At 44.8% G+C, this 238,824-nt stretch overlaps 23 protein-coding genes and 5 long non-coding RNA genes across 62 annotated transcripts in view; 14 read left to right on the top strand and 14 right to left on the bottom strand.

The window, feature by feature from the left end:
• Nucleotides 1–15,015: 15,015 nt before the first annotated feature.
• LOC114844551 (uncharacterized) lies at nucleotides 15,016–16,249 on the top strand. Its single transcript, XR_003783737.2, has 2 exons — nucleotides 15,016–15,136; nucleotides 15,274–16,249. It is a non-coding gene; the product is annotated as an uncharacterized LOC114844551 (long non-coding RNA).
• Nucleotides 16,250–22,696: 6,447 nt separating this feature from the next.
• Nucleotides 22,697–26,193, top strand: pold3 (polymerase (DNA-directed), delta 3, accessory subunit). Its single transcript, XM_029131975.3, has 12 exons — nucleotides 22,697–22,852; nucleotides 23,287–23,342; nucleotides 23,478–23,577; nucleotides 23,669–23,708; nucleotides 23,837–23,969; nucleotides 24,173–24,401; nucleotides 24,481–24,553; nucleotides 24,846–24,987; nucleotides 25,060–25,163; nucleotides 25,370–25,440; nucleotides 25,557–25,638; nucleotides 25,779–26,193. The coding sequence occupies exons 1-12, from the start codon at nucleotides 22,796–22,798 to the stop codon at nucleotides 25,982–25,984; spliced, it is 1,293 nt and encodes a 430-aa protein (XP_028987808.1). The 5' UTR covers nucleotides 22,697–22,795; the 3' UTR covers nucleotides 25,985–26,193.
• Nucleotides 26,194–26,346: 153 nt separating this feature from the next.
• On the bottom strand, nucleotides 26,347–30,359 carry LOC114844761 (sodium- and chloride-dependent GABA transporter 3-like). Its single transcript, XM_029132349.3, has 14 exons — nucleotides 30,203–30,359; nucleotides 29,987–30,121; nucleotides 29,781–29,918; nucleotides 29,573–29,660; nucleotides 29,040–29,172; nucleotides 28,837–28,971; nucleotides 28,639–28,742; nucleotides 27,981–28,105; nucleotides 27,782–27,894; nucleotides 27,568–27,705; nucleotides 27,386–27,488; nucleotides 27,212–27,312; nucleotides 26,946–27,116; nucleotides 26,347–26,861 (listed from the first exon to the last, which is right to left on the bottom strand). Exons 1-14 carry the CDS (start codon nucleotides 30,357–30,359, stop codon nucleotides 26,706–26,708), a joined length of 1,797 nt encoding a protein of 598 aa, XP_028988182.1. The 3' UTR covers nucleotides 26,347–26,705.
• A 246-nt stretch (nucleotides 30,360–30,605) lies between these two features.
• LOC114844760 (sodium- and chloride-dependent GABA transporter 3-like) lies at nucleotides 30,606–34,664 on the bottom strand. Its single transcript, XM_055503559.1, has 14 exons — nucleotides 34,450–34,664; nucleotides 34,247–34,381; nucleotides 34,032–34,169; nucleotides 33,744–33,825; nucleotides 33,526–33,658; nucleotides 33,323–33,457; nucleotides 33,095–33,198; nucleotides 32,835–32,959; nucleotides 32,636–32,748; nucleotides 32,425–32,562; nucleotides 32,218–32,320; nucleotides 31,856–31,956; nucleotides 31,584–31,754; nucleotides 30,606–31,493 (listed from the first exon to the last, which is right to left on the bottom strand). Exons 1-14 carry the CDS (start codon nucleotides 34,604–34,606, stop codon nucleotides 31,386–31,388), a joined length of 1,743 nt encoding a protein of 580 aa, XP_055359534.1. The 5' UTR covers nucleotides 34,607–34,664; the 3' UTR covers nucleotides 30,606–31,385.
• A 530-nt stretch (nucleotides 34,665–35,194) lies between these two features.
• On the bottom strand, nucleotides 35,195–38,049 carry LOC114844553 (uncharacterized). Of its 2 annotated transcripts, XR_008692979.1 has the most exons (4): nucleotides 37,913–38,049; nucleotides 35,981–36,072; nucleotides 35,777–35,874; nucleotides 35,195–35,685 (listed from the first exon to the last, which is right to left on the bottom strand). It is a non-coding gene; the product is annotated as an uncharacterized LOC114844553 (long non-coding RNA). The 2 variants fall into 2 exon arrangements; XR_003783739.3 differs by lacking the exon at nucleotides 35,981–36,072.
• On the top strand, nucleotides 38,033–50,704 carry LOC114844512 (kinesin-1 heavy chain). Its single transcript, XM_029131956.3, has 26 exons — nucleotides 38,033–38,377; nucleotides 41,860–41,947; nucleotides 42,060–42,133; nucleotides 42,218–42,322; nucleotides 42,440–42,488; nucleotides 42,673–42,728; nucleotides 42,822–42,909; nucleotides 43,015–43,139; nucleotides 43,340–43,444; nucleotides 44,099–44,244; nucleotides 44,379–44,527; nucleotides 44,701–44,888; nucleotides 44,974–45,042; nucleotides 45,206–45,412; nucleotides 45,603–45,746; nucleotides 45,844–46,032; nucleotides 46,135–46,252; nucleotides 46,330–46,385; nucleotides 46,547–46,656; nucleotides 46,738–46,839; nucleotides 46,961–47,021; nucleotides 47,112–47,183; nucleotides 47,290–47,394; nucleotides 47,491–47,707; nucleotides 47,868–48,003; nucleotides 48,169–50,704. Exons 1-26 carry the CDS (start codon nucleotides 38,252–38,254, stop codon nucleotides 48,170–48,172), a joined length of 2,889 nt encoding a protein of 962 aa, XP_028987789.1. The 5' UTR covers nucleotides 38,033–38,251; the 3' UTR covers nucleotides 48,173–50,704.
• Nucleotides 50,199–53,230, bottom strand: LOC129603244 (uncharacterized). Its single transcript, XR_008692982.1, has 2 exons — nucleotides 53,109–53,230; nucleotides 50,199–52,002 (listed from the first exon to the last, which is right to left on the bottom strand). It is a non-coding gene; the product is annotated as an uncharacterized LOC129603244 (long non-coding RNA).
• Nucleotides 52,264–58,229, top strand: zgc:66427 (uncharacterized protein LOC406256 homolog). The gene is made up of 5 exons (XM_029132012.3): nucleotides 52,264–53,094; nucleotides 54,063–54,158; nucleotides 54,233–54,338; nucleotides 55,056–55,144; nucleotides 55,886–58,229. Exons 1-4 carry the CDS (start codon nucleotides 52,569–52,571, stop codon nucleotides 55,111–55,113), a joined length of 786 nt encoding a protein of 261 aa, XP_028987845.1. The 5' UTR covers nucleotides 52,264–52,568; the 3' UTR covers nucleotides 55,114–55,144; nucleotides 55,886–58,229.
• A 191-nt stretch (nucleotides 58,230–58,420) lies between these two features.
• si:ch211-284o19.8 (protein lifeguard 1) lies at nucleotides 58,421–61,981 on the top strand. Its single transcript, XM_029132005.3, has 6 exons — nucleotides 58,421–58,556; nucleotides 59,548–59,866; nucleotides 60,024–60,224; nucleotides 60,685–60,813; nucleotides 60,897–61,040; nucleotides 61,122–61,981. Exons 2-6 carry the CDS (start codon nucleotides 59,576–59,578, stop codon nucleotides 61,254–61,256), a joined length of 900 nt encoding a protein of 299 aa, XP_028987838.1. The 5' UTR covers nucleotides 58,421–58,556; nucleotides 59,548–59,575; the 3' UTR covers nucleotides 61,257–61,981.
• Nucleotides 61,473–67,101, bottom strand: parp2 (poly (ADP-ribose) polymerase 2). 2 transcript variants are annotated; one of them, XM_029131959.3, is made up of 17 exons: nucleotides 66,908–67,101; nucleotides 66,301–66,510; nucleotides 65,974–66,138; nucleotides 65,740–65,810; nucleotides 65,462–65,512; nucleotides 64,967–65,063; nucleotides 64,787–64,862; nucleotides 64,595–64,697; nucleotides 64,358–64,511; nucleotides 64,064–64,202; nucleotides 63,919–63,982; nucleotides 63,705–63,839; nucleotides 63,461–63,588; nucleotides 63,212–63,311; nucleotides 63,017–63,115; nucleotides 62,474–62,598; nucleotides 61,473–62,283 (listed from the first exon to the last, which is right to left on the bottom strand). In XM_029131959.3, the coding sequence occupies exons 1-17, from the start codon at nucleotides 66,978–66,980 to the stop codon at nucleotides 62,124–62,126; spliced, it is 1,950 nt and encodes a 649-aa protein (XP_028987792.1). In that variant the 5' UTR covers nucleotides 66,981–67,101; the 3' UTR covers nucleotides 61,473–62,123. The 2 variants fall into 2 exon arrangements, with proteins under 2 accessions (XP_028987792.1, XP_055359532.1); XM_055503557.1 differs by having other exon boundaries at nucleotides 66,849–67,059.
• Nucleotides 67,102–67,354: 253 nt separating this feature from the next.
• Nucleotides 67,355–70,817, top strand: mettl17 (methyltransferase like 17). Its single transcript, XM_029131969.3, has 14 exons — nucleotides 67,355–67,530; nucleotides 67,885–68,026; nucleotides 68,121–68,270; nucleotides 68,465–68,552; nucleotides 68,717–68,798; nucleotides 68,972–69,045; nucleotides 69,137–69,231; nucleotides 69,316–69,386; nucleotides 69,525–69,632; nucleotides 69,715–69,783; nucleotides 69,881–69,931; nucleotides 70,012–70,104; nucleotides 70,252–70,448; nucleotides 70,605–70,817. Exons 1-14 carry the CDS (start codon nucleotides 67,462–67,464, stop codon nucleotides 70,696–70,698), a joined length of 1,383 nt encoding a protein of 460 aa, XP_028987802.1. The 5' UTR covers nucleotides 67,355–67,461; the 3' UTR covers nucleotides 70,699–70,817.
• On the bottom strand, nucleotides 70,814–76,659 carry LOC114844527 (acyl-coenzyme A thioesterase 2, mitochondrial-like). 2 transcript variants are annotated; one of them, XM_029131979.2, is made up of 4 exons: nucleotides 75,191–76,659; nucleotides 72,494–72,990; nucleotides 72,185–72,387; nucleotides 70,814–71,764 (listed from the first exon to the last, which is right to left on the bottom strand). In XM_029131979.2, exons 2-4 carry the CDS (start codon nucleotides 72,945–72,947, stop codon nucleotides 71,156–71,158), a joined length of 1,266 nt encoding a protein of 421 aa, XP_028987812.1. In that variant the 5' UTR covers nucleotides 72,948–72,990; nucleotides 75,191–76,659; the 3' UTR covers nucleotides 70,814–71,155. The 2 variants fall into 2 exon arrangements, with proteins under 2 accessions (XP_028987812.1, XP_028987811.1); XM_029131978.1 differs by lacking the exon at nucleotides 75,191–76,659 and adding an exon at nucleotides 73,253–73,396.
• A 152-nt stretch (nucleotides 76,660–76,811) lies between these two features.
• On the bottom strand, nucleotides 76,812–79,663 carry LOC114844522 (acyl-coenzyme A thioesterase 6-like). 3 transcript variants are annotated; one of them, XM_029131973.2, is made up of 4 exons: nucleotides 79,509–79,663; nucleotides 78,650–79,109; nucleotides 78,390–78,577; nucleotides 76,812–77,890 (listed from the first exon to the last, which is right to left on the bottom strand). In XM_029131973.2, the coding sequence occupies exons 2-4, from the start codon at nucleotides 79,104–79,106 to the stop codon at nucleotides 77,282–77,284; spliced, it is 1,254 nt and encodes a 417-aa protein (XP_028987806.1). In that variant the 5' UTR covers nucleotides 79,107–79,109; nucleotides 79,509–79,663; the 3' UTR covers nucleotides 76,812–77,281. The 3 variants fall into 3 exon arrangements, with proteins under 3 accessions (XP_028987806.1, XP_028987805.1, XP_028987804.1); XM_029131972.3 differs by having other exon boundaries at nucleotides 78,650–79,175; nucleotides 79,278–79,604; XM_029131971.2 differs by having other exon boundaries at nucleotides 79,278–79,602.
• Nucleotides 79,664–81,401: 1,738 nt separating this feature from the next.
• LOC114844529 (acyl-coenzyme A thioesterase 6-like) lies at nucleotides 81,402–88,144 on the bottom strand. The gene is made up of 4 exons (XM_029131984.2): nucleotides 88,005–88,144; nucleotides 87,131–87,590; nucleotides 86,871–87,058; nucleotides 81,402–86,646 (listed from the first exon to the last, which is right to left on the bottom strand). The coding sequence occupies exons 2-4, from the start codon at nucleotides 87,585–87,587 to the stop codon at nucleotides 86,038–86,040; spliced, it is 1,254 nt and encodes a 417-aa protein (XP_028987817.1). The 5' UTR covers nucleotides 87,588–87,590; nucleotides 88,005–88,144; the 3' UTR covers nucleotides 81,402–86,037.
• Nucleotides 88,145–91,582: 3,438 nt separating this feature from the next.
• Nucleotides 91,583–94,832, bottom strand: LOC114844519 (acyl-coenzyme A thioesterase 1-like). Of its 3 annotated transcripts, none has more exons than XM_029131964.2 (4): nucleotides 94,611–94,832; nucleotides 92,755–93,214; nucleotides 92,499–92,686; nucleotides 91,583–92,406 (listed from the first exon to the last, which is right to left on the bottom strand). In XM_029131964.2, the coding sequence occupies exons 1-4, from the start codon at nucleotides 94,815–94,817 to the stop codon at nucleotides 91,798–91,800; spliced, it is 1,464 nt and encodes a 487-aa protein (XP_028987797.1). In that variant the 5' UTR covers nucleotides 94,818–94,832; the 3' UTR covers nucleotides 91,583–91,797. The 3 variants fall into 3 exon arrangements, with proteins under 3 accessions (XP_028987797.1, XP_028987800.1, XP_028987798.1); XM_029131967.2 differs by having other exon boundaries at nucleotides 94,410–94,737; XM_029131965.2 differs by lacking the exon at nucleotides 94,611–94,832 and adding an exon at nucleotides 93,909–94,399.
• Nucleotides 94,833–95,602: 770 nt separating this feature from the next.
• Nucleotides 95,603–101,755, bottom strand: LOC114844528 (acyl-coenzyme A thioesterase 1-like). 4 transcript variants are annotated; one of them, XM_029131981.2, is made up of 5 exons: nucleotides 100,671–101,754; nucleotides 98,605–98,658; nucleotides 97,730–98,189; nucleotides 97,474–97,661; nucleotides 95,603–97,381 (listed from the first exon to the last, which is right to left on the bottom strand). In XM_029131981.2, exons 3-5 carry the CDS (start codon nucleotides 98,184–98,186, stop codon nucleotides 96,773–96,775), a joined length of 1,254 nt encoding a protein of 417 aa, XP_028987814.1. In that variant the 5' UTR covers nucleotides 98,187–98,189; nucleotides 98,605–98,658; nucleotides 100,671–101,754; the 3' UTR covers nucleotides 95,603–96,772. The 4 variants fall into 4 exon arrangements, with proteins under 4 accessions (XP_028987814.1, XP_028987816.1, XP_028987813.1 ...); XM_029131983.2 differs by lacking the exon at nucleotides 98,605–98,658 and having other exon boundaries at nucleotides 100,671–101,755; XM_029131980.2 differs by lacking the exon at nucleotides 100,671–101,754 and having other exon boundaries at nucleotides 98,605–100,659.
• A 424-nt stretch (nucleotides 101,756–102,179) lies between these two features.
• LOC114844504 (supervillin-like) lies at nucleotides 102,180–129,674 on the bottom strand. Of its 14 annotated transcripts, none has more exons than XM_055503553.1 (42): nucleotides 129,544–129,674; nucleotides 127,895–128,029; nucleotides 123,254–123,302; nucleotides 122,394–122,470; nucleotides 122,256–122,313; nucleotides 122,024–122,172; nucleotides 121,087–121,921; nucleotides 120,768–120,851; nucleotides 118,158–119,420; nucleotides 117,634–117,801; nucleotides 117,432–117,469; nucleotides 117,284–117,348; nucleotides 117,050–117,186; nucleotides 116,825–116,920; nucleotides 115,941–116,232; nucleotides 115,347–115,415; nucleotides 113,862–114,627; nucleotides 112,539–113,052; nucleotides 111,798–111,927; nucleotides 111,161–111,217; nucleotides 110,101–110,178; nucleotides 109,542–109,689; nucleotides 109,342–109,437; nucleotides 109,073–109,153; nucleotides 108,787–108,964; nucleotides 108,508–108,680; nucleotides 108,140–108,295; nucleotides 107,892–108,028; nucleotides 107,428–107,575; nucleotides 107,206–107,351; nucleotides 106,731–106,906; nucleotides 106,460–106,607; nucleotides 106,049–106,328; nucleotides 105,812–105,963; nucleotides 105,537–105,642; nucleotides 105,153–105,360; nucleotides 104,914–105,047; nucleotides 104,678–104,833; nucleotides 104,425–104,568; nucleotides 104,220–104,341; nucleotides 103,997–104,152; nucleotides 102,180–102,942 (listed from the first exon to the last, which is right to left on the bottom strand). In XM_055503553.1, the coding sequence occupies exons 5-42, from the start codon at nucleotides 122,261–122,263 to the stop codon at nucleotides 102,856–102,858; spliced, it is 7,881 nt and encodes a 2,626-aa protein (XP_055359528.1). In that variant the 5' UTR covers nucleotides 122,264–122,313; nucleotides 122,394–122,470; nucleotides 123,254–123,302; nucleotides 127,895–128,029; nucleotides 129,544–129,674; the 3' UTR covers nucleotides 102,180–102,855. The 14 variants fall into 14 exon arrangements, with proteins under 14 accessions (XP_055359528.1, XP_028987766.1, XP_028987765.1 ...); XM_029131933.2 differs by lacking the exons at nucleotides 127,895–128,029; nucleotides 129,544–129,674 and adding exons at nucleotides 103,867–103,888; nucleotides 124,499–124,737; XM_029131932.2 differs by lacking the exons at nucleotides 127,895–128,029; nucleotides 129,544–129,674 and adding an exon at nucleotides 124,499–124,736 and having other exon boundaries at nucleotides 113,862–114,319; nucleotides 114,395–114,627.
• Nucleotides 129,675–129,684: 10 nt separating this feature from the next.
• On the top strand, nucleotides 129,685–135,379 carry LOC114844550 (uncharacterized). 3 transcript variants are annotated; one of them, XR_005896936.2, is made up of 4 exons: nucleotides 129,685–130,121; nucleotides 130,419–130,585; nucleotides 131,500–131,570; nucleotides 132,911–135,379. It is a non-coding gene; the product is annotated as an uncharacterized LOC114844550 (long non-coding RNA). The 3 variants fall into 3 exon arrangements; XR_005896937.2 differs by having other exon boundaries at nucleotides 129,692–130,121; nucleotides 130,419–130,477; XR_003783736.3 differs by lacking the exon at nucleotides 130,419–130,585 and having other exon boundaries at nucleotides 129,692–130,121.
• Nucleotides 130,778–144,505, bottom strand: LOC114844506 (junctional cadherin 5-associated protein). 3 transcript variants are annotated; one of them, XM_055503554.1, is made up of 4 exons: nucleotides 144,097–144,505; nucleotides 140,448–140,700; nucleotides 134,539–138,449; nucleotides 130,778–133,942 (listed from the first exon to the last, which is right to left on the bottom strand). In XM_055503554.1, the coding sequence occupies exons 2-4, from the start codon at nucleotides 140,591–140,593 to the stop codon at nucleotides 133,908–133,910; spliced, it is 4,092 nt and encodes a 1,363-aa protein (XP_055359529.1). In that variant the 5' UTR covers nucleotides 140,594–140,700; nucleotides 144,097–144,505; the 3' UTR covers nucleotides 130,778–133,907. The 3 variants fall into 3 exon arrangements, with proteins under 3 accessions (XP_055359529.1, XP_028987775.1, XP_028987776.1); XM_029131942.3 differs by having other exon boundaries at nucleotides 140,268–140,700; nucleotides 144,097–144,504; XM_029131943.3 differs by lacking the exon at nucleotides 144,097–144,505 and adding an exon at nucleotides 143,661–144,038 and having other exon boundaries at nucleotides 140,268–140,700.
• A 3,394-nt stretch (nucleotides 144,506–147,899) lies between these two features.
• On the bottom strand, nucleotides 147,900–156,401 carry kcnj9 (potassium inwardly rectifying channel subfamily J member 9). The gene is made up of 8 exons (XM_029131963.3): nucleotides 155,872–156,401; nucleotides 154,828–155,229; nucleotides 153,558–153,771; nucleotides 152,383–152,584; nucleotides 151,690–151,882; nucleotides 151,368–151,565; nucleotides 149,882–150,012; nucleotides 147,900–149,015 (listed from the first exon to the last, which is right to left on the bottom strand). The coding sequence occupies exons 2-8, from the start codon at nucleotides 155,123–155,125 to the stop codon at nucleotides 148,749–148,751; spliced, it is 1,503 nt and encodes a 500-aa protein (XP_028987796.1). The 5' UTR covers nucleotides 155,126–155,229; nucleotides 155,872–156,401; the 3' UTR covers nucleotides 147,900–148,748.
• LOC114844552 (uncharacterized) lies at nucleotides 148,901–153,682 on the top strand. The gene is made up of 4 exons (XR_008692980.1): nucleotides 148,901–149,034; nucleotides 149,398–151,902; nucleotides 151,999–152,636; nucleotides 153,564–153,682. It is a non-coding gene; the product is annotated as an uncharacterized LOC114844552 (long non-coding RNA).
• Nucleotides 156,402–156,742: 341 nt separating the features above from the next.
• On the top strand, nucleotides 156,743–159,952 carry eif3f (eukaryotic translation initiation factor 3, subunit F). The gene is made up of 8 exons (XM_029132006.3): nucleotides 156,743–156,901; nucleotides 157,345–157,415; nucleotides 157,557–157,636; nucleotides 157,718–157,855; nucleotides 157,947–158,038; nucleotides 158,155–158,291; nucleotides 158,874–158,987; nucleotides 159,130–159,952. Exons 1-8 carry the CDS (start codon nucleotides 156,790–156,792, stop codon nucleotides 159,205–159,207), a joined length of 822 nt encoding a protein of 273 aa, XP_028987839.1. The 5' UTR covers nucleotides 156,743–156,789; the 3' UTR covers nucleotides 159,208–159,952.
• On the bottom strand, nucleotides 159,236–160,499 carry LOC114844548 (MICOS complex subunit MIC26-like). The gene has a single exon (XM_029132021.3). It carries the CDS (start codon nucleotides 160,397–160,399, stop codon nucleotides 159,875–159,877), a length of 525 nt encoding a protein of 174 aa, XP_028987854.1. The 5' UTR covers nucleotides 160,400–160,499; the 3' UTR covers nucleotides 159,236–159,874.
• A 65-nt stretch (nucleotides 160,500–160,564) lies between these two features.
• On the top strand, nucleotides 160,565–162,532 carry dnaaf6 (dynein axonemal assembly factor 6). Its single transcript, XM_029132019.3, has 6 exons — nucleotides 160,565–161,046; nucleotides 161,250–161,316; nucleotides 161,405–161,510; nucleotides 161,646–161,742; nucleotides 161,907–161,992; nucleotides 162,235–162,532. The coding sequence occupies exons 1-6, from the start codon at nucleotides 160,948–160,950 to the stop codon at nucleotides 162,362–162,364; spliced, it is 585 nt and encodes a 194-aa protein (XP_028987852.1). The 5' UTR covers nucleotides 160,565–160,947; the 3' UTR covers nucleotides 162,365–162,532.
• A 305-nt stretch (nucleotides 162,533–162,837) lies between these two features.
• On the top strand, nucleotides 162,838–173,596 carry pip4p1a (phosphatidylinositol-4,5-bisphosphate 4-phosphatase 1a). Of its 3 annotated transcripts, XM_055503568.1 has the most exons (8): nucleotides 162,841–163,094; nucleotides 164,063–164,256; nucleotides 166,138–166,244; nucleotides 167,575–167,680; nucleotides 168,547–168,599; nucleotides 169,411–169,501; nucleotides 171,079–171,267; nucleotides 171,365–173,596. In XM_055503568.1, exons 1-7 carry the CDS (start codon nucleotides 162,977–162,979, stop codon nucleotides 171,220–171,222), a joined length of 813 nt encoding a protein of 270 aa, XP_055359543.1. In that variant the 5' UTR covers nucleotides 162,841–162,976; the 3' UTR covers nucleotides 171,223–171,267; nucleotides 171,365–173,596. The 3 variants fall into 3 exon arrangements, with proteins under 3 accessions (XP_028987843.1, XP_055359543.1, XP_028987842.1); XM_029132010.3 differs by lacking the exons at nucleotides 171,079–171,267; nucleotides 171,365–173,596 and adding an exon at nucleotides 170,077–170,531 and having other exon boundaries at nucleotides 162,838–163,094; XM_029132009.3 differs by having other exon boundaries at nucleotides 162,842–163,094; nucleotides 171,079–173,596.
• Nucleotides 173,597–179,668: 6,072 nt separating this feature from the next.
• On the top strand, nucleotides 179,669–185,069 carry LOC114844545 (ETS domain-containing transcription factor ERF-like). Of its 3 annotated transcripts, XM_055503570.1 has the most exons (6): nucleotides 179,669–179,783; nucleotides 180,968–181,025; nucleotides 182,027–182,258; nucleotides 182,698–182,818; nucleotides 183,450–183,522; nucleotides 184,040–185,069. In XM_055503570.1, the coding sequence occupies exons 2-6, from the start codon at nucleotides 180,968–180,970 to the stop codon at nucleotides 184,324–184,326; spliced, it is 771 nt and encodes a 256-aa protein (XP_055359545.1). In that variant the 5' UTR covers nucleotides 179,669–179,783; the 3' UTR covers nucleotides 184,327–185,069. The 3 variants fall into 3 exon arrangements, with proteins under 3 accessions (XP_055359545.1, XP_055359544.1, XP_055359546.1); XM_055503569.1 differs by lacking the exons at nucleotides 179,669–179,783; nucleotides 180,968–181,025 and having other exon boundaries at nucleotides 181,960–182,258; XM_055503571.1 differs by lacking the exons at nucleotides 179,669–179,783; nucleotides 180,968–181,025; nucleotides 183,450–183,522 and having other exon boundaries at nucleotides 181,960–182,258.
• Nucleotides 185,070–185,258: 189 nt separating this feature from the next.
• Nucleotides 185,259–222,904, top strand: lig1 (ligase I, DNA, ATP-dependent). 3 transcript variants are annotated; one of them, XM_029131954.2, is made up of 27 exons: nucleotides 185,259–185,412; nucleotides 186,160–186,228; nucleotides 186,811–186,991; nucleotides 188,871–189,036; nucleotides 190,479–190,616; nucleotides 191,500–191,853; nucleotides 192,008–192,110; nucleotides 194,368–194,454; nucleotides 195,927–195,983; nucleotides 196,675–196,733; nucleotides 197,197–197,310; nucleotides 197,451–197,617; nucleotides 198,030–198,106; nucleotides 198,292–198,383; nucleotides 199,058–199,157; nucleotides 199,368–199,453; nucleotides 200,335–200,450; nucleotides 202,218–202,313; nucleotides 206,325–206,435; nucleotides 208,917–208,988; nucleotides 210,673–210,817; nucleotides 211,401–211,483; nucleotides 211,969–212,121; nucleotides 215,340–215,393; nucleotides 218,603–218,746; nucleotides 219,549–219,641; nucleotides 222,712–222,904. In XM_029131954.2, exons 1-27 carry the CDS (start codon nucleotides 185,396–185,398, stop codon nucleotides 222,784–222,786), a joined length of 3,009 nt encoding a protein of 1,002 aa, XP_028987787.1. In that variant the 5' UTR covers nucleotides 185,259–185,395; the 3' UTR covers nucleotides 222,787–222,904. The 3 variants fall into 3 exon arrangements, with proteins under 3 accessions (XP_028987787.1, XP_028987785.1, XP_028987784.1); XM_029131952.3 differs by lacking the exon at nucleotides 185,259–185,412 and adding an exon at nucleotides 185,565–185,879 and having other exon boundaries at nucleotides 188,874–189,036; XM_029131951.3 differs by lacking the exon at nucleotides 185,259–185,412 and adding an exon at nucleotides 185,568–185,879.
• A 6,113-nt stretch (nucleotides 222,905–229,017) lies between these two features.
• The window catches only part of mpz (myelin protein zero), a 10,881-nt gene continuing 1,074 nt past the window's right edge, over nucleotides 229,018–238,824 (top strand). The window contains exons 1-7 of one of the 2 annotated variants that reach the window (XM_055503572.1): nucleotides 229,018–229,236; nucleotides 230,088–230,254; nucleotides 231,259–231,472; nucleotides 231,578–231,707; nucleotides 232,185–232,227; nucleotides 236,243–236,600; nucleotides 237,630–238,824. The exon at nucleotides 237,630–238,824 is cut by the window's right edge and continues 1,074 nt beyond it. In XM_055503572.1, coding sequence (XP_055359547.1) covers nucleotides 229,191–229,236; nucleotides 230,088–230,254; nucleotides 231,259–231,472; nucleotides 231,578–231,707; nucleotides 232,185–232,227; nucleotides 236,243–236,284 — 642 coding nt within the window. In that variant the 5' untranslated portion in view covers nucleotides 229,018–229,190 and the 3' untranslated portion in view covers nucleotides 236,285–236,600; nucleotides 237,630–238,824. The remainder of the gene's footprint in view (nucleotides 229,237–230,087; nucleotides 230,255–231,258; nucleotides 231,473–231,577; nucleotides 231,708–232,184; nucleotides 232,228–236,242; nucleotides 236,601–237,629) is intronic. The other variant, XM_029132018.2, reaches the window with a different exon arrangement.

The raw sequence follows: 238,824 nt of genomic DNA, 5'->3' as shown, positions 1-238,824 counted from the left end.
GTCCACCCTGCAGAGACAGGAAGCGCTCCTCGGAGGAAACGGCTGCAGCCTGTGGGCATTTCACTCCGTCTGTCAGGTAGCAGTTAAACAACACACCCATCCACACCTGAGCGCATGTGTGCATCTTCACAGTCCATAAGTAGCTCTCAATGAGTTCCCTATCATCATCATTATTATTATTAGTATTTATGTGCCAGTGTTATTGTTTGTCAGGATGAATAAAGAATAGAAAGACATAAAGAAATCCACTGCTTTCACGAGTGAAGCTGATTATACTGATAGCGACCTCCTGGAAGCTTCACACAGCTGTGACTCTCCTCTGCCAGGAATCAACAGTGATTACACAGCAAACAACAGCAGCACCCACTGTAAGCGCCGATCGTCGACATGTAGTGGAGTAAAACGTCCCGCTACAACTCAACACACACTTGCTCCAATGAACCCCATTCCGAAGCACGTGGACCGTGCAGCATCTGCGTGTTCTGTCTCTACATGCGATGCCAGGCTGACTGGGTGATGCTGCGATCAGAGCTCTGAGGGCCGGACCGGCTGCTGCAGCAGCTCTTTGTTCTCCTCTCTGTAGTTCTTCACAGCAGCTCCCTGATGGTGAAGACGTCTGAAGCTTCACACCGACTTAAAGCAAAGCTATTTCTATACCTACAGTACGTGCACTAAGTGATACGGTTAATATTGGTGGGCACCGCTAAGTGGAGTAGACTCTGATTCTACCTGAGCCTCGCTAGTTGGAGCTTATAATGACCTCATTTGAGCAAAAGAGGGAAATAGGTTTCCATTAAATCTGAAAATAGCATTTCTATTCACCTCCTTCATTAAAAGTGTTGTTGAGAGGAAATTCATCAGAGCCCAAATCATCCATTATTAGAGTACATCAGCTCAACTATGCTGTGGAAATTAATCAAGCGGATCATAATTACCACCCTGAATCTCGCCTCTTGTCTTGGACCTGTCGCACAAAGGGAGAAAGCGATGAGACGACTTCTAACATCGTCCGACACGGATTTGCTTGGATTCGTGGTTTTTGCTGTGGGACGTGACGTTTGTGGCTCGTTCCAGCCCGTTCTTCCCTCCACTCTCTCTGGAACTGAGCAGCGGCGTACAGAGGTGGAGGAGCTTCATCCAAAATAGCACCATTACCCATGATGCCGTCTGGCTGACACGGCTGCAGACAGGCGGCAGGCTGGATGCTCCCGGAGACGGACGGCCGGTCGGCCCCGAGCCCAGAGGTGGTGTAATTATGCTGGAGGGACTCATTTCAATGGGATTTTACTTCCTGACAAAACCGTATCATTATTTGACACATACGGTACAGGGCAGTGTTGCAAATAAACTTGCCGACGGAGAGGCAGGCGCCCACACGCGACCGGACTGGCTGTGATGGATGCCAGCTCGTCATACGTGCAGTCGTTTGTCTGTGTGTGTGTGGGGGGGGGGCAGCGTGCAGTATGTGTGTCAGGAAGGCGCTGAGCATCCGTGTGTCAGCAGAGCTTTGCTGAGCGGAGCATCGATTCCTCCAGACGAGTTGCCGTCCCTGGATTTGGAATGAAGCTAAATGAAAACTACTGAGCGATACAAGAAACCGAGGCACAGAGCTAGAGTTGTGAGCGAATGATGGAGAGGTCGAAGCAGCCTGGTGCTATTCAGACACAATTAAAAAGATCGCTGGCCCTTTTTCAACCTTCGCAAGGTTCGTAATGACAGTAAAACCTTCACGTTTAGGAACAACACCCACCTTCTACTTTCCAGGATGATTCCATTTGCTGTATGATGAAATTATCTGCAAAGGTGCAGGAACAGCATCACCCAGTCAGGTGCTCAAGGCACGAGGCTCTTTTAAATGAAACCTTTTGAAGTTGAATGCTGATTGTGTAGATGTGGTGCTAAAGAAAACCTGAAGCGTCGCATCACAGCCGCTCGGAAAGTAGTAGCCTTCATCTGTTAAGGTGGAAAAACACAGGCCGGGGAAAGTGGCAGGATGATGTCCCATTAAATGACATTCATGTCCTTTTGTGCGTTCACAAGGTTGCGGCACATATCTGGGAAGTGCCTGCGTTATGAGAGGACGCCGTGTCCATATAAAACGGGGCAAATCAAATCCTGGAGTGGATTGGCTGTTTACTGTTCCCTTCACACACACTAACACACCGACCTCGGCACCGAGGCACTTCCTTAGCACTTTGGGTTAATAGTGTGCGTGTGGCCTGCCTGCGTCGCCACTGACTGATGAGCGGCGTGTGTTTATGTGGTTGTGCGGCGGCTGCAGCGTCGCGGAGCGTGACATTAGCGCCGCGGGTTCGACCGGGCGCCTGTAACCGGGTGAGACGTGATGACAGAGGCTGCGTTTCACAGCGGGAGCGACAGACTGCCGCTGCAGCAGCAGCCGCTGTGACTTACAGCTGTTAAACACGGGAGGAGCAGACGTGAGCACCGGGTCCACAGGCTGCTGACGTTTTTAAAGACCTATTCTTAATATCTGCGACGCGAACAATTGACTTGTTTTAGCACTGCGTCGGTTCCAGGGGTGTTTCTTCATAGCTTCACTATAGAAAAGGGCTGAAGTGTAAGTGGCCGCCTTATTATTGCATTCCTGGAGTATAAAATACAGCCGCACTGCTCCAATCTATAAAAGGAAATTGCCCACATGTACATTTGGACAATAATTCATTTCTAATAACCTGACTCTCATCATTTTCTGCTCGTCACTAACTCTTATTGCATTTAGCGCTGCCTCGGGCCATCGTCTCCATTTCGATTAAGTCTCTAGATTGCGACATCCTGCTCTGCCTGTTTCTCTCTGCCTCTCGCTGCTTCCGCCGGCCTCTTGTCCGTCTCCCTCCGTCTGTCCGTCCTCGTACCTGCCTCTCGTCAGACGTCCATCTCTCTCTCTCTCTCTGCCTCTTTTGCCTCTGTCTTCCCTCCTGTCAGTGTCATTTTGCTCCATCCTGTCACAGCGCACACTTGTTTCCCCCTCCGCCGATCTCCTGCTGACAGCAGCTGGGCTGATCTGAGCAAACTACATCGTCCATGTAAACATCCATTACTGCCCGCCGAGACGGAGAGGAGCGGGGGGGGGGGGGGGGCTCCGACGCCGGCGCAGCCACGGCTGATGCGTTTTTCAGGTGTCTTCAGCGGAAAACACACCGTGTAAAAGCTCTGACCCCGGTTTCACGGCAGGTCAGGCTTTTTCTTAGCAGCTGCCATTAGAAAAGCTCTCTGCAGAAGAAGAAAGCAAATGGTTTTAGATATAAAGTAGTTAATATCGGTTCCTAGATGCTACTAATAGTGCATTTGCACGTAGTGTTATCAGATGGGAACGTCACAATATTGGCATCATGATTAAAACTTGCTGCTGCCGTGTCTATGATCCCGTCTTCATTTAGCGCCAACACAATCAGCCGAGTGCCTCGATCCCATAAACGCCCTCCTGAAGCGTTCAAGCACTCATCAGCAGTCAGCATCCTATGGGCCGGCTGCTCGGCGGCGTCTCCACTAAATGTCACCGATCATCTGGTGATTCAGCTGCTCAGTGTTTGCACAGCAATATTTGAAACGCGCTTCTTTCTCTGAATGTTGGGCTCTAATGGGTTTCAGTAGCCGCAGACTTGCTTGTTTAGCCGATGGAGTGTTTGAATAGTCTACAGGAGCCCGACCGCCGAGCGTGGAGTCATTAGGGCAGGCGTTAATGACTCCACTGAATCAGAGCGCAGTTGTTAACGGCTCGCCGGCTGCAGGTTGGGGTTAATAGATTATTTCAGATTCAGGACCAGGAGAGTAAATAATGTAGCGATGCTGTATCTGTTTTTATACCTCCCGTCCTTCTAATCCGTCCCTCGTCGCTCCCCGTCTCGAGGTGAAACGGGCAAAACAATCCTCAAAGGTGTCAAATAGCAGCCGAAAATCCAGCGGGTCATTTATTCACAGTCGCACCCATTTATGTTCTTCCAAGACTAATTAGCTGCCTAATATTCCATTTTTGCCATGACAGAATTAATTAAAGCCCCAACCCGACGAGTGAGCGAGGAAAATCTTCCACTACATCATCTGTTTGTTTTTTTTCCTGCTGTTTTGTAATGAATAAATATCAAAATGAAACCTGACACCGTTATGTTGACATTCAACAGCTCAGAATCTTAATTGTGATTAAATGAATGCAGCGTAATTAAGAACTCGTTTAGTGTCTGGCCCCTTTGAACTCCGCCGTCTTGGGAGCAGTCATTAAAGTTAATAAGGGGCCAGTTTACCCAAATAACAGACTGGTTTTCTCCCACACCTCAACTGGTAAAAATTGTTCCTGTTCAATTTAGCTTCGTATGCGTTCAGTGTCAATTGTCTGTCCTTGTTCTGGCGTAGGAGGCGGGACTAATGTTAACTCAAAGACATAAAATGTGATGTGAAAATATATTAAAACATAGTGTGCAAAATTGACAAAACCCAGATTTAGCTCAATATTGTTGCAAAGAAAATTCACCTTGTCCTGTTTTGTGTTGTGCCGTAAAGCTGGCTTTACTGTATATTGGCTCATAACACAGAACATCACCCTAAAACACGGAATGAAGCCGTCGTACGTGGGGATTTGCTTGAAGAAGAGAGCGGTTTAACTGCAGGAGGAGGCAACAATGGGGATTTTGTTTGTCTGGCAAATATTTGGCAGCGTGGTGTTTTTTACAGTATATCTAACAAAATAGCAAAATAACTGGTCCTTTGTTACGTCTTCCAGCTTGCACAGAAACCACACTGGATTTCCATTCAGAAGCAGCATAGAGAAATCTCCTTTGGAAGCTGCCAGTCGTTTCACACTAAGATGCCGTCGGGGGAAATCTAGTTAATCTACTTATAAAACGCCACTTGTCAGCAGAAGCTCACAAATCTGTGTCTGTGCAGCGAAAAGTGCATAAAAGATAAATTATCTGTTAGCGATTGATGGAGAACTGCGTGGAGCTCAGCTGGGTTTTAAAGTGAACTGTGAACAGAACGTGGCGGTCGTCGAACACGGGTCGGTGGAAGCCTGCCAGTACAGGAGTACAGGGGTCAAACCATTCTTCCCAACATGAGGGTCGAACTGGTCCCAGCCACTTTCCCTCTCCCAGCTCTTTGTCATCGTTGCCCGTTTGACACCGTCTGAGCATCTCGTCTGGAATATTAACGAGGGAGATAAAAAACACCGAGCTCATGGTGACCTGGAGTCTTGTACCTGAAAGAATTATCTACGCCTCGACTCCCATCAATGTCCACACTGAGCCCTGCTAACACACAACCATTATCTCCTTTCGTTCCTCCTCGCAGCTTTACTCCTCCTTCTTTTGATGGAGGAATTCCTGCTTTAGTTCCTTCACATCCGTCATTCTGCTGCGGATCTGTACAGACCGGGCTCCAAGCCCAGGCCTGCCATCGATGTGTAGCTGCTAATAGCGATGCGGCTAATAAGAGCTTGACGATCAGCATGCCCGTGCGCGATGCCCACTCCCGTGTGAATGTGTTTCCAGCATTTCAAAGTTCAGTTTGTCACTGCATCCTGTTTACCGACCTGTGCTGGAAGTGGAGTGGGGGTCTTTCTACTGTAGAGCGAGAACGAAGGCGGAACAAACAAAAACGTCCTTGAAGTTAAACTTGATGGTTTCATTTCAGCTCCCTCCAAAGTCTGATATGAAAGCAGGCTAATTACCGTGGCTGTTAAAGCATTGAAGGCAGAAAAGACGTTTTAAAAATAGCTTGTGTCCCTGTATATTAAGAGACACATTCATGCAGTTTCAACTCCAGACTAGGAACTGAATTAACATCAGTGAAGGGCCTGTAAAAAAACGGCTTACGAATAAAGGCCTGTATCCTGCAATCTGCTAAGAGACGAGGGAATTCTGACCACGGCTTTAATGAAATGAATTGTGTGCTTTTCCACGTCAGCCGAGCTGCACTTGGCTCTGACAAGCCTCATTAGCCCCTGCAGAATAAAAAAAAAACAGCCGAGGGCCGCGCTGACTCGCCTCGTCAAAGCCTGACTGGCAGGCTAATGGCTCCGCTGGCTAATTGTACTTTATTAGCTTCTGGTTCTGAGAGTGAGGATCATAAGCGCGTCGTGTCCAGCGTTCATGGGCTGCTTTCTTCGGATCCTGACCTTTAGACATACAGCAAATTTAAAAGGGACACGTGACAGCATATCTTAGCTGTCTTTGTTATACAGTAGACGCTCCTTTGTTAAATGTCACCTGATTTGAGTGGAGTAGGTGGCTTTATGTGGGTCCCGGCTGCGGATCGTATTATGTTCACACAGAGTGATCGTGCGTGGTTTGTTTTCTACAGGTTCATCGTCCGGTTCAGGTTTTCAGGGGTGTGAAGTGTTACAGGTCGGCAACAGGCTTGTAAACGAGGCATAGGAGCAACGTGTGAAGTACTGCCAGCGTGATTTGAAGTCGAGGTCTGTCCGGGCCTTGTTAGTAATCTGCCGGGAACGCGGGGAGACCTCAACCCACACTGTTTATGTAAAATCACCGTCACTGCTGGCGGTATTGGCAGAACTGTTAGAGGCATCGACGCCTGGCTGCTTGTTGTTTAATCCATGGGTGTAGTGGGTTCAGACTGATCTGACTGTACCTGTACACACACACACACACACACACACACACACACACACACACACACACACACACACACACAGGCGGATGGTTAATTATTGTAAACAACCATTCGTCTGGTATAAAGACAGGATGAAATGGAAGGAATACATTTGGACGTTGTATATGATGACATAATGCTACTGCACAAATTTATTTCAGGTTTCAAACTTTGTGACAAACACTCGCCTCTAATTAGATCACGGAAAAGTCTGCAGCAAATAGGCGGTGGGAGGAACAAAAACCATAAAAAAACAATATTAATAAAAACTAAAATCACTGTGAGACAAGCAGAGAGTCATTAATTCTTCATCACAGTCCTGACCTTTATCCCGCGTCTCAAGCCCACACAGCGCTGTCGGTCTGTCTGAGGGTCTGTCTGGGGGACGGGGGGACGAAACCAGACGCTCAACACTTCCCACCAGTCGCTTGAGGTGAACGAGAGCAGAAGCGACCACAGCAAAGAGCCAAGGAGCAAAGCGAGGCTTTAAGACACACTGAGTTCCACAGAGGAACGTGTTCAAACGTCATCGTTCGTCGGCAGCAGGATTACTGCATAAAGTGCGTTGGGCCAATGATGACTGTAATCTGTGAACAACAGCCTCAGACAGGTGGTGTTTGATAGCAAATGCCGACGCAGCCTTGTGCTGTTGGATCCCCGCGAACCACATTAGCGCCGCATGCGTTTAGAACAAATGATCTCTGGGCTTCGAATAGATTTGACGCGAGCTTCCTGACGCCGTTAATGAAGAGACGGCGTAAAGGCGTGTGGGACGATGGCCGACAGGATGGAGTTTAATCACCGCTTGCGTTGGCTGATCACACGATATGCAGATCGCCGTCGTCGCCTGGAAAGATGCAGTTGCCATGGTGAAACATACAGACGCGTCAGCTGGAAAGGGCTGTGTTGGAGTCAGCTGCTGTGTGGATGGGAGCGTTCGGGCTTCGGGCCGGGGAGCCTGCAAGGGTCCGTCAGCAGGTTCTGTCCAGAGGGAGTTTACTTATGGTGTCAGTGAATGAATAATTACTCAGATGCTGCATAAGCACTATGCTATTTTAAAGCGGGGAATTCTGTGCTCCACATAACTTCAACCTAGTTTCACCTTCAATAGTTTTATTCTGAAAATAAATTTATCTTTGACATTTTCTTTTCATTTTTCACCAATATGACATTTACTTCATAAGCACAGAGAAAAAACAAGGAGCTGCTGGTGAATCTTGTTTCCTTCCACTCTATAAATACACTATAAAACGCTCACCAGCCACCGACAGCTGACGCGAATAACACTGATTATCCAGTTACAGTGGCACCTGTCAAGGTGTGGGACGCGCACGAGAGCCAGGAGGATGCACCGGATCCAAGGGGATCTGAAGGAGTAAAGATCCGAGTGACTGAGGAGACCCAAAGTTGGACAGCTGGGTCATCCCCAAAATAGCAGGCGCTCCAGATACGCAGGGTCTTGGCTGGATGATCCGATTGGTCCAGTCTAATGGAGGAAAAAATGAACCCTGGCTGTGATCAATAAATAGTAGAAGAAGAAGAAGAAGGCGCTGATCTGCTGAAAACCTTCAATGCTGCTTATTTTAGCACCTGCCGCTGTGTGTTTGAAAGCTGCTCATAACTGCCCCTGCTAGATCCACTGCAGCCCAACGCGGTCCAACTGTGTGTGGGACAAAGAGCCTCAGACACAAGAGGAGGCGAAAGACGCAGATCAGGAAAGATAAAAGACAAAGTGGAGGCGGAAAATAAACGGAGCAAAGACATGAGACGCTCAGCCGACTTTCATGTAATCTACTCCTGCACGGGCAGAATGGAAGAGAAGCGGAGAAAGGCCGGGGGGATGACGAGCTGTTTTTGTGCGAGGCATCGGCCTTGAAGGCGTTTGTGTGGAAATAAAAGCGCGGGCCGCTTTCGGGCTGAGGACTGAGACGGGACACAGGAGCCGTGTGTTCAGCCGCTGAATGCGTCTCCTCGGGGAGTCGCGTCTGCTCCCGCTCCTTTCACGTTTATCAAGGTCAAATCTCAGGCGTCTCGTACTTTGATGGCTGCCGATGAGCCCGTGGGCAAGGCACTCATTGTGTGGCTGTGAAAGGACGTGAGATCGGACCCAGACTGGACACTTGAAACGCTTTAAAGCACATGACCGCCTGCAGCTACACGAGAGAGACGACCTCTTCTCTTCAGCACAAAGGAATCCACCCAAACATCATCATCATCATCATAAACGCTGCTGTGTTGTATTTACAATAATGCTCCGCATTGAGCTGCTCCTCCTCCGTCCTCTGCAGCCTCTGCACAGCGTTCCTGCTACCCGGGCTGATTAGCGCTGATTGTGAATGGAGCCCAAATGCCCTGTGTGCGTCCAAATTGCATAATTGCACGACTCCTCGTTGGCTCGCTAATCACAGGGAAGCCCAGAGCAAACACTTCCACCTCAGTGCTTCAGCTACACAACAATCAGAAGGTGAGCACATGTATGTGGACCTACAGCTGAGCCTGTAGAGGGGCTCGCACGTGTCCAATCACAGAAATCCTGCCTTGCTTCATTCAATTACAATAAATAATTATGCCACAAATCAAGCACAGATGCTTCAGGTTGTTCAATAATGAGTCAGCCTCATTTAATAACAATTATATTCTTTTATAAGTTACATACAGTAGCTGTACTTTTGTTCTTTCTCGCCCATATTAAAACCTAAACATGATGATGTTAAAACAGCGTTGGAGTTCTCAGACGTCACTATTGTTACTCATGCGGTGATCAGTCTCTGTTTTATCCTCTGCAGTGACGGAGCAGCAGCTACAACCCGTTTTTGCTGTTGTTATGAATTTAGAAATGGGAATCCTGTCATGTTTAATTCAGCGTGGACTCTAAAATAATTTAATACCATTTCCCCTGGGAGCAGTTGAGCTTTCTGAGTGTGAACGTCCAACACACACACACACACACACACACACACACACACACACACACACACACACACACACACACACACACACACACACACACACAGATCAGCACAAAAATGAAAACGCAGCTAAATCGAAACTCATTATCAAAACAAAACATGGCAACAAATGTGAAAATGACAGCGGTGGTCGTCTGCGTGCGTTCACTCTCAGCTCCACCCGCTTTTCTGCTCCGCTGTTCCTGAGCCATGAGGTTTTCGCTCTCTATGAAAATTAGCAGTTCTTTTTATAATGTGCATTAACGGTTTCAGGCGTCTCTGGCTGTAACGACGACCCCACCGCGCTTTGAATGCCAATGGGTGTTTTTCTCTGCCAGTTACTGTAAGACAACGCTTTCACTGAATCAGACCTGCAGCAGGTCGCCGTTTGTTGCGATTGTGTGGATAACCTGCCCGTTACATTAGCATATAAGCATCAGCATCGCCTGCCAGCGTTTGACCGCGTAGCCGAAACATAACGTTCGCATCAACTGGTGAAAGAAGCAGTTCTGTTTCTAAATGCGTTTTCTTTGGAATTTTAAATGCTCTGATGTTTCCTTGGCAGCCGTAGTGATTAATGTCAAACTGGCCGAAAGTTCAAACCCAAAACATTCCTTTATTAATGCTTTATAGGTGCATTAAAATGATTCTCCTCCAAAAAGAGCAGCTACAGAAGTGTCCCAGCCTGTAAATCTATAGCAGTTTAACCACAGCTGGACGTCCTAATTCTGAAGTTATATTTAGTACATTGTTCTTCTTGTGTATATTAAGTCCTTGTGGGACCAGTAGAGATCCATCTTGTCTTTCATTTCTAATAGCTAATCAGCCTTTTGAGGTGATGGTGACTGTCTCACAATCTGTAAAGCTTTGTATAACAATGTGTTAACGATGGAAAACCCACAAATATTCGAGTGTCATTCACTCTAGAGGACTTTTCTTTATATGAAAAGAATTGTCGTAACGTGTACCAGCCCCGCTTGGGGTGCTGTACATTTCCTGTGTACTGAGGGTGGAGGTTAAGGCAGGAGGGCATCGTGACAACGCGTAGCTAAACATCTGTCTGGGGTCTATTCCTGCTGACGGCATCGATGCAGCAGCTAGAAGTGGTTCGTCAGTGAACCTGCAGCTCTGCTCTGCCCCACGAGCTGCAGGCAAAGTCAGCCAATAAAGAAACAGGACAATTACACACATAACGAGCAACGCCTCCAGGAGAAATTAAAATTTAAACCGGGCCAGGTGTAGCTCCGAATGAGAGACGGAGGCGAAAGCGCCGTCAGGTGTGTGAAATGAGACAGAGGAGTGTGAGGAAACGCAATAAATAATCCAGCGCGGGTCAGATGAGAAACTTGGTATCGTTATGAGTTTCCATTTCCATCTTCCACTTTTGTCTTCTGCCTCAGTTAAAAGCAGCGACTGTTCAACTTTTTCATGTTGACGCCTCATGACTCCCGTCTGTTTCTGACGACCTTATTTTCTCTGAACTATAATTCGCAGGTCTTGAGTTAAGAGGCCTTTTGATCCAAATGATGTTATTAATCAGCACCCAGAGGAGAGGAAACACTGATGACCTTCATAATGAGGGGGCTGGAGTCAGCGTGCCCAATTCACCGCTCCTCTACCAGGCTGGCGCTTGTTCTTTTCTCTTCACTCCCTCCTTTTTTAATTCTTATTTCATTATTTTTATCATATTATTTTCATTCTTATTATCATTGTTGATATTATGACTTGTGTTCTTCTTTTTCCATTTTCATGGGCTGTTACTCTTATAAGTGGTTCCTACGGTACGTCTCAGAACCTCTGATCCCAGCATTTTGTCGGCTAACCTGTTTGATTGCTCCCTCTGAATACTGATAGTGAATTAACATGTGGTTCGGTTCCTTTGGCGCTGCTGTTTATCTGCAACCTTTGTGCTTGTGTCAGTGCTGGATGAAAGAGATTTGCAGCCTCGGTGGGACAGCGGGGCCGAAGGAAGGAAAATCTAAATGTAGGTGGAAAACTCTGCCTGAAGGCTCGAGGCTTGAATAGAGGCATGTCTAAAGCACACACACACACACACACACACACACACACACACACACACACACACACACACACACACACACACACACACACACGTGTTCTGGTGGCGTCCTTTACCACAACACAAGTGTAATCTGCCACAACAAAAGGAGATAATGTGGTCTCCTGATCCTCCTCTGGCCAGGCTCCTGGTCGCTACACCGTTTCCATGGAAACAGAGCAGGACCAGGTGACGGAGGCTGGCCACTAAAACAGACCACAGTGACCCGCCCAAAAACAAAACGCCGGGCACGGAGCGAGATTGGGGTTTGAAACTTGTCCAGGGCGAGAGGACGTGGCGCCGGCGCCGGTGCAGCTCGTCTCAGGCAGGCGGAGGGTCAGCGTCCGACCCCACCAACCCAGCACACAGGAGGGATGCTGTGGAGAGGCCTGCTGCCACAAACACACTCACACAAGGAAAAGTCGCACGCTGCAGCTGGCGGAGCAGCAGCGTGACCTGAGACACGTTTTAACCACTGCTGAGCAACTGGAATAAAATACGCAGCATTATATTTGCTCCGACAGAGTAACAGGCCCATTCATCACCTGCCTGCCTACCGGCTCATTAGTATAATTCAATTCATGCATGTGCACGAGGACCTTTGGAACGCCATTACCAGCGGATCCCTTCACGCCGGCCCTGTTGCTCCGCCGCCTCTTCCTCTCCTTCCTTCCTTTTACTTTTACTTACTTTACGCTTTGAGGTAGCGTTTTGTGAGTGTTTATGACCACAGTGGCTCCACACATTAGCTAATTAGGACTTAATGACTTTCCCCTGCAGGAAACAGTAAAACGCCGGTGGCTGCCTTCAGGCGGGCAGCAGGTGTGGGACGTGTTCCTCTTCTCCTTCTGCTCTCCTGAGCTTTGGCTCCGGTGCAGCTCATCAAGTAGGAGCGCCTTCGGACTACAACCAAGATCCTAAAAGCCCGCTGAATATAGATTAAAGTGACCTGCCGTTCACAATATGCTCACATCACCCCGAGCGTGAGCCTCGTGCACCTCGACCGTCTCCAGGCTCAGACCCACGGAACGTAAACACCTCCTGTTGTTGTTGTGGTGGAACAACCTTGAACCCGTGCGGTTCTGGCGTCCACGCGCTGGGTTCTCCTTAACAGTCAGGCTGCTGCTTCATTATTTAGTGTCTGAGTGAAGCGCTTGCTTTATTAGCTGCCAGTCAGTCTCCCTAATGACATCATTACCTGGTTGATGAGCAACAGGAGGCAGGTGCGCCTGCAGCCGCTGCTTACGAGCCAGGGCGCCGCATGAATAAAGGCAAACAGCGTGATGTTTAGTCCCCGTCACGTCTGAAAACACTAGGAACTACGCATCCCGTAATAAAAACACAACAGCCGCGCTGTTGCCTCAGAAAAACATCTGGCATCTTAGCACATGGCTTCACTTGTAAATGTCTCCAGACCCATAACCCCGAACCAGCCCCACATTATAACACATGTCTCTGTAGCAGCATGAGCAGCTCCTATAAGACGACGCTAATGCAGCCAGGAATAAAGAGAGTCAAACAGATCCCACAGATTCACTGGAGGAGCTGAGAGGGTTTATGAGGTGCTGTTAATTATCCTCAATCACTCTGTTAATGGACCGGCGTTATCGCACACCGGCTCTGTGGCAGCTCTCACTCACACTGAACTATGGGGCTTCAGTTTATAATTATTATTATGATATCAGCAACAATTACATGAAACGCCTTTTTTTTCTGACATCTGGCTGTTTTTGTCCTGTGATGGATTTTTATTGAAATGTTTTTACATTATCGGTGCGAGAATCAAATGTGTGACTCATCCTTGTTTCCTGCTGTTTTTAATTATCCAACATTCGATTTCACTGAGTTGCAACAACTCCAAATTACTCTTAGATCCCATTTCTTAGAACTTTCTTCATTCCTCTCTGTCATTATCCACCTTTCATAGACTATCCTTACATAATTCCTTCTCAGCCAGAGACCTTCGGCTAGTAATTATAAATCTTCATTCTGAACGGCTTAAAGCCACCAAGTCATCAAACAGCTCTGTCCTCTGCACCGCAAACTGAGCCCAAACCTATTTAGACAGAGGATTTGGCTTTAAAGCCACATGTTTGGTTTAAACATTACAAAATGCATGAAGTGGTGAATTAAACACTGCTTCATTAAGATTTTCACATTGCTGTGAATAATAAGGTGAATATGCATAAACATTATTATCTTTACTCTTATTTTGAAAGCGAGACGCAGCTGTTTCCCATCTACTCGTCCCAGTTAAAGCCTTGGATTTCAAGGCCGGAGCGAGTGATGGAAAAGTTTCGGGTGCAGCCACGGATAGAGAGGGCTCAGCGAGCGCAGCGTCTCCTCCACGCTCGCTGGTTCCACTCCCACGGGGACCGTCTGAAAAGCGAGGCGCCGCAGATAAACGCGCGCGCGCCGATAGCGGTCTCCGTCCGCTGCCTCTGTCGTCCCTCCGCATCCTGACAGCGCGTGGGTCACGGCAACGAGGGAAAAGCCGCCGCTGACAGCGCCCCCCCCCCTCGGTCTGACGGCCTCCGCATCCGCAGCAGGAGACCGGATTCCCCCGAAGCGTTATCAGCAGCGAGCAGCAGCGCAATTACACCACGACCTGCAACGGAAGCTGGAAGACAGTTTACTGGAGATTTGCATAACACAGGCCGGCTGCCTGTTTGTATCTGTGCTCCCTTTCTTCCTCTTTTCCGGTCCCCGCTTTATTCTCCGCTCCACAGTTAAACCCGTTAACTTGCATTACACGGAGCAAACGGATTCCCCCGCTGTCATTCACGCTGCTCTAATTTCCAACACTGCGGCGTTTCCGCTCGGAGCGGGTTCGTTTGAGCGGCGATTAGCGACGGCAACGCGGAGGAAACACGCTGGTTTTTCCCGAACAAACGGGTCCAGCCTCTGCCGGGTCGCCTGCGCCAACAGGTTCTGCTCGAGTTTGGACCGGCAGCACAAGGTTCGGGGATCCTGGTGAAATGCGGGGCGGTGAGAGCCACGTGGCCCCAGAGACCGCTAATGACTCCGGAAATCAAAGCGTGCGACGCGTTCTGCCGGAACCTGTTGACGGCCCATTACCGGGGAGGGGGAACTTGTTGGGCCTAATCAGGCGCGACAGCGGAGCCGCCACGGTGGACACACTCCACGGCGGCCCCCCGCTGGGGGCGTGGAGTGACATTCATGAGCTCCGTCATCCAAAACAGCCGAGTGACGCGGGGCGGCAGATGCCCCCGTTGATGCCGTTCGAGGATAGGAACATCTGAGCGTGTTTTAAAATGGAAAACGCTACTCGTGCCTGCTACCTTCACAGCTGCACGGAGGCCGGAGGTGCAGAAAGCTCCAGGTTTGTGATGCAGAACCCCCGCTGGCAGACGGTGTCCACGCGTGATTTTCAAATCGATTTTTAATCTCCCGCTCCATCGCAAACGGGATCAGAGCGGCCGCTCCGTTAAAACACTGGAACGGAAACATCATATCCGTTCATCACCAGCTGATCTGCATCAAGGTAAACATCAAGAAGCGTGCTTTTATTGTGGGGAGGTGACACTGATAAAATAAGGATGTGAAGCTGCAATAATTGCCGTGAACGCTCCTTCCGTGCTCTTTCTCTGGCTTCCTCCCACTCCCTCTGCCTTTTAACAGGCTTCAACGCGGAATGTAAAACATCGCTACTCGATGATCAAGTGGTGCAACGACAACCTGTGACCGTGACCGATCCTTAACTGCACTTCAGCGCCGCGCTCGCCCTCCGGCCGGTGAATGGGAGGCTGAGATTCACAGAGGACGCGCGCGAAGCCGCACGAGCACGGCGGCAGTAAAAGCCGACGGAGATCCTGTCTCGGGTTGGAGCCGAGGGACACGCGCACGAACGGGGATCCGGCTACGGAGTCAGAGGTCGGCGGATTTCACGGCGAAGCGAGTTCAGTTGGCGAAGGCGACCGAGTGGAGCGACGCTGAGCGGCGAATTACCATTTATTAAGCGGAGGAATGAGGCCGTGCGTTTCAAAGACTCGGGGTCAATTTAGTCTTTATTAATCCCTTCGAATAATGAATATTCAAATGTGTAAATGACATTCACATTAAATGTGTGGCAAATCAGAATGCTTTGTCCACACTGAAGCTTTATTGCTCAGTCTGTCTATAAATACCTCCACCACCGTCGCTGTGCTTTCAACCTGTCCAATTAAATCTTACAGTTACAGCAGCGAGGACTGAAACTTACCCCAGACGTCTTGGATTTTATAGCGATCAGGTGTTTTGTATGAATCCACTGTTCCAAGTCATTCATACAGTACACAGTTATCTCAGTCTGCCGTCTGCAGTGTCACGTGCCCCCGTGTTGGAGTTTGGCATGTTTGTGTGAGTGTTACTGTAAATGCACAGTTCAGCAGGAGGTGTTGATGAAGTCGCATCCATTTCTCTTTTATTATTGTTCCCGTTTCCGTGCCCCACATTCCCCGGTTCTTCTTCTCACCTGCATCTAATCCTCGATCCAGGTTTGCTAATATGCACTTAACTTAATCTGCAGGCAGTGTGTAAACGAATTGAAGCCATTATCACTAAGTGCTTTGACAACATGGACGTGCAAATTCTGGACCAAATCAATTACGTCCGTCATGAGGTGAACGACGCCAACATGAGAGCTCCTCAGACAGAATAGAGGGTTCACAGCAGATCTGAACCACACGTGGCTTCGTACCATAGTCTGGTGTCTGGAGGCTTTAGGATCACGCTGTGGGTGTTTCATTTGATGAGGCTTTCAGATGAGTGATCTGTATGTTGACATGCAGCTCACTGTGGGGAGCACAATCGTGATGCAGATCCGGTCGCGAGAGCAGCAGACGAACCCTCCGTGCTCGGCGCATGTGTTTGAGTTTCAATGATTAAGTAGCTGCATTACTATGCAGGACTGGTAGCAAGACTCAAAGATGAGGCGGGGGTTCCTCCGCTGATGTCTGAGGAGACCAGCGTTAAAATAGTGCTGTCTCTTCCATTCTCGTCTTTCCGAGGATGTTTAGGATGTAAACAAATGTGGGAGTGTGATGCTGCAGACAGGCAGACAGAGGCCAACTTCATTAGAAAGGAAGTTATTAGCATTCATGACCAGATGATAAAAGTTGTGGCTCCGTGCGACTCAGTGAAGCTTGAGACTGAATCCCTGTGTTTGGGGGGATAAGATGTAATGATATGAGGAAAATTAGCTGCCAGCAACCTCACAGATAGGGCCTCTTAAGCAATAAACAAATCCCTCCGTGGATCAATCATTTCCCTCAATGTATGAAAATCTAATGATGTATGTTCCAAATTACAGTTTGTTGCATTTTGATTAGAATTCATAGCTCAGAACAGAAGCAGAGCCCAAAATTGGCCACATACAGTAAATATCACCACGAGAGCGGGAGGGAAAAAGATGTGACAACTCTTCCGTGTGAATAGTGAAGTTATTTATTATCTGAATAATTCAGAATGCAAAAAGGTAATTATGATTTAAAAAGTGCCAGGTAGCTCAAATCTATATTATAGTGGAGTGAAACTGTGTCAACTTTACCCATGTTCAACAGTTTTCAATGTCAGGAGAAGCTTAAATAAATGTGTTGCCTCATTAATATGCGAACTCATGCAGCAGAGGGAACCAGAATTTAATTATCTGTTCCATATGGGGGAACCTGTGGTGCAGCTATGAAGTGAGTTCACTTATTTTCTACAATTAGGCTAATTAGATCATTATTTAGCCACAATTTCCATGCAATGTGTTTCATATCAATTTCCACGGGAAAAGTTTAGCTATGGGAAATTCTGAGAAACCAGCATTTCTTCATTAATGCACAGATGTATGCGGCAATGTGCTACTGAGTGTAATTGGATCATTAAGTCCATATGGAGCACTTTCAGTCCAAGTAATTATCCGAAATTTTCCATCTAATTTTTTGGCAGTTTAAACCCAAAAAAAGTAAAAGTGGCACATTAGGATGTTAAAGGGATCCTTCATGAGCTGCAGACTCGTTGTGGGATGGGTGGGAAGTCGTTGCTTAAATAATGAGCTTCAGACGCCCCGCTTTGTGTTTCCAGATCAACTACACACTTTGCTCTGACATGCATGAGCAATGTGTGCACAAAAACAGGGGCCTGTGTGAAATTAGCTGTGAGATATTCATGTTCCCGTTTGGAGGCTGTGCTTTTATTATCCGCCTGGAGGACGTTTGACAGTCCGGACACAAACTCTAACATGGGTGGAAACCGTGACATTTTTGTTTATGGCACAAGCGTTGTGTGCACTAAATCAATCTGTTGTTCTTTCATTGTCATGTTTTGTTTTAAGCACCTGGCCAGGATTTGAGCTGTACATACACTAGCCTCTATTGTAGCGTAACAAAAGCCCGCAGGCTAGCTTCCAGTTTCTATTGTCCTGATGGAGTGCACAGCGGCTCAGCCTGTGTTTATCATTTCCCATGCTGCCAGCGACTGCGCTGATATTAGCTTGGCCTTATCAGGAGGAGCCACAAAAGGCTGAGGGTGAAGTGGAGCGGATGCTGCGGGAGGAGATGCTCCTCGGGGGAGGCAGTTAATGATTGTCCCCACTGATGGAGCCTGACACCAGGCCCACGGCTCCACCACACCGGCCTCTCCGTGTGGGTCTAGTGTTGCCACAAGAATCCTCTCAGAGTCCAGATGTGCAACCGGCCCATTGTAATTCAGAGTAGAATGCTGGGCCGCTGGCTGCAAGGTCAGCAGATCAGGCGGCAGCGGCTGATATCAGATGGTGGTTCCTAGACAACCACAGCTGCTGCATGTGAAGTAGGTTATTACAGGTGTCACATTTACCCCTGGCTCTTGACTCTGGGACGCAAAGCATCGTCTAAAACACCTGCAGTGCCGTGGCGTCTCTGAGCTCAGAACAATTAACACAACATGTGTTGTGTTACATTCACTTCAATTCACTTCATACAGTTAAAATGAAAAGTCAAAAAAGTCAACATCGACTAATCTGAGGATTTTGTTGGGTTAATTGACGTAATTAGTTTTTAAATAAATGACTCCCCCTTCATTTACTTCAATTCAGCCTTCAGAATAAAGTTACATCAAGTGTGATGTGGAAGCAGAAACATTTCAAGAGCTGAAAATGGAAAGTAACCTCAAAGTATCTCAACTTTCTCACGTTGCCTTTGACCTTTTGATCCTCGTCTTAGATAAAGACCATTAGCGCCTATGACTCGAGAACAGCTCTCATTACTTTGTATTTATCTCTCCTTTCCCTTCTCAGCGTGTCGTACAGTAGCTGCTTTCCTACAAAACTGTGGCCTTTGATGTACAGAGTTCCTTTATCTACAAAGAAGGAAAGTTTGGCTCCTACAGAAGATGCACTTTAAAGCTGAAGTTCGCGCAGTTCCCTCCATGCAGATATTTTGGCTGTCATGTGTCTGGATTTTGAGGTTTTCACCTGTTCGGCTACAGCGAGTCGATCCAGACTTGGAACATCGTCAAGCGGAGGTGAGAAAGTCGGTGCATCCGTGACGCAAAGATGCAACACTGCTCCACTGGAGATGCAGAACATGCACAAGCAGACCTGGTTTGAATTATTTTTTAAGACATTCTGTGAAACAATGTTTGCAAACTAAGCAAAATCTGCTTAACGCAACCAGATGAAAGAGAGACCACACTCTTGGTAAACCGATGTCCCCAAGACATTTCTTGACAGCTCCTTCTGTTCTTCACATGCTGAGAGGATGCCTACAAATGTATAATGTCATGCAGCGACATGTATAATGTATAATGACATGCAGCTGTTTGTGGAGATCACCTGGGTGGTGACGTGATACAGAGCTGTGCACCTGCAGGGCGCCGTCGTGTGCCTTGTTTGCCGTGTTTCTGCGTGAATCTGTCTGATCCCTGTCCGTCATCCACACCTCTGCAATACGGAGGCGTGACTCTTAGCCAGTCGACAGCTACGGATTTAACTTCTCCTCAGAACATCTGGCGCTTTAAATCAGAAAACCAATCGGAGCGTTGGTGGACTCCGTCCTGGAGGCTGCTGGAGAGGAAAATGCCTCTGCAATGCAGGCGGCGTGAGCGATAGCTAATACATTTCTTATGCATTCCTCTAAGGGCACATATTTCTGTGTGGATCTGATGCAGCAAGAGCTGTCAAATTGCAAAAGCACAGGCCGGAAAACAGCAGGGGAAAAGTCAAAATGCCGCCACTTGTGACAAGATGGAAACTATTTTCACAGAAGAAGAAGAAAGGAAACCATTTCCTCTGCCTGCTTGGCTTTGTGTTCAGCTTTTCCTCCACCAGGATATGAAAAAAGCCTATTACCAAGGCTTAACCCAGACTGACAGGCAGATGGCATCTGATTAGATTCTAACACTCTGCTATCTTTGCTGAAAATCCACACGCAGCAAAATAAAATTTGGTTGTCACTCTGTTTTTAGAAAATATTGGCTGATATTTGTTTGCCCTGAAAATAGGGAACGTAAATACTGAAAATTATAACTTTGGAAATTCTTTTAGAGCGGTTGTGTATATGGACTGGTGACCTGTCCAGGGTGATCAGCTCCAGCAAAAGACCCTCACAAGGAGCGAGGGCCCAGATAATGAGCAAGTGAGTTATTCTGGCAGTTACAATCATTAAAAAGCTTCTAAATGTCCAGATATCATTGAATGTGATGTTGCTGAGGACGCACAGTAAACAACAGTGCACTCTAAATGCAATGATGCTGACGATTCCCATGGTGTGACAGCGTCTGATTCTTATTAACACTTATAGATGTTAGAATGGCCTTGAGTTTTATTTAAAATATTTATTTTAGGCTGCAGACGACTGTTGGCCGTGTACCAGACGCAGTGCTGAGCTTCAGCAGGGCGCAAATGAAAAGCGGCGTCCGTTTCACTTACAGGTTGGGCTTCACAGACGAGCTTTTACTTCTGCCCCATTAGATCGCACCAGAGCAGAACCTGAGACAACCACCGGGACCGCTGGGCTGCTCAGGTCCCCGTCTGGAGGAACATCGCAGAGGCTGATAGCATTTAGCTGAATCTGAATAAAATATCAAATGTCTCCAGTGAATTCATTTAAACACGATTAAAATCAGCCTAGATCCAGCTTCATAAAACAAAACTAAGGCAGACTGATTGATTTGTGTTATAATGAGAATTCTCATTATTTTTTTTAAGTGTTTCTCTGCACAAACACAGACGGCCTCAAAACTACATTTAGACAAAACTGATGTTTAACATAAAATATGTTTTGAGGGAAATGTAACTGCAACTCAAGTCTGATGCCATGGATCAAATGTTATGTGTTACACTTATTATGCTTGGCAACGATGAATAATAATCCGCCCAGCAGGCGTTTTGCACAAGTGTGATGTGAGTAAGTGTTCAGATAAGTCTCTGCCCCTGGAGAACATCACTGCTTCATTACATGAGTGCTGGTCATTTATAACTTCTCAGGTTAAGGAACGATTTTACTTTGGCTTCATTTGAAAGATGTTGTTTGCCCCGAACAAACGGCATCATCTGCTGTGTTGTTGTGGCTTCAGGCAGACGCACCCGTGCATGTGCTGACCAGCAAAGACGCGGTCGCACTGACATAGGTCCCACTCGTGGTCAGCGTGAGATGAAAGACGGGGCCGACCACATGGGCTTTATGCATTCATCTTATACAGCTCTGATCCATCTGAGGGTTTTGATTTAGCTCTGAGTCTTTGAAATGAGACGATCATTATTCTGCTTTTTGCTCTTTATTATCCATTATGGGAATATTTTTCCCCTGTCTGCTGCAGGCCGCTGCCCCTCTGTTTGACATTTCTATTAGAACTTGTCATGTGGGCTGACCGGCTTCTCAGCAGCGCAGTGAACTGCAGACTCAGAGCTGCTTTACGCGAAATATGGCATATCAGACCATCTTATTACAACAACGAAGCGATAGCGCTTGAATTCATTATCTTCTGCCCAGCGCATCACCGTCCAACACATCGAGCGTGTAGCGCGTGTTCAGTCGGCCGCTTTGATTTGTCTCTCGCGTCGCCTGATGCAGACGGATGAGGAGGCTGCCCTCGTGTTCACCAGCCATTTGTTTGGAATATCCTGCAGCTGATCAGGAGGTCGTTGAAGGTTTAATATATCAACACTGCGGTTCCTGGATATTTCTGTCACAGCTGCTCATTGACATTCATTTTTTGTAGTGGCAGTGTTATGGCCCACTAATAACCGCTGCTCTCTGCCCTGCAGCCTCCAGACTAGCCTTCCTCTATCCATTAATAACTGCCAGCTGCTAGTCTACTGTACGTCCACTTCCACATGTCTCGCTTTCTGAATTTTAATGCACTAAAAGCAGTGATAATTAAGTATGAGCTACTTTATTATTTTTATTTCTTGAGTCTCCAGTCCTTGATATTGCGATGGCACAAAGAAGTCGTCAGAGTTATGATGGAGATCCAATTTAAACCAAGTCACGTTCTTGGGTTGACAGACAGTGCAACTCTGACGCGCACATTTGAGTAAAAAAATATCAAACTGTGAAAGAAATATTCCACTTCTTTGATGAAATATTTAATGTGCAGGTCAATATTTAAATGCATGTCTGAAGGAATGATTTATTTATTGTTGCGTTCCAGACTCTAACACGTTGCCTTGTGAATTAACAACTGAGTAGCTGAATAGTGAATATTAAAGGGAAGAATTGCAGGTGTTGGCAGCTGTTGATGTTTAGGCCTCATATCTGCAAACCACCATCACTCGGGAACACAATGTAGGGAAGGAAAAAATATCAGATACTGTGTAGTGGCTTTTGGCTTTAAAACATACTGTAAGTTACAGACTTTTACAGTTATTCCCCCAGTCCAAACACAGCAAAACTCAGTTCACGATCATAGATTTTCTGTCTTTTTGTGCATTCACAAAATATCCAGATCACAATAAACACTGTCTGCAAGCTGACTGGAACGTATTAAAGCACTGAAAAGTTTATTGTCTGTATTTCTTCAGCTTTTAGCCCACAGTTTCCGTGTAGCTGTTACCGTTGTTGACCTGTAGGGGTCACTGTGCAGCCTCTCGGTCCGCAGGAACGAGCAGCAGACACGTGACCTCAAACAGGAAGTAAATAAACTGCGTTCCCGCGCACTCGAGACCGTTCAAGGAGCTTTCCCAGTCTTTGCGAACAAAATGGACGAGCTGTATTTGGATAACATTGACGAATATGTGCATGACCACAACAAGATAGTGAGTGAACGCATGAGGCGTTTTGTTAGGCTAACGGAAAGATGCCGGGGAAACAGCAGTTGAATTGCGTTCTGAAACCTGCCTTTCTGATGTTTGCACGATGACATGCCAAATTATGCGTCCAGCAGAGTGTAGGATAAACATCTGTATGACGTGTTTGACTGTCGCGGTTGAATCGGCTTATAATTCATTTTTCTAGTAACACGTGTTTTCCCTTAAAACATAATCTCCACGGCTAAAGGCGAAGAGCTAGCGTTAGCTTCTCACTGCTTTTAAACCGCCAATAGCTGCTCTTATAAACATACATGTATTTATTTGGCTTTTATGAAAATCAAATGTACTAATCAACCACAATCTATATATCATGTTTCTCCTGTCGTCTTTTGTGTGACCAGTTAAATGTGAACCTAAAACACTTTTGTTCTGTGTAATAGGTGACATATAAGTGGCTGAGTGTGACTCTGGGTGTTCACGTAAACACAGCAAAACAGTAAGTGTAACTCTATCCTAACATAGTTTTTGTCTCTTGATGCAGTGAATCAACACCAGTTTAATTAAAGTCGGTAATAATTCAACCATTAAGTAGAGGAACAAGACACAGAAGTAAAAAAAGGCCTGTTTTTAGGATGCTCTACCATTACCTGGATCACAAGAGGAAGGAGAGTTCAGCTCCTCTTCACGCCACCTATCTTGTGTCTGGGAGATTTGAGGACAATGGGCAAACTGTGAGTCACACTATGAATTGCTGAGACATTATATAGAATTATTTGCATATGCAAGCTTTTCACTAAATTTGAGATGTTCTTGTTGTTTCAGAGTCACAGAGTGTCACTTGTCAGAGAGGACCAAGTGGAAGGTGTGTAAACTAGACATCCGCATTAATCGTTATCAGCATGTTTGTTTGTTTTCTTTCCATTTTATTTATTTATTTGATATCTGTAGTAGAGCAAAGCTGTTGCACATTAAGTGTTTTTTCTTTTGTAGATGTCAAATCCAAGATGAGCCTGATCGCAAGTGTCCATGTCTACAGTGTGCAGAAGGCTTTACTGAAAGACAGCAGTACCCTCTACAGCGTAGACTACGATGCAGTAAAAGACAACCTGAAGAACTGCAGTAGGTGTGTGTCATTATGATGTTGTTGGTTGCCTAAAAATGGACAGTAGTGTGTCTATTGACTCACTTGAGAGAAATCAGCAAGCCATTTCATTTAAAAAAAAAAACCTCAAACAAGCAATTTAGACAAACCTTGGTAATGTATTGAATGGTTATTTTTGTGTTTACACCACTTTACAGTTTGTGTGCATATGCTTTTGTTTAAAGATACAGTGCGATTCGCTGTGCCAGTGCAGTGCCCATGTCTTCTGTGGAAATGCAACGCCCTCCGTCCCCAGAACCTGAAAGTAAAAAGTCAAGCATGAATGGAGAAGCTCAAAAACCTTCTACCAAGTCTCAAAAAGGAATCATGGGAATGTTTGCAAATAAACCCACTTCCAAAACCCAGGACAGCAGTAAAGAGATTAAATTAGGACCGAAAGATGATACACCTGAGGTATGACCTTGTATTTTCTTTAAATAAAAATAACAGACAAGTTTCTATTAGTAAATTTTGTTACCTTTTTGTATTATAGGCCGATGCAACCAAAAGCAAACCAGCTGGGAAGGCCAATCCGATGTCAAACTTCTTTGGGACTCAGTTATCAAGTGAGTATCGTTGGCAGTGAGTTACAGTTGCTGATCAAACTACAAGTCACTGCCATAACACCAGCAGTCATTTAACGTCATCTCTGCATAGTTGCTCAGTACACCCTGATGCAAGACAGGGTGTACCTATCTTGCATGTACTCTCTCTACTGTTGAGGCTATCTGTGTGTTGGCTTTCTCATGACCAATTTCTGGCAGGGAACCTGGATCATTAATGTTGTCAGTCCAATACTTGTAAGCTTATTTCAGTGGCTTGTGTTACCTGCTAAAACCCTATGCTCTTTTCTTTTAGAGAAACCTGACAAAACCATCAAGGTGGAGGAGGCAGCTCAGTCACCCACAGCAGAGCAGAAACCACAGACGAGTTCACAACCTGAAGAAAAACAAGAAGCTGCAGTGGAGACACAAAAAGACACAAAGAAAGATTCCAGGAGGTGTGTGTTGTCTTGTAGGTTTTTTTTTCATCATAAATCTATTTACTTATGTTAAAATGCCTCCGTGTGAAGCAAAACCAAGCGAATACAGGATTCTGACAGCGAAGAGGAGAAAATGGAGAAGAAAAAAAGGCGACGGATTAAGAAACCTGAACCAGACAGCAGTGATGAAGATGGTGAGTAATTTACTTACATTAATACCACTCAAGTTGTATTTTGTTTGCATAATTTCAAGTGTCTCATAGGCTAATTATGAAATCTGGCAAAGTTTAAGAATGTGAAATGCATTAAAAAATATTTACTGCCTTAAAAAGTAAAGCAAAAAAAAGAGCTTCTTTAGAAACTCATCACTTCACAATAATCACTTCTGCATCTTTTACAGTCATCCCAGACTCTCCTCAGCAGGTAGAAACAAGTCTCAAAAAAACAGCTAAGACAGTTTCATATTCACAAGTAAGTGCTCAGTGTCAGTGTTGATAGACGACTGTACATCATTTGCTTTTTTTATATAATGTTTGCTGCAATGTTCCTAACAGATATGATGTAAAATATTTGGTTTTATTACACAGCAGGTTCATTCTGAAATTAAAACAAGGAAGCGAAGACGAGTCCTGAAACATCATACCTTTCAAGATGAAGAAGGGTGCATCGGTATAAAACACACTGATAAATACATGCTTCACGTTTGTTGAATGTAACATGTCATAATCTCACTGATCAAGGCAGAAGGAGAAGTTAGAGTTTTTGTGAATTTACTACTTGTGGATAATATATTTTTTTCTTCACCTCAGTGACAGAAAAAGTGTACGAGAGCGAATCATACTCTGAAACTGAGGATGATGCTCAACCCACCAAACAAGCTCCAAAGGATGTCGGAGCAGCGAAATTACCTGCAAGTCAGAAGGACGATGAGAAAAAGAGTCAGAAGAAAGCTTCAGCAAATGCAAATAAAGGCTCTAAACAAGCTTCAATTATGGGATTTTTCCAGAAGAAATAACCGAAGACGTGATTAAACACTTTCCTGTGACCCGAGGAACAACAAGCACTGCTACAGACTGTCTGTGATCTGAACTGACTCTCAGCTGTTCATTTCAGGGTGATACGTACTTACTGTATTTTATACCAGTACCTGTTTAGGATGTTAATACAACACCAACATAATAAAAGTTGTTGAAAACTGAAAATAAACAAAGTAGGTGAGCTACACTTGTGCTTTTATTGTCATAGTGTCTTTACTGCATGTTTTAAAGCACTTGCAGCACTCAAATGTATCTAACTGTTTAATCAGTGCAAAAGGGGCTCAGAGTGAAAGTGGTGCATTTAGTGGATCTGGGCCACATTTTGTAGTTGCGGAGCTGATATTTGCAACAAACAGATTAATTTTTCTTCATATTCTTTAGGCCTTTCCTCCCAAATAGTAAGTCAGATTGCATTTGGAGCGGTCTCTGGTAATGTGTCTGTTCAATGTTTAATTAGAGAAAACATTTTTAATTCTGCTCCGTCTCAGAGGCAGAAAGGTTTTAATCTTTCAATGAATAATCTTTACTTGCATGCCTGGCGTTTTGTGTACTACACTTACTGATTTCAAATGAATTTGCTCAGATGAATGTTTGCAGTTTCAACTCACAAATTTAATGTATTAAAACTCATCAACTAATAGCGGTTTGAAGGGTATTATCACCACAGTCATAACGCATTAAATGTCAATTTGATTTCTTTTAGCACTTTAAGAAGGTAGACAGCTGTTCAGTTAATACATCATCTGCCCTAGTTGTTCCCGATGCCCCTGGTTCCAGAGAAGTCCGCTCCTCTCTCAGATTTCCATTTTCTCTCTGCCAGGCTGGATTTTCAGGATGACAGAGAATGGTCAAGCGCTGGGAGAAAGAAGACAGACATCATCAGACAACATCATAACCAGCTAAGCTCTACTGAATTAAGTAGAATAATATGACTGTAACCTCTCTGAGGGTCCCTGGTGTCCTCCACATCTTCCCAGCCGCCCACAGCGGCACCATGAGCACAGAGGAGAGCATCATGGCCCATCCCAGCGCGTACGCCCAGTCTGGGTAAACGTAGGAGTCGTTGATCCTGAGATGCTTGTAGTCGACCAGGTACAGGATGAAGGAAACCTGCAGAGATGGGCATTACAACAAAATGAGGAACAGGTGCACCTTTGCAGTTGGAAATGTGACGGAACATTAATGTTAAATCTCTTCGGTCTCACCAGGGTCAGCAGAGGAACAACGTATTTCCAGCAGAGCTTGAAGAAAGCTGGTGGTCTGTGACTCGTCATGTCCTCGATGATGATGCAAACACGGTCGGCACCTGTTGGAATTTCAGATTTCATAATATATTATATGATTAACATATAGTCTGCGAGTTATATCTTTTTACTCACCAAACACCCAACATACTGCCAGGCAGTGACACACCGTCATGAAGTCCTGGCAGGCTCTGGTGCAGGCGTAATAATCAATGAGCTGGAACACATAGATCCCTCCCTACAGCACAGAGATGCAACGGTTTAATAGCCAATTACACAGGAAAAAGATCATTATTATTATCTTGTCATTTGCTTACCTCAGTGACCAGAATAACATGAAAGAGGAAGCAGCACGAACAGATGACGAGGACAAAGATCTCGTGCCTCACAGGTGCACGAAACAGCTTGGGAAACATATCGCTGACGGATGAGACGAGAGTTTCTACATTCACGAACTGAAATGAAACAGGCGGGTGGTGTGATTCCAGCGTCTACCTTTAAACATCGCAGTCATCAGTACAGTGGTCTTACATGTGTGTCAACGCTGAGCAGAATGAGCATCAGGAAGAAGCAGACGGTCCAGAACTGGGGCAAAGGCATCAGTGCTGTGGCCTGAGGGTAAGCGATGAAGGCCAGACCCGGACCTGTGCATTACACAGGAACACATGCACACTGGAAACTCGTGTTGACGTGTATTTGTGAATGCGGCGGGTTTGGAGCCACGCGGTACCTGACTCGGCTACGTTGTCCACACTCACGCCCTGTTTCTGAGCCATGAAGCCGAGCACAGAGAAGACGACGAAGCCAGCGACAAAGCTGGTCCCGCTGTTGAGCAGACACAGCCAGAAGCAGTCCCTGCAGGTGCAGAGAGGAGAAGCCCTCACTTTTAGTCTCCAATAATTAAAGAACGTCTTATCTCTCACTAGCCACTTTATTAAGTGCATCAGTACAGTCTAATTTAATCCAGTACAGTTTAACTCTGCTCTTTTACATCCCACCTGACCTTGTTCTTATTCGAGCTGAGATATGCATTGTCCCCAGCAAGCTTTTATACGTTACCTGTTAAATTAAGCAATATGTCGGCGTGTTTGTTTTAGCCTTACAGGTTTATCTTTGGCTGCGGTGCCGATACTGTAGCCAGCCATGCATCAAGCGCACACAGGATAACATCCACAGGTGCTGGTGTATAATTTACAAGCAGCAGAAAATGGTACATGTATAAATTAGCCCGGAATCTTTACATGCAGTGTGTCGCAGAGTCAAGGTTTAATGTTCCACTCATCTCACATTCATGTGTTTTCCTCCTGCCAACTCCTGTGAGCTTTGACTGTTCCGGCTGTGGACCAGTGATGGCACGACACAGAACCCGAGGTCAGGGTTCCACTTGCCTGTAACAGTTGTTCTTGTAGTCATTGTGGCTGCCGAGAACACAGACGGTCCCGATGCTCAGGCTGTAGGAGAAGAAGATTTGAGACCCAGCCTCCAACCAGACCTGCAGTGTGCAGATAAAACAGGTACGGCGTTACAGTTTATATAATGGGCTTGATCAGATAGTTCGTAACAAACACAAGTATAAAGCCGGTGACCTCCAGGTTGGCCAGGCGGTGCACCTCTGGGTACAGGTAGAAGTAGATTCCCTCCCACGCTCCAGGTAGAGTCAGGCCCCTGATGAGCAGGATCAGCAGCATCACGTAGGGGAACGTGGCCGTGAAATACGCCACCTGAAAACAACGCTCACATTTAAGCCAGTGTCTTTAGATTTTACATTTCCTACAGCGTTCCCACTCACCTTTCCAGAGGATCGGACTCCTTTCCAGATGCAGAAGTAGCAGAAGACCCAGCAGGCCAGAAGACACAGCGCCAGCTCCCAGCGGACGCTGCCCAGCTGCTCGATCCCTGACGACATTCCCAGCATCCGCCGCCTGGAACGCCAGGAAAACAAACCGAGCGGAACCGGCATCATGCAGATTTCACAGGCGCTAACTGGTGTCACAGCTCACACACATTTTTGATTCTGTCAATATTAAAAGAAACATCACTGTACTTCTCAAAGTTCAATCCTAGTTTGATGGAGATGTTTTAATCATTAGCTCATGTGTCGTTTGTCTGTGAGAGTTTATTTCGTCTTCTTATTAAACTAAAGCAACTAAAGAAAGTCGTTGACTTATTTTCATGTGTCCCAGATGCTTTACACGATTCATGTTTTGATCCCTATACATTTCCTATGAACTTTGATACAATGATATAATCACGAGTGCAGATTCATGTCCACTGCATAAAAACTGCAGTACTAGTTTATGGTTCATTATTAGTTAGACTCACTCCCAGAATTCGGTTGCAGCAGAGGTGACGTTGGTCTGATTGGTTGTCAGATTTGGTGAAGATGAGGCGTGAAGACCCAGGCAGTTGGCTGTGTTTGGGAATGAATCACAACAGTTGTTGTGAGAAGGATGCATCAATACTGCAGTGCGTCTTAAAAGCTAAAGAAATCAGTTTAACGGTGCTGCAGGTTGAACCGGGCGGTTCGGACCTGTGTTCCAGGTGTTGTCGCAGTGGGCCCAGGGCAGCTGGGAGCTGAACGAGAACGCCAGGTAGAAAAGAGCCCAGACCTCGATCAAAACGTAGCTGAAGTCGTAGAGCTTCATGATGAGAAATCCATATCCAATACCTGGAAGAGCAATGAAGTAATGGGGGTTTAGGCTCTTTTGTGACTCAGTTTCTTCCAGCGCCGCTCACCTTCTGCCAGTGGACACAGTTTCCTCCAGTAGGTGATGAATCCTTCCTGGGTGTACTGGCCACATGAGCTCTCCAGCAGGAACAGAGGGATCCCACACACCAGCGCAGACAGAGTATACGGCACCAAAAAGGCTCCTGAAGTGAACACAACCTCAACCTTAAAAAGGACCAAAGACACCAGAGACGTTCACCTCACACCAAAACGTTGCTCCTCACCTCCACCATTCTTGTAGCAGAGATAAGGGAATCTCCACACGTTGCCCAGGCCAACAACATTTCCCACAACAACCAGAACGTATTCGGTTTTACTGGCCCACTGTCCTCTGTCTCCGGCTCCTTTTCGGTTGTCTTCTCTCCTTTTGTCTCTGTTCATCTTACAATCAAATACCTCCAAAACCTTAAACTCTGGATTTAACTGCTGAGAGAGAGACATCCCTCATAGCGCGTCAATCAGCAATGAAGGTTCTTAGTAAAGTTAATAAATAATAGGTTTCTTTCATAATAGAAGATGAGGTAGAGATTTAGATTAAGAGTGGAGACGGGGGAATATTGTGAGAAACGGTTTGTGTGCAGACTCGTTAGTCTGTTCATTCCACAAAACGTTGGGGATTTTGTGGTTGTATTTTTTTATTTATCATAAACAAAATGAGATCATGACATCATTGTGCTTCACATTAAAGATCTGCGTGTCACAGTGACACACTTCGTCAGGTACAAAGCGACTGGAGAAGCAGGACGCTGCTGGAGGACTCATCCCATCCAGCTCGAGTGAGGAGCAATGGGAAACGCAGCAGAGCTCTGAGGAGCGCTGAAAAGCCGGCGAGGAAACGAGATCTTTTCATTCCAGTTCCTTTATGTGTTGTAAGTAGCATGACGCATATGACGGTAAATGTCACCATAGCAGTTAGAGACAGACGACCCCCAACGCTCGCACTCACAGAGGATTAATAGGTTCACCTCATGCTGAGACTGTGCCAAATATGAGAAGGCGTAATATAGAGGTGTCACTGTAAAACAGTAGACATGAGTCAGACGTCACAGACACTGGCCATTGTTACTGCAGGTACAATCTATTTCAACCTAATCCAGCGACTCTGACATTAATTCCACTTCTACGAGGTTATAATTATTTAGTCCTTAAGTTGAAACTGTCAGAAAGGAGACATTTCCACTATATGTAACTTAGAGTAGGTGCGCAAATTTCATTGCTGTGTATTATATTATAAAATGAATGAAGGGACAAACAAAAATGATTCTAAGTGAGTGAGTGACACCTGCGTAATTTGCAAAATATAACTCAGATGACACTTTTTCACTGTGATGGAGACGTTCACTTAGTATGAAGGGATCGCTGTAAAAAGCCTGTATGACGGCAGGAATGAAGCATCAGGACCCCACGTTAAGAAGCCACTGCAAATGTCTCCAGTTCCACACTTGTGTCTTCAGCCTTTCCATTTTCCACCGGTCTGGCTGGATCGTCAATAGGACGGCAAAGGATTGTCAGACGCTGGAAACCCAGACAAAGCCGTCACAATACAGTAACTATGGGATTAATGCTCAAACCCTTCTAGTTTTAGGATTCCTCCCTAATGCTGACCTCTCTGAGGGTCCCTGGTGTCCTCCACATCTTCCCAGCTGCCCACAGCGGCACCATGAGCACAGAGGAGAGCATCATGGCCCATCCCAGCGCGTACGCCCAGTCTGGGTAAACGTAGGAGTCGTTGATCCTGAGATGCTTGTAGTCGACCAGGTACAGGATGAAGGAAACCTGCAGAGATGGGCATTACAACAAAATGAGGAACAGGTGCACCATTGCAGTTGGAAATGTGACGGAACATTAATGTTCATGTTAAATCTCTTCGGTCTCACCAGGGTCAGCAGAGGAACGACGTATTTCCAGCAGAGCTTGAAGAAAGCTGGTGGTCTGTGACTCGTCATGTCCTCGATGATGATGAGGAAGCGGTCAGTACCTGATGGGAGTTCAGAGCCTCCGTCAACTTCATTTACATGTATTGTAAATATTCATCAAAACATAATAAAAAGTACTGTTATTAAAACAGTAGGATACGTTAGCTCCAACGTCTGCTTTATTTTCTAATATTTGAGCCAAAGTCATTCATGAACGGTTGTTTCTTATTTAAGTCATATTCGACAATTGGCACAGATGACAAGTTTCTAAGTAAACAAAAATCTATCTACATATCTTGATCATATAATTGAATTGTTCTCACCAAAAACCCAACATACTGCCAGGGACTGACACACCGTCATGAAGTCCTGGCAGGCTCTGGTGCAGGCGTAATAATCAATGAGCTGGAACACATAGATCCCTCCCTACAGCAGGAACAATGTAGGATTCATTTATAATTACTCATTTTTAATCATTGGATCTATTTTATCGGTGTGCTTATGAATATGTTTACTTAATGTTGTTTTACCTCAGTGACCAGAATCAGATGAATGAGGAAGAAGGACGAACAGATGACGAGGACAAAGATCTCGTTCCTCATCCGCGCACGAAACAGCTTCGGAAACAGGTCGCTCACAGAGGTGATGACACACTCGACTGTCACAAACTGGGAACAAAGGAAGCGGTGTGATTCCAGCGTTTACCTTTAAATGTCGCAGTCATCAGTACTGTGGTCTTACATGTGTGTCAACGCTGAGCAGAATGAGCATCAGGAAGAAGCAGACGGTCCAGAACTGGGGCAAAGGCATCAGTGCTGTGGCCTGAGGGTAAGCGATGAAGGCCAGACCCGGACCTGTGCATTACACAGGAACACATGCACACTGGAAACTCGTGTTGACGTGTATTTGTGTATGCGGCGGGTTTGGAGCCACGCGGTACCTGACTCGGCTACGTTGTCCACACTCACGCCCTGTTTCTGAGCCATGAAGCCGAGCACAGAGAAGACGACGAAGCCAGCGACAAAGCTGGTCCCGCTGTTGAGCAGACACAGCCAGAAGCAGTCCCTGCAGGTGCAGGTAAGACACACGACAGCCTTGTTTGCACTGTTTCCTTTATGAAGTGCTTACTTAAACAAACAGGACACTAACAAAGCCACCCTCAATTCAGAAAATGCTAATGTGATATTTACTTAAACCCACTTGTAACAGTTGTTGTTGTAGTCATTGTAGCTGCTCAGAACATTGAGAGTCCCTATAGTCAGGCTGTAGGAGAAGAAGATTTGAGACCCAGCCTCCAACCAGACCTGCAATGTAAAGAAATGCACTTTCATACAAAATCCAGATGTGTAATGTACATAGCAGAAAGTCCATTTTCCACCTCTAGAGTGAATTAAAACAATGACGACTAGTTCATATAAAGCCGGTGACCTCCAGGTTGGCCAGGCGGTGCACCTCTGGGTACAGGTAGAAGTAGATTCCCTCCCACGCTCCAGGTAGAGTCAGGCCCCTGATGAGCAGGATCAGCAGCATCACGTAGGGGAACGTGGCCGTGAAATACGCCACCTGAAAACAACGCTCACATTTAAGCCAGTGTCTTTAGATTTTACATTTCCTACAGCGTTCCCACTCACCTTTCCAGAGGATCGGACTCCTTTCCAGATGCAGAAGTAGCAGAAGACCCAGCAGGCCAGAAGACACAGCGCCAGCTCCCAGCGGACGCTGCCCAGCTGCTCGATCCCTGACGACATTCCCAGCATCCGCCGCCTGACAACAGGAGACATACGTCAAAGAAATGAAATCACAATAGTAATCCGACAATAGTTTACAGTTCATTATTGATTATACTCACTCCCAGAATTCAGTCGCGGCAGAGGTGGTGTTTGCCTGACTTGTCAGATTAGATGAGGAAATTTGAAGACCGAGACAATTAACTGTGATGGGTAGTCAGAAAGATGTTAAAGAGATGATGTACAGTACAATAATACTACATTAGTATAGAAGGACCAATTGAATAGATTGATTTTTCAGTATAATGGTATCAATCATATTATAGAATTATTTACAACATATTATGTTATGCAATGCAAATCTATTTACAATCCATTCAGTGCTAATTAGTGCTGGAGTCTGTTCTGACCTGTGTTCCAGGTGTTGTCGCAGTGGGCCCAGGGCAGCTGGGAGCGGAACGAGAACGCCAGGTAGAAAAGAGCCCAGACCTGGATTAAAATGTAGCTGAAGTCGTAAAGCTTCATGATGAAAAATCCATATCCAATACCTGGAAGAGCAATGGAGTAACCGTGGTTTAGGCTCTTCTGTGACTCAGTCGTAACGCTTTCTTCCAGCGCCGCTCACCTTCTGCCAGTGGACACAGTTTCCTCCAGCAGGTGATGAATCCTTCCTGGGTGTACTGGCCACATGAGCTCTCCAGCAGGAACAACGGGATCCCACACACCAGCGCCAACGCAGTATATGGCACCAAAAATGCTCCTGGAGTGAATCCACAGATGTTAATTCACAGCTAGATATAAAAAAGCACAGAAGTCTGTAATCCTCACCTCCACCATTCTTGTAGCAGAGATAAGGGAATCTCCACACGTTGCCCAGGCCGATCACATTCCCTGCAACAACTAGGATGTATTCTCTTTTACTGGCCCACCTTCCTCGCTCTCCAGCTCTTTTTTGATTTTCTCGTACCCTTATTTCTCTGCTCATAGTGAAGTGAAGTGAACTTGAACTGCAGCGTGTGGACCACTGCTTTCCTGTGATGCCTCCTCAGTTTGACTTCATCCTGCTCTCGAGACGCATCATCCTTGTCCCTGGAGGATAAACTAGTCTTTCCAGTAAACTGTGAGCATCTAGTTGTGCAGAGCACACTATGTTTGCTTGGTCAAACAAAGTAACACTCCGGTGTAAAAACAGGCCTCGGAGGTCTTCTACCAAGTTTCTTTACTGTAAAACTTCCTGACATGAATAGTGAAACAGTTCAGCCTAAACACACAATGTAAAGACTGATGTAAGCATGCAATGTTTGTCTGAAGCTGTGTCGTAGAACACATCATTGCTCTGTTTTCTTCTTGAGAACATGACAAATTTGAATCAGTAATGATCATATTGACTCTTAGCAGCAACCAGATGGTGGTGGGGGATTTTTTTACACAGCACACACAGCACTGACAACAGTTTACCTTTTGGCTATTTACAACCATTTCAATAGGAATGAAAATTATGTCAAATATTCTTATATCCTAACGGATGAATAATGATCTTGAATACAATTTACTTATTTTATATATTGTGTGACAAACATACTGTAAAGAATTACAAAGTGTAGCAAATGGGACTAAGCTGGTTTTATTCTTTAAATACAAGATCCCAATAAAGCTGATATTTGACTGATCATTTCACTGTCTGCAATAACTACATTGGTGATAAAGGGCAACTTCTATAAGTACATGTATAAATTACAATGAAGGCTCAGCATCAGGTACTATAGGTAATAAGTAGTTGATAGTCAGATCCTATTAGGACCATTGTTTCTGACTGAATCCAGGCCAGAGCCAGGCACTCACATGAAGTCATGACCTCTGGTAAAGTCATAACAATGCATGAGATGAATATGTAGATCCCTCCCTACATCACAAGACAGGGGAGCAGCCATTCTTAAAACATGTTGCGTCCTTATTTGGCTTATAAGGTCAAATATATGAGGAGGAAGAGCAGACAGATGAGGAGGAAAAACATCTCTGGAACAGGTCTCTCACAGAGATGACGAAACTCTCAACTCCCACAAACTGAAAACGAAATTAAATCATAAGATGATTACATTTTTGTGCTGGCGATGCGTCATCATTATTTGTCAGCCATTGCAACATAATATCTTACATGTGTGTCAAGGCTGAGCGGAATGAGCATCAAGAAGAAGCAGCCGGTCCAGAACTGTGCTGTGGCCTGAGGGTGAGCGATGAAGGCCAGACCCGGACCTGTGCATTAGGAGAGAAGCAACATATCGGTATTTTTGGTTAAAACAGAACTTCGTCTCACTTGTTTAAGTAGAGAACCTGACTCAGCTACATTGTCCACACTCACACCCTGATTCTGAGGCACGAATCCAAACACAGAGAGGACGACAAAGCCAGCAACAACACAGTTCCCGCTGTGGAGCACAGCCAGAAGTGTCCCTGCAGGTCACAGATACACATGCACATCCTTTTCATTTGCATGTCCGTGAAATAACCGTCAATGCTGATTTTGGTTAGTTTGTGAATGTGTCATTGTTTTTCTCTGTACAATACATTATGTAAATGCTGACGGTGTTTATTCTGTTAAAACAGTTGGTCACATTGTTTCATCAATGAGTAAGATGTGGTTATGCAAAATTTGGTAACTGTAAATTTATCTATATGTTCAATAAAATGCTAATGATAATATTATTATATTGATAATAATGATGATGGAAATACATTTTACAGGAAATTCAGATAACCACTGATTGCTCCTTTCCCAAACTTCACTAATTTGTGTTTATTTGTGTTTTTAGTTGTCTTGGGAGGCCTAATAATCTGTGCAACAGTGACACCCTGTGTATTTCCAAGGAAACACTCCCTGTAACTAACAAGCAATCAGAGGACAGTTTTGTACACATTCTAAACTATAAACTTGTTTTACTTCACATAGTGTGTTGTGTTACCAGTATTTAAAAGTGTTGTACTTTGGAATAGAACAGCAACTCTAAGATTTGTATTTCATATTGTTACATTTATTTAAAACCCATTGCAACAGCTTCACAAGAAAACATTTTTGGTTGCAGCGTGAGTCTCTTTTTTATTACATTCTTTACCAAATTTAAGATCATCTTGAATGATATGTAAAATCAGAAAGTCTATGCTTTACTTATATATGAACTTTTTTTCACAGTTCTGAAACTGATGTTTATTTGGAACAATCCTACCCATCAAGTTAAGTATGTAACTTACAACAATGCAGTCTATCTTTTATCAAATTTGCTTTTACTTAACAGAAGTGCTGAATTTATTTGACATACACATCCATTCTCCCGCTGGTCTCCCTGATTGATGAGGTTATGTGATGATTCGTCACAGAAACAATGGAAGGTACATGAACTTACTTTTCCCTCAGGCTGTTTTCTATTCTACTGGATGAGAAATGGGTATAGATACCTGCAGTATAAGCTTTTATTCTACCTTGGGCCTCACCAGACAATGTGGTCTCTGGGGACTTGTTGCCCAGTGACAGCCATACAGCAGCACCACACCCTTTCACTCCCTCACTGAACACACAAGTAGAGCAGGAGAACTGGTATTTGGATTAGCTAAGCACTGCAGTGTGAAAAAGGATATCCTCCACTGTTTCAGGGAGTGGTCAGAAAATGTACTCAGCCACTAGTGCTTTGCCATTACTTCTGCTTGAATATGGCATCTGTTGAGTGAGGTCAGACTTGATGCATTTTCATTTAGGAGGATGTCTCGCAGCTGCAAATCCCAAAATAAGTAGTCTTAAAACGCAGCTGAATCAGACTACACTTAAAGCCACTAAGTAAGTGCAGCATGTGATATACTGTATGGTTGAAGTATAAAATTTGTTTTATGGATTTTACTAAAAATATTTACAGGCACATGTTTTCTGTAATACCCTGAAGGGATTTTGAAATAAGTAAATCAAGGTTAAAACTTTTGCTAAATAACACGGGGAAATCAAATTATGAGAAAATATATGTGTTTTCCTTTTTAAATTAGTTTGAACCGATTTTACATTTTACTTAGCAAGTGTGCTTTTCTTATTTAGATTATTTTAACTCAATATATACTATAAAAAATTAAAATTTAAAAAGTAATTAGTAGTATTGATTATTATGTTTGTTGTCATTTTTATCGTAAGTCCTATCGTTAAAATTAGCTCGTTTAACATATTTACGGTACCTCCAGCTACATTTTTGAAAAGGTTCATCTTTTGCAGTGCTCTAGTTTGTTGAGCAGGTACTTGCACCTGTACTTGACCTACTGAGTTTTGTCTCAGCTGATTCGGGAGGATTTGGTTCATCAACAAAAACACGGCGGAGGGGAGCGCCGGGTGACGTCATGGCGATCCACATCCACAGCAGCAGGAGGGGTGAGGTGGCGGCCGCTGATCCACCGGTATCATGGCTTCCTAACAGGAGGGAGAGCTGATTGAGAGGAAAAACAAGGATTTTTGCCGCATGCCCGACAAATAATCGCCCTTTCCAGAACCCGAGCTTGGAAGTGAGGGGCTTGGCCTCCCTTTCAGTCCCCAACGGCCGCCCCTGGGATTCAAGCTACACTTTTATTTTATTGGTGAATTTCCCTTCGTGGACCGTGGAAGATGGCCGACCCGGCGGAGTGCACCATCAAAGTGATGTGCCGTTTTAGGCCTCTGAACAGCTCCGAGGTGACCAGAGGCGACAGATACATCCCCAAGTTCCAAGGGGAAGACACTGTTATTATTGCGGTGAGTTATCGCGTCTCGAGGAGCTTTGTCTCGCTACCTGACGCGGCCCTCCGGCAAAGTCAGCAGTACGCCATTTTTGATTGTCTTGTAGCTACGGTAGTTAGCACCTTAGCCTGTTAGCTAGCGCTAGCCGAGGGCTGACCTGGTCACCGTTGTCCCGCTGGCGCTAGCTTCACGCGCCGCCAAGACAAGGAGTTGTGCCCAAATGGCCACTTAATCTGCCAACGGGTTGCGAGCAGCCAGCAGCAGTTGGGAGTTTTACAGTTAAAAAAAGCCAACCGTAATACTATTGTTCTAAAATATCAGTACTCGCAGTTGCCCTGTCACGGCTAGCGAGCTGTCATTCAACAAAGCCACAAACAGGTCTGCAGCCACGGGTTAAACGTCGCCAGCGCTGTCCTGGCAACCACAGACTCTGCTCACTGCAGTCCTGTCTTGATGTTAATAAATCAGTGGGTGGGCACCTGTAACTATAAAGCTATTATATGTGATCAGTCTGCGTCAGCATAAAGCGTAAGCCAGCTTTGGTTTGGCTAACAGACCGTTGGCTAGCTGGCTAGGCCAGCTGGTGGTTGACAGATTAGCCAGCCTTGGCTAGCTAGCTAGATTTAATACTGTTGTTTAGTTAAAGCTAACATTAGCTGTCAGACCAGTTGGCTGTGAAATCTACTCATCTGTAGACCAGGTAACAATCATCCAGTGTATTAACGATACGCTTTCCCTGGAATCTCTTTCATTGGGGAATAGGAAGCACAATCATTGGTGAGATCTAAAATCAGCACTAAGTCTGAGTAGGCGTTTTATTGCCCTTTTGTGTATTTAATGTTCAATATCAGGACAATCCTTTTAGGGTGATACCCAAACATGTAACTACAACAAACAGAGGAAATGGCTGATGCAGTGCAACATTTCTGCAATTTTACCACAGTAAATCAACAAAGATGTGGCCTGTGGTCAGTTTGTTAATGATGTGTACATCTTGGTACGACAAGTCCATATACTGTCTTGAAACAATACAGTTTACACAACCTGTGGTCTTGCCCTTGAATGTAATGTTGTATATCAGTAAATCACCGTATCAGTAAGTCCCAGCTAAAATAGGGAAAAGGTGGAGCTCGTAATTTGCCTAATGGCTGTAATAGTTGAAAAGAACAACAACAGCATAAAAGCCAGGATGACACATCATGTTTGTACATGCAACACGTGCAAAAGCCAATAGTGGATTGCTGGAATGAAAATTATAGTTAAGCATTAGGAACCTATGGTAACAACCTCGTTCTGTGACTGTGGACTTTGGCTTCTTTGTAAAATGGTCATGTGAGAAGCTACCACTTATATTTATAAGGTAATAGAAACAAATCTTAAATTCTGTTAAAGTTGTTAGTTCATATGAATTGAGTTCCCTGTGTTCAGCACGGCCATTAATCTTTTACAGAGGCGACTATTGTAGCTTTTATGACAATGAATAGTTTTGCTGACACTGTCTTTAGGCATTTAAGTAAAACAAGTGGACTTCAGGCGTAATATGGCCCAGCCCATCCCAGTTCAGAGTGCCAGTCCTACTGCCAAAATACCAGTCTACATTGAGATAGCCACAAGTGGTGTCAGTAGAGGTTTCTACTAGTGCATCTGTTTACAGAGGTAGAACACTTACGGTGTCCATAAGCGGCGGCACAGGCCTCCTGGGTAATCCCCCTTGTGCTTTTCCTCCTGGTTACCAGCTGTTTGACCAATCAGAGCGGCCAGAAGGCTGTGAGCTGGGCCATCTCTCCTAAGTGGGGAGGGTAATTATTGTGGTCATGTATTTTGTTATTTTGTTATCCAGGCTCACCTATGTCATATTTTTGTCCGTTTAGGAGCAATCTAGTTACAACCTTTTGTTGGTGTCATTATTTTCCTGCGGTTTAGTCATATTCACCTGTGCCTCTTTTCTATCCTAAAGTCCTGCCAGTCTTTTGCTAAAGGGGAAAGGGATGACGTTTCCAGAGGTGGTGTGGATGTAACAAGCTCAGTTTGCAAAGGTAGCTTTGCCAGTGTAGTGTGAGTGTGCAGCAGGTGAATTATTCATGGATCCATGACTTCCTTATTGGTTGTGCTCATAAAAATCAGTTTTCCCTTGCTTAGCTTCTTTCTTGCAGGAATAAGCTACTTTATACTGTAATGATGGATACAAGGGATTAAATAAAGGAGCCCACATTTAAACATATAAATAGAAGCAGTCAATAAACATTGACCTGTTTTACCACACATACAAATGAAATAAGCTTTCATACTGTGTGTTGCTGTCTCTCCAGAATAGCTCACCCTAGGCGCCGTCAAAATGAAGCCACCAGGAAGCAGAAATGTGACAGACCATTTATTGAAGCTGTAATTATATATTTTACTGTGAATACATATTCAGCATGTAATCCCATTAGGCAGAAGTATGGGTAACAAGTGCAGCAGCAGCAGCAGCAGTAGCAGTAACAATGAGGACTTTGAACTCTGGCTGTGCTATTGTTTGCTGCCAGCGTCTCGCCTTATGGTGGCACAGAGCTGCTGTTCTGGCCTGGGTTATTAGCCAGGATGTGGCTAGCAGCAGTGAATTGTCATTGTCTGAAGATGCTGCTGGTGTGTGATACACTGAGGTGTGTCAGAGATGTGACCATTTTGCACAGATGAAAGCTCAAGGTCAGTGCCAAGCAGTGACATAATTGTGGCTCTGCCTTGAGTTATGAGTGTATTTATCATTGTCCTGCAGGACGTGTCCTTCTACAAAACTCAATTGCTCAGAAGGTACCTCCACCTGCTTTACAGCAAGCTAAAGCTCCTCTCACACCACACACTGACCTTGCAGTGGGTAACGTCTGTTTGAGCGCTGCCTGTGTTGATCTGATAGTCGTAGTCGGGAGTGCATGTGTGAAAGAGAGTGAAATGTCTTCCTCTTGCAGCTGTTGACACATAACCTACGTTCTGTTGTATCACATGAGAATTAGCCCTGTCTTGTTCTCAAATCTTTAATATATCACAGCTAGAAGAAGAGGAATCCAGTGGGACGTTGGACATTTAGAGACATAATAGCATTTCTGATAAATCTCTAAACTTTTTGTAATATTAGTTTTATTATTAATGTTGTCCACATATTGATACTGTTTATAAAAATTCTGATCACAATCTTTCCAATAGTTTGCCTTTAAGCAGGATCTACCCTAACCTACTTTAGTTTTATAATAACAATTATTCATATCATCATTAAATGACACACCCACTCAGTCAACAAGTAAACCAATTGTTTAAAATCTGTAAGTAGTTTTTTTTTTCTATATTCAAAGCAAACTGCTATAAGTGGGCAAAGGACCTGTCAGATGCTCACACTTCTTCTCTTCCTGTTTTTCTTTCAAAATTGTGAACAAATGTGCTTATGAAACATGCCACAGATTACAATCAGTGAAGCTACACAATACTGGTGAGCTGTCATCTTGTTCTTCTTCTGTGTTTTCTAGGCCAAACCGTACATGTTCGACAGAGTGTTTCCTTCAAATACGACACAGGAACAAGTGTACAACGCCTGCGCCCAGAAGATTGTAAAAGGTGAAATCTCAGTTTTTGCACCTTTTTTTTAAAGTTCACACATTAGATTTATGATGTAGACCCTGCTGTAAAAATCATGCTGCTTTAGTAAGTTCTGGGTTGTGTTTCCTAGATGTTCTGGAGGGATACAATGGAACAATTTTTGCCTATGGACAAACGTCATCTGGGAAGACACACACCATGGAGGTAAGAATTACTACTGGCGTTTATTCACAGATCAAGTTCATTTCTTCATATAATGATAATTTGTGTGTTTAACTCAATTTGCAGGGAAATCTCCACGACACAGATTCAATGGGCATCATCCCCAGGATAGTGCAGGACATTTTCAACTATATCTATTCCATGGATGAAAACCTGGAGTTTCATATCAAAGTAAGGGCTGACCCTTACTTAATCAGCAACTGCTGAATTGGTTAAGAAGTCTTTTAGATACAGTGTGTCTTATAGTGTAAAACTGCAACCTAACGTTCTTATTCTGTTTGGTCACAGGTTTCATATTTTGAAATTTACCTAGACAAGATCCGGGACCTTTTGGATGGTGAGTGAATTTAATGGTGAAATGAAACTACTTCTATTAGTAGTATCTTCTATCTTCGTTATTAGTCTATCAGAATTCCAGTGTCCAAAAATGTTGTTTATTTTCATGAGCAATATAAATCACTATATACAATAGATTTTAGTGCAAATTTTGATCTCCATGATGTTTCTTCTCTCATCTCCAGTGTCAAAGACCAATTTGTCAGTGCATGAAGACAAAAACAGAGTACCCTACGTCAAGGTCAGACAAGTTTTCTGTCACATGTAAATGACTTGGTAAAACCTTTTAAGGTTGGCCAATAATCTAACCCCATGCTTTGCTTTTGTTTTCAAGGGCTGCACTGAGAGATTTGTCTGCAGCCCAGAGGAAGTCATGGACACAATTGATGAAGGCAAATCGAACAGACACGTAGCGGTTACAAGTAAGACTTAAACCCTGTCCTGCTCCTATTCAACAATGTGCATCACAAACTCTTAGATTGGAGTTTACATTTAAGTCTGATTGTAATGTTTTATCTCCTGTGTAGACATGAACGAGCACAGTTCCAGGAGTCACAGTATTTTCCTGATAAACGTCAAGCAGGAGAACACACAAACCGAGCAGAAGCTCAGTGGCAAACTGTACCTGGTGGATCTGGCTGGTAGTGAAAAGGTACAGAGCGTGAAAGGACAAGTCTTAAATTAGGCATATTCATTGTGATGTGATAAAGTTTCAATCCTCATTTTACTGGATCAGTTTTCTTTGTATATCCTGCGCTAATTCAGTTAGGAGGGGTCAGATTACAAACCAGTCTTTGAATTAACCTTTGGGCTGCACAAAGACTCACTGAGGTTATTCTCTGTGGTTTTCAGGTCAGTAAGACAGGTGCTGAGGGAGCTGTGCTGGATGAAGCCAAGAACATCAACAAGTCTCTGTCATCCTTGGGAAACGTCATCTCTGCTCTGGCCGAAGGAACGGTCAGTAACTGTCTTCTCAATGATTACTGCTTACCAGCGGTTCAGCCCAGAGCTTCCTGTGCATTTGACAAACCAGCACATCTTTCAGTTGTTTTTTCTAGAAACAACTTTGCAAATGAGAAACTTTCCTCCAAGCAAAGTTTTGGTTTAGCACTTTCATGCTGATTTCACGCTTTTCACCATTATCAAAGATTGGTTTGTTTGGGTGTCCCTGCCCTCTGTGGACAACCTGGAGCATTGTGCTATATGTGGTTATCTAAAACAAATAATCTTTTGAAGATTGCTTTTTGTGACTAAGCACAGTGATTTCTTATGAATTATAGCAAAGTGGTGCAGCTCAGTTACTTGTATTAATATCATGTTGCCATTTAACCGGAATCTTCCTTTACTTACTTGAGCTATAATCAAAACCACTTCTTCCTGTTGGCTGAGTGCAGGTGAAACCACAGGCCTCTTATTCAATGCCAGCTTATAGAATACCACCCTTTTGTTGTTCCTTGACCTACATATTGTCCGATGTTGTCTTTAGTTTCTTGAAGATGTCTAGTACAAGGATCACACACTTTAAATGTGTGAAATCTGCTCTCTTATGTCAGTGCTCAGCAAACCCTGAATTGGTTTTGATTTTCTTTATGTATTGTATCTGTCTGCCAGGCTTATATCCCGTACCGAGACAGCAAGATGACCCGTATCCTCCAGGACTCTCTGGGTGGTAACTGTAGAACCACCATTGTTATCTGCTGCTCACCGTCATCCTTTAATGAGGCTGAAACCAAATCTACTCTTATGTTTGGACAAAGGTTTGTAGACAAGTAGCAGGGAAACGTGTATGTCTGTGTATCATATAATTTGGTTGACTGTATAAACATGGACATAAATTTATAACAAACATTACGCTTATTCATATACTGCATAAATCCTTTCCTGTATTTAGAGCAAAGACCATCAAGAACACTGTGACGGTGAACATCGAGCTGACAGCTGAGCAGTGGAAGCAGAAGTATGAGAGGGAAAAGGAGAAGAATAAGACCCTGAGGAACACGGTCACCTGGTTGGAGAACGAGCTCAACCGATGGAGGAATGGTGAGGCAGTGCACAGTGACTTAGTCCTGGGTGCATGCTGTTTGTTCAGCAGTGTAATGGAGATGGTGTGCTCTATTCGCTTGTCACTTTTTTTGCTAGTACAGTGGTAATTCCTCAGTTAGATACATGCTAGCTCTCTGCAAAATGTGAATATATGTGCTCTCCGCCCTCAGGTGAGAGTGTGCCGGTGGAGGAACAGTTTGACAAAGAAAAGGCCAACGCTGAGGTGCTGGCCCTCGACAACATACTCAATGACAAGCCGGCCTCTACACCTAATGTGCCCGGCGTTCGCCTCACTGATGTGGAAAAAGACAAGTGTGAGGCGGAGCTGGCCAAGCTTTACAAACAGCTGGATGATAAGGTAGGGAGACACACAGACTTTGTAATGATAGTTGCCCCATATACATTATTTCCTAAAAAGGGAGTCTTGTCTTTACACTTTGAAGGATGAGGAGATCAACCAGCAGAGCCAGCTGGCAGAGAAGCTGAAACAGCAGATGCTGGACCAGGAGGAGGTGAGTACTACATGTGAGCAGGTGGAACAAACATCTGCTCTTTGTGCTCTCAGTGATGGCTGTAACTGTAAACAATATATAACAGGTAAATTTCCATGCCGTGCTAAAGCTGCTGTCTCTCAGACATGTGTTGCTCATTTTTAAAATGCCCCAATACTTGCAGCTTCTAGCCTCTTCCCGCCGAGATCATGAGAACCTCCAGGCAGAGCTGAACCGCCTGCAGGCAGAGAATGAGGCCTCCAAAGAGGAAGTGAAGGAGGTGCTGCAGGCTCTGGAGGAGCTGGCTGTTAACTATGACCAGAAGAGCCAGGAAGTAGAGGACAAAACCAAGGAATTTGAAGCTATCAGTGAGGAGCTCAGCCAGAAATCTGTAAGCTATATACAGAAAAAAAGTCATAAACAAATTTGTTAACCAACAAGTCTACAGTCAAACAAACTTTAGAGTCAGTCTCATGAGAACATTGTTACATTTCGATGCATCATATTTAAATTTTTTCTACAAAAGTGGAACTTTTTTGAAACACATACTAAAACAAACAATGAATGCTCTTTTCCTGCAGTCCATCCTGTCATCTCTGGACTCTGAGCTGCAGAAGCTGAAGGAGATGTCCAACCACCAGAAGAAGAGGGTGACTGAGATGATGTCGTCACTGCTCAAAGACTTGGCAGAGATTGGCATTGCAGTGGGCAGCAATGACATCAAGGTACTGAGTTAGATCCCAATTCTGTTACATTAGCATCACTTGGCTGCAGGTCCAGGAGCAGCATCTCATTAAAGCTATGTTTGTCTTGTCCTTACAGCAACATGATGGTAGCGGTCTGATAGATGAAGAGTTCACAGTGGCTCGCCTGTACATTAGTAAGATGAAGTCAGAGGTAAAGACTATGGTGAAACGCTGTAAGCAGTTGGAGAGCACCCAATCAGAGAGCAACAAGAAGATGGATGAAAACGAGAAGGAGCTCGCTGCCTGTCAGCTGCGCATCTCCCAGGTATATAGAAACCCACTTCTTAATATTGGGAGCTCACAGTGTAAAACATAAACTACAGTCACAATAAAAGCCTGCCCTGTAACTATATTGTGTTGTCTTTAGCACGAGGCTAAGATCAAGTCCCTGACTGAGTACCTGCAGAACGTTGAACAGAAGAAGAGGCAGTTGGAAGAGAATGTTGACTCTCTTAATGAAGAACTTGTCAAGCTCAGTGCTCAGGGTATGTCAGTGTGTTTGTGTGTTTTAATTGTCTATTCCAGTCTCATGAATGTATTAACATATTTTTCTGTTTTATAGAAAAAGTTCATGCAATGGAGAAAGAGAATGAGATCCAGACTGCGAATGAAGTGAAGGTATGTCCCTCCACCTCATATTACCCCCATTTAGTATCACTTTTTATAAACTCATTCAGGAAAAAGTGAAAGTGCACACTGAATCCCTGCATGTTTCTTGTTCATGTCACTGTGACTTGGTCAGTCAAATAAACAGTATGTTGTGTTGTTTTCGTTTTCAGGAAGCAGTGGAGAAGCAGATCCACTCTCACCGTGAAGCCCACCAGAAACAGATCAGCAGCCTGAGAGACGAACTGGACAACAAGGAGAAACTCATCACTGAGCTGCAGGAGTGAGTTAACCTATGACATTAGATATTGCTATTGTTCCCAGCAAGTTACAAAACAGATACTGAATAGATATGTTCTTCCAGTCTGAACCAGAAGATCATGTTGGAGCAGGAGAGGCTCCGAGTGGAGCACGAGAAGCTCAAATCAACAGATCAGGAGAAGAGCCGCAAGCTTCATGAGCTGACGTATGTCACATGTCCAACAATTATGAAGCTGGTTATTATGATGTAGCATAAGCCGAGCATGTTGCATCAGTTTATTGTCATGTGGTTTGTTTAATTTTTACCTGTTTTTGTTTTTATTCAGTGTGATGCAGGACAGGAGGGAGCAGGCCAGACAAGACCTGAAGGGTCTGGAAGAGACTGTGGTAAGTTGTGCTCTGGTGTTTTAATACTGATGTCATTAATACCACACACGGCCCAAACATTTTAAAACCAATTTGTCATTTCTACCCTAGGCGAAGGAGCTACAGACTCTTCACAACCTGAGAAAACTCTTTGTCCAGGACCTGGCCACCAGAGTTAAAAAGGTAATGTTATTAATTTTTAATGACATGAGAGTCACTGTGTAATGATGCATGTTGAGCTGCCTCTTTTGTTTTCTGTGTTTTTACTATGTCCCGTTGTCTTTTGCAGAGCGCTGAGATGGACTCTGACGACACAGGGGGCAGTGCTGCACAGAAACAGAAAATTTCCTTTCTTGAGAACAATCTTGAGCAGCTCACCAAAGTTCACAAACAGGTAGGAAGTTGCTTCTTGGCATTTTAAAACCTCAGGTAATCTATTTCTGAATTTTTGTACTGTTGTTGTTGAATTGTTGATTTGACTGTCCTGCAGCTGGTGCGTGATAATGCAGACCTGCGTTGTGAGCTTCCTAAACTGGAAAAGCGTCTTCGTGCTACGGCTGAGCGGGTCAAAGCCCTGGAGTCTGCTCTGAAGGAGGCTAAGGAGAACGCTGCCCGTGACCGCAAGCGCTACCAGCAGGAGGTGGACCGCATCAAGGAGGCTGTCAGGGCCAAGAACATGGCCAGGAGGGGACACTCCGCACAGATTGGTAGGTTGTATAAAAAGATGGGCATGCATATCTTGAGTATAATATTTGTTCAGGGACTGGACGCCTGCCAGAATCCATAGTTTCTCTGTCTTCAGCATTGTAGACTTGACTTTTTAGATTAACTTTTTTTTTAATCTATCCTTTTTCTGTGCCACCACAGCCAAACCCATCCGGCCCGGGCAGCAGCCAGTAGCATCTCCCACTCACCCCAACATCAACCGCAGCGGAGGAGGCTTCTACCAGAACAGCCAGACAGTGTCCATCAGGGGAGGAGGCAGCAGCAAGCCGGACAAGAAGTGAGTGTGTGATTTACGAAAGGCTGTGGACTGCTGTAATTGACAGAACTGTCCTTCAACGATGAAGGAGAGACATAAGAAAATGTACCTTTTTGACAAGCAATAAATACCAACGATACATTCATGGAAGTAGGACTAATTCTCGCTCTGTCTCTTCATCTGCAGCTGAAGAGCAGCGGAATGAAAGGCCGACACCACAGAAGAAGTCAGTGTCACCCCCCAGTGTCATTCCATTACAGCGAACAGGCTCCTTGTTGCTGCTTTGGAGCCAGAAGGAGTTTGAGATATAAATATAAATATATAAATATTCCCGGCCTGTACAGCTCCAGTTTCCCACAACCTCACCCTACTCCCTCAATAATTTTCTCTTTTTCTCTTATTGGATATTAATAAAAAGAAAAACTCTATGAAAGGCAAGGTAATATTGTTATCCACTGAACCAAATGCAGTCTTGAGCGCAGGCTCAGCGTGCGAAACCACACGCGACGCGAATGTGTAGCTTTGGTTTCGAGTTTTTGATTTGCACAGTCTGTCGTCATCTGTCGTCGTGCGAGTAGTTCTGCACTGTGCCAAGCTGAATGTAACAGTAGCAAGAGCTGAAAAAAAAGAAAAACAAAAAAAACCCTAAAGCCACAAAAAAAAATTCCTAAAAAACCTGTAGGCCTAACCTCTGTACATTTCATCATTACTATTATTGGTTGTTAACCACACTTCTGGATGGATTTTACATGCTTCTTTAAGGATATAACTACAAAAATAACTGTGCGGTTTTGAATAGAGTAGATGGCGTCAAGCACTGCTGTTCTGTCCAGTCTTGTTGTACAGATGTAAAATTGGCACTACTGCACACACCTCCCTGGAGTCTGGCCTGAATGGGAGTCAGGAGTAGCTGAAAGGAAGGATTTAAAAAAAAAAAAAAAAAGAAGAATAAAAAGCCAAGGCGTGCGACAGTGTACTGTAGATGTATTTAACTAAATACCTGTGGAGGCCAATTGTTTTTATCATTAAGTTAAAATAAAACCTATACTTGTCGTTGGTGACTTAATGAGAAGGATGTAAAGAATGTAAAAGGAAGAAAGAGGATGATCATGGTAAAACAACTATTAGCATCGCCTATGCTAAGTAGCTAAACATACTGTTTTTGCTCCTCAGTGGTTACTATATTCTATATCTCTGCACATTGGAGCACATAGACTGCGGGCAAATAGGCTGAGAGCGCGCGTGTACTGCTTGTCCTGTCCTAGCGGGTCGCTGTCAGTCACCCCCCTTCTCTCACCTTTTCACAACCTTTTTGATTTCTTTTTTCCCAGTTTGTTGACCCCCGCCGTACTATTCTTTTCAAGGGTGCCTCGCTACCTTTTTGTTGTTTCTGATAGACTTAGGATATGTAACTGTACATGCCCCTTTGGTTGTAAATTTGCAGGAAGCATTGTGTTTTGCTGGGTTTTATGTACTGTATCTCTTTCTTTGTTCCATAGTTGCATATTTGAAGGGGAACCACATGCATGGGTGTCAGTCAGTGGGTCAGACGCGTTCTGCTGATCAGCCAGTCAGGAGAGCAGGGTCTATAATTGCACAACAATCCTTTGTCATCATGGAAGAAGGGTTTATTTAACTAAGTTTAGTCAGTTGTAGGATTTTTGTGTTTTGTTGTCTTTTTGTAGTTTTTTTAATGCCCCCCCCCCCCCCCCCCCACAGCTTGTTTATTTTTTTTACCCAGTGAAGCCCCAGTGCATTGACAAAGAGCTTGTGTTTGGAACCCCAGCATGAGAACACTAACATCTTGTGCAAGTGCAATATACTGTAAAATACACTGTATGTTATCCAACTGGCAGGTGTGGTCAGGTGTCTGAGCAGTAGTAATCCTGCCCCTCTTCTCTCCAGCTTCACTTTCACTAACATTTGGCTTTTAGCGTGTGTGTGTGTGTTTTCTTTTCCATCAAGACTTTTATTCATTGGTCTTTCTGGAAAGATGGAACATGCCAAAATTTAAAAATTAATAAAAATCTATTACTTTAATGGGCAGCAAAGTTGCCTGGCGAAACCTTATTGTTCAATACACTAGTAGAAATTAGAATAACCTATTATCTTGTTTATGTCCCAGTGATTTAAAGAAAGTCCAGTTAAGACAACATCCTATTAAAACCTGTCATCTTATGCTGGGTTTGATAGCACTTCTTTACAGAACAACACTCCATGTTTTTAACTGCAACATAAAAGGTTGCCGGCGCCCTGTAACTGAACTGATTGACAGCAAAAAAAACTGAAGTGAAAGCTGCTGGAAGGAGTTGAGTGAATCTATGACAGGACAGTGTTTGATGTGTATCCAGATGGTTTATTCCCTCTGCGTAATTATCTAGTTAATTTAAACTCTGCAGCGTGGACCTCAAAATGTTTATCATTTGACCTTTCACCAAAACTGGATATAAAAATGGTAAATAAACACAGCAAAGAAGACTTGTGGCATTTAATTTAATTGACAGAATATAAATGCATCATTTTATTACTGTGTAATAGTGGGTCAATTTCTTAAGGGTTTTGAGGATCCATCAGCAGCAAAGGTACTGGATCATTCCTGGAGAACTGGGGCACAAATAGCAGGGCTCTGATACGGACAGAAATGGGAAGTAATGAGATCACAGTTTTGGATTGACTGCATGATGTAAATGTATGTGTGATTAAATAAGTATGATAAAAAACATGTATCTGTCCTTTTTGTTCTATGTAATCTATTAGTCTGTGTGATTCATGGTTGTTTGGTTTAAATTTGAACAATCGTTTACAACTTTGAAACAATTTCAAATGAATTAAGGCTCTATTACATAATATTTACATATGCTTTTAGTTGTGGACAATAATAATTGAGATGTGTTTAGTGATGTCACTGTCAGCAGAACTGTACATTAATTCAAAGAAGGCTCCACATATAATGCCACATTAAAGTTTTCATCCAGTAATGATAGCGTCTCAGATAAAGTCCATAGACTATGACACTGCTACTGCAAGAAGAGGATAGACGTTACAGACAGTATGTAACATTGATGTTTGTGGATGGTTCTAAAGGTAATTAAAGTGCAGTGATTTTTAAAGTTTTTAGTTCATACAATAGTTTGAGTCAAAATATGATCATTTTAAAGCAACAATACCAAAATACTTCATAGGCTATAATACTGACACTGCAAATGGTGAAGGCCAGATGTTACAGAGGAGGGGCCCTAACATCTGCACACCCCACGGTCCGGGTTCAGTGTTGCCACATCTTTATCAGCTGTGAAACCGTTAACCTTAACTGTAGTAACTGTAGATTGTTCTAAATGTAACAAAACTGCATCTTGTGTTACTGACACGACTTGATGATTGTATTGTGATGTATTGTCATGACAATGACTTTTAATGATCAATATGTTTGCCTGCTTCATAGGCGTGAGGAGCTTGGGTGGGTCTTGTGTTCATCAGATTTAGAAAAGCAAAGCTGGTTGACACAGGTTTTCTTCTCCTGCAGACAAACCCATTAATCACATGCTCCAAGTCTTAGTCACCTCGTTAATCTGTGATAGAATCACCTCGGAGGTGAGCACCAGAGCATCTTTAAATCAGCTGTGATCAAGCACGTTTCTACTGTATGGAAGCAAGTTGCTCAACTGAATGTATCAAGAAAAAAGAAGGTTAAGTCCATAAACAATCAGGACACAGCTTCAACAGCAACTGCTATAAGAAAAGCTATGACTCATTTTGAAGAGCCCCTTTGACTCTATTATTCAAAGCGTGTAGGTCAAGACTGTCCCAACAATAGGTTTCTAAAACAAAGTCGTTTCCCAACAGTTGTATTTAATAGCAAATTTGTTTGTTTCATGTGTCCCTAATTAAATGAAACTCACGTCAAACTTCCATACAAGCCCCCGAGGCAAAGCAGGGAGGGAAATACCCAGGAAGGAGCCAGTGACGGTTCCCGTCATCCAGGTTCTGTGGAAGCTGAGTCATGGAGTCTGCACTTTTATTCTACTGGGTCGAAACATCTCATTAGCTTTTTCTGTTTGAGTTTAAAAGTCAAAATCCAGTGTAGTGAAGTTAACAGGATGCTCCGCTTGAAGTAAAGGAATTCTTTGGCCAGTACCGTTACTAGCGAATAGTTATAAAAGTACTCAGATAGATAAGACTAATCAGATAAATCTACTAGCTTTTATCACTGGAGCGCTATAAATTAGTGGCATTTGTTGTAAAGCTGCGCGGTGACGCGCAGTGACGTCACTGTAACTGTCTGTGTACGAGTCAAAGGAGGAAGCGAACATTTTCTATTTCCGCTGCAGCAACGACAACGGCTGCGTTAAAAAGAACGGAAAATGTGGACAGAAAGCCGAAGTTGAGGCCGGACAAAGAGCGTCGAACCGCGAGGATCGTCTCCGCCGAGGTCGCAGCCCGACACCCGGTGTTATTTCGAGGCCCCCCCCCCTCGAATTAGTGCCAGTTTGAGGGTCGTTTCGAGGTGAACTCGCCCGCTCATTCTCCGCCGCTTCGCGTTGAGGAAGCAGCGGCTCGGCTACAGTAGCTTAGCTCCATTAGCAGCGATGGGGACGAGGGCGAGCCGCCTTCAGGACGAGCCGGTGCCCTCGGCGTTCGGCAAAGACGGCGCCAAGCGGGACTCGTATCGGCGGCCCCGCTGCGCCAGGCCCACCAGCCTCATGGTCGACTTCTCGGGGAGCTTCGAGGACACGGAGGCCAACCGGAGCCGCTCCGAGGAGGGCAGCGACTCGGACCTGGGGCAGCACGGCGCGAGCGCCGACGGCAGCCCCGCCGACCTCCACGGCCTCGCCCCCGGCATCGGCCAGGCGTCCCCCGCGGGCGACGACAACAGCGACGGGAAGCCCGACGAGGACGGCGGCCTGAGCCCCTCGGCCGCCGTCGACGCGGAGCGCCAGGCGGGAGAGGAGACGGGCCGCACGCCGCACCGCACCTTCTCCGAGCGACTGCCCGGGAGTCGGCACTCGTCGGCGCGCAGCGTCGGCGCGAGGTCCGCGCGGGTCCGCGGCGCGCACCAGCGCCCGGTGTCCGAAGCGTGGATCGGCCTCTACCGCGTCAACAACCGCCACGCCAGTACGTCCACTCACTGAATGCACGCAGCGGCGTTTTCCGCTCGAACCGCCGTTTACACGCGTGTGGAGCCCGCACGGTTCCATTCACGACGCGGTCATTTTCAGCGGGTTACGTGCAAAACGACGATGTGTTGGAGCTTGACAATGTGTGCACAATTAAATTACGCAATACTCCAACATTGTAATGTTACGAAACTTGCCAGTGGCTGATATTTAAATGAAGGCAGAAGTGGGTGATTTGTGCAGAATAAGTAACATAACAAGAAGGTCATAAACCAACTAACAGCTGACTTTCTAGCAACCTTTAATTTCAACAAACGCTATCAGAGTTTCAGATTTCCAGACGTCCTTCAGTGCAACTCTTGATCCATCCCATCTGAAATAATTATGGATTGTCTGAGGAATTTACATTCCTCAACAGATGATCTCTGTTCCCGTGCTTACAGTCTGACTACAGTCATTAGAGACTCCATTGTATGAAGCGGAGCCGAGGTGCAAAAGTGGAAGTGGTGACACACAAGCTCTTTCATGTGTCACGGCCGTTGAGAACGCGTGCAAGCGCTCGCGTCAGAAACATTGAGCAACGCGCCGGGCTTCACGTTTTGAGACGGGAAGTGAAAATGCAACCGAGTCTGCGCTCGATAACGAAGTGAGAGCCGCGACATTCGGAGCCGCAACGCAACAGTGCGGTGGGCTTCCCGGGCTCGCCCGGAGAACGTGTCGGGAAATGGGTCACAACTCCACACGCCTGCTCGCCGTTGGCAGGAGCCCGTGGGTGGAGGAGAATGTGGGGCGGCGGAGCCCTGCATCCACAGATGGCAGGACCAACCCCCCCCCCTCGACCGACCCGCGTGCTGCCTCGCCGCGCTCCGGTCCGGCCTTCGGTTCACGTTCTGCAACGTAGAACTCCTCTGTTGTTGTCATGTATCATGTTACACACCAGTCACACAACATCATCTCTGCTCGTAGATATCCGCTGTCCTTTCTGCTCGAAGCCTTTTCCCGGGGGCCGGATTGAGGATCACCTGTTGAGCTGCCTCACGTCCCCTCCGCTGCCATACAACAGTAAGTGTCACGTCGCCGCCGCCGCGTCGGTGGCTGCGCTCGGCGACGCTCACGCCTGTGTTTGCTTTTTGCAGCGGACGTGCTCAGCAAAGACAGCGGCGAGTGCTCCATCTGTTTGGAAGACCTGGTGCAGGGGGAGACCATCGCCAGGCTGGCCTGCCTCTGCGTCTACCATAAGAGGTAAAGAGTTCAGGAAAGGTGTCTGCTGATGTGAAACTGCGGTAGCAGGTTTGAGGTTTTTGAAAAACGGAAGTAAAAAAGGTAGTAAAAGTCTTTACCGGTGGACGTATCAGCATAAAGGCACGTGATGCTTGCTTAAATCTTTGCAGCAACTGGCTCCATTAATGTGCAAGTCTGTCCTCGTAACGGTTTTACAAGTGAGCGACGTGAATGTTTTCACAAAGAGCCTCTGACTGCGGATCTGACTGCGTCGCCGTCACCCACCGGCCTCGTTGGTACGGAGGTCTGTAAATGAAGCCACCCTGAACAAGTGCCACGAGTGTTTATGCACGCTTCAGCCCAATTACTACAAATCATGTGCAAGTCATCATCATTTTCAGACCACATGCTAGTGGGTCGTTTGACTTCCGTTGTTTACTATAATTTACCGACATAATTCTCATATTCAGCCACAAACCTGCTATGCTTTTGTCCTCAGGCTCTGTTTAAGTTGAGACAGATTCAGATTATTTATTGTGCTTAAAAGAGTCCAAAATCCAAACATTCTCCCACACATAAGTTGAACCAGGAGCTCACAGTTGAACTGCTATAATTGGACTGTTGCGCTGTTGTTAGACTACCGTAGTAGAATGTCAGCTTAAGGTTTTTATTGGCCAAAATACTAAATAAATGCATCTTAATCCAAATGTCTTGTTCTGTTGTCATTTCTCCCTGTAGCTGCATTGATTCCTGGTCCAAGGTGAAGCCCTGCTGCCCTGAACATCCCTTTAACTGACTCATGGGTCACCGTGACCAACCCCACTCAGGTGTGTATGTGGCAACCAGGACATGCAGTTATGCTGGACGCTGGGTGCAGCAGTGCTACTGTTACATTCAACACGCGTAGTGTGTTACATAATGGACCTGTATCAAGTCAAGTGTCAGAGCACAATGCTGTGCTGTTCTATAATAAACAAGCCAGAGTAATTAATCAGCTCCGTGTGCTTACACGAGTTGAACACAGCCGCTTTAAAGCACATTTAGGTTGCAGGCTGTAAATCTGCAGGACAGTCTGTCTAAACGAGCTGTCAGTGGAACTTACTGCTCTGTTTAGATACACAACACATGCACTCTGCTACGGGCCCATAGTTCTTCACATCCAGAACTGTCTCAGGGTCCGATGTCCTGTCTGAGCCAACACATGCTTGAATTCACCTGCCTTACAGGAAATGCTAATATTGATTAGCTTGTGTCGGGTTCACTCTGTGGCGTAGATACTTCCTGTTGAAGCGTTGTCTTAATGGTAAAACTGCTGCGTTGGGTTCATTGTGTTTTATATTAAACACAGACATTAATTTTCTCATGGTTTAAAAGTGGCTTCGAGGATATTTACAAACTGAGTTTCTGAGAAGAGTCGGTATCTGTATCAGTAGATCAGAAAATACACACAAAGTTGACATCAGTTGAATCATGTTATCACATTGAAATTTTCTGAAATATTCCTGCACTTCATTACAGAAACTGATGTGCTTCTTTCTCTAATGAGTCCTCTTCTTACTTCTTTACAGGAGACAATGAATTCAAAAAAGTCAATTAAAATGTGTAACTGAACAAGTAGAAGCCCACTGTCGCTCTGATGCAAGCCTGTATTAGTGTGGGTGATCCTAAGCGGAATCTCCATTTGGATCAGCCCATTGACCTTCACAAGCCAAACCCCATAAAGATCTGACCTGTGGTTGAGGCCCTTGTTGGAACAGAATTGGACCCCCCCCCCCCCATTCTTTTTCGGACTTGGCTTGCACGTGCAGGACGTGACATTCAAAATGCATCAGCTACTTGTCATCCCAACATGATGGGACTCATCCCTGAGAGCTCTTCAACCTGAGGAGGAACGTGGGGATACGATGTCGTCCAAACTGACTCTGGATCCTCTCCTGTGTATTTTCCTCCCTCTGAATGGGGACGGCTCATTTTATCAAGTATTTTGCAAAAAGAGTATTGTTCTACGTCATACATTGGATGAATGTTATTTCTCCTCGGCTCAACCCAAATGAACCAACCTCATACTGAAAGCGTGAACTGTTAGAACTTAAACTTTGTTTATTTTGAACTAGCTGGAGGTTGAGGGCTTGTTTTTGGTGAATGGGAGCTGCCGCTACTAGGTGTTCTGTTTTCTAATGGCTGTAAACATTTCAGGGGACGTGTGGGGGGTTCTTGTTCATTTTGAATAGGTCAGTTTATCATATGTGGTTGGTTAGCGCTCAATTGAACGTGCTGCTACTTGGTGAGTGATTAGGAAGGATGCTAGTAGTTTGTAGAGCTGGTGGGTGTTGGCACAAATTTCAGCACTTTTGTCCCTTGTGGCTGATTTATTTTTCTTTTTCACACCCCCACATAAAGTCTGGGATAAGTTTGTGTGAGTGAGTGAGTGCGTGTTCAGATGAACAGGGACAGGAAATGTCCCAAGCATGACCATACATTTAAGGAGGCTTTTGTACTTAGTCATGCTGGTAAACATCCTATGGTATTGGTACGCAGCGTGGCAGCTTTCTTGGTCTTGTTGTTCCCACCTTGAAAGCGGTTAAAGTTTTTGTCCACCTCCTCCCTCCTCATCGGATATTCTCTGGGGTACCATCCGGATTTTTGGACCAAACCCTGAGCAACAGTTTTGCCATCTGGTTGCATGCTTGTCGGGGAGGGATAACAGGACGGGTGGACTTGGGGGGTGTATTTTTGGGGCATGTTTACACCACGTGGCCTCTGCCTCTCCCAAACACTGGAGGCTGTGGACAGCTGATGGTTGGTTGTTACATAACCCCCACCTCTCCCTCTTTTGAAATGACTTTTGTATGTGATCACAGTATAATTCATGCTAAATGTGTTAAATAGCTTTCCTTTGCCTTTTCGTGTGTTGATTGCGTTGCCTGGTGAAGGGTTTCTTGTGCCAGCGGGTATTTTAGTGTTTTTGGGGCTGAACTGAGGTTGAAGTCCAGCAGTAAGGCTGCTCAACAGATGCCGTCTGACACGGGTTAGTGGGAAAAGAACAAAAACATGAACTGATCGCTTTTGCTCCCTGATCAAGAGACAAATCTTGAAACAGTATTGCACGCTCTGCCCTGCGGTGGTATTATTGATTGGTGTAAAAGTGATTACGGTGCACAGGTTTTCCACTAACTAATTTGTTCACTCCAGCCTGTTTTTTTTTTTTTTTTCTTTTTTTCTTTTCAGTTTTCTGATTCCTGGTGTTCTGCAGTCTGAGGTGCTACAACGTGTCCTACCACTAGGGGGCAGCCCTGTGCATGTTTGTCAGTTTTTGTGAATTGAAAAATAGAAAAATAATGATGCCAAAAGTCGGTCAGTGCATTGGGGGCATTGTGTGCGAGTGGGGGAAACAAGGTGCATTGATCCTTAGATGTTACATTTTGTCGTGGTGATAACGTATGATATTGTATACTTTGGCTGGGAGGGGAGCCCTGGGGGTGTTTGGGATGGGTGGGTAGTGATGGTGGTTGGGTTGTCGCTTTTAAAGATAACGAGACAATCTAAAACCCCACATTACCCTCTTTTACTTTCTTACCCCTATAAGATGTGTGGTGCAATACCTCAATTTCTACCAATGCTAACTAAACGCTGTGTGTAAAGTAGCTTCTCTCCAACCAATGTATTAGATGAGAATGTTTTTCAAAGAGACACCACAGCGTTATCCACATCCCCAACATATGGACAATCTGCCTTTTACTCTAGTAAAAAAAAAACTTAATTGAATTTTATTTATTAAGTTGTAAATATGTAAGGAAATTCAAGAAAATGGCTTGGTCTTTGTCTGTTCAATATACTGTTTCTAAGCTCCAATCTTTTGTATGTCTCAAATTGTTTTTATATGTATTTTTTACAATAAATATGTGTAAGACACTTTTGTGTGTTTCTTTTTTAAAACATTTAAATTAAATGCACCATTACTGAATGATCCCACACACTTTGAAAAAGTAATTTAAACAGGTATTTTGTTTCTCTAATCTTTCTTAAAACTGGACTTAAAATGTAGCAAACGTGGCGTTTCCACATTTCTAAACTGTCAGTTCCTACAGATGGGACTTTTTCTTTTTCATCACTTGTACCTGTCAGGAAGTGACGGACAAACCCCGCAGTGTGCTACAATAAATGACACCCATCAACACGCAGACTTCTGTGCAGCATCGGGGTTTGGAACCAGCACGAGAGTTCAAGCAAGCAAAGAAGGTAGGACTGAATCCTTTATCCCTATTCCTTTCTTGGAGTTAAATCAGATTAAACACTACCTCATCGTTTATTGGGATTTTGTTTTAATTTTACTTTCTGGGGTTTTAAGACACCTGCCAATAAAAAAAAAATCTCTGAAGGAGACTTAAGACATCTCACAAGAATAAAACACACTTAAGTGCCAGTTACCAGTAACTGGCACTTGCAGCAGAATATGTGTAACTGTTAAAATCACTTTCTCCTTCAATCATTAATTTTAAAGAATGAGTCAGGGGGGACATAGCTTGGACCTCCCTGAGTTCATACTAAAGGAAACTTGATTAGATAAAACTAAATAGCTATATTAACACTGGCTGAACAGAACAAACTGAAGCAATAGCAAACAGTTGTTTGTTTGCCTTCATGTGCCAGTCTTAACTAATGAACACTAACAAAGGTCAATTTCAAGCCTAAAGGTGTAAATAATGAAAGTAGTTATGTCTAAACTACGTTAAGTATTTGAGTAATAGTTTTGTTTTACTGAAGCAGAGCTGAGGTGTTTTTAAAGCTACAGTATTGCTACTAAAGTAGATACATAATAAACCACAAATCTCAGATACCGTGTTTTAAATGGCATGAAACAATACGCACTTGTTGGGAGGGGTCTGATGTAGGCAGTTAGCGTTGTTTCATAAGGTAAAAGCAACAACTCAGGAAATCTGGTTGCTTCTTAAATGAACAAACACACTTACAAAATGGTGAAAACACATTCCATGATGTAGCAACGCCGCTTTAAGTGAAAGAGAGGAAACCTCCTTCTCAGCAGACGCCAGAGTTTTATGTTCAATAATTCAATCAATAGAGCAACAAGCATTTTTGATAATTACTATCAATATTAGCAGCTTTTTCTAATAATAATCATATGTCAAGGGTTTCTAATAATGTATTTTAAGTGATTAGAAAGTGACTCATTTAGGTTCAGGACTGTTATGAGACCTCTCTCTTTCATCAGCCGACCTTCAACTTCAGTTTTCGCCACCATGTCGGATACAGCACTCGATGTCGCAACCCACGAGGCAACACCCGATCCTGGTTGTGATTCGTTCTCACCCCCCACAACGCCGCCACCACCCTCCTACGATGAGCAGCAGCTCCCACCACACTTTGAAGCCCCACCGATGTACCCTGAGCCCCAAACTGAGGAAAAGTGTCATCCTGACACCGCTGACGAGTCATTTGCCAACATAGACACAGAAGCTCCAACAGACATGACTGAGACGGCCCCGTCTCCTTTTGAAGACAAAACCGTCAGGAGAGCCTTTGTTAGAAAGGTTGGTACTCTACTACTACTATTACTAGCTTCAAGATGAATAATGTGGTGGAGAAAGTCTATCTGCATCACATGTGTCTTCCTTATATTTACTGTATAGTGACTCTCCCTTGGTAATGATTGTTCTGACTACGTGTCTCTTACGTCTCCACGTCCAGGTCTTCAGCATCCTCACCCTCCAGCTGCTCTTCACCTTCAGTGTGGTGTGCGTGTTCACCTTCTCCAGCGTGGTCAAGGAGGCGGTGCAGGACGACATCTGGGTCTACGTCAGCTCCTTCATCATCTTCTTAGTGGTCGCCACCAGCCTCAGCTTCTGCACGTCCTTCAGTCGCCGTCACCCCTGGAACCTCGTGGCACTGGTGGGTCAGACACACAGTCCCAAGTGTTAGATGTAGGTATTTACGGCTGCACAGCAAATGCTCTCAAAGTAAAGAAGAGATAGGAAATTCTTCTTTTCTGCCCGGTAAAGAAAAGTTTCCTGTAACAAATACTAAACTAAAAGCCACTTGTGTGAAAGTAACAAGCTGCTACGCTACTTCTGTCTTTGATTGTTTCCAAATGAAAACCAGAGGTTCCTCTAAAGTTGGGTTCCCAGGGTCACAGCCTTTAATGAGTCGTTGAGGTTTTGTTGGCATGTCAAAATAAAACTACCCCTTCCTGTTTAGTGATGGTTAACACAGTACTTGCTGTAGACAGTGGCACAACCAGTGCCCAGGATTTTAGTTGCATTGAGCATTAAAACACATCTGCACTTTAATGTGCTCCTCAATAAAGAATAACTGCGCAAAAGCTGAACATGCTGTTGGTCTGTGCCCTCAGGCTCTGGTCACAATCAGCTTGTCATACATGGTGGGAACTGTTGCCTCCTTCCATGACACCGCATCTGTGATCATCGCTATGGGAGCAACGGTGGCCATTTCTATGGCAATCATCGCTTTCTCAGCACAGGTAAGACATTATATCAGTGACAATGTGAACCTGTACCTGAGAATGAATATCAGAATGACTAACGATGTGTGTGATATGTGCAGACTCGTTATGACTTCACCATATGTTACGGCATTGCACTGGTTCTGGCTGTGGACATGATCATGTTTGGATTCTTCTCCATCTTCTACTATTCTGTCGTCACGGAGATCGTCTATGGATGTCTAGGAGCACTACTCTATTCGCTAGTAAGAGAACATTTAAATATATCAAATATGTAACCATTGGCTAAATGTTGGTGGTAATTCCTTACCCCATCTGCTTTTCAGTTCCTGATGATCGACTGTCAGATGATTATGGGCAGGAAGAGCTTGAGTCTGAATCCTGAGGATTACGTCACCGCTGCTCTCAAAATCTACCTGGACATAATTCTCATCTTTCTCTACCTAATGGGGAGGAGGTGAAGCTGTGTACACAAAATACACACACACACACACCAAACTGTACTCACAGTGGAATTGTTCCTTAAAATTATTACTTATTGTGTATATAACATAACATGAACAAGCAATCTGTTTTTTATATAACTGGTTTTAGTTTTAGCTTTAAATGCATAAAATGATTCTGTACTAATTTATTTTTAATTTACTGAACTAAAAAAAATCTATTTGCTTTTCACATTAAGAATTTTCTTTGCTTTTATTTAGTTAATTCTCATCTCCAACCTGCACAACTAACTTCTAATTCAATCATGAATGACAGACAGTGATAACAATTAAGATCCATGGGGCCATTTGCTACATACAGAACAAAGCAGAAAGCCAAATTGAATCGATGTTGCCCTTTACAACATGTAGTTTACAGAACAGTTAAATAACATGGACAAATAGTAGTGCAAAATATTCTTCATATCTCTCTTCTCTCATTTGCTTTAGCAGTTTACAGTGTGACCTTTACTTCTATCAAACCCCAGATACACACACGACTTAGGGACAACATCAATCGCATATTTGTTAAAAAAAATACATATCTGTGGTCATTAACTGTTTGGATAAAGCCAGTAACTATTTCACCTATGAAATGTCAACAAAGTGATGTAATAATCTAATTTTATTAATGTATATAAAGTAATTTTGCACAATCCAATGTAATATACTGTGGTTATTGTGTGTTCTTTTGAGCAAAAATTTAATAAAAGACATTTCATATCAAAATGTTTGTCAACTGCTAACTGAGAAGGTAAAGGTTTCTGTGATCCACCCAGAGTCAGAGCCAAATGAGTCATCACCAGATGAAGAATAGTGGAGAGGAAATCCCATGAAATCTGCAGTTCACCACAGTGAGGAGTAGTTGAACTGGACCCGCAGCAGGTACCTCATGCGCGTCTGGGCGGGGTTGTAAACTATGTACTCGTTATAGAGGAGTGAGTAACTGGAATTTCTACCCACACCTGTCTTCACCCCAGGCCCCATTGGCACTGTGACATCACCCCTAGAGAAAGAGAAGAAAAGAATAAACACTTCTCTCAGGTCTATCGTTCTCTACCTTTACTTCCCCTATACCTGTACTTTCCCACCTGAATATGCTAATAAAACAAACAAATTAACCTTAAGATGGTATAATGATGTGAAACTTCAAAATTAAATCAGTGTATTGTATCTGCATGACAAATGGGACATACAGAGTCACTGAGTTTTTGGGGTCGGGTCCAGTCTGCCCCAGGCCCTTGGTGCTGTGTTTCCCAGAAGGCAGGTTGTTGGCGTCGTAGTCAGCATCCAGCAGCTCGTTACAGTCTCCCAGAGCGACCTGCAACCACACACAGACCCTGTGTAAACACACACGGCTCTGCCGCACATCTGGGACACAACTGCAAGATGGGATTTAAATCATGTTTTACTGAGCTGCCCTGGATGCTTCCCAAGCACCACACATGGTTAGGATAAGTCATGTTTTACTCGACACCTCATCCAGTGGTTTTTATGGATTACAATGTTTTTCCACTGCCAGAATGGTTTAACAAGATGATGTCACAAAACACTGCTGATGAAAAGCAGGAGTGAAAGCTGACATGTGCACCAGCTGCACAGAACTGTGTGAGAATTAGTTTTCAATTGCTTGAAATTCCCCAAGTGTAAGAATAAAACACCCTGAAGATCTGGGAACTCTGCCACAGGCCAGAGGATGATTCAGAGACATCCAACGACAAAGACACAAACCAGCTCACCTCGCACAATAACAGCAGGCCAATATTATTATTCTGATTGGTAAAGCAGTAGTTGGCACTTTTTGATGACATGTCAGCAAAGTAGATGCCTTTACCAAACTAGATAAAAAGAAAAGTAGCGATTAGGTCATTTAAGCCAATAACTACACAACATTATACAGCTGTGACTTTATATATGTCACTCATCCTTTGTACCATGTAGCCAGTGACCGGAGCTTCAGGTGGAGCCACTCTGAGTCCCTGGCTGAGGATCCCAACATAGTTAGACAGACGGGAACCATGCCACAGCAGAGTCCTGGTAGGAACACACACAAACACACACACACACACACACACACACACACACACACACTTGGGCTTTCACTGGCAAGAACAGTAGTTACAGTAACACAGGCCCCCCGTCAACCACTTTTGTACCGGCCCAAAGCATAAATCCTGTTGTACCTGTTGTGTATCTGTGAGAGGAAATTGTTTCTCTCCCCATCTCTGTCCACTGAAAAGATGTCAAGGACGGTCATGGTGTAGTCACTATGGGTGGGGGCGTGAGTGGACTGCAGATACTTCTCTATCACCTTCAACACAAATTATATAACTTGGTTATAAACGCATACTACTACATACACACTGACATATCAGCAGCTCAACCAACGTTAATGTATGTTAAACTTAAGAATAGCAACACACAGACCTTGAACTCAGTGCTGGTGGATTTTAGAGGCTCCAGTTTGCACTGGAGGGAGCGGTACTGTGTGTCCAGAGGGTGTTCATCACTGCCTGCATTAGACTGAACCATTTTCACTGCAATCTCGATGTCACTTAATGCCTAAAATGTAAAATGAAAGACATTACATGCAGATGTTGTAGGCTGAAAGACAAAGTTAGGAAATGCTGAAACACTTCACCTCCAACAAAGCAATCTTTTCCTTCAGCTCTTCCTCTGTGCGGATAATTGGGGGCGTTTTTAACCTGAAGAGTTAGATTCCCTTGGTTAACACTTGCTGTTTCACTGCTCTATGTTGTGTTCATGTTTTGCTGTGAGCTTCATACCCAAAGTCGTGTGGGATGCGGGTGTAGAATTGGTTGCAGGCCTCCAGCAGCTCACGATTGCTGCCCTTCTTCTTTAAACACGCCTCGATTCTCTTCAGTGCAATGTAGCCTGCACGTATCTGCTCCGAAGTCAGCTTGCCTTCAGGTACAAACCCATTACTTCATTCAAAAGTCTTAAATTACTGATCAGATACATGAAATTGAACGCAGACTCTGAGAACTTGTATTACTCCATCTTAGTAAAAGGAATATATGAAGAAATTGTTAGTTTGACTCTTAGTTTTCCTGACTCACCAAGAGGAGCTTTCCGAGTGTCGAACTTCATCTCGAGGACACACTCCTCCATGGCTTTGAGGTCACAGATAAGCTCTAGGAGGGACTGGATCTTCTCATCCAGCTTGGATGGCTTCTTTTTGGGTGCACTATCAACTGTGGTCAGGTTCTCCTCCTGGAATAAAAAGAAATATACACTTGAAAAGGATTTATGAACATGATGTGCATCGGTCATTGGTTCTTTATCCCTAAATGTACCTTTTCATTTGTGCTGTAGTCCATGAACACCATGTCATATTTCCCAGCTACTTTTTCAAAATTTGCCCGGTGTTCCCACTCGTTCTTGGTTTTGTCAAAGAATCTGCAGCAACATTTAAACATGTTTTAATATGTGATCGAATCCTTCTAGGTGAAACATCTTGAATTGTTATTTCAAATGCACACTCTCACTTTTTCTTGAAGACATCTTTGGCTTTCATCAGGTCTCCACCATAGGCTGTAAGGTTGTTTTGACCCACTTTGCCAACTAATGTAACAAGTGACCAAACAGCCATTGAAGTAGTTTGTTTAGTCACTTTTGGTTTTAGAAAACAAATCTTTAAAAGAATCACTGGTGCATAGTAAACTCACCTCTGCCCCATCTCATCCACACACTATACGTCTTGGAGCTGTCGTCTTCCAGCAGTTGGATCAGGTAGTATTTGTTGTTGTTAAACTGAAGATTTGTCTGAAATATGAGAAAATGTGTTTTTGGTATGAGGCTAAAATATATTCAATTTAAATCCACAATAAAAATGTTATTTAAATAGTTCAAAAAATTTTAAAAGTTCTTATAATATAATATTATAATAATATTTTTTTAATTTATATTTACACAAAAGAACAAAGTTTTATGTGGAAATGGAGGTAAAACAATTGACATTTAGAGCACGTAAGATGCAAAATTATATAAAAAAAAACTAATCATAAACTGTGATGTCATTAAGATCTACTGAACCCCTTTTAATTACTGTTTTATTCATTCCAAATTCTAACTGTAAAAAATGCAACTTTTGATTTGATTTAATTGAACCTAAAAAAACATTTTATAATATCTTCCTTCAAATCAGCTTAAAATAATTTTACCTGGTTTAACATCACGTCATAAACATCATTTCCTTCACAGTAAACATGAGCCTAAAAGAGAAATGGAACAATTAGAGAAAGTAAAATAAAACATAGAAAAAATTTGTTTAAAATAATTCCACTATTTATAGAACAGTAAAATTCATGTTTCCCGCATAGTAATCTATAAACTATGTGTACAAGAGGAACCATGACTGGAGCAAGGGTTTGTACAAAAAACAGGTGTTAACCTGAAACAACACAAAGGTTTTATATCTGATGTGGACAGAGAATAATACCTTTCCAAGTTTGGCTTTGCATTCAGAATCCAACGGAGCTTTTCCCTTCATGACCACTGTCTTCACCACCTCTGTTCAGCATCCACAGATCAAAAACAAAACATGCATGAGGTCACCTGGCATCTCATACACACAAGATAGTTTAAAAATCAGCAGAAACAGTAACACTGCACACATTCCTTTCCTCCTCCTGCTTCTCATCGATTGGTGTCAACATAGTATGATCCACACTACCTTCATTTTTTATTTCTTGTTTGGCCGTTTTGTCTGTTTTCGGCTGACTCTTGCTTTGACCTCTCCTCCTCTTAGCAGGCTGCTCCTCTGTCTCCTCATCTTCCTCTTTAACTTGAACCAGTCTTCCATTGTGAGTGGCTGACTCACTGCTGTCACTCAAGCTTTCTGGACAAGAAGTAAACAAAACATGTTAAACGTTATAAATACCTATATTTTTATATTTTTGGCACCTCTTTAAAGCCACAAATGATAACTTACAAAACTCAAAAGCAACCAAAGCAGAAGTGATATAATGGCATGGGACAAAACACAACATTTACCACACACCTTGTTTTACTATGTGAGAACGAATCTTCCTTTCGTACTTGGTGACAGAATTGATCTGGAGCATCTTCTTCAGGTCGACGGTGTAGGCCGCCCCGGAGCCCAGAGGCAACGTGATGCAGGCCGTTCCCGCAGACACCGCCGAGTTCAACAGGTCACAGGCTGAAGGCGGGTACGGCTGCCATCGCCCATCGTCCCCCTTCCACTGCCACACTGAACACACACACACACACACACACACACACACACACACACACACACACACACACACAGAACTCACATCTGTACATAACACGTGCAATGCTACTAAACCGACCCTTTAAGTCCCAATAACGTAATCATAGGCTGACGCTAATACTTTATTATGACTTTTGGCAATGATGCTTTGCCTTAAACGGAAATTTAACAACAACTGTTTTTGATTCCAGTCTACATGTGAACAATAAAAAAAGTTTAAATTTTGTACACGCAACATATTTACATGTGTGATAATTATGACTAAAGTAACACTAACACTTATTTTCCTATTTAGACGCGTCCACGCCGCTAACCTGAACTCATGCTACAGCATTCAGCTAAACGCTGCTTTCAAGCTTCCCACGGAGCAAACCTGTTTTTGAAGGGGCTTCTTCGGACTCTGGTGCGGTCTGGCTTTTATTTCTTGAACTTCTTGTTCGCCTCATTGTGATATAATGTTATGTACAAAGAATCATTTACAGTCACGGAGTTACAGCGTCAACTATCCCGCCGGGAAGCTTCCAACACCGCTTCCTCCTGCCGGTGCTACCAAAGATCTTAGGGTGAAGATGAATCACTACCTTGCTTAAAACAAAATCTGGTGTAACACCTCACGTACCGCAGTGCGACCACATCTGCAAAAGCGATAGTAATTTGTAGTAATTTTGTTATATCTTACTTATTACATGTACTATAAAATAGTCTTGTTCTCAGATTTGTGTGAAGTGTCTAAACAAGATGATTCAAACAAAAGAAGAGAGTGTGCCCTCCTGTATGCATTTCACAGCTGAACTACACTCCTATTCTGCAAGGTTCCCCCTTGTAAGATAGACGGAACTGTTTTGCTGAAGGACCGGTAAAAATCTAACGTGTTCCATGTATCAGGTCTATAATCAAAACTAAAAAAACTGTTAGGACGCTGAAGATATGTCTGCACGAAGCTACGGTGCCTGTGTCCTCTGTCGTAGGACGTCTGTTATGAATACGGTGTTCAGGGTGAGTTACATCATTAAAAACAGCACCTTGAGCATAGGGGTCACAGAATCCGCAGATGATAGAACAGTTAAGATACATTGCGCTGTTTACAACAAGCATAAATAAACAAATGTTGATTTTTTAACGTGTTACATGTATTTGTATGTGAACTAATGTTTTAATGATTTTCAATATATTTGACAATTTTCCGTATCTACAATCATCATCAGTCATTATAGTATATACACTGTTTTCTTTTAGACAAACAGTGAGGTAATTACAGAAGAACTCTGCTCTAATATTCTAAATGTTTTGAATAACGTTAACTAGTTTTAAAGAGGTGATAGCTGTGATAAAGTTATTTTTCGTCCTTAGAGAATGAGTGCGGCTGCACACCCGCGGTCTCAGGCAGATTTCCTGAAAGGGAAAAAACACAGGAATCATCCAGGCGTGACCAACCTGAAAACTCTGACACTACCTGAGGAACTCCAAACAGCTGCACAGTCCATTATTCAAAGTAAGTTTAGTTAGAATTGTGCACATATAGAAAATATTTACTTTGCCTGGAACTGTTATTTAAAAACAGAACTCTGGTCTTTCTCCACCTGTAGGAGCGGAGATGACTAGACTGCCTGAACGCACTCGCACCCTCACAAACTTCCTGTGGAGCAGAAAACGCCCAGTGGAAGATGTGCCTCTAAGGAAAAAAGCTTTGAGTCTGGAGAAACAACTTTGGGAGAAAGCTCTAGAGAAGAGAGGAGGTATGTAAAAAACCCTTTCAAATCCAGAAATAAATGATGTGTTGATGTACTGACTTCATTTAGACTCAAATGGAGCATATTGCAATTGTACAAAGCAAAGACAGAATGGAATACTTTGATAACTTCTGATAAAACAAATGCAATGAACAACAACTGAACTAGAAAATAATAATAAATTTCCTTTATAATTGCAGATATAGATGAACAAATGCTGGAAGAACGCATCAGGAAAAAAGTATTAACAGAGCTTAAAAAGACAACGTATCACTGGACCCCAATGAAGTAATACATACACACAAATACCATCCCAGCTAAATCTACCCCATATAAATATATAACTAATCTAATTACTTGCTTTTATCGACACATTTTCTTATATTTATTATTTACGGGTGAAAGCCTGAAACGTATATGAGTTTATATATAGCTCACTTGCCACCTTTCAGGTATGATGAAGAGTTGGGTGTGGTGTACATGGCAGCTCGGCTGGCTGGGGGCTACGCAGCAGTGAGGAGAGCTATAAATGAGGTATAAACAGGAGGTGGAGATCATTGTTTATGTCACATATTTATACAAGAGGTTCCCAGAAAACATTTTTACATTTATATTCATAACTGCGAAATAACAACAATAAGTGGAAAATGACAAGTGTCCTAAATACTGAAAAATATGACCGCTAGATGTGTATATCTGTCACACAGATTAAGAAGAGCAATCCCGCGTTTGCCCCTCAGTCTCTCCTGGATTTTGGGTCAGGGCTTGGAACTGTGGCGTGGTTAGTTTACGTGAAACCAGTTGAACCTTAGCAGAACATTTTTCGTAACTTTCTGAGTTATATAAGTAAATTCAACCCATATGTCCTGCAGGGCATCGCACTCATGCTGGGGCGACACTTTGAAGGAGATGGTGTGTGTAGACAGCTCTGCCCCGATGAACATTCTAGCAGAACGGCTTCTTAAAGGTGCCTGCAAAATAACTTGGCCATTTTTTTCTCTGTGCTTTTGTTAATTAGACAATTTCATCTGTTTTTCTGTTTGTTGAACAGGTGATAATGAAAGAGCTGAGGCTCACATTAAACATGTCTACTTCAGACAGTTCCTCCCTTTGTCTCCTAAGGTAAGATTGTGTTCATACAGTAAAGAACAATTTCTGGGAAATGTAGTGTACAAAAGTGAGTACACGACACCAAAGTGCATCGTGTGCAGTGCATCTCCAGGATGAGGGGACCTGACAATGCAGCAATTTTCCCACCAGGTGCAGTTCGACCTGGTCTTTGCAGCCTTCACCTTGTCTGAGCTGCCCAGTGCAAAGGAGCGTGAAGAGGCAGTGGTTACACTGTGGAGGAAGACGAACGCTTATCTGGTTGGTTAAACGTCTCTGTGACGTCATTTTGTGTATAGATTTGCTCTGATAAATATTGTTTCCACTTGCTTTTCTGATACAGGTGCTTGTGGAAAATGGGACCAAAGAAGGCCACCAGATGCTTATGGAGGCCAGGGACACATTGTTACAGGTATTCAAATACAGTTTATAAGACACCGCCTCTCTGGGGAGATTTTTGGTAAATGCAGTTAATGGAAGCTACAGTTTCAGATATTTTCTTTTTCCAGAAACAAGAGAAGGTCGTCCACGACTCTAGACCAGCTTTAGTGTTTGCTCCGGTATGTTTCAATCGCTGCTGCTTTTAAAATATAGCATTGTGCTTTCTACAAGTCACTGCTTAATGGCGTTTCCTTTGTAGTGCTCCCATGACCTGATGTGTCCTAAATTTACCCACGAGCCAGTCATACCCTGCAACTTCCAACAGGCGTACAAACCTCTGCCTCTTTCTGGGGTGAGATTGAACTTCAGAATAATACTTTTCAGTGTCTTTACACGTGGATGTGTGAGAGGTGCACTGGAGGAAACAACAAACAATAGCAACTAACCTATGCTATGGACTAACTGACAATCATTCACTTAACTCTAATTCCATTTTAAGCATAATGACCATCGAACGGAGAAGTTCAGCTACCTGATTATGACTCGCACAGAACCAGCTCAGCCAAAAACAGAAGGCGTGGACTGGGCCAGGCTGATCGCTCCAGTGCAGCGCAGAGCGAGGCATGTTCACTGCCGCATGTGTTGCTCCGATGGGCAGCTACAACATGTGGTGGTGACAGCGAGAAAGCACAGCAGGTAAACGCTACACATCACACAGAAAATGTTTGTTTATACAATGTATTACAAATAATTAGTTTTAAAAGAGTGAAAGTAGTTTCTGTCGATATCTTCTAGTGATGTTAATAGACTCACTGATCACATGCTGAAAACAGTTTCTTTTTCTTTAACCAGAGACATGTACCGCTGTGCTCGGAGCAGTGACTGGGGAGATCAACTGCCACTTGTTAACAAGGCGGAGGATGACGTCCAGAGTGATTCAGAGTGAAGATCCAAACAGAAGCAGGAACTGCGATAAAACTGTTCATTAGTTAAAACGTGTTCATTTTCTTACAGGACCTCACAAGACTGTTATAAAATAAATATTCATATTTCAGTCTTAATGTACTTTGATCAACTTTATTGTGCAGAACCTTTAAAAAAAAAAAAAATCCCTTGTGAAAAATAAATTAACTTAGCCCTAAAGAACTCTTTAGACCCCGGGGGCAGATTGTCACAATTATTTTCAACAATTATATCTAATTATAAAAAGGGAATGTTTTACAATACACCATAAACATTTCGCTCCAGTGCACTCATAACGCCTTCAACCAAACATGGTTTCTGTTGCAGACGACAGCATCAGACCACAAAATCTGGTTAAACAAAATAAATTAATCTGTGCGTCAGCCTAAGTGTAGTTGCAGATGAAAACAAGTCTTAGCAGGGAGTATTTACTACTGTCATCATAACTTGGCTCCATGCTGTTTAGCGCCACAGCTCAGGTGAGTGTGGAAGAACTCCTGGATCTTCTTCCACAGGTGGACTTCAGCGGCAGCGTGGGACCTGGGCTCACCCCCCCACAGGACTGGCATCCTCACCACAGCATGGAAACTAGAGGGACAGTAGGGCCCATAGGGTGGTTCTAGGTAATGCCCTGCTCCAGGGTAGCTCACACACTCAAAGTCCTTCTTCCCATGATGCCTCAGTCTCTCCACTAGAATGTTCATGTACGTCTTGCTGTCCCAGTTGAGGTCGTCCTCTGCAGCCACAAAGAGGAATCGGGCCTTGGCTCGTTCGATGGGGATCAGGGTGGACCTGTTCTCCTCCGCCTGGGGATTCTTCATGACATACTTGCCGATGCCAGCCCCCGACTCTGTCAACACAAACTTACTGAGGTCCACCATTAATGGTGGGAGTAACTGGGTGTTTTTATAGTGCAGAGGCAACAATACATTAGCACAGCAGCCATTGATCCAAACTACAGCCTCCACATCTGGCAAGTAAGAGGCTGCTGAAAGTGCAATATCTCCAGTTTTTGACAGTGTTAATACTCCAACCCCTTTACTGCCCACCTAGGAAAGAAGAAAGGATGAGTTACAAATGATTGAAATAGCATTTGCAGACTGTGCAGTGTTCTCATGTCATGTTTGACTATTATGTTTGAGTCATTCAGAGACCCATGGCGCCACCTACTGGATCACTGTAGCCCACATTTCAACTAAAGGTTAATTATTCAACTCATGTGTGACAGGGGGACAGAAAACACGTGCGGCACATAGAATTCCATAACTATTAGAACAGCTCGTTTTGCCTAAAGCCTTTCAAGTACAACTAGAACAGCTCCTGCAACCATTTGTTCTTTTATCCACTGAACCAAAGTGACACTTGTTACTTGTTATTGTTATTTTAAAAACAGATGTGATACTAGACATTTTGGTCAGCTAAGCTTTTAATCAAAGCTTCAACAGTTGCCTGACATTTACACATCTCACCTTATCCTGTCTCTTTAGAAACTGAATTGCTTCCTCAACATAATCCAGATGAACCTCGCTGATGTTCTTGGGCAAGTCGTCATAGCCATGCGCCACTACTGTCAGAACAACGAACCCTCGACTGGCCAGCAGAGACGCTCTCTTCTCTGACAAACCTCCTCCTAGGATGTACAGGTCCAAGACAGCAGGAAACGGGCCTTCACCTGGATCAGAGGTCATAACACACATGGCAACGGGTTCCACGTGTCACATGTTTAACCCATGATCTGCCGTAAATGGCAACATGTAAAACTTAAACCTACTAATGACCTGGTGGCGTGAACAGGACCCCGCGAATCTTCCCCTCTCTGACAGGAAGGCGACAAACTCCCTGTCCGATCAGGACCCTCTCGTTCATCGCCTCTGCCAGCGCCTGGCCCTGCTCATCGCCGTGCACAGAGAACGTCACCACATGCGGGTTGAGTGAATTGTTTAATTGGAACCTTTTGTGTGAGGCGTCGGGCTTCATTGACCACAGCAGACCCATGGGTTCGACCCCCGCGTAGCTCCCGCCGAGGGACGGGTCTCTGTCCAGGTCGAGCTCCCCTTTGCTGTCAGCCCTGTAGGTGGCCCAGGACCTGAACACCACACCTCTGTCATCAGCTGATCTGGCTCTCACGGTGACCGTCTGCTTCGCCCTCAGCCCGGACACCTTCACCTGAACCGGCTCATCGAACAAGCACCGCAGCCCTGGCAGCAGCTGCAGGGTGACTTTGGGCGACATCTCCTCACGAAATAGTTCCTCTCCTAAAATTGAAGACTTTGATCTGTGAACGTAACAACCACAAAGCCCATTAAGTGACGCCACAATCTATAGTTTGAGTAGAAAACACCAAGAACTGGCCTCTGTCCTTTGCGGACACGTTTAAATAAACTGCGTGAAAATATAAACAGTAGCGCAACAGGTCAGAGACTTCTAGACTGAGATTAGGCGAAGTTTTACATGTTCGTTTGTTGAAAAGATGACGACAGCTACCATTTTACTGAGCGTAATTAATTCCCAATGAGGTTCTTTTTCTCGCTTCTTACCTTTTAATGACGTTTGATGTGGGTCAGTGTGATCGTAAAGCGCTGACAGCCTGCAGACTGTAAAGGCCTTGGTATAGCGAGCGTGTGACGTCACTACGCTGCGACAGAAGTGTATTGGGTGAAAGTGGTATTACGCAAATATATATATATATAACTGGAAACAAGACCCATTGAAAATAAAGAGCAGGCTGTATTAATTTGATTTATTCGTGTCTTATTGATAACAGTGACATTAACTAATAAAGCAAAGCCCCTTTCGCACAGTCTGTTCTGAGCACCTATTAGAAACATACAGCGCCATCTACCGGACACAGGCTATTTAATTAATATTAAATTAAATAGTTAATTGCCTCGTGTGACAGAGGAACCGTAAACATATTTTATATCTATTATAACACAACAGCTCCATTGGACCCATAAAATTAACCCCTACGTAGCTTCTGCTGAGTGAAGGGTCTGCTCCCATTTGACCTGTTTGTGGCCACGGGGTGTTTGAAATGAAGCGATGTTGAGAAGTCAAACAGGGTCAAAGAGCAGTTTAGTTTATTGATTCCCCTTTTTGCCAGTGCACATTACACAATGAAAGGACATAGATACAGCCAAAGCACATGTACACTCACTCTTTGGAGGAAAATAACGTTCTGACTGCAGTTCCAACGTGGATGTTGAACCATTGATAATTTGTTAATATTTATCACCACAAGAGATAAAATCAAACACTTTTCTGCCAATATTGATCATGTCTGCCTGTCTTCTCCCACACACTCTGTCCTGGCCTTTGCCCTTAGGGAACATGCGTGCTCATGCCCAGCTGTTTGCCAGCTGTTTGCCAGCTGTTGTAACTAGTTGGTGAGGAGGGGAAAACCCAAATGCACGACTGAACAGTCAGATTGTAGTTAATAATTAATTCAACTTACTTAAAACGCAAAACAATATACAGAGGATAATTACTCGAAAATCACTCCAAAGCAGGACAAAGGCTCAGAACACAAACTAAAGGCCAGAAGTTAAAATCACTGCTAATCAAGAAAAGTATATTAACAGACAGATCTACACCATATAATCAAATAACAAACATAGGAGAGTACAAACCTCAACAACAACACGACCAAGCAAGGGAACTACATAACATCTGCACTGTGTGCACAGTTATTAGGTATGTTGTATTTTTGAGGATTATTTTGTTATTGTACAAATACAGTGTAATGTAGTTAACAAAGCTTCAAACTTAGCTTTCTTAAGAGAATATCTACATGTACACCATTATTAGGGAACTATTAGTGTGCAGAGCTACTTTCCCATCTTATTTATTTTCACTTGTTAAAGTGAGAAAAATTAGCAAACCTTAAAATTTACAAATTAGCATTCTGAAATTTCAAAAAGAAATGTGACCAATATAGCCAGCCTTCTTTTTCAATAACAGTCACAAGCCTTCGAGTCGGGGAGTCAGCTGCAACCACAGCCTCCCAGACACTGTTCAGAGAGGTAAGGGGTAAGAAGGGCCCAAAAGTTCTCAGTAGGGTGTAAGTCAGGTGAAGAAGGGCGGCCACGTCATTAGTTATTCATCTTCAGGCCTTTCCTTTCCAGCCACACAGTGGAAGACTTTGATGCATGTGATGGAGCGTTGCCTTGCATAAAAAGTCTCTTGACAGATGCAGATCTTTTTTCTGTACCACTGATTTTATGTAAAAACAAATTAAAGGTTTATTAATGTGTTGAAATGTATCTACAACAAGGAGTCAAAGAGCAGTTCACCAGTGCACTGTCACAACTCTAAAACCATTGCTCCAGACGTTTCCTGTTGTATTTTGGTTTTGGTTCCGGTTTTTGGTTCCATCATGTTTAGCTCCCACTTTACTGCTTGTAGCGTGTCGTTATCAGCTATTTCCAATTATTATTAGGTCTGCTATTTATTAACTGCCAATACGCACCTCATACCTTTGCCAAATTGTTGCGTGTCACCACTTTCCAGCGTTGTTATCCAGTCCTTGCCTTGTGATCGACCTTGTTCCTGCACCTCGTTTTACGGTACCGTAGCCCTGTCTGTCTATCGTGTGATCAAGCCTGTTAATCGTACGCCGTCTCCGCCTGCTCACTACCTGTACCTCTGCCTGTTGCTCACCTGTGTATCGACCTCTGCTCGTACCACGGACTCCGGCTTTTGTGATTAAGCTTCCTTTTACCTACCTCTTTGTGTCGGGAGCTGTGCATGTGGGTCTGCTATATCAAGCCACCTCACATAGACGTTACATGTGTGACACAGAGGCAAAGCAAAGTGCACCCATTCTTTGTGGGAAGAGAATGTTCTGTGACAGCAGTTCCAGCAGAGATTTTAAACTATTTATAATTTGTTAATATTTAGCACCACAGGAGATAGAAACAGACTGTTTTGCCATTACGTACTGTATCATCTCTGAAGACTTTATTCAAACACACTGTTAAAATATAACCTAAACCTAATCTAAATGTCTGAAGGTTTGTCTGTTAGATTCAGTTGTGCTCCTTTCAGTGCAGAGACATGTTGCATTTGGGGGCAGCCGCATCCTCCTCCAAACGGCGTAGCTCATCGGGGTTGTGCTCTGGCTCATACAACTAACCACAAATATCAGACTGTGCTCCCTTTCTGCCCGACCATTGCTAGGGCAGGTACAGAGAAAACCAGGAAGCACTAGTTGTAGTCCACGGCAAACAATCCGCCAGGGTGTCTTGGCAGAGTAATGAATGATAATTTTTCAGCATAGAAAATATGGAGGAATCTGAGTGTCCCTTCATTCTCATATACTACCTGATGTCTAAAAGTTGTTAATGCCATGAGGTGTTTAGCTGATGTAGATTGGGGATGAAGCTTTGGATCACTGAAATATTTATAATAGGCATTAAAAAGGACAAGGCACATCCCTACTGTCCCTATGAAGTTATCTCTTTCCCTAGGTTTGTTATTTTGCATACTCGTCGATAGAAGTGTTGTTTTTTTTCTGCCTTGGTTTTATCGTGCACTCTTGTTAAGTTAATTAAAGTTCCGTAGAATTGACATTATCTTCTGGTTCTGACTTAGTCCAATGAACACTTCCAGACCCAATCTTACTTGGATGGAGGGTCATGAAACTCAGCTCCTCTGTGGTCCAGAATAGGATTGTACCTGGACCACAGAGCAGGTGTTCTCTCCTTCTAGAGTGTCTCTGAAACCATGAATCTCTTCCACAGAGTCCAGGCCCCATTAACTCAGCCTCTCTATGCTGGAATATGACTTTAGTCTTTGTTTGGTGTTAAGACTGAGGCTGAGGTTTGTAGTCTTAAGTAGAAAAACAGAATTTGATTAATCCCTCACTTATTATCTTGGCTACTCATTCTTCGTTAGGGCTGTGGGCATGATGGAGATTATACCAGCCTGAACAGGTACAGATTGGTTGAAGGCCAGTCCATCTTTGGGCCACATGTATATACACAGACAACGTAAGAGTCTCCAACTGACAGACTTTTATGGACTGTGGAGGAAATCAAATCCAGGATCTTTTTGCTTGTGTATTTGTGGTGGAAATTTCCCATAAAGAGGCAGATGAGAGAGTTGTCTTTTGTGTGATTTATTATAAAAATAAAGGAAAATAAAAATGATGAGGAATGCAAATCAGAATCATGGTGCAGAGAGGAATGCCTCTCTGCACCAATAGAATTGTTTGTGTCACCTTATGCCACCGTGAGTAAGAATGTTTACATTCTCACACCTGTATTGCTAACCTCTGACTATCACAGAGGAAGGAGCTCTAAGTCTCAACAGACAGAGAGACGCAACTCCCCGGCCTTGGGTTTGGGAGCTAGAGTCCAGAGTCTATCAGGCAGAGACAACCATTAAACAATGTAGGTGAAATGTCAGATACATAAAACAGGTGTACGACAAACATAAGATGTTGATTGACGAACATAAGTCTTGCATCGTATGAAAATTTTAAGAAGTAACATCTGGATATTCAATTATTAATGTCCGAACATCAGTGGCGACAGACTGAAGCAGCTAGATCATCCAGCTTCAGTCTATAATTTGGGTTTAGTCTGCAGATCTCCACAGCTCAGGTGGGTTCTGAAGAACTCCTGAACCTTCTTCCACAGGTGGACTTCAGCAGCTGCGTGTATCCTTGGTTCACCCCCCCACAGGACTGGCATGTTGAAAACCCTGTGATAGCTAGAAGCATAGTGAGCTCCGTAGGGCGGCTCCAGAATGTGTCCTGCTCCAGGGTAGCTCACACACTCAAAGTTCCTCTTCCCATGATGCTTCAGTCTCTCCACTAGAATGTTCATGTACGTCTTGCTGTCCAAGCTGAGGTCGTCCTCTGCAGCCACAAAGAGGAATCGGGCCTCAGCTTGTTCGATGGGGATCAGGGTGGACTTGTTCTCCTCTGCCAGGGGATTGTTCATGGCATACCTGCTCATCCCAGCCCCAGACTCCACAACAGGCATCTTCTCCATGTCAAACATTAAGCCAGGGAGGACATGCTGTCCTTTATAGTAGAGGGGTAAAATTATGTTGGCGCAGCAGCTATTGATCATAACTACAGCCTCAATTCCTGACACAAAAGTAGCAAGTGATGCAGCAACGTCTCCTGCCTTTGAGCGTGATATAATGCCGACTCCTTTACTTCCCACCTGTGGAGACACACACAGCTCAGAATAAAACATCCAGACACCAGCAGGTCTCCTCAGCCTTGATGCTGCCATTAGATATTTAATAGTTTGGGCTTGAACAGACACTGATGCACCTCGATAATAATAGTAATAATTGAACTCTATTGATCCCACATTGGGGAAATTACTCTGCATTTTAATCCATCCAGCAGTAGGCAGCCACAGTGCTGCGCCTGGTGAGTTAGTGCAAAGTGGTTTACTCAAGGACACTCTTGCTCTGGTGGGCCTTCTGCTCCCCAGGCCAACGCTCTACCAACTGAGCCACCAAGCCACCATTCTCTGCATTTAACCCATCCCCTGGGGGAGCAGTGGGCTGCCATAGAACGGCAGCTTGTGTGAAGTGTCTTGCTCAAGGACACTGCAGCAAGATTTGAAAACAATCATTTATGTTGATTTTCATATTGTTTTTATGCCTTGATCTCGACTTCAAAAAAGACATGATCATGTTTACACAACTCACCTTCGGCTGTTGTAGTAGAAACTTCACAGCTTGCTCATAGCGATCCAGATGTATCTCTGTCACCCACTGATCATTGACAGTCATTACAGGTAAAGCCAAAACCACAAAGCCTTTGTTGGCCAGCAGAGAGGCTCTTCTCTCAAATGTGTAGCTTGACAGATCCAACACAGCAGGGAACGGACCTTTTCCTGGAAAACAAGCCAGGTATGAGTAGATGTCAGTAAAATGAAAACGATGCATCAGTAACTAAGTGGACTGACCTGGAGGAGTAAACAGCACTCCATCAAAGCTCCCATCCTTCAGTGGGACTCTGCTGACTCCTTCTCCAATCTTGAACCGGTCGTTGGTCGCCTCCGCCAGCATCCTGCCTTCTCCCTCACCTTCATGCACAGAGAACTTCACCACAAAAGGCTTTAGTGAACTATCCACATTGAATCTTCTGTGCAAGCTGTTTGTCTTCAGTGACCACAGCAGCCCCATGGGTTCAACCCCTACGTAGCTCCCACCGAGTGAGGGGTCTCTGTCCAGGTGGATGAACCCACTCCCGTCTGCCTTGTAGGTGGCCGAGGACCTGAACTCAAGTCCTCCCTCGTCCGTCGCCCTGGCTCTCACCGAAACCACCTGCCTCGGCTTCAGTCCAGCCACCTTCACCTGAATTGGCTCATCGAACAAGCACCTGACACCAGGCAGCAGCCTCAGTCGGATCTGTGAGGACATCTCCTAGAACAGAGTCAGACGTCAACAAGACGCTGCTCATACAAAGCATGTAGTTCTATCTACATATCACTACAAGAGAACAGAGAATTAAGGTCAGTGACTAAATATTTTCAAATCTATAAAAACATTTGAATCAGATGTTACCAACACAAATAAGATGCTGGACATTACCAAGTGTTGCAGGAGTAGTTCTCTCTCTCTGGTGGAAGTTGTTTTCCAGTGTTTTTTTTTATGTTACTAGATCTGAGTTTCCAGGATCCATGATGAACCATTGCACAAACATTTTGGTGCATCAATGACTTCTACCCAAACCTCTGAACTTCTCCTATATTACTAATATGTAGTTCTAACAAAAGGAACATCCCTACCACATTATAACACTATAAGAGTGTTGGGTTTTACCAGCTCCAGATGGGATCGTCTCTGTCCAGGTGGGTGAACCTTCTCCCATCTGGCCAGAATGTGGTTGAGGAGGTGTTTGAAATGACATGACGATATTAGAACAAAGAGTCAAAGAGCAGTTTATCATCGATTTTTTTCAAGCTATGTGTTGAGAAGACAGAGAGCTAAAGTACACACACATTCTTTGAAAAAACAGAATGTCCTTGTTTATCTCTGACCACTCAGGGAGGGATTGAGTCAGGAATGGCATCCAAGGTAATCAATCATGCAAATCATTTGCTGTGGCAACCCCTGATGGGATAAGCCGAAAAAGTTACCAAAGTACAACGTCAATAAAACAATTTTACAGACATTAATAATTTTGTACATAATTGAAATGTGAGATAAACAAACTGTTTGTGTTGATTAAAGAATGTTTAACATTTATTATTCTTTGAATAAACTAACTGAAGGTTTATTAAATTAATTAAATTGTTTCTAGACTCAACTCTTCGTTTCGTTTCCTTTTACTCATTAAAGTCTTTACGTGTTTTCTTGCAGTGAACAACAGCAGGTTATCAACTGAAGACTTTTAGACATTAACACTTAGAAGTCAATGACTTCTACCAAAACAACTGAACTTCTACGGTATTTAGTTCTAGTAAAAGAAACATCCCTGATGCAAACAGTCACATCCAGTCCTGGACTATTTTAGGTCACTTAATCAGGAAGATATCACATTAACTATAAAAGCGTTGGGTTTTACCAGCTCCAGATGGGTGAACCTGCTCCCATCTGGCCTATATGTAGTTGAGGGGGTGTTTGAAATGGAATGGTGTAATTGCAACAACAAGAGCAGCACCATGGATCTCTCCTTCTTGCCAGTGTACATTACGCATTAAGAAGAGAGACAAAGCTAAGGTACACACACATTCTTTGGACGAACAGAATATCCTGACAGCAGTTCCAACAGGGATAAACTACTTATAGTTTGTTAATATTTAGCACCACGGGACATAAAAGCTGATCATGTCTGGCTGTTTCTTCTCCTCTCTGCTGTTTTAATGCACCTGTCTTCTCCCCCACATTTTGTCCTGGCCTTTGCCCTTAGGCAGGTCACACATGCACAGTCCCGCCCAGCTGTTTGTCGTTGTGGTAACTAGTTATATTGCAAATGCAATGTTTCACCTTTGTGGGCACCTTGTAGAATCAGGGCGTTCCCTCAGCTTTAGATCTAAAGTTAGATGATGTGTGAAACCAACATGTGATGTGTGACAGCTGACTGACTCCATTCATCACACAAACACATATTTTAGATTGGAGTTCAAACTAGTTTCAGTTTTGGAAAAGTAAAACTCTTCGCTAATTCATGAACAGATTCACCTCGACTGCTGCTGAAAAAATTGGAGGACATTGAAACTAATCCATCTGATGGAGAAAAGAAGGTCTCAGGTGAAGCAGCAGGTGAGTTCCAAGCAGGAAACTGAAGTGGGTCGAGTCAAAGAGCTTCAGAAGAAGCCGGAGCAGGAGATCACTGAGCTGAAGAGGAGAGACTCAGCCTCTCTATGCTGAAATATGGCCTTACTGTACCAATGTGAAGGATTTAATAAATACATGGGAAAATTAATATTTAAAACGGCTTAATTAAATTTTTTGTTGAATGTCATTACGATTTTTTTTCTACACCATTTGCCCCAATAAAGAAAACAGAACAGTTTGTTTTCTGTGTAAAAAAAAATAATGATAATAATTGCATTTGTTGAAGTACATCATCAATAAAATAATATACAGATATTTTGTACATAACTGAGATATGAGATAACCAAACTGACTGTGTTGAAGTGAATCTGTTTCTGAATAAAAGAACAAGTCAAACATTTATTATTCTTTGAAGAAACTAACTGAAGCTTTATTAAATCAACTGTTGGTTTTATTTTCTTTTACTCACTGAAGTCTTTACGTGTTTTCCTTCACTGGACATCAGCAAGTTATCAACTGAAGACTCATTTACACTTTTAGACATTAACACTTTTTTTAACGCTTTTTCATGTTTGTTAATCTGTTCACATGAATCCAGACTCAGGTTTACAGGTCTTTGGTTTAAAACTTCACAAACTGATACGCAATATCCTTATCATCTTTATTACTGTATTAAGTCTGTTCTTCAGTTTTTCCCAAATTTTAAAGCATTAGTTTTCTCAACACTCAACCATCACTAATTCCTTACAATCCGTTCTGAAGTCATCATCCAGTTTCAGTGTATAATTTAGGTTTATTTTGCAGATCTCCACAGCTCAGGTGGGTTCTGAAGAACTCCTGAACCTCTTCCACAGGTGGACTTCAGCAGCTGCGTGCATCCTTGATTCACCCCCCCACAGGACGAGCCTGTTGAAAGACCTGTGATAGCTAGAAGCATAGTAAGCTCCTTAGGGCGGCTCCAACATGTGTCCTGCTCCAGGGTAGCTCACACACTCAAAGTTCTTCTTCCCATGATGCTTCAGTCTCTCCACTATCTTACAGTATCTTCCTTTAATATTACATTTTGTCTTCCCATACCATGATCCATTGCCAATACCAAAATGACACAATAACCCTTACAATATTAATACCATTATAACCCATTTTTGTTGTGCGTGTACTGTAAACTGAGTTTTTAGATTTACAATAAATGGCCCCTTAAGTAATAATCTGAAAAAAATGAACTTTTGCTCCTGTAAATGTTATACTGTTAACCTGTTCCAATATTTTCTTTCAAATTTTGATACATTGAAATTGAGTATCATCATTTGACCAAGTAGAGTTTGCATCCAAATAACAAGTAATAGTAAATAAGATCATTCATTGTTTTAAAACCCTCCAAAAAGTAATTTTGACTTGTGTGATGAAAGTAAATCTGGTAACCCTCAGTGAATGAACTCATTTAATACATAAACCCATCTAAAAGGACCAATCCCCTGATCCCACACTTTTCTAGTTTTCTAGTCAATAAATATCCCAAGTGTATGTTTTTATTATCCATAGCAGTGGTGATATCTTTAATCATCTCAGTTATGGCTACAAATTGCACCAAATGGTACGCATTGCGAAGGTCCAATTTATTGAAACAGGTGGCTCCTGAAAGAAGTTCAAATGCGGATGATAACAGCGGCAGTGTCACGTCCTAGTTTCTGTTTTACTTTGAAAGGACTTCCTATTCACACCTCATTTCAGCCGTTTCTCTGTCTTTACCTGTTCCCATTATCCACACCTGTCCGTAATTAGTAATCGACACCAGTATATAGTCTCCACCTCTTACACACTTTAGCTGCCAGATTGTCGAGTCTTAGTACCACATTCCAGCGTTCTTGTATAGTCATCTAGTTTTCTGATCACGTCCGTCATTGACCTCTGACTCCTGCCTGACCCTCGTCTGTACCTTCGCCTTGGATCTTGTGGTAAATTTCCTGACCGTCTGACCATTGAGTTTTGCCTAGCCCTAGCCTGTACCTCTGCCGAGTTTACCTGTGAATCGAACCTCTGCCTGTTTACCGGACCTGATCTTGCCTGCTCCTTTTGTACTTGCAGAATTGAGACTCACTGTGTATTACCTGGACTGCCTGACTACGCCGATACAATAAACACTGTTTACTCATCAAGCCCTCGAGTGTACTGTGCATGCGGGAAGAATCCTGCTCTGGCGGGTGACGAGGATGGTCGTATGATCCCTGACATGAGTGAGGAGTCCAAATACTTCATGGCTACTCGTTCCTTTGGTGTCAGGTGGAACACTCTTCCCTTGGGTGACGCCGCGCCTGGCCTCAAGTTAATAGCGCAATGGTGCTTCCTGTGCGGTGGGAGAGATGTGGCTTTAGCCTAGTTAAATACCAAACGGAGATCATGGTAGCACCTAGGAACGCCAGTAAGATCTGCCTCCTCTCCTCCTTCTGTAAACGTCACCCTCTGTGGTTCTTCAGGCTCGATCGTGTTCTGGCAGTCTGGGTCCTATTCACGCACCTCTCCGCTCCTCCAGTCCAATGTGGGGTTGTGTCTCCTCTGCCAGGTGTGCCCTAAGATGACAGGGTGATAACAAGACTCTACTACCAAAAACGCAATTTTCTCAGAGTGTCCGTCGGCAAATGTCATGGGTACAGGTGCGGTGTGATGTGTGACTCACCACAGTCGGCGGCTCGCCTTCCTCACCTGTGCTGCGTCCTTGTACCCAATCAACAAATTGCCATCTCTCAGTACCCTCGCCTATTTTAGCCCTCCAACTTTGTTTCTCCAAAAATTTCGTTGTTGTTAGACAACAAAATGCTGGATCAGTTTTACACCCTCAGCAGGGTTTGTGGGAGTTTGCCAAACCAGTTTGCATGTGTTTTGTGCATTTTAAGAAAGCATTCGACCATGTAGCTCGTAGCATTCTGTGAGGGGTACTCAGGGAGTATGGAATCCAAGGTTCTTTGTTAAGGGCTGTCCGGGCTCCGTCTGCTCTGCAGATGATTTTGTCCTGTTGACTTCATCGGGTCAGGACCACCGGTGTGCGCTGGGGCAGTTTGCAGCTGAGTGTGAAGCAGCTGGGATAAGAGTCAGTTCCTCTAAATCTGAGGCCATGGTTCTCGAACGGAAAATGGTGGTTTGCTCTCTCCAGTTTGGAGGAGAGTTCCTGCCCCAAGTGGAGGAGTTCAAGTATCTTGGGGTTTTGTTCACGAGTGAGGGAAGGAGGGAACGTGAGATTGACAGACAGATCGGTGCAGCGGTTGCAGTAATGCAGTCGGTGTATCGGTCCATCGTAGTGAAGAAGGAGCTGAGCCGAAAGGCAAAGCTCTCAATTTACCGGTCAATCTACCTTCCTACCCTCACCATGATACCCACACCACATGAGCTTTGGGTCATGACTAAAAGGGCAAGATCACGGATACAAGCGACCGAAATGAGCTTTCTCTGTAGAGTGGCTGGGCGCTCCCTTAGAGATAAGGTAAGTAGTTCTGTCACCCAGGAGTAGCTCAGAGTACAGTCGCTGCTCCGCCACATGGAGAGGAGCCAGCTGAGGTGGCTTGGCATCTGGTTCTGATGCCTCCTGGATGCCTCCCTGGGGAGGTGTTCCGGGCATGTCCCACCCGTAGGAGGCCCCGGGGAAGACCCAAGACACGCTGAAGGGACTATGTCTTTCGACTGGCCTGGGAACATCTTGGGGTCTCACCGGAAGAGCTAGGGGAAATGTCCGGAGAGAGGGAAGTCTGGAATTAACTTAGACTGCTGCCCCCGCGACCCGTCTGAGAATAAAGTGGTTGAAAATGGATGGATAGATGATAAATGCTGGATCAGTTTTACACCCTCAGCAGGGTTTGTGGGAGTTTGCCAAACCAGTTTGCATGTGTTTTGTGCATTTTAAGAAAGCATTCGACCGTGTAGCTCGTAGCATTCTGTGAGGGGTACTCAGGGAGTATGGAATCCAAGGTTCTTTGTTAAGGGCTGTCCGGGCTCCGTCTGCTCTGCAGATGATTTTGTCCTGTTGACTTCATCGGGTCAGGACCACCAGTGTGCGCTGGGGCAGTTTGCAGCTGAGTGTGAAGCAGCTGGGATGAGAGTCAGTTCCTCTAAATCTGAGGCCATGGTTCTCGAACGGAAAATGGTGGTTTGCTCTCTCCAGTTTGGAGGAGAGTTCCTGCCCCAAGTGGAGGAGTTCAAGTATCTTGGGGTTTTGTTCACGAGTGAGGGAAGGAGGGAACGTGAGATTGACAGACAGATCGGTGCAGCGGTTGCAGTAATGCAGTCGGTGTATCGGTCCATCGTAGTGAAGAAGGAGCTGAGCCGAAAGGCAAAGCTCTCAATTTACCGGTCAATCTACCTTCCTACCCTCACCATGATACCCACACCACATGAGCTTTGGGTCATGACTAAAAGGGCAAGATCACGGATACAAGCGACCGAAATGAGCTTTCTCTGTAGAGTGGCTGGGCGCTCCCTTAGAGTTAAGGTAAGTAGTTCTGTCACCCAGGAGTAGCTCAGAGTACAGTCGCTGCTCCGCCACATGGAGAGGAGCCAGCTGAGGTGGCTTGGCATCTGGTTCTGATGCCTCCTGGATGCCTCCCTGGGGAGGTGTTCCGGGCATGTCCCACCCGTAGGAGGCCCCGGGGAAGACCCAAGACACGCTGAAGGGACTATGTCTTTCGACTGGCCTGGGAACATCTTGGGGTCTCACCGGAAGAGCTAGGGGAAATGTCCGGAGAGAGGGAAGTCTGGAATTAGCTTAGACTGCTGCCCCCGCGACCCGTCTGAGAATAAAGTGGTTGAAAATGGATGGATAGATGAATCAGAAAACAAAAAAAAGTTTCATTTTTGTATACTTTATTAACTTACTAAGAAACATCATGAGAAGCATGTTTTGACGTCTTGCTTATTCTAGTGTGTAGTTGGCCTTATTCAGGCTTTTAATGAGGTTTTCATTTCTTCGCTCGGCTGAACTTCTTCGATCCTTTTAACACACTTTAAAAAGTAATGTTTGGATATTTAATTAATATTTATATCAGTGGTGACAGACCGCAACAGCTAGATCATCCAGCTTATATAATTATAATTTGGGTTTAGTCTGCAGATCTCCACAGCTCAGGTGGGATCTGAAGAACTCCTGAACCTTCTTCCACAGGTGGACTTCAGCAGCTGCGTGCATCCTTGGTTCACCCCCCCACAGGACGAGCCTGTTGAAAGCCCTGTGATAGCTAGAAGCATAGTGAGCTCCGTAGGGCGGCTCCAACATGTGTCCTGCTCCAGGGTAGCTCACACACTCAAAGTTCTTTTTCCCATGATGCTTCATTCTCTCCACTAGAATGTCCATGTACGTCTTGCTGTCCAAGCTGAGGTCGTCCTCTGCAGCCACAAAGAGGAATCGAGCTTTGGCTCGTTCGATGGGGATCAGAGTGGACTTGTTCTCCTCTGCCAGGGGATTGTTGAAGACATACTTGCTGACTCCAGCACCCGACTCCAAGACAGGCATCTTCTCCATGTCAAACATTAAGCCAGGGAGGACATGCTGTCCTTTATAGTAGAGGGGTAAAATCGTGTTGGCGCAGCAACTATTGATCATAACTACAGCCTCAATTCCTGACACAAAAGTAGCAAGTGAAGCAGCAACATCTGATGTCTTTGAGTGTGATATAATGCCGACTCCTTTACTTCCCACCTGTGGAGACACACACAGCTCAGAATAAAACATCCAGACAACAGCAGGTCTCTTCAGCCTTGATGCCATCATTAGATGCTGTTATTAAAAAGTTTGGGCTTAAACCTACACTGATGCACGTTGATGTTCAGTACATTCAAATGTGTTCATTTCATTTATGTTGGATTGCATCATGCTTTTTATGCCTTGGTCTCATTCTTCGAATAGAAAAGACTTGAACTCACCTTCGGCTGTTGTAGTAGAAACTTCACAGCTTCCTCAAAGTGGTCCAGATGCATCTCAATTACTCTTTGATCCTTGACAGTCATTACAGGTAAAGCCAAAACCACAAAGCCTTTGTTGGCCAGCAGAGAGGCTCTTCTCTCAAATGTGTAGCTTGACAGATCCAACACAGCAGGGAACGGACCTTTTCCTGGAAAACAAGCCAGGTATGAGTAGATGTCAGTAAAATGAAAACGATGCATCAGTAACTAAGTGGACTGACCTGGAGGAGTAAACAGGACTCCATCAAAGCTCCCATCCTTCAGTGGGACTCTGCTGACTCCTTCTCCAATCATGAACCGTTCATTGGACGCCTCCGCCAGCATCCTGCCTTCTCCCTCACCTTCATGCACAGAGAACTTCACCACAAAAGGCTTTAGTGAACTATCCAACTTAAATCTTCTGTGCAAGCTGTTTGTCTTCAGTGACCACAGCAGCCCCATGGGTTCAACCCCTACGTAGCTTCCGCCGAGTGAGGGGTCTCTGTCCAGGTGGATGAACCCACTCCCGTCTGCCTTGTAGGTGGCCGAGGACCTGAACTCAAGTCCTCCCTCATCCTTCGCCCTGGCTCTCAACGAAACCACCTGCCTCGGCCTCAGTCCAGCCACTTTCACCTGAATCGGCTCATCGAACAAGCACCTGACACCAGGCAGCAGCCTCAGTCGGATCTGTGAGGACATCTCCTAGAACAGAAAGTCAGATGTTAACAAGAAAGCATGTAGTTCCATCTTCAAATCACTACAGAAGAACAGAGAAATTAGTTATTGACTAAATAATTTAAATGTATGAAAAGATTTGAATCAGATGTTACCAACACAAATAAGATGGTGGACATTACCAAATGTTGAGTGCAAGTTTTGTAATGTTGTTTTTTAAATGTTACTAGATCAGAGTTTGCAGGAGCCATGATGGACCATTGCACATTTCGGTACATCAATGACTTCTACCCAAACCTCTGAACCTCTATAGTATTAATATTTAGTTCTAACAAAAGGAACGTTCCTGATGCAATCAGTCACATCCAGTCCTAGACCATTTTAGGTCCCTTAATCAGGGAAATACCAAATACTAAATATTATAAGAGCTTTGGGTTTTACCAGCTCCAGTTGGGATCCTCTCTGTCCAGGTGGGTGAACCTGCTTCCATCTGGCCAGAATGTGGTTGAGAGGGTGTTTGAAATAAAATGATGTTATTGCAACAAAGAGTCAAAGAGCAGTTCACCATGGATGTCTCCTTCTTGCCAGTGTACGTTACGCATTGAGAAGACAGCGACAAAGCTAAAGTACAAACACATCCTTTGGACGAACAGAATGTCCTGACAGCAGTTCCAACAGGGATAATCTATTTACAATGGAAGCATTCACTGTGTGTATTGTTTTTCTAATGTTTATTATAGTTCTTCCGTCTGCATCTAACTAGTCCCGCATACTTTAAGCTACAGAAACCATTCAAATATCAAAACGTACAGCTTTTTAAAAGACAACGTGGGCTATTACTTTTCTAATTTTTCATATTTTTTACATTATTAATCTTTTCATTTTTCATTTCATTTTTTTGTTTTCCATTGAAATGAATGGAAAACCATTTTCAAATTCTCTTCAGCTTTGTCTTCTTTCAGCTTTAACTACTTCAGCATATTTCAAGCTACAGACACCATTTGAACTACAAAGCAAACTATTATTGCGTAAGCTAGAATGTGTGATGTCACAGCTAGAGTGTGAAGGAACGTTTTTATAAAACAGAACTTTTCTCTAACTTGTCATTACACAGATTTAACTTGTCATTATCACAGATTTCACTCTATGAACTTTTTTTTTCACTAAGCCGTAGTCATACTTGTCTTCTTTCTAATGTGTCTGGCTAAACCCACAGACCTATACTTTAGTCTGTACAGTAGCTGCCTGAAAGTGTAGAGAGTTCCAAAATTTCACCCATACACTCTAATGCACTTTTGAGGGAAAGCGCAGAAGCACTGGTATTTTTCAATTGCGACTGTGGCCACAATTCTTACTTCTCAAACATAAAAACTCACACCAGTTAGTCATTGAAGCTTTGGGATTCATAAAGTGAAGTTTTTGTTGTGATAACCCCCATGGTTTTGCTGTAACAATCCTGTTGAGCAGGGGAGCAAATCAGCTTCATCCCAACTGATTGAGCTGAATTGTGGAGGTTCCTGCCTTCGAAGCATAACAACGGCACAGCTGCAGTAGATAAGTGATTGAGCTCAGTAACAGTTTGATTGACAGGTCAAACTCTGCTGCTCAAACTCTCTACTGCTCAGTATCCAAGCAGCTCTATGTATATAACTGATGAGTTCATTACACTGTCCATTCCTGATCAGAGCAGGTGTACACATTCAGCTTTTTTAAACTACCTGGTCTTTCTTATATAGGTATATTTAGCCATACTTGTATTGCAGTATTAATAGTGAGTATTTCTGGCACCCTAACAGAAGCTGGTGTGAGAAGTGACCATTGCAATGACTGACGCATGGTTCTGTATTTAAATATTCACATTTGTCTTAGGTTTACACCTTTGAGACTGTTGAGAATGGTTTTCTTTTTTTCAATTCATTCTGTTGTAAATAATGAACTCTGCCACACTTCATTTAATAAACTTAATATGTTTTTATTACTAAGCATTTCTTTCAATCTGGAGGAAGCTCTTCGTTATCGTAGCTACCTTGTTAATGCCCCCTAAAGCTTTCTTAGGAAATGATCTGCAATAGCACATTCATGCCCCAGGTGGAGCCAGGTAGACTGGAAGTGAAGTGCATGAGGTTTGTGTACTATATATACACCACTCTATTAGGGTGGGGGACCACCCTCCGCGGGTGGTCTCATCCACTTTCCAAGCTCGGGACCTCCACCAAAGGCCAGGGAGCTTGAGGGTTCTGCGCAGTATCCTTGCTGTTCCTAGGACTGCACTTTTCTGGACTGAATGTCGGATGTATTTCCAGGGATCTGTTGTAGCCACTCCTCCAGTTTGGGGGTCACTGCCCCCAGTGCTCCGATCACTACAGGCACCACTGTGGCCTTCACCTTCCAAGCCTTCTCCAGTTCTTCTCTGAGTCCTTGGTATTTCTCTAGTTTCTCATGTTCCTTTTTCCTGATGTTGCCATCGCTTGGTATTGCCACATCCACCACTACGGCTTTCCTCTGTGGTGGTGGACAAAGAGCAATGTCTGGTTGGTTCGCCATTACCATTCTGTCTGTCTGTATCTGGAAGTCCCACAGGATCTTGGCTCGCTCGTTCTCTACCACCTTGGGAGGTGTTTCCCACTTTGACCTTGGGGTTTCCAGTCCATACTCCGCGCAGATGTTCCTGTATACTATGCCAGCCACTTGGTTATGGCGTTCCATGTATGCTTTGCCTGCCAGCATCTTACACCCTGCAGTTATGTGCTGGACCATCTCAGGGGCCTCTTTGCACAGTCTACACCTTGGGTCTTGTCTGGTGTGGTAGATCTGGGCCCCTATGGCTCTGGTGCTCAGGGCCTGCTCCTGTGCGGCCAGGATGAGTGCCTATGTGCTGTCCTTCAGCCCAGCCCTTTCAAGGCATTGGTAGGATTTGTTGAGATCAGCCACTTCAGTTATGTTCCGGTTGTACATCCCGTGCAAGGGCTTGTCCTCCCATGATGGTCCCTCTACCAGCATCTCATCCTCTGTTCTCCCCTGCCTGAGACATTCACTCAGCACGTCATCTGTCGGAGCCTTATCCTTGATGTACTTATGGATCTTGGATGTTTCATCCTGGATAGTGGACCTCACGCTCACTAGTCCTCGGCCTCCTTACTTGCGGCTAGCGTAAAGTCTCAGGGTGCTGGATTTGGGGTGGAACCCTGCATGCATGGTGAGGAGCTTTCGTGTCTTAACATCTGTGGTCTGTATCTCTTCCTTTGGCCACCTTATTATTCCTGCAGGGTATCTGATCACTGGCAGGGCGTAGCTGTTTATTGCCCGGGATTTGTTCTTGCCATTGAGCTGGATTCTTAGGCCTTGCCTTACTCGTTGGTATTTGGCTGTTGCCGAATTCCTTGTTGCCTGTTCAAGGTTGCTGTTCACCTGTGGTATTCCAAAGAACTTGTAACTGTCCTCAACGTCTGCTATTGTTCCTTCTGGGAGTAAGACCCCTGCTGTGTGGATTACTTTGCCTCTCTTTGTCACCATCCTCCCACATTTCTCAAGCCTGAATGACATCTCAAAGTCCGAGCTGTAGATCCTGGTGGTGTGGATCAGCGAGTCGATGTCTCGCTCACTCTTGGCGTACAGCTTGATGTCATCCATGTAGAGGAGGTGACTTATGGTGGCCCCGTTCCGGAGTCGGTATCCATAGCCAGTATTGTTCATTATTTGGCTGAGGGGGTTCAGATCTATGCAGAACAGCAGTGGGGACAGTGCATCTTCTTGGTATATGCCACATTTGATGGATACTTGGGCAAGTGGCTTCCCATGGGCTTCGAGGGTGGTTCTCCACAACCTCATCGAGTTTGCAATGAAGGCCTTTAGAGTTCTATTGAAGTTGTACAGATCCAAGCATTCAGTGATCTATGTGTGTGGCATTGAGCTTTCTTGTAGTCGATCCATACAGTCGATATATGCAGTTATGTGCTGTCCTTCAGTCCAGCCCTTTCAAGCCATTGGTGATCAAAAGTAACGTTTATTATTCTTTGAAGAAACTAACTGAAGGTTCATTGAATTCAATTGCTTCTAGAATCAACTCTTGGTTTTGCTGATGGGAGATTTTCTGAAATTACTGAAATTACAAATAAGGAAACAGGATGCACATGAACCATTGATAGACTCCTAGTTAAACACATCGTGTTGAGTTTAGCATCTTTAATATTTACATGTTACATGTGTCCTTTCTTCCTGGGTCAACCACTCTAACCTATAGCTGGGCTTTAGACTGTTTAGAACCACAGCGTAGGTGATCAGTGAGAAACTCCTGGATCTTCTTCCACAGGTGGACTTCAGCTGCTGCATGAACGCTGGGCTCACCCCCCCACAGGACTGGAGTGCTGATGCGTCCATGTGTGGCAGAGGGACAGAAAGGCCCATAAGGTGGCTCCAGTAGGTGACCGGCTTTGGGGTAACAGACTGTCTCAAAGTTCTTTTTCCCATGATGCTTCAGTCTCTCCACCATCTCGTCCATGTAACCCTCGCTGTCCCAGTGGAGGTCGTTCCCTGAAGCCACAAAGAGGAAAGAAGCCTGTGCTTGTTCGACCGGCACCACAGTGCCTCTGTTCTCCTCTGCCCGAGGATCTCCAAGCACGTACCTGACTATACTAGCTCCTGATTCATGGGAAATCTCTTTGCTCCAGTCCACTGGTAGTGGTGAGAGTATTTCTTGGTTCTTAAAGTACAATGGAGAACCCACAACTGCGCTGCAGCCGTTGATCCACACTACTGCTGCAACACCTGACACAAAGGCAGCAAGAGAAAGAGCAACATCTCCTCCCTTTGACCGTGAGATTATACCAACTCCTTTACTGCCCACCTGAAGACAGACAAGTAGAGTAGAAGGAACTCTGTGGTTACCTTGTCATAATCTGTAAAAATGTGAATGATTGGTTCCTTCAAATAACTTACCTTAGGTTGTCGTTGTAGAAAATCCACAGCTTCTTTAAAGTGGTCCAGGTGCATGGGTTTGTTGTTGCTAGGTTTCTCAGTGTGAACTGCTACAGCCAGAACCACAAAGCCTTTGTTGGCCAGCAGAGAGGCTCTTTTCTCCGACATGAAGGTGCACAGATCCAGCACAGCAGGAAAGGGACCCTGTCCTGAAAGGTAGCACATATAGAGTAAGCAGATCAAAGATTCTATAAGATTCACCAAACACTGGACTGACCTGGAGGAGTAAAGAGGACTCCTTCAAAATTCCCTTCCTTGACAGAGAACCTGCTGACTCCATCACCAATCAGAAACCTTTCATGGGTCTCCTCCGCCAGCATCCTGCCCTGTTCGTCCCCCTCATGCACAGAGAACTTCACCACAAGAGGTTCAAGCGCTTTGTTCTTGAAAAAGTATTGGTGCAGTTTCTCAGCTCTCAGTGACCACAGCAGCCCCATGGGTTCAACCCCTACGTAGCTCCCGCCGAGTGAGGGGTCTCTGTCCAGGTGGATGAACCCACTCCCGTCTGCCCTGTAGGTGGCCGAGGACCTGAACTCAAGTCCTTTCTCATCCGTCGCCCTGGCTCTCACCGACACCACCTGCCTCGGCTTCAGTCCAGCCACTTTCACCTGAATCGGCTCATCGAACAAGCACCTGACACCAGGCAGCAGCCTCAGTCGGATCTGTGAGGACATCTCCTAGAACAGAAAGTCAGATGTTAACAAGAAAGCATGTAGTTCCACCTTCAAATCACTACAGAAGAACAGAGAAATTAGTTAGTGAATAAATATTTTAAATGTATGAAAAGATTTGAATCAAATGTTACCGACACAAATAAAATGGTGGACATTACCAAATGTTGAGTGCAAGTTTTGTAATGTTTGTTTTTTTAAATGTTACTAGATCCGAGTTTGCAGGAGCCATGATGAACCATTGCACATTTCGGTACATCAATGTTCTCCCCGTGTTTGCGTGGGTTCTCTCCGGGTTCTCCGGCTTCCTCCCACAGTCCAAAGACGTGCATTAGGTTGATTGGACTCTCTCCATTGCCCGTAGGTGTGAGTGTGTGTGTGAATGGTTGTCTGTCATGTTATGTTGCCCTGCGATGGACTGGCGACCCGTCCAGGGTGTACCCTGCCTGCCCGCCCATAGCCAGCTGGGTTAGGCTCCAGCACCCCCGTGACCCCGCATTAGGGAATAAGCGGCTTGGAAAATGGATGGCTGGATGGTACATCAATGACTTCTACCCAAACCTCTGAACTTCTATAGTATTAATATTTAGTTCTAACAAAAGGAACGTTCCTGATGCAATCAGTCACATCCAGTCCTGGACCACTTTAGGTCCCTTAATCAGGAAGATACCACATTAACTATAAGAGCATTGGGTTTTACCAGCTCCAGATGGGATCGTCTCTGTCCAGGTGGGTGAACCTGCTCCCATCTGGCCAGAATGTGGTTGAGGGGGTGTTTGAAATGAAATGATGTTATTGCAACAAAGAGTCAAAGAGCAGTTCACCATGGATGTCTCCTTCTTGCCAGTGTACGTTACGCATTGAGAAGACAAAGACAACGCTAAGGTACACACACCTTTTGGACGAACAGAATGTCCTGACAGCAGTTCCAACACAAATATATTAATATTATTTATTAATATTTACCACTATGGGACATAAAAGCAGATCTGGTTGTTTATTCTCCTCTCTGTGTCATGACCTGTACTGTTTCCTGTTTTATTTTTGTAGGACTTCCGGTTTTGTTCATGTCAGCTGTTTCCTGTCACTCCCGAGTCACCATGCACACCTGTCACGTATTAGTAATCACTCCTGTATTTAAGCATCAGTAATCACCACATCCGTTGTCAGATTGTTAGTTCACGATTGTTTGTTCACTTACCTGTGTCAACTCTCCAGCCTCAATACCCAGTAAGTCCTTCTTGTGTACCAGCTCTAGTTTTGTTGCTCACCTTGCCTTGCCTGCTCCCTTGCTTCTGGTTTTGGACTCTGCCTGGTATTTTGACTTTTGCCTGAGATTGACCACTGATTGCCTGATCCCTGTCTATGCCGCTGCTATCATTCTTGCAACTCGTGTACCAACCTCTGCCTGTCCGACCAAGAGCCTTAATAAATCCTCTGATATCTCACGTTGTGTCTGCGCTGTGCGTTTGGGTCCTCCACCGTGTGTTTCCTGACACTCTGCTGTTCTAATGCACCTGTCCTCTCCCACACACTCTGTTCTGGCCTTTGCTCTTAGGCAGGTCACATGTGTATACTGCTGACACACTGCTGCCCAGCTGTTTGTCATTATGGTAACTAGTTAGTTATAATGCAAATTGTGGTTCACCTTTGTGGACACCTTGTAGCCCTCCTGCATCCATACACACTTTAACAATGTCAAACCTGAATTGTTCCCTCTTTTGATCACGACAAACGTCGTGGATGTATATATAAAAAAACTGTCAATGTCGTCTATGCCTTGCATTGTATTAAATATATGAACATTTTTATAAACTGGACTCCTCCCTCTTCCTGCTCTCGCACCTAGCTAATCTCTGTATTTCCTTTTTCCCTCAGCTTCAGATCTACAGTTAGATGATGGGTGAAACCACATGTGATGTGTGAGAGCTGACAGACTCCATTCACCACACAAACACACATATTTTAAATCAGAGCTCAAACTAGTTTCAGATTTGGAAAAGTAAAACTCTTGTTCACTAATTCATGAACAGATTCACTTCAACTGCTGATAAAACAGTGGAGGACAATGAAACTAATCCATCTAATGGAGAAAAGAAGGAAGAGGAATCCCACTGTTTCACATTTTGTCTCCAGTATAATGTTTGCAGCCTTCAGACGGATTTATTCTACACCATGACCTTTTACAACCCTCCTTATGTGTTTATCGATGTTTTTGTGACATAATTACTTGTCTGATCGCTGACAGAGAAAACTCATGAGGCGAGGCTGCACAGGTCTGCGCCTCATCCAGAAGGGGCCACTGCTACCACCCTTTAATGCCACAAATGTTTTTTTCTATAGTTATCCTAATAAAGAGCAAACCTGTAAAACTGATTAAAGCAGCACTTAAGGTTAAAAAAAAAACAAAAAACTTCACTGAGGGTCAAAACTGAACATTTACACCTTTGTTATACTTAAGAATGAGTATGAATTGTGTAGAATACATGGAGGCGAAAGGTCCAGTCTCTTACTACTATAAAAAATATGTTCCTTCACAACCTAATATGTTCCTTTAGGTGAGATGATAAAATGGGAAATGTGGCCAATAGTAATATGCATTCTGACAATTAAATAGTGAAAAATACACTCTAATTCGAAGGGGATCAGGGTGGACTTGTTCTGCTATGCCAGAGGATTCTCTAACTCTGTTTAGCAGAAACATAATTTCTTAAGGGGATTTAATCCCGCTGCCACCGCAGCAAAATAAACTCAAAGACATAGTCTTTACCACTGGGCCACTGAGAGGCCATTGCAAAGCCTTTATCATAAGACATATCTAACATGTATCAACACGCTGTTCGTGGACGGCAGAAACCAGTTTAATTTGTGACCACTGTGTCTTTGTGCGACGTTAAATCTTGTGTATTTTATAAGATGTCTACATTTGATACTTTAGTGTCAGCAGCTGTTCTCGTTAGAGCGGCCTTGTCTGATACGTCTGTATCTAATATCCCAGTGCTGTAATAAATCCACTGCTGCCAGTTGGATGAAGTTGTGGATTCTACTGCTGTCGGGGAACTTTTGCGTTACAGATCATTAGTTTTGTGCTGGATGCAAACAAAGTAGTATTCAAAACAATCTTCAGGATGCCAAGAAAATACCAGAAAAGACAGCCGGGACAGAACGGTCGAAAAAGCACTGAGTAAGTAATATATTCAACCTTTTATTGTTTTAGTTTGTGCTGTGAAATTTGAGTCCGAGCTGCTGCTTGTCGTGTTTTGGACTGTCGGGAGCAGCGCTAGCTTACATTGCTAATGTTAGCTTGCACATTAGCTCTGAGTGGCTGGTAGCAACTAATTCAATAATACTACTTTATTTTGTAGGCCACTGCCAGTTTTTCTTGAAGTTGTGGATTCTACAGCTGATAGGGGAATTTCTAAAAATTTACAACAACTACAATTAAGGAAACAGGATGCGCATGAACCATTGATGGACTCCTGGATAAACGCATTGTGTTGAGTTTAGCATCTTTAATATTTACATGTTACATGTGTCTTTTCTTTCTGGGTCAACCACTCTGACCTATAGTTGGGCTTTAGACTGTTTAGAACCACAGCGTAGGTGATCAGTGAGAAACTCCTGGATCTTCTTCCACAGCTGGACTTCAGCTGCTGCATGAACGCTGGGCTCGCCCCCCCACAGGACTGGAGTGCTGATGAGTCCATGTGTGGCAGAGGGACAGAACGGCCCATAAGGCGGCTCCAGTAGGTGACCGGCTTTGGGGTAACAGACTGTCTCAAAGTTCTTTTTCCCATGATGCTTCAGTCTCTCCACCATCTCGTCCATGTAACCCTCGCTGTCCCAGTTGAGGTCGTTCCCTGAAGCCACAAAGAGGAAAGAAGCCTGTGCTTGTTCGACCGGCACCACAGTGCCTCTGTTCTCCTCTGCCCGAGGATCTCCAAGCATGTACCTGACTATACTAGCTCCTGATTCATGGGAAATCCCTTTGCTCCAGTCCACTGGCAGTGGTGAGAGGATTTCTTGGTTCTTAAAGTACAATGGAGAACCCACAACAGCACTGCAGCCGTTGATCCACACTACTGCTGCAACACCTGACACAAAGGCAGCAAGAGAAAGAGCAACATCTCCTCCCTTTGACCGTGAGATTATACCAACTCCTTTACTGCCCACCTGAAGACAGACAAGCAGAGTAGAAGGAACTCTGTGGTTATTTTGTCATAATCTGTAAAAATGTGAATGATTGGTTCCTTCAAATAACTTACCTTAGGTTGTCGTTGTAGAAAATCCACAGCTTCTTTAAAGTGGTCCAGGTGCATGGGTTTGTTGTTGCCAGGTTTCTCAGTGTAAACTGCTACAGCCAGAACCACAAAGCCTTTGTTGGCCAGCAGAGAGGCTCTTTTCTCCGACATGAAGGTGCACAGATCCAGCACAGCAGGAAAAGGACCCTGTCCTGAAAGGTAGCACATATAGAGTAAGCAGATGAAAGATTCTATAAGATTCACCACACACTGGACTGACCTGGAGGAGTAAAGAGGACTCCTTCAAAATTCCCTTCCTTGACAGAGAACCTGCTGACTCCTTCACCAATCAGAAACCTTTCATGGGTCTCCTCCGCCAGCATCCTGCCCTGTTCGTCCCCCTCATGCACAGAGAACTTCACCACAAAAGGTTCAAGCGCTTTGTTCTTGAAAAAGTATTGGTGCAGTTTCTCAGCTCTCAGTGACCACAGCAGCCCCATGGGTTCAACCCCTACGTAGCTCCCGCCGAGTGAGGGGTCTTTGTCCAGGTGGATGAACCCACTCCCGTCTGCCCTGTAGGTGGCCGAGGACCTGAACTCAAGTCCTTTCTCATCCGTCGCCCTGGCTCTCACCGACACCACCTGCCTCGGCTTCAGTCCAGCCACCTTCACCTGAACCAGCTCATCGAACAAGCACCTGACACCAGGCAGCAGCCTCAGTCGGATCTGTGAGGACATCTCCTAGAACAGAGAGTCAGACGTTAACAAGACACAGCTCAAACAAAGTGTTTAGTTCCATCTACATATCACAAGAGAATAGAGAAATAAGGTCATTGACTTAATCATTTAAATGTGAAAAAACATTGGAATCAGATGTTACCTACACAAATAAGATGGTATACATTACCAAGTGTTCAGTGCAAGTTTGTTTTTAAAATTTTACTAGATCATAGTTTGCAGTAGCCATGATGAACCATCGCACAAACATTTCAGTATGTCAATGACTTCTACCCAAACCTCTGAACTTCTATAGTATTAATATTTAGTTCTAACAAAAGGAACGTTCCTGATGCAATCAGTCACATCCAGTCCTAGACCACTTTAGGTCCCTTAATCAGGGAAATACCACATTAACTATAAGAGTGTTGGGTTTTACCAGCTCCAGATGGGATCGTCTCTGTCCAGATGGGTGAATCTGCTTCCATCTGACCTGTATGTGGTTGAGGGGGTGTTTGAAATGAAATGATGTTATTGCAACAAAGAGTCAAAGAGCAGTTCACCATGGATGTCTCCTTCTTGCCAGTGTACGTTACGCATTGAGAAGACAAAGACAACGCTAAGGTACACACACCTTTTGGACGAATAGAATGTCCTGACAGCAGTTCCAACAGGGATAATCTATTTACAATGGAAGCATTCACTGTGTGTATTGTTTTTCTAATGTTTATTATATTTCTTCCGTCTGCATCAAACTAGCCCCGCATACTTTAAGCTACAGAAACCATTCAAATATCAAAACGTACAGCTTTTTGAGACAACGTGGGTTATTACTTTTCTAATGTTTCATATTTTTTACGTTATTAAGCTTTTTTCATTAATTGTTTTCCATTGAAATGAATGGAAAACCATTTTCAAATCCTCTTCAGCTTTGTCTTTTTTCAGCTTTAACTACTTCAGCATATTTCAAGCTACAGACACCATTTGAACTACAAAGCAATCTTCAACTATTCAACTAATGCACTGTTCAGCTTTTTAATATCTTTAACAGTTTCTGAGTTATAGCAGTTTAGGCATAGGGTGGTTTTTGATTGATTGTGTGAGGATTGTTTTTTTAAAACAGAACCTTTCTCTAACTTGTCATTACACAGATTTAACTTGTCATTATCACAGATTTCACTCTATGAACAAATTTTTTTCCACTAAGCCCTAGTCATACTTGTCTTCTTTCTAATGTGTCTGGCTAAACACACAGACCTATACTTTAGTCTGTACAGTAGCTGCCTGAAAGTGTAGAGAGTTCCAAAATTTCACCCATAAACTCTAATGCACTTTTGAGGGAAAGCGCAGAAAGACTGGTATTTTTCAATTGCGACTGTGGCCACAATTCTTACTTCTCAAACATAAAAACTCACACCAGTTAGTCATTGAAGCTTTGGGATTCATAAAGTGAAGTTATTTTTTTGATAACCCCCATGGTTTTGCTGTAACAAGCCTGTTGAGCAGGGGAGCAAATCAGCTTCATCCCAACTGATTGAGCTGAATTGTGGAGGTTCCTGCCTTCGAAGCATAACAACGGCACAGCTGCAGTAGATAAGTGATTGAGCTCAGTAACAGTTTGATTGACAGGTCAAACTCTGCCGCTCAAACTCTCTACTGCTCAGTATCCAAGCAGCTCTATGTATATAACTGATGAGTTCATTACACTGTCCATTCCTGATCAGAGCAGGTGTACACATTCAGCTTTTTTAAGCTACCTGGTCTTTCTTATATAGGTATATTTAGCCATACTTGTATTGCAGTATTAATAGTGAGTATTTCTGGCACCCTAACAGAAGCTGGTGTGAGGAGTGACCATTGCAATGACAGACGCATGGTTCTGTATTTAAATATTCACATTTGTCTTAGGTTTACACCTTTGAGACTGTTGAGAATGGTTTTCTTTTTTTCAATTAATTCTGTTGTAAATAGTGAACTCTGCCACACCAGCACCTGACACCGGGCAGCAACTGGAGTGTGACTTGGGACGACATAGTCTGCATAATGTAATAACTTAATGTGATGGAAATTTTGTAATAAAGAAGCTGATGAGAGAGTTGTCTTTTGTGTAATTTATTGTAATAACAGAGAAAAATAAAAGATAATGAGAAAAGCAAATCATAAACCACGGTATAATGCAAAGGTCACACAATCCTCAAGTTGTCTTTGCCTTTAATCCCTTTCTTTGGCCAGGGTTTATTTCTATACTGTACAGTCTCACACCTGCATCACTGGCGTCTGACTATCGGAGAGGAAGGAACACCAAATCTCAGCAGAAAGAGATAGAGAGTGTCACGATCTGGGTTTTGTTTCTTGTTGTTTCCTTGTCTTATTTTGGTTCCAGGTTCCATTTCCGGTTTTATTTTGGTAGCACTCCCGGTTTCTGTTCCTGCTTTACTTCCTGTGATCAGTTCTGTTCTCCCTAGCTCATTACCCACACCTGTCTGTAATCAGTTAATCGCTCACCTGTGTATTTAGTCAGCTCCTGTGTCCTTAGTTCCCTGCCAGATTGTCGTCCGTGTTTCTTGTTCCTCGTGTTTTGTTCTGGTTTTGCCTTGCGTATCCTGCCTGACCCTGGACTAACTACTGACCGTGAGTTTTGCTTCATCCCTGCCTGTACCTTCGCTGAGCCTACTTGTGTAACGAACCCTGCCTGGACATTGGATTAGAGATTGCCTGTTCCCTTGTTTCCTGCTTACTGAACTCTTCCGTGTATGACCTGGACTGCCTGACCCTGCCTTATCTAATAAACCCGTGCTTAACCATAACCGTGCCTCTGTGCTGTGCATGTGGGTCCTTTATCTGCCGTTCCGTGACAGAGAGAGAGACAGCTCCTCTGCCTTGGGGTTGGGAGCGAGATAGGAGCCAGAGTCCAGGGTTCATCAGGCAGAGACAAACATAGAGCAGAGAAATGTCAAATACATTAAACAGATGTAGGACAAAATATACGTTATTAATTGCAAGACATAAGTCATATGCTAACTGTTTAGCTTGAATGTTTGGTGGATCAGTTGGTAGCGCGTTGGTCTGGGAAGTGGAAAGTAAATAAAAAGAGTTATTAATGAAGATGTGACAGATCTAAGAAAATCATTAAGTTTATGCTCATGTCATCATGATCCTGCTAAAAGCTTCCACTTTGCCTTTTAGAGGACACAAGACCGGAGGCTTTCAGTCAGCGCTGGGATTCAACCCCTCTTTCTTTATCTAGAATCTAGGTAATGAGGTCAAAGGTCACAGGGTGCTGCAGCGCTCATAGTTACTGTGATTTTGAAAAAATTTAGCTGGACTTCGCTCCCCTGGTCATTTGGTACAGTGATTATCGAGCTGCGCTCCCGTCACCCCGGTCGTGGGTTCAATCCCCTCAGAAAGTGGTTGTCTCAGGGAAAAACCTGCCAAATCAATCATGCGATTCATTGGCTGTGGCGACCCGTGACGGGATCAGCTGGAATGAGTTACCGTTTTAAGTTGAACTTTACTCTTTAAAGCTACTGTGTGACATGATCACTACTGTACAATTAAATAAACTAAGTCAATCTTAACTCTTCGCTGATAATTTATGTTTTGGGATGAATAATAATATTATCATATTTTTCAAATAAAACTTAATTAGTCTCATTAGATCAGACTCCAGGGACAAACACACACCTTGTCTTTTTCCGGCATCGACGCTGTCGCAAACCAGCCACTGCCCACTGTGAATGAAGCTCTGTGCAACTGTAAACGACTCACATCAGAGGTCGCTGTTTCATCATCTCAAGTATGGAAATTGTAAGCAAGTTTGAGTCTGGAAACGTAAAATAATCCTATTAAACATGCACAACAGGAAACTGCACCCGTCCATCCATTTTCTACCCTTTAGTTGATGTTGTATTTTGTTATTATCGTGTATTTGAACATGTTTGCCATTTTTATACCCAATATCATTAAATATCTGACTACAGCGTTCAAACACAAAAGCAGCCGCAGAAGACATGCTGAGTTTAGCATTATTGATTTATTTCACTATGTCTTATATCACAAAGAAGGGTCTTTAAAAATGCAGACTAGATTTCTGTATATAAACTGTACACAAAAAGCAAGGCACTATACACTCAGATCATCAAGCTGCTGTCTCTCTTCTCTCAGTGAGTCAGAGTCGCGTCAGCAGTTGAACACAGTCAAGCAACGCGTTACCTTCAGCGTCCGTACGTCAACTACGCTCCTCAGACACCACAGGATGTTTTTTACATAGATACAAAATCACAAACTCGCCTACACACGTTACAAAAAAATAAACATTATACACACAAACATTATATACAGTCGCACACACATACGTACACAACTACAGCATGGCACTCTGACTCCAAGCATCCTGGTTTTCATCCACAGGTCCATGAGTGGCGGCTCCAAATCCACACAAACACCAGGTATGAACCAAAGCCAGGGGTTTTTATCTCACAGCTTGAATTTAGTTATGCAATGACAAAGTTGAGTAAAGTGTAACTATAAGCAAGGCGAGTGCACCACCAGTCCCATTGTGTAGGTTTTCTTCAGATTCAAGCGCCACGTCCTCAGATGTCCTCTAAAATATACAAACAACCTTGCATCGTCTCCCTCGCATTTGTCCACTCTTTCACCGCTTCTTAAACCACATTCAACTAAAAACCATTCAAAACAGTCCTTTGGCTTTCTTTAGGTTCACTTGCTTCCACCCTGGCAGACTTTCGTACTCCTCTCGCGTCATTTCCAAAGCTTTCTGCAACAGGAACAACAGACACAAACAATCATGAGGCCAGTTGACTTAACGTTGAGCAAAAGGAGGAGAGACGTACCTTCAGTAGTGGAATAAACAGGATATAAACACACACGGCGCCTTTCTAAAATTATCTGGAATTCATCACTTACATTTTCTTTTCCCTGGGTGGATTTTAATTCAAACCATATTAAAATATACATAAATAGCTCTATTAAATTATAACTATAAACATTAATGCATTAACAACATGTTGATTGTGCTCTTGGGCCTGGACTCCGAGCATCATCATAGACTTTGCATGCATTTATTGCAGTGTGTTGCTGCCTCCATTTTGTGCTTGGTGCAGACGCTGAGACTGTGTCGTGTTGCTGGTGGTAACTCAGAGGTGTGTTTGTCTGAACTAAGGGGAAAAAAGAGTGTTGGTAAGAGGAAGAGTAGCAGCGGCAGAGAGACGGGAGCCTGTGGGAGAAGACACCTTTTTTTAAACAAGAGGAGGGTAAGTCAGGCTGCACATTATCACATATGTTCAATTTTGTAAACCCTCAGTTTATATTAGAATCAAATAGAATTTAAAATCTCTCTTATTTAAAGACTGTCATGTAACTACATACAGGAAGCTGTCCAATTTTTCCATTTAGGACTTTGTTCTTCAGCATGAGCAGCCTCTGACTTTGGTTCACTGGGTTTATATATTGTCTGTGGTAAATGTTTTGTGACTGAAGCTGCGCGACAGGCTGCAGCGCCTAACGCAGCCATCGCCTTCATCTCTTTAACGGTAGAGCTGCAGCCGAGCATGAAACCGTCCTCCTCATCCAGCAGTGACAGCAGTGAATCAGAGAAACCGAAGGAGTGAAACACAGAGCTGACATGCGTGAGAGAAGAGCAGGTCATCAGTGGTGAAGGGTCACGAGTGGCTCTTCTTACCTGAGTTCACCTACAACTTTGTCTGTAAAGTGAGAGTTAGATGAAGTTAGGATGATGATGATGACATCATGATGCGCTGCTGTGACTGGGTACCCAGCTCTGTGCAGTGCCGCTCGTCCGGCTCACTGACCTCAAAGTCCTGGTCGCACAGGTAGATTTCCAGCCGGAGCGGGTCCACTCCCTCGGGGAGCGGCCGGGTCTGCAGCTGGGCCAGAGGGAAGGTGTTCTGACAGAGTCGGGCTAAGACGTCCTCCACCAGGATGATCTGATTGCACACCTCAGCCTCCTGCAGCCGGACGACTCAGTGAGCACACTGGTGATTGCCCAGCGTGATGCCGGCATGCGTTACTCACCCTCTCTGTGATCTCAGCCACATCCTCTCTGTGCTCCCAGCTGGGAAACATGTTGGTGAAGGTGAGCGGCTCCAGACCGGCGTGGATCAGGTACGACTTCTGAGGCTTCTTCTCGTTCTTCTCTGCGCGTTAAGATCAGCACCACGTTTCAGACCTAACAAGCAGCCGCTGAGGACTTCCTCTAATGACCCCTCCCTTCTCTCACCTTTGCAATAGTGCAGCACTGTCTCCATGGCACACTTCCTGTCTGCATCCCAGCGGATACGAGCGGAGCCGGTGCTCTCGCTGTCCTGAGGCCACCAGCCTTGCCACAGGTAAACCTCGTGGAAATTGTCCACCAGGAACAAAGCTATGGAGAAGCGAGATGCAACGAAACTTGTGAAACAAAGTCCGAACTCTAGATTCATGTGCGTCAGTTTCTCCCAGGTCTGAGTGTGCGTTTGTGAGCAGAATCACACCAGGTTGTGGCGCGTCGTACAGGTCTTCCTGCAGGAACGGCAGTGAGCTCACGAGGTCTGGAGCTCTGGACGGATGGAAATACTCAGTTGCCACAAACTCTCCAGATGTGCTGCCCAGCTGGAAGAGTCGTGGAGTGAAGTTGAATTTACCTGGATCTGAAAAGTGAAAAGCGAATGTGAAGCGCATCGTCCACGCATTGGTCAGTCTGAGGCTAATGATCAGAGATCGTTTGTACCCTGCAGCATGCAGTCGTAGGCCTTCCTGTCTTTTCTGCCCAGTGCCTCCCAGAATCCCGGAGGCTCCACGCCCTCGTCACACTCATGGATTGCCACTTTGCTGCTGCTGTGGAGACCCGCCTCCAGGGGGCAGCTGGAAGCAGAAAGAAACTGAATTCAACAAATGCAAAACTATTTGCGTGAAGTGGATTATTCGTGCAGTACAAAATATTCCGTTTCTCCCTTTTCTACAACTCACAGCTCTTTGATCTTGAGCGCGGCAGTGGTGCCCACGCTGCGGGTGTGTAGCTGCGTCTTGCAGCCGTGCCACAGGTAGATGATGGCCTTGTTGATGTTGAGCAGGATCATGGAGGCTCTGGAGCGCAGGCTGCTGCAGTGACACGCCACCTCCAGCAGGTGGCCCTCCGCCGGCACCTCACCTCGCACACAGTACAGACGCCACTCACCTGGAGAACCAGAGGGAGGGTGCAGTAATGCATGAGTGATGCACTGCTAGCGTTCAGCTGTCTTCTCAGCGTGTGAGTAAAGTTTTTGGTTTGACTGGTTGAATGTCGGCACCTGTGCTCGGAATTCATGATGCAATTCTAACTAGTAGATGAAGACACTAAGTTCAAATAGTTACTCTGGGTGTTCTCTTCCTCCTCCTCTCTCTTGCCAGCGTGGATGATCATCCCTCCGTTGAAGCACTGCAGGAAACACGGAGGCTCCTTCCCCTGCTGCACCTGAACCTGAAGCACAGATACAACCGGACAGAGGATTACAAGATATCCACATGTTCATTTAAAAAAATCAGTGAATGAAAGAAGACGATTAAAGTCACGAGGCTGAGTGGATCTATTAAAAGCTAGTGTACGGTGCTCAGAATAGCTTTGCGTATATATGACTGGTCTCCTGTACCTGTGCTCCTCTCTCCTCATCCAGCTCCACCGTCATCAGAGCTGACGTCCCCTTCTCACTAACAGTGGAGTGTCGGCCCTGCCAGAAGAAATAGCAGCATTTCTCCTTTCCCGGCCCACTGCTCCTCACGTCAGGGTTCTGCCTACGGCCCACTGAAAGACCGTGAATTAGCCCACCAGGTCAACTTGAATACTGCACTGCTGTATTATTGGTACATCTAGTCCCACAGTGACCAACCTGATGTGCTGACCATGTGCTTCCACTTGACCACATAGGCATCTCCCTCATGGAACTGGCCGATGCTCTGGCGTGGGAGGCGGCTGTAGTCGAACTCAAGGATGTGCCACACGTCCACCGACACTGTGCTGATCTCCTGAGTCCTCATGTGGTCCTCAGTCTCCACCGGGCCGTAGCCGCGGCCCACGTTTACCCCGTCCAGAATGGTGGAAATGGACGAATGGAGCACGGGAAGCATCAGGGTCACATCATAAGGCCGACAGTCCCGTCCAGGGGCCTCCTGAAGGGAAAAAGCCAGCGGAGTCAGATATCGATCAAATACAGAGGCTGGTGTGTGAAAACTACTACTGGCGTCATAACAGAGATAGAAATAAGAAACAGATGCAAATATTATTATCCCATCATTTGCACCTTCTGCTCAGGTACGAGCTCGCAGCTTTCCTTAGGTGTCGGCGACTTGGCCTCGGTCCAGTCTATAAATTTCTCCTTGAACAGGATCGTCTCATTGTGCTCTGTCAGCCTGCCAAATATGGCCCAGTCCGGGCGGCCCAGGCCCTTCCTGCAGCAGGTCATACACACACAGTCAGGAAAAAGGGTGACATGCGATCATTTTAGTTGCTCTATGCTTTACACAGACATGGACATTCAGGATTTTGGGGGTAAACTGTGCTTGTAATCGCACCTCGGTATGAGAGCGTTGCAGCCTCCGGGGTCCAGCGGGTTGATGTCACAGCAGGTGTAGTCAAAGGTGCCGTTCCAGAGGTGTTTGGCCAGCTGGAAGGCCACCTTCCTCTGGGCCAGAACCACCTCCTTGCCGTGCCACACGTACACCTCGCTGCCAAAGTCGAACACCAACACCTGCAGCAGACACACAGTGCAGCTGAAACAAATGCATAGAAATGCAGTAGAACAAGCTCTGCAGCAGCCTGGCTCTGCTCAACCCATTTTATCATGTCCTAGTAGAGCACAGATGGGCGTAGGAGGTCACATCATAGCACCTGCTGTTGCCAAGCAACCATTCTAAGCCAGCTCACCACAAGGTGGCCCTCAAACAAAATTCTTTCAATATTCAAAACTCGGCGGCTGAAAGGAAAAGTCTGTCTGTTACTGTTTCTTAGTTACATATCAGGAGACCGATCACATACTGGCTCACTGACCTCTCTGGACGTCAGGAGGGAGGTGCGAGGAATCTTCCCCCACTCATCATCATCAGGAACCAGTTTGTCATCCACCAGTCTGAAGATGCAGTTGGTTTCCACAATGGCATTCTCAAAGTGCTCGTCCTCCTCTGGTGAACCGGCAGCTACAAACACACAGTGACACGTTGTCGTACTAAGTAAGCTCAGGGAGAGAACGGCCTAAAGCTAGCATTCACTTACACTGGTAAGCCATCTGGCCTCCAAGGATCGACCAGAACTGCAGAGAATCTGGACTCTGCGGGTTGACCCCTTCCTCGATGGTCTGTATGTGGTTGGCCCTGCAGCCCATGTCCTTCTTCGTCTGGATGAAGGTGGCCAAATCTATCGCCTACAGCCAAGACACAGCAGTGCGTGTTTTAGGAGACATTTTGAGCACAACATTCTAATAAAACGAGTAAACATGACTGGACCAGGAGGAGGAGTACAAACAAATGTTTATTACAAAGTGTCTAGACAGATCTCCTTTGGGCAAATGAAAGCGCTGCAGACGAACTAACAGATGGTCTCATAGACCAGTTTGTGCAAAAAATAAGATGAGGCAGAGTCATCAATTAATCATCCTTGTCCAGAAGCCAAATCACAGCAGCAGCCCTGGTGCTAGACAACACGGGCACAGACTGTGGTGACACAGCTCCAGCAGTCACCTTAGCCTTCTCTATGACGTTGGAGAACTCTCCCATCCAGACGAAGCAGTGCTCTGGAGTGACCAGCAGGAAACTGTCCCCGCTGTTCAGGGAAGATGCTCGTGGCTCCACTAATCGGGTCTGAACGTGGCGGCGACCTGAAAGCAATGACGTCAACCTCATTGCAAACAGTTTTTGTGGATTTTGATTCAAACAGACAAGCTTACAACTTTGAGGCAAGGGTAAAATACAGAAGTTGGGAGCTTTACCTTTGATTTGCATCAGCATGAGGTTTTTGTAGGGCACAGCGCTGTTGTTGGACATCTGCTCCGAGATGTTGACGCTGCGCAGACTCACACTGCTGAAGTTTTCTTTACTGGCCAAACCTGCCAACGCGGCCTCAGAGTACTCTGATGTTTTATTTGCTGGAATGAAAGTAATAGACATTTTACACAAGCAAAGACCTCCAGGGACGAGGAAATAACACAAATGCTTCATTAATTTTTGATCAGCCAGGTTCATTTGCAAACACAGTCACTCCAATTAGCACAGTTGACACAATTAACAGTGAGGTGAAGATGGCTCAGTTCTGGTTGATAATGATTCCACGTCTCCACCCTTGCATCACTGCACTCACTCTTCTCCGCCTTCATTCTCTTGCTTTCCAGTTGTGCCACGTTGAGTCTCTGCTCAGTGTACTCATGCCTGATGTCCCCCCTGGCTGCCAGCATCTTCAGGGGGTTTTTGGACGCCTGGACGTTCCTGGACGGGCGCACTGACCTCTTGTGCTGCACCATGGCTGAAGTCAGCCTAGTGAAAAAGAAACGCAAACTCTGCCATTAATGCATGACTCAAGCCCCACACAGTATGCAGCTGCCTCTACAGGCATCGTCAGGGGATTTTTCCATTTCCTCACCTGGGTCCCTGAGAACCAAAGATGGCGTCAAAGTCCTCGCTGATCTCGATCCTGGTGGGCATTCGCGGAAATTCAGCAACGCGCCTGTAAAACTTGGAGAAGAGCTCGTCGTCTAGCTTCATCACTTCCTTCACTGCCTTCTCTGTCACTGTTAGGGTGGTTTCCTGCAGACCTGCCACTGAACAGTAAAGAAACACGAAACATACAGAACGTATTACAATAAGCACAAGAAAAACAAGGCAAGCAGTGAAAAACTAGAAAAAACAACAAATTAATAGGATCCTACCTTTGCTATTTAGACGTCCCAGGAAGTTTTCCAACTTGTCAAGTTTCTTATCTGATTCCATCTCAGGTCTGGCCTCAATTTCTAGAAATTAAACAATTCAAACAATGGAATAAATATTTAAGATTAAAATGGTCTGTCAATGAAAAACACTGTTGAGCGAAACAGCAGAAAGCGTTTTCAAATCTACTCAGGTTTAAAGCCTGGCTGTGGTGAACAGCGCTAAGCCCCCGTCTCCCAGCGGTCGCCCAGGACGTTCACATCTGTCTCACCCTCTTGTGGCTTGCTGACAGCAGGCGTGCCGCTCTTGAGTTTGGTGGAGACTGGTGACAGGATGGGACTGATAACAGAGGCAGAGGCAGCCAGACCTGTGGACATCAGTGGAAAAGACTTTGAAGCTCTCGCTGTTCCTTCACATTTCAGTATGGAGTATATTTTAGCTATAATGCTATGCTAAAAGTTGTGCGCTGACCTTTCTTGACCATACGGGCAGCAACCGTGTACTGGGTGGAGTCGTTGGCTGCTCCTTGGCCTTTTGTCTTCCAAGCATCCTCACGAGTTGAAATCATTTGCTTCCTCTCCTCAATGGTCATCTGGGCATCAATCTCCCCTCCCATGTTCTACACACGAGAGGGATTAATACAAAAAAGCACATTAGTCCTATAAAGTGCTATATGCGAATCAATAAACTCAGGATAATGTTGACTGTTAATGCTCTTGTAACTTGTTAAAAGCTGCACACACAGCGTTGTTATATCATCCTGTTAGTGGTCCGTTTCCTTTCCAGCAATAATTAATGTGGTCCTCGTGTCTAGTCAAGCGGATAAAAAAGGATTTGATGCATTTGAGCGCGCCAAGTGCATGTCATTCCTGATATATATAACTTACAGCAGTCTGCAGTAAGAGTTGTGACTTTACACTAAATGGTGCTCATGCTGATGTAACCATGTCACCAACAGCTCAGAACTTCACACAAGTTGCTGAGTCCAGCACATGCAGCCGCCTCCAGCCTCTCAGGCGCGTGTCCTTACCTGACTGTGATGCTCTATATACTGACACTTTTGGCCGAGGGAGAGAGGAGGAGAATAGGTGGAAGAGAAGACAGGTTCCTGGAAGATGTAGAGATGGCGATAGGAGGAGGAGGGAGAACATGGAAAGGAAACAATGGTGATGCAGAAAAGGGAGGATAAAGGAGAGATGCAAGGGCCGGTCCGAGTCTATGGCCACAAACTGGGACAGCTACGACTCGCCTTCGTTAACGTTCAGCCAGAGCTGATCCATAGCCTCATATTAACTTACAGAATAAACACACATGCGCAGTTGACAGACAGTACATATCAGTGGGTTATTGCTTCTTAAAGAGATTATAAAAAACCTTTTAAACAACTACAGCAAACAAATAAAATAGGAAATAAATATGTTAATGTTAGTAATAAAGCAGTAAACTCCAACAGCCAGTTGCTTGAGTTGTATAGATTATCGGTGCAGTAAAAGCACGAAGGTGCATTACTGTATGTGGTACTGTCTCTGTGTGTTGCTGCTTCCTCCAATTGGCTAAAAAGCCTTTCAAAACGCATTCATCCATTGGTTAAAAACAAACAATCATCTTACTCAATTAACTTAATAAAACTTGAGTCACTCCAAAAATAATCTCATTTTGCTTATTTGATTTATACTGTAGGGAGTGAACACACTACACTGTGTCTTCTTCTTCCGCTGGACTCCATATCAAACCTACTGTATTGAAGATGAACTCCATCATAAGGTTTGACTGTGAACGAGGCGACAAACCCAAAATATTGCATGTAAATTTGGACATTTAACCAGATTAAGGTTCAGCTTTCTTTGAACAACTTAATGCCTCTTCAAGTCAGAAAAGATTGGAGGAGCCCCAGCGTTGGCCACGTCCCATGACCGTCCCAATGCGTTAGCGTGAGCAGCGTCTCAGGCTGCCAGCGAGAAGCGCCCAAAAGATTCACCAGAAGCAACACAGGCCCAGACATCACCCACACCACGCTGAGATTGGACAACTCGGGTCCCAAGCAAAGCGGATTGGCTCAGGGTCGGGGAGCGGCTGCCAGCGGGTCTTACCCACAGCTGCTCAGACACACACACAGCAGCGTAGTCCTGAACGACCACCCCTTCCGCCTGAGGGGTTAAAAACAGGGGAAGTGCTTGGTCAGAGGGAGGGGGAGACGACCATTGTTGCTTTAATGGTTTTAGGGGTGAGGCTGCCTGCAGGATTACCATCCAGGGCTTGAGCAGGCCGTTGTGCCCTACAGAATACTAATGTGAAGTAGATGAGCTGAAGGATAAAGAGCTCTGAAGCTTCAACTCAGGGTTTCTTTTAGTTTATGAATTCAAGTCTAGTGACGGTTTAATTTGATGCTTTAATTTTTGTCAAATAAGCTTTTAAAGCATCAGCTCCTATGGGTGAAGTAAAAGTTCCCCTGAAGCTAAACTGGAGGAGGTTGTTACCTCCCGCCTGCTAATGTTTACAGGGCTGGACGCAGCACTGATCTGAACCTCTGGACTAAAGAGGGAAAGTGGAAGGAACACTTAGCAAAAACAGCAGGAGACGGGCATGGAAACCGGGAAAGATGGGGCATTTATGCTATTTAATATTAACAACTTATAATAAAAAGATATAAAATAATGGAGTGACAGACTGCACTAACAATGTCATTTAGTAGACACACAGTATGTGAGTTGTCGTGTGTAGACTGACCTTCTTATGGCAGCTCTGCTCTGTCTCCAGCAGCTGAGCCGACTCGGTGGACGCCACTTTAACCACTTCCTGTTTCTTGTTGATCCTGTTCCTCCAGTCTTCCTCACCACTCTTCTTCAGCAGCGCCACTCTGAAACGAGACGCGCTCACTTTTAATCACAACTTTTTTCACCATCCCTGTTTGTCTGTCAGCTCCGTCCTGATAGTTTGTTTCAAATCTTACACCGTGATCTAATTTGGGAGCTTAGACGTCACGTCACAGACCACAATCTAATAAAAGTTGCTTTCTGTAGTCTTTCTATTGAGGTCTTATGAGATAAAAATCCTCCCAGTGTGAAAAACCAGGTCAGTTACTACTTCGGGTCAGATTCTACTCCAGTGCTTCACTGTGGACAGAGCAGAAATGAGGGTACGAAGAGGAATCTGCAAAACCTTGACTGCACAGCTCTCTGTGGGCTGAGAGAAGGACACTCAACGATGCTAAAACGAAGCTGCTTCACCTCTAAGTGTGTGTACTGCAAAGCTAAACAAGCACGGGAGGAAGGACGGTCAGGCTTTTTCCTGAATCTGTCAACCTCTGCAAATTCTCATTAGCGATGCAGGTATAAATCTCTGCCAGCGACAGATCAGTGTGGACCTCTCAGTTTTCGTCTCGTCAGGGTCTGGACACTGACTACAGGCTCCTGGAACATCCTTTAGGTTTTAAAGGAAACACTGTGCTGATCTTCGGCCACCACTCACCTCTCCTTGATGGACATCTGTTTGGAGGACATGCCGTCAGACAGCCGGTCTCCAGAGCCTGCGGGAGAGAGCAGATCTCCAGAATGGACACTGTCCTCGATGTGGTCCAGGGGCAGGGACTGCGACTTGACCAGGGCCTGAGGGAAGGACTGAGGTTTGGGCGGTGGCTGAGGAGCCACTGGGGGCTTGGGCTGAAGCTCCGAGCTCGCCTGCTGGGGGTAAGGCTTAGGGACAGACTGGATGAATCCCTGAGGTTTGACGTGGGTTTGCGGGGAGTGGGTGAAAGGCTTCGGATAAGTCGGCGGGGGCTGGGAGTAGGGCTGGGGATGGATGTAGGGCGGAGGTCTGGGCTGTGAGGAGTGAAGCTCCTGAGTGACAGGCTTGGGCAGCGTTTGGGGAGGCTGAACAGCGGCTTGATGCTGATGCTGCTGTTGGTTGTTTGACACGTGAGACACTGTCCTGGATGACACCTTAGCTATCAGTGGTCTCAGGGGTGCAGGATGATCTGGCCAGTCTGAAAAAAGCACAAAGAATGTAGATATGGAGCTCATACCATAAATGCACCATGCACATCAATATGCTGTAAGCGGCAGGTGAAGTGAATGCAATGAATCATGAGTGTACATCAGTGTCATGATACCACAGCGTGACAGACTGACTTTAGTTCTGCTCTATCAATGCCGAAGTAAACATCCTGCAGACAAGGCGTCCATTGTGTCCTTCCTGTCCTCTACCTGCTCCATGTTAGTGCTGGCCAATTGTTCTGCACCCTCTCACAGAGCGCCTTCATCTCTTCATCTACTGTTTGTGTGCACACATGGGAGAAGACCACCCCTGGACACATTCTGCTTGAGCACATAAAAACCAGGTCAGGCCCATTATGCTGTGGAGTGGACACGACTGACCCACAGGCATGATTTGGTGCAAAGGGACCACAGCCTATAAACACAGGCCGTGTCAGAGAGCGCCCACAGCCTGATGTAAAAGAAATCACTGGCTGTCAAACCACATGTCAGGAAAGGGCTTCTGCTTCCTAGACAAAGGAGGCCACGAGGCAAATGAATGAACAAATATGCTAATTAGGCACAGCCTCAGACATCTCTCTCTCCATCACACAGACACACAGTATCGTCGGCCTAATCAAATCCCCCAGCCGGGGAAAGTGTGTGCGTGCAGATGGAGAACAGAAATCATGCGTGGGTGCACGCGGTACAAGACAATGAGAATAATGAGCACAGCTCCTTCCCTGGACATCCACCTCTCTCCTCCTGTCTCTTTTATACACGTCCCTTTTCTCTTTAGCTCATTGTTGGGTCCTCCTACCTGAGACGCCTGCCTGGCTCCGGTCGCCGCTCCTCTCCTGTTCCTGTGTGGAGGAGCTTTGAGCTGCTACAGCTTCTCTCAGGTAGCCTCCTCTCCCTCTTCCTCCTCCCTCTGCTCTATCTCTGCTCTCCTGGGAGCCTCCGTCTGTGGCTCTCCAGCCGGGCCGTGGCTGGGACTCGCCCCTCCAGAGTGGGGGCTCGGCAGAGGGCTGAGGCTGAGGCTGAGGCTGGGGCTGAGGCTGGGGATGCTGCTGCTGCTGCTGCTGCTGCTGCCGCTGCCTGCCTTCCTGCTCCCTGTCGGGGGAGCGCCTACTGCTGCCGCCTCGGTTCTCTTCTCTGGCTCCTCCCTGTCGTCTCCCCCTGTCCTCCTCCTCTCGCAGCTCCTCCGCCGCCTCCCCCTGCTGCCTGTGACCAGTGAAGGATGTGGCAGCAGGAGGAGCCCCCACTCTCTCTTGGCTCCTGGGGGGGAGGGGGGAGAAGTTGAGCTCGGGCTCAAGGTGGCCGGGGTCCCCACTCTGGGTCACAGAGAAGTACCTCAGCGCCCTCTCCTGGTGGCTGCCGGTGGTGCTGGAAGCTTGTTGTTGGGCAGGGATGTAGGGGATAGCTGTGGACCTCGTCTCTTGGCGAAAACCGTCATCGTTGCCAATGCTGCTGCTGCCTGGCGTCATGGTAACCGTGGTGACAGATGCGTGGGAAGTGACGGCTGCTACGGAGCGAACCACAGATGCTGACAGGGGTTCAAGCTTGATATCAGCACCGATTTTCACCTGGAGGAACAACAGGACTTGTGAGAAAAGTCAAGCCTTTAGAGACAGGGGGCAGTAACAAATTCAGTGCATCGCTGAAAGAAAAGGAGCACAGCGGTCGCTTGAAACTCAGGTTTCGACGAATCTGCAAAGCTGTACGGGAACTCATTCACAAAATGGCAGCAAGAAGCATAGGCACAACTGAGTCATTCTTATGACTATAACTTATGACTGAACTTTGTCATTCAGAAATGAGGCACTGGTTGTTTCTTTAAGAAATTATTATTTATCAAATGCCATTCCTCATCCAATAAATCATATTCCAAAAGTGTCAACGCTAGCATCTATTGCGTATTAGTGCTTCAGAAGGGAACGAGTGACATACAGAACAATGTGCAGCCAGTTCACAAGATGCTTTGCCTCCATGCACGAGATTTAGGCTTATGGTTTAAAGCCGTCTGCTGACCCTCACAGACCTTGTCCTTCCACAAACAGTATCAATGTCCAGATGATGTGGTTTCGGTGGACAGGAGGTTTGTGCTATTTACTTCATGCTAGGCAATGAACAAGCAGCGACTAGCTTTAACAATGGTACACACACCTTTATGAACATCATTAAGATCAGAAACCTACAGCAAGCATCCGCTGCCATATTTAAACCAGCCACTAGTGGGGTCCCCAGGATCAATCAGGATCAATACAACCAACGAGAAGCTCTGCACAGGCAGCAGGGTTCTTACATGGTTTCCCTTATTGCCCTCTAAGTCGCCGTTGCAAGCTGCTGCAGAGGATACAAGCTGCTCAGCTTCCTGTGTGGACACGAATGATCGACTATAATTGACAGCTGAGAACATGTTTACCTACAGTACCATGCTGTGAGAGATCACATTAACATTCCAGTACATACAGGGCAGCGGTAAATACTGGAATCGGTCATATGTGACATCTAGAGGCCACATTACTGAAAGGCAACAAAGAATGCACTGTGACCCGCGTCCTTTAGAGGCACCAGCTGTACTCTCAACTGTGTACAAAGTATTATGGGAAAGTAGTGCATGTCAAAACATTCACAGCACTAAGTGACCTGGAAGAAAATCACCTGCAGCTGCTGCAGTAGGGCCTCGTACTGAAGAAAGGATGCACATAATGCATTGCATATAGTGTTGTCAATACAGCTGAGCTAAATTGTGATTATATACAAATGTCTCAAAATAACATCTTCTGCCGTAAAGTTATTATTTGTAACTACTATCACTAGGTGGGGTTAGGGGTTGCTTCTCATATTAGCACTGTTGTTGCATAAACGTGTAGGGAAACGTATTCATCTCCAGTACCTTCTCCACCTCTCCCTGAGTGATGGGTTGGGTCTGAAAACGGGCGTTGGCCCTGCGCTGGCGGGTGTCTGCCCGGCTCCCCTCGCTGCTTTTCCCCGTGGGCTGAGCGAGGCGATTGAAAAGGGCCATCTTCTCAGACAAGCTAAGGGCGGACAGGTCGGGCTCGTCCGGGACAGGCGCCGGGCCGTCTCTCTCCACCCCATTGCTGGGCGAGTGAGCAGGATGCTGGTGTTCCTGGGGATCCTTCTCCTTGTCTTGGCCTGTTGAGCCCAGCTGGGAGGAGGCTTGGATGCTGAGAGAACAGAAGCACAGAGGATGGAACCCTGCTACACACCTCCGGTATGTCTTAAATGAGCTATGCACTTGCAGAGACAATGATGTAAGGCCTGTGCTGTTTACAGGTTTCAGGGCAGTCTCCCGTCAGTGTGCTAAGCCAAACCTGGCTTGTTAAACATGCTGCATGATGCTTAGACACATCGAAGACTTTAACTGGCTCAACCCTAACCTCTGCACACTTCATTACTGACATCTATGACCTGAACGTAAGAAACAGTCCAGGAAAGAAAATGCTCGCAAACTGGGCAATGGAAAAAAGCGAATGAGTTATTGTGTAAACACCAGCTTCCTTGCCCTATAAGGTGCACACAGACAGCAAAGAAGCAGCACACGGGGGGACAGAAATAACAGGGTAAAGTGAGCCGGAGCTGTGGCACATTCACTACCTCCCTCTCCCGGCTCTGCAGAAGGAGAGGGAGGCAGAGAATACAATGTCTCTGCACCACAGCCACAAAATTCAATACAGACGACAAGTTACGATCACGGGAGGATGTAAGTGTAAACAGCCCACGCGCTGACGTAAAGATGAAAACCCAGCCCAGCTGTACCTGATGCTGGTCACACTGGTGCTGACTACAGTGGGACTGGGAGCGCGAGGCTGAGTGGTGTGGACGCCCACTGACTGTGGCGACGTGGCAGGATCACTTAGAAGCGGAGAAAAAGGAGACGCACACAGAAAAAGGTGAAGAGGAGAGTGAAAACGAATTCACAGCCCGGAAGAAACACCACAGAAGAAGATCAGGCAGCACTGAGAGCATTATCCCCGTTGATACCTTGACGCGCTGACCACTTCCCTGTTGGTGACGGGCTGAGTGTGGGAGCGGTCCTGAACTCTCCTCAGACGCCTCTCTACTGCAGCGTTTCGAGAGCGGGGTTTGGGAACTCCCCCCTCTGATGTTCTTTCCAGCTCCTGCAACAGTTTGACAGGAAAACGTCCGCATTTAGGTTCAGAAAGGCTGCGAATGAATGAATGAATCAGCTTAATAAACACGTAATAGGCAATTTACCCTAAAGAGAGACCTCTTGGCAGCCACACTCATCTTGGCTCTCTCATCAAGCTTCTCTTCATCTACTAAAAAATAATGAAAGAATTATGAAAGAAATTTCTCACAATTGTACACGTGTTATATTGCGCAATAAAACAGACTGACTCACTTTCTCCATCCTGAAGCTGTGATGGGCTTAGCCGAGACCTGCACCAAACATGTATTTGATCTAGCATTAGCATTTAGACTAGATTGAGGAGCAGAGAAGCAACGAGAGCACGCAAGATATTACCATCAACGAAACGCCGACCTCGAGCCATGAAGTGAACACGGCCGAGCATGTTCTTGAGGAGCAGAAGGTCCTCTCGTACCTGTCAGACTCCAGACGCTCCGCAGAGGTGATGGGCTGGGTCCTGAACCTCTCCGACACGCGGGTCTCTCCTGGAGTGATGTATCGCCGGGGCCTCCGGGCGCTCCTGTCCTGGTCCCCTCCGGCGGGCTCCACCTCCGCCGCTGGAAGATCGACTTTGGTGGGCTCACTTTTGAAGCGGCAGGTCGATTTCGATGGATTTGCGAAGACAGCAAAATAGGAAAGAATGGTTGGTGTGGTTTTAACCGACTACCAGGAACTGCACTCATATCTGAAAACGTATTGCCACACAATAAAAAGGTGAAGCGCCTTTAAATGAAATCCATGCAGCTGCAAACGGACCAGAGGATCAATTGCAACGTATATTACCATGCACCAGTAAGCGATGGTGAAACACTTCAGTAAACATTGCAATACTTCGTCACTCATTTCATGCCACTGATCACCATTGCTTCGGTTCAGCTCACTAATAGAGTTAGACAGTACTGTGGTGGTGCAACACAGAGGCCATGCCATGGGACCTACAACTCAGGCTTCCGGTTAGCGTTCTCCAAATACGAGTGCCGCAGCTGTGCCACGGACACCCTGGTGTCCAGCGCGCCCATGTCCCCGTTGGCCATGAGCGATGGAGGGAGGGCCCTGCTCGTGTCTCTGCTGGCCGCTGCCCTGTCCACGTGATATATGGCAGAATGTTTGCTCAAACCTATGTCTGACATGGAGCGGGTCCGTGTCTTTGCTTTGGGCCCTCTGCTCGTCTCCACGCTCCTGTGTGGGGCCTGAGGGAGGGAGGAGCCCTTGTCGAGGTAGACGGCTGAGTCCAACCTTTGCTCGGATGAACCTTGTTGTCTCTGTGGCTCGAACCGATCGTCCGGTCGGGGCTCTCGCTGTTTATGGGACTCTGGTCTGTGGGGCTCATGTTCCTGCTGTTTCTCGGGGTCTTGTGTCTGTCTTGGGTGGTCAGACTGATCTTGCTGGAGAAACTGAGCACCATTTTGTCTCCTTCTGGCTTCATACTGAGGCTCCTCCGGCTGAACTTTGGACTCTTGATGATACACAGGCTCTGAGAATTGATGCTGTCTGGGCTGCTGTTGTACAGATGCAAAGCTCGGCTTCGTAGAGGTAAATATCCTCTCATCTCGGCTGTCATGACTCACAACAGGTTCCTTCCCCCTTTCTCTGATCCTTTCCACAGTTCTCTCTCTCCCTCTCTCCCTCCTTCTCTCCCTCTGTCTCTCTGGATCCCAGTCTTCCTCCTCTCGACTCGTCCTCCTACGTTCTGGACTACAGGTTTGCAAATCCACGTCTTCATGCCGTCCTCTGTGAACGTCGTCCACGCTCATTTCTCTTCGACGAATCTCTGAGGGCAAAACTGCTTTCCTGCTCTTCAGTAAGCCTTCCGTCTGTGCCTCCTCCTTTAGCGCCTGCCTGGCCTCCATTCTCGCCTCTCTGTGGGCAGCATACATTTGGTCGGCACTCATTCTCCTTCGTGGTTGCACCTCAGGGGGTCCAGGAAGTTTGGTGGTGTGTACCGGGACATTGTTCTGATTTTCTAACGTAGGGCCAGCGTGTTGAGGCTCATGGGTGGAGGGAGTGTGGGCCGTGTGGCTGTGGGCAGCTTGGCGGCTTGGACTGGGCTGAGGCTGTGGAACCGACCTTTGCTGGGGGGGTTCTGGGCGCGGTGCTGTGTACTGAGCAGCGAGTCGCCTGTTAGACTGGTGCCGGTCGGGACTACAGCCAGGGGGCCTCTGGACAGTTTCATCCCTGGACAATCGATCCCTTACTCGGATTCTTAAGGAAAGGAATGAATAAGTGACACTGAGTTTCAGTTCATTCAAACATCTATGTTATTCTGGCAGCTCATACAAGACGTAATCCACAGAACCTGGACCAGTGTTTTCCTCCGTGGGACACTAACACTTCTGACCCCTGGCAGTCAAAGGCTGCTTTAATCTCATTGTGGAGCACTAAGCCAGGCATAATTGACAGGCCTCTGCTTTATCTGACATGTAAGACTTAAACAGAGTGTACACACTAATGAGCACGCAATAACAGTAGCTAGTAAAGGAGCAAGTAAGGCTCCAACAGAGGTCAGTGGTGGTGGATCCCGCTGGACACTCACACTAGCTAAACAGTGATCAGACTGTCCCTTCGTGGGAGCTGTGTTGTAATATGTTTTTCTGGGTAACCTTTCTAGCACAAACCACAGCAGGTGATTAAGACAAGGCAAACTCTCAACAGGGATCGGGTGGTTATGGGGGTCTTACGCAATGACATTGTAACTTTCATTTGACAAGGGCCAAGAGGCCAGAATCTGAGGAGTGATGGTGTGAATGAGGCACTGAGAGCTAAGTCACTGGGTCTGAACCTGACTAATGTTGTCACCCCATCAAGTCTGGTTCACTAACGCCACTCAACTGCTCAAGAGACCCAGGCCACACACAGTCACACTAATTTAACAGGAGTACAGTAGCTGCAGGGGAGAAAACTACAAATCTAACTCATGACTTTAGTAAACATGTTTAGTGAACTATGCTCATACTGTAGGGCATTGCTCTGAGAGACTAACAGAAAAACTGAAACGAATAAATGCCACCATAACTTAAATGCACTGACTACTCTAATGCTTAACCTTTGTTTGTTTTGCTGCATTTACAACAAATGAAAAAGAAGCTGAAATAAATCTTGGCATGAATAAATGTTAAGTTGTAGGTTTTAGTTCATAATGAGAATTTGTCACATTACAGTAATACCGAACTTCAATAAAATCCATGAATGTTGAAAACATGTTAAATGTGAGGCTGTGACACCAGTTAATAGACGTTTTATGAATCAAATACAATGGCCTTTTAATGCTGGAACTATTGGAATGGGTTAGCAGCACGCCCACCAAGGACAGGTGTTAAAGCACTGGTACTGTATCAAGTTTCACTGACTTCTTTGTTTCGATGTTCTAATAAACACTCTTATTCAATACATTTCTGAGTAAACAGATGAAATGCACAAAAGTTCTGCCTGCTTGGCAAAAGATTCTGAAGAAATATTCAAAAGGGAACCATGACCAGTGCTTCGTGTACCCGGTGGATGAAGGATGTTTGATATGTCTTCACACTGCCGCTATCTCGAGGGGGACGGTACCTTGAAGGCCGGCTGAAGTCTGTGTCTGTCGGACTCTCTGAGTCTGTGTTCAGAGACCAGGCACTCTTTGAACGCACAGCCAAGCTACAGGACGACGACAGGTTCAGTCCCTTGGGGAAATGTCTCACCAATGTTTCAACAATCAAGGCAAAGTGATTTGCACTAATTAGCTGAATCATCATCATCAATCAGAAAGGTCTTCCCACGCAGCAGACCAGTGTATATTAGATTTCGACCCTATAGTCTCAACCCTTCTCAGATTACATTTCTGTGAAACTATTGCTTTCCATTCAGTCTAAAACGTCAGCGTAAAACTCACCCCTGCCTGTTGAGGATGCTCTGGGCCTGCTGCTCTATGAACAGATCCCCAGGTGAGATGCCATAGCGCGTTGAGGGCAGGGAGGCCCGGCGGGCGGTGCGAGGAGAGCTGGGCACTGCTGCTATGCTGTAGTCCCTGGAGGAAGAACTTGGCTCCTGGTGGGCAGGGACATGGTGGTAGTGATGGTGCTGTTGGGGCTGGGTCGGATGCTGTTCCTGGCTTCTGGTTCTCTGCTCTTGAGCCCCTCCACGTCTGTAGTTCTCCATGTTCATCGCTCTTTCTCGCTCCGAAAATATGGCCGACCTTTCGTGGGTGGGGTGAGGGGCTTGTGTGGCGTGTGGAGGGGCTTGCGTACTGTGGGCAGGACTGGAGGTGGAAACAGTAGCAGGGTCCGGGTGAGTCCTCATGTAAACCCTGCCCACGCCAGAGCGGTAGGGCACTCTGGCTTCCTGTCCGCGTTCGTCCACTTCCTGCTTGCCTTTGTCCCGCCTGGCGGCCACATGTTGGTCGGGTGCGTCGGGGTCTCGGCGAGAACGGTACCGGGGGGTGTAGTCGATGTCTGTCTCCTGATCCAGGAGGATGCCATAGCGCTCTGACAGCTGGCGGCGGCGCTCTGCTTTGTAGCGGGCGATGCGCTCAGCTTTGGAGCTGAGGCTGGAGCTGTCTGTGGGGCCAGATGTGGGCGTGGAGGAGGTGGATAACGTCACCGGGTCAACGTACACCAACAGCGGCTCTGTTCGGCTACTGCCAACACCACCTTTGGCCTGAGGTGACCTGTCTGGAGATGACACCTGCTTCTGAGCTGCCTCCAGATCTTCTCGACTGTAGCGCTTCACTGTGATAAACAAACGCTCTATTAGGCCAATAAGATTCATAACCTTAGGCCAAAAAAAGCAGCATCATGTGCAACGCTTGCTTTGCACTGTGCGGTGCTTACCCATCACACAGGGTGCACAAGGGTCAGAGGCGCGGGTGTACCGTGGTGGATCTTCTTCCAACATTCTGTTTGCTACCAAGCCACTGGGCACCAGGGCGGGAGGAGCATCATTTTCAATGCCCTCCAGGCGCCGGGCTATCCTCTCCTTCCTGTCAAAAAGAGGCAGAGAATGAAATTGTTTAATGGCAGATGTGATGAAATGAAAACAAAGTTTATTTGACCATGAAGATACCTGTTCATGCCCAAATCGTTTGTCACGGATCCCTCAAAGTATTTCTTCAACTCTGAAACTGATAGAGACAGAAACACAAATTTAACATCGCACAAATCAAAAGTATTTTAATTGTGAGTGCTTAGAATTAACACAAACCTTTGGGAAGGGCACTCAGTAGTTTGGCATCTGTGTCTGAAACACTCTTGACCAACTTGGTCTTGTAACTCTGAAAACTGATGGAGAATAGAAAACCCCAAATCAGCTAAGGGGATCAAATGCATTGATTACTATTAAAAGGACTATATCCCTATGCCTAATAAAAATCCATCTGTAATAAAAACATGCTAAGCGTTGACACTAAAAGCAAATCTTTCATCTCATTCAGAAAACCCGTGGGTGCACATAAAGAGGTGTTGGCAGGTAAAGGTGAAGCTTTGCTGGGGTCACTTCCTACCACATCCAGATTAAGAACTAGGTCAAGTCCTGACTCTCCTCGAAATAGAAACAGTGGAGGTAATGTTATTACATGTCAGCACTAGAGGCTGTCTTTCTCATTTTTGATTCATCCAGATAGGCAACGGTTTCCAGCACAGCTTACGGCACATATTCAGATACTGTACAGCGTGTTTGTCTCCCACGGCTGGAGCTCCACTGGTGAACAATCAGAGGAAACCTGATAAATAATTATAAATAATTATATAATAATTATAATTATAATTATAAACCTAAAGAAACCTCAGGTGCATGGTTATCCTTATGAGGCATTAAACCCCTAAAACCACGCAAACAGAAAATGTCTAAGGATAAGCTGTTCCAGGCATCTCTGGATTTCAGTGCTCATTGTACACAATAGGCTAAGGAATCCTTACATGTCTGCATCACAACAATGTAAAACGAGAGGAATGTAAAGGCTCTTAGGAAAGTGTGTGCAGTTTCAGCGGCTTGACGTTTCAACGTTAATCTACAGAAAATTCCATGTGCTACTGTATCATTCGTGCCCATTCTTTCCTTCTCACCTCAAGGATTCTGTTGGAAAGGAGGCTGAGCTGCAGAGCTTGGTGGGAGCTGTGGATTAAAAAGAGAAGAAAGGACAAATAAGTAAGAATCATGAGCGCGATCACCTTGACCTCTACGTGAGGACACAGCGGCGTCTGTATAGAACACAACTGTGCATAATGCAGCTGTTCATTCATTTCCTGCAGCATAAAGACACAGAGAAGAATTCATTTGACGTTTTTAGAAAACTAAGGTGCAGTTTAATCTGGACCTTGTGTGCGTCATTTCTCTAAATTAAAGCACAGTGTTGATAAGAGTCCTATCCAGCTGTCCAGTCAAAGCTCTCCTTCTCTTAGAGTAAACACACGACTAAACTTCCAGCGTCTCTGAGTCACTTGTCAAAAAAAAGGTTACTCAGAAAGTTCCCAGCTGACACTCGACACTCTCACACTCGCGTCACTGTAACAGCAGCCTGTTGTAAAGTTGTATCCCAGTTTAGGAGACAGATCGTGTTACTGCTCCAGACGCTACCCAAGACTGTGTCGCAAGATGGTGGGACGGTGCTGGCAGGACAGGGAGTGTGTTTGTGGGAAGGTGTACGGAAACATGGAGTTCAGGGCGTCAGTGAGGAAACCGAAGGTCACGTTGGGTCACAAATGAGAGCTTAGAATTTTACAGCCTGTGGGAATGATGTGGATCCGTGTGCATTATCTCTGTCTCCTGTGATAGAAAGCCCCCTTGTAAAGAAGCCAGTCCGGCTTCCTTGGAAACGCCTTCAGGTTGTCAACAAAACAAGCAGCAAAAGGCTCAACGCTGCCAGAGAGCAGCTTAGGCGGCTGCCGGTCCCAAAGTGAGCGTGGTTAGGGGAGCTATTTGCTATAAATATTCAGAGGTACAAAATAGATCTCCTGGGTGAGCCGGCCCTTGTCTGCTCTCCAATCTGTGTGGAAAGGTTGCCGTTATCCACCTCAGCAGGCAGATGTACCCTGGCAGCGCTATAAAGCGGGTTTCTCGTGGCGTAAGCACAGAGTAGGTACTGTACAGGAAAGAAGCTTGGACAGAAAATGCCCTGTATCACTAGCAAAACACAGAATTAGTTCAATTCCAACCGTAGAAATAGTGAAGACAGCACCCAAACTCTCATTTAGCTAAACTCCATTAAACAAGTCCTTCACGCGGGCTACCACACAGCTTTAGATGCATTCTAGTGGGCCAAGCAGGTCCCTCTACAGTCAGACGGAGCCTTCCCCTTCTACAGGCCTTACCTTGGCCACAGGGCTGCACATGGTTCACGGGGCAACTAGAGATCCATGGGTTTCGAAACATGTTTAAAGGAGGAGAACACGCGCAGCTAGAGCCAGAGATGGAGGCGAGGGCTGTTAGCGACCAGCAGACAGGAAGGGATGAAGGTGGTGACACCACGACACTCACACACACACACACACACACGGACGAGCTTCCCAGCGAACCCCAGCAGTGGCTGTCACACTGTGTGTGCGTCAGTGTGTGTGTGTGTGAGCTGGGAGAGAGACAACACAGCAGGGTGTTAAGGCTGCTCAGAGCCCTAATCAGATTACAAGCAGAAATTAGCCATGATGATAAAACGCTCAAACGGGATTGGAGGAGCGTCCCAGCAGGACTGTAGAGGGAGGCACGGGGTCCGAGGCTACTGGAACTTACCGAATCCATCATGAAGATGGGCAGCTGCCTTGTTATTATTATGATTAGGATGCCTCCACCATGGCTCTGTGACACACTATAATACCAAAAGATAGACATGACTGATGCAAGTGTTAAATCATAGTGGCTGGAGGTCTCATCTATAGTACGTAAGTATGACCCCTCTCAAGTCATCACATCTTCCAGAAATGAGTATACTTATGGTATTATATTGGTATAATACAAAGTCAGAGCAGCCTGGACTTCATACTGTGACATCATCATCCATCAGCATCTTTGACCGTGTCGCTCTCTGATCCTTCAGGTGAAATATAAACTTGCAAAGACAAACTGTTCATTCTATAATAATTTATCTTCCAACGTAGTTTCTCTCTTAACCCTGGAGCTGTGACACGAGCTGCCCCAAAACTGACCTAGCGTTACAAAGGATCGCAATCAAGGACGAAAAGGACTTAGATTGGCCCGATGTCATGGGCTGTCACATGGGTGATGAAGATCAAGAGATCCAATCTATCCAGAAACCTCTCATTCAACATTGTATGTGTGATTTTCCATCCCTGCGAGCGAGTTGCTGCGCTGCAGATGTAACCTGCTGATAAAAGCCCGTCTTCAGTTCTCCTCGTCCACGTCTGGGCTCCTCGTCTTAGTCCTGCACCCGCACCCGCTCACTCACCTTCCTTGTGTAATGCCTTTCCTCACCCTTTCACACACACGCTCTCCCCCACCTTCTCTCCCAGCAGACGCCCCTAATAAGGCAACGTGTGTTGTGAGTGGCTGCCTGAGCAGAGGTCACTGTCAGGCAGCGGCCTGTTTACCAGGCCACCGGCTCCACGCCTGCTCTGCCTCGCTTTCTTCCCCACTCCTTCCCTTCGCTCCTCTGGATTTCACCCGCTTGCCGTCCACGTCATCTGCTCACATCTTGTCCCTCCTCCTCATTCCTGTCATCTCCCCCTCATTCCTCACCTCCTCCCCTTTCTCCTCTTCTCGTTCCTGCTTTTCTTTTTTATTATTGTCTATTGACTTCTTCACGTGCTTCTCCATTACACTCACTATCTCCCTGTTTACGCCTCCTTTCAACACGTGCTTTTTCATGTTGTTGCGTATGGAATCCCGTATTATAACAAATTAGTCATTTCGAGCTCAAGTACTAATCTAAGTTGTGTATTAGGATTATTTGTGAGCCCACATAAGGATTGTCAGGGTGTATCAGTATGTAGAACCATGAGTTCCAGCAGCCATGCTGATGACACAAGGCTTCATCTCACCTTTACTAACACCCTCATTGCCTATAGGATCAACCTTGCATGCCCTTTTCCTTGGAAGACTACACTACCCATCATCCCTCAGAGCTCACCTTTAATTTGTGTTACCTAAGGGCGCATCAGACAGATGTATCTAATAAAGTGAGGGACCAGATTTGACATTACATACATATAACTTGAGATGCTTTTTATGTCAGCTTGAACAATGTACCAATGCACAGCAGGGCCTGTTGAAAGCATATGTAGAAGCATGTTTACACAAGTATCTTTCACACACACAAGTGATGTGGTGTAGGCAGAACCTGAGCAACCTCCATCTTTCCTTCCTCGTTCAGCACTTTCTCTGGCATCCCCCTCCTCAGGTACAAATCTCTACTGGCTGACAGTCGGCACACATGTGCCTGCTCTGCTCTTATATGGATATCGATGAGCAGAGGCCGGTGCTGAGAAGAAACACTTTTTACACAGAACAGGGTGAGAGCGAAGGCTTAGGATTTAAAGCCAGACATGTTTAGTTAAGAAACAGGACGTCCCCCAGCCTGCATCTACTGACCAGGTAGTAACAGGATCATTGTAATCTAGTCAGAAGAAATGTTTAGCAACAAAACAAATGTGCCCAATGAAAGTTAATTCATCATTACAGTTCTTTTGTTTTTCTTTTTCAACAACCTTAAAATAACAATGTCATATGTAAACATTAGATTTATCTGCAGTGAGTAGACCCCTGTATTCTTATTATTTATAACACCAAACTGAGTGTATCTATTGCTACTATACATGTATATCTACATGTATAGATAGAGGCTAAAGCCAAACCCAGCTATCGCTGGAGAAAGAGCAGGATTCACCCTGGACAGTTTACAAGAGAAAGTCACACACTGTTTAGCATGACTCATGACGCTCAGATGTTTGTAGCACCAAAGCAGAACTGGCTGGTTGAAGGTATATTCCAATAAATAAGCCAAAGTTGCTCAGTACAACTCAGTTTTCTAGGTTTGTCAACAACTGGACAGGTCCACGGGTTTTTTAGTTGGTCCAAACTATAAGCTGCATGTGAACACAGCTGTGCGATATCACACACCTCTATTTGGGAGACATGTGCAAGTCTGTATTCTTTATATCTAGATGAACAGAATCCAGTGGCAGACGGTCAAATATGTGGCTGGACAGTAAACCTGTCGTTCATTATGACGGTTGCAACAGGTGCTGAACCACTGAGCAAATGTCGAAAGGAGTGACACGCGCTCACACACACACACATGCCATAAAAACAAAACTGGGGAGAAATGACACCTGTCCGGCGCTGGAACAACACACCAGCACGACATACAAGCAACCGATCAGCCGTGCACACATACCACCGTGCAGCCATAATCCGCAGCCTGGCATGTGAATACCCATGTGGTTACATGAGACAGCACAAAGCAGCAGCAGTGATAGTGAACGCTGAACCCAGACGATGATCAGTGACACTGAATGACTTTCAGAGTCTTTACAGGATATTTATTTCGTTTATAGTAGTAAGAAATAAATGATAATTAAAGCATGTGGATGTTACTGTAGCACTAAAACGTGCTATTGTGCTAGTTGCAATTCATTTAAAATATACCTTAAAATCAGCATTAGTCAGTTTTACCAATTAAGAGGTGATCTGCTGATAATATTATAATAATGTCATGCCATGCATTAGAATAAATAACAAGAATAATAAATACTCACAATGTTTGCACTCCAGTAACACACAGGTAGAGACTCTTCACGGGTGAAGACCCTTAATCCTTAAAGTAGAGTTAAAGGATATGAAAACACCAATCAAAGGGTCTCAGTAGTTCCTTATTCAGACCAAAGTAGATGCTGAGGAGGCAGGAGAAGCAGGTGTGAGCAGGTAAACCCAAACACAGGATCCAAAGTTCTTCACCGTGAAGCAGGTCCAACCGCAGGGGCCGGTAAATATAGCCTGGTACTTTCCCACTAGCTCTGCTGCACGGGGCCAAATAAATCAGTCCAGGAACAGCCAGCAACCGGAGCAGGGAGAGGGAGCGAGGACGAGAGGCAGCGGGGTGAAGGCCAGAGGCGGCGTTGAAAGGAGGGGAGAGGCTTAGAGGCAACACACGGCGCAGGCTCCTAGAGCGAGAGCTTCTCCAAATCACTCCAAATGTGAAACATCCGCTGTCCAGGACCAGCGCTGGGGCTCTGGTCTGAGTACGTTTGGACTGACACAGCGCTGTTTCCAAAGGGTTTGGGGAGAGCGGACCAAAATCGGCATGGTAACCTCATCCCACAGCAACCATGTATGGGCTGAGGAGAGCGGCCTCAATTGAGGGGCATCTGCCATAAATAGCCAGCAAGCGTCAGGCTCCGGGTGCAGGGCGATCGAATCAGCTGTTAAACCGACAATCCGGCAGCACAGCGCTTCCGTAGCACAACACAACGCTGCATCAGAATATATGCTTCACATTTACATCTGCTTTCATTCCAATGCAGATTTAATAACTAATGCATCCATTTGTGGCTGCATTTAAATTTGAGGCCCATTGTTCTGCAGACAATAGCAATGAGTGGCTTTTAAGCCAGGAGCTGACAGCTGTACTGCTGGATTTAAAGCCGGAGGCAAACAGTGGAGCCTGCGTCCACGGCGTCAGGCAACCGATGGTGATTTACGGCCTTTTGAACACAGCCCAAGCCTGAAGACTCACTGCAGGGCAGCTGTGAGACGCATCACGCTGCCGGGCCGCTCACCTACACAAACACGCCCGCGGTGCAGCGTAAACATTTAGGGAATGGTTATGCAAGTGTTGTTTCCAGGCTCCAAATATGGCGAAGGAATGCAAACAAACTATTCGGCCCCGCCCTCAAGAATACAGTCAACAGAAGGACATTCCTCGCTTATTATAAAAATAATGAACGGCACCGTTCTAACATAATTAAAGAATGTAAGAAAAGCTTGCATTTGAAAAGAGTTGTGTGTCATTTTAGTCATTGTGATATCACACAACATTTGCATGAGCATGCAATACTTGTTCATAAACGTATATCATGAATTATAAATATACTGTATATATAGTATTCCTGTCCTCTGGTGAAGAAGCGCTTGTTCTATTACTGTTTACTTGTTTTCTGTCTCCATCTTGTGGACTTGATCACAGTTACAGCCGCGGTCCTTAGGTTTCACAACAGAACTGTGCCTCTGAGTGGATAATATTTGTTATCTTAATGTAAAATGTGTTAATGACTATTGTTTATTGTTGTTGTGTGTTTCTTATAACAAATATGAAGTTCTTCTATCGTTGGGCTCGGCCCAGTCCAGGTCCTACGGTCCGGTCCGGACGCAGTGTGAGAAGTGGAGCAGAGGGAGTTCGTTTACTCACCGTTATGGAAAATGACAGCTGGGTCCAAAGATCAGAGTTCTGTTGGTTCATATGAGCGACAACTGGACTTTAAATCACCTCCTCTGACCGTTGAGACCGTTACGTTTAACTAGACAATGTAATACGTTAAAATCTAATATCCAATTTTACAGCGATCTTACTTTCATAACAATGGAGTTGATATAGGCAATGTTACATTGCAATATTGTGTTATTTCACTATTTAATGCTACGGAAGAACTACTTTAATACTTTTATCCCACTTCGGACCGTCGGTGGTCAACTAGCCACCAGCTGCCACAGATCCAGCGCCTCAAAACGGCCTCGCCGCCAATCACTTGTCTGAACGGCACTAAGTTGCGCTTGATTTATGTCTCTTGCAGCCCTGTTTGCAGGTTAAGACCGGGACATTTGAATATTTCACGGCATGCGACTAGTTTAAACACCTAAGCTACATACCAAGCTAGCATGGGATCCAATCAGCCATTTTAAAGTAATTACACCAGCAATACTAATATTACAGCCTTTTCATGTTATGGGAAAGGGCATAGTGCTGTTGTCAAAGGCCAACATTGCAAGGTACTAAACTTTTTTTCTGTTGTAACTTCGCGACAGCAAGCTAGCTTGCGGGCTAGCTGCTCTGTTGCTAACATGCCTGGCTGCAGCGACACTGATAGACCTGCAGGGTAAAGGGCATTAGATCATTTATAGGCGTCTCCCTTCTACTCTTTCACTACATAGCAGAAACTCTGAATGTGGGCTAAGTTTTGTAAACTTTACATTTTGTAAAATTGAAATATGCTAAAAGATTTATATAGTGATGACTATAGTGTCGCATATGAGGAAGCATTAGACTTTCCCACTATCTCTTTTTAGGAAAACATGACACTCGGAGGAATTCGAGCATGGACGGCCTCCAAGCGTCAGAGTTTGAGGTTCAGCTCAAGCCTCATGTTTGCCAGCACTTCGATCCAGAAACCCCAGCACAGTCTGACAGGCTGCTCTAGCGATTGGGCCGAAATTACCACTACATAAGTGTGCAAGTGTGTTAAAACGTGCATGCACAAAAACACAGACTTAACATTAAGAACTGAAGTCAATTTCTTTTGCCACAGGACTTAGTGACATAGTGTATAATCTGCAAAACTGCAGATTCATTTTTAACAGTAAATATAATTTTCACTTCACATTAAAAAGCAATGCATGCCCTTAAGTAACTGATCACAAACACAGCGTTCATGCAAAGAGTTTATTTATGAATCAGACTGCAGTATCATACAACAGTAGCACAATCATATGACTATGGATTATGCTCATATTTATAGATACAAAGATAAAGGCATGTGTTAAAGAAAGAAGAAAAAATGAATGAGTTCTCTTTTGATTTACTCTAAAAATAGCTTTTAAATACTTGGCATAGTTTTATAAATTAAATTATGAAACATAATGTTTTGCCCACTGGTTTTACTATTGGAGTACCAAATGCAAATATACTTTATGAAAAACATTTTTTTTCCTCCTCTCTCTTGCATTCCATGCAAGGAAGAAAAAAAGATGTCAGTGAGTACAAAAAGCACTTAAATCTCATATGAAAATAGAAAATATTACAAGTGTGCATAATTACTTCATGTTGCACATAACCTGCAGTACAAAAAGTCACATGACACTATGTTCAAGTGTACCCGACATGCCAATTATTTGGGGGCGTATGTACTGAAATAGCTTCTTAAATGTTGTTAGGGGCAGTTTACACACAAGACTGAAGCGAAGGCCTTTCAGTCTTCAAAATGAATTGAAAATGAGATGTTAGTAATTATGGGCGTGCCAGCTTGTCCTCCCTGTGATGCTGACTAGGAGCTTTTGTTCAAAACACTGAATCTCGTCCTGTACAGTTTTATAATTAAGCTTTTTTTAAATAACATTTGAAATTCACAGTTTTGACTCAATGTTCCTACAGATAAACAGCATGAAGAGCAGAAACTATCCACAATGCTACTGTACCTCTCCAGCCAGAGGGATGTCAGAACAGTAAGTTGTTTGTAGAAACCTAAGGTGTGAAACAGTGCTTAGTACGTTGATATTTGGCATTGCCTGGAGTATAATGTAATGCACATAGAATAAGGCGACATGATTGTTTCGAATTTACAAGTGAAGTAATGTTTGAAATCCTAAGACAAAGTTCTGAGTTGATAAAATGCTACAACTGCAAAATGCTACATAACGATTAGGTGACACATGATGAATGGAGTGATGGATTTCTACAGAGCAGTTAAGTTACACTGGTTCAATGTTGCTGTTTTTAAAAACCCACATAAATGCAAACTGCTTTTTCCTCACAAAGTATAATTGGTATCATTACACGTTATATTTTGAGTTATCATTTTAAAATTTATTAAAACCCTGTAGTTAAAAAAATGTTACTTTTGCAAATATGTGGTTTCTAGCCAGTAATAACATACTGCATCAGGTCCTGTAGTGCAGTGAGTATTAGTGACAGCAGGACAATACACACAAAATGATCACGCTGCACAATGAAACAAACAAAGAACGAAAGTAGAGAATTAGTAGGAGAGAAAAGTAGAATATAAGGAAGAAAAAAACTGGTTTTATTCCTAAACTCGAGACTCAACAACAGATCAATACATAATTTTAATTGGAAGACATACAAAATAAAAACGTAGACACAGATAATGTCTGATCACCGACGTGAAAAATACAGCTGAGATGGATTTATGTATCAAATATCACAAGGAGCGTCCAACACTGACTGACTGTTAGCGTAATGAAAAGCACTATCAAATATGAAATCATGGCACAATCAAAACGTTTCCCTCACATCAACACTCGCAGTGATGAACCCTATCGCTCACTGGAACCGAACCGTGTGGTCAAGGCACACCACAGGGTCATCCCTTCCTGCGCTATCACTCCCTTAGATTTTAAAGCACTAGAAAATTATGTTTAGTCTCAATATGTTACTATACAGACATAACATAATTCAGCTTGATATAGGCGCGAAGAAATAAAATTTTATGGTTAAATACAAAATATCTCTTAAAATATTTAAAATATACTTTATTTTGTGCATTATGCAAACCGATTAACAATTTGATGATAACAAAAATAAATATTCAGTGAAATGTCTCTTTGCGATACAGGTGTATGATCATGAAGTAAAGCGCCCATATACCCTGACACAATTCCATATCCCTGTAATATGATTTGAATGACATGTTCATTAAAACTCCTGACAATGGTTCCTACAGGTAGCTCCACTACACCACTGAGCTGTTTGTACAACAATATTGCTCTACGTATCTTTTTTTTTAAATTCTATATTCCTTTATCTGTCTTTCATTTTATCAAAGTTGCTGACCATCACCCCCACTTCAACTCAGTCGGTGCCTTTATTGCTTCCTGAAATTACCTGGAAATGGGAGCTATACATCAGATTGACCAGGGAACCAAGCCTCGACTTCACCTGGTCCAACCAGGAAACAGGTCTGGTTGAAGAAGGCAATTCTCCCTCTCCAGTAGAACCAATGTAGAATGTTTATATAATAGGTCACTGATCTATCATGTCTTGTGGTATAGAGTCACTCTTCATTGAAGAGCTCAATGGGTTACGCTTGCAGTGTGTACAAAAGCGATGAGAGAGGGCACAATGTCATCAAAATCTAAAAAAAGCAAGGCTGATTTATCTCATCTGAAAATCAAAACAGTTCTTGAGCCAGAGACAGTGATGTCCAGTTCTAAAACAGCTGTCACCTCACCATGACAGTCACATATGCAGTTTATTTTGGTGTAGTTTAAATGCAACAGAACAGGTCTGTGACAGTAACCCTTCTATGTCTACGTTAGGTTAAACATAAACGCTTACATTCATATCCTTAATAGCTTGCCCGTAAACAAACGGATTTGTTCAGAATGCAAAAAACTGTACGGACTATGGATATTTTAGAAGTTCTAATATGCATGACAGAATTGCATAATGTCTGCCAATGAGAAAAGCATAGGGAAGATAGAATAGAAAGGACAAGCCGCTACAAGAAGACTAACTATTAGAAACGCTATAAGAGGATGGGCTTCGGGATGGAGGACAGATGGGGTAGGGAGAAGTCAGTTTGGGGCCGGGGAGGGATTTGGGGTGGAAGTTGCCCCCTTCAGTTAAAGGGACACCTCCCTTTGGCAGTGGAACAGCACTCTTAGTAGTCAACGCAGCGCAGAGGGTGAGGGTGTACACAATGCTCTTGTCGGACAAGAAGGCCATTTCAGTGTCAAGATGAGATGAAGGCATTCTAGTAGGCAGCCAGGTCACAGTGTTAGAGCTAAAAAACTCAGAGAGAGATGATGGACGTAGTTTTTCTACACTGTCTCCACTGGGCTGGGATCATGGGATTCTGAGGTGTAAAGAAGAGAATTCATTAAGTAAAAGTTTATTTGAATGGTGACTTTTCACGTCACCATTCAGCCGCAGCCTTACCACCATCTGTCTGTTGTAGCGAGGTGAGGCGAGTGTGAGAATGGAACTGGCTGGTGTACATGGTTGTTATAGGTTTAATACTGTACATGTGACGACACTGAGGAGGGGAGAAGAAAGCTTTGAAAACTCATACTGTGGTGTTGCCTTCAACTGCAAGGTCAAATAATAAATGATCGACTTCTGATAACTTAACCACCTCCAAAGAGAAACAATACATTTTTAAAGATTTCACTGCAATTTTTAACACATTATGTTAAAAAAACAGTAAATAATGATTTAAATCATTTCTCCTTATACAATGATTTTTCTCCAAACCTGAAACAATTACTTTGGCTTCTATTTATAATTTCCATCTGGATTTGTTCATGTTTTAAATCTGTGTAGGATCAGCAAGTAGGAAAATACATGTTCTTAGATAACTTTGAAATGGAGTAAATTTGTAAAGATGTACAGATAGTCCTCTAAGCTTTAAGAAGAGCTCTGATGTTTCATTCATATTCTTTCATATCTTACCTGAAAGTGATGGCGCATCCTCATCTCGCAACACTGCATTTTCAGAGACCTGCTGTGCATTGGTGACCTCTTGATCTTTCTCCTCGTCTTTTTGAGTAGAAGGCTGAGGATCATCCTCCTGTTCGTCTTTGCCCTCCCCCTCTGCCTCCCCAGAGTCTGTACTTCTTATGCTGAGGCGCCTCACGCGATACATAATATCCACATCCCTCATCCGGGACATGCGCTCAACTGCCACCCGACCTGGAGAAATAGCCAGCTTGTTCTGCAATGCTTCAATTCGATTGGAGGCGCCTCTGCTCCTCCTCTCCCCCTCCAGGCTTAGAGACAGCCTGCGGTCTAGGTGTGGGGGGACTGAAAGTGGCAGTCTGTCTGGAGGAAACTCTGGCAACCCTGGGTGGTCTCTCCCCAGATGAGTCCGTAGACCGAGTCTATGCTCTGGGACAGTAAATGGCTTCTTCTCTTGCTCTTGCTTGTCGTCGTGAGACATTGAACTGTCCTGTACCTCACCTACCTGTTTGACTTCAGCTGTCACCTTGTCTACACTGCCTTCAGATGTTTCTCCTGTAACGATTTCTTTCTTTGCTAATTCTGTTTCATCAGATATGTTTTCACTATCACTTGGTTTCTCTGAGATTTGGGGGGCTGCAGACACGTCAGTTGCTAATGTTGTGGATGCACTGTCTTCTGTCACACCAGTCGCTGGTTGGCCATCATCAGCATTTACTGCACAAACATTGTTCAAGATTTCTGCTTGAGCATCCTCTCTTCTTTCACCCCCACCCACATCTTCCCCTGTCATTGAATGCTGCTCCTTCGACTCAGCACCCAGGTCAGAACCTGGCTGATTCAAACTAGAGTCATTAGGATCCTCTGTCTTTGTACCTTCTGCTGGGCTTTCTAATGCAGCACATTGTTCTGGACTGCCATTTTGATTGGTTGAGCTGTCCGAACTGTTCTCCTCGTGAAGTGGAGGTAACGGACCCTGTCTCATCTGATTCTCAAGCTCTCTTTTACAAATAGGGCACTCGTCCTCTGAATCAACGTTGGGATCTTGAAAAGGCTCTGAATCATTAGGTTTGGAACTGCCTGTGGTTGCTTTATTGACATCTGCCGGGTCTCTAGATTGCCGTAAAGCCTGGCATATGTCCTCATAATCAGGAGGACTAGTGAGAGTGGAGGCATCCTGCATAGGCTGTCTATCTGCCCACGGCACCTCTGCTGCTGCGGTGTTTGTTGTTGGACTGAAGTCACATAGTGGAGTCTCGATAGGTTCATCTGGCAGGTCTAGTTTAATTGTCCTGCCATCATTGCTCCGTCTGCGCGAAAGATGCGCAACAACCCTGTATTCTCTGAATCCTGTCTCCCGAGGTGGGACGGGGAGCTCCTCTCTAAGCTGCTTGCTGAAAGTTACAGATTTTGTCGCAGGCCTGGAGAAAGCACTCTTAACTTCCCTGTATTCTGGGTCAACAGACCAGCTTACTGCACTGCGCCTGAGGCTGCTGGGCTTGTTGAGAGGTTCTGATGCCAGTCGGATTTTGATACGTTCAGGGATTTGAACAGAGCCATTTGGGACTTTGTTGCTGGCAGTGCCTAGCTCAAGAATGTCTTTGTAGGCCTCATTAAGATCTTCTATGCACTTGTCAACACTGGGCTGTTTGCTGCTCTGCTGCTGCTGTTGATCCTGGACTTCTTTTTTGATGCTCTCCAGCTCTTTGACAGCATCCCATGGTCGCTGGCTGGCCGGTTTGACCAAGAACTGTTCAAATTCCTGCCCACTATTTGCTGCTGGTTTGGTCTCCTCCACATTTCCTGAGGGTGTTACTGCTGGCTGCTGAGCTGTGCTCTTGTTCAGCTGGTTAGAGAAGGTGGCGGTCAGAGAGAAAGCGCTGTTGCTTGACAGTTTCAGGCTCTTCACTCCCTTTATAGGAAAACTGAAGGCAGTGCCCACTACACCACTGCTGTCAGGAGGGACGCCAGTGCCAGAAGGTACGGGATCTTGTTGTGCTTCCTTGTTTTCAGAGGCAGGTTTTCGGGCCTCTGGGGTGGTTTGTGTCTCCTGGTCTCGATACTGGTTTGCAGGCCAGGATCCTGACAGTTTAAGCTCCTTGTAATGATTTATTTTAGGGGGTCTACAGGGTAATTTTTTAAACATTTTGCTGCTAGCTCTACTGCTTGTTTTGCTGCTCGCTATGCTACCAGTTAGTGCTTGCAGCTCAGCCTCAGCTGAAGATGTGCTTTGGAGACTTTGGTTTGTTAAATGGCCAGTTTTGTTATCACTTGGACTGCCCACTGGATCTGGTGACTTCTCATTGTTGTTATTCTGATCACGGATTGTCCCAGTGAGCTGCGGAGTAACAGGGACAGATACCAAACAAAATATTGTCTCACTAAGTCTCTTCTTTAGATTCTTGGATTTGTCTTTCTCTTTCTCCTTCTCTTTTTCTTTCTCTGGTAATTCAGGTTGTTCCACCTTTTTCACCTCGGTCACGGTTTCAGAGACATTCTGGTCAGCCGGCTTACATGGTGGAGGTGGAGGTTTACCCAAAATAGATGAAGGAAAAAACTGACTACGGTTTTGTTCAGGACCTATAATGTCACTTTTTTTATTTAATCCCCTGTTGCACCATCGATTACTGCTTTCGTTGTCATTGAGAGCTGTTTTGCGGCTTTCAGTATTAAGAGCAGGCCCCTGCTGGGTAAGAAAGGCACTATCATGTGTAGATTGTCCTAAAATCTTAGCGGCTGGAATCTCTTTGTTGATGTTACGGAGCTTGTCTGAGTCAGTAAGAGAATTTCCGCTGGGCCCTCCTGAGATTTGCTTCACTCTGGGTTCTTCAGTGGGTAATTGACGGGGTTGACTTGGTTGTTCTTCTTGTCCAGACTGTACCTGTTTTCGGTAGGATGCAGCACGATCTCCATAATGTTCCAGCCATGACCCACTTGGCTGTCTGGAAAGCCACCTTCCAGGGTCTGAGCTGTGCATTTGCAGCGTTTCTGCCCTCCATCTCAGGCTTGCTATTTCACTGTGGGTCATTGAAACCGCTCTTGGTGGTAGGACTCTTTTATAAGAAGGGGGTGGGATGTAGCCTGGGGGCTCCATTCCAGAGAGGACAGAGTGTTGTGCGTAGTAGTCATGTCTCAGCTCCCCACCCCTCGGATAATAGATAGACCTGTCTTTTTGTTTGGCACCCTGATCTATAGCAAGCATTTCTGCGCTACCCCTAGTCTGCTGGTGAATCTCGTATGACGGAGGCTTTAAAGGCCTGCTAAACCTGGGCTTCGGTAAAAGTGCAACGTGGCTGTTTGGCCCAGCGTTCCTACCCCACCGGTCCCTACCAAAAGCACCACTATAAATATACCTACTATAGGGCCCGGAGAATACGGTGCTGTTCAGCCTTTGTTGTCTATCCGGTAAGCTAGGCCTAGATAAAATGAGCTCTCTACTGTCAAGTCCATCAGGTGACAGAACTCTGGGCAGAGACTGAGACTTAGCTTTAGTTCTAGGGTGAAAAAAACCCTCAGGTGTTCTTAAGCGATACTGTTCCTGAGCCCACCTATCCCCATCCCCATCTGACAGTTGCCTTCCGAGGCCCACAGCAGGCCTCCACTCCTCTGTACCAAGGCTTTGGCACTTCCTCTCCCCTGTTACCCTAAGCTGACCAGGACCTGCATCTGGATCCCTTAACCAGGAAATGTCTTCCCATAGCTGCTGTGCTTGCCTCTCAGCTCTATGTTCTCCTGCTGCAATCAGGGCTTGTGGCCTCCATGCACCAGCGGAGGCCCTCAGTTCCCTGCCATCAGCATAGTCCAGGAGGATGCTAAAGTCCTGGCCTCGCCTCCTCCAGTAGGAAATATCTCTTTCATCATGGCTCAGTGGCTCTGAAAAAGTCAAGCTAGGAACATCGTAGAACCTATAAAGACAGGATGGTTCTGTGTTAGAAAAAAGAAGGAATCTCTAGATTTCAATGGAAATTATTGTCATGTTTTATGATATGATGTCATGTACATGTTTTGACTGTCATTTATGGCTTTCCCATTGAACCTAATCAAGAAGAGCTAGTACATATGGGGGAAAATGCTTCAGTCAGCAGCTTCCAGGTCCCTTGTAGACACCATGAAATAGTGATGGTACTGCAATATGATCTGCATAATAAATTGTGCTGACCCTATCTTTGGAGCTGGTCATCTGGACAGTGACCGTGCCTCTTAGAGAAAGTCTAAGACAGATCTTAGAAAAAAAGACACTTCTGTCTTGTGTTTTATTCATCACAAAACTGATCAGTAAGATTATACCAGCATCTTTTTATGAAATAGATAAGGTTAATAAAAGACAAATCAAGAGAAAATCAGAAAATGGTGATAGATTTAGATTTTTGCTAGTTTTAATATGTTAATGTTAATGTGTATTTATTCATAACATCACAAAATTTGGCATTTAAAAAATGAAACTAACATAAAATGACACCTGTGTGACAAGTGACGGTTGGCAGGCTTAAAAAATAGGTTTTACTGTAGTGTGGCTTAGCAATGCTGCCTGGAGATCATTTTAGTTATGGTTCCATATTTACCTCTGAGGAGCAGCATATAGCTGTAATAACTGCTACACTGCCAAACAATTATTTCCAATAGCGCAGTGAATCACAACAGATTATGTCTAAAAATCTGAGCTTCATCTTTGTATTGCCCAGGGCCATTTTGTTAAATTGCACAGTAATTTAATTTTTTAATTTCTCAAGCTGTCATGAGCCAGATTCATTGTAAAGAAATGTGCAATGACAATAAAGAATCATCTCATCTCATCTCATCTCATCTCATCTCATCTCATCTCATCTCATCTCATCTCATCTCATCTCATCTCATCTCATCTCATCTCATCTCATCTCATCTCATCTCATCTCATCTAATGGAACAAGGGGCTGTGCATTTGAAATCCTTGTTATATCCCTGTTAACATCATTAAATCAGTTATTTTATTCTCAGTGTATTTTATCCATATGTATTATAAAGCACATAAAGAAGTGATTTGTACTTTGTAGTTTTATAAAAACTAAAAATCTAAAATAAAGATTAGTATAAAAAACAAGTTTGTAATGAAGAATTGTAATGACCCCCTCCAAGAGCTTGATCGCATATCTGCACTGCACTAAATCACTGTATTCATTCATTAAAGCTGCAAAGTCAATGGATCATCCTCAGCAGCATATGCCACTGTATGGTTGAGGGGAGCCGAGCTGTGCACACTTGCCCAGCAACATGCTTACATCACAGAGCACGTGCTGGGCGTGATTCAGTGTGCCAGTGTTTACAGTGGAGTGATTACGCGCCTGTCTTGAGGCATGTTAGTCTCAGTTTGCTCACTATCTATTGCTGCTGTTTACATCTGCCTGCCCGGTGAAGGCTTCAGGGATGAAACTAGTGCATGGGTGGGCTCCACAGAGACATAAGCCACCTCTCTGTGCAGGCATGCAAACAACTCAAACGAGCGCAAAGGCACCTTTCATGATTCCTCAAATCCTCGCATAAGACATGTCAGTGGTGCTGCTGCAGCCAGTGTTCTGCAGCTCTGCAAGGAGGGGAAAGGGAAGCAGAGGAAAAAAAAAGCCCTGCGCACTGCAGACTCAGTTTTGCACGCAATACCAAAGGGCCCCAGTGAGAAGAGAGGGTGGAGGGAGAAAAGGGGAAGGTAAAGGGTGTGGGGGATCGCAAAACAGAGGGAAAAAAGCACTCACCCACTATCTGTGGCAAGAGAATCACCCAAGGGCTGAGCATCACCTAGGATACCAATACCGGCTTCTTTTCTCCTTTGGTTCCTTTCCCCGCTCTCGTGGTCTGTGGTGGGGTAACCCTTTACCAGTGCCTGCCTGGTGCCATAGATGCCTGTGATAGATGCCCCCCGGTCTGCCTCATACCCGTTTAGTGTCCCCCGGCCAGTCCTGTTATCCACAAGTTCACGCTGGCAGTCGGCAGGGCGCTTGTCATAAGGCGTGGCAGGTGGAGGGCCGCTCTTGGGCAATTTATATCCATGCGAAATGAGGAGGTCCTCCACGCTGTACATGGTGGTGTCTCTCTCACTTCTGGGCAGGAGGGCAAAGGTGGGTGTGTTGCCTTATGCGCAGTGCTGCTGGTGGAAGCTGGAGCACGGATGCTTAGCAGAGGCCATCACTAAGGAGAGGATAGGGGAGGGAAGAGGTGATGGGAACATGTTATTTCTACACGCACCTAAAGTGAGGATGTGTCATTTCCAACACGCCACCTGAAGCAGGATAACATCTGCATTACCACTGGAGCTGAACATTAAGGAGCATCACATTTTCAGCATGATCAGCTGTATGTCGAAAGTACCCTAAATATATCACAGTCTTTGGTGCAGACATGCTCCGTCTCCAAGGGCAACTCCTTATTACACCAGCAAAGTTTTAAAGGTGCACACCGCAGAATATAAGATGCTCTGTATTAAAGCATTGCTTTTTATTCATGGGACGAGCCGGTTCGAAATGTAGAAACTAAACAATGTGCATAATTACCTGCACCTTTCTCTAGCCTTCGATCGACTTTCACAAGTGTCTGAAACTGTTGTCTAACTCATGAGTGCTACAGTGAGAGATTTCCCTGCCCTTGAAACCACTGCCTACAAAATGACAAGCAGGTTCTATGCGAAACGTCACTCAATCACTAGTTGTTCTTCAGGCACTACAGCAGCATTTGAAAGGCTGCAGTAATCTATGCAAGTAGACATTAAAGGCTGTAATAGCTAAGAATACCTGTGCATATGTTAAAAGCACTTTAAAACAAAGTCTCCTACATTAAGAGGAGGTTAAAAGTTTAAATACCTAATTATACTCTCAGCATGCATCTGCCATTCTGGTCATTTCTGCCAGTGCAGTTCGAACCATATGCAGTCTTTTTTTTCCAGCCTGTAAAAAAACCTGTAATGTTTGTCCATGGGCAAAATGAAATATTGGCTATAACATACTTTGTCAAATAACATGTTATCATGTTCAAAAATCGTAACAAAAACTGCAAAAGCCCTCTACAGTTTCCTAAAACTGATTGTTTTATTCAGCCAGGACTGTACTGAAACAAAATAAGAACAGCTTCTAATTTGTTTAAGTGTGTTAATTTGCATGAATAAAAATTATGTAATTAGAAAGTAAAGTAAACTTCTGGCTGAAGAAAAATAATAGGCGACTAAAAATATGTTGAACCGCATCTAGTGTATCAGAATACAGTATTCATGACACCTTTATGTTTTTTACGAAGTAATGACAGGTTATGTTTTACTAAATAAACTAGGCAATACAAGGTATACAGTATGGTTAAATGGGATAAAAGTGTTAAGTGTAAGTAATAATGATAAACTAAATAACATTTTTATGATTGATTAGGTACTTCATCACTTAATGAAGCAAAATCACATTTAAATTTAATCAGGTAGTAATATGTTGTCTTTTTGTCTTTTAATTACTAAATTGATATTATCAAACTAGTCTCTGTATTCATTTTTCTTCATTTGACAAATTTAACAAAAACTAATTGCTAGAGTTCTAAATTACATACAAAAAAGTTACAGGAAAACTTTATTTCATTGTCAGTACATGTTCTTTTCTTTCTTGTTCCATTTATAATACTAGTCAAACACTGTATGCTATGTTAAGAATAATTCCCTTTAATATATAATAATTCCCCTTCTTTGAAGGGAAGCTGCAATATCTGCTTCTCTTCTCTTGACCTTTAGTTGACCTTAACATCATTCCTCTAAAACTTTGCCCATCTTGCTCTAAGAAGTTGCCTCAGACCTGAGTGCTTTTTTCATGCCACGTTATTGACTGTAAAACCTCAGATCCTTTATCCTGGAAATGATTGAAACCGTCCAGACGCAGCAGAAAATGTCCACTTTAACACCAGACTGTGTGAACATTTCAAGGACAGCCCATGTTTATGAATGTCACAACTTGACTGAATAGATCAGCTCTAGCAGAGCCCAAAATAACATTTAAAAAAAAAATCAGCACAGCTTCTGATGTAGAGGTCCTCCAACTATTCTTGGCTCTTCAAGTGGGGAGAACGCATAGTGTGGTACATGCAGCACCAAAGAAAAAAAAGAACTCAAGGGCTTCTTAAATGAGTCAGATTTGACCAGTGAACATGGTCTGACGTAGAAAGTAGCTTCTTTTTTGAAACCAGGGTCTCATCAAAGTAGAGTCATCCCGAAGCTCCGACTTGACAAGGTCACAGCTTCAGATGATTGCAGTGGATATCTGACACATGGCCCTCTTTTGCATAGCAACAACAAACCACCATTGGCACAGTACAGCACACGGAAAGTACATGTTCAAGTCCACCAAGCTGAGGGACGGATCGCTTTTTTTAAATAGAGGACTATTATAAGAATAAAGTCAGCTATGATAAAAGTTGCTGATGTCACGCATTATCAGATAATTGCTGCACATAGTTGGTTCTCTTTCATATTCTCCACCCATTCATCAAAGACTTGCCATTCATAAGTTCCCTGTGCATCACTCCGACGGCAACTTTAACGCACAGGACTGCGCGGTGACTTGTGCGGAACGTCTTTTATTGGCGTCCACCCTCCCAGGAGCTGAGGGCTGAGGGGAGGGAGGCCCCTGACGCGGAGCCGGGCCTCGCAGACTGCATGCACGGGTAGTGGCCACTGTAACACATCAGCACGAGCAGGCAGCACCACCCTCGCTGCTGAGGGAGTGTACCTGCATCTTACCTAGTGACAGGGAAACCAGAGCGCCGCGGATCGCGCCAAGCTGCTCGTGCCAACTCATTTAAGGCACCAAGTTGAGCGCGTTTACATTTAGGAGCACTTTGCGTAAAGTCCGGCGCGTTCTCTGCAAAAGCATCCTCCCCGCCGTCATTTCCCCGGGATGACAGCTGAGTATGAAAAAATAATGATTTGAAATAGAGCCGCTGTATCACAAAACGGAGCTATCAATAATACATGGATGTTTAGGTATATCTGCCCGTGCATGGATACAGTATAGCCGCGCTATAGCCGGATGCGGTGCTTACATAAAATTGACTGCTATGAAATTATTTTTCAGAGCGGCTCCCAGTACCTGCGTCGCCCAGTGGGGGAAAAAAAACACCTCTACCTGCGCGCACTCCAAGTTGAAAATACAGTCGTCCGTGTTGACGGACGCGGCTCGGCCACGTCGTTGCCCCCGCGGCATATTCCACCCCGAGAAATCCAGCGGAGCGCCGCCCGCCGCCGCCGCCGCCGCGCCGCAGCCGCCGCTCGGCGCCGCTCGGCCGAAGGGCGAACGCTCTGAGGTGTGCGCACGTTGACGCGCGGCCGCCGCGGAGGTTTTGCAGATGCGCCTCCGCGGACTGTGAGTGTTTACCAAGACTTGCTGCCCTGCGCTACGGCTGATGCTACGTGCGGAAGACGAAAACACACACACACACACACACACACACACACCTAACCACGGCAACCCCTCCCCGAGAGTCGGCCAGGAAAACAGCGCAACGCGTGGATGCCGGAGCATCGCACAGAGCGAATAAGGGCGTAGCGGCAGAGACGCATACCTGGGAAGATGCTTGGCGCGGCAGTCGCAGTTTCCCCTGCGCCCAGCTTCGGCTGCTGAGACTGAGAGCACTGCACAGAGCCTGAGCCGAGCATGCCTATTGGTAGGCAGAGACGCGCTGGTTGCTGGCTGCCTGGACTGGGCTCTCCTCACTACAGATGAGGTGGGGTGGGCTCCTCACGCGCAGAGAGGGATGTCAGAATGGTTTCTCCCAAACTGTGTCTTCTAACTTAGCGTTTTTTCCTTTCATAGCAACAGTCCTTTTCTCCAGTCAATCTGGCCTATTGACTTGAATGATAAGTGGAGGCAGGTGGGGGCGTTTGCAGCTGCTCGGGCTTAAATCTCAGCCAAACACACACAGCCGCAACACAGCTTCTACAAATTGCTGCGTTAATCACCTGGTTTTCACAGAACACCGTTTTCTACATTAACGTCTGTTTTTTTTACCGCCCTGTTAAGTTTGAGACGTGCGCTGTGGCAGTGAGCAGCACCACGCCCTGGTGATGTTGATGACTCGTCACTGTGTGTGTGTCCCCTCCCATCCAATGCCGAGACAGCCTGGCTAATTAAATGTGCTGGGCTCAGGCCTTCCTGTGCCAAGTGTGGCATGCTGCACTCAGAGGGATCCCTTGTTTGGAGGTATGATGGGCGACGTGCTCGTCCCAGAGATCCACTCGCTGATGAGACGAGGTTTTATGAGGAGCTCACATATATGAACAAATGAGCCTTTGGACTAGTTGCTGCCCAGTGTGTTTGATTCTATTCAGGAGGAAGTTCAAATAATCCCTAGTAGCCAAATGCCTTGACCCAGTGCAGCTTTATTCTAGGACACCAGCTGTTGTCACACTCATGATAAATGATGCACCTGGCTGACACTGGCCTACAACTAACCTCAGCGCTTCTAACCGCAGTTAATTCTCTCTCCTGAGTCAGTCTACATCTGTACCACACCCATGGTTCAAACCGTGCATGCGGTGAATTCACTTATACACACCATTACACATATATTTTTTATATATGTGGTGCTTCTGTTTTTCTCATCAATTTGATTCACACAGTGTTCACTGCTTTAAATTAAAACAATCCTAGTCTATAGATCTGTACATTTTTCTCTGAATATTATATTCATATAAGTCTGTGCTAATATAGTTGTATGATCAATGCAGAATGTGAACATATACAGTAAATAAAGTTTTACAGTTTCCTCTTATATATTTTATGTGAATGTGTTTTGTATCTTGTCCTTTTAAGTGCTGCCATGCAATGAAACCAACTCAGCTCTTCTCCTGCTTCCTATCACACTGTCAAGGCACTGCCAGTGATGCCCATCACCATGGTAACACACAATAACCTATAATATATGTGCCTTATATTATTTGGGTGAATTCTTTTCGTTTTTTAATAGGATATGGTAAAATTTCTGGATTTCAACTTGCTTTCACTCACTGACCACTCTATTAGGTTCACTTGATCTTTGTTTTAAGTATTAGTGTTTTGAGGCTTGAAAGATTAGGAGCCAGGAACTAAAGGGACTGAAGATCATTTCATGTCAATTTCTTAATCATTATCGGAAAAGTTGATCTTGGTCACTGTTTAACCTCCCTTAGACCCAAATGTGCGTGAGACATTCAGCGTTTTATGTCTGATTGCAGTGTGAAAGAATGCCTCACTGCCATTCAGCAGACAGGAAGTTGAACTGGTTGAAGACCTTTGCTTCCAATCACCAATTAATTAAAATAATTGAATAAATTGCTTAGAGATAAAGTATGTCAGAGAAGATGGTGCAAGATACAGATGGTCAAGTAATTGTGGAAGTAACAAGACCTCCTTCAGTAAAACACAATGAACACTATACTTTACACCTCATACGAAAATATGTTTTTCACATCAGCAGTGCAGCAAAATGTTGGCTGTTGGTAACGATTGAAGCCGCTGGGGCTATACAGTAGGAAAACAATTGTGTAATATGTTTGTTTGTGTCTGTGTATATGAAATATAAAATACATTGTGCTTGTTGTATCTGCTTTGGACAGAAACACGGAGGCTGGACCATAATCTATTTTGTTCTAACTTCAAACTGGTCCTGATGGTGCACGAACAGCCAGCTGCTAGATGCTAAGCTTTCCATAGGCAGAGCTGGCTTCATCAATATAACTAATACCATCTACTTGATCTTTTGTTAGCATAAAATAACAAAAATACATGGACTAACCTTAACTAGAACACATATATAATACTGTATATGTAGCTTCAAACATTTTGCATGTGGACATTTGGGGACTTCCATACTAGATTAACTTCATGTTTGCTGTTTTATAGATTCATGTGATTTTTCTTTTTAATCCATCTTTCATTTTTTCTGACCTGAAACCAGACTCTCATGACTTCCTTCAGTCAAGAGGAACATTGATTTCCGCTCAGTGGGGATCATGCAAAACACACTCTCATTAAAATCCTAATTACAAATATGGAAGTGGCATACAGTATGCGGTTCAACTGGGGTGAACGGAAAATATTAAATTGGCACTTACCTTTTCACATACAAACCCAAACCAGTCCTAATGCTGCACATTACAACATCTATTATTAATATTACTCAATAATGTCAATCTGCTCTTCTAAATTATTTTCTAGTTAGTTTTTTGTGTACTGATTAAGAAATATATTCAGAATGTTAGTGAGCCTAAAAATGTATATTTCAATGTCAAGGGCATTTGTTCCACATGAAGGTCACTGCAGTGCATCTTCATTATCATCATCACCATCATCTGCTATTACACCAAAATCAAACTCAGACATTAACTCTCATAAAACACCCCCGTTAGTCGTAAAGGTCCATTTAACGCACCCACCTAAACATACACACTCTGCCCTCTCCCCGTCCCCGGTCCCGGTTGCCTAGGAGACAGCTGCGAAGGGGACCCCATCTCATTACACACCGATAGGGCTGTGTGACTGGCTGGAAGGGGAAATGTGTTTTTTTTATCGCCACCTAGCAGCAAAAATAGAGAAAAGCAGTTGGTTTTTTTTTTCTAAACGGGGATTCTGCCTGGTAACACAATATGCTGACTTCTCTACTGCTGAGATGCAGCAATAATTCAATAATTCAGACGATGCACATTTCTCCTCATCTGAGAAAATGAAAAGTCTAATATGGGCCTCATAGTTACTTCCTAAGTATTGCACAAAGCTACAAGAAATGTTTCTAAATGCAGCAACTATCTCCCACTAATTGAAAATATGTTTTTCATACTGTAGGAAACACATTTTAGGTTTTGTGTTAGATCCAAGCTGTTTTTCTCCTTTGACATCCCTCATTATGTTTCTGTCATGTTTCATTTCAACAGTATACTTACACAGGGCTCAGACGCTTCTTTTCTTAGCATTTACTGAATCTTTACATACTGTGATATTATTTATTTTTATTATTACACCTTCTTCACTACATGCTGCATCACACTGGTGCTTACTCAGTAATGCAGCAGTTGTGAAGTCTATTCTAAATAATAGATACAAAATATTTGCCTCTGAAATGCAGCCATGAATGTGTAAAGAGGCATGATAGCAAATTTCAAGTATAGGTACCTCAAGAAAGTACTGTAAAAGTCTGTACTGTTTTATTTCATATATTATATGTATACATATACTACTTTCTTGTTAGATCTTTGATGCATTAATGAGTTCAGTTGCATAGTTAAAGCCTGACTAACCTAACTCCCTGCTCTAGTATGCACAGTATGTACAGTATGTAGCATGTATTATGTATGTCCTCCCCCAGACCCTCACACAACCTGAGGCCGTCAATCTGAATATACTATAGTTTATTAATTCTAATTGACGTGTTATATTAAATATTAAAAACATCAAGTAGAAATGGCCACATATGTACACAGCAGCAGAAGCAGGAGTTTGGGCTGAACTGAGCGGGACGCTATTGTGCTTTGTACTTCTACCTGGCTGGGGACAAAAGATAGATAATCCTTGTGCTAAAACGTCGTACGTGAAACAAAGCCACCGACACTCAAGTGCTGACCTGTTTGATGGGAAAGGGTTCAGATGGATGCCCTAGTCAGCTTTCAAATTACAAATGGCAATTCAGACATTTGGGCTGGCAATACTTTGTCATTGCGGTAACACCTGACGTACATTACATCTTGGAACAATCTGTGTATTAAAGGTACTTTGAAATGACTACAATCCCAGCTTATAGCTCGCTATCATCTACAGGTTTTCATGCGCAGGTGAGAATAAAGAGTCTATGCATTGTACCTGTCTGAATTGTGAACCATCCGTTTACTTCGCTTTGCACATACAACCACCTCGTCCACAGCTTTTAGTTCTGTTTAACATTCTGCCGTGTCCACAGGATTGACCCCACCTAAAGCATAGTTTTGTCATTTAAATATAGATATAGGCAAGGGTGTTTGGCACTAACACAACAGTTTGAAAAGAGATAGCACACATACAGTACACTGGTAACAGAGATCAACATGGAAAGAACAGACAAAAGTAACATATGGCAACACAGGATGTGGTTTATACTGTAGGACTGAGTCTGATGAAACTACTAAAGTTACTTCAAAATCAAAGTCTGCAAACACTAACTGTGATGTCCCGGTGACGTACTGAAGGTCTTCGTAAACATTCTCTGTTCTAGGCCTCTGATTCGGATTGGTCGGTGGTGACGCTGCCGTTCAGCTCCCCCAACCCCGACTGCTCCTGGATGTCTGTCATCTCCCCGACGATGAACGTGGGCTCCCCCGCTTTGCTGTTGCCTGAGCCGCTGTCCGGCTGCTTGGCCACCTGGCTGGTCAAGGTGGGCTCTTCGTCCAGCCTGCTGGAGATCGACCAGTAGAGGTGCGCGTCAAGCCTGGCTGCAGCCAATGAGAGCTCACGCGCCGAGCAGGAGGGCGTGTCCACCTGGGGGAGCGTGGAACAGGTACGGTGGTAGTGATTTCCAGGTCAGAACACCAGGCTCATTTTCAAGGTGGCAGCAGTAAATTATTACTCGTAGAAATAAGTAGAAAAGCAAGTACTTGCTTAACCTTCAGGGATATTAAATGTTAAAGGAAGTTTTACTTATTGACTAATTCGAACTCCATGAATTTAGAAACTGATTATTTATCAGGAAAGAATTCTGAATTCATTTCACATTTGTGCTGTAACCTGCATGTCTAAATCATAAATAACTCATTACAACCTGTTCTTACTGCTCATGGCGGCCGGAATGGAGTCTCTCTCTTATTAGAAAGTGATTTATCACCATATAAAAGTGTTTGGATGCATGTTTATCTCTTTTCAGAGCATTTCAGTCAAACTCAGACCGTCTTCGTCTGCGCAATATCTTGTCACTGGAATGCCTACATTTCCCAGCATTCGTTCCCCCAAGCCCAAGAGGATGCGAGCATTCAGCTGCTGCTCACGCATGTAGGTGGAGACAGGAATAGGGATAACGGAGTTGTTCCAGTTTTCCACGGTCAAAAAGCTGCTACTTAGAAGACACTGACTGCAGCTGCTTCCAGCCGATAGAAGCTCTTGGTGTAAGTTTCTCAGATACGAGCGATCGCAGACCAAGGGTCAATGTTTACCTATGTTTTACAAATGTTGTACAGCAGTACTATTATACAAACACAATCTCATGCAGTAAACAGCACCTGCTTTCTCAGGTAGAGAGACATTTCAGGAAATGCACTGTTAAATATAGTTAGTTAACTCAGTGTCATATCACTACTCGCCCAAGCTGCAAAGTCAAACATCGCTCTATCAGAAAGCTCTTATTTCAGTACCTCGAACGTGTGATGAAAGGCCCCGTAGTCGATGTCAAAGAAACCCTCTGCCAGACACATCATTGGGCTGAACCTGTGGCCCCACAGCACCTCCTCCGCTAGATAGGAGCTCCTGGCCTGGCACGTCATGCCTGCACAAGCCAGAAGGACACCCATGAAACCATTCATTCAGCCTCCTACATGCGTAACACATCACACAAAGCAGCAGGAAGTCAGACGGCACACCAAAGAAGCCCGATGCAGACACGTCGTAATTTATTCCCCCATCTAATTAGATTTAACTGGCAGGCAGCTTGTAACGCTGTCTGCAGCAGAGTTATGACTGTCAGCTACCTCCACATAACACTCTCACTAAGAGAATCAATATTTGGAGTAGGCAGAGTCCACCTTTTCCTCACGGAGACGCGTCACGCATAGCGCTGATAACAGTGACCAACAGATTTTTATCCTCTCAAACGTAAAATCACAAGACACAAAAGGAACCAGCTTGTTTTTTTTCTATTTAATGCCCCCCAGTGTAGGATTTCCACTTCACACATATCTGATCTATGAGTTGTTCTTTGCTGCACCTCAGTAGGATGCAGAAAATTGTCCGTGTTTGATTTAAAGGGCTTTACAAGATGAAAGCTGACATGCGTTTAAACGAAGGGCCAGAGCAGCTATCAGCCTGAAACATATTCACATTTCCAGCTTTTAGCTGGCGATTTATCAGTGACTAACACTGAGTTAACACAGTATCTCACTGCCTTGCTCAAGGGCAGCTGAGTGGTCACTGACACATGCTGGCTAATGTGAAGATGGAAACAGTTTGAGTTAATGTGCTTCCCAATGCACTCTGTTGCTTGTGCTGTAACACCCTGTATTTGTGTGTTAATAACAATGTAAAAATTCTAAAACTGCATGAGGGCCTTTGAGTGATCAAAACATTTAGTGTCTCTCGCCAGTAAAAACCTCTCCCTTTACTGATTACTCTCCAGTTTGTTCTCCCTGATTTAACTATATATATAATATATGCATATTTTACCTCTGATTGCAGCAGCATCCGTCTCCTAAAGCCCACTCAGTGAAGGAATGAAGAGCTCTCAAACTAAAAACTGCTGATTTAAATTCAGATGTCCTGGAAGAGGGACTTCATCTTCTAATGGACCATTTTAGAGGCTATGCTTTCTGTAAACCAGTGGTGGTATTACGCTAATATCAGATAGCTGTATGCATCTGCAAGATTAATTTCCTAATGCTCAGTTCTTGTTTCAGTCGCAAATCATTTACAGCATAAAGATTTCACTCATATTAAATTACAAAGTAATATTTCACATGTAGTATAATGCCAGCAGCATTACATTATATAAGTAATGCCATGTAATGTAATGTAGATTTTCTCATTTTAAAACTTGTTACCTGCAACAAACTTGTAATATGACAAAGCCTGTGGGATGAAGCGTTTCAGTGTTTACATTGTCTACAGTGTATTTAACTCATTCCTCACCAGTGGCTTCCACCATTCCCTCCAGGATCACCACAATCTCAAAGTCCTCCTTCTCCAGCTGAGCCTGCGACATGTCCCAGAAAGCGGAGCGTGCGTCAATCTCGTGGGAGATCACCAGCGGTGAGACCAGGAAGAGGCGGTCGTCTCCCGTCTCAAAGCCCACGCTGATGTCAGTCTGGTCCAGAGGGATGAACTCACCTTGAGGAGGCCAAAGAGAGCGAGGTGAAATAAAGCACCTTCTCACTGAATATAGTGGAAGCTGACCTGGATTTAATACATATATTACATATTAAACTTGAGCTGTGAGTTCCAGGAGTCTCACCTTCCTGAGTCTGTTTGGACTTAATGAGTTTGGCCCTCATGTTGGCCCCTACGATGTGGGAGCTACGCAGGTCGCCAACTCTGAACATCAGACAGAGCTTATCGTCCCTCAGAGAGATGACGGCGTGTTTGGAGAAGACCAGAGTCTCAGCTCGTTTGTTGGGCTGGGAGATCTTCACAAACATGCAGCCGACCTGAAAGGACACGGAGAACAGTAAGTAGAAGAAATGACACCTGACCTCAGACTCAGTCGTGAGTAGCAGCCCACATTTCCATCAGTTTGCTAATATGGCTTGTTTCCAACATGCAGACACACACAAGACTCTGACTGGATGTTGGTGTCTGAGTTCATTCACAAAACAGAGAAAGCTTCAGCCTCTTCAGCGCTTCTAAAGAACACAATCTCCTCCTTCTAGTCTGAAAATTTATATATTCTTGTTTTTTTTATTCAAGGAAACAGACTCGAGCTGTATTCATGTAAATGCACATTTTCTGTAGCTAATTATTTATCTTTTTACTAAAAATGTGTGAAAAAATTCTGCACAAATAATCATAAAAAGTAAATAATAATGCAGATATTGAAAAGGCAATGAAAATATGTATATATAATGATATATATAATAGTTAATAATTCATTCAGAATTTTCTGTCTTCCTGTATGACCTACACCACAGGATTTTTAAGTTTTGCTCACCATGAAGGCATTGACCATTGATCCCAGTATGGCTTGCAGCAGCAGCAGCATGGTGCCCACTGGACACTGGTCAGTGATGACGCGGTGGCCGTAGCCAATAGTGGTCTCTGTCTCAATGGAGAAGAGGAAGGCTGAGATGAAGCCGTTGACATTGTTGACGCACGGTATCCATGTAGTGTCTTCCAGATGGTCCAAATCACCCCTTGGGAGGAAAATGAGAAGAAAGTGTGAGAATGGATGGGGGAGGTGATGAGGTGGGTGTAAAGAGGGAAAAATAAACAGAGAGTGAGAAGATTTATATTTTTAGAAGAGAGGTGTTGAAATATACAGTATGTTTGTCCTGTTATTTTTACCATCTTCTCAGAGGTATTTTGGTAACTAATAATACTTTTATTGAGCATCATCCACAACGATTCACGTTTTCTTGATGCAACCAAACTACTTGGCCCCATCGTACACAGACAAACGCTACCTGGTTTCATCTGCTGTTTTTTAATCCTGTGCCACAGAGACTCACCAAACACACACTACACGGGCTAAGAAGGAGAGCTAATTCATGGAAGTGGTGCTAAATAATTTATATGAGCCGTGACTTTTATTGACACGTCCTAGTGACCAAGGAGTTGCAGCAACACACGGCTCTCTGGCACCGTTTATGCCTGTAATTGATAAAAGAGAACAACGTCTGGACATTATGAGGGGAATACATTTTCTAAATTAGAGCAGGGATCTTGCAGAAGGTACCGTAGCACATTGTGGTTAATAAAAATAGCACATACTAATATTAATACTACTTTATCATTTGCTTCTTTGCCATTGTTGCAGAATTATTTGCGCTGCCTGCTACTAATAGCTTCATGTTTTACGTGTGAGCTGCTAGAAACAGCAGTGCTGTCATATGATAATTTAATCAGAAAATTAACTCTTGGCTTTCTTGCCAAGAGTTAAGAAGACTGATAATATTCTCCTCTCTGTGTGGTAAATTAAAGTTACGGCCTTTGAGGCTTCTTAGGCTTACTAAATCGTATTAAAATGCACACTATATCATCTGTGTTATACTTTACATTAAGAAAGCGATGGGTCATGTAAGTCTCATGGAAATGAAAAAACTGCAGCCTTGTCCATGGCGGAGGTCCAAACATCACCTCATGCATGGACATAAACCTTGATCTCACCTACAGTACGCTATGAGGTACCAAATGGCCCCAAAGAAGAGCCATGTGACGGCATAGGCCATGACGAAGACGAAGAGCGAGCAGCGCCAGTTGAGGTCCACCAGCGTGGTGAAGATGTCCGTCAGGTAGCGATACGTCTCCCGCATGTTGCCGTGCTGCACGTTGCAGCGCCCGTTCTTCTCCACGTAGCGCTGCCGCTTACGCCGAGCCCTGGCTGGTGAAGACAAGGGGGGGGGGATACGGGAGGAAAGGTCAGAGGTCACGTGGGTTTAAGTCGGGCTATAAATATAGATGCACTATGTTGACAGTTCTAGATTAGATTTAGTCTATTTTATGAAATGTAGTGAGGGCAGTTCAAGTCTTTCTCCATCTAAAGGTGATTTAAAAAGAGGTCAAAGGTGATTTAAAAAGAGGTCAAAGTCTAAGGATAATGTTAAGTAGACTCAAATCATCCTTGTGTTATTGTGAAAACCCCTACACCTACTGTAGTTCCTGAAGGCAGCTGGAACCCCAGGCAGAAAACCACACAAAAACATACAAGACGCGAGGCTGCCTTTTTAAATGTCTAAAAGGTTTTTGTCTGTTTGAAGCTACAACTCTGTCTGCAGTCAGGGGACGGCAGTTGAATGAAGGCGCGTGGTGAGATTGGAGGATAAACAGAGGAAGGTGCCGGGGGACGAAACTACTTAGAGCGATGCAGTGTGGCTCAGAGGAAAGTCTGGCTGGTGACGAAGGGATAAAAGAAATCAAAACAGACAGGTGAGCAAACGAAATACAACAACACGTCGCCATCAAACAGTCAGAGAAGAAAAGGATTCAGTTACAGTACAGCCATTCATTTTTTACTGTAGTGTTTATAGTTCTCCAATTAACTGTGTTTTGGGGGTGTTAAGGTTATTTTCTCCTTTCAGCGATGAAAAGACAGACTGGTACAAACAGAGAGAAGAGGGAGGCCTGATGATAAATGATGTGAAAGACTGCTGAAATCAAGACTGCCGGAAGGATGAGGCACAGCAGCACGGCAGCAGTGCAAATTAGAGGAGATCCACGGACGGGGGAGGGGAGGGGAGGGAGGTGCACCATTTCAGTCAATACACCCAGAAAACAGACTCAATCAATAGCTGCTAATCTGCGGAGAAGTTAAATAGGAAGCAAAGGGGTCCGTCATGATGTGCAGAAACACAAGCCTTCATCCATCACTGTCCAGACTTGAATAAGTCGCTCAATAAACTCACTTTCTCCCCTACGTGTCACTCTCGGACTCACTCACCCCACCCGAAGCGCCCCCTCTCCTTCTCCGCCCCCTGCGTCTTCTTCCTGTGCTGATTGGCTTGGGCCTCCCGTTCGGCCAGCTTGGCCTGGAACGACCTGCTGACCTTGGCTGAGGTCGGAGGGGTGGGCGCCGACTCCGTGGTGACGACGTGGCCCAGCTCCTCCGACAGGTTGAAGACCCCTGTGGAGGCGGCGGCCTCCGTGGCCACCTCCACGCCTTCCTCCACCGCTTTGCCCTCCACAGGGAGGGAGAGGGAGTCTGGACGCGAGGGGAAGACCGAGTTCTCCAGCGCCATGGCTCGTGTGCGTATCGAGTGTATTAGTGCGCTATTGATATCTTCCCTATGGCAGACTCTGTCCAGTGGATATTGATTGGACCATTTGTTTGCTTGACTGAAACCTGGAATAAAGAAGAACGTAATGATTTAATGAAATGAATTAGCCACAGTAATTCACTGATGAACGATTTTAGAAAGGAAAACTGCTACAGACACTTATAGTTCGAAATACTTCTTCTCTAAAGATAACTACTATTATCTTCTGTATATTCTGTTATTTGACATACGTGCCTAATTAATCATTCTTCTTCTAAATCTGAATATTAAAAGAGTTGATTTGAGAATTAACTGTTTCAAAGAAAAGTCTAATTCTGGAGCACAGTGTGTGTGTGTGTGCGTGTGTGCGTGTGTGTGTGTGTGTGTGTGTGTGTGTGTGTTGTGTAAGCACACCGGTGGATTTCCATTGACCTGCTGAGGTTGCCTACACAGACAGCCCAGTATAAATCCGTGGAACTTTGGTTGTGTAGCCTGTGAGACGTGGCGTGCGTCTGCAATGTTTGCACAGTAAAATGGAGTCTATTCTTCTATACCCTGGGATGCATGTGGCGGATGGACGCAAAATGATACTGATGGTGACAATGAAGATGACGCACTACGCCTGATGGATGGATGGATGTGAAATCGTTTCTATTGCAGGGTCGCGTACCTGTCAGCGAGACAGAATACAGAGACCTAAAGACCGCTCAGAATACAACGATTCCTACCTGCTCAGCGTAGCAACTTGTAGGCGTAAAAGACCCGGACGAAGCAGATGTTTTATCATAGGAAAAACGAAAATCTGCTCCAAAGACGACCCGGAATCGTTAGCCCTGGTTCGATGAGACCCATTTCTGGTGTTTAACGGCGACGCAGCATCAGTCCACCCGTGTTCGCTTTTCCAGGAAAACAAAGAACACCTCGATCCGACCATTCAGCGTCCACAAAAATAAAAAAATAAAAGGGCGAACACTCCACTAAATGTCCACGCAGGGCGACTAAACGCCGCAGAAACGGTTCGGGCGTAATAATCGCGGCATTTGCAGACCATGTGTCGCGCAGGGGACAACCGAAATGGAGGCAACAGGATCAACCGGCTGCGTGGAGAGCTCCATCATCTGTGCGTCTGATGGAGTGAGTCAGGTGTGAAGCCGCCGCGCGGCGGAGATGCTGTCGTCAGCCCAGCCGCTACCAGCCCTGCCCGCCTCGGCTCTTCAGCTTCCCGACCACTTTCAGACCCGCATTATAACGCCACAGTTCACGTATTCTAACATTGTCACTAGTAGCATGCAATAACATAAAAATCACATCTTAGTCTTGCTGTTTTTTTAAACTATGTTATGACATTATTATTATGTTTGTGAAATGACTGTAAAATAGCTATTTTCAAGGTTCTTCCACAAAAATACATACAAGGCTCGATTAAAACCCTATTTAAAAGTTTCATTGTTGTTTCCTAATTATTTTTTATTAAAAACATATCTATGTTATTTCACATAGGGCAGAGATAGTCTTAAGCTGCACTGTATTAACAGCTTCTGTAAGTTTGTTATAATTAGCGTTAGTCATTAGGTGCTGTTCGCCCTCCCGTCTCTAGGTGGCGACATTGGTTTTGCCGCAGCCGGTATCAGTCCTTCTCTTCCAAGATGTCGGTGTTCGGGCCAGTGGTGAAAATTCATCCCGTGGTTGTCGCTTCTATCTGCGACTCTTACGAGCGGAGAAATGAAGGCGCGAGTCGTGTAATTGGGACCCTGTTGGGTAAGCAGGAGTTTAAGCCGTTTGTTCCCCACCGCAGCATTGCTTTTCTTCTGTTGTGGCGGAAGATGGTTGGTTAGCTCCTGTTAGCTTGCTCGCTAACGCACGTTTTGGCTAGCTCGGTTGAGAGCTATAGGCTAACTACATCTGGCTTATGTTAGCCAATGTTAGCTTGCTAAACAGCTGGTAGCATCAGTCGGAACAGTCAGCTATTGATGTGAATGTTGACATAGGTGAAAGTGGTTTATATCTGAACCGAGGTTGTCGACTCATTTATACTTTGATGTTGTATAGATGTCATTACACGTATTTGTTAGCTTAACATTGTTGTTGTTGTTAGCGTGTGCTACCGGTTCGTCATTGCTTACCCCCTTGTTAGCAAAATATAGCTAATCAGAGAGCTGTTAGCTAAATAATTTCCCCCCTTCGCACTGTGTTCTTTCTAGGTACTATTGACAAGCACTCTATTGAGGTGACCAACTGCTTCTCTGTTCCTCACAATGAGTCTGAAGATGAGGTATGTTTATTATGTTTACTCTGTATGTGACGTGCTTCGAGCTAATGGACTCTTAACGTTTCCCACTTTAAACCAACATGGCTAACGTTTTTAAATGAGAAGCTGTTTTATAAAAAGCAGCTATGCTGTCTTTGACAACAGGTGGCTGTGGACATGGAGTTTGCCAAGAACATGTACGAACTCCACAAGAGGGTTTCTCCCTCCGAGGTCATCATTGGCTGGTGTGTCATTAAATCTAATCTGGAATTCAGAACAGCATGGGAGAGAAACGGGTTTCTCACCTATTGAATGTTTTCTAACAGGTACGCCACAGGTTTCGACATCACAGAACACTCAGTGCTCATCCACGAGTATTACAGCCGTGAGGCCACAAACCCCATTCACCTGACTGTGGACACAGCACTGCAGAGCGGCAAGATGAACATCCGCGCCTACGTCAGGTTTGTCTAAACTTCCTGTTAATAGCTTTTTGAATGTGATCATTTCCAAACTGAGAGTGTGTTTGAATGTGTTTGTGTGTGTCCCACATAGTGCCCAGATGGGAGTGCCAGGAAAAACTGTTGGTGTGATGTTCACCCCATTGAGTGTCAAGTATATTTACTACGACACTGAGAGGATAGGCGGTAAGTATATCTTTAAGCGCCTATGTTTTCAATCCTAATCAACAGCTACATTGAGCTGAACTTTGTTGTCTCTTTTATGGTTTCACTAAATCCTGATTTATCTGTTTGTGTTACAGTGGATCTTCTACAGAGGACGCGTATAGCCCCCACTCGCACCAAGGGGCTCACCTCTGATCTGTCCCAAGTAGGTGGAGCTGCAGCCAGGGTGCAGGACATGCTCACCACCATGCTTGCCTACATAGAGGATGTGCTGGTAAGTGTTGGTTGTATTCTAATAGAGCTACAGTGGTGTTTGATGGTGACAAAGTGCTGTCTGTAATTTTATGTCATGGGTGTAAAATCCTCTGTGATTTGTGCTTGAGTTTTTTGACGAGTCACATAGTTTAAACAGAGTTTTTGTTTTTTGCAGGCAGTGTGTGAGCACTCCAGTAGCTGTTTTAAAATCACTAAATCTGGCACCTTTCTTATGCAGTGTAACTACTGAAAGGTTAAGGGCCTACGCGTTTCTCTGCTTGTAATTTTGTAAGGAGAACTGAGAGAATTTTTCTACAGGCACCCAGTGTTTATATTTTTAATTTTTTTTAACCAATCATAGCTGTAGCCTGGTAATGTTCCGAATTTCATCTGGTGCTGTTTGTACTTTCATTTCATTCAGTCTTTTATTTGAGGCTGCTCGGCAAGCTTAACGGGAACAGGGTATCCACCCATAATACATGTTTTCTCTAGGCTCATTGATTAGATAATGCTGTAGATATGTGCGCTCTTTTGTGTGTGACATTCAGTGGTTCAGATATCATTAAAACAACCATTTAAAATAGTGTTCAATCTGTCTCAGTCTGGCAAGGTGACAGCTGATAACAGCGTGGGCCGTTTTCTGATGGACCTGGTTAACAAGGTGCCCACCATCTCAGCCGAGGAGTTTGAAAACATGCTCAATTCTAACATCAATGTAAGTGTAAAATATTGTCTTTTACATGTTAAGTTCATCTCTTCATCCTTCTGTTCTTTAGTTTTTCTCTGCTGAATTCAGATGTGACAAAGCACATGCAATGCTGGCTATATACTTATACTTTAATTATTTATTTTTACAGGACCTGTTGATGGTGACATACTTGTCCAACCTGACCCAAGCACAGATTGCTTTGAATGAGAAGCTGGTGCTGCTCTGAGGGAATTCATATTTCTTTGTGATTCATATTTAATTTTTGTATTTTTTTTTTTTTTTGGCTGAGATGAATAAAAGACATTACACAGTCACAAAGTGTTGGTCCAACTTGTGTACCTTGTGGGAATTACACTTCTTGGTTTTATTTAAAATGTGTAAACATATGCTTTTTATTGATTGTTTGTCTCTTTAAATTGATATTGCAGAGTCTCTTAGACTTCAAAGTAGGTACTTAGTGTGTGGAATTCTACATAGAGGAAAATTACTAAATGTTTGGCCAGAATCTGCTGTTCAAAACATATGAGGTCTTGGTGATTTAAAAGGTTTAACATCCACTAATGTATGAATCTCAATTTTAATTGTATGGCTTTGACACTTAAAATGACGAGTAGTGAGAATCGAATAGTCTTTAAAAAGGCTTGTCTCAGAGGTTTATGTAAAAGTTATCTTTAATGCAGTCTACATAATAAACATTCAAATCAGAGGCAAGAGATAAATTCAAGCAAGTGGCCAACCATGCCCAGCCTGAGTTACATGTGAAGCTTAGTGCATAAAATGGGCAGGTCAGAATAGCACACGTCAATCTACAGTATCTGGAAGAAGTTGCTGTTATTTTTTATTGCTGAGTCCCGCTGGGATAATCAGGCTTTAATTCCTGAGCCGGGTGTTCTTCAGGGCTTTAGGATCTTCTCCACGGCGACGTAGCTCTGCACAGCGCAGTCGTACGCGCACTCCCCCGTGGACTTGGCGACGGCAGCAGCCTCCTTCGGGTAGTACAGGGAAGCGCACAAAGCCATCAGGCCCGTGGGGTAGATGAGCTTTTTAATCGTGGAGCCTCTGGCGTGATAGAGTCCCAGGACACCCGCGAGGCCGACCACTACCGCCCGGGGATAGAAGTCTTTGGGGTGGCCCTTCGAATAGGCGTAGGTGTCATGACCCAGGTCGACGACAGTCTGAAGTGCGGGTTTAACTTTGTCGTAGGTGACCTGACACCAAGCCGTGTATGGCTCCACTAACTTCCTGAGGTTAGCCACGCTCTGCTCCAGCTCACCCGCTTCAGGCTCCGTATACTGAGCCGCCTGCCGAGGCACCGTGTACAGGGACAACTCATCTCTGTTTATCAGCGGTGTCGGCTCCTGATCCCCGTCCGTAGCAGCAAGGACGGTGGTCTGTAACATGCTGAAGATCCCCGGCATTACGCTGCCTCTCACCTTCAACTTGATCCGCGCTGGCCATGCATTGACTACGGCGTCTGAGGAGGGACATCCTCGAAGCGATAATCACGCCTGTTTCTCTTTTCCAGCCGTATTACCTTTATCTTAAAGTTACTGTTTTTTTCTCCACTCCATTTATTTGTAACGATAGTTACAATATATTACACATTACACAATGGAAAATAAAGTATAATTTGTAGTAATTATTATATAAAGTTTTACTTTAAACAATTTAAATCGATGCTCACTATGGGACAGGCTAATAAATAGCCCATTTTTCTTATGATACAGACTCTTTTTTACAATAACTCTTTTACTTTCCGACGTTCGGTTTAATGGCATATTTTACAACCGAAATATATTTTCACATTCACTTTAATGCATGACATCGTATTTGTCAGGTATGACGTCGCCGGTTGCCAGGCGATCGTCTCCATTGAAACGAGCGTCAGCAAATAACTAAAAGTTTCATTTAGCAATAGCTACAGTTAGCAACTGGGCCGTAAAACATCGTCCTTTCGTTTTTCTCAATGGAGTTCCATGGAGTATCATCTCTGCAGAATCTACAGGCTCTGTCTGCCTTATTATCAACTCATCAGGACGACGAAGACGACGAAAAAGATAGTAATGTAAGACATTGTTTGTTGTTGTTGCACTTTCTTACTTTAGCACATGTGGCTAAACCTATAGCTGTACAATGTGTAATATAATTATGTTTATATTATAAGGACTGAAATGTAAAAGAATAAAACACATGCCGGTAAAGTGTACAGATCTGCATGAAAGGTTTAACACCTGGCTGGTTTATAATGATGTCATTTAATCTTAACAGAATGTATCAGCGTGTGCACGGCTGGGCCCTGGTCACATTGGCCCCCCACCGAAAACTTATAATAAAGGTAAGGCTTTCACCAATATAAGTCTAAAAAAGTGCAACAACCTAACAAGACAAACTTAACAAGTGCATGTGCATTTTGTTTTATTTAGTGCCAAATACATATGTAAAGAACAACAACAAAGATATTTGGAAAGAGGAAGAGCTAGCTGAGGGTTCCCACTATGATGATCTCACTGATCCTCGACCACAGCCTGAGTAAATACTGAGGGCCACACACAGCAAATGTTTTATTGATCTCTATGAGAGAAATGCACGCATCGTCTAATTCTTTGGCTCATTAACTTTATTATGTTTATATATAAAATACACTAACCCATAATATATGTACAGATATGAAATAATCTTAAAGCAGAGTGTGGGGACAGAAGATTTGTTTTTGGGACTGAGTGGAAAGGATCCGTCCTCAATGTGCTGCGAAGCCATGCTGGTAATGTTTTCTTTAGAAATTTTATATGCCACGTAAAAATAGATGAATAAAAATTCAGCTTGAACAGCCATCTATCTATGGAGGGATATCTAAAAATTGAATGAGTGGATTTTTTTACGTACACAACCTAAAATATCGACTGTGCTGACATTTCTCACTCTTAGGTGAAAATTAAGCTACCACATACTAAAGCAACAGATGTGGTCCTGGATGTAAAAGAAGATTTCCTTGATCTGCGTACACCAAAACAGTAAGAGATGCTTTGAAGATGTTTTCTTTCATTTTTAATCCCCCCTAGACAGGGCAGCAGCAGTTCAGACTAAAAGCACCAATTTCCAGACATTTCCTTTAAATCAAACATTTACATCATGATCTGAGCTTTGATCACCCTTTTTCACAAGGCTGTTAACATCCTCCTCTCTCAAATAGACATATGCCCTCTCCCTTGTGCACTTGTCATCTTTTGAACTTGCCTTTCCTGTTCCCCTTTAGTAAACTGGGTCTACATCTTCCACATCCCATCCACAGCCAGGAGGGCAAGGCTCAGTTCTTCAGCGAGAGAGAGGAACTAGAGGTGACTCTACTGATGAAACGTCCCCTGGATTGTATCAACATGCAATAAAAGATTAACAATAATGGTCCACAAGTTCAAAAGACAAAGTGAAGATTATGCACTGCCTCGTTTATGGATTCATTGTAAAATAGAAAATTCCCACAATGCTGTATTCTTGTTAATGATACATGTCACCAGTTATTTTGGGAGTAATAAAATGTGATTTTCTAATCAATATTTTATGTCAGTGCCCTAATGTCTATAAAATATGCTAGTGCTAATTGAGAAGCTTGTGATACTAAGCACAGTGAGGTAAGATGTCAGTGGGACAAAAAAGAGCAACTCTGTGTAGATTCCCAATCATACATACAAAACATTCTGTCCAAACTTATTATTTATCGAAAATGGAGAAGCTACTAATCACTCATAACTGAAAGACGCTGAAGTTCAGCAAAGTCTTCATGGGAGAGTGAATGTTAGCTTTGCTTTGAGGGTTTATCTGAGGGTATCGCTCCCATCGGCGCGTCTCTGGGGCGCAGTGCCACGGTGCCACACCCCCCCAGCACCGTTACCGCAGCAGCGGCAGCGGCGGCGCTGTGATCATGTGACGCCTGCATTTCCGACACAACAATACAACGGTATCGGTCTGCATTCACGCGCCCACTCCCCCTCGCTCTCAGTATGGCGGACGGCGAGAGGTCTCCGTTATTATCAGACCTGGGAGATGGTGCCCTGGGCAGCGGTAACGGCGGGCTGTCTCCTGGTGCAGCACCCTACGGCGTGCCCAACAAACCACCGAGTGAGTATCCATGGTACCCTCTCCTCCGCCCGCATTAGCCTAGCTTAGATTAGCTAGCCTTTCGTTTAGCCTGCTAACTGTGACAGTGACGCGGTTTATTGAATTGGCGGTTAAATATGAGGTGATGTAGATATTAGACTTTTGCAGTAGGTCAGTTTCAAATGTGCCGTTTCTTTCTACTGACTTCAAGCAATCAGAGTTTATTTAACCAGCTACAAAAGGTAAACCAGCAGGCTTTTTAATAATTAGCTTGAAAGCTACATCTAGTTAGCGCCGGCAAACTTGTCATAGAAAAGATTCGGGTTTGCATCTCAGTATTGTTCCAAATAAACATGATATTTTTTGAATATTTTATCACAAATTACTTCTCTGAATCTAGCAGATGGGTGGTGCACTGTGCCCTCCCAGGCTATGTAACGTTAAACGTATGTTCAGCTAGCTAGCATCAGAGAAACACCTGATTTGATTGGCATTCAAGAAAACCAATGAGGAGGACTCTGAGAGATGCTGCAAGAGACTAGTGTGAGCAATGGGGGAGGGCCTATCGAAATACTAACGGGTATGGCATCAGGCTCGGTTTTAATTGTTTTTGCTCCCACATCATCCCCAAAAGGCAGCGTTTAGTCCCCAGACTTGTATTTAGAAAGACGTAGTAACGTTGGTGTATACGATCAGATTACTGGTCTAATACTAATACTCTGTACACACACAAACAACACTTTGCCTGTTACTAGTTGAGACTGACCACGTTCAGCATTCCAGGAGTGTTTTTCTTCTAAAGCTTCTTTCAGTGGAACTCGAGACCAAATCTTATTATCCTGTTATTATTGTAATATAAGAGTTTACTTGTCATGGGAATAAAGATCCCATTCAGTCTATTGTGCAACTTCTGTAATTATGCTCAACAGTTCTCAACTACTATGGTTCATTCATCAATATTGCTCTTCCTTTTCTCTCTCCCTATGTAGGCCTTCCTCCATTTCCCAGCCCAACCCAACCCTCGGTGCTGTTAGGGGAGGATCCTCCACCCTACTCACCTCTGACCTCCCCAGAGAGCGGCAGTGCCCCTGTTATAAACTGCAGGGTGTGTCAGAGTCTCATTTCTGTGGAAGGCAAGATCCACCAACATGTGGTGAAGTGTGGGGTCTGCAATGAAGCAACGGTGGGTGCCTTAAGGAATGTTTACCCCCCACACAGAAAAGTACTGGACCAGTTTAATGTTGAAGAGTTGTGTCACACATTTAAAAAATACTTGAAAACCTCAATTAGTGTATAATTGGTGTTTTTCTTTTGCATGACCTTTTAGTAATGTATCTCTTTGCCCCCATTTCAATACAGTGGAGGTCAAGTGAATTTTACATTTTTGGTCAAAATACAATATAATTTCTCTGCAGAATCCTCATCCTCACTACACTGGATAATCCGGAGCACACAGCACGCTCTCTAAAAGTCTTTCTAATCCCTATTAAAATTATTTTTGGTCTTACATAATTTCATTAATAATTGTTTTTGTGTTCTAGGCCAAGCAATCATTTTCAGTTTAGTTTACAATCACAAAATTATTATTTTAAGAAACATTTTTAGGTGAGAAAATGTTTATATTTAAGAAGAAATAAAAGTGTAGGTCGTTTCAGTTAGACATTCCACCTTTTTTACTACCTTGTGTTATAATACATTTTTCTGTTTGTGAAAACTTGAATGACAGACTAATCATAATTATATAGTTTAGTCATCTCTCAGACCTCAAGCACTTTTAATCATTGGAACAATGTGACAGCTTCACTAATGACAATGAAGCATGACTCAGCAGTTTAATGCTGGTCAGTTTCACAGGTTGAAAGGACTTCATCAATGTGCATCAGTAGCCATGTGTTTTTCGTGCAGATTGAGGAAGAAATATGAGATGTGTCCAGGAATTTCTACATGACTTTTATTGGTTTAAATGGAACTCCCCTGTTGGTTTTGCACTCCGTTTCTTGTAGTTGGTACCTAAATAAGACATAAATTCTTCTAACCTCATTTTAATTGGACACGAGGCCTTAGATTCTCCATATCATTGGTAAATGACAAGTAAAGTACATCAGCTTTATTATGATACAATTGAGTAGCAGATATTTTCTGCATAATAGCAAACCACTGCTATGAGATAATGGTTCAGTTTTTTTAAAGAATACATTTTAAATTGTTTCAACTAAATATATTTAAGTCAAATGTAAATTAACACAAGACTATTGTGTTTGTGGGACTTTTTTGACCTAGAGACTCTAGTTTTGTAAACGTAAGCTCTGACCTGACTTTAATAATCCAGGTACTTGACTATAAATGGACATTTAAAAATGTTATTGCTTCAGTCCCTGCGATGTTGCTAATGGAGCAGGAAGCACACAGGACTGAATTTGATTTTGTTAGTCAGAGTGTAATGATGCAGTAAAGAGACCCTTCAGCAGGACAGACAACAGTCTCACAGCAGGATGCTTTCTGAAGCCCAGAGGAACTGTGTGGCTCATATAGTGGTAAATTAGAGATTTAAAATAAATTTTTATTCCCTTAGTGATTTTAAAGAAGAGTCTGACCTAGTCAGATTATATGGAATAAGATGCACAAACAAATGTCAAATAAATATGTATTTTTGTGAGAATGCAATAGGATTAAACAGAAATATAAATCAGGTTCATGGCCGATCTTATCAAATACAAGTTTGTGCTAATGTTTCTTCATCTATTTATGTACTTATGTGTGTACTTTTCATAACCTCCTCTGGAAAGCCTTTTCAGTCCTTTCTATTATGAATAGACGCGTTCTTGAATACATAAAGTGCACTTTATGCTTCCTGTGTCACTTCCAATCTTAACTCACCCAGTACCAACAACATTTTTACCTGTAGCCTCAGTACACCCCCTTGTAGTAGCTCTCACTGCCTCGCAAAGTACTGGTTAATTCTCATCCATCAAGAATAATTGGCTTGTTATCTACCCCTGTTCAGAATAGTTGTTCTGCTGTCTGCTTATCTCTTCCTCCTGTGTGTCTCTGTCTCCCTCTGCAGCCCATTAAAAATGCCCCAGCAGGGAAGAAGTACGTTCGCTGCCCCTGCAACTGTCTGCTCATCTGCAAAGTCACTTCCCAGAGGATTGCCTGTCCCCGGCCATATTGGTGAGATACTCATCGTGTGTGTGTGTGCGTGTGTGTGTCTACACGACTGTAAGACTACAGGAACACTGTGTCTGTGTGAAAGAGAAGTGAAGCAAAGGAAACGAGGTGCAGTGGGAGCAGCAGTCCCTCAATTAAAGCTGTGCTCCCAGCACAGTTTACATGCACTGCTCAGCGAGCCGGATGAGGAAATAACAGCCTCATTAGAACAGCCACATCATGGGTTTTACTTCTGCATAAACATGAGACGGGCATCTGTGTGGGTAATACAGTGGGCCGTTTATGGTCCACATCGTCTTCTAGCATGGACATTATTGGACTATACTTTCAATTTTCAGCCTGAACCTAGAAGCTAAAGGAAAATTCACAAAATGCATACAGAATTCCTGTAGAAGAGCTACCAACCAAATGCAGCCAGACAAAGAGTATCAAAATAAATATAAATAAAACATATTTTTTAATTATTCAGGACACAATATGTTAAAGGTGAACTAGGAACTTGTCAAATACATTTTGGGAGACACCTTTCAGAGACAGGAGCAAAGAAATGCCCACATTTTGTGAAGTTAATAAAAAAGGCTGCACAATCTTGGCAGCTTAGCCAACCAGCATGCAGCAAACTGCAGCTGCCTTTTGTTTTTCTTTGAAAAATATGAATTCTTGTTTATGCCTAAGGTGTAGAATGTGCAACATCTTTAGCCAGTTTATTTTTCTTTCTGTTTTGTTAATTTTCTCCTGCCATGTAAATATGTATAATTTTAGACATTGCAAAATTGTTTAAATTAATAATTTAACACATATCTAAAACTCATAGTGCAGCTGACAATCTAATTATGAAAAAGCATGAACTGCCTTAAGGCTGAATGGTTGTTTTAGTTTTGTTTTCATGGATTGTCTTAAAATTTACAAAATTTACCTCTCAGTTAAATGTGCTTTCTCACATTCAGTGCTTCATGAACTTGAGACTCAACTCTGTCTCCATCCATTTTGTTTTTGTCTGACAGATGTGCACATTGACTTTCATAGTCGTTATTTCTCCTACATTAAATCTATATATAGAGTTGACTTTTTTGCTTTGCAACCAGACATGCTCACTCAGCCAGACACATGTCTTTGCCACTGTCTGATGAGTTATTCAGGGGTTCTGCAGTTAGTGGTAATGAAGTGATTGACCGCTGCTGAATGAAAAACCTGAAACTTATCATCAGCCTTTCTACACCAGAAAATATGTGATTGGGCAGAGATTATTCCAGTAGTTTAAACGAACAGTGAATAATAGCTAGAGTCATTAGTGGTATCAATGCTGAGTTTGTATGTGTCTCTCTCTTCACAGTAAGAGGATAATTAATTTGGGTCCGGTTCACCCTGGTCCTGCTAGTCCTGACCCCCAGCCAGCTGGTGCCCGAGTCTCCTGTGGACACTGCAGCAACACCTTCCTGGTAACACAAAATAATGATTTAGAAGGTTGAACTTGCTAAAACGTTTATAAGATGTAGTCTGTTCATGCTAGATGCTAGAATGCTAGAAGACTGTAAGCTTTGCTGGGCATACAGACTGTATACTGTGTCTCACCCCACTGTTACCCGGTAATTACTCCTTTGAAATAATTTTGCATTCACATTGGTTTAGTTGAAAACTCTTTAATGGTTGCCCTCCTCATTAAATGTGGTCTGTGACAGACAGTAGAAATTGCAATATCAGTGCGGCCCCTCTTTAATTAGTCGCAGTCAGACAAGAACAGAGCTGTAAAAAGATGAGATGAATAGCACAGAGTGTTTAGCATTCAGCTCCACCTTTCCACCTGCTTAAAGACAGGGTGGCTGAATAAAAATACCGCTCCATGTGGTGGGTGGCGTTTCAGTGATGCCTTTGTTGCAGATCTGATAATGTTCCCGGTGCTTCCCATGCTGAATATTTCTGTCAGAACAAGAAGATTGTGCGGCGTGCGCGGTGTTTTCTGCTCTGCGGGTTAACAAATGTATGGCACCCCGGTGTTAGAAGAGGAGGAATAAATGTCTTCACTCTGACACAAGATTATTTTTCTTATTCATTTTTTGTGCAGCATGCGGCACCTGTTGGCAACAGCTGTGACAGTTGTATTGCAGTTCTTAAAATATATCCTCAATCCATATGACGCTGGGAATATTAAGACTAGGTGTATTTTATCTGTGCGTTTCAGACACTTGGAGACTCTTTTACACTGAATCTGATGCATATGGAGATGAACTATCACATTTTACAGTGGATATAATGCTGGTTTAGTCACCACTATTGCTAATTGTTTCACAAACTTGTCTGTTTGCAGTGGACAGAGTTCACAGACCGGACGCTGGCCAGATGCCCACACTGCAGGAAAGTGTAAGTAGCTCTAATCAGTCCATTCATAATTCCACCATGTTGTCGCTGGACTGTCACATTTTATATTTATGCCCTCAGGTATTTAAAAGATGCTTTTATTTAGCAAAGACAGCTAGCAGGAAGCAGCTTCAGGGTCTTTATCAGAGAAGGGTTACATCCTGAGAATTTAACCTGTGTATGTGGAATTTTATGTCTAATAGGAACTGCTGCTGCTTTTCTTTGTTTTGTGTTAGTAACTCATATATCACATATCTTATAACTTCAGTTTTCAGCTTTATTATGTGAAGATTCTGTGTTTTTACCTACAGTATATGTCTTCTATACATACACATGGTATGTTTAAAGAACTTTGTCTGACATTTTTGAATAATCAGACCAAACCTTTTGGGCAGTTTTTCCAGCATTTTATGAGAGGTGGTGTTAAAAATGAGACGTGCCAGTTTTTTGGTGGTTCTTCTGCAGTTCGCAGGTGTGCTGTAGCAGGCTTGATGAACAGCTTGCGTCATGAGACTTTGTTTGTTTGTCAAATCCAAAATAGCCTCAAAACCTGGACTGAATTGGGACAGGTGCTGCTTCTAGTCTGCCTCTTGCAGGTGTATGGTCATCATTCATGTTTGAAGCAGCCATAAATGATACCCAAAAGATCAAGTACAATTATTATTTTTCTTGTTTTTAAAAATTGGAACACATTTTATCCTCAGTCATTAATTGCATTAAACATTTAGTATTATTAAATTAATATTTGTCAACCATGTTCTTTGGTTTCCTCTTAATAAAATGCCTGCCCTCCTCCTCTCTCTTGGACATAAAGCTCCTCCATTGGTCAGAGGTATCCCCGAAGGCGAAGCTTGTGGTGTTTTCTACTCTGCTTGCTATTCAGCATTTCCACTGCTGGGCTGATGGTGAGTGAACTCCACCAGTTACCATAATTAGTGTTATTCAGTAACACAATGTGTGATCAGTAGCTGATTAACCTAGAATTACAGAACATCTTTAAAGAATTCTGTTATCCTTTCTAATTCTGTCCTCCTCTTTTATAATTTAAAAACCTCACAAGTGCAGAAAAAATAGAAGGAAGGTGAAGAAGCAGCGTGATAACAATCTGTTTGTCGCCACAACATGGAGGGTTTGCTCCTTGCAGCAGCTCTGCAGACGCTCTGTGACAGGCCACTATTTGTCAGTGACATAGAACACAAACGCTATCTAGTTCAACTGTTCAAGTGTTAGGGATGCAACACCCGGCTTCAGCACCCAGCGCGTCAGAACAGGAAAGTGTTCTTCTTAGTCCTCAGTGAGACCCACAATCCAGTTGTGCTTTGAGTTGAGCCTCCCAGTCACAGCTCAAAATGCATCACAATGCAGTACAAGATCTGAATTATACAATAGATCACAGTTGTATAAATACTGTGTTAAATGCAGTAATTAAATAAACCTGAGCAAGTATTACTTCATTCATTGCGTTCTGCTTTTTAAACAGCAGGTGGAGCAAGACGAGCATCGAATACCTGACGAGAGAGAGCCAGTGAACACACGGTGCTCACATGCAGAATTCAGATCTTAAACATTCTGTATTAACAGCAGTTCATAATGTGTCACCACATGGAATCAGGTTGGGTTTAATAAAAATTGGCTTTTGATAACAAGACTCATCCCCAGGCAGTTAGAGCTGTGCATGACATCACCTGAAATACCAAAGTCAGTCCATGAGCTGTGCCTGGAAGTGGAACCAGGGTAGTTGAACAGTGACAAGTGTAACCTTCTACATCTGCATCATTAAAATGTTACTTATCATTCAGTCAGTGAAGCTTGAGTCAAGCAGGGCTTGGGTGTATGCCCTAATAATAAAGAACAGCTAGTAGAGTTTTGTTTAGTTTTTTTAGATCGATGTGTTTCTTTGATTTGAATAAAAATTTAAATAGAACCCGTTTAACACAAAACCGTATCTAGAAGTAATTTGCTGCATTTATACTTAGTGCTTCATCAATCATCTGAACCCGGGGGGTCTCAAAATGGAGGAGACGGTTTAGAAGGAGAATATATGGTGACAGTAAAAATATTATTACGTCGTCTTCAGTTCAATACTGAAAATGATCTGACGGAATATTAGGTTTCCTCCCAAGTTGTGACTTTAAAACAGGAGTTTATATTTCCACACATCCAGAAAACTCATGTGGGTTTTCTCAAAGTCACTTTTGCCATCTTCATTAAATAATTTTCTTCGGAGCAGCTGCACACTTAATACTTGATGGGGAAGTTATTTTCTGTCTTACCCCTCAGTCACAGCTAAGTGTTGAATATGAGCCCCTCCATGAAAAACTGAGCATCACAAATTCAATGTCAGCCCGTCAGCCTGGTGCAGGCTGATTCATCTCACGCGACTGATACAGGATTCTCTCTTCTGTTGTTGTCTTTGTAAAGCTTGTAATGCTTATTTTGACGGCTTCACATCAGCCCCATTCAAGTCCGTGTTTCTCTTCAGGCTGGTACGTGGGGGAAGGCTCAGCTCTACCCGGGGATCTACGCCTCGTGGGCCGTGCTGCTGCTCCTGGTTCTCGTCACCCTGGTTCGGGCCTTCTACTGGGCCTGCATGAGGGTCAGCCAGCCGCTCCAGAACTTCACATAGAGCTGCCCCCTCTGACTCTGGCCCAGCCTCAACCCAGTCTGCCAGGCAGGATGACAAATGGCTTTAAAGTACCACAAAAACAGATTATTTATTTAAATCCAGAAAGCAAATGTTCTCCCCCTCCTGTTTCCCTCCCTTTTAGTCAGCTGTGTTTCTAAACTGGATGGAGGTGGCTGCGACCGCTACATATCTATCAGTAATTATGACGACGCGTATAGTCTAATGTACTGTTTAGCTATTCTAATCTCGTGTGGGGTTCATTGAACATTTCAACACTCGTTGTTTTTCTCTTTACCCCTTCACGGTTTCTTTTTTGGAGTCTTGCACATGTGTTGCACTCGCAACGTCTGACATGAGGGCTTATAGTCAAGTCTTAGCTGTGAATATGTTGTTGTTTATGGGGGATGTCTCTCTTTCTAATCCTAAATTCACGTTTGAGTTTCTTCTTTCAGCGTTTAACTTTTTTTTTTTTTTGTTTAAACTGAGGAACTATTACTTTGTGGATGCAGCAATGAAGTCGTATCATGCTAACACATTAATGCCAGTAGAAGATGAGTGGCTGGAGGGATATCAGCTTCCATTTGTGAATCAAAACATCAAGTAGGCGTTGACATGTGTCTGAAAAATTGAATTCAGCAGTATGTGAAGGTTGGCTATGATGTGTCTGAACTCAGTGTTTATGCTAAATTATCCCCTGGGACCGACTTTGATCCAAAGCAGCTTGGAAGCCTTAAAAGAAGGTATGATAGTAGGACTGAAAGCACGCGCACACACTTGCACGTACGGCCACACTGTACTTAGAGCTGCATAAATGCATAGCAGCACTCAACAAAGGGAGGCTACTGTGAGAGTTGCAGCAGCTCTGCAATCACTTTGTCAAAGACACCTCAGCCTCCCTTCAAAGACGGAGCAGTGAGTAGATTTTCCCCTGGAAGATTCGGACATGAAAGCTGGGCGTTTGTTCTGGCCTGACAACGGCAGTTCATTCCTTACGTCTCGCGATTTTCGTTTTAAAACACTTTATTTCTAATCAATTAAAAGACAGGGCTGCTTTGTTGCCTACGTCTATATGGTTTAACTTCACTGCATTTTGCTTGGCTTAACTCTCTGAAGCAAAGTGGCTCATGGAATAAATCATTCAGACATGGATATCTGCCTTCTCATCCACCAAACCTGCCCTGCGAGTACAAGTGCTTTAGAAACGCTCTCTGTTGTTGATTTTAACCTTTTATCCTCACAGACTGAGCTACATTTGTCTTTGAGGTACACTAGAGAGTTTTAGGGCGCGTCTGGAGGTTTTGAAACGTGAGAACAAAAACACCTTAAATAATACACACTTCCAGCTTTCAATGGCTCATTTGAGATGCAGCAGAGATGGAGCCAGATACTGCAGTTAGCAGAAAGCCTTCATGCTGTTAAACTACGACGGCATTGCTTTTGGGACCATTTGCGGGGAGAATCCTTCTCGTCGTCGCTGAGGAAGGAGCTGCTCTGGAGTTTTCTCATTGGTTGGTTTGAGGTGACGCTTTAAGGCCAGTTAAACAAAGAGGCAAACACACACTACACGTTACACCGTCACCCGGTGGATCTCCCATAGTGACTTTTCTGTCTGTGGTTCTGAATGTGGTTGTTTTTCTTTTGTTATGAATTCTTCTCCTTTTGTTTAATTGTAAATATATTTGTCGTTATTGTACAGTGAACGCGACTAAGCGAATTATGTTGCACTGAGTTCAACACTACTGCTGAGAACGTTGTTTTTAAGACGGTTATTTTTGCATCTTTACACCTGTTCCGTATTTAATGAGCTGCGCCTCTGGACGCCCAGTTCTGTCCACAACATGGTCACAGCAACAACACGACAGAGCAACACACACAAGCATCTCAAACATACACCCAGCACCTTATACAAGAGAGAAACACTGCATACACAAGGCAAGAACTGAGTTTGTACGGGGTGTATCATGTAATTTATTATATTGGACGTGCTGCAAAAAAGACCCACTTTAACACACAAGTCTATTAAGTCCTCAAAGCTGTTTATTGTGCAAACCATCCATTTTAAAGGGAGGTTCTCTTTCTTTAGAGTTGTTAGAATGATAATTGTGTCTGTTTTCATCAAGCCTATTTCAACTTGTTGAAGCGGGCATTCATTTTTAAAGACTGCAGAAACCAACAAACAAGATTATAGGACATTTAAGACGAACAGACTTGTTTAAAAATGGCCTTTTTTCAGTCTGGCGACCATGTTTCTCCATGACTGCAGAATGAATCAATCATGTTAATGCCAATAATCAATAATCTGGCTAATGCTCTTTTCAGAGTTTGTTTACACATAATTAAAGACATGATGTACAATAAAAAATGTACAAAATCAGTGATGTGTTCTTTTCTCCTTCACAGAGTCAGATCATGGTTCAGTCGTTTCTATCTCTATTTAGGAGACGAAATCCATCAAAGCTCAGAGCTTAGCTCTCAAATATTAATGTTACGGAAGCAGTAAGTTGTGTGATGCAATATTTCTTGAAGGTCAAACTGGTGCATGAATAAAGTGAAAGGCAGGTTTGAGGTGTGGAGAGTGGAGCAGCTGTTTGTTCTTGCTTTGTATGCTGCCTTTGTCCAGCACCTGTTCGCAGCTGAAGCTGGATGTGAACACCGGCGGTTTAACGGTTTTTTTTTATTATGTGCCTCCACAGGCCTGAGGATGAGCCCAAGTGCTCTTTGACTAACGGCGCCTCTCATGTTTTCAGTGTGTTATTTTGAATGGCTTTTGAACTGGATGAATGCAGATTAGGTTGAAATGTTAATGTCGGGTCAAGTTGCCTTTGGTCCTGTTGCTCTTTAGAGCCAGACGCTGGGCCACTCAGTGATTTATCCATCACTTTGGTGAGTTACATGTACGCCATCAAACCTTTTGGTGCTTTCAACTGTTTTCTATCCGTGCTTCATTTATTTTCTCCACATACTAATTATCCCTGTTATTTTTTTGCAAAGGCCTTTGAACATTTTAGCTGCTCCTGTTTCGGTCCTGGTACCAGCGACCCGGTCCAGATCTTCCTGTCAGTCACCTGATGTCTCCATTCTGCTGAGACTGTACTGGACACAGAGCAAACCCCGAATGGGACATGAACACTAGAAAACACGACGAATCGGTTGCCTTCTTGGAGTTTGGGGGTCATTCCCACCAAAGCGGGCAAATCTGCTTTCCACGAGTACAGACTGATGTAGGTTTAGACTTGGTGCTGCGCTGGAATGATTAAATCTCAGTCTTTTGATGTAGCAACCAGCTTCCCCTGGGCTACGTAACTTTGCTAAGTCCACACCTGCAACTAAGGCGTCTGATTAAAGTTGTCGTGCACTTTCTTCACGGGGATAATTCCTACTTTTTTAAACTTGCTAAGTGAAATCAAATCATTTCCTGCTGAAGCTGTGGGTGTCATTTTTAACTTCTAATTTAAAGCTCTGCGCTGAACTTTAAACATTAGTTTTATTCTCATTTTTCCTGAAGTGGAAGTCCACTCCCCCTTTATCTGTTCGCACAAAATGCTGGAAAGCAGCTCCTCGGTCTCTCGTGTTTTTTTTTTCCTCCCCTCTCACAACTTACCAGCCTCTTGAGTTTCATGCGGATATATTTTTTGCCTGGACACAAAGAGATGGAGGGATTAAGGACACTGAGAAACCTTTCAGAAACCACAGCCCCCTGGAGACGAGCACGAGCCAGAGACATCAGAGAGTGGAGGCGAAAAAGGCTGAAGCAACAGTGGAGGAAGACAACTGCTCCTATAACCTTCTGGATTTAAGCGAGGGGACATTAGCCTGTTGTGATTCTGTTACACAACACAAAAGCTCTCCACTCATGATGTTGGACAATGCAGCGTGTCCACTGTGCTGGAATGTAAGATCTGCCGTTTGCAACTTTGCTAATCCCAACGTTAAGAAAAAAGCCAAATGTAAGAAATGCAATAAAATAAATCCAGTACAGAATCTGCTAATTGGTTTTCCAGCATCCAAAGCTGCTTGGATGCTGTGAGGCCAGAATTCATAATGAAACCTCTAATACACATAATATACTGTATGTGACCAAAGATGAGGATTAAAGCCTTTCCAGGCATTAGCTGTTTATTCAATACATGCATTTGACACTTTATCTAATACAATTACACCCACTTGTCGGCTGTTGTCATCATAATCTCTGTTTTCTTCCTTTATCCTCTCAGCGATGTCACTAGTTAGTTGAACGTCAGTCGCTCACTTTGACTTGTATTAACACCGTTTTGTAACAGGATGATAATGATGGTCTCATGACTCGGCCTGTCTGTGGGAGTGGGAGTGGAGTGATCGTCTCCTCGTTGAGGCCACAGGTTGAAGTGTCCTTCAGACACGGACTCAACTCTCCGCCTATGATTGCATTTGAATGAAACCGAAACGACAAACCATCGGATACTAAGTCGTGAAACGCAGCGTTGGATGAAAACTCACCATCCATATGATCGCGGAGACACCTCTGCACATATGCACGCAGAGAAAGACACCGCACACGCCTCATCTCAAGCTATGTTAGCGTGAAGCGACATGTGTTTGAACGTCTGAAGGAACAAAACACACACACACACACAAACACACACACACACACACACACACACACACACACACACACACACACACACACACACACACACTCAGCTCTGCTTGCACAGTGTCAGTGAATATTACAGCGGTGAAAAAAGGCAGCGTCTCGCTAAAGCCTTGATCCTTCTTACTTCTAACAGGATTTGACCCTTAAGACCCAGAGCATGACCCTGATCTGCTGCAATACCATCATCCTGTTTAAAAAATACACTCTCACTATTGTCCTCCTGTCTTACACACAAACACGCACGCACGCACACACACGTGCAGTTCGATGCCTAAAACCATCATCCTCCCCCCCACACACACACACACACACACACACACACACACTGCATGATGCAACGCCTCTTAATTTTATGCATAACACACAACCTGATGGATTCAGCTGCATGTAAAATGTGCACGAGTCCTGGTGGCGCCGCAAAGGGAACGGAGGAATAGGGAGCTGAGGATGGATGGCGGAGGACGGGTGCAGGCTGGAGGGGGTTAACGCGCTGCGAGAGGATGATACGATTGAGCAAGTGAGAAAGAGAGCGACGGAGGGGGGGGCGAGAGAGGACGCGGGGAGTCGGAGGAAGGAGATGAGGAGACGGAGCAGACGACTAAGCAGCAGATTAAACTCTGGGGTCGTCAGCTGTAAAACAAACAGTCCTTTTAGTCGGGATCAACTCCAGCCTTCACCCCCTCCTCCCCCTCCTCCCCCTCCTCCCCATCAGCCCTCTCATCCTCCTCATCCTCACACGTAAACACGCACCGGTCGCCACAGTGGAGATAATGCCGGGGAGCAGGAAAGGAAGGGGCCGATAATCTTGGAGGAGAGCGCATTTACATCTGCTGCGTTGTGCGTCGCTGCCTGACGTCCCCCGAGGGAACGCGCAGTCTTATTACGTTTGTGTTTTACGCTTCTTCCTCCTTTTCCGTCATTTTCTCTCAGATGACAGACTGGGCCAATGCGTGACACAGGAACTCTTGAGAGTAAATAAGGCAGAGAGGGGAGTTTCTTTCTTGCGTCCCCGTGTTTATATTACATCTTTACAGTAATATTCCCCCGACAGAGCGGCGCGCTTCAATATTCAGCCCGTTTGTTTAAATCTCGCTTTCTGTCGTCTGGTTCTGGAGGCCGCCTTCACAACTCCATCAGTCCAAAGGCTCAATTTCCAAACTGTCAGCTTTTATACTCGCTGTGAGGCGTCTTCCTTTGTTGCAGATGTGTGCGTTGTGCTGCGCGCGTGCGTTCAAGGGCGTGTTTGTGTAACGCCACGCGCGGCGGTGTGTGTGTGTGTGTGTGTGTGTGTGTGTGTGTGTGTGTGTGTGTGTGTGTGTGTGTGTGTGTGTGTGTGTGTGTGTGTGTGTGTGTGTGTGTTTTCTGCTGTTTGTGGCTCCTCGCGCTTCTGTCTTTAAGAGGACCAGTTTGAGAGGTTCTGAAGTTGAAGAGGCAGAAAAGATGAATCAGCTGAAGGACAAGTGTTGCTCACTTGCACGTTCCTGAAAGCGTCTTGACTTTACAAATGAGAAGCGATTCAACGGACGCACGATTCGGTCAAAAGCTCCAGAACACGTGCAACTTTTTCCATCCAACTATTTTGTGAAGCACTCATCCTTGGGTTCGGGGGGGGGGGGTCCCTGCTGTCTCTGGGCAGGAAGGAGGCCGACTACACCCTGGTTGCTCATCTGACACACACACACACACACACACACACACACACACACACACACACACACACACACACACACACACCTATGGGCGATTTCGAGCCTCCACCAGACCCAGCAATGACCCCAATCAGGCAGTGGGAGGATGTGGAGGGAGACGGTTTCAGTCGTCCTCCTCCTGACGAGCAGATCTCTGTGTCGCTGCGAGAACAAGTACTGGACGTGTAGTCAAGTTATCGCTTTTTTTGTGTCGGGGTCCTCCTTCTGTCTCTCTGCCCATCTTGGGCAGAGAGACGTCTGGAGAGAACGACACATCTGGAGAGAACGACACATCTGACACCTGTCACACACAGCAGCTTCACGTTGTGGCCGAATATTTACCAAAGCTCACTCATTAATTCACACTAATCCTGGAACTAACAAAACATAATTTACAAAGAACAATAATGAAGTTAAACATATTGGTAAACATTCAAACGAGCAGTGCTGCAATGAAGGTAGTCAGTGTGTGTGTGTGTGTGTGTGTGTGTGTGTGTGTGTGTGTGTGTGTGTGTGTGTGTGTGTGTGTGTGTGAGACCCAGGGTCCCCAGGCTGCTAAAAGCACAACGTTCAACTCAATTAGAGCCATGCATAATTGATGGCTGTCTGGGAGAGTATTTGTATTTACACTGGAATTAAAAGCCTCCGGTGTCAGCTATCACATCTGAGGGATGATAAGTGCGTGTGTGTGTGTGTGTGTGTGTGTGTGTGTGTGTGTGTGCGTGTGTGTGTGTGTGTGTGTGTGTGTGTGTGTGTGTGAACCTATAGTGCCGTATATCATAAGCCTGAATGCATTGATGCGGCAGCTTCGCTTTCTGTCGCCTCTCCTGCTGCAGCGACACGTAAATCGCTGCTAATCCACCTACAAACACAGCACTTTGTTTGAGTTAAGGATAGAGTTAAGTTGTAACCCACTTCCCGCTGAAATCACTTAGTAAAACACGCCATTAGATTCACTTAATCTCCGCAGTGTTTTCTGATCAGAGGCGATTACTGCCTGTCTGTTTTCATGCAGTTCATCAACCTTGTTTCTCCCACACCATCGACCATAGACGCCTCTAATGGTTTGAATGGAGCCCCAGTGAGTGGACTCGCTGCCAGCGTGGCTCCAGCTGTGCTGCGTGTTCAAGATGATAAACGATGATCAAGGTCCTACCTGTGTCTCTGCCTCACTTTTTCCTGAGGAACCTCTCACCTTTGTTGCTGCATCATCCTTGTTGCCTCCGCAGCCTGTGCGGCTCAGCTGTGAGCGGCACGTTGACCTTGGCCAAAGTCACCCCGTCATGTGAAAAGCTGCCACAGTGAAGCAAAGTGCTCTCCTGGTGCTGAGTTCATCATGGTTTTGATTCAGCGAGCAGAGAAAGTCCGCCTTCAGTCGCGTTTGACTCGTTTGGTTAAAACAGTATCAAACAGGAAAAATGTACAGGTCGGCTTTAATTACAGCTATAGATGAACCTCACATAATAAAATTATGATGATGCCATAAGTCATCACATTAAAGTAACGCTCCTTATACTAAATAAACTGAGTCAGTCAATAATGTCCAACACCTGATTTTGTGACTCATTGTTTGGTCGTTGTTCATTGTGAGCTGAGAACGACATGAAGGGACGTGGAAACAATGGAAAATTATAATGTGCAGTTTTAACCAAAACATCATCATCAGAATCATCAGTCGTGAAAATAATTGAACAATTGAACAAAAATCTAGTTTGTTGCATTAGTTTCTATTGATTATCGTTCAGGCTTTGCTTCATTTGTTCGTGCATCAAAGATTCTCATACTTTTCAAAACACCTCTTTTCCTTTTGCCTTTAGAGCCTGTAACTCAGGATGGATAAGAGAGAGGATGGGATGTTAAAGGGGACAGGGGAGGGGGAGGTCTGTGTGTGTGTGTGTGTGTGTGTGTGTGTGTGTGTGTGTGTGTGTGTGTGTGTGTGTGTGTGTGCGTGCGGGTGTGTGTGGTGTGTGTGTGTGCGTGGTGTGTGTGTGTGTGTGTGTGTGTGTGTGTGTGTGTGTGTGTGTGTGTGTGTGTGTGTGTGTGTGTGTGTGTGTGTGTGTGCGTGGTGTGTGTGTGTGTGTGTGTGTGTGTGTGTGGTTGGGGTGACATGAGATAGAGGGTTTAAGGTTCGGCCATCCATCCTTCAGTCCTTCAGTCCCGTCAGACGTTAAGTGGGCCCACAGACGACCTGAGCATTGTTATTCACCCAACGAAGCCTTTTTCCTCCCTGCACCATTAAGGTAACATGACTAATTGAAATATTATTACATTTACACAGGAGTATTTACTGTTGCTCTTTCTAAATAAGATCATAATACAGGAGAATTGTTGTAACTGATTAGCGTTGAGTTAAATCACACCTGGTCTCTTCTCTTGTGAGATTATTTGACTGATTTGTGTTTATTATTCAGCCTAATTCATCAGATTGATGCACGCTTAGATTAGCATGTTTAGGCAATTATCTGACGCTTTTATCCACTGGAAAAAACTTGAATTTGCAGTTTACTGACAAAAAAACCTGAGTGAAATGAAGGAAAGAAAACAAAGTTTGTGTTAAAATTCCGCTCATTTTACTGGCGCGTGATTTGTTTTTACTATTTCCTCCTGTATTATGTGAAATGTGTTTTCTGTTTATGCCTTTGGAAACGTGTAAATGCGGCAGTAAAAGTAAAATGTATCTGGCTGAGCTCTTCCATCCCTGATAATGTCCCCGCGACCTGAGAGGGATCGTGTGCGAGCGCTGAGCTTCTTGGGAGAAAGGAATAAAATAAGAGCTAAAGGGGAGACGTTTTTTTGTTGTTGTTGCTCCAAGATAAGAGGATATTACAGCTGGTGGAAGAGGGCTTATAGCAGAGGAGACATCGTTCAGTGGGGAAACGCTTATGTGGAGCACTTCTTGAAGAGATGAGTTTTCAGCCTTCCAGGGAAGATGGTGGGTGTCTCTGCTGCTCTGAGCCGCCTGAGAAGGTCAACGTGTGTGTGGGTGGACAGTGTGTGTGTGTGTGTGTGTGTGTGTGTGTGTGTGTGTGTGTGTGTGTGTGTGTGTGTGTGTGTGTGTGTGTGTGTGTGTGTGTGCGCTTATTACACGGCTGCAACAAACACGTAAAATACAGATTTGTATTAAATGCTGGACATCATCAGCAGAAAACACGATGCTTTCGTGCATTTCCCAGTTTTACTAATGCTGAACTAACTTGAACTTGGGAAATGTTACTTCATTGATTTGTGTTATTTTGACAGATATTGTGATACAGGTTGAGAGCAGAGTCTGCTCTAATCGCTTATATTGATTTCAAAATAAAAGCGCATTGACTTTTCGTCTCACCCGTCTCTCCTCTGTGGCTCGTGATGATGAGGATGCTCCTAATGCCTGCGTCTCCTGTGTCTGTGTGTGTGTCTGTGTTGTGTTGTGTTGTGCTATCAGATGCAGTGCAGCTGCAGCCCCGCGGTCCCTCACCTCTCGTCGCCCTACTGGACCAGAAGTAAGGCCGTGTGTGCGTTCGTGTGAGCGATTTGCATGTGCGTGGGAGGGTTTTCATTTTTATTTCAGATTGCCGATATTTATTCATTGCAAAGTGCGTCCGTCTCTGTTACAGCGGCAGCTGAAATAATGATAAACAAACAGCAAATGGTGCAGTCGCCATCTGGACCAATCAATAACCAATATTCCATCTTCGCCTGTTTATTCACTGAGAGAAGCTGCAGCCACTGTCTGCACAGTGAAGCCACGCTTCATTCGTCGATTAAAATCATTTTATTTATAGGAGTAACACAGTCAAGTAACTTTCCCTGAGTCCGAGGCAGCGCCGCAGCCCCGCAGCATTTAGCTCCCACAGAAGCAGCCTCCATGTCCCCAAACAGCCTTAAATCACGTCTCATCACACTTTTAAACCTCAGCCATATTTCAGTCTAACAAAGGCCTTGCATGAGGTCTGAAAACTGATGGTTCAGGTGCTTTTAAAGCATCATTAATTCCATATGAGTGTGTTAACTAGGCCTAACCTCCATCAAATGTATGTAGTCTATGAATGATGTAAACATTCTGCAGACATTTCTGTAAATTCGTTGGCCCCTTAAGGGCTAAAACTGTGGATAGATGTGTGTGACCTGTTTTTAAACATCCCAAAAATTGTCTAGAAATGTTCAGACACAGTAATAAAATGCATTAATCTCTCCAGATTGACTGTAGCTGAGGAAAACAGCGTGTAATACATGCTAAGTAGTTTGGAGCTCGTAGCCAAACTGACACTAAAAATACCCAGACATGGGTTTGAGTCAGAATCCAAACAGCTGTATTCAGAATCTCCCGTGATGCAACGATGATGCAATTGAATGAAAATGTCACATTCTGGAAAAGTGGGATTTGGAAGCTTCCCGTCTCCCCCTTCGTTCCACAGGAAGTCCAGTAATGTCTGCATGTGTAGCACACGTACGTGTAGCAGACGCGTGCGGCCTCCTGAAATGAAAGACGCTTCTTCTTCAGCAGTGCTGTTCCCCGACTGGGCCTACAAGCCGGCCTGGTCCCCGGGTTCCAGACAGGTCCAGCTCTGGCACTTCCTGCTGGAGCTGCTGGGGCGGGGCGAGGGCGGCGCCATCAGCTGGGGGGGCGAGTGGGGCGAGTTCGTCATCCGGGACCCGGAGAGGCTGGCGCGGCTGTGGGGGGAGAGGAAGGGGAAGCCGCACATGAACTACGACAAGCTGAGCCGGGCTCTCAGGTGCCGCACACGCACACATGCACGCACACACACACGGACGCACGCATGCACACGCACGCACGCACGCATGCACACGCACGCACGCACGCATGCACACGCACGCACGCACGCACACATGCACGCACACACACACGGACGCACGCACACACACACGCACGCATGCACACACACACACACGCATGCACACACACACACACGCACGCACACACACACGCACGCAAAAACACACACACACACGCATGCACACACACACACACACGCACGCAGACACACACGCACGCAAAAACACACACACACACACACACACACACACACACAAACACACACACGCACACACGGACGCACACACGCAGGCACACACGCACGCAAAAACACACACACACACGCACACACACACACACGCACACACACACTGTCACAGAGCGCTTTGTGATTCCAGGTACTACTACAACAAGCGCATCCTGCACAAGACCAAGGGCAAGAGGTTCACCTACAGGTTCAACTTCAGCAAACTCATCCTGGTCAACTGCCCGAGAGTCCCTCCGCCGCCGAGCCACCAGGTCTCCATCACGTCTCCATCACGTCTCACATTAGAGCCCGCTGTCTGGAAAAGCGGAGGTTTCCTGGTTTAAACTGCTTAAATAACATCATACGGGAGAAAAGTGCTTAAATGGGTTTATTTCTGTCGTCCAAAAGGTGCGAAAAAGGTTTTATTCCACAACAGACTGAGACGAAGACACTTGAACATGTGTTTAATATCAACTGAATAGAAATAATTACTGGACCGTCGTTACATAATTGACCAGCTGACGGAGCCTGTCATCCACAGGGGAGTCGCTCCATTTAAAATGATGTCACATCCACAGGCATCCAGGCTGAGGCCACGTTAGACTATTACAGTTTCATTACAGTTTATGTTCATTGTGTAAGAACTGCTACGATTAAAACAAAGCACACGTGCAGTTAAAGATATAAAAGTGTGGAATAAAACTTTTTACATCACTTACTGTTAATTACTTTGACGCGTAAAATATCAGGAACACCAAACGTTGATCTCCTGCATATTGAATGAGTCCGATCAGTAACGGAACCCCAGCTTTAGGTGTTCTTGATATTTTGCGTCCGCCGTGTTGTGTCTAAAAGCTCCATGTTTGACCCATTTCACGCGTCCTCCATCCGTGCGTCCTCCAGCTGGTTCAGAGCCGCCCTCCGTCCGTCCTCCTCGCCGCCGCCGCCGCCGCTCTGCCCGTGTGTGGAGGAGCAGGTGAGAACACGTCTCACGCCGTGGGTCCCGACAGGCGCCGACGGCGGCTGCAGTGATCGGCCGCCACACGTCTGTCAGAGCCTCCACGTTTATTATCAACGAGAACTTCACTTTCAAAGCTCCTTTCCCACGTTTTACAGTAAATGTCCCGACTCAGCAGGTTGATCTGAAATACTGTGACCTATAGATCATCAACCATACCATCGACATCAACCATCTGAGTGGCTTTTGCTCTACTTCCTACGTTGGCTGCATCGCACGCCTCACGTTTTTAAACTCAATGTTTAGTTTGACTGCATAAGTGCCAGTTGATTGTATAGTTTCTCACCTATTAGTTTTAAAATGACTATTTTTTAAAGTAGACGTGACTTTAGCCCTGCACGTGCTTTCAAGCCTCATCTCGTGGCCTTCAATCGACCGGTGAATCTATATTTTGCAGCAGCTTCATTGAAACATGACTCGTGGTTTGTTAAGATGAACGTCTGGATATTAACACGTGATGGTGATTTCCCCGCAGCGCCGCAGCCAGCGCCTCGGCCCTTCCTGCTCCCGTGCTGCCTCCCGAAACCCGTCCCCTCCCCCCGGGCCCTCCACGGCCCCGGCCCCAGGGGGCCGTCGGGCCCTCCGCCGCCGCTCGCGCTGGCTCTCCACGTCCGGGCGAACGGCCGCTCGCCGCTCGATAGCGCCGCGGGCTGGGATGCGAACCGCGTCGGCGGCAGCCTGTTCGGGGGAGCGAAGCAGACTGGAATTCAAGTAGAGTCGAGGAGAGCAGGGAGCGATGTGCAGATGGGTGGGAGAGTGTGAAGAGGTGGAACAAACCCTAACAGATGGACTGCTTTTCCTTTGCTTCTCAAACACACACTCTCTCTGTGTTTTTGTAGTAGTTTATTATTCATTGCCTGTGATGTAAAATACACAGATTTTGTATTTATTGACTTTGACTGTGGTATGTTTGCAAGGCAGAAATATTGAAGAACCCTGCTTTCTCTTCTGTCAGCACATCCTGCCACAGTAGGAGAATTTCACTTGTAAACATTTAACAACATGCCACTTGTGTTTGGGTAAATAAAGCAGTGCACTCAACTTATATTATTCAGCTGTTTGTCTTGGGTTTTGCCCCCTTGCTTCAGGCTCCATGAAAATAATAAGAGCTGCATAAATGATGCATCCAAACAGACACTGTGAAATTTTCATGACTGGAGCCCGCATGTCTTCTGTGCAACATCAGGACCAGCAGCGAGGGGCAGGGCTGCATGTAACACCCCTGGACGGCAGGGGGCAGTAGCAGCACTAACATGTCATAAGCGCTACACAGAGCGGCGTCTCCCGGGAAAGAGTCAGAACTAAGATATCGTGAGACACAGGAGGTGCCACTCGGAATATTTTAGTGTGGTGGTCCAAAATGTGATTTGAGCTAGAAATATTCATTCAACTGGAATGACGTCAGACAAATTTAGATTTGATGCTTTTTTTACTGCACTGGTGATTGCAGTGATTTTACACACACACACACACACACACACACACACACACACACACACACACACGCAAACTGAGGCTTGTGTTTGTACATTATGTATTTCCATTTGACTTTTATTAAATAATGACTAAACTTGTCTGGACTCTGTTTTTTGTCTAATCATTTACATGCAACTTTCTATGTAACTACACATAAACACAAGACAGACCTTTCTTTAAAGCTCACAGTGACATCCCTTTGTTATTGGCGATCTTCGTCTGCGATGTCATTTTGGCGCCGAACTATTTTGTCACTCGGCAGCGCGGGAGTTGTTGTTTTTGTTCGCGGATGTTGGAGTCGTGCTAGAACCTAAATTCTTATTTTAATTTACTAAAAAGAAAAGCAAAAGACAAAATGCAGCGAAGCATCGCGTGAGTATGAGAACAACACGGTTTCTGTTCCACCTGCTGTGGAAAGCGCTGTTAGCGAGGTGCTGTTTGAACCCATACTAGCATGAACCAACTTGTCCAATGCACCTTCAGGTTGCGTTTAAGTTGTGTTTGCACCTTTTTAAAGTTCCCACCGAGACGATGGGTGTCATCTTAGCATGAGCATTAAATAGTTTTGGACAACATTTAGCTAACAGTAGGATGTGCAGCACAGACAGTAGCTACACCAACTTCCCATATATTAAGCTCGCAACCAACGTAATAACGGTGACGATCCAGTCCGGACCCACATGGGAGCGTGTGGATCGTGATGAGCAGCTGACCCTTCGTTTTAACTGCATTCTTAGCATGTTAGCGTTAACCTTGCGTTTGAGGAGACTTCCTGTTAGACTGGCGTTTACGTCGAACGTACCTGTAGCGTCGTACCATGTCTTCAGTCAGACACACAGGTACAGATCAAAGCAGGCGTTTATGACCCGAACATAAACGCCACCTTAGCTGCTGGACCTCCTCTGCCTCGTCTACGTGTTGGCTGTAGTTAGCTGCTAGCTTAGCATAATAGCAGGGTAAAGTGAGATCCATATCTGATGTTGTTCTTTCCTCGTATCTACCACTGCTTCGTTTCTTCGCCCTACATCCAGCTCACCTGCGTCGTGAATCCCTTTAAACCTACCCTCACCCACCGCCCCATTAACGGTTTGTTTCTGTCTACCTGATCTCTCCCATCAGATCATTTTTTCAGCCCAAGAGCAAAGACAAGGGCGTTCAGAAGAAAACCACAGATGAGACGGTGAAAAAGTAAGATTTTCACTTAGATTTAGTCATACACATGGGCAGATTATCGCTTTGTGTTTCCTCTCCATTAGTAAATATTGCTGTGTTCTAATAAATCCAACAGAAAAAATTAAATATTGTAGCTCATTTCTCTAAATTAGAGCATCAGCTATTTTCTTTTGTTTCTTTTGTATCAGACGTCCACTGACTTTCTAGTTTGTCCAGTTATCTTTGAGTCACTCAATCTGGGATATCTCATGCTTAGTAAAACTTTATTAGAAAGCCTGATGAAAAGAGACGATAACTTCAGTTTTTAATCCTTCAGCCTCTTCAGCCTTTGATAATAATGTGGTTGTAATCGCTAGACGATATCATCTTAAAATTGTCTTCAACACACTTGTCTTTGTGTAATAGTCTTTTCATCATTGCTTTGACCCCTGCTTTACGACTCTTGTCTTGACTTCATGTCTCGCTTGTTTTTATTGCCTTTTTCATTATCCTTTTAAAAATATTTAATATAGCAACATTTACCTGTGCTTTTCAAAGTGCTGTGTAATTAGAGTCAAGGCTTGATTTATCTGAATGTGTTTCTGTGCTCCTCTCTAGATTTGTGAAAAGCCCTCTAAAGGTTCAAAATGGTGCCCAGGAAGTGGATTCACCCATCAAGAAGGTTACCAAGCGCAGCCGGCAAATCCTGGACAGCGACGACGACGAAGTACCAGTAATCAAAGAGCAAGTTGCGTCCAAGGTTCCAGAAGATAAAGAAGCCTCCACTAAAACAGCAAAGGTAAATGGCTGTTTACACAAATTGTTTGACTTCTAAAATGAAACATGTTTTCGCAAAAACAAAATGAGAGTTTAATGGATTCCACTGTTATAAGAACAAAGCAGACATGCCTTATTTAAAAGGGTGCCTGATGGTGTAATTGTGAGGCTAATTTACTTCCTGTTTTCCCTGCACTGTGTAAATGTGATCAAAACAGTGTGTGACCCATTAAACATGTGAAACCCACATTTTAATTCCCACAAAGTGACTCTAATAGGAAGTCCTGTAGGCTTATCAGTACCTTTTTGTTTATTAAAACGCTGTTATACAAAGGCACGATGAATCATTCTGTTAAATGCACGTCAATGAGCCACGTAATAGAAACACCTGATTATTAGCTTTGCTGTTTCTCTGCCACCTGTTGTCTGCTAATCACTCTTTTAATTGCCCTATTAATTGTGACTTTAACCAAGATTGGCTCCATCAGAATAAATTATTTAGATAAACAATTTTTCCTGCCAGTAATTAATTTCTTTTTTGGGTTATTTGTTTTTTCTCTTTAAATAAATCAGTTGCATAGTACCTGATGATGGAACAGTTTCTATATATAGTTTCAAGGTCAATGGAGATAGATAGATAGATCCTTAAATGATAGATTACATTTTATTAACACGGTGTAATAAATAATAGTCGTGTTTTTTTTAGATTTGGGGTTAGTTGGAAGTTTTAGACAGTCTAACACCACCTGGAGCATAATCTGCATGTTTTAGTGTTTATCCAGAACTTTGACAGTGCTGGTTTTAAATTTGAACCTCTTGGCTGAATTCTAACTTGGTTTTATAGGAGTTTGCCAAGTTTTTATATGCCCTTATATCCAGTTAAAATAGCTGCATTGCCATTTTATAGTTTCCCGTTTTCAAAACCATTGTGTAAGGCAAATAAAAAGAGAATGCAAAGATTTTTGGACTTGCAAGTAACACATGTCCAAACAGCTGATGTGTGGGGATGCTTACCATTGTGTTGCATCACATCTTCCCTTAGCGGCGCTGCCTAATTGTTTGGGAACTTAGGAGACCAGTCGCCTCAGTTTTCAAAGCCATATGTGTTTCCTTTGTGCTTGATGTAGGGAGTCTGCTTCGCAACTGTTCAAGGCTTCTGTTAGTTTTCTCACTTCATAAAGCTCAATATTTTCTGTGGATGAGTTGTCTGAACTGTAGAAAAAGGATATATGCTGAAATAAGCAAGACCTTTGCAGAATGAGACAGATGGCAGCATAATGCTGCCCTAAAGCTTCAGTATGGTATATGTTGTTATGGGTTAGTGTCCTCACAGATGTGCATGTTACCTCCCTACCATTAGGAATGTTGCCTTTTGAGCTCATCACTGATGGTTAGGATCATTTCTAAAATGAGTTTCAAATTTTGAGCAATCCGACAACAGGACAGTTTTGTGCTTCGCACCTGTCAATCTGAAAAAAGGTGTGAATCTTCCGAATTGTTACGTTCTCATATTTTGTATAAGTAGTAGATGCACAAACAGACGGTTCACTGTCAAGCTTGTGGTGATTTAAACGGTAGACCTGTTTTTGTTGCAGTCACAATGAGCACGAATACTTTCAACATTTCATGTCCTCTACTTGCATATTTTTAACACGGATTAGACTGTCTGTGTGCAATTCAGGCTTTAATTTCTTTTAGCAGCTGTGTCTAAATGAGCTGCTTCGTTGAACACCACGCTTGTTTCCTCACAGATGAAGTTGAAAGCAGTTTTCTTCAATATCATGATGCGTTAGATGATGTTGAATTGCCATGAACCCAAACCACGACTAGGATAAACCTTTTTATTCCTCCTAATATAATACCACTGTCTCCTGCTTGTTTTGGATTTGTTTTTTGTTCAGAAGGATGACGTGGTGAGGCCTGTTCCCACCCCCCTGTCTCCACCACCACCTCCTGCCACCCCTGTGACCCCTGCTACTCCAGCCACCCCAGCCTCTTCCACTTCACCGGGGACCCCCTGCACCCCAAACTCCATCTCCCCGACTGGGATCGTCAAACGCAAGACTGGTCAGTATCTGACCTTGTTTCTTCTTTGCTTTCTGTTTTTCTTCTTGCTCCAGGCTTACTTGAATGTTTCTTAGACTTTCCTCCGAAGCAGCAGCAGCATTTTGAACTTTGACACCAGCTGCGAATTTATAGTTTCACTGCCTTGAGCTGCTTTACTTGATTACTTGTTAGCAGGAATCTAATTGCTCCAAATACTCATTATATCATAATGAGGAAAAACAAGACATTCATCACGAACTGAATTCACATGATGGTTTCTAGGAAACACTGTATTTCCTGACTCTTATTTGTTTATTTGAACCCGGCTTTGTTGGTTCCTTACACAAATACACACTCCCAAGTGCATGTCATTAATTTTCCACATGTTTTTCACTGTGATGATGGTGTTATTATTGCTGCATTGTCTTGCGATGTGTCGTTCCTGCTGACTGGGTGTTAATGGAACCAACAGAGCAAGTCGTCTTATTACTGGTGCTGAAGATTGTCAGTGTTTATGTAGCTTCCTTTTTGGTTTTGAGGCTTTTTTTTTTTTTTTTTTTTTTTTTTTCAAAAAAAGCGAGAACGTATCTGTAGTGTTTATTTCATTCCTGCAGCCTGTATGTGACAGCGTGATCATTGCAAACATGCAAGGCTGTGAAAGACGCTGCTGCTGTTCATTATCTTTGAATTCTAAATGAAACGCATGCGTAGCTGTCTTTGTCTCACATAAAATAACACGTGATTCTAAGTTGAGCTTTGCACTTGCTTTTATTTTTTTTCCCCCCATCACACCACGAGTGTAGCGTTTTGAACAGGAATCGAAGCTGCAGCGATTCCTAGTGCTGCAGATTTGTTTTCATTAGAGAGGCACCGCCTTCTTCACTTTATCCTACTTTTCTTAGCGGGAAAGCGGTTCATTCTCCTTTCATCACCTCATTCTCTTTGTGTTTGATGAGCACTGTTTGCTTTCAGCAGTGCTGCGTATCCACAATGAGAACCCTGCCGCCATCACCACTGGAGAAAACATCACATTAGAGTAAAGCTGTAATTTGACCAGAAATTGCATTCCTAATGTGGCCGGTTAACGCCTCCATTATATTATCTTAAAGAAACGCAGCCGCGCTACCTGTGCTAAAACCCTAACAAGGACCAACAGAGAGGCAAATGTGAAACCAAACCGAAATTACCCTCAAGCTCTACTGCTGCATAAAATTAGACGAAATGACACTAGAACTATAAGATGCTGTGCTGCTTAACATCTTTGAGGATGGAATTAGCAGAGAATGTATCTGAGATTCCTGCTTATTTATTTTTTTGCATTGCCCTACATCTGCAGTAATGGAGCAGACTCGTCCTGTTTTCATCTCCTCATTCTCTTTCTCTTTAATCGCGGCACAGTTTCTGTTGGGATGATTCTCCCTCCCTGCTTTTCTTTTAATTGATTGTCTCTCTGACATGTGCAGCGAGGAAGATGTTCCCTAAGAGGAAGCTTGATGAGACCAGGAGCTCCAGCGAAAGTCCGAAGGAGGAGCCCGAGGCAAATGAGGAGCAGGGTCACCTCAGCAAACGCCCGCGTGTGGAGTCCACTGCCAGCAGTGCAGGTACGCTTCACCTCTAGTTCTGGGAAGTCCTGCTGTGAATAAAAAACAGCTTGTATCTTATGCTATCGGCTTCATTGCTACAAACAAAATGCTACAAAAGTGTAAAGTGACTTTTGCTCAGGTCTTTTCACCATGAGCATTAATACAGTCGTTGAATATAAACATATATCCAACATTTAATTATTGTCTTAAGAACCCAGGGTGTTTAATAATTCAGTAAAAGTATAATTCCAGTGGCAGGGGTTCATCCTCAGGTTTGATGTCTTCATCCCAAACACATTTTACCATGTGTGAGAACCACAGGTGGAGTTCACCATCCACCAAAGCCACTTTGGCTTTGCTTAATCTCTTTGTCTACAGTTTGACATGATGCTTTATTCATGCTGTAATTATAGAAAGTAATGCCTGCGCAAAAGCCATGGGGGTATCTTTTTCCAGCAAAATTATTGAGCTTTCCCACAGTCAGCATCTTTTAAACCTGGTGTTTTTTTTAAGTAGGTAGCAAACCTTTAGGAAGCTGAGCTGGGAAAACACCCCACCCTCTCTTTCGTTTGGTAAAACACCAAGAATGGCTCTTTGATTTACCCAGTCCACTCCAACCTGATGTTCTGAGTTGTTGTGACTTGTGAATGAGAAAATTAAATTTTTATGTCTGGCTCCTCACCCAGGCCCCATCGTGACCCCAGCTGCAGCAGTTTGTCAATAGTAATTTCTCTCTTACCTGCTTCTCAGGTGAAAGGGAAACCTCCAAAATATAACCTGCGGCATTTATTGAAAAAGACTCTTCAAACATAGTTTCACCAAAAATTGGGTCACCCCAAGCAAACCTGCTGGCATTTATCTCTTCAGTGACTCCTCTCACTTTCTGCCTCACCCTGTGCAGGGGATTCTGATGAACCCATGGAGGAGGGAGCAAAGGAAGAAAGAGCTGAAACGGCAGTGACCGAGAAAAGCCCAGACGAGGAACTTGAAAACAAGAAGAAAGGAGGAGAGCCGGCGAAGGAACAAGAGCGTCTGGACAAAAATGGCTCTGATGAGGGAGAAAAGAGAGCTGAGGGGGCGGAAAGGAAAACTGAAGCAAAGGAGAAGACTGATGATGAGAAAGGGCCCGTCCGTGCCAAGGCGGAAGAGGTTGAAAAGGACACGCGTGAGGGAGAAGAGAGCCCGAAAAGTCAAACAGCGAAAAAGCAGAAAGATAAGGAACCGGCCAAGAAAGCCCCCATCAGCAGTTTCTTTGGTGAGGAGGAATTTGCATAGCTCTGTGCTTGCACAAAGAAAAGTGTCTGCAAATGTGGAATACTTTTATCAGTTCGTAAAGATGGCGAAATATTGCTCTGCCCCAACCCCTGCTACACCCTCACCTTTCAGGTTATTTATTTATTTACCAATAGCTCCCAGAAAAGCTGCAGTGAAGATGGAGAAACCAGAGAAGAATGAGAAAAATGCCAGTGCTGAGAGGAAGAGTTCAGTAGAGGAGAGCAAGGACTCAAAAGGGTAAGAAAGTACAGACAGCTGCGTGTATGTCTGACTGAATCCCAATGACTGGACTTCACAGGCAGCACCCAGAGTGCTGAGGGCTGTCTAACTCCACAGTTTAAAAGTCCACACGTCAAAAGGTTTGGACCATTGACAATATTTCCCTACTTTTTGGTGTTGCTGCATACATTTGATGCTTTTAGATATGTGTGCCACAGAAACAGGGCAGATGCCTTGCAGATCTGAGCCTGCTGGTTTTAGACAAGGCACAAACAACATTGAAGCACATAGCGATGAGCACTGCAGCAACGTGATCACAGCTCCTGCTGTGATTGTTATAGGCCTGTAACCATGTCACGCTCTCTGCACCCTAGACATCACTCTTCAATATATGATTCATATGTGTGTAAACATGATGTTGATGAGGTCACCAACAACTATTAAAGCCATGTCTAGATATTCTTCTCTAAGTTAACAAACGTTATTACAGGCCTAAAAACCCACGCATTCATTCTGTGGCAGGCTCCTAGGTCGTCCTCATGATGTTTGACCTCTGACCTCCCTGCAATGCTCATTGCATTTGCCCGGGCTTTAATTCCTTCAGTTGAGTTTCTTGAAGGTGTTAATTGGTGGTAACAGTCGCATCAGCATAAGGTCAAGAGACGTGCCAACACACTTTAGAAAATTGGCTTTGGTTTTAGTTTGTTTTCTTGCTTTGTGTCTCTTGAGCATCTGCCAAACATAGAAAACTAAACCACCTAAGAAGGAATGGAACATTTTCTTCAGTATCTGTGGTAATAGTACAGTACTTGGTCATTTTTTTTAATCATTTGCCCTAATACACCAATTTCAATAGTCTATAGATTAAAAACAACTGTATATTTGACAGATTTGTAGGGGGAAAAAAACGTATGCAAAGATTCAGTTTTGTTAATGCTTCTCCTTCATGACGCAGAGAATCACGGCCCCGGGCCAAATCCGGATCGAGCATCCGATCATGTGTAATGAGCGCTTGAAGTTAATCACAGCTGCTTGAAATTTGTGTTTCTGGCACAACCTGGCGGAGGACGTTTGGGTTGGGTTCTGATAGAGGGGCTTTAGATCCACATGTGTGATTTTTAATTTGGTACTGCTCCTGACACAAGGACCGCATGCGTCTCTAATCCTCTTACAGGTTTACTGATGACACAAAACATTTGCCTTAGTTTGCCTTGTTGTGCACCATCACAGAACATATTGTTATTGCCAAACTGAGTGAGCAGGGTTTTTTTTTTCCGTCAGACCAGATGGTTGATTGAGATGATGGTTGATTGTCTTCAGCTGTGACATGTAACACAGGATTAAATTGTAGATACCGTCGACCCACAGCGCTGTTCAGTTTGTTTCGCAGACGGTTATTACCTCAGAGTTATCTGAAGGTCATTTCTGGCTTCTAGAAGGCGTCATCATGCCCGAGTCTTCATGTGTAAGACCTGAATATCAGAACTACACAGAGTTTTAATATCCTGGGTTGAGGTCAGAGCTCAAGACCGTGACACCAGGTTGCGAGTTTGCTTTAAACGTCCTCATACCAGCTTTAAATGGAGGCTGAACCTCACTACTGGAATAAAAGGTTAGCAACACTCTGTCTTCTGAGTGAAGAGATTTATTAGCAATATTTGTGTCAATAAACATTTTAATAGCATGATTTAATGTGTGGATCATTACTAATTAAATAAGCAAGTGTTTTTCCTGATGCTGCATCTGTCAGGTCAGACATTTACAGTGTACGTTTTGTCATTTATTATTTGCCACACATTAAATCCTAATATATCACTGTATGTGGTTATATGTATCTATGTGCATTAAAATGTCATTATATACTTTTTGTGTATAAAACTAAAACAATGCATTTTCTATTTATTATAACCATAATTTAGCAAAGTGGCAGATCAGATTAGAAGACCTGCAGCAGTCGAGTGTTCCCGCTTTGTTAACTATTCCATTTGCAGACTATTTTTAGCTCTTGAGGAGCGGAAATGCATTTTTCATTCTCCTATTTATTTTTTATCGCTGCCCTGTGTGCGACAGTGTTGAGTGATAGGCGTGGCGGAACGGAAAGTTCACGGCATGTTGTAATTAATTCATGGGCTGATATTACGTTTGACTGAAGTTTTTGTACCTTGTGCGTAAAGCAAACACTGAACATGTGTGTGACTGCAGTGAAAGCACTGTTAAGATTCTCTTTGACTTCAGTGACGGTATTGCACAAACCTGTTGTTGTGCTTTCCCTCAGTGAGTCGTGCTCTGGACAGACAGACTATGACCCGTCCAGGCCGGGCTACCATCCTGTGGACCACGCGTGCTGGAAGCAGGGCCAGAAGTAAGTCACGTCTTCTTATTATTTATTTACTGCCTCAAGAAACTGTGGAGTTCTCCTAACATCAGGTAGTTTAATGGATGGAAAGCACAAATCCTAGAACTCTTTCAAATATAGTTTCTACACCTGAAAGCATCTAGTTGATGTAGAGAGCCTCTTCTGCGTCCAATATGGCTTCAGCTGTCGTAAAAATGTGTAAATCTTTCTTTTACAAGCCTGATTTAGTCCACATTCCCTTGATCAAACATTCAAATCACGTAGGTGAGAACATGTACTATATCTAATAAGGTAATGCCATAAACTGCTGATTAAACTGGGAATAATTCTTAAGCCTTTAGGAGAATCGCTTACGTTTAACCAGACACTTGTAAAGTTTTATTTTATCTCATATTGTATCGAAAGGAAGTTCCATTTATTTTTGCCCCATAGAGAGGTACGCAATCGTAAAGGTAATGTGTCCTCCAGAGTGTTATTTCAATGTGCTTTCCTGTGATTTATTAGCTTGGATTAGGCCAGTTCTCGTAATTACTGAGCTGTAGATGCCTGTGTAAACAGAAACTACCCCGGCACCTAATTCCCCATCTTCTTCTCTGCCAATATTTGTTTTCACCTCCACTTGTGCCTGTCAAATCAAGACAGGAAGGTCCCTTATGAATGTATCCACCAAGCAGTGAGATGCGAGATTTAAGCTCATCACCCAACAGTGATGACAGCTGTCATTGTATTGTTTTGGGTTTTTTTATTTGGTCCTGGGTGAAAATCAGCCTGGTTTTCTCTCTGCAGCTTTTCTGAGCTGGCAAGCGTTCTGACTCCATGATGGAAAAGTCATTGAAAAATCATGACCCTTTGTAGCAGGGCCAGAGTTCAAATAATGCTTTTTGTATCGTATAGATTTGGGTCAACTGCTGCGTCCAGCCCTGTTTAGCTTTGCTGCTTCTGAACAATGTGATGTAACAAACCAGTTAGAGAACTCACTGACTTGACTGACTTGAAGATGCTTCTTTATAATTAATTCAACCTTTTTTCTCTCCTATTTTCTCATGTGGGAGAGAAAACCCACCTGCTTCTCAAAATACAGATGGGAAACCAAAGCGTATTGTTTTTTCAGACTCTTAGATATTCTGTTTATGTCCTGAATGTTTACAATGCATTTAAAATCTATGGTTTATGGAAACAAAGCTCTACAGAAAATCCTCCTTTTTGGAGTATTTTGTTCGTAGAAAAATAGACTCACTCTCTACCATATGGAAGATAGTGGACTTTTTCTGTCCGTGAACCCACCATGGCAGCTCCGACCTTTTAATCCCCCTCACTGTTGCTTTCATGCCATTTTGATAACCTGGAATCAAAGCGTATTCTACTGTTGCTCTAATTGCTAGTTACCCTAAACAGCTGAGTCAGCTAATTATTGTGACTGTAAAAATCTGCCAGTGTGAATGCCTCGCCTGCTAAACTACGTCCTCATCACCCTCCAGAGTGCCGTACTTGGCTGTGGCTCGCACCTTTGAGAAGATTGAAGAGGACTCTGGCAGGTAAGAGCTCCATATGGAGGGAAAGTGTTTTATTTTTTTAATTCCCACCATTTGGGAGGAAATGATAGTGGCTCTACAAAGACTGTACATATATAAAAGCATTTTTTTCCCAATTTACCATCCCGTCTTCCTGCTGGGATTTTCTGTATAATTAGTGAAGCGCGTTTGGGCCAGGAAAAGTAAGAGCGCTGGATCGGTTCCTGCAGAGGGACAGGAACATGAAGAAATTTCACAAATACTTAAGTTTCTAGGAATGTTCAAGAATAAATTTCAGCTTTTTCACACTCTGATTTAATTAAATGTGTGTTTTCAGCATCTCTGCAACTGACTTGGAACCTGGTGACCTTTCTTTACACCTCTCCTACAAAATAATGAGCAAAAACCAAGCAACACATACAGGACATGCATGAGATTCATAACTCAGGTCTCCTACAAATTAAACGAGAACACCTTCACAGACTCAACTTATCTTTACAGCATATTGAATGACAAATGTTCCAGTAATGTCTTGTGTTTCTCCCACCCACTGCAGTTGACACATAGCATAAATGAGCTGTTCATTTACCTCTTGAGCTTCCATTTCCGATTAAACCCTCCAGACAAATCTCATTTTCCTCCTCCCAGTATTTCCAGGATACCTTTTTAAAATTCGCTTAAGCCGTCTTCCCTGTCTCCCGTTGTCATTTGCCAGGTTGAGGAACATTGAGACTCTGTCGAACCTGTTTCGCTCCGTGCTGCTGCTCTCTCCAGGTAAATGGTGTTTTATCTGTCCCGTAATGCATGCTGATGTAGCTACACAGGCTACCAGCCACTCCATCACGGCGATGACGCCGTGGCCAGGTTGCACATAAAAGTGGGAGGAGGAGTCGGTTTGTTGATTCATGTGTTTGTGTGGTGGTGGTGAAGGCTTTTCTGACGATGCGCATGTCTTTGTGTGTTTGTGTATCTCTCTTGTGCTTATTGCTGTTTTTTCTATGACCGTGTATGGTTGGTTAATTTGCAGTGTGTGACAGGCCATGATTATGTTTGTGTGTCTGTGTGTGAGGACGTACTGGTTCTGTCTTTACAGTTGACTTATGTGTCTGTCGGTGTTTGTGTTACATCTCCTGTGTGTTGATATCTCACCTGCGAGGTGTAATCCGGCACCCATCTGTCTTGCACCTCGTCGCATCCACACGCGTTTTGTGTAACGGCGCGTGTGTCTGTCTTCCAGATGACCTGCTGTGCTGCGTGTACCTGTGTTTGAACCAGCTGGGTCCTGCCTACCTGGGCATGGAGCTTGGCGTTGGAGAGACGGTGCTAATGAAAGCTGTTGCTCAAGCAACTGGTAATGGATGTACACACGCAGACGTTACCATGCCGTTGCACCCAAACACTCGCTTGTGCATTCCCAACCTAACTAGCCACTCTTCTGGGCCTATTAGCCAGCAAGGCAGCTGCTATTTACCGCTCCGCTCTTGTTTCCAGGGCGACAATTGGACAAAATCAAGGCAGAGGCGCAGGAGAAAGGAGATCTGGGCCTAGTGGCCGAGAGTTCCCGTAGCAACCAACGCATGATGTTCCAGCCGGCCAGTCTGACAGCAGGGGGCGTGTTCAGGAAATTGAAGGAAATTGCCAGCATGAGTGGGAACTCGGTGAGCCACGGAATAACATTTTTATTAGAGTGATAGCAATATTTTCCCAAGCATGCGTTTCTCTATTTGCTTTTTCAGTGCTGACTTCATTGAAAGAGAGGAAAAAAAATAAAAGAACCATTAAAGTGATTGTGTAAAAAGGACTGATTAGTTTATTTGTCTACTTCAGAGGAAGGAGGGTGACATCTCAGCCTCTGAATAATTTGTCACCTGCCTGGAATCTCTCAAGCAATTAGTTTCCTTCCCCTCCCATTTGCTATTGGCTCTGTGTTTTTCATTTTTTTTTTTTTTTTTTTTTTTTGTAACTCTGGATTGAACATGGAGTTTATACTCGCCGCTGACCTCAGTCTTTCCGCATTCTGTCTCCTCTCGTTCTTCCTCTCTGAATCTCAATTTCTTTCCTCCGCCTCAGGCCATGAATAAGAAAATCGACATCATCAAAGGCCTCTTTGTGGCATGCCGCTTTTCTGAGGCCCGCTACATAGTCAGGTAAAATAACACACACTTACATGCACAGGCAGGAGCGTGCGTGTGTACATGTGTTACCACAGGCATGTATGTATGTATATAGACACACAGACCTTGCTGTGCATCCTATTTCCCTGTGCATGTGTTGGAGCAGCATGAGCAGCGGGAGTCAGCACTGACTGTCGTTGGTCTTGTGGCTTTGTCAGGTCTCTGGCTGGGAAACTCAGGATCGGCCTGGCAGAGCAGAGTGTCCTATCAGCCCTGAGCCAGGCTGTGTGCTTGACCCCCCCTGGACAAGGTAGCTTTGGTTTTAAAAATATACGTTCAAGAGTAAAACAATAGTCAAGTGCAGTTTAAAAAAAAAAACAAACAAAGCAAATGAAAAATTGAAAAAAAGTTGGGAATTCATTGCTTTAAGTAAGAGGTTTTGACACTGAGGCTTTCAGCACGATCAAATTAAACACATTCAGTTTTGACTTATTAGTATTCGCACCTTATTCTCGGTTGAAGGTGTGCTTTAATAAGAGTCAATTAAACCAGAGGCTCAGTGGGGAAATTTGCATTGATCTGTGGTCTGGTCTGGAAATGTTTTTTATTTTTTATTTTTTTTCTTTCTCATTTTTTGAAGTTTTCATTTTTTTTTAAACTGTTATTCAATCTGGCAGGTCGAATAAGGAAAAATACATTGGAAGGCTACAGTCAGTTATTGCCAAATACTAAATTATTAACTGTTAAACTAGGAGACAAATTAAATGATCTCAAACAATGTAACTACAGTGTGACTGGAAGCTGAATATATTCGATACTGTAGAAAACACGGCTGCAGCTACAGTATACACAGGTAATTGCTCAGTTTATTTCCTGGCCTTTGAAATGCCTCTGAACTTTTATCCAACAAGTGTTCGGTCAAACAACCGCTCAAACCATTACACAGATCTGTTTGAAATGCAATTTCTTGTTTCTTCCCTGTAGGTTTCCCTCCCGCTGTGATTGACGCGGGGAAGGGGATGAGCGCTGAGAGCAGACGGGCCTGGATCGAAGAGAAGAGCCTCATTCTCAAACAGACTTACTGGTAACTGAAGCCTAAACAAAACCCCGTCGTTACACTTTGCAGTCTCTCTTCTGTGCCACTACAGTGCCCCCACACACCCCCACCCCCAACCTTGTCCCCTATTCTTTCTCACTTATTTGACTCTCTCTTATTTTGGACAATATTGATTTTTTTCCCTGTTTTTCTTACCTAACTCATCCCCCTCTCGCTCTCCATGCTCTTTCCCTCCAGCGAGATGCCCAATTACGATGTCCTCATCCCTGTTCTGCTAAAAGAGGGCATAGACCAGCTTCCCAATCACTGCAAGCTCACTCCAGGTAAGCAGCCAATCATGAGGCAAAGGGTTATTTCATGCACAGCAGTGACTGCTGTGTGTTTATTGATCCTGACTTATTTGAGTTGAGTAATTTATCACAGGAAGATAAAAGATAGTGCTAAACTAAGGATTAACTCCCATTTACACTGTTGTCAAGCTATTTGTGATACAGAGCTTTGGCACGAAGGTGGGGAGTTAATACAAGCCACCATCTGAATGCCACTAAATTGGGAAACCAAATTGGCCGTTGTTGGTTAGTTAGACAAATGTAGCTGCTATTTTGGCAGGCGAACGATCTTTATTCACAGGGCGGCTCTGTTCAAAAAACGACAGTTAAAGGAGGTGGTGAATGTTGGGCACAGCCCAGTTTGGACGCGGCACTACCGTCCTCATAACTGGCTCAGAGCTCCGGAGGCTTCAATTAAAGGAAATTGTTTGGTGCATTTAATTATATCACTCCTCTGCTGCAGCAGAAGCTTAACTTAGCTGTGCGCTGCCTAAGGGGATGTTAGTCAGAGAACTTTCATATTAGGGCCAAATGAGAATGCAAACAACAAATTTGAAGTGTTTTATTTTTTCTTTTAAACAGAAATAGTTGTGGGTGTGATGCTGATGTGTCAAGTGGGAATGTGTCATGGAAGCTAATTTCACAGCTTCTGGTCTTTTTTAAAACATATCTGAGATCTACTTCAGTTTTGTTACCTGAAGGCCTGTTTCTTCACAGGCCCCACCTCTGTTTTTCATTTTGCACACGCAACAAAAAAGTGAGGAATGAAGAAAACTTCTCTTGGGCTACCTGACATTTAGCTTTTAAAGCATGAAAAATGCATGGTCTTTGTATTGGTTGCTCTCAGTTTTTACTTTCACCCTTCACCCATACAGGGGTACCGCTGAGACCCATGTTGGCTCATCCCACCAAGGGCGTCGGCGAAGTGATGAAGAGGTTTGACGAGGCAGCGTTTACCTGCGAATACAAGTACGACGGCGAGCGTGCACAGGTGAGCGTGTGACTGTGTGCACGTAGGTGGGGGTTTGACAGTGCGACTGTTTGTTTTTCTCATGCTTGGCTGTGAACATATGCCTGCTGAATATTGTATGCATATACCTTTCGGCTATGTTCTTTGACTGAGGTATTGGTTGTTCTGCAGCTCTTGCTCTGTGTTCACTTGAATACGCACACATGGCGTTCCAGTGCCGTCTGTGTGCATGCCACTGTGGCAACTCCTTCAAGATGAACAGCAATGCTGCTTTTTGCTGGGCCTGTAGGCAGAGCAGGCTAGCTCTGCTGTTGTGGACCAGACAGAGGGGAGGGGAGGGGAGGGGGGTGCGTGAGGAAAGAGGCTGGAGACAGGGAAGGCGAGGCCCATAGGAGGAGTGGCAAACAAACACGAAGACACAGTAGGACACATCAGTGAGAATAGGGAAATTTCGAGAGAGAGAGAGAGAGACACACACACACACACACACGCAGCAAAAAAGATATTGTAATGTAAACCCCTCCAGCTGTATTGTTAATTTTGGACAGTCATGCCAATGAAGTGCCTTTGAACTGAGCTGAATTGAGAAGAGGAGAGACGTGCAGTGTGAGAGAGCGAGAGAGAGAAAGAGAGAGAGAAATGAAAACAGAGGGAGAAACCCAATGACGTCCTCCTTTTCCTTTCTCTGTTAATTTTCTCTCTCTCTGGTCTCACTGCAGTGGACTTTACCTCCCTCAGCCAGCAGAGGGACTCACGTTTCATCATAGTTAATCCATCCCAACTGTGTGGGGAATATGTTGTGCACGAGTGTGTCTGCTCCCATTAGAAAGTGTAAATCTGTGTGTGAAGCAGTTGATAATTCTGTTTTAAGTTACTGAGTCTGTTTCTCCAGCTTTTATTGCAGACAGTGCTCACGGAGCGCCTCAAAAATTGGATTTACACATTACAAATGTCACAAGCACGTCCTTTAAATAGAACAGCTTACACACATACAGTGCCTGTAAAAAGTACTGACAACTGAACTTTTATTTTAGCAATGAATTAAAAACAATTTTCTTACACCAATGAACAAAATAAGCTCATGTCAAACTAAAAGAGCTCTCTACAACATAATGTATATTCATTAAAAATGTAAATAAGAACTGGTAATATTACTGTGGCTGAGCCTCTGTAGATAAGTCTAATCAGCTTTGCACATCTGGACTGCAATTTTCTCCCATTCTTTGCAAAGCGACTCAGGCTCTGTCATGACTCATGGGGATTGTGAGTCCTGCCTGGAATTCTCCAATGTGTTGAGGCCTGGGCTCCGGTTGAGCCACAGAGCATCGACGGCACCCTTTGAAACAAACTGTGCTTAGCTTTCCCTGTTCATTGTGGTGGCGGAAAAACAACACCTTCAATATTTTCTTTCGGTCGTGTTGCTCTCTGCTGAGAAGCATCCCCACGTCATGCTGCTGCCGTCACTGTGCTGCACAGGTGGTGTTTTTGTGATAATGTGGAGTCTAATCTGATGACAAAAGGCCTAATTGCAGTCTCGCTCATCCAGTCTTTCACATCCATTCTGAGAACTATACAAGCTTTTTTTGGTCCTTGTTGGTCTCTCATAAATTCATGATTGGTGAAAGGCCCATGCAGCGGTTGCTTGCAGTTTCTCCTATTTCATCCCTAGACGCTCAGCTTCAGATTGGTCAAAGGTGTTTTGGGTCACTTTATTTCTTTATTTTTTTAAATTTTTTTTATTTATTTATTTTATTTTTTTTTATTTATTCCGTTTCTTTTCCTCTACAGATTCACATTCTGGAGACCGGTGAAGTTCGGATATTCAGCCGTAACCAGGAAGACAACACCACCAAATACCCCGATATCATCTCTCGTATTCCCAAGGTAAAAAGCTCAGAGAGCTGCGGCTCAGCCCGTGGGACAGAGCAGAGCCTTGTGTGAGCTGCGACTGTCAAATGAGGGCTTTTGCAGCAGTGTGGATAACAACTGCACACATTTATCTTGCTCACTCCGAGTTTCATTTTGCTGCTTTTTCCTCAACCTATCTCTCATCTGTCTGGTTTCCGTGTGCCCACTCATCCTCTCTGCCTGTCTCTATATGAAGCCTCTATTTCAGAGTTTATTTGTTCTTTTGCTTCGCTTTAACCTTTTGTTGTCCTGCCTCAATCATCTGTAGCAACTGTCCATTCAATTCGGAGCCGTATCGACAGGATGGAAATTATGCATCGCCTAGTTTTATCTTAATATTTCCAGAAAAGGTATCCGTTTAAAATAAAGTTGCAGCTGTGGGCCTGCTTGCCAAATTACCAAGCGGCTGCTTGCATGGGGAGAGGGAACGAGATTACCACTAGCTGAAACTTGGCACTTGGCCTGGGGTGATCTGAGCACGCTCGCTACCTCAGCACCTGCTGAGTATGTTTTTCTTGTTTTAGTAACGACTGCAGTGAAGAACCAAATACAGACGGCTCTAATTTCTGTAATTTCACAATCACTGCTGTTTTCAAGATGCAATTGAAAATAGTGAAGAAAGTCCCATTTGGTGTGAACTAACAGGTCAGAGTATTAAATCAGATGAGGTCTAATATCCTGGAATGATGGGTCTCCTGTTGAGTTTTATTAAGATGTTATGGATGAACTCCAATTTATCAAAAAAAGGCAGATGCAAAAACCAGGAGTCGCCTCATGCCATCGTTTAGCTGAATTGTATTTTGATCAAACAAAGGGATGAAACTGCTGAGGTTGGTAAACAGCCTCCCTCACATAATGATTAGAAAGTGTTTTTCCTTTTCTTTCTACAGTGCATCTCCGTTTTCGGGTCAAACCTACAGAATCCTTCTGTGGATTTCACATTTATTACTACTCACTGAGAACTTCTCTACGCCGACACAAACACTCATATAGGAATAGCGCCATGAGGAACAACATCTCTGGCTTTTATTCATCAGCGAGTCTATGCAATTTTACCAGAAATGATTCATCTCATTGTTGAAACATTTCACAAGTGTTTGGTAAAGTTAGTGTCTCACTGGAAGATGTTTATGGCATCAAACTACCAAAATACAGTCTAACCCATACAAGGTTTGGGGTTTAATTCCTAAGCAGCCCCAGTGAGGTATTTGGTGGCTTGTAGGAAAATGTAAGAAGGCGACAAAACGGTTGCCAGAGTTCAGCTGCAGGTTAAGGCACAACAGCCAGCGCGCAACTGGTTGACGTTGGGCTTCAAGTCGGCAGTTTATTTTCTTACCGCATCTTCTTATTCTGCTGCCGTGACCCCACAGCAGGGGAGCACTCATCTAAACATGCTGCTGTATTGCTGCTTGGTAGCAGATCCGCAGGGGGCCGATCTCCACACTCGTACTCGATCCGTGTCTTCTGTTTAACCGGCTAAACATTCAAGTGGTTGTGCTGGGCATTAGGGAGTGGGTTCTGTTATTTTAAGCCTGTGTTCAACTCTCTGTGCCTTTTTAGTGGCTTCTAATTGAATCTGACTTGATGTTTAGGTTCACTCAGAGGCTCCAGTTTGTCCTTTTAGATATTTTACTGAACATGGCTTCTCAAAAGGACCAATAAACGAATGTGTCTTGTCTTTTCTGCTTCTCGTTTGCTGTCATCTTTTTAACACAAATTGCATAAAAATGCCCCAAACTGCCTTTTTAAGCTGCTTCCAATGGCAGACTGGCATTAGGCTTGAATAGTGAAGCAGCGCTTGGAAAGGCATAGTGTTTGACATGTGGTTCTCTTTTGTTAGCGGCACTACTGGCCTTAATAACGTTCCTACACAACAATATATGGAATTACTTGGCGACGTTTTGTCAGCAGATCGGTTTTAAGTGCTGCGGGGAGGAAGAATGGAAAAAAAGAAAAAATACAAATGAGCAGTCGTTTGTAAGGTTCACCTCAAACACATCATCAAGGCAGAAGAATGTGTTTTCTCCGCTGCCGCTGTTTGTCTGCTGCTGTAGAAAACCAATAGCTCTTGTGCGACTTGAATATTTGCGCTGGCTCACGGCTCGGCTTTGTGCCCGTACAGGATGCCACCGTACCACCCTTCACTCCGCTCCCTCCTCGCACCACGTCGGCTTCTTTTCATCCTTTTTCCCTCTCATTCTACACGGCTCTTTGTCTCTCGCTCTCACCTCCCTGCTCTCCCTGCGCACTTCACGACTCTTTGTCTAATCACTCCTCCTTTTCTCTTCATTACTTCTTGATGACATCCTGTTTGTTCCCTCAGTGCTCTCTCTTCACCTCTCCTCTCCCTCTCTTCTCACTCCTGCCTTATTCATCCCTGTCGTTCTCCTCCTCTCATCTCTCTTTCCACGCTTTGATTCAGCCTGTCTTCAATTTCACCTTTTTGCTCCATGTCTCTGCCTCTTTTACTCTTTTACTCGTACCCTCTGACATACAGTATTTGCTCTTTTTTTCCTGTTGATGCTCCTCTTTGGTGTCTTTTTTTTTCTACTATTCTCATCTTCTCACAATTTGTCTGTCATACACCCCATTCTCTTGTCTCCCACTCTTTTTAAACTATTCACCTTTTTTCAGTGATTTCTGTCCAAACATGGGTTTAGATGAGAAAGGAAGTAAATAAAGTGTAAAGCTGGAGAAATTTATTTACAAGTTGCAGAGCTTGAAATAATTTTCCCGCATAAATGAAATGGGTTTTAATTCACCTATGTGGTGGAAACACGAGTTGTTTAAATCAAAGTTTTATCCCAGAAGTAACGGCTTTGAATTGAAATTTGCATCTCCCTTCCTGACGTTATGTTGTCATGGCAGCACCTGCGTGTCAACACATGCTTGTGAACACAATAAATGAACAATGGCTGAGTGAAACTTTACACCAGCCCGCATGGAGTAGACGGTCTGATTAGATTTTACAGCACCTTGCTGCATTATTTTGCATGTTAATGAGGGAAATCTCATTTTCCCAAAGCCACCATAGTGACTTAATGCTTTAAATGACAAATTAATATTAATGCATTAACGCATTAATATTAATTTAAATACATGAATTTGTAATTAATGCCTTGCTTAGCCTAATGACCTCATAAGGATATTAGTTCTAGTTGAGAATGTTTCCAAACAGCCGGTTATATCTGATTTGCCTCCTGCTCTTACACGTGATTGGTTTTTCTGATCGCTGTTCAGATTGCACTCATCGGTCGACGCTTGCTCCTATTCAAGTTGTACATTTGAACACTTGAGGAGAATGCCGCTGGCCCAAAATCAACCAAGAAAGCAACAGATTAAACCTCATACGCAGGATTTTGTAACTTAGGTAATTAGCAGTCACTGCCCATGAGCGAGAGAGTCTATCCCCAGCTTAAATCATGTCCTTTCCTTCATAGGGAAAAACTATCTGCTGCCAAGGCTTTTTACCTTATAGAAAAATAAAACCTCAAAATGGAGAAATTGTGTTGAATGTTTCCAGTGAAGCATTTTGCTTCGTTGCACATTGTTGGCAACCGACCAAAAGTGTTACTCAATAAGGTAACAGTCGAGTGAAAGAGATGGCAGCAACAGACATGGCTACTCAGGAGTGGAGATAAATGTAGAGCTGAAAAAAACACGTCTCCAAAGCATTGGGGAGCAAATTGAGGGCAGCTGCAGGTCCTGGACATGTCATCATTTTGATTGCCTGTATTCATGTTTTTAAAAGTCGGTGTCAAGTTGAGCCTCAATATTTAGTTGGAGTCTTTTAACTTTGTTGGATTAACTTCACTGAAACTTGCAGGCAGTTTTCTGTTTGCTACAGCAGATGTTGCTTATTTGCAGTTTGGCAAATAACGTCATCTGGGCTTTTTTAATCTTGGAACCCTCACCATATCTCTCATCTCGGTACAATCTCATTATGTTTGATCTAATCGCTTTGTGCTGTCATCATTTTATTCTCAGGTGAAGAAGGATTCTGTGGTTTCCTGCGTGCTGGACTCGGAGGCAGTCGCCTGGGATCGTGAGAAGAAGCAGATCCAGCCTTTTCAGGTCCTCACCACCCGCAAGAGAAAGGTACTGTGTGATTGCAAAGGAGTATAGTAAGATAGAGGAGAATAAATACTCGCAGTGTCATAAAGGTAGATAGGAGGAGATGATGAGAGAAGAGAAAAGGTTGAAAAGAGAAAACAAGACAGAGATGAGGACCAGTAGATAGGGGAGAGCTAGATAATAGAGTGAAATGATCCGGCAGACTGCGGGAGATGGACAGAGAGCGAGCAGACAGAAAGGAGGGGAGATTGATAAGCACGAGACGGAGGAGTCAAATGGATCGAGGAGAGAGGAGGTGGGTGTGCGATTGCAAATGTCAGCAAGGTGTTTTTTCAGTTTTGATCAGAATAATGGCCTCTTTCCACCACACCAATCACATTAGAGTGAAACTGCTCCCTTTACCCCGTCTTTCCGCATGTATGATACCATTTTTGTAAATTAGACAAGAGGAAGTGAGAGAGCAAATGTGACCACCATGATAATGGAAATGGCTGAAAATGATTATCATAATTGTTTTTTTTTTCCCACTGGATACCGTTATCGCCGCCACAAAATTATGATTATTTGTAATAGTGGTTTGATGCACACGCTGATTGTACCGGCATTCTGGCATAACGGCATCCTGGCTCTTTTAGCAGCACGGGCATCCTTGCTGAAATGAAATATTTCAGATGTGATGAAACCCAATACGGACTAATGGTTTGCCATTAATGAGCGAAGGGGAGAGTAATGAGGGACTTGTACGGAGAATAAAGCAGAAGACTGAGGAAATCAGCAGAGGAAATCTTTCAGGTTTGAAGACTGCAGGGGTTTAATTGTAAACACGGCACTTAATTTAGTTTTAGAACTTTTAGAATATTGCATTTTGAAGGTATTACTCTGAATGTATGCTGCACTAAATGCCAGTGAGTTACGCTGCACACACTTACTCAGATAAATGATGTGTTGGTACCCAGGAACTGCCAGATGTATGTGAAACAGAACCTAATGTGCTGGGCTTGCTGCTTCACTTCACTCTTAATATGTCCTGTAGTGGAAACATTAGGCTTTCCTCAAATGCACCTGGGAGATGCTGGGCATAACTACCATAAATAAAAAAATTCCCACATCCAATATTAATAAATTATTGGTTAACACTAATATTATTCAAAATGTTCAACACCTTACAGTAAATGATCTTTTAGTGAAATGCCACCGTACTGGAAATTAAAAGCTCCTTCAGCAGCATCTTGCTAGAAGATCAGGTACCAGTACTGTTGATACTGCTCTGAAAGTGCAAATAATAGCAATAATGACTACAAATCTGCTGTTTACAGACGGCTGGTGGGCATGTTACATAATTTAATAAAAATATAATTTTTCTACAGATGTTTCCTAGCAACTTCTTGCGCACGGCTCCCTGAAGCTTTCAACTTGCTTCCTCTTGGTTCTGCTCTGGGGAGTAATCTATAAAAATGGTGTTCAACCTTCCTTTGCTTTCCCTGTATTAAAAATGCCTTTTCTAGCCGGGAAAAATAATTTCAGACGATTTCATCTTGAGGGGTCCAGACGAGCAGGTTGGCAAGAACAGGTGTCTTAGAAACTGATTATTATCTGTGCTGACCTAATTATAAAATGGTTTTCTAACTGTAATGTACCTGTACTCCCCAAACTGTTATACAGCCTTTTCAAAATAGTGAGAAACTCCCCTTTTAGGAAATGTGTGCATGATTTGCTTTGATTATAACACAGGGAATTAAAATTATGCTGGACACATTTGGACACAAGGATTCTTCCTTCGTTCATCAAAACCACCAGAGCAGTAGAATATTACAGTTTTGTTATCACCTGGTGCTTCTGATGTGGGGGAGGACAGAGGTCAGCATGGCCACTGTATGCAGCCGTTAAAGTCCTGCTGTATTAGTTTTGCTGATTGAAGTGTATCACATTAATTAATAGTACTACATGTCAAACTCCTCAGGGTTACTCTAGGTTTTAATGGAGCCAACTGATTTAGCAAATCACTAGCCTGCAGCTGTTTTGTAGAAAGAAGTAACTCGGTAATAGATTTACAAATACATGGTGCAATGCAATCCTGGAAATCCAATATTGCTTCATTGCAGTTATAGAAAAGTCATAAACTTGTTGTGTCAGGGCCACGGTGGAAGCCCTGTAATAGGCCAGACTGGAGAGTGTACAGACTGATGGGGGTAAACAAGAGCAGAATAAACACGGTGGGGTGCTGCACAGGAGAATAGGTTAGTGAAGCGAGCTGAGGAGTAGGAGGTAATACACTGGACGTGGGGGAGGAACACAAGTAGGTGTAACACTGTTAACAGGTAGGGAGTTGACGGGAAGGCGGGAGGTGGTTAACTTTCAAGATCAACAGGAGGGAAATCAAAGAACTGTTTGTAACAAATCCCAAGGTTGGATGTAGCGATTTGTGAATAGGATGCCTTCATCTGCATATTTTTGTCAAGGGGAAAATATTTAAATATATGTATGTGTGTTGCTGCCTCCCTGCAGGATGTGGATGCGTCGGAGATCAAAGTCCAAGTGTGCGTGTATGCCTTTGACCTTCTCTATCTCAACGGCGAGGTAAGGCCCAGTGATGATGAGGAAAATGTTTCCCAGAGATCTTTGTCAGCGCTGTCATCGCCGTTTAGAACCCGGCTGGCGTGTGTGTGTGTGTGTGTGTGTGTGTGCGTGTTTGTTGTTTGTGAGCGTGCTCGCGCGCCCGTCACCCCGTCGAGGTGCCAGCAAACATCCCTGAATGCCAATGACGGTGCTACAGGAGGCCGTTACTAGATAATGATTTTAATGCTCATTGTAATTCCAGTGGAGTGTGTCTGAGTGCGCGTGTGTCTGTCTGACACTGTCTGCGCGCCTGAGAAGAGTCGCTACCCTTCTAAGTCTCGGCGTGTGCTGAGGGTGGTAATTGTGACGGTGTGTGGGACCGAGTGGGCGCATATCAATCCAGAATTCCCCAAAAGTCGGCTCAAGAAAATGCAAATCCCCAAATTTCTACATCATCTGATGTTCGTTTTCCCAAGCGATCGGAAACAAAATTGTATAATTAAAAGGGCTCTTAGGTTGTGCCACTTCGTTGCTGCATCCTACCTAATGGCGCTTATGTAAATTCGATGAATTAATTTGTCTCTGTGAACACAGGTTGTTGTTTGCGGATTGTGGCATGTTTTTATTTAGTTATTCATTCATTAAAATTCTTTATTTCTACATTGTACAAATTGTGCCTGTCCGAGTCCCCGTGTACTGCATGTGCCGCTGCCGCCGTAATACCCCACCACAGACCTCCCTGTGGGCTGCAGTGAGAGGACGCCAAGGTCACATCCATCTAGGCTCAACTGACGAGACGTTTGCTGCAAAATCTGCGTGTTTTGTTGAGGACAGTTGTGACGTCTGGAACTTTAAAATACAAACTGCTAAAGTGAAACTTTGTGATTTTGTGACAACGTCACCATTAAGGCCAGCAAACCTATAACCCATGCATCAAAACTCCTGCACCCAATCTTGTCTGTGTCAGCGATGGTGTCACACGTCAACATGTTAGGACAAGCAGCAATTTAATATGCCACTAGTGACACAAATCAGCGCCCCACTGAGCTCTAACCTGACTGTTAAATGTAAAACATTCCCCAAACGTACAGAATTGTCATAAACTTTCTTGATGAGTTGGGATGGAACTCATTTTAGACGTAGTCTTGGCTCTGCCACGTCTGGTCCCTCACACAAACACGGTCATTGTTAGTTTGATGCATGACCAGGCAGTTGTAATTTTTGTCCTTCAGGTAGATGAGAATAGCAGCAATATGTCAGTGCTGTAACTACACTGCTGGCGATTAAGCCAGAACCAGAATCCCAGGGCTGTCATCATTAAAAGGAAACGTACCGCCTCCACTGACCTGTGGTGCATCACTCTTTTATCAGCATCATATGTTGGTGTCTTCCTGTTGTTGAACAGAGGCAACATGTTGATTTTGTGGCTGTTTCATTAACCTTTAGTGCCCAAATCCCCCCAAACTTCAATGATGGATTAGAAATGTGCTCATAGTGCTTTGTGTGTTGAAGGTGCTGCAGCTTTGAGCCTGTGTGAGTGTGTGTCTGTCCCCAAAGCTGTCGTGACTGTGTATTTGTGTGCGAGTAGGTATTTGAGATAGCATTTCATCCATCATTTCAATGCCTTGAGGTACGAATAGGAATCTGTTGTAATGACACACTGTTTTTGCCAATTGTAATAACTTGTGTGTGTGTGTTTATTTAGTCCCTGGTGCGACAGCCGCTGTGTCGGCGTCGGGCTCTGCTGAAGGAGAGCTTCTCAGAGGTGGAGGGAGAGTTTGTGTTCGCCCGGTCCATCGATTCCGACAACACCGACACCATCGCAGAGTTCCTGGAGCAGTCTGTTCGAGGTGTGAGGGAGATGGAGGCCGACCTTCTCCCTGCTTGTTTTTGTGTATTATGTGTTTGCTAACTGCACGCTCGTTTCCTTTCCTGCTGTCCCTGTGCGTCCTCAGCCTTTTTGTGTGTGGGTGTGTTACATGGGAATTTCATTTCACTGGTTTCCTTTGCCTGCTGCCTTCATGTGTAAATTGTGTGTGATGTGCGTCGTTGTGTGCTGTTTTTTATGGATGCTGGTGTCGTTATTGTGTGTTTACATGCACGTGTGTTTGCGACACTCTGAACCTGTGAGTTGTGTAATTGAGTTTTCCTGTGTTGTTTGGCTCTGTATATGAGAGAGAGAACATCACACCATGTTTCCCTGTGTGTATTTTGTGAATAGGAGTTGCTTGTGTCCTTGTCTACTGTTTGTCTTTGTGTCCTGAGCCCATTTATGTGCCTTGTGTGCAGGAGGAGACAAAGACCTTCCATGTATCTAAAAGATAATCTGTTCATTTCCTTTCTGCAAAACCACAAGTGTGTTTACGCGTGTGTGTGTGTGTGTGTGTGTGTGTGTGTGTGTGTGTGTGTGTGTGTGTGTGTGTGTGTGTGTAGACTCCTGCGAGGGCCTGATGGTGAAGACTCTGGAGAAGGATGCCACCTATGAAATTGCCAAGCGCTCCCATAACTGGCTGAAGGTGTGTGTTTAACGTGGCTGAGGGGGTCACGCTTGTGACACACCAGTAACTGACACTAATTTGTGTATTATATGATTAACACTTTGTTCGGACACACAAATAATTGTAAAGTTTGTCTGTCAACATGCAAAACAGGCTCTGTGTTCGAGGACCACTTCCCACACACCACCGTTAATCACAACCACTGATTTAAGCATTTTCACCCAAACTGATTTTAAATTTCTGGAGAAGCAGAACATTTGATTTCTTATTAGCTTGTCAGCGTCTTAGCGCAGCAGCCCAGGCCTCTGACAGTTTACGCACTTGATAAATGACATTTAATTGTGCCCCTTGGCTTTTCATTTACACAAAGAAAATTGGTACCTTTTGGGAGCCATAACTGATTCCATTTAGTTAATAATGAGATGCATTTTTCAGCTCCAGTCGTACCTTTCATCACTTTGGTGCAATGACATACACATACATACCGTTGTGCCTCCCCCCAGCTGAAGAAGGACTACCTGGAGGGGGTGGGGGACACCGTTGATCTGTGTGTGATCGGCGCCTACCTGGGGAAAGGCAAGAGGACGGGAACCTACGGCGGCTTCCTGCTGGCCTGCTATGATGAGGAGAATGAAGAGTTCCAGTCCGTCTGCAAGGTGCGTGTCCTCACAGCAGTGGTTCTATATGTCACACAGGGCTCATGGTTAGGGTCGTTTTATTCCTCTAGAAGCAAAATGTGTTGATAAGATTAATAGGTTGAACCACTTCTTGGTAATTAAAGCACTTTATCTTTTAATTCAGACTCCTGTTTTTCATAATAAAATTTTAATCTTAGAAATGCTAAAATGAATCAGCTTTTTTGTAATGAAGAAAAAAGGTGATGTAAAGAAAAGATGACGATGTCCTTAACTAGTTAACAACCTCTCTGAAAGTACAAGTTGTCTCTTGACACTTTAGACTTTTTCTGTCTAGGTTTATAACGTGTCAGACATACAGTACTGTGCCTACCTCATTTTCAGAATAGGACCGTTCAGAAATCTCACTTGGGAAGAAATGATTTATCATCAGTAAACAGTATGCTCTTGCAGGATTGTTAAATAAATATAGAGATTGACACTCACAGTGCCTACAGGAATGACCACATAAAGATTTAAGATCTTATAGATTGTCTATGTACTTTCTTACCCTTCATATAGTTGAATCCCACAGCACAGTTCAAAATAATAACCTGCGTTGTTTAATTTTTACCTTGGGGACTTACAGATATAAATGTAATACTTGCAAGGGAAGAAAGGTGGTATTTTATTCTGTCCACTTTGCAGCCATGAAATAACATATATTATGCATTGGGACACTCGTGTTTGGCAGCGACTGTGCACTGTGTATTTTTAGGTCTTTGCATTAAGCTGTTATGTAGTTTTAATGGAGTATGGGTGTTTTCTTTTACCACCCTTTCGGTGGATTCCATGTGTGTGCATGCGTACTGATGGGGTGTGCACGTGCGTGTGCGCTCGCTTGCTTTTAAACTGTCACTTTCACCCTCAAGCCCGAATTAAATGAAAACCAGAACGTCTGTGGATGAATGCTTCATAAGATATAGGTGGTAAGCATGTAATGGAGCATGTGTGACCTGCTGCGTGTGCGAGTGTGTGTGTCTGAGATAATGAGAGTGTGAACTAGTCATAGTATCACTTCACCAGAACATGAATTCTGTCTCTCCTCTGACCTGCAAAAACCTTTCATCTCTATTTTTTCCTTCTGCCACTTTTATGTTTTTAACCATGGAAAAGGGATTTAGTAAGTTGCGAACACACGTTTTCCTTTTTTTAAAGCAGCACCCCTCACTTCGCTTTACTCACTCCTGCGCCGGGGAGTTCACCGGTCCAGCACTCTGCTTGACTTCACTGGAGCTCCTGGATGTTAGTGGCCGTTACATTGCTGTATTAAGTGTTCAGTTAGTGTTGATGGTTTTCTCCTATTCACAGCATTTCCTTTAAAATAAAATCTCACTAGAGGATGTTTTTCCACAAAGATGTCTGTGATGGGGACAGTGAGGCTCATCTTGATGAGTTTAAATTACACATAATAAGACTGTACTTGTGGGAAAATAAAAGAATAAATCCTTTCCTTTGTCTCGTATCGAGTTGCATATGGGTCATTTGCTAGAAAGTTATACCTTGAGCATTTTATTTTAAATTGCTGCATAACCTTCTGCATGCACAGCAATTTTGGTAATACAGACAGAAGTAGACAGAGGCTCACAGTTAAAATAAACAGAGCCCAAATCAGTTTATCTTATAATTAACTGTCAGACTGATTGATTTTTCAGCACTTGGCATGCTTCTTAGTGCTGGAATGAAACACTGGGGATATTGCAGGCACTGTCATTTATTTATTGTGCCCTATTGTGCACGGGGATCTTGGAAGAAAAGTCTTGGCGAAATAATCACAGTGTCACAGTTAAAGACTTAATTGAGCCAGCAGATAATGTGTTTTTTTTGTTTGTTTGTTTGAGACAATTAAGTACATGAAGGTCTGTGTTCTAACACAGATCTAGATTGAAATGAAAGTATGAGAAGGGTCCTCTCCCCAGATTACACAGTAGGTGCAGATTGAGAGGAATGTTACCAACAGCAGCGTTGAATGTAGGTCACCTGTGTTTTGGTAGCTCTCAAAACCTATTGTAACTTCTGTAGCATGTTGGAAAAGGATAGACTTCTGCTGGTTATAAATGCCTTCTCGGTTACACTGCAAGCTCTGCAGCAGCCCGCTTAAAATAGTGTTTAACTATTGATGTAACATAAGTTCCTTATGTTACATCAGGCCAAAAAAGAACAAACACTTTGAGACCTCAGCATCATGGCAGCTGAATAGAAAGGACTTTGTGTCCTGTCAGTGCAGCATCCATCTCTTCTTTACTTTTCAATGTCAGTGATAAAACAAAAGCAGAAATCCATAAAAATAATCTTGTTGTCCTTGACATTGTAAACTTTGGGAAATCACCATTTGAGAGGCTCTGCTGTAGCTGAAAGCAGAATTTGACCCAGATTTCTATTTCCCCAAAGTAATCTCAGCTATACATCCTTCTGAAATGTCCTTGAGCAGGACATGAGTCCTCACTGAGTCCAGGAACAGTGCTGCTGTCCACACACACTACAGTGTGTAGAGTGGCATAGGTGAAGTCACATACGATTTATTAAATTAAAGTGATGGCACCCTTTTCTGGTAATTTATCCATCACAGGGGTCACACACAGACAGTACACACACTTCAACTGTGGGTTGAGGTCATGTTCATTGGCAAGTAGACAAGAAATATTGTGATGCTAGTCAGAGTTATGGATTGTCTGTTTTCCATATTGACAGTGTAGGTCTGGTGGATTGGATATATGATACAGAATTGCTCTAACAAGGTTTGAACACTTTAATAGCGCAGGAAGTATTTTAAACAGTTGTGGTGGTGTTGTGGCCTCCGCATAGAAATAACACAATTAACCCTTTAAACCGTAACGTATGCATCCTTAGGAACATAAAGCCGCCTTTGGTCACATGCAGAACTCTTTTAAACACTCTTGTCACCTGGTAAATGCTATATTTGACTCATGGAGCAGCCTTTATTCTTCCCTTCTCTGTGCATATCCGTGCATCGGGTGATCCCATGTGTCACTGGGTTCAGTTCTTTTAAGAGGTGACTCGGTGCTTCAGGCGAAGCAGTTAGACAAGGCACTCGTGGGGCAGGTGGGGGATTTGCTTGCTGTGCCGTGTTCAGCTGCTTGCTGCCGAATGGCTGCCGCTTTGCCGTGAGAGAATATGAGTGTCTACATGTGAGTGTGTGAGTGCGGCTGTCGTTCTCATTTTCGTTTCATCTCTTTTAGATCGGGACAGGCTTTAAGGATGAAGATCTGGAGCAGCATTACAAGTTCTTAAAGGTAAAGTGGCACAACATGACTTGAACTTAACAGCTTGGTAAAAACATAAAATCTCCTGCTGCTGAGGTCCTCTGTGCCCTTTTCTGATATAAAGTCGTTCTTAACTGGAGTCTCAATTCATAGCGGAGAGCCAAAAATTAATATCAAAGATCAATTTGTAAGTGGTGCCAGTGATTCTCTAACTAATTGAATTAAGTTAAATGAAATGAGTCATATACAAGAATGATCCTTCATAGGGCTGCTGCAGACTACTGGTCTGAACTTGCCAAATATTGCCTCAAAGACAAGAAGTACAGAGTATTAATTACATACATTGGTTTGAACGTGTGAACTTGGCCACTATCTGGAAACACTGAGCACAGATCACGAACTACTCCCTTGCATTTGGAACAGCGGTGCAGGCGTGCGCTGACGTTGGGGATTTAATTGCTTTTTCAATTTACATTTGAAGAGCTTTGTTCCACAGCGGCAGCATTTGAAGAAATTGACTGCTCTCTGAGAACTGATAGCTGTTGTGAGAGTCAGAATTCATTTAAATACTCTGTTGACTTCTATCGGCTAAATTTAGACTTTATAAGAACAGAGACTTTTAAAAAGGCAGTCTGTGCCGTATTAAAATGACAGATTGTTAGATAATACGCAGTGCACAAGTCAAGTACACTGGTGTTCTGCAGTAAAGCAATCTTAAAGTAACATTTTAAAGGTTAAGGGGTTAGTGTCAGTGGTCCAAACTGCTGCACAGTGCAGAATTCATGTGAAATGGTGATTGAGAACTCGGTGTAGGCTTTTTTTTTCCTCCGCAGACCAATACAGGCTGTACTGTAGTGCTTTGTAATGAAGCCCTCCATCTGAAAGTGATGGATGGTGAATTAAGGCGAGTCGTGTAGCTTTGGTTGCAGTGCTGCAGGCCAATGGGACTCCAGACAGCAAGACGATTGGCTGCGTTAACAGTCCTCTGGGTGGCGAGCTGCTGCGCTGTAACGAGGGACCCACTGATCCCTTCTCTGTCCAGATCTCAGGACTGATACTTGAGCGGAGGAATGCAGCTCTTAAACTGGTGCTTCTGCTGCCTATTCAGTCCACAGCTGCAGACCTGAGCAGAGTAAGCACGGACCTGGAACTGCCCGAAATACATAGATCAACCGAGTGACAGAAGATGGTCCGGTAGCCGTTTGATGGTTAATTAATTGTATTGCTAGTTGCTCTGCCCCGGTTGGTGCTGTGTGGCAGTCGTCCACAAACCCCAGGCCACGTGTCTCAGTGTTCCTGGACACCTCATAGTGCCACAGTCAAAGCTCTGAGTGCAGCTGCCAAATGTTATTTTAGCATGTAGCAATGCCAAAGCTCTCAGTGCACTTCACCTCTGATGTTCATGTTGGGTAATTACAAATCATTAGCACTCAGAACAGTTCTATTTGTTTTTAGCGAGAGCCTGGAAACAGTGAGGCCAGTTTAACTGAAAAAAGAAAAGTTTGGCTAATTAAGATAAAAATTAGGCTTGGTGTTTTAGAAACAAATGCCACGAATGTGACTTCACATTAGTGAGACCATTAGTGAGGGTCCCATCTGATCCAAACGATTTAATTGTGGTTGAATCTAATTGGCTCTAAATATTCATCAGGCTTCTTCTCTGGTGAAGTTTGAGTTTGCCATTTCGTGATCAGTAGTTTTGTTTGTAGAGCTTGACTTAACGCCTTGTCCTGAAACCAGCTCCTACAAATGACTTTTGTGCGAAGTAAAAGGATTCAAGTCATGATCATTAGACAACTCAGACTCTTACATCTTCATCAACTCTGGTCTTCAGTCTGGTTTTCAACATGTTCTGGCAATTTGTTATCGCGTCAAACCCAAAACTAACAGACTGTGATGAACTTTGTTTCTTGCATTTAGCACAATTAAGATTGTTCTTTCACCATTTCCTCTGCCTTTTACTTTGACGTATTCGACGTTGATTTGCGTTTGTCTCGGTGACGCTCATCTCTCCCTGATGTTCCACCGACTAAACGAGAAATGCAGCTACAGCCGGCACAAAAACCGAGCGCTTCCTCCGGCAACAACACCTGCACTTGATTGTAATTACTCTGCATAAATAAGTCTCATTACGTATGCCATCAACATGAATTCTTCACCCAGTGCTCGGAGGTGTAAACACACTCAAATCAACACAAATAGGTTGATATAACAGGAATAGCTCCTACGCATTTACCTTTTCAGGCCTCTCTGATGTGTAATTACAAAATTTCAATTACCCTGTGTGGTATTTACCATAAAGACAAAGAAACGACGTAGGTCGGTTAGATCTAACTTACACCTGACCTCTATAATGAAGTATAGGACTGGTTTATGAGCAGACTTTCCATCCCTACCAGCTCACTCAGTGGGATTCATTCTGTAAAAGAGTGTCACTTGAATTCCTACAGTATAAATAATGTGTACGAGGAAACCAACAGCACCGTTGCTGCTGGAGTCTTGGTTTTCCCAGCATTACTTAGCTGTGACCCAATTCTGTGGACACTGCCACATTCTGGGTATCCTCCTTAAGACTCAAATAGGCTGGATTGAAGTTTCCTATGCCTGAATGAGAAGGTTATCATTTAGTCAAAGGTGTGATATCTACACTGAGGCCGTGATCGCTCGTACGCTGACAGTTTGCTCGCAGAACTGGAGCAGTTGGTTGGACGCCTGCATTCAGCTTTAAGATGTTTCTCTTTAACTGTAAGACGTTGACTATCAAGTCATGTAAGCGCTTATATCAGAGTGTTCCTGCGTGAAATCCTTCATGTAGGTTTATGATAATGTGCAGTGTAAATCACACGCTCATGTTGCCCCTCAGGCAAGTAGGTATCATCTGAGTGTCGAGACTCGGCGCCGTCTCCTGGGACGTGATCGTGAGGCGGCAGCAGGATCCAGCAGGGCAACCAAAGCCACTCTGTCACTGTCTCTTTATCACATTCCCTGAATATATTGTGCTGCATTTCTTCACGGTACAGTGTATATTAACACTGTTTGTGATTATAATTCATAATGTCCAGGTCCTTTTTATCAGTATTTATATTTAATATTTACGGCTAATGTTTTTGTCAGGGACGAGGCCTTGTCTGGTCTGACAGCTCCAACTGGGTGTTTTGGTCCTGCGCGCACACAATGATTTATAATGTACAGTGTTGAAATGTTTAATTCATGTTTTGATCCTAATTTATTTCCTCCAGGATCACATTCTGCCCAAGCCGCGCGCCTACTACCGCTTCGACCAATCGGCGGAGCCCGACGTGTGGCTCGATGCCGTGCAGGTCTGGGAGGTGAAGTGCGCTGACCTGTCGCTGTCACCCGTCTACAAAGCTGCCATGGGAATGGTCAGTTCAGTCTGTTAATCATCCCAGTGTGTTTCCACTGATACACTCTTGTATAACTGCTTGTTATGGTCTGCTGCCTACAGTGAAAAGTCCCAATTAGTGCTTCTTAATTGAGTTATTAAATGTGTTGTAAAAGATCCCGGGTTGTAACAGATACTGGTTTATTAGCTGCGGTTTGGCCTCATGTGGAGGATGCACATAAATGTTTTTCACAACATTAACGATGTAAAACTGTCATTTTGATCCTTGTTAAGAAAAAAGTATTTATAGGAAGGCGTTTTTACACATTTAGCTTGAAGTTTAAAGCATCATGTTGCTTATTGAAGCCGATCCAGGCTAAGGTTGACACATCATGTGTTTAAAACGCTTCCTGGAATTAAAGTTGCAATTTCTCATTAGATTAAAAGCATTTTAACAAACATATTCACCACTAGCAAACCTTGGTCTTTGTCATGTGTAAGAAATCTTTAGTATTTATGTCAAGTATTTAGTCTTTAACACTCCCTGGTTATTCTGGTAATAGAAAATATGCACAGCACCAGTTTTTGAAGGTAGTAGGAGACTTTGAGAGGCAGAGAAATTTAACCTGGACAAAAGTGCAGTGTTCAGAGCTGGAACTAAAAGGGTTTGATGTATAAAAACCTTGAACTAAAGAAGATATTATAGCTTTCAAAGCCTGACAGGCAAATGATGAATCCGTTACAAGTCTAAGAGGCACGGTTTTCTGTACAGAACAGAGAATAAATGCTCTTATAGCAGCGGTGCTGCTCTGTATCATGATTCTGCCTGTGTGTGCCCTCAGGTGGATCCAGAGAAGGGCATTTCTCTGAGGTTCCCTCGCTTCCTTCGAATCCGAGATGACAAGAAACCAGAGGACGCCACATCTGGAGCTCAGGTATGTGCCGTCCCCAGCCTGGAGGTGTGGGTTCAGCAGTGCAGTGCAGCTCAGAGTAAAGTCAAACGGACATTTTATCTATCAAGTGCTATCTGCAGGAGGTCGAACGGGTCGACTCTCTGCTGTAGAGAATTCAATCAAATGTTTGTTGCCTTGTTAATGAAAGCTCCGTATAGAGAATGATGCATAATTATCCTGCTCAGTCCGCAAGTACTGTCCTGTAAAATTTCAGGGCTGAGCACCACAGCAAGGGCGGCGTTCTTTATACTGCCTCCGGTTTATGCAGTGGAGTCTCCCCTGCATGTCGAACAAAGCTATATAACATGTCTGATAAAGCAGCATCTCTGGGGTCTGAGTAATATAACATGAGGCAGTGAAGTGTGGGTTTTATTGTACAGTAGATTTCTGCAGGTCAGCTGAAAACACGCACACTGAGCCAGACTGAAACTAACTGAAAAGTATTCAAAGTCAGTGAGACGTATAAAATTGAGAATATGTGACTAAGTGTTTAAGACGCTTGAATCAAACTTTTCTTGACCTGGATGCTAATGACAGTGGGTGAAAAAGAGATCAAATGTATCCAAGAATCCACACATGAATGAATACAGTTAAATACATGTTAAGATATGGAAGGATTATGACATCTGTGGCTCCAGCTCCTGTGGCTGAGATCAGGGAGCAACTGTTGCCCCCGTTGTCCACCTGCTGTAGCCAAGCAGCTTAACTTTGGTGTCTCCAGATGATAACGTTTTCTCCCATTTGACTTCAGAGTCTCCCACACGCCTTCTGGCAGACCGCGTGTTAAAAGCAGCTTTGTGTGTTTGGTGGAGAAGCCACCTAAGCAGGCCCACGCGTGTGTCAGAATACTATAGCACCAAGGTTTGCAGCCTCCGATTTAAGAGCAGCTCTAACAGCACATTGTCCCACGCAAACCTCAAACCACTGCACTTTTTATTAGGACCTCCTCATTGTTGGAGTTAATATGATGGTTCAGTTCAGTCAGGTAGTGGACACACACACACACACTGAGTGGAAGGACACAAAGTGTAAACTCTGCGCTTTAGCAGACTGTAAGCAAAGGCTGGTTTACAGACGTGGACAAAATTGTTGGTACCCTTCGATCAATGAAAGAAAAACCCACAATGGTCACAGAAATAACTTTAATCTGACAAAAGTAATAATAAATAAAAATTCTATAAATGTTAACCAATGAAAGTCAGACATTGTTGTTCAACCATGCTTCAACAGAATTATTTTAAAAAATAAACTCATGAAACAGGCATGGACAAAAATGATGGTACCCCTAGAAAACACTGAAAAAAATGTGACCAAAGGGACATGTTAATTCAAGGTGTGTCCACTAATTAGCATCACAGGTGTGTACAACCTTGTAATCAGTCAGTGGGCCTATATATATGGCTCCAGGTAGTCACTGTGTTGTTTGGTGATATGGTGTGTACCACACTCAACATGGACCAGAGGAAGCAAAGGAAAGAGTTGTTTCAAGAGATCAGAAAGAAAATTATAGACAAGCATGTTAAAGGTAAAGGCTATAAGACCATCTCCAAGCAACTACATGTTCCTGTGACTACAGTTGCACATATTATTTAGAAGTTTAAGATCCATGGGACTATAGCCAACCTCCCTGGACGTGGTCGCAGGAGGAAAATTTATGACAAATCTAAGAGACGGATAATTCGAATGGTAACAAAAGAGCTTCTAAAGAGATTCAAGGTGAACTTCATGCTCAAGGAACATCAGTGTCAGATCGCACCATTCGTCGTTGTTTGAGCCAAAGTGGACTACATGGGAGACGACCAAGGAGGACACCATTGTTGAAAACTAATCATAAAAAAGCAAGGCTGGAATATGCAAACTACATGTTGACAAGCCACGAAGCTTCTGGGAGAATTTCCTATGGACAGATGAGACAAAAATCGAACTTTTTGCCAAGGCACATCAGCTGTATGTTCACAGACGAAAAAATGAAGCATATCAAGAAAAGAACACTGTTCCTACTGTGAAACATGGAGGAGGCTCCGTTATGTTTTGGGGCTGCTTTGCTGCGTCTGGCACAGGGTGTCTTGAATCTTTGCAGGGTACAATGAAATCTCAAGACTATCAAGGGATTCTAGAGAGAAATGTACCGGCCAGTGTCAGAAAGCTTGGTCTCAGTCGCAGGTCATGGGTCTTGCAACAGGACAATGACCCAAAACACACTGCTAAAAACACCCAAGAATGGCACCCTTCAAACCGGACACAACTTGAGCAGGTTGCTCATGAGGAGTGGGCCAAAATACCTGCTGAGAGGTGCAGAAGTCTCATTGACAGTTACAGAAAGTGTTTGATTGCAGTGATTGCCTCAAAAGGTTGTGCAACAAAATATTAAGTTAGGGGTACCATCATTTTTGTCCATGCCTGTTTCATGAGTTTATTTTTTAAAATAATTCTGTTGAAACATGGTTGAACAACAATGTCTGACTTTCATTGGTTAACATTTATAGAATTTTTATTTATTATTACTTTTGTCAGATTAAAGTTATTTCTGTGACCATTGTGAGTTTTTCTTTCATTGATCAAAGGGTACCAACAATTTTGTCCACGTCTGTAAGTCCGTGAGAAATATGATTCGCTCAGAGCCTGAACATGTTGGCGCCCGTCAGTTTCAGGCCCATGATCAAAGCTCTACCTTGATCTTTTGTAGAACTAATGTGATGTTTCATTGTTTTTCCTCCTCACTGTGAAGCCCCACTGTACTGATACTGCGGATTCTGGGTGGGCATGCTGTTCACACATTATTCATTGTCCCGCCCCCCACCCTCTCGCCCCCACACACCCCGATAAGCTCAAATGAACACAACCTCTGTCTCGCAGTCAGCAGCTTGGAGTCACCAACTTCAAAGCCTGGGATATGAATAATCAAACTGTTATTTTTAGCTTTTCCTCTTCATGTTACTGACCTGCCTTCATGATCTTCACTTCCTACCTCACCTCCATACTCCCCCCCCCATCCCTACTGCATTCTCTCTTTAATGCTCTCCCCTCTCTCTCCCCCTCTCTCTCTCTGCAGATTGCTGATTTGTACAGGAAGCAGCAGCAGATTCAGAATCAGGGGGATAAGGCTGAACCTGAAGACTACTACTGATCAGCTGATCATCCAGTCGTCAGCAGGGAATAATAAATAATGGCAATTTCAATGTAATTGTAAATAGCATCTTTCTTTGTAATGTTCAATGAAAATAAAGGCTGTCTTTTTTCTTTTAGCTGCAAGTTTCCTGTCATCTCTATCATTGATTGATCAGAGTTGCTCGTTTACTGACTACGATTTCTCTTTCAGAGTCAAAGCCGCGTTAATATCTGGCTGCATGCGACGCACATCAATTCCAAAAGCCCGAATCGACTCAGCTGTTGCACCGTACTCCCCGGTAATAGATCCCTATCAAGGATTCACTGTGCAAAACTGCCCAGCAAAACATGACATGTATGGGCTGCATACTAATACTTTCAGCTGGCCCGATTTCTGCTGGAGCAGAAAAGATGGCAGCGAAGTGCATTCGGCGCGTGCGGTAATAGGAGGACGAGCCAAGGAGATCAGCGCCTGCCCAAAATGTTATTAGGAGGAGAAAAAAGACGTGGTGGCTGACAGTTGCTTAAACAGCAGGACAAAAGAGAAGCACTCACAGCCTGCATTAGATGATGGAAATCCACTAACTGTCCACCCTGAATCAATCAAACTCTGCTGGAGATGTGTGTGTATGTGTGTGTGTGGGGGGGGTGCAGCTTCAGAGCCAAGGACAGGCTGCCGTTACGTTGGGAAGCAAAGAGGATTGTGAGCCTGCGCTGTAGAAGCGCTTAGTGTTTGAAATGTTGTTTGCGCTTTTGTTCACGAGGGCCACAGGCAACTCAGAAGCACATTAAACGCCCGAGTAGCGTGACTGTGCGGGAAATATTTCTGTTGCTGGATAGATGCTCGAGACGGCTCTGCCTCGCGTGCGTGCGTGCGTGCGACACCGGATGAATGGCGCAAGGCCGTCAGAAACGAACAAACCGCCCACGTGACTGCAGATGTGTTCATGCAGTACGGCTGAGTTCTTGGTGGAACGTATGTGACACCAGTATCCTGATCCTGATGCCTCTGCTTTGGTTCACTACTCGTTCAGACCTTGTGGCTGTTGTGCATTGGTGTCTCAGTAGGTGTTTACTGTTTTATGGCACAGTGTGTGAAGGTTTCTCTGCTCCAGCGCCACCTGCTTGTTTTCCCCGCTGTTCTGAAGCCCACGCCGGCGCGACAGAAGCTAAATCACCCGGACGGATACCCGACGCGGGCGCCGTCCGGTGCTGCGGGTTCTGCCTGTAGCCTGGCTCGTTTTTCACAGAGCTGTGACGGGCGGAGAAGCCGGTCATTCCGTCTAGACTTCTCCAGGCGAAAACAGAGGAGTCTGCGTGTACAAGATAATTCTTCACATTCCTCACTCGGCAGTGAGGAACAATGGGAGGGCTCAGAGAAAGAGAATTCCAATTTATTTTGGTAAATTATTGGTAAAATGTTTTTTAATTCGCATGAATAGCCTGTGGTGGATTCATGGTTCATCAGCTGACTGTTCCCCATTTGCTGCAATTACCGTGTGAACCACATCCTCTCAGCTGCTCCCGCCTCTTGTTTAGGTAAATGCACCAGGTTCTGGTCAGCAGCAGGAGGTTGCTGAGCCCAAAAAGGTGGCGGGCCGGTGCTCCGGTGCCGCACGGAGGCACCCATCAGGGCTGGAACAGCACGGTGCCGTTTCCCCTGCAGGACATTTGCATGTCAACTTGTACCGTTTCTCTGGGTGACTCCTATGCATATTTCACATACATTTTTTTATTTCCTCTTCTCTGCAGCTTTTGAGCTCACTGTTTGTTCTGCTATCGCTCTATGCAAGTGTGCATTCTGTTGAGTTGGTGCTTTGCCTGTTATTTGCGTGTGTGGGCTGTGTCTTGTGTCGGCTGAAGGGGAGTTTGAGAAGGACACCATTGTGATAGAATAATCATGAAAATTCAGAACCCAGATTGGCCTGCCCTTTCCATCTGCCACTGTTTGGTATTCATATCATATTCCTTACTTTTCATCACTGTTCATTCACTTCCTTCTGCCTCGTGCACAGTCAAATGTTTTTCCCCTCCCGTTTACTACTTTGATTACGTCTGACAATCATCTTGAGCATCGTCGGCGCCTCTCGTCTGTTTTATGAATAGAACCCGGAGACGTGTTTCCAAAATGTGAGTTTCGAGTAGCAGTTGTGCTTAACGAGTTAGTTTGAAACGGGGAGTGTGAGGGATGAACGGGGCTTTAATGGGAGCGAGCGGGGAATTGTGACGCGGCAAATAACTGATGAACTCGCTCCAGTGTCGCGTGATCCATTTCCATGTGCCGACTTTGTAATAGTCGCATTAGTTTAAGGGAAGCGTGGAGCCTTTGTGTTTCTGATTTGTCTCCTCCTGTGTTAAACTGTGTGCGCCTGCTTAACTGCCCGTGTCTGTGTGTGCGCCTGTATGTGTCACTGGTGTTTACTGAGGGAGGGGGGGGCAGCTGCCGCACATCACACGCCCGCGGGGCTTTGCGGCCTCCATCTCCACCGAGGTCGTAGCTCGTGTTCAGACAGCTGTGCACTTAGTTCACATCCGAGTCGCCCGCCCGGTGCGGGTCCCGCGGGGGTGGGGGGGGGGGGGGGGGTGCCGGTGCAAACCTGCCTCCTCACCGTGTGCTCGGCCGCATGTTAAGAAACGCCTGGGGGGCTTTGATTGTGGAGCGAGATTTAAAAAAAAAAAAAAAAGGAAAAAGTCGCCGGACTGATCTCTGCTGTCCTGACGGATGAAAGGAAGACTGAAGACGGCTCCTGTGCTGAAATTATCCCCGCCGCGTTGCTTTTCGAAGTTGTAGGCCCCTGAAGCAGGGTTACAGATTATCACCGACTGCAAAGGAAAAGGGGCCATCTATATAAAAAAAAAAAAAAAAAAAAAACACAAAAAAGCCGCCAGGTTTCACCTTTCTCTGTCCTTTTGTCTCGTTCGCTCTCACTCCCTCTCACTCCATTCTCCCACATAAGCTATCTGTCATGTTCACAATACCCCTTTCTCCACCCCGGGAACAATGCGTTTGTTCTTCTCCACCTCCTCCGCATCCCTCCATCCCTTTATATCCTTCCATCCGTTTGTTTGGTGCTCTCTGTGACATCTCTGCCATGCCAGGCCATGAGGGAGAGAGGGAGGGACAGGCCGGCCCATTGTCCTCCATTAAACCCACGGAATATCAATAGTGTTTTTCTTGAGCAGGAGCGTTGGCCAGTAACCTTTCAGATCTGATGATGTCAGGCAGCCTCTGTTTCTGGGCCCCTGTACATGATTTGCTTCACCCTCCGGTCTCCCCTCGCGCCGCATTACGTCCTCCACAGCGGAGACGGTGCAGGATCGGATGCGCCGCGTGACTCATCGGGGCACTTCATTAGATCAGTTGAAACGGTACAAGACGTGGGTGGTGGTGCCAGCAAGTCCGGCAGATTAGAGGGCAAAATGGATGGTTTTTAATTTCCCTGACCGAGTGTTCACTGATCCGTGGCTCTGATCAGCACCGGTGTCCTCCATGTCTAACAAAGTCATTTTTGTGCCTTTGTAACACAAAGACCGTGGTTTGTTTTAGAGCAGTAAGGAGTTTACAGTTGTCAGGGTTAAGCCATTTAATTAAGACCTCACCTCCTTCGTTTGGTAACGTAAGCCTTTGAGTAACAACTGCAGGAGCTCTGGAGGCGTCTTCTATTGTCAGGTTCCCTCTCAAGGTCGTTTTTAGTCGGTGGGTTGTCAACCTGGGACCTTAAATGGTGTAAAGCCGCCCTATTCCTCTTTAATCTTGCCTGTAGCCTCAACTTTTGACAGTTTTCTGGCCAATTGCTCGCCACGGCTCATTTGCCTTATTTGGTTATGGAAATGTTTCACTTGATTATTCAAGCCCTGCAGCCAAACTGTGAGCCGATACAGTCGTCCACCACGGCGTTTTACGATTGGCTCGTGATGATGATGATGATGATGATGATGATGGCGGAGGTTGTTGTTCTCCCCTCGTCGCCGCCTCACAGAGCGCCCTTTGCTGGAGGGGCTGCGACTGCGGTGCGCTCCATCGGACCATGACCTTCGCGTGAACCGGCCTCTGCGTGGCTTCGCTCTCCGCTCAGGGAACCCTCGAGCGGCGCCTGCTCCGGGGAGCTCTCCGTTCACAGCCCTCTGCATCTCTGCACATCTGCCAGTCTGTCTTGTGATCAGGCTCGCACTCAACTGTGGCGAACATACTCAACACAGCAGAAAAATTAGACATGGATGGAGTTGACAAGAGCTAACATCCACAGCTCGGGACGCGTTCCCAGATTCTGATTATCCCTGGGTTTCGACTCTGCACTTGTATGTTATTTTTTTTCCTCCCATCCCATTGGAAATAATCCTACGTCAAAGAAAATTACAGGATCACAAGAAAATATGCTGTGTGAATTTGTACGGGTGTCTAATGACGTGCCCTCACCAGATGCAACCGGGGCCACTGCCTCAACCCGTGAAAACAGGCTTGATGACTTACACGGGCAGACAGTCGGGACGGTTTCATTCACACAGCGGCTGCAGCCTGGGGTACTTTGCGTATTGTCATCTCTAATAACACCAATTGATATGAAGCCCTGTCCACCTCAATATCGCGAAAGTGCAGCTGAGGACTCGCGTATAATTTCACAAAAAATCTCTAAATGGCTCTGCAGATCCGGCGTGTGCCGCGTGCCTCTCTCCTCCCTGTATAATTTAGCAGCAGATAAGCTCTCTCTCCTACATCCACGTGCTATATCACTGCCAACCCACGGAACGGGGGCCTCCGCTCTATACGTGATCCAGTTCCCTCCTGCCAAGCCGCCGCTGACGCCTCTGGGCGCGTGCCACATGCAGCACCTGCCAGGCTCATAGAGAACCCCCCCGTTTGTCCGGGCGCCGGGAGGCAGGATCTGCCATAACTGTTAAGGATGCCGCGATGTGGACACGCGCGCCAAAGCTTAGACGCTTGACGGCGCCAACGGGTTGGCAGAGGGTCCGTTTTGTTCGGCCGATCCGATCCTTCGACGGGGGGGGGGGGGGGGGTGTTTAAGGTGCAGCGATGAATGAGCTGCGGCGATTTGTCGCGAGTGGCAGGAATTTTATGCCGCGCTCTCGAATGTAATCAAAAGTCGATCTGTCACTAAATGTTTTGCCGGTGTCTTGGCCAAACCCCCCCTTTGCAAGAGGAGATCCTTGATTTTTAGGATCGAGTGCCTCCTCTCATCATCTATAAATTCCCACGCTGGGTGTGGACGTGCTTTACACTCGTAGGTGAAGTGAATCCGGCAGCAGAACCGCACGCCACCAATGTGTGCGTGCATTCGTTATTACAATGCCAGCAGCTGAATTAATGCATATTTATGATGCGCGACAACATGATGGAATGAGGCCTCCAGAAATGAGGCTTTTGCAGAAATTCCATTCCAGCGCGTCGGCCGCTTCGCGCCGCGCGTCTCCGCTGCCGTCCTGCTCTCGTGTCCTCATATCAACCCATCTATACATAGCAGGTGTCTCCGCAGCACACTTTGCAGTACGATTTACTGGAAACGCGAGGAGTGGGCGCCGCGCTCTGACTGCGCCGCTTTGTCTGCGCTGCAGGAGGACGCGACGCCGCCGGGGAAGAAAGCGCCATTGACAGACGGGCAAACACCGGTCGGGCCTTGTGCCCCTCGCTCGCCATTGTCTTGGAGTGCCCGACGTCAGCAAACCACTGGAATCTGGAGAGAGGGAGGACGGGGAGCGAAGAGTCGGGGCTTTGTTCGGCGCTGGCGGCCTCGGACCGGGTGAAAGTGCAGAGAGGGGCGAAAAGCCGGGCCGGGGACGGAGGAGAGGGCTCTGGATTGACCTCATTGCAGGACCCCCCCCCCCTCCGTCGCCTCCTCCCCGACTGTGAACTGCCACAAACGCATGGGGACATGTAATGTTTGCACACAGACAAAATGTATGTAAACTCCCTCGCACCACAGCCGTCACGTCACAGGGCGTGATCTCACCTCGCGCCCGGCGTGAAATGATGCGGCCCAGTTTGCAGATTCACCCCCAGTTTGCCCGATGTTCAACCAATTAATTGATTAATTGGCTACTGTGCATGTTACCTGTGCTTTTCTCCCACTTCTGAACATAAAGTGTGAATTCTCACAAGACGCAGAGACATGGAAAGTGAGGAGGAGGAGGAGGGAGGAGGGGGGGGGGGGGGGGGTGGAGGCAGGAGCAATGGGCCGGGCCGGTCCTGGGCGAGGGGTGTGGTTGGGTATAAACCAGGGGACAGTGGCTTTTGTGTTGTTGTCCTGTTTTGAAGCCTGGCCTCCTGCTCCCCGCTCTTCTTCTCTCCTTCCTCCTTCCTCTCGCTTCCTTCCATCCACGCTGCCTCCGGAGCGGACGTCTTCCTCCACAGGCTGCCGTTGAATCCGTGGCATCCGTCTTTTGGGAGCTCCGCAGAAACCTGAAGCCATGCTGACGTTCCTGGCGCTGGCGTCGGTCCTCCTCCTGGGAATAGGTAAAAAAATGAATATGAAGGAAAAGGCTTTTATATTCACCGAGCCCTCACTGATTTTCTTCTTTTTGTTGTGTTTGTGTGAAGTGAGGTTAAAGGTGAAGAGGGTCTTGCACTTAAATGCCTCAGAACTAGGAGTTTATGATGCTTTAAAAGGTTTGGTTTCTTCATTAGATTAACACTAAACTTAGGCAATTCTCTTATCTTTTCTTGCACTTTCTGTATCGATTCTATTCAGAGTCCGGCCATAGCTTCTTCAGGTGCCCTATTGTGAGCGTCCATCTGCGCCCCTCTGATAAAAACAGGTGTCTCCGAGTTAAAGAGCACAAATATTATGCCTCAGACTCAGGCGGCAGAGGTTTGCTGTCAAGCGGGCGTCTTTCTCCGCTCCCCTCCTTTCACACGTTTGCAGTTTTTTTTGTCAGATTTTTAATTAAAAAAACGTCAAGTGTGATTTCATTGACGTGTTTTGTGGAGGCTCCGAAGGACGTCTGCGGGCGGAGCCGTGAGCTCTGCTCAGCAGGTGCTGAGGGGCTGATCCGGGACCAGCGGGCCGCGTGCAGGTCCCAGGGGCGTCCGGTGGCTGCTTGAGATGCCGCGTGCGTTTTCCAGCCGAGTGAATTATTGATTTCGCAGCCGTCGTTAAATATTATTCAAGCATAAACACTGCACATGATTACGCCACCATAATCCATATTAATAGAGAAACCATGTTTCCCGTTTGACTGTTGGAGACCGGCACCAGCGACAACCCAAATATTTACCGCGTGCGCGCTGGAATCAGGGAATTTGCGGTTGAATGTGCGGCTCAACCTGCATCTCTGCATGAGAATAACTAAATGCTGTGTCTCCAGTGCCCGAGCGGTCCCAGGCCATCGTGATTTACACGGGCTGGGAGCGCCACGGCCTAGTGGGCTCCGACATCCGCCTCTCCTGCTCCTTCTTCTCCTGGCGCTGGACCTCGGAGGACGTCACCTTCTCCTGGACGTACCGGCCCGACGGCTCCCGGGACAGCATCTCTGTAATACACACACACACACACACACACACACACACACGAGCTGAACACAGTTAAAAGATGCAGATTATGGGGTTGTTAACAGCCGCTTCATCATCCGGTCCGGATGAGAGAGAAACGTGCCGCTGTGATATGCAGGGAAATCTCTATAAGACATTTAAAGCCTCCGCATTAAAGCTGCACTTGATGACATTGTCAAGTTTTAGTATCTAATTGTTGCTTTTACAGCAACTTTTTAATTAATAACAACAGGCTCATCGCTCCCGTCGTTGTCTTGGGCCGCTTCTACCGCAGCGCGGTGATAAACGGCGGCCGCGCGTCAGACGCAGGCGACGCCGCGGAGCCTTTGGCGGCGAAAGAGCCCCGCGTTTAGCGTGAGTCACTGAAGCGGAGTCACGTCGGAGGAGCGCTCCCTCCTCGTCTTCTCTTGCGGACGCCGCGCCGCGTCGCCCTTCCTCGCGTTCGTAGGCCACAAATGAATGATGCATGCGTCGGGGCTGTAGCGCGTTGTCGGAGCAGAGCAATCGATGCGTTTAGAGTCGCCTGCCTCCTCCCGCTCTGTTAATTCCACTCCTGCCCTTATCGCGCCGCCATCGCTCTAATCTCTCCGTCTCCTCACCCCCCCCCTCCACCTCCCTTCGTCTCCTCCTTCGTCCCTCCCCCCCTCTCATTATCTGCTCCCCACACCTCCTTCGCTTCATCTGTCTCCCACGGTGCCCTCACTTTGAAACTAGACCCCCCCCCCACTCATCTTCCGTCGCTCATTTCCTCACGTACGTGGGCAGATTTGCTTTCGCGCGTGTCACATGTTTGCGTTCATGCAACCAGCCAACTCTGACCTTGTGGATTCTGGGTCATCGGCACCAATCCTCTGTTTACCCTTTGCTTGTTTAGCCACCGACCACCTCCGTTAGCATCTAGCTGAAAGGTCCATGCTTCTGGATTTAACGTGTGACGACACGTTCCTGGTGGAGACGTCTCTTCCTCTCATCCTCTCCGTCCCACAGATTTTCCACTACACCGGCGGCGTCCCCTACGTGGACAACAAGGGCCCGTTCAGGGACCGGCTGGAGTTCGTGGGGAACCCCGGCCGGCGCGACGGCTCCATACTGATCAAGAACCTGGACTTCAGCGACAACGGCACCTTCACCTGCGACGCCAAGAACCCCCCTGACATCGTGGGCCGGCCCTCCAGCGTGCGCGTGCTGGTCTTTGAGACAGGTGGGGCCTTTCCCCCCCCGCGTCGTGTTGGTCTTTTGGCTTTTGTTCAAACCCAAATGTTTCCGAGCCCTGACGTGAGTCTGTCCTCCCGTCCTCCGCCCGCAGTGCCCATCCAGGCGGGCGTGATCACGGGCGCCATCATCGGCGTGGTGCTGGGCCTGCTGGTGCTCATCGTGGTCATCTACTACCTGATGAGGTTCCTGGTGGCGCGCCGCGTCTTCAGCCTCAGCGTCAGGTCAGTGCCCGGCCCGTGGCCCGCGGCGCTCTGCCAGCCGTGTCTGTGCCAGGGCCTGGAGCAGAAGCCAGAGCCCGTGCCTGGCACCGACACCTGTGTCGCACCGTGATTTGATAGGGTTGGGTGCGTGTGTGTGTGTGTGGGGGGGGGTCAGAACCCAGTCAGCTGGAGGAGGAGAACGCGTCTTCTTTCTCATTTAGATTTAATCCGACCACAACACTGCACAGGTCTGGAAAGATTATTAAGAGTGAAGCGATGGCGTGTGAGTGGATAATCCACTGGATCACGGCGCCGACGGGGCCGTCGTCCAGTCATATGAGATCCCAATGCGCCGAGCGCGTGGGCGCCGCGTCCGAGGCGCCGGTAGACTGCGCTGACGGTTTCTGGGCGACGGCTGCCAGGCAGTGCTGCCCCGCGACCACTGGAGGGAGAGGTGGATTCAGCATCTTGACATTCTCTCTCTTTTGTCCCCTTCAGCAAACATGGCAAGAAAAAGAAAGAGGGACCACAGCAGAGACAGGCAAGTTCCCCCCCTCCTCCTCCTCCTCCCCCTCTTCCTCATCTGCCTCCGCTCCTCACACACTCATCACATCTACACATCCACTTGACGGCACCAAACGCTGCCTAAATAGTCTAATTGGTGGTCTTTGGGGGGAGATTACATTCGTTGGCTGTTGGACTCCCTCTTGTTCGGCTCCACAGCGTCCACGCGCTCAGCCGGCGCCCACTCGCAAAATAACATGTCATTCAGCGTCCTCGCCGCCTCCCTCCGCTCCCTCGGGGGCCAAACACGACGCTGCGCACAAACAGCCGCGGGCCCAAAATCAAGGCAGCGACTGTGAAATGGCCGGCGCCAGGTCACTCCGCTAATGCTGCTGCTGCACTGAATGGACTGTGATTTGCTCGCGGAGGGGAAATGGATGGGAGCTGCTGATTTCGCTCACTGGGAGTCAAATGAAAATCACCGGGCTTATTATGGTCTGGGCTGTTATCAGTTCTTTGACTCTGCTGCGTGCTGAGGATTTGGGGTTATTCCCCCCCCCCCTCCTTTCCTCCCGGGAGTGTGATAGCCTCAAGTGGCGGATTAATCAGACATTTTTTGCCGTGTATTCTTTTGTGGATACAAGGCACCAGGGCAAGTTCTGTTTGATTACACTGTGGTAATGTGGGGGCTGGGTGGTTGCGGGGGTGTATTGTAATCGACAGTGCGCCTCGCGTGCTGATAATGGAAAAAAAAAAACAAAAACGGGGAAGTGGAGAGGCTTTCGTTCAAGGCGCTTCCCCCTAAATGAAAAATCGGTTCACAGATGAAACGTGCACAAACGTCTGCGGCCGGAGATGAAAGGCGTCGACCCGTTCGTCCGCAGGTGTGCGCTGACGTGGAGCGACCCCCAGGGGGCGCCGTCGCGGGCCCCGCCCCCTCCGCCGCCTCCAACCAGCGGCGGTTCCGCTCCCGTCGGGGCCCGTCTTCCTCCCCCCGACGTCGTCTTCCCTTTCTTCTGTCGTGTGATTGTCAGGTTACTCCTCAGCTGCAGTCACTCGCTCTCAAGTGCCTGTGGCGGGTGACAGTGCATATATGAATAAATAACTCGCCGCCAAAAGGACACTGAAATATTTGACAATGTTGTCATTTACAGTTACTCTCGTGCGTCTCTCGGCTCTGAAGAAACACTGCCGGTAAAAGCGAGATTCCATCTCTGCTGGCGCTCCTTTATTTTTATTTGTCTCCGTCCTCCGAGCCGGTTCCTCTCCTGTAGCTCCGCCGCACACAGAGGACCCATGGGGCTTCATAGAGCGCTCATAAGTGGTTGTTTGATCAAATGGCCCTTATTAGGAGCGCTGCTGACATAACACAATTTCCTATCAGCCGCCGCGTCGTCGTTACTTTCTGTTTGCTGAACTTGCATCACAAGTCTGTGAGGCTGCGGGTGAGAGAGAGAGAGAGAGAGAGAGGGAGGGAGGAAGTGGGTGAGGGAGGGGGGAGACGGAGGAAGCCTGTGATGTGTGCCTCCCCGTTTGGTGGAGATGTGGGAGTGGAGTTTACCCCACTGCTACACACACACACACACACACACACACACACACACACACACTGCATACTGGAATGATAATTGAGTGTACTTGGTATTGATCTGAGCACACACACACACACACACACACACACACACACACACACACACACACACACACACATTCTTCTTTCCTTCCACCCACTGCCTCCCCCCTACTCACTCCACTCCACTTCCCTCTCTCTCTCATTCACATTCCTTTTATCCGGTCCCCTGTCTCCTTCTCCTCAGTCACATCCTCCTCCTCCTCCTCCTCCTCATCTCCTCCTCTTCTTCTTCCCCACCACCCCTGTTTGCCTTTGACTTCCTCGCTGACCATGAGAAGCACCTATCCGCCTGTAATTCCTCTCCTCCTGTGCCCGTGTTACTTCCTCTCTCGCTCTGTCGATTCGTCATCCTCTCTCTCTCCGCCGCCGCCGCCGCCTCAGTCCCTTTCCAGTTTCTCTCCTCTCCTTCATCAGGTGCTCCGGGTCCTGATCAGCCTCAGTTCTGGACAGAAAATCACTACCTCTCACTCTTTATCTATCTCTCAATCTCCCTCCTCACCTGTCACAGTGTCTTTTTAGTATGCAGCAGAGGACAGGGCCACTTACCTCCCTCCCCACCAGTCCCTCCTGTTTTGCCACTGTACCCAGATTTCATTTCAAGTGTGTGCAGCCCCTGTAACAAAGGTGGCTCTGCATTGTGTTGACGCGTTTACAGCCCGGTCCTTAGCGTGGGAGCACTGCAACGCCGCGCACTACACAACGGGGGCCTTCAGTGGGATGCATAATGCAATGATGTATGAGAGGACGTGAGTGTGATCGGGGCTAATGACGGTGGCTACTGTAGGATGCACAGCGGCCCCGTGGAGCGGCGCGTTCGCTGCAGCGCGCGCCTCCATCGCCGTTTCAGTGCGCCGCCGCTGCACAAAGCACAATTAAATATGATTAATATACTAATGCAATCAGCGGGGTGTTGTTAGTGGAAGCTGCAGTGGGTGGAAGCAGCCCCCGGTGAGCTTTCCACTGCTGGCTGAGCTGATACATTAGAGCACTTCAGTCCGTCTCGGAACCTGAGGCCGAGGACGTTTCCTCCGAAGCACTGTCTGTAGCCACGTCCTGGTCTGTGGATCCACCTGTGGACGCGTGTTAAAGCTGCGCGGTGTTGTGAAATCCATTACATACGAGCCGAGTTCGGTCAGGCTCCGTTGCACCATTGTTGTGCGCCTGTGATGCTTTTCAGTAGGTTAATTTGCAGGTTAATGTGCTTGAATGCAGCTTTTGCTCCGTTACGTGTTCCTTTGACCTCATCTCTGCTCTGTCCAGCTCTTCTTCACGGACTCCAGCGAAGCCTCACTCTGCTTCCTTTTCCCCCCTTCTTCTTCTTCTTCTTCTTCTTCATGCCTCCTATGGATTCCTCATGGATGTCTTTAAATGTTGCACAGACAATGTACAGAATGAGTGGGAGTGAATGGGTGAATTACATAACTGGATGAATATTTGAATCGCTCTATAAATATCTGAGCCAGTCAGACCGGCCCGTTCAGGCAAATGGTGTAGATGAGCTATGATCAATAATTTATTCACCTGCAAAGTTCATTTGTACGATTTGTAAGCAAATGTTGCCATAGGGCAGCATGAATGTGCATGTGCTAATTCCTAGGTTAATCAACACAGCACGCTGTCAGAGTGAGATCCAAGGCGTTGCTCTGTCCCAATCTGTGCATTTTAAGGAAACTTAGAAAAAAAATATTATTGTGACACTAAGGTTGAAAAACAAGCTCCAGAGCAGCAGCGGCTCTGCTTCAAAATTTAACAAGGATTAATAATGGAAACCACGATCTGATTCCAAGGGTGGTTGTTAGTTCTCATGGCATCACTTTGTTAACTTCACACCTGCCGATTTAAGCTCAGCTTCATTTCCAAAGGCTTCTACCTTCAACACTAGGTTCCCCGTTTCAGTATTGTTTACTGTGTGTGTGTGTGTGCGTGTGTGTGTGTGTGTGTGCGTGCGTGTGTGTGTGTGTGTGTGCGTGCATGCGTGTGTGTGTGTGTGTGTGTGTGTGTGTGTGCGTGCATGCGTGTGTGTGTGTGCGTGTGTGTGTGTGTGTGTGTGTGTGTGTGTGTGTGTGTGTGCGTGCATGCGTGTGTGTGTGTGCGTGTGTGTGTGTGTGTGTGTGTGTGTGTGTGTGTGTGTGCGTGCATGCGTGTGTGTGTGTGCGTGTGTGTGTGTGTGTGCGTGCATGCGTGTGTGTGTGTGTGTGTGTGTGCGTGCGTGCATGCGTGTGCGTGCATGCATGTGTGTGTGTGTGCGTGTGTGTGCATGTGTGTGTGTGCGTGCATGCACGTGTGTGTGTGTGTGTGCATGTGTGTGTGTGCGTGTGTTATTGATCTTTTGTCTCCTAGGTGTCACAGGTGTATGGATCCTACCTGAACCTGTGTCCCATCCTAACGCATGGTTACCTGTTTTGTCACCCCCTTACAGCTCTGGACACCACCCCCCCTCACATGCTACCCCCTCCCCTAAAAGGACTGTCTCTCTTCCTCCTCACCTCTCTCTCTCTCTATTCTCTGTATGTCCACCTCTCTCCTCGTCCTTCTAAATGTCTTCTTCTCTCCTCTTCACACGACTCCATCCTCCTAACCTCATCTCTCATGGTCTTACTTCTAACTCCCCCACCTCACCCCCCTCTCCCTTCCCTCACTTTCCCACCACCCCTCCCTCTGTCTCTATCTCCCCCACGCTCCTTTCCTCCTGAAGTGACTCTCCTCCCCTGTTCTTCACCCGACCCCCTCTCCCTCCTCCCCCACAGGGCCCTGCGCCTCCCGCCGAACCCTCCAAGGTGAAGGCGGCCGCATCAGAAAAGAAGAAGCAGGAGTCACGCAAGGATAAGAAATAGGATACGGGGAGGGGCTGGGGCGGGCTCGCCGGCCGACTGCTCCAGCCCGGGCGCCAGGCGGCGGCGGCGAAGGCCCGGCCCGCGCAGCAGCCACGAACCGTAGCCCGGAAGACGGAGCGGGTGGGGGGAGGGGGGGAGGAGGGCCGGGTTCTGATGACCATCGAGTTGGAGATGATGCGCCAGAACGAGGTGGAGGAGGGGCGGCGCCGCGAGGGAGGGCCGGGAGGGGCCAGAGCACTTGACCTCCTCTCCCGCCTCGCCGACCAGCTCACCTTCAGAAAATGAGACCGGCGGGGGGAGGGGGGGAGGGAGGGAGGGGGGAGAGGCCGTGGGAGGTCTGTCCACAGCAGCCGGAGAGTTTACCACAACCTACTTTCCGCCCACCGCAGAGTCCCTGAATGAAGGAGTCAAATCATATCTGCTGTGGTCACAGGCTGACGACTGCGGACGCAGCATCAGCAGCAAAAGCAAAAAAGCAGCGCGGCCCCGACCTCGGTGCACGTCGCCATGATCTCCTCCACCACGCGGCGCGCTGAGTGCTTTTGTCAGGTCATAAGATATGCCGTTTGAAGCGAGACCCCAAGACGTCGGGGTTCGATAACAAAATCTCAAAAAGCTGCTCCTCGGGTTTTGCCCACTTGCTTCCTTTCATTGCGATCGTATCCGCGGACACAAAAAAGCTTTCTCCAAGTACGTCCGATACGCATGGCGTCGCCGCGGCGACGGGGACAAGCCAATTTGCTTTTTTTTTCTCCCCCCTCAAGGCGACGCGTCAAACTCCAACTTTCTCCCCTCATGCTGATCTCCACTCCTCTCGCTCTTCTGTCCCGTTCCTGCCTCTTTCATTGTGAATCTCCTGACTTTCTTGTTAATTCAAATTACAGAAGTGATTTATATGCTAACTGCTCTGTCCTGTTTCTTCTCCTCTCTCACTTCCCGTCCCTCTTCTTCCTCCTCTTCTCTCTCCTATAGATAAAGGTCTGACTTCTCCGTGACTGCCTCCACTCCTCTAGTCTGCTCCCTCCTTTTCTGCCCAGCCTGATGCAACCCCCATTATTTCCCATTATCTCTACTCTTTCAAGACAGCACTGGCTGTAAGAATAGTCCCTCTACATCAGTGGCGACGGTGTCAAACAATTTTTACGGCGCCTCATCGAGGAGCCCGCGCTCTCATTGGGCGAACTGTAAAACTGTTTAAGTCCTAACTATGCACATAACTTCCGTAGGAGGGAACCGTGATGCCCCCCCCCCCCCCCCCCCCCCCCGCTCGTGTTTAGGGCTCCCTCAATCTTCCCCCTTCACGTTTACAACGCGGCCACACGCGCCGAGCGACTCCAGATAGGGGGGAAAGGGCCGGCGCGGCGGCAGAGGAGCGCGATAGTGCGAGAGAAATATGATTCCTGCTCTCAGCCTGCGCAGATAGAGGTTGAAGCCCTCCAGCTCGGGGTGATTCAATCCCCTCACATTTGAGCTAATGGAGGTTGTCGCCGCGTCCCTGCCCCGGCTAAAGGGGGCTATTTCTGGCCCTATAAGAGCGCGGGCTTACTGTAACAGCTGCACATTTTTCAGCCGAGGGGGGAGGGAGGCGTGGGGGGGGAGGGGGGGGTGTGGCCGTGCTGTTTGTGCCTGAGTGCACGGCGCTGTCCGCCGTCGACTCCGCGGCCGGCGACCGACAACCGGGAATGACGTCACGGCCCCGGGGGCTGTTACCAGGAGGAGGTGCCGCCTCCCAGTTATATTGGGTCCAGTTCACCCCCCCCCCCCCCCCTCCTCCCCCCAGAACCCAGGGCTAATTATTTTAGCACGTGCCGGTAACAGGATATCTCTCCGCACATCTCCCTCCTCGGCCGTCTCCGCTCCCCCCCCCTCTCCATCTCCGCTCCCATCGTGGATTCACCTTCCAAACTCTGTGTCCTTGCGTCTTTGGCTTCCTTTATCTCCTCCACTTCCTGTCGTCTAGTGACTTTGCGCCGCATTATTCCGCAACAGAAAGGCCTATACACAATCCACTCCACTCTTTAAGCCGCTCCTTATCTGGGTGCCAGGCCTACAGCTCAATGCTCCGCTCCTCTCTCCTCTGTCCTTCTTCCTCCTTCACATCCTCCTCCTCCTCTCTTTCCAACTCGGTCTCGGGCACTCGCGCTGATTGACGGACGACCCCCCCCCC

The sequence above is a fragment of the Betta splendens genome, chromosome 17, assembly GCF_900634795.4.
Source record: "Betta splendens chromosome 17, fBetSpl5.4, whole genome shotgun sequence".
Taxonomy (NCBI): domain Eukaryota; kingdom Metazoa; phylum Chordata; class Actinopteri; order Anabantiformes; family Osphronemidae; genus Betta; species Betta splendens.
The sequence above is the reverse complement of the archived record's forward strand: the minus strand, read 5'-3'. Positions and strand labels throughout refer to the sequence as shown.

Excerpts from the sequence above, each read along its gene's own strand:
- pold3 (XM_029131975.3), top strand. The coding sequence starts at position 22,796 with ATGGACGAGCTGTATTTGGATAACATTGACGAATATGTGCATGACCAC. Across the intron at positions 25,164-25,369 it reads AGACAGCAGTGATGAAGATG|TCATCCCAGACTCTCCTCAG; the intron begins GTGAGTAATTTA and ends CATCTTTTACAG. Across the intron at positions 25,639-25,778 it reads AGATGAAGAAGGGTGCATCG|TGACAGAAAAAGTGTACGAG; the intron begins GTATAAAACACA and ends TCTTCACCTCAG.
- LOC114844761 (XM_029132349.3), bottom strand. The coding sequence starts at position 30,359 with ATGAACAGAGACAAAAGGAGAGAAGACAACCGAAAAGGAGCCGGAGAC. Across the intron at positions 28,106-28,638 it reads TACAAGAACAACTGTTACAG|GGACTGCTTCTGGCTGTGTC; the intron begins GCAAGTGGAACC and ends CTGCACCTGCAG. Across the intron at positions 26,862-26,945 it reads CACCAGGGACCCTCAGAGAG|CGCTTGACCATTCTCTGTCA; the intron begins GTTACAGTCATA and ends TCTTTCTCCCAG.
- LOC114844760 (XM_055503559.1), bottom strand. The coding sequence starts at position 34,606 with ATGAGCAGAGAAATAAGGGTACGAGAAAATCAAAAAAGAGCTGGAGAG. Across the intron at positions 34,382-34,449 it reads CTGCTACAAGAATGGTGGAG|GAGCATTTTTGGTGCCATAT; the intron begins GTGAGGATTACA and ends GATTCACTCCAG. Across the intron at positions 31,957-32,217 it reads GGCAGTATGTTGGGTTTTTG|GTACTGACCGCTTCCTCATC; the intron begins GTGAGAACAATT and ends AACTCCCATCAG.
- LOC114844512 (XM_029131956.3), top strand. The coding sequence starts at position 38,252 with ATGGCCGACCCGGCGGAGTGCACCATCAAAGTGATGTGCCGTTTTAGG. Across the intron at positions 44,528-44,700 it reads GCTCAACCGATGGAGGAATG|GTGAGAGTGTGCCGGTGGAG; the intron begins GTGAGGCAGTGC and ends CTCCGCCCTCAG. Across the intron at positions 46,033-46,134 it reads GTCAGCTGCGCATCTCCCAG|CACGAGGCTAAGATCAAGTC; the intron begins GTATATAGAAAC and ends TGTTGTCTTTAG.
- zgc:66427 (XM_029132012.3), top strand. The coding sequence starts at position 52,569 with ATGGGGACGAGGGCGAGCCGCCTTCAGGACGAGCCGGTGCCCTCGGCG. Across the intron at positions 53,095-54,062 it reads CGTCAACAACCGCCACGCCA|ATATCCGCTGTCCTTTCTGC; the intron begins GTACGTCCACTC and ends CTCTGCTCGTAG. Across the intron at positions 54,159-54,232 it reads CCCTCCGCTGCCATACAACA|CGGACGTGCTCAGCAAAGAC; the intron begins GTAAGTGTCACG and ends TGCTTTTTGCAG.
- si:ch211-284o19.8 (XM_029132005.3), top strand. The coding sequence starts at position 59,576 with ATGTCGGATACAGCACTCGATGTCGCAACCCACGAGGCAACACCCGAT. Across the intron at positions 59,867-60,023 it reads GGAGAGCCTTTGTTAGAAAG|GTCTTCAGCATCCTCACCCT; the intron begins GTTGGTACTCTA and ends CTCCACGTCCAG. Across the intron at positions 61,041-61,121 it reads GAGCACTACTCTATTCGCTA|TTCCTGATGATCGACTGTCA; the intron begins GTAAGAGAACAT and ends TCTGCTTTTCAG.
- parp2 (XM_029131959.3), bottom strand. The coding sequence starts at position 66,980 with ATGAGGCGAACAAGAAGTTCAAGAAATAAAAGCCAGACCGCACCAGAG. Across the intron at positions 64,698-64,786 it reads AAAGATGTCTTCAAGAAAAA|ATTCTTTGACAAAACCAAGA; the intron begins GTGAGAGTGTGC and ends ATGTTGCTGCAG. Across the intron at positions 62,284-62,473 it reads CCCAAAAACTCAGTGACTCT|GGGTGATGTCACAGTGCCAA; the intron begins GTATGTCCCATT and ends CTCTTTCTCTAG.
- mettl17 (XM_029131969.3), top strand. The coding sequence starts at position 67,462 with ATGTCTGCACGAAGCTACGGTGCCTGTGTCCTCTGTCGTAGGACGTCT. Across the intron at positions 68,271-68,464 it reads AGCTCTAGAGAAGAGAGGAG|ATATAGATGAACAAATGCTG; the intron begins GTATGTAAAAAA and ends TTATAATTGCAG. Across the intron at positions 70,105-70,251 it reads AACCTCTGCCTCTTTCTGGG|CATAATGACCATCGAACGGA; the intron begins GTGAGATTGAAC and ends TTCCATTTTAAG.
- LOC114844527 (XM_029131979.2), bottom strand. The coding sequence starts at position 72,947 with ATGTCGCCCAAAGTCACCCTGCAGCTGCTGCCAGGGCTGCGGTGCTTG. Across the intron at positions 72,388-72,493 it reads GGTCCTGTTCACGCCACCAG|GTGAAGGCCCGTTTCCTGCT; the intron begins GTCATTAGTAGG and ends CCTCTGATCCAG. Across the intron at positions 71,765-72,184 it reads TTCTAAAGAGACAGGATAAG|GTGGGCAGTAAAGGGGTTGG; the intron begins GTGAGATGTGTA and ends CTTCTTTCCTAG.
- LOC114844522 (XM_029131973.2), bottom strand. The coding sequence starts at position 79,106 with ATGTCCTCACAGATCCGACTGAGGCTGCTGCCTGGTGTCAGGTGCTTG. Across the intron at positions 78,578-78,649 it reads AGTGCTGTTTACTCCTCCAG|GAAAAGGTCCGTTCCCTGCT; the intron begins GTCAGTCCACTT and ends CTTGTTTTCCAG. Across the intron at positions 77,891-78,389 it reads TTCTACTACAACAGCCGAAG|GTGGGAAGTAAAGGAGTCGG; the intron begins GTGAGTTGTGTA and ends GTGTCTCCACAG.
- LOC114844529 (XM_029131984.2), bottom strand. The coding sequence starts at position 87,587 with ATGTCCTCACAGATCCGACTGAGGCTGCTGCCTGGTGTCAGGTGCTTG. Across the intron at positions 87,059-87,130 it reads AGTCCTGTTTACTCCTCCAG|GAAAAGGTCCGTTCCCTGCT; the intron begins GTCAGTCCACTT and ends CTTGTTTTCCAG. Across the intron at positions 86,647-86,870 it reads TTCTACTACAACAGCCGAAG|GTGGGAAGTAAAGGAGTCGG; the intron begins GTGAGTTCAAGT and ends GTGTCTCCACAG.
- LOC114844519 (XM_029131964.2), bottom strand. The coding sequence starts at position 94,817 with ATGACAAACAGCTGGGCAGCAGTGTGTCAGCAGTATACACATGTGACC. Across the intron at positions 93,215-94,610 it reads TCTTGGTCGGACAGGCAGAG|GAGATGTCCTCACAGATCCG; the intron begins GTTGGTACACGA and ends TTTCTGTTCTAG. Across the intron at positions 92,687-92,754 it reads AGTCCTCTTTACTCCTCCAG|GACAGGGTCCCTTTCCTGCT; the intron begins GTCAGTCCAGTG and ends GCTACCTTTCAG.
- LOC114844528 (XM_029131983.2), bottom strand. The coding sequence starts at position 98,186 with ATGTCCTCACAGATCCGACTGAGGCTGCTGCCTGGTGTCAGGTGCTTG. Across the intron at positions 97,662-97,729 it reads AGTCCTCTTTACTCCTCCAG|GACAGGGTCCTTTTCCTGCT; the intron begins GTCAGTCCAGTG and ends GCTACCTTTCAG. Across the intron at positions 97,382-97,473 it reads TTCTACAACGACAACCTAAG|GTGGGCAGTAAAGGAGTTGG; the intron begins GTAAGTTATTTG and ends GTCTGTCTTCAG.
- LOC114844504 (XM_029131928.2), bottom strand. The coding sequence starts at position 124,559 with ATGTTTCGAAACCCATGGATCTCTAGTTGCCCCGTGAACCATGTGCAG. Across the intron at positions 122,173-122,255 it reads AACGATTTGGGCATGAACAG|GAAGGAGAGGATAGCCCGGC; the intron begins GTATCTTCATGG and ends TCTTTTTGACAG. Across the intron at positions 109,690-110,100 it reads ATATAGAGCATCACAGTCAG|AACATGGGAGGGGAGATTGA; the intron begins GTAAGGACACGC and ends TCTCGTGTGTAG.
- LOC114844506 (XM_029131942.3), bottom strand. The coding sequence starts at position 140,593 with ATGTACAGCGTGGAGGACCTCCTCATTTCGCATGGATATAAATTGCCC. Across the intron at positions 138,450-140,267 it reads TCTCTTGCCACAGATAGTGG|GTTCTACGATGTTCCTAGCT; the intron begins GTGAGTGCTTTT and ends CTGTCTTTATAG. Across the intron at positions 133,943-134,538 it reads GGATGCGCCATCACTTTCAG|AATCCCATGATCCCAGCCCA; the intron begins GTAAGATATGAA and ends TTTACACCTCAG.
- kcnj9 (XM_029131963.3), bottom strand. The coding sequence starts at position 155,125 with ATGGCGCTGGAGAACTCGGTCTTCCCCTCGCGTCCAGACTCCCTCTCC. Across the intron at positions 151,566-151,689 it reads GTCCAAACAGACTCAGGAAG|GTGAGTTCATCCCTCTGGAC; the intron begins GTGAGACTCCTG and ends GGCCTCCTCAAG. Across the intron at positions 149,016-149,881 it reads CCTTTCATCACACGTTCGAG|GTGGACACGCCCTCCTGCTC; the intron begins GTACTGAAATAA and ends ACGCTCCCCCAG.
- eif3f (XM_029132006.3), top strand. The coding sequence starts at position 156,790 with ATGTCGGTGTTCGGGCCAGTGGTGAAAATTCATCCCGTGGTTGTCGCT. Across the intron at positions 157,856-157,946 it reads AACATCCGCGCCTACGTCAG|TGCCCAGATGGGAGTGCCAG; the intron begins GTTTGTCTAAAC and ends TGTCCCACATAG. Across the intron at positions 158,039-158,154 it reads CGACACTGAGAGGATAGGCG|TGGATCTTCTACAGAGGACG; the intron begins GTAAGTATATCT and ends TTTGTGTTACAG.
- LOC114844548 (XM_029132021.3), bottom strand. The coding sequence starts at position 160,399 with ATGCCGGGGATCTTCAGCATGTTACAGACCACCGTCCTTGCTGCTACG.
- dnaaf6 (XM_029132019.3), top strand. The coding sequence starts at position 160,948 with ATGGAGTTCCATGGAGTATCATCTCTGCAGAATCTACAGGCTCTGTCT. Across the intron at positions 161,511-161,645 it reads GATCCTCGACCACAGCCTGA|ATATGAAATAATCTTAAAGC; the intron begins GTAAATACTGAG and ends ATATATGTACAG. Across the intron at positions 161,743-161,906 it reads TGTGCTGCGAAGCCATGCTG|GTGAAAATTAAGCTACCACA; the intron begins GTAATGTTTTCT and ends TCTCACTCTTAG.
- pip4p1a (XM_055503568.1), top strand. The coding sequence starts at position 162,977 with ATGGCGGACGGCGAGAGGTCTCCGTTATTATCAGACCTGGGAGATGGT. Across the intron at positions 166,245-167,574 it reads GCCTGTCCCCGGCCATATTG|TAAGAGGATAATTAATTTGG; the intron begins GTGAGATACTCA and ends CTCTCTTCACAG. Across the intron at positions 168,600-169,410 it reads TGCCCACACTGCAGGAAAGT|CTCCTCCATTGGTCAGAGGT; the intron begins GTAAGTAGCTCT and ends TTGGACATAAAG.
- LOC114844545 (XM_055503569.1), top strand. The coding sequence starts at position 181,960 with ATGTGTAGCACACGTACGTGTAGCAGACGCGTGCGGCCTCCTGAAATG. Across the intron at positions 182,259-182,697 it reads AAGCTGAGCCGGGCTCTCAG|GTACTACTACAACAAGCGCA; the intron begins GTGCCGCACACG and ends TTGTGATTCCAG. Across the intron at positions 183,523-184,039 it reads GCCCGTGTGTGGAGGAGCAG|CGCCGCAGCCAGCGCCTCGG; the intron begins GTGAGAACACGT and ends ATTTCCCCGCAG.
- lig1 (XM_029131951.3), top strand. The coding sequence starts at position 185,632 with ATGTGCAGCACAGACAGTAGCTACACCAACTTCCCATATATTAAGCTC. Across the intron at positions 191,854-192,007 it reads CCCCATCAGCAGTTTCTTTG|CTCCCAGAAAAGCTGCAGTG; the intron begins GTGAGGAGGAAT and ends ATTTACCAATAG. Across the intron at positions 200,451-202,217 it reads ACGACGGCGAGCGTGCACAG|ATTCACATTCTGGAGACCGG; the intron begins GTGAGCGTGTGA and ends TTTCCTCTACAG.